General features: G+C 46.0%; 3 protein-coding genes across 6 annotated transcripts in view; 2 read left to right on the forward strand and 1 right to left on the reverse strand.

Annotated features, from left to right (window-relative positions):
* Positions 1-13,317: 13,317 nt before the first annotated feature.
* On the reverse strand, positions 13,318-94,050 carry mthfd1b (methylenetetrahydrofolate dehydrogenase (NADP+ dependent) 1b). 2 transcript variants are annotated; one of them, XM_073039451.1, is made up of 28 exons: positions 93,908-94,050; positions 75,250-75,334; positions 73,266-73,325; positions 72,364-72,417; positions 70,289-70,425; positions 67,018-67,118; positions 64,772-64,908; positions 61,489-61,600; positions 58,382-58,509; positions 55,560-55,657; positions 53,281-53,454; positions 52,563-52,699; positions 51,331-51,377; positions 49,822-49,929; positions 49,099-49,173; positions 45,678-45,780; positions 44,038-44,114; positions 41,888-42,028; positions 40,277-40,345; positions 39,099-39,210; positions 36,700-36,839; positions 35,588-35,629; positions 33,767-33,867; positions 31,187-31,364; positions 29,404-29,511; positions 26,667-26,819; positions 20,651-20,759; positions 13,318-13,538 (listed from the first exon to the last, which is right to left on the reverse strand). In XM_073039451.1, the coding sequence occupies exons 1-27, from the start codon at positions 93,943-93,945 to the stop codon at positions 20,670-20,672; spliced, it is 2,805 nt and encodes a 934-aa protein (XP_072895552.1). In that variant the 5' UTR covers positions 93,946-94,050; the 3' UTR covers positions 13,318-13,538; positions 20,651-20,669. The 2 variants fall into 2 exon arrangements, with proteins under 2 accessions (XP_072895552.1, XP_072895551.1); XM_073039450.1 differs by lacking the exon at positions 93,908-94,050 and adding an exon at positions 75,437-75,872.
* Positions 94,051-104,982: 10,932 nt separating this feature from the next.
* On the forward strand, positions 104,983-206,910 carry LOC140723009 (coiled-coil domain-containing protein 170-like). Its single transcript, XM_073037643.1, has 13 exons — positions 104,983-105,078; positions 107,060-107,136; positions 110,328-110,379; positions 114,727-114,843; positions 118,387-118,643; positions 119,487-119,631; positions 151,127-151,312; positions 156,962-157,279; positions 192,263-192,463; positions 195,692-195,865; positions 200,372-200,581; positions 201,196-201,432; positions 206,617-206,910. Exons 1-13 carry the CDS (start codon positions 105,025-105,027, stop codon positions 206,908-206,910), a joined length of 2,322 nt encoding a protein of 773 aa, XP_072893744.1. The 5' UTR covers positions 104,983-105,024.
* Positions 206,911-265,725: 58,815 nt separating this feature from the next.
* LOC140724816 (estrogen receptor beta-like) overlaps positions 265,726-288,358 on the forward strand; it is a 305,615-nt gene continuing 282,982 nt past the window's right edge. For all 3 annotated transcript variants that reach the window (XM_073039457.1, XM_073039459.1, XM_073039460.1), the window contains exon 1: positions 265,726-265,838. In XM_073039457.1, coding sequence (XP_072895558.1) covers positions 265,813-265,838 — 26 coding nt within the window. In that variant the 5' untranslated portion in view covers positions 265,726-265,812. The remainder of the gene's footprint in view (positions 265,839-288,358) is intronic.

The following is a 288,358-nucleotide window of genomic DNA, read 5'->3' on the forward strand; positions in this document are numbered from 1 at the left end:
CTCACCGCAGCACCGGTTCCTCGTAGAGAACAGCTTGTCTTTACAGAGACGGCAGCTTACTGGATTCTGAGCAAAACCCCTTCACCAGAAACCAAACTTCCACCCACCTCACACAGCACACGGGCAGCCCGTAACCCGTGGCAACCGCCAGTCACAGACAGCAGCCACCGCTTGCTTCAAACTTACTCAAAGAACAATATTAATATTACATTACTGGGCAGCTGTGTAACGCACACATCACCGACCTGTATCTGCAGAGGACGGGCTGAAGGTGTTAGTGATAATGAATTCATTTGGCTCTCTCTGTAAGTTAATAGGTATTAAGTGTTGGGTTATAATTGTCACATGTACCAAGATACAGTGGAAAGTTTGTCTTGTATACTGATCATTCAGACGAAATCATTGAGGTAGAACAAGGCGAAACACTGCAGAATAAAGTGTAAAACCTACAGTACAGGTAAACAATAAGCTGCAAGCTCATACCACTTCCAGATACTTCCAGATAGGATGCTTTCTATGCTGCATTGATAAAAATTGTTAAGGTCGATGGGGACGTGGCAAATTGCTTTAGCCTCCTGAGGAGGTAGAGATGCTGTTGAACTTTCTTGGCTGTGACGTCAACATGGTTGGACCAGGGAGCACTTCCACTGGATTGTGGACATCTTGTCTCATTGAGGCAGGGAAAGAATGGTAGGGTGAAAGAACCATGAGATATGGAAGAGATGTAGAACGTCTAGTCAAGAGGAAGAAAGAAGCATATTTAAAGTTTAGCAGGGCTCTTGAGAACTACAAGGTAGTCAGGAAGGAGTTTAACAAAGGAACTTCAAAGACCTAGAGGGCACATGAGAAGGCCTTGTTGAGTAGGGTTAAGGAAAACCTCAAGGCATTCTACACATACGTGAAAAACAGGAAGATGACTAGAGTGAGAGTAGGACTGTTCAGGACAAAAAAAGGAATTATGCCTGGAGTGGGAGGAAGTAGGTGAGGGCTTTAATCAGTAATTTGTTTCAACATTCACCGGTGAGGGAGAATTTGACAAATGTGAGAATAGCATTGAACAGGTTGATATGCTGAAACATGTCAACATTAAGAAAGAGAATGTTCTAGAACTTTAGAAAGGATGGGCCTGGACAGGTCATATCACAGGTTACTAAGCGAAGCTAGGGACGAGATTGCACTTGACAAGGTTCCTCACGGTAAGCTCATTCAGAAGGTCGGGAGGCATGGGATCCAGGGAAATGGCTGCATGGATACAGAACTGAGATGCCCATAGAAGGCCAAGGGTGGTAGTCAATGGAGCAGATTCCGCCTGGAGGTCAGTGGCCAGTGGTGCTCCACGGGGACCCCTGCTCTTTGTGACTTTTATAAATGTCCAGTACACAGGTGTCAAGGGAAATGAAATAATTGTTTCTCCAGGTCCGATGCAGCACAAAAAAACACACAGTAAGCTAAAGAACACAATAATAAAAACACAATAAATATAAGTACATAAGATAGCTTATATACAGAGACTGGTTATATGTCGAGAAAGTGACGCTGGGCACTGGAGTGTCTGTACATAGGTGACTAACAGGAAATGATAAAGTAGTGGTGGTGGGGTGGAGGTGTTAATCAGCCTTTCTTGTTGGGGAAAGTAACCGTTTTTGAGTCTGGTGGTTCTGGCATGGATACTGTGTAGCCTCCTCCCTGTTGGGTGAGGCCTATCAGTCCAGGAGCAGGGTGGGTGGGATTCTTCATGATATTGCTGGCCTTTCTGTGTGCATGGCCTTGATGGCGGGTAGGCTGGTGCCAGTGATGTGTTGGGCAGTTTTGAGTACCCAGTGTAGAGCCTTCCTGTCCACCGAGTGCAGTTTCTGTGCCATGCACCACTGCAGCATGTTAGGAAGTTCTCTACCGCGCAGCTGTAAAAGGACGTGAGTATTGATGTGCGCAGTCCAGCTCCAGCTCTCTTCACTCTCCTCAGAAAATGCAGGTCTTGAGCTTTCTTGATCATCAGGAATTTCTTGACTGTTCTGGGGCCATGGGAGGCTGTGTGGGACGTGCACCCCCAGGAGTTTGAAACTGCTCGCGGTTTCCACTGCAGTGCCACTGACATAAAGAGAGATGTGAGTGGTGTAAGTTCTCCTTAAGTTGATAACCATCTCCTTTGTCTTATTGACATTGAAGAAGAAGTTATTTGTCTGGCACCAGGCCTCGATCTCTTCCGTCTCCGCTCTATTGGCCACCTCATCGTTGTTGGTGATGAGCCTCATCACTGTCGTGTCACTGGCGAAGTTGACAGTGTGATTACTCGGGTGTTTGGCTGTGAGCAGAGTGTGCAGCCCTGGGGGGCAGCACTCAGCCCTGGGGCTCAGCACTCAGCCCAGGGGGGCAGCACTCAGCCCTGGGGGGCAGCACTCAGCCCTGGGGCTCAGCACTCAGCCCAGGGGGGCAGCACTCAGCCCTGGGGCTCAGCACTCAGCCCAGGGGGGCAGCACTCAGCCCTGGGGCTCAGCACTCAGCCCAGGGGGGCAGCACTCAGCCCTGGGGCTCAGCACTCAGCCCTGGGGGGCAGCACTCAGCCCTGGGCTCAGCACTCAGCCCTGGGGGGCAGCACTCAGCCCTGGGCTCAGCACTCAGCCCTGGGGGGCAGCCGTGTTGAGGATGAGGAGGAGGGAGGAGTGATCGTGCACCCTGACTGTCTGAGGTCTGGTGGCTGCACAGTGGTGCATTTAGACGGAGGAGTGGGAGTTTGTTCACCACTTTCTGTGGGACAATAGGGTTGAATGCTGTACTGGAATCCAGAAACAACATTCCGACATAAGTGTCCTTGTTTTCCAGGCGTGTTCAGGCTATGGCATCTGTTGTACAGTGGTTCTGTCGGTAAGCATATTGGTGAGTGTCCAGTGTAGCAGGAATGGCGTTTTTGATTTGTGTCATTACCAACCATTCAAAGCACTTCATGATGATTGGTGTCAGTGTCACCGGCTAGTGGTTGTTTCATGCTGAAGGGGCAGAGTTGTTTGGAACAGGAATGACGGTGGCTGATTTGAAGCGTGTGGAGACAGCATCCTGGATGAGTGAAGTGTTGAAGATGTCCGTGAAGACATCATCGTTGTGGATCGTGTGGAGGGCTGTTACAATGGGACAGTGATAGGATGCTGAACTGGGCTGGGAAGTGTCAGATGGATTTCAATCTGTGAAATGATTCATTTTGGAAGGTCGAGTACAGGGTTTATGGCAGGATTCTTAGCAGTTAGGAGGAACAGAGGGATCTTGGGGTTTATGTCCGTAAATCCCTCAAAGATCCCATACGAGTTAATAAGGTAGTTAAGAAGGCATATGGTGTTTTGGCCTTCACTAGTTGTAGGATTGAGTTCAGGAGCCATGGGGCAATGTTTCAGCTCTATAAAACCCTGGTTAGACCACACGTGGAGTATTGTTTTCAGTTCTGATTGCCTTGTTATAGAAAGGATGTAGAAGCTTTACAAAGCATGTGGAGATTTACCAGGGTGCTGTCAGGATTAGAGAGCATGTCTAACGAGGAGAAGGTTGAGTGAACTGGGGCTTTTCTCTCTGAATAGAACAGGGCCATTCAAATCACAGCTGCCTGTGGCACTGAACTCTACTGACTCACCACATTCTGGCTAAAGAAATTGCTCCTCGTCTCTGTTCTAAAGGGACATCCTATTCTGAGCCTGCACCCTCTGACATGGGCGCACGTGACAGAGTTCCTACACAAACATTCCAGCCAAGAACTGTCTCCAAGGAATGAGTCCACCCATCTACTCTTAACATTTACTGACATTCACATTGCCTCCATCCAGTCCCTGAAGGGTTAACAGTGACCAGAAGGCTGTTATCACACTGTGGTGTGTGTGCTTGCTGTCCTGTCTTCTATGTTTCAACAGAGATTAACAAAAGGCCTTCAGTGGTTGCACCACACCTGAGCAGGTAGATTTACCTAGTGAAATATCAGAGGGAGTTGAGAGGGTAATTGTACAGAGCACTGACTGCCGAGTCAAAGTGCAGGTCCCAAGTTTCATTCCTGTCATTTTCGAGGTTTTCGCGGTGACAAAGGGTACCAGTTCTACATGCACTCTCATCACCAGTGATGGAACGTAGCCAAGGCCATGTTATCAGGGAACTGCAGGTTAATATTCTCTGGATGGATTCAGTGGAAGGAAGAAGTAACGTATGGAAGCTTCTCACCCTTCGCTTGTTCAACCTATCCTCGTTAAGACATGCTCTCCAATCCAAGGCAGCATCCTGATAAATCTCCTCTACGCTCCCTCTAAAGCTGCCACATCCTTCCTATAGTGAAGCAACTGGAACTGAACACAATACTCCATGTGGTCTAACTATGGTTTTATCGAGCTGTAACATTTCCTTGTGACTCTTGTGCTCAATCTCCCAACTAATAAAGGCCAACACACTATACCCCTTCCTAACTACCCTAATGACTTGTGTGGTAAGTTTGAGGGATATATGGACATGGATAGGAAAAGTTTAGAAGGATAAGGGCCAAACATAGGCAAATATGCCGAGCATAGATGGGCATATTGGTCAGCATGGATGAGTCTATGATTTGATATCCTCTTCTGCACCCTCTCCAACACCTCCAAATCCTTCCAGTAAAGTGACAAGGCTCGCGGCAAGGAATTGCTCTCAAACTTGCCTCATTTCAAAACTTCACTATCTCTCTGTAGATTTGCAATTCACACTTAGGTTAAAACCTGTTAATTATGCACTGTTCAAGTCTCAAGTCTGTCTCTCTCGCTGTCTAACCACACACACTGTATCGGAAGTGTTTGTACAAAGCAGATCACATTATACATTGCTGAACACCCTGTTACAGTTTAGAGTATCTGAACATGTCTTGGAAACATTCTGGAGTCCTTGAGACCCTGAGCATGAATTGCTCCATGGTCTGTGTTGTTGGCCCTAGAGTCATAGAGTACTACAGCACAGAAACAGGCCCTTCAGCCCATCCAGTCCATGCTGGCCTCTTTTCTCCCAGCTACCTGCAGCCAGACCCATACCCCTCACCCATGCACCTATCCAAGCTTCTCTTAAAGGGAGAGGCTTAGAGGTGATGTTAGGGGCAAGTTTCTCTACCCAGTGGGTAGCTGGAAAAGGTACCAGCAGTACGGTGAAAACGGGCAGTTTGGTGGAGGTTAAAAGACCCATGGGTTGAAGGGAATGGGCGATATGGATAACACACAGGAGGAGAACAGTTCGTGTAAAGTGGCATCAGGATTGGTCTGTTCATTGCCGCTGTGATTTATCTTCCACGCCTGGATTTAGCGGGTTCACCACATCTACTGAGACCTCTGCACTCCGTGGGAACTTAACAACATTGGCATCTCCTGCCGCTCCCCATACCTAAGGAACAACGTCCCCTCTGAGGAGTGCACACTCACACATCTTTTGCTACTCGCGCACAAAGGAATTTAAATTGTGCTCAAAAGGTTGTCACCCTCTACGTCGTCGGCATGTTAAGTATATTTCATGATTGTACCCGTTCATATTTCCTTTTCCGGTTCTGATGTGGACAGTATTGACAACATGGAGTTTGTGATGATTTGTCTGCAGATTTTACGACTGGCTTATTTATGCTGTTTTTATTGAAGAAGTTATTCTGTGTGCCATGTTGTTGTCACTGGGCAAAAAGTTGCACAGCACAAGATTTTTGCACATACTTGTTATTACAAATTAGAGGGAACATTGCTAAAGAAGGACATTCTTCTTCATAGTTCCTCTGGTCTACAACATTCCAGGGCGGGCTTACTCAGTAAAGGGCAGGTTTCTGGGGATAGCTGTCGAACAGACCTAGTGCTACATTGAACAGACCCTAGGTCTGTTCAACAACAGCGATTATATTTCATTAGGAGTTGGCTATGTCACCAAAGACACTTGCAAATTTCTACAGATGTACCATGGAGCACATTCTAAGCGGCTGCATCACCGTCTGGTGTGGAGGGGCCACTGCACAGGATCAGAAAAAGCTGCAGAAGGTTGTAAACTCAGTCAGCTCCATCGTGGGCACTAGCCTCCCCAGCTTCTGGGACACTTTCAAAAGGCAATGTCTCGAAAAGGCAGCATCCATCATTAAGGACCCCCATCACCCAGGACATGCCCTCTTCTCTTTGAGAAGGTGCAGGAGTCTGAAGATACACACTCAATGTTTCTGAACAGCTTCTTCTCCCTCTACCTTCAGATTTCTGAATGGACAATGACCCCATGAACACTAATTCAGTATTTTTCTCTTTTTCCTCTACTTATTTAATTATTATTTTTATCTGTACTTGTTGTGATTTATAATTTTTATTGCTATGCATTGCAATGTACTGCTGCAGCAAAACACCGAAATTAATGACATATTCCAGTGATATTAATTCTGAGTACAGCAGAGTACAGGCCCTTCGGCCCACTTTATTACATGTTGTGTTGACCTTTTAATCTACTCTGAAATCAGTCTAACTTTCCCTCCCACAGAGTCCTCCATTTTTCTTTCATCCGTGTGCTTATGTAAGAGTCTCTTAACTGTCCACGACGTATCTGCCGCTATCATAACCCCTGGCAGCTATTTCCATGCACCACCACTCTGTGTAAAACAGTCTACCTCTGATATCCCCCCTACACCTTCCTCCAAGCACCTTGAAATTATGCCCTCTCGTATTGGCAATTTTTGTCCTGGGAAAATGTCTCTAGCTGTCCACTCTATCTAAGTCTCCTATCTTGTGCACCTCTTTCAAGTCACCTCTTATCTTCATCTTCAAAGAGAAAAGTCCTAGCTCACTCAACCTATCCTCATGAGACATGCTCTCTAATCCAGGCAGCATCCTGGTAAATCCCCTCTGCACCCTCTCTGAAGCTGCCACATCCTTCCTATAATGAGGCGACCAAACCTGAACATAATATTCCAAATTGGTCTAACCAGGGTTTTACAGAGCTGCAACGTTACTTCACAGCTCTTGAACTCAATCCCCCGACTAATGAATGCCAACACACCCTGTGCCATGAACAGATCAGGTAGGCAATTTGGTCAGTATGGTCTAGTTGGCCAAAGGGCCTGCTTCTGTGCTCCCACTGACCCCGATGACCCTGTGAATTCAGTCTCTGTGGCCGACCTGATAGCATCCTTCAGGAAGCATCCAGGCCAGATAGGGTACCTAGCCAAGTACCGAAGACCTGTGCTTCTCAACTGGGTGGAGTATTCATATCTTTAACCTCTTGCCTCAACAGTCTGAGGTACCCACCTGCTTCAAGCAGGCTTTAATTATACTGGTGCCCAAGAAGAACATGGTAACCTGCCTCAATGACTATTGTCATTACACTTAGATTCACTATGATGATGTGCTTTTAGAGGCTGTTGATGAAACATATCAACTCCTGACTGAGGAACGACTTGGATGCACACCAATTTGCCCTACCATCACAACAGGTCTACAGCAGATGCCATTTCATTGGCTCTTCACTCAACCCTGGAATATCTGGCCAGTGAAGATGCATACATCAGGATGCTCTTCATTGACTACAGCTTGGCATTCAATACCATCATCCCCTCAAAACTAATCAATAAGCCCCAAGACCTTGGCCTCAATATCTCCTTGTGCATCTGGATCCTTGATTTCCTCACTTGCAGACTGCAGTGAATTCGGATTGGCAGCAACATTTCCTCCACGATCTCCTTCAGCACAGGTATACCGCACAGCTGTGTGCTTAGCTCCCTTCTCTACTTGTTTTACACTTATTTCTGTGAGGCTAAGCACAGCTCCAATGCCATATTCAAGTTTGCTGATGACACGACTGTCACTGGCCAAATCAAAGGCAGCCACAAATCAGCACAGAGGAGGGAGATTGAAAATCTGGCTGAGTGATGCCATAACAATAATCCCTCACTCAATGTTGGCAAAATTAGTGAGTCAATTATTGACCACAGGAGGAGAAAACCAGAGGTCCATGAACTAATCCTCATCAGGGGATCAGAGGTGGAGATGGCCAGCAAATTTAAATATCATTTCAGAGGGTCCAGCGTGTAGGCGTCATTACAAAAAAGGCATGGCAGCACATCTACTGTCTTAGAAGTTTGTGAAGCTTCGGCACGTCATCTAAAGCTTTGACAAACTTCTATAGGCGTGCGGTGAAGAGAGTACAACTAAACTGGTCGCATTGTGGCCTGATGTGGAAACACCAATGCATTTGAACAGAAAAGCCAACAAAAAGTAATGGACACAGCCCAGCCCATCCAAGGTAAAACCTTCCCCACCACTGAGCTCAGCTACAAAGAGCAGTGTCACAGGAAAGCAGCAGGACATGCTCTCTTCTCGCTGTTGCCATCAGGAAGAAGGTACAGGAACCTCAGAAACTACACCACCAGCTTCAGGAACAGTTATTACCCCTCAACCATCAGGCTCTTGAACCAGAGGGGATAACTTCACTTAACTTCACTTGCCCCATTACTGAACTATTTCCACAACCTACTGACTCACTTTCAAGGACTCATGTTTTTGGTATTTACTGCTTATTTATTATTATTATTATTATTATTGTATTTTTGCATTTGCGCAGTTGTCTTTTGCACATTGATTGTCTTGTGTTTGGTATTTCATTCATTTTATTGCGTTTCTTTGTATTTACAGTGAATGCCCACAAGTGTTGTATATGGTGATTATATGTACTTCGATAATAAATTTACTTTGAACGTTGACTCTGTTAACAGGAGACCTGACCTGTGCACAGTATTCTACACTCAGTATCGCCTATGTGAATGGAAGAAGTTACAGTGTCTCTGGTCCTGTACTCATATCCTCTTGCCGTGGAGACCAATATGCTGTTTGCTTTCCTAACTGCTTTACGCATTTGCATGTTAACTTCCAGTGACTCACTGACAAGAACGTCTGAGTCCGCCTGAACACCAACACCTTTCCAGCCCTCAGCATTTAAAAATACCACGTTACTATTTTTCCTACCCAAGTGGAGATTTCATGTTCTTCCTTCCACCCCTTCACTCAGCCTCTCTCGATCCTCACACCCCAACTTGCCACCAGCTTTGTACCCTCACCAAACTTGGACATATGACACTTGATCACCTCAACCCAATTACTGATACAGACTCTAGGGTCCAACAACTACTTTGACATCCTCGCACTATAATGGACTGATTTTTGTTGTAATTGTGTTCTTTTTTGTAGAATTTACATCTTTCTTTGCCTCTAATGCTAAGTCATAAGACCTTAGGAGCAGTGTTAGACCATAAGACCATTGGACATAGGAGCAGAATTAGGCCATTTAACCCATTGAATCTGCTCTGCCATTCCATCATAGCTGATCCCGGATCCCACTCAACCCCATACACCTGCCATCTTGCCATATCCTTTGATGTCTTGTCCAATCAGGAAATGATCAACTTCCGCTTTAAATATACCCACGGACTTGGCCTCCACCGCAGTCTGTGGTAGAGCATTCCACAGATTTACTACTCTCTGGCTAAAAAATATCCTCCTTACCTCTGTTCTAAAAGGTCCCCCCTCAATTTTGAGGCTGTGCACTCTTGTTCTGGATACCCTCACCAGAGGAAACATCCTCTCCACATCCACCCTTATCTAGTCCTTTCAACATTCGGTAGGTTTCAATGAGATCCCCCTACATTCTTCTAAATTCCAGTGACTACAGGTCGAAAGCTGCCAAATTCTCCTCATATGTTAACCTCTTCATTCCTGGACTCTCTCCAATGACAACACATCTGTTCTGAGATATGGGGCCCAAAACTGTTGACAATACTCCAAGTGCAGCCTGACTAGTGTCTTATAAAACCTCAGCATTAGCTCCTTGCTTTTATATTCTTTTCCCCTTGAAATAAATGCCAACTTTGCATTTGCCCTCTTTACCACAGACTCAACCTGTAAATTAACCTTTTGGGAGTCTTGCATGAGTCCTTTTGCAGCTCTGATGTTTGAATTTTCTGCTCATTTAGATAATAGTCTGCATTATTGTCCCTTTTACCAAAATGCATTATCATACATTTCCCAACACTGTATTCCATCTGCCACTTTTTTGTCCATTCTTCCAATTTGTCTAAATCCTGCTGCAATTGCATTGCTTCCTCAGCACGACCTACCCCTCCACCTGTCTTTGTATCATCCGCAAACTTTGCCTCAAAGCAATCAATTCCATTATCCAAATCATTGACAAACAATGTGAAAAGCAGTGTTCCACTACTGACCCCTGAGGAACACCACTAGTCACTGGCAGCCAACCAGAAAAGGCCCCCTTTATTCCCACTCGCTGCCTCCTGCCTGTCAGCTACTCCTCTAACCATGCCAGTATCTTTCCTGTAACAGCATGGAATTTTATCTTGTTAAGCAACCTCCTGTCTGGCACCTTATCAAATGCGTTCTGAAAATCCAATGAAATGACATCCACTGCCTCTCCTTTGTCCACCCTGCTTGTTGCTTCCTCAAAGACCTCTAACAGATTTTGTCAGGCAAGACTTCCCTTTACAGAAACCATGCTGACTTTGACTTATTTTATCATTAGTTTCCAAGTACCTCAAAACTTCATCCTTACTAATAGACTCCAACACTTTCCCAACCACTTAGTTAGGCTAACTGGCCTATAATTTCCTTTCTTTTGCCTCCCTCCCTTCTTAAAGAGTGGAGTGACATTTGTAATCTTCCAGTCCTTCAGTCATAATATGGTCACTAGCTCCTAAGTGTTCCTTTACATTAAACTGACTAATAAAATCTGTATTACTACACAACACCCAATCTAAGATAGCCTTTCCCCGAGTAGGCTCAAGCACAAGCTGCTCTAAAATGCCAACTGGTAGGCTTTCAACAAATTCCCTCTCTTGTGATCTGACACCAACCTGATTTCCCAATCCCCTTGCATATTGAAGTCCCCCATTACAATTGTGTCATTACCCCTATTATATGCCTTTTCTGGCTCCCTTTGCAATCTCAACCCCATTCCTTAGCTACTATTTGGAGGCCTACATATGATTCACAAGGTTTTTTTGCCCTTGCAGTTTCTTATCTCCACCCACAAAGATTAGACATTCTCTGACCCTATGTCACCTTCTTTCTCTTACCAATAGAGCCACACCACCACCTATGCCTTCCTGCCCATCCTTTTAATACAAAATATATTCTTTGATGTTAAACTATGACCTTCTTTCAGCCACAACTCAGTGATGCCCACATCGTTCCGACCAATCTCTAATTGCACCATGAGTTCATCCACCTCATTCCGAATGCTACAGGCATTTAAATACAGCACCTTCAATCCTGCGTTCTTTGCTCTTATGAATTTTGCCTCTGTGGTACACATTAACTCTTTGCTCTGTCTGCATCTGTACCCAATCAATGGCGTGTCCTTCCTTATATCATCTACTTTAAAACCTGCTGGCTCATCCTCAACTCTATCATACTGGTTCCCATTCCCCTGCCATCTTAGTTTAAACCACTCCCAATAGCTCTAGCAAAGGCGATCATCTGCTACCACTGTCTTCTCCTGTGAAGCTAATGTCTAATACAATTTACTGCCTCATCCTGAATCCAAGCAACTGACCCTTCTTGACCAACCTCCAACATGGGACCTTATCAAAATCCTTGCTAAGGTCTATGTAGACAACATCCACTGCTTTTCCTTCATCAATTTTCATTGTAACCTCCTCAAAAACTCTAAAAGATTGGTTAGACACAACCTACCACACACAAAGACATGTTGACCATCTTTAATCAGTCCCTGCCTATCCCAATACTTACATATCAGGTCCTGTGCCTCCTCCCTGATAAAGAGGAAAGAAGTTCCCAGTGCTGAGGATCATTAATGATGGATGCCAATGTCCTGGGGCAATACCTTCAATAGGAGGGAGGTCTGTGCCCATGATGGAGCTGAGTCTGTAACACTCTGCAGCTTTTTGGAGTTTCCAAACAGGATGGTGACGCAAAGAGTGTGAATGTTCTCCACTGCACATCTGTTAAGTTTTTGGTGACATACTGAGCCCCCTGAAAATTCCTCACTACGTATGTAGAACTGCTGGTGTGCCTTCATCGAGATTACAATCAATGTGCTGAGCCCAGGGTAGACCCTCTGAGAATATGATTCCCAGGAACTTGAAGTTGCTCACTTTTTCCATCACTTACCTCTCAATGAGGGCTGATTTTTGTTCTCTTGGCTTGCAAAAATTGTGTATAATTTGTGCTTTCTTGTAAAAGCTGTATATTGGATGCTCTGTTTCTGTGATGCTGCTGCACACATGTATTTCATTACACCTGTGCAGATGACAATAAACTCCAATTTCTACACTAATCACATTTGATTTGTTTGCTGCAAATTCCCCCCCAGAGTCTAGCACTCATCCATGCACTAGGGACAATTTATAACAATCAATTAACCTCACAACTACTTTGTGAGCCATTTGGAAACGCAAGTGGTTACAGGGAGAACATGCAAACTCTACCCCAGACAAGTTTGGGATTGATCCTGAATCTCTGCTCCTGTGAGGCAGTCTCAGCAATTCCACTGTACTGCCCTTTACTTAGAGCTTGTCTGTGGCTCTGTGGCAGAGGGAGCAGTGAAGGGTCACTGGTGCAGACCCAATGCTCTGGCTCTCGAGTCGTGAGGAAGGTTTGCCAGTTATGTCATCACTTGTATATGGAGAGCATCAGGACTGAAAGGATGCTTTACATTTTCATCCTTTCTGCTGATATGTAGTTACTGCTAGAGAATATTACAGCCCACGATGTTGTACCAACTTTTAATCTACTCCAAGATCAATCTAACCCTTCTCTCCTACATAGTCTTATGCACTCGGGTATCAGCCATTTCTACCCTGGAAAAAAGTTTTTGGTTGTCACTTGCTCTATGCCTCTTATCTTATAAACTTCTGTCTCGTAACCTTTCTTTCTTCTTCATCTCAAAAAGCTCACCACATCCTCATAAAATGTGCTCTCTAATCCAGGCAGCATTCTGGTAAATCTCCTCGGCACCTCTCCAAAGCTTATACATGCTTCCTATAATAAGGCAACCAAAGTGCACGTAATACACCCACATGCTGTCTCACCAATGTCTAGTACAGCTGTAACATGGTGTCCCAACTCCTGGATTCAACCTTCTTCCATTTCTAAAGCCAAGTGTGCACTGCAGGTCCTTACCTGCACAGGCTTGGGAGTAGTTTGATAAACATGTGCCTTTTCCTCACCACTGACCCTCCCTCCACATCTTTCGGAAGTCTGTACCTGAACAGGATGGGGTACCCTCAGTCCCTTTGGCTCCAGGGCACAAGCAGAGGGGCAGAATGCGTGAAACAGACACAGACAGCGGCAAAGCTAGGAAATTAATCTTTTATTCTGATAGAAAATTAGAGCATGCGAGTGAACTTTTATTGATTATCAGCTCATGATTCAGAAGTTCTGATATTGTAGTTGACTGTGGTTCTAGAAACAGGATAGAAGACAATCCCTGGCACCATGTGTTGTTTGTAACAGGAGTTTGGTAATGAAATCAACTCCATTCTGGATCTGTTGGAGGACACTCCAATTTTTTGTGCACTGCAAAAAAAAAGGCAGAAAATGTGAGAGTGCAGAAACATCAAGTATCCTATTAGATGAGGTACAGGAAAATCCTGAAGGATTCTGCAAGTATTTTAAGACTAAAAATGTAGCTAGGAAGAGAGTACGTTATGGCCCGAAATGTCGACAGTGCTTCTCTTTATAGATGCTGCCTGGCCTGCTGTGTTCCACCAGCATTTTGTGTGTGACGTCTCCTAAAGGATTGGTATGATGATCTGTGTGTGGAGCCACAGGAAATGGGTGAGGTCTTGGATTAGGATATTAAATTGTTATTTTTCTTGGATTTTCTTTGAGGTTTAACTTTCCTATGTTTGCTTGTATTTTTATATAATCACCTATATACATGTAATTGTTCAGTGAATTTTCCAGTAATTATGGTACAGTTGCTTCTATATTTTTCTGGAAACTTATAAGTTTTCTGTAGCAGGTGTCATGCCATTTGAATCTCGCAATTTTATAGGTTAGTTGCTATTACTGGAATTTTGTCACCCCAGTCTGAGGATGAGATGACCATGACTTTTTCTTTGCCTTTCTTTTGCTCTGTTTCGCTTACTTGTTCAATTTCTGCTCTTGTAATACTTAATAAAACACTTGTAAGCAACAAGTTTTAAGTCTCATCTTGACTTTCTAAGAAACTTTGAATCCTAATGTTTCTTAAGTGAAAACTTTTCATGTATATTTATTTCTTTTTATTGTTTGTTTAGAGGTACAACACAGTAACAGGGACTTCTGGTCCAATGGACCTGTGCCACCCAATTACACCCATGTAACCACATGTCTTTGGAAAGTTGGAGAAACCTGGAGCACACAGAGGAAACTGAACCCGGGTCGCTGGTGCTGTAATTACATTACACTGACTGCTATGCTACCGCTCTGCTCTATTTATTGTGGAGGTGGAGCTGTTAAATTGAGGGAAGAGGACAATGATATCCTGGACCATCTCAACATTACAAACGAGAAGACGGTAGAGGTTTCAGAATGCATTAAGGCAGATGAATCCCTGGGGCATAAATCCATATTTATTTATTTATTTATTTATTTAAGGAAACTGGGTCTCATGCCAATATTTCATATGACTCCAGAATCCCACCCAACCGCCCGCTCCCTTCTGAAGTGGCCTAGTTGATTATCAACCTCTTCTATGTCATAAAGCTCTTCAGCATAGAAACAGGACCTTTGGCCCATCTATTCTGGCCTGAAATGTTATTCTGTCTAGTCACAAACCTGCACCCAAAGCGCTCCCTACCCCTCCCATCCATGTATCCAAACTTTTCTTAACTGCTGCAATCAAACTTGCATCCACCACATCTGCTACCAGCTCAGTCACACTTGCACCACCCTGAGTGAAGAAATTCTCCCTCAGGTTCCCCTTAAATATTTCACCTTTTACCCTTTACCCATGTTCTAGTCTCACCCAACCTCAATGAAAACATCCTGCTTGTATTTACCCTAACTATACTCCTCTTATTTTGGAATACCTATCAATCTCCTCTAATTCTCCTATGCTCCAAGGAATAAAGTCCTAACCCATTCATCCTTTCCCTATAACTCAGGCCCTCAAATCCTGGCAACATCCTTGTAAATTTTCTCGGTACTCTTACGATCTTATTTTCTTTCCTGTAGGTCATAACACATAGTTCTTTCACAACACCTGATACTGTCTTTGTTTAGCAGCACCTACCACTTCTTAGTATGGTCAGAAGGCTTCTATAGTGGTGGAGGGATTCAAGTTTGATTCACACAGTATGGTTCCACTAAGGATCAACAAAGGGAAAACAGAGCAGACAGATGGCATCACATCTACACTCCATCTTGGAACAGGCTGTGATTTAGGCTGAGGAGACTGCAAAGACAGAGAACCAGAATGGAGTGGAAGCCAGGAGGAGGTATGTGGACCTAAAAGCTGTTTATTAACACATCACAAGGCACAACATCTCCACTTGGCTGGGGAGGGAACACAAAGTGGAGATCGGCCAGGAACACAATTTTTCTCCCTTGGCTCAGGAACCAGAAAGCTGGGTTGACTAATACAAACAAAGGGAGTTTGAATCCCTGTGTCTGAATCAGAATTAGACTGACTCAGATAACAAGAAATTTGTTCTTTGGCAGCAGCAGTATGGAGCAAATACAAAATGTAACAAAACTTACAAAAATAAAGAAATAGTGCCTAAGTCCTTACAAGTATTTACAGAAATGAAGGGGGCACAAAAGGAGGTAATGTTCATGGATTATTCAGAAATCTGATGGTGAAGGGGAAGAAGCTGTTTCTGTATCTGCAGCTTGAGAAGCTGAAATCTGATGATACAGTGCATCAGAGTACAAGGCCGAGAGAGTATTGTGAACACTGTCCTTCTAGAAAGTAATTTGACTGTCTTCACTTGACCTTGTTTACAGCTCTGGAGATAGTGAATGTGGAGTTACAGTTAAACTATAACACACAAGATCAGAAAGGCCATTTGGCCCATTGAGTCTTCTCCAATCTTTGAGCATGGCTGTCTCAACCCCATTCTCCTGCCTTCTCCCCGTGACCTTTGACACCCATACTAATCCAGAACCCATCAATCTCTGCTTTAATAATATACCCAATGGCTTGACTTCCACAGTCACCTCAGATCTATTCCCCTCAGGCTAAAGAAATTCCTCATCATCTCTGTTCTAAATGGACTTCTTACTCAGAGGCTGTGCCCTCTGGTCATAATTTCCTCTGCTACTGGCAACATCCTCTGCATGCTCACTCTATCCAAGCCTTTCAATATTCATTAAGTTACAATGAGATTCTCTCCTACATTCTTCTAAACTGCAGCGAGTAGAGACCCAGAGCCAAACACTCCTCATAAGTCCACCCTTTCATTCCTGGGTCATTCTTGTGAACCTTCTCTGAACCCTCTCTAATGCCAACACATCTTTTCATTGACTTGGGGCCCAGAACTGTTCACAATCCTCCCAAATGCGGTTAAAAGCCAGCTGTGTCAAATACAGTACCAGGGTGTGTCAGCTACAGCCAAGCCCCTGGGCTGTGAACAGTGGTAGTTATGTTTGTGACATGGACCAAGGGAAATGGCTTCACTCCTCTCTTTTATCAGTCCAAGGTAACCGGTTAGTCCATCATTGGATAGTGTAACAAAGGGTGGAGAGGACCAGCACGAGGATGGGGCGACGCAACACAATGTTCTTTGCAACATGTTTAATGTGAAGTCTCTCTGAAAGATGGTGTCCTGGGGCAGCATGGAAACAAGAGGTCCATGAACAGACTCTTGGCATTGCCATTGACAGAGGCAAAGGGCTGGAAAGAGACACAGAAACTAATTTAATTTAAGCTTAACATGGAAGCATAGTGATTAGTGCAATGTGTTGGTCCTTGACACAAGTGACACATTTCACTGTCTCAATGTACACGTGACAAATAAAGCTAATCTTTATGTTTAAAAAACTGTATAAAACTTTAGTCACACAACACTTGGAAGTACTGTGTGTCTCTCTGGTTGTCCTATTATAGAAAGGATGCAGAGACTCTGGGGAGGCTGCAGAAGAGGTTTACCAGGATCACAGATGCAGATGTTGGTAATCCAGAGAAACACACAAAATGCTGGAGGAACTCAGCAGGCCAAGGATATTGAAACTGGGTCTAGCACGTTGGTCTTCATAAATCCGAGTACTGAGTACAGGAGATGGGATGCTGTGTTGAAGTTGTATAAGACATTGGAGGGACCTAATCTGGAGTGTTGTGTGCTGTTCTGGTCACCGACTTACAGGAAAGACATCAGTAAGATTGAGAGGGGTATATAAAATTATGAGGGGTATAGCTAGGGTACATGCAAGCAGGCTTTTTTCACTGAGCTTGGCTGAGACTAAAACTGGAGGTCATAGGTTTAGGGTGAATAGACAATAGGTGCAGGAGTAGGCCCTTCGGCCCTTCTAGCCAGCACTGCCATTCAATGTGATCATGGCTGATCATCCACAATCAGTATCCCGTTCCTGCCTTCTCCCCATATCCCTTGACTCCACTATCTTTAAGAGCTCTATCTAACTCTTTCTTGAAAGCATCCAGAGAATTGACTTCTACTGCCTTCTGAGGCAGTGCTTTCCATAGATCCACAACACTCTGGGTGAAAAAGTTTTTCCTCAACTCCATTCTAAATAGCCTACCCCTTATTCTTAAACTGTGGCCTCTGTTTCTGGACTCTCCCAACATCGGGAACATGTTTCTAGCGTGTCCAATCCCTTAATAATCTTATATGTTTCAATCAGATCCCCTCTCACCCTTCTAAATTCCAGTGTATACAAGCCCAGTTGCTCCAATCTTTCAACATATGACAGTCCCGCCATCCTGGGAATCAACCTCGTGAACCTACGCTGCACTCCCTCAATAGCAAGAGTGTCCTTCCTCAAATTTGGAGACCAAAACTGAACACAATACTCCAGGTGTGGTCTCACCAGGGCCCTGTACAACTGCAGAAGGACCTCTTTGCTCCTATACTCAACTCCCCTTGTTATGAAGGCCAACATGCCATTAGCTTTCTTCACTGCCTGCTTACTTTCAGTGACTGATGAACAAGGACACCTAGATCTTGTACTTCCCCCTTTCCTAACTTGACACCATTCAGATAGTAATCTGCCTTGCTGTCCTTGCCACCAAAGTGGATAACCTCACATTTATCCACATTAAACTGCATCTGCCCACTCACCCAACCTGTCCAGGTCACCCTGCATTCTCTTAACATCCTCCTGACATTTCACACTGCCACCCAGCTTTGTGTCATCTACAAATTTGCTAAGGTTACTTTTAGTCCCTTCATCTAAATCATTAATGTATATTGTAAAGAGCTGCAGTCCCAGCACCGAGCCTTGCGGTACCCCAACAGTCACTGTCTGCCATTCTGAAAAGGACCTGTTAATCCCTACTCTTTGTTTCCTCTATGCCAACCAATTTTCTATCCATGTTAGTACCCTACCCCCAATACCATGTGCTCTAATTTTGCCCATTAATCTCCTATGTGGGACCTTATCAAAGGCTTTCTGTAAGTCCAGGTACACTTACATCCACTGGCTCTCCCTTGTCCATTTTCATAGTTACATCCTCAAAAATTCCAGATTAGTCAAGCATGATTTCCCCTTCGTAAATCCATGCTGACTCGGACCGATTCTGTTACTGCTATCCAAATGTGCCGCTATTTCATCTTTAATGATTGACTTCAGCATCTTCCCCACCACTGAAGTCAGGCTAGCCGGTCTATAATTCTGTTTTCTCTCTCCCTCCTTTCTTAAAAACTGGGACAACATTAGCTACCCTCCAATCCTCAGGAACTGATCCTGAATCTATAGAACATTGGAAAATGATTACCAATGCGTCCACAATTTCTAGAGCCAGCTCTTTAAGTACCCTGGGATGCAGACCATCAGGCCCTGGGGATTTATCAGCCTTCAGTCCCATCAGTCTACCCAACACCATTTTCTGCCTAATGTGAATTTCCTTCAGTTCCTCCGTTACCCTAGGTCCTCTGGCCACTATTACATCTGGGAGATTTTCTGTGTCTTCCCTAGTGAAGACAGATCCAAAGTACCTGTTCAACTCGTCTGCCATTTCCTTGTCCCCCATAATAAATTCACCCATTTCTGCCTTCAAGTGCCCAACTTTGGTCTTAACTAATTTTTTCCTCTTCACATACCTAAAGAAACTTTTACTATCCTCCTTTATATCCTTGGCTAGCTTACCTTCATATCTCATCTTTTCTCCCCGTATTGCCTTTTTAGTTATCTTCTGTTGCTCTTTAAAAGTTTCCCAATCCTCTGGCTTCCTGCTCATCTTTGCTATGTTATAATTCTTCTATTTTTTTTTTACTGTCCTTAACTTCCCTTGTCAGCCACGGTACTCTCCTTAGAATCTTTCTTCCTCTTTGGAATGAACCTATCCTGCACCTTCTGTATTATTCCCAGAAATACCTGCCATTGTTGTTCCACTGTCATCCCTGCTAGGGTATCCTTCCAGTCAACTTTGGCTAGTTCCTCCCTCATGGCTCCATAGTCCCCTTTGTTCAACTGTAATACTGACACATCCGATTTTTCCTTCTCCCTCTCAAATTGTAGATTAAAACTTATCATATTATAGTCACTACCTCCTAATGGCTCCTTTACCTCGAGTTCCCTTATCAAATCTAGTTCATTACACAACACTGGATCCAGAATTGCCTTCTCCCTGGTAGGCTCCAGTACAAGCTGCTCTAAGAACCCATCTCGGAGGCACTCCACAAACTCCCTTTCTTGGGGTCCAGTACCAACCTGATTTTCCCAGTCTACCTGCATGTTGAAATCCCCCATTACAACCGTAGCATTACCTTTGCAACATGCTAATTTTAGCTCTTGATTCAACTTGCACTCTATATCCAGGCTACTATTTGGGGGCCTGTAGATAACTCCCATTACGGTCTTTTTGCCCTTACAATTTCTCAGTTCTATCCATACTGACTCTACATTTCCTGATTCTATGTCACCCCTCGCAAGGGACTGAATTTCATTCCTCACCAGCAGAGCCACTCCACCTCCTCTGCCCACCTGTCTGTCCTTTCGATAGGATGTATATCCTTGAGTATTCATTTCCCAGCCCTGGTCCTCTTGCAGCCATGTCTCTGTTATTCCTACATCATACTTGCCAATTTCCAACTGAGCCTCAAGCTCATCCACTTTATTTCTTATACTTCGTGCATTCATATATAATACTTTTAATCCATTACTCCCCTCACCTTTCATATCGATCCCTATTGCACTTGGCCATACTCTCCAATCCCTTCCTGAACTTTCTGCTCAGGCGAAATATTTAAGGGGAACTTCACTCAGAGGGTGGTGACAGTGAGCTGCCAGTGGAAGTGGTGGATGCTGGTTTGATTGCAACATTTAAGAGAAATTTGGATAAGTACATGGATGGGAGGGGTATGGAGGGCTCCTATAAAAAAATTCAGATTTAACTGATCAGGCTCCTTGCTTAATGGTATTGATCCATGGCATAAAAAGGTTGGGAACCCCTGCCCTAGATTTATTTATTTTTATGCATTCTGAAACCTCCATAAAGGGAAGGGTGTCATGGAGATAACCCTTACCTTTCACTGTGGTCTGCAGTTAGAAGAGTCCGTTCACTTCTTCAGTTTCAGGGTCCAAATCAATGTCATAAAAGCAGGGTCGGGTTGGCAGTCCCGGCATGGTGCTCATCTGTAACACACACAGAGGCAGGGTCACTGACTGATCGATACAAAGGAATATACAAGTAGGGACTAAATGATTGTTCCACAGACACACACACCAAAAGCCAGACATCACAAGTGAACACTGCCCTTGTCCTAACCTACTCTCCCACCCCTCCACAGAGGAGCATCAAAACAAAAAGACTGACATGCAACCCATTTCCCTTCAACACGGACCCACATGCAAGCAGCGGAGAGCTGGAACTGCAGAAGGATAGTACTGGGGGAGGGCACAGTGCTGAAACAGATAGAGCCACTACCTCACAGCTTCAGAGATTCAAGTTTGTCTCTGTGTGGAATTTGCACACTTTCCTCACGACCATTTGAGGTTCTCCCAGGTCCCCTGGTTTCCTCCACGTTCCAAAGATGTAAAGGTCAGGAGGTTAAGAGGCCACTGTAAGATACTCTTAGTGAGCAGGTGAGAGGTAGAATGTGGTGGGAGGTGACGGGAATGTGAGGAGAATAAAGTGGGATTCATGTAGGATTAGTACTTGATGGCCAGCATGAGCAGGTGGCTGTCCGACTATAGCCCATAGGGATCTGTTCTGGGAACCCAGCTTCTGTATGGATCCATTTTGGGACACTGAGCTTTGTGATTATTATAAATGACTTTATAAAAGGTTACAGGGAGAAGGCAGGAGAATGGGGTTGAGAGGGGTAATAAATCAGTCAAGATAGAATGGTGGAGCAGACTTGAAGGGCCAAATGGCCCAATTCTGCTCCTATTCTTATGGAGGAGTAAGTGGAAGGGTGGTTTAGTAAGTTTACAGACGACATGAAGGAGGATGGGAGATGTGGATGGTGTAGAAGATTGTCGTAGGTCACAACAGGATATAGAAAGGATGTAGAGCTGGGCTAATACGTGGCAGATGGAGTTCAACCCAGAAAAGTGTGATGTGATTCACACTGGATGGTTGAAATTGAAGGCTGAGTATGGGATTAATGGTAGGAGTCTTAACAATGTGGAGGAACAGAGGGACCTTGAGGTCCATGTCCATTGATAGCTTGAAATTACCGTGCAAGCTGATAGGGTGGTTAAGCACCTGCACAGTGTGTGGGCTTTCATTAGTTCAAGAGCTGCAAGCTAATGCTGCAGCTCTATAAAACCCTGGTTAGATCACACTTGGAATATTGTGTTCAGTTCTAGTCACCTCATTATAGGAAGGATGTAGAAGCTTTAGAGAGGGTGCAGAGGAGATTTACCAGGATGCTGCCTGGATGTCATGAGGATAGGTTGAGTGAGCAAAGGCTTTTCTCATTTGAGCGAAGGACAGTGAGAGGTGACTTGACAGAGGTGTACAAGATGACAAGAGACATTGATTGAGTAGAGAGCCAGAGACTTTTTCCCAGGGTGGAAATGGTTAAAAACAAGACACTGTGTTATCTTGCCTCACTGCTCTGACCATTACTTCATTGGTACTTTCAAATTTTCATTGTGTAACCGGGTAAGTTCATTGACACAGGATACTGAATACAGACGTCACTCAAAGACAGTATGACTCCATTATACAATACTGCTTGTCCGTAAATGATAAAAAATTAAGAGTGAACAGAGTTCTGAACAGCCACGGGTGAAGGATTACAGGATGAATGGGGAGTGTTGAAGAACAGACGGCATTGTGTGTGTCAAGCCTCACTTCACATACAGAAAGCATGACTTTGTTCTTTATGGGTAAGAAGACACCCAGTCTGGATGAACAATCTGTCTGGATAGGGCCACAGCTGTCTCTCTCTGGCACTCCGACAATCGGCAGAGTGCCCGGAGCAATGGGAGCAACTGGCTTTTCACCACTTTTGCTCGATTCAGTGGCCACTTGCTGCATCAAAACAGGACCTGCTACTCTCATAATTTTATTGAATTAACTTTATTTATTACATCCTTCACATACGTGTGGAGTAAAAATCTTTACATTAAGTTTCCATCTAAATGTGCAATATGCAATCATAGTAATTTATAATAAATAGAACAATGTAACATAGAAATACATTCAAATCAGTGTGAGTTAATCAGTCTGATGGCCTGGTGGAAGAAGCTGTCCCGGAGCCTGCTGGTCCTGGCTTTTATGCTGCGGTACCGTTTCCCGGATGGTAGCAGCTGGAACAGTTTGTGGTTGGGGTGACTCAGGTCCCCAATGATCCAATGCGCCCTTTTTTACACACCTGTCCTTGTAAATGCCCTGAATCGTGGGAAGCTCACAACTACAGATGCGCTGGGCTGTCCGCATCACTCTGCAGAGTCCTGCGATTAAGGGAAATACAGTTCCCATACCAGGCAGTGATGCAGCCAGTCAGTCAATTGTGCCCCTGTAGAAAGTTCTTAGGATTTGGGGGCCCATACAGCTTCATGCAGCAACTTGCATCTCGTGCAAAGCAGTGTAGTGGTCAACATATTGTTGTTAGGGTATCAGCGATTGGTGTTCTTTTCTCACCACTACATGTAAGGAGTATTTACATCTCCTCCGTGACAGCGTGGGTTTCCTTTGCATGGTAGCATAGTGGTTATGTAAAACATTGAACAGTACAGGCCCTTCAGCCCTCGATGTTGTGTCGAGGTGATTGGAGAAAAGTACAGGGGAGATGTCAGAGGTAGGTTTTATACAGAGTGTGTTGGGTCTGTGAAATGTGCTGCCAGGGGTGGTGGTAGACCGCAGATACATCAGGGACATCTAAGAGACACTTAGACATGTGGATGATAGAATAGCAATGTTTCCTCTAAGGTGTGCACATGCACACATCTTTTGCTACTAGTGCACAAAGGAATTTAAATTGCAAACAAAAGTTTGACACCCTCTACCTTGTTGGCATGTTAAGTACATTTCAAGTTTTAACATATTAACCAGATTTCATTACTTAATCTACTTTCACTTCTTATAATATATCGCTCTGCAGTTGGTAGCAGGCTTGGCACGTTCTCAGTTGTTACTGTGCAGGATGTGGAAACTGCAGAGCCCAAAGCACAGGGCCATCCTTTTCTGTCAAAAAGCCTTGGGCTAATGCATCTTAGATAAGTGAAATTATTTTCTTTTGATGAATATTTATCAAAATAAAACAGTGTCTTCCACTATATCTATATGGAAGTCGAGAAGGCAGAATGAAACCACCAAATATGTGTTCTGAAAACAAAGCTTTTGATCGTAAACAGCAACATGTGCATTTATCTGTGAGTTTGAAGCTATTCTTGGTAGTTTATTATCCTTAGAATAACTTCAGGTTTACTTCCACTTAAAAATTCAGTGCACACATATTGGCACTGGGTGAAAAAATTACACAGCACTAAGATTTTTGTGCACACTGGTCATTACAAATTAGAGAGAACATTGATGGAGGGTTATGTAGGAAGGAAGGACAAAGTTGATCTTGGAGTATAAAACCTACTCCTGATATTCCCCCCCCCCCCCCATTCTTTCCTTCAATCACTTTTAAATTATGGCCCCTTGTATTCGTTATTTTGCCCTATCAACATCTTATACACCTCTTACCATAACACCATTACAGTGCCAGCAATCGGGGTTCAGTGCCTACCGCTGTCCGTAAAGAGTATGTACATTCTTCTCTTGATGGCGTGGGTTTCCTCTCACGTTCCAAAGGTGTACAGGTTAAGGCTAGTAAATTGTGGGCATGCTATGTTGGCATCAGAAGGATGATGACACTTACTGGCTGCCCAGCACAATCCTTGCTGGTTTGATTTGATGCATTTCACTGTATGTTTTGATAATTCAATGTACAAGTGACAAATAAAATCTTTAGATGATTAAAGCAACACATCAAATGCTGGAATAACTCAGTAGCTCAGGCAGCACTTATGGAGGGGAATGAACAGTTAATGTTTCGGGCTGAGACCTTTCCTGATGACCATTCCAGTAAGACGGTGGTGTGCACGATCACAGCAGCTTTTACAGGGTCAACCAAAGGCGATATTGTCATTTTTAAGACTTTTTTTTACAATTATAAGACCCTGCTGGACATCAAGAACTTAAAGTACTGCAGGTCTAGCCCAACAGTGAGTTACTCATTGGCGGAGAAACTGAAGGAGCTAGATGGTGCAGATCGTGCTGCTACCCGAGTCAGAGAGGTTCTGGTGCACAAAGGAGGTGTGTAGTCTAACAGCGACTGATTGTCTTAGCTATTTTTCTTGTGATCACAAGATTCTGTTGGACATTGTTAATGTGGAATGCTGCAAATTTGATTCACTGATTTATTGACGGACAGCATGGCTTTGGTCGTAGCGAGGACTTGGCCCCAAGCTGCTGTGTTGCTTGTTTGCAGCCACCCTGGAGGGAAGTGTCTGCTGTCTCCAGTTTACTGCTACCTTGTATATGCTACATGTGCTTTGTGTGACTGCTCGTAATGTGCTTTGCACCTTGGTCCTGGAGTAATGCTGTTTCATTTGGCTGTATTCATGGCTATTTACGTACGGTTGAATGACAATTAAACTTGAACTATGAAGGGTCTCATTTTCCCTTTATTTTCCTCTGTGAGTTCCCCCAGCATTTTGTGTGTTTTGCTCAAGATTTCTCTCTCTAGTGTCCCATGTTCCAAGTCATTTATGAGCCTATTGCCTACCCATGCCCTCAGGGGTAACACACCATCAGTGTGTCAGGCCAATTAACAACTTGTTTTTTCTTTTGCAGTGTGTTAATTAAAAGCGACTGCAGCAGAGAATGCTCATCAATGCCTGTGAACTACACACTCCTGGCTGGCCCTACTAACTTAGTTCCATTTTCAGACAAACTGTTTTCAATAAAAATAATCCGCATTTACTCAGACTGGTCTTGAGAAAACCGAGGAAAGTAAATGTGTTGGCTGAAAATGTTGAGTGTTTATTCCCCTCTATAGATGCTGTCTGACCTGCTGAGTTCCTCCAGCATTTTGTGCGCGTTGCTCTGGATTTCCAGCATCTGCAAAATCTCTTGTGTTATGAGGAAAGAAATGATGTGTAGATTAAAACAAAACAGAAAATTTTGAAAATATTCAGCAGGCCAGGCAGTGGGGAGAGAAACAAGAGTTAGCTTGATCAGAATTACTACACAAGGGAGCCTTTAAAAGCAGGTTGGTAGAGAGCACAGTGTTATGACATTACACAATGCCTCTGCAACCAGTTTGTTTTACCCTATTACAGGAATGATATGGAGACTACGGAGAAGGTGCAGAAGGGGTTCTCCAGGATGCTGCCTGGATTAGGGAGTATGAGCTACAAGAAGAGGTTGGACAAACTTGGGTTGCTCTCCCTAGAGCATTAGAGGCTGAGCGGAGAGCTGGTAAAGGTTTATAAGATTAGAGAGGCATAGAGTCAGAGCCTTTCCCCATCCCCAGGTAGAAATGCTTAATATTAGTATGCTTAGCTTCAAGGAGTGTGGGGAAAATTTAAATGAGCTGTGCAGGATAACTGGGTATTTTTAAACACAGTAGTGAGTTTCTGGAACATGATGCCAGAGGCAGTGATGGAAGCAGATATGAAGGTGGTGTTTAAGAGGCATTTAGATAGACACGCAATGAAGGAATAAGTACCAAATGCAGGCAAAAATGCATAAAATGCTGGAGGAACTCAGCAAGTCAGGCAGGTTAGGGCTAGAAAGTTGTGGCAGCACTATGTTAGCACCAGAAACATGACAACACTTGCAGACTGCTTAGCACAATCCTTGGACTGTGTTGGTCATTGACGCTAATGATGCATTACACCATATGTTTTGATGTACATGTGATAAATAAACTTGAATCTTGACAATAGAACTAACCTAACCTAACAAGTTCTCTCTCCTATTAAATTTAAGCTGTCTCAATTAAATCATCCCCTAACTTTTTATATTTGAGGGAACAGAGTCCCGGTCTCGGCAGTCAGCCGCATGAATCAGCTACTGTGCCCTGATGTACTCACAGTGCCCACCAGTGGGTAGAGGAACCCAGCACCAACGCTCGCCCTGATATCCCGGATTGGCAGAACAAACCCAGTTGGTGCTCCCTTCTTTTCTGGCTCATGGGACAACGACAGGTGAGTCTTGGCCATGCAGATAGGAAGGCCGGCAAATCCCTGGTCAAACAAGAAGAGACTTTTAGAGTAAGGCGAGATCTCCTCATTTTATTCAATGTCCAACCTAAATACAGCCACTTTACACAACTACTGGTCAAATCACTTTACATCAACTATTGGTATTTGTCAGGTCTACCAAAATATAGTGAAACAAATTGTATCATCCAGACAAAATTATATTGATCTTACAGTTCATGAAATTTTTGTAATCTTTATGTAAAATTTTTACATAGTAAATGGAAAATAGAATGACATAGAATGTTGGATGATAGAAAAATGGAGGGCTATGTAGGAGGGAAGGGTTAGATGGATATTGCAGTAGGTTTGAAAATTTGAAGGGCCTGTAGCATGCTGTAATATTCTATAGTGTTGCAGTTACTGAGAAAGCGCTCTGCAGGTAGACAAATAAAGTGCAAGAGCCTCTGTGAGGTACATTGGGAGAATGAGTTCATATTTATTATACACAAGGGTCAGTTCAAGAACCTGATAACAGAATTTCAGAACCGGGTTTGCTGTTGCTCACGTGTTGTTTTGATAGAAAGATAAAAGCTGTGTGAGTCTGGTAGAACACATACTCAGGCTTTATCTTAACCACGTTCCTATTAACACTCCCCCAGCCCCCCGGAATCGGGTGGGGGTGGGGGAGGGGAAGAAGAGATATGTCTGTCAGATCAGCAGAAAAAACCATTGACTAGACTCTACCATCACTGCAGGACCTGTACGTGTCCAAGAAAAAGAAGCAGACAGGAAGTATCATTGAACTACCCACTTTGCAAGCCGCCTTTTCCCAAAGCTTCCTTCTGGAAAGTGTTTTAGGGCTATCGAATCAAAAACTTCATGCCATCTTAAAAGTTTTCCCCACAGGCAGTTAACTTGATCAATCATTCTTGTTAGCCCTCCCCTCCCCCCTCTATGAATTACCTCAGTCACTGTAGATACTTTAAACCATTTAAAAAATGTTGTTTACATTGTAAATACATGCTGGTATTATGTATTTTTGCACATTTTATTCCAAACGTACTTTAACCTCCAATTTATTTTATATAGTTCTTTATTCTGCATAACTGTTGAATGTTATTGCTTTTTTTTTTGCAGGTTGCAACCTGACCAACACAACACACCAAATTCCTCACACACGTAAATGTATACAGCAAATAAAGTTGATCCTTAATCCTTGGCCTATTCCTTTATCAAGTAAGCAGCGTCAAAATATTAACAAATTGCTGAAGGAACTCAGTGGGTCAGACAGGATCCGTAGAGGGAAATGGACTGTCAACATTTTGGGTAGAAACCATTCATGCTGCCTGACCCACTGACCCCCAGTGTTTGTTGCACCAGATTCCAGCATCTGAGGTCTCTTGTGCCAGCATCAAATTGGCAGAAGGATAGGAAACAATGACAAGGTCATTACAGGTTCAGTTCAGCAGTTACTCCCTGTACAGTGTCAGTGTTGGAAGGGATGTGATGTTGGTTGAATTTGCTATAGAATGGGGAAGAAAACAACCTTGTTTTCTAAGAGAGAAAACAAGTGTAGTGTAGATTATTGCTCGGGTAGAAAATTCATATTTAAGCAAGACAGAAGATACAGGGGTAAATTACCCGGGGCTCTTCCACAGGCAGTGAAAAGGCACTTGGTGATAGGCTGGGCTAATCTACTATGATTTTACCCCCATGCTTACTGATCACACAAGCATGTTTGGGCTCCTTTCTATAAACACAGGAAGCTGTGATCCTGTTTTACCTCTTCACACATCCTGGACATCCACAGGCAAAGGTCAAAGAGAAAGTGAAAACTGCAGATGATTTCAACATTTAAAAGAAATTTGGACAGGCACATGGTTGGGAGGGGTATGGAGGGCTATGGCTTGGGAGCAGGTCGATGGGACTAGGTAGAATAATAGTGGACTAGATCGCCTGTTTCTGTGCTGTAGGGTTCAGCAGAGGAATGACGGTATGGGCTGACTCAGCAGATGGTGAATGCCCACTGAGAGACACCCATTGTGAGAGTTTCTCCCATTGGGGAGATGTCTGCTTATCTGAGTTAACAAATTTCACGATAATAAACCTTATTCTGATTCCACCCGCAGTAAGTGCCACGGCAGGCAGAGCTGCTGCGTCACATCTCCAGAGATCCAGGTTTAATCCCAGGGTTAGAATCGGAGGGGTGGGGAGGGGAGTGTTAATAGGAACATGGTTAAAATAAAATATTTAGTGTCTGATTGATGTAAATGGATGCTTGATGGTTCGTGGATCAGAGGCCCAATTTCTATGCTGCGCGACTTTATGAAATCTAGGACATACTCTCTTCTTGTTACCATCATGAAGAGGAGGAACAGGAGCCTTGAGACCCACACTAAACAGTTCAGAACAGCTTCTCCCCTCTGCCTCCAAATGTATGAATGGTCCATGAACATTGCACCCTTTTTTTTTTAATTGATGTTTGTACTTTGTAGTAATTTTATGCCTTTGCACTGTACTGCTACCACAAAACCAATGTCACATCATCTAAGTCAGTGGTAGTAAACCTGATTCTGATGACCAAGCCTGCCTGGAGGAAGATGAGACTGCATGACAGGCCCCTTACCTGCTTGGTGTAAACCTCCACCTTGTGCTGTGCTTCAGGACTGAGCTCCACATCTGCAGCACCGTAGATCCTCTGGGCTATAGTACGGATTTTGTCCACAATAGGCAGCTTTACCAGAGAAATAGAAAGTCAGACTCCCACATTAAAGAGCAGTGCTTAGAAAACAGATTGACAAGATAAAACAGGTAATTCACCCTCTGCTGGGGTATGCCATGTACAAAAGTAAGGTTGGTCCCAAAGTTTCAATTTTCTTATAAGTGACTTTTTTTAGTCAATTCTCTTGTTTACAAATGCTATAATTTTTTTTGGAAACATCCTCTCCACATCCACTCATTGGTAGGTTTCAAGGATATCCTTCCCTCATTCTTCTCAACTCTAGTGAGTACAGGTCTACAGACAAAAAATACTTCTCATATATTAACCCTTTCATTCCCAGAATAATTCTTATGAACCTCCTCTGGACCCTCTCCAATGCCAGCACATCTTTGTTTTAGATAAGGGGCCAAGAACTGCTCAAAATACTCTGTGGCCTGACCAATGCCTTGTTCAGCATCAGCTCCTTGATTTTCATTGTAGACCTGTCAAAATGAATGCTAACACTGCATTTTTCTTTCTTACCATCGATTCAACCTGTAAGTTAACCTTTAGGGAATCCTGCATGAAGATTCCCTGAGTCCCTATGCACTTCTGAATTTTCTCCCTGTTTAGAAAATAGTCTACATCTTTATTCCTTCTACCAAAGTGCATGACCATACACTTCCCTATACTATATTCCATCTTTCATTTCTTTGCCCATTCTCCCAACCCGTCCAAGTCCTCTGCAGACTCCCTGCTTCCTCAACACCAAATGCCTCTTCACCTACCTCCATATCATCTGCAAACTTGGCTACAAAGCGATCAATCTGTCATCCAAATTATTGACACATAACGTGAAAATAAGTGGTGCCAACATAGATCCCTGTAGAACACAATTAGTCATCGGCAGCCAACCAGAAAAAGCCCCTTTTATTCCACTCTTTGCCTTCTGTCAGTCAGCCAACCTTCTATCCATGCTAGTATCTTTCCTGCAATACCACAGGCTCCCATCTTATTTAGCAGCTTCATGTGCAACACCTTATCAAAGGCCTTCTGAAAGTCCAAGTATACAACTTCCACTGACTCTCCTTTTTCTATCCTGCCTGTTATTTCCTTAAAGAATTCTAACAGATTTGCTAGGTAAAATTTTCCCTCAAGGAAACCATACTGACTTTGGCCTATTTTATCACAGGCTCCCAAGTACCTCAAAACCTCATCCTTAATAATGGATTCCGACATCTTCCCACCATTAAAGTCAGGCTAACTGGCCTATAATTTCACTTTTTCTGCCTCTCTCTCTTCTTAAAGAGTGGAATGATATTTGCAATTTTACAGTACTCTGAAGCCATCCTAGAATCTCATGATTCTTGAAAGATCAGTACTAATGCCTGAACAATCTCTTTAGCTACCTTTCAGAACCCTCAGGTGTGGTGCATCTGGTCCAGGTGACTTACCTGCTTTCAGACCTTTTGGCTTCCTGAACACCTTCTCCTTAGTAACAACAACTATAATCCTGAATGCCTTCCGACACTTTTAAATTTCTGGCATACTGCTGGTATCTTCCACTGTATAGACTGATGCAAAGCACTTGTCAAGTTCATCTGCCATTACTTTGCCCTCCCATTACCACTCTCCAGCAGTCTGATTTCTTATTGTCTCCTCCACCATTAGATCTACAAATTAAACCAGCATGTAAGTTAATTCTTACTTCTAAATCATAGAGGAATTTGAAGTCACTGTGCAGTTCGGAAGCCCTCTGCACAGCCTTTGCCAACTCAACGGCTCCCAGCCCTCCTTCAGCCCAGTGAGTGCACTTTACTGCATCAAATGCGCCCACTTCCTTGGCCATACTGCAGACTAATTCCAGCTCAGCCTTGGTGTCTGACCTGCAAGAAGGCACAAGAGAAAGCTGGTGACAAAAGTTTTGACCTGAAACGTCGACAATTCCTCCCAACCCCCTGATCACCTCCGCAAACAGACACTGCTTTACCCAATGATTTCCTCCAGCAGGTTGTTTATTGCTCGATTCCAGCATCTGCAGTCTCTTGTCTCTCCATTCACTCCAAGAACACTCATACATGAATATACACAGAGGAATATGAACCATGGGAATACCTCCACCCAAAGACAGCTCCACATCTTTACAGGTACACAGAGCAGTAAAACTGCTGATGCTGGAAGCAGAAGCATAAACAGAAAATGCTGGAAGAGCTCAGCCAGTCAAGTAGCATCTGTAGGAAGAAGAATCCAGTCATCAGTTCAGGTCATAGATATTTCCAGAGACGTTCGTCTCACTTAGCACCTTACCATACATAGTGGTGAAAATTTCTGTAGGTCAGTGCTAAATTTCTGGAAGTCTAATTACAAATAATGACTAGATGGAGTACAGGAAGGAGACAGAGAGATCAGTGACATGGTGTCATGATAATAACCTTTCCTTCAATGTCAGCAAAACAAGAGCTGGTCATTGACTCTCAGAAGGGGTGGGGGTGTGGTGCACATGCTCAAGTCTGTATCAACTCCATTGAGGTTGAGAGCTTCAAGTTCCTAGGTGCGAATATCACTACTAGCCTGCCCTGGCCCAACCTTGTTGAAGTCACCGTCATGAAAGCTCACCAGTGCATCTACTTCCTCAGGAGACTAAAGAAATTTGGTATGTCCCTGTCGACTCTTCACCAGTTTTTAATCAAAGCATTCTGTCTGGATGCATCGCAGCTTGGCATGGCAGTTACTCTGCATGTGACCAAAGAAACTGCAGAAGGTTGTGACAAAGCTCAGCACAACACAGAAAACAACCTCCCCTCCACAAACTCTGTCTACACTTCTCACTGCCTCTGTAAATCAGGTAGCAAAATCAAAGACCCCACCCGCCCCAGACAGTCTCTCTTCTCCTCCCTCCCGTCAGGTAGAGGATGCAAAATTTTGAAAGCACGTACCACCAGTCCCAAGGACAGCTTCTATGACACTTGAACAGGCCTCTTGTATGATAGGATGGACTCTTAGCCTCACAATCTACCTCGTTATGATTCTGTACTTTGTTGTTTGCCTGCACTGCACATTTTTGGTAGCTTTTACACTTTATTCTGTGTTGTTATTGATTTACCTTAGTTTAGCATGTACCACAAGGCTCAAGGGCAGCTGCACTGCACCTTTTCTATAACTGTTACTCTTTACTCTGCATTCTGTATTGTTTTATCCTGTTCAACCTCAATGCACTGTGTAATGATTTTATCTGTATAGCAGTATGCAGGACAAGCTTTTCACATGACAATACCCTCCCACTCCTGCTTTTGCGTCTTCTGCTCTTTGATGCCAAGGGCACATTATTCTTTAATCTGGAGCCCCACAAAGCTGCACACTCTGCCCCCCACCCCTGCGTTTTACTCCCTATATATACACTCACAACTCTGAGGCAAGATTCTGCTCTTAATCCATTGAAAAATTTGCAGGCAACACCACTGTTGTCAGCCATGTCTCAAATAACAATGAGTTGGAATACAGGAAGGAGATAGGGAGCTTAGTGACATACTAATATGACAATAACCTTTCCGCAATGTCAAAATAGAGATGGTCATCGACTTCAGGGAAGTGTGGAGGGGGGTATGGAGTGCAGTGCAAATGTACCTGTCCTCTGAACGGTGCTGAGGTTGACAGAGTTGAGAACTTCAAGTTTCTAGTGAACATCACCATGTGTTGCCATGGCTGAGAAAAGTCACCAACACCTCGATTTCCTCAGTAGAGAAATTTGGCACATCCCTTTCGATTCTCACCAATTTTTAATCGATGCACCATCAAAAAAATTCTATCCAGATGAAGCACAGCTTGGTATGGCAACAGCACTGTCTAATACAGCAAGAAGCTACACATCTCAGGTTTGTGTCAGTCAGTGCTGAATTTCCAAGAGAAATATCAAAGATCTTTCAAGATTGGTTTTATTTGTCACGTATACATCAAAGGCTACAATGAAATGTTGATGTGCTAATGACCAGCACAGTCTTGAGGACGTGATGGGGGCAGCTGGCAAGTGTTGCCATGCTTCCAGTGTCAACGTAACATGCCAGTTTCCTAACCCCAACCCATACATCTTTGGAGTGTGGGAGGAAACCAAAGCACCTGGTGGAAACCACATGGCCGTGGGGAGAACATACAAACTCCTTACAGCCTGTGCCGTGCCAAAGTCTAATGACTCTCGCATCTCCAACCCATCCCTACCTTTGTGCCTCCTATTCTTTGGCCCACATCCTGAGCTGTATTAACAGAGTGACAGCACAGCAGATCACAAACTTACTCAAAGGCATTGACTGCCACTACCACTGCGACCCCAAATGAGTTTGCGTTCTCGATCTGTTTCCGAAGGTTACTGCAGCCCTTCGTCAGCAGGTCCAAGTTCTGCAGTAAGGAGGGAGAATGTTCAGTCACATCATGTCACATTTACTTACTTATTCAACCCCAGAAGGTTATTCAGCCCCTCGAGTCCATGCTAACTCCTAGCAGAGCAATCCCAGTAATTCTATTCCTCCAGTCCTTGTTTAACCCTGCAACTTTTTCCACCCTCATGTGTCCGTAAACTCCCTTTCCCACATTAGGGATAATCCAAGGTGAGAAGATAGAAGTACAGTACAACAGGCCCTTTGGCCCACAATGGCTAAACAAGAAAGTGAATTAAATCTCTTCCCCCGTACATAATCGATATCCATCCAGTCCATGGATATTTATGTGTCTAATAACTTCTTTAAACACCACTGTTGTATCTGCTTCCACCACTACCCCGGTAGCGTGTTTACTGCACTCTCTGCAAATAAAAACTTGCCCCACCCCACATATCTCCTTAAGACTTTTCTCACCTCATCCTGCTGCATGAATGGAATTCACACCCACATACACCCATCAACAGAGTTATGTGGTCAGCAGCATATTCATAGAACACTACAGTGCAGAACAGGCCCTTCAGCCCATTGTTGTACTGACCCTTTAACCTACTCTAAGATCAATCTAACCATTCCCTCACATAGTGTCCTCCATGTTTTTTTCATCCATGTGCCTATCCAAGTGTTTCTTAAATGCCCCTAATGTATTTATCTCTATCACCACCCCTGGCAGGGTGTTCCACACACCCACCAGTCTATGTAAAAAAATACGTCTATAACAACCCCCTATACTTTCCTCCAATCATCTTAAAGTTATGCCTGTCTTGTATCAGGCATTTCCGCCCTGGAAAAATTTCTCTGGCTGTTCACCCTATCTATGCCTCTTATCATTTTCTACACCTCTGTCAAGTTACCTCCCATCATCCCTCTCTCCATAAAGGAAAACACTAGCTCACTTGGCCTTTCCTTATCAGCAGCCCTCAACTTACCTGGCTTGGGATTCCCTGAAACTTAACTGAGTAAGTTTCTGCACAGGCACGTGTAGTTTGAAGAGTTGCAAGCATGCAAAGTGCCAGACATGTCCTCTCTTCATGACTACCAACAGGGAGGTGGTACAGGAGCCTAAAAACCCACATTCAGCAACTCAAGAACAGCTTCTTTCCCTCTGCCATCAGATCGCTCAATGATCCATGAACACTATTCCATTTTTTTTTGTTGCAATTTATAATAATTTTATACCTTTGCACTGTATTGCTGCTGCAAACCAACAACAGTCATGTCATCTAAGTGTGTAATAATAAACCTGATCCTGATGTCTAATAACTGGAGTAAGGAGAGAGACTGCACACAATGGTCATCATTAAGGACCCTCAACATCTGGAAGATGCCCTCTTACCATTTACTACCATTAGTGAGGAGGTATATAAGCATATGTCCCACGACCAACAATTCAGGAACAACTTCTCCCTCTTCACCACCAGATTTCTGAATGGTCCTTGAACCCATGAATCCTACCTCATTATTCCTTTCCTTCTACACCATTTAATTTGGCAATTAATGGTAATGTTATATCTTTGCTCTGTACTGCTGCTGCAAAATAAAATCTAATAAATAAATCTGTTAAACCCTGTCCAATTTAAACCATCCCTGTCTTTACTTGAATACATTGCCATTCACCTTTGCTGTACACTGGCAACATTCTCCCCAGCCCCATCAAAGAATAAATCCCCCTAAGGCTTTACCTCTTCAGTATATTCCTTTGGCAAGGGGACACCTGCTGTCACCTGCAGAAAAAATACAAAGTAGTATTAAAATTCTATTTTCAAATATATTGTGCAGGAAAGACTGGAAATGGTTGAGGTAGATACAATTGCAATTCTTAAAAGACATTTGTTCAGGTTTATGGTTAGGAAAGGTTTAGAGGGATATAGGCCAAACACAGGTAAATGGACTTATCCTGCATGTCCCCTTTAAACTTTAAACCCATGCCCTCTGGTATTTGACATTTTCACCCAGGAGGAGGAAGACTATTGGTCCCATTTATGCCTCTCATAGATGTTGAATGAGCCCGAGTAAGAATTGCAGCCACAGGTTTTGGCTCCAGGTAACAGGAGGTTTCCTTCTAGGACAGGGCTGACACTTCACTGACATCACTTTTGCACAAAACAGTGACACCTTGGAGACTACCAGACTTGCCATGCATGTCTTTGTCACTGTCCTGTCTAAATCAGGGCTCAGGAGTTCAATAAACTGTCTTATGAGGATAGGCTGAGTGAACTAGGGCTTTTCTCTTTGGAGCAAAGGAGGATGAGGGGAGAGTTGATAATGGTATAATATGAAGGAGGATAATTTAAAGGTGATTGGAGGCAAGTATAGGAAGGGAGTATCTCTTTTTTAAAAAAAAAACAGAGTGGTAGGTGTGTGGAACATGATGCCAGGGGTGGTGGTAGAGGCAGGTACTTGAGGGATACTTCAGAGACTCTTAGTATCATGGGTGAAAGAAAAACGGAAGGGATTCCATTTTGATCTTGAGTAGGTTAAGGATTCCAGTGCCAACATAGCATGCCTACAACTTCCTAACCAGTATGTCTTCTAGAACATGAGAGGAAACTGGAGCATGTGGAGGAAACCCACACGGTCACAGGGAAAATATACAGAATCCTTATAGACAGCAATGGGAATTGAACCCCAATTGCTGATACTGTACAGCTTTATGTCAACCACACTGTTGGTGTGGCAAAAACTGCACTGCCCTAAAGGAGTCTGTGTGCAGCATGCAGCCTCTCCCACTCATTTCCTGTGTGCTTTCAGAGTTTTGCCAGAGTGTAGCTCTCCATTAAATCGCTGTACTCACAGTGGGGCCACCGCCATGCATCTTCAGAGCTCGTACTGTGGCAACCAGCACCACCACGTGGGGACGTAGACCTGAGTACCTGCACTTAATGTTGAAGAACTTCTCCATTCCGATGTCCGCTCCAAATCCCGCCTCCGTCACTGGATTTAAACAAACCAGAGCATCAAAAACAAACATCCTGCTGGGTGAGAAATCACATTGAAACAGATACTTCGGGAAGAATAAGTCAGGAGCCAAGTAATGAGTGCACAGTCGTGTAATGCTACCATAGCACTAGCAACCCAGGCTCATTTCTCACTGCTGTCTACAAGGAGTTCGTACGTTTGCCCCCTGACAGGGTGGGTTTCCTCTGGATGCTTTGGTTTCTTCCCACGTTCCAAAGCTGTACAGATTAGTAGGTTAATTGGTCACATAGGTGTAAATTGTCAGTGTGAAATCATTGGGTCAGAAGGGCCCATTACTGTACTGTATCTCTAAATAAAATCTTTGATAACCTGGTTTCCAACAATTCAGAAGTTCTGAATGTGCAGTATTTGCTTCATTAGGTGGTGCCTGAGCTCTCCATTTACCTGCACCCCAATTGTCACGTTTTCTGCCCACCCCCATACAGCATAACAACTCATTCACTTTAAACTTACTCAGTTTACTAAAACGGGTGGTACAAGAGTCAGCAGATTCTGGAACTGGAGCACACACAAGATGCTCAGTGGGTCAGGCAACATCTGTGGTGGGGATGGTGGGAAATGGATCGTTGATGTTTTGTGTCAATATAAGAGACTGCAGATGCTGGAATCTGGATTTCTAGACGAAGGGGATCTTTAGATGCTGCCTGACCCACTGAGGGCTTCCAGCATCTTGTGTGTCACTCCATGTCACTGAAGTGAAATTCACTTGTTTGAAATGTCTTTTAAAGAAATTAATTAGAAGTATATTGGAATAAGAATAACATTCCTTGAACCTAGACAGAACCCACTAGACCAGCACAGTGCTCCAGATTAATTTTATTCTTTCTGAGGACGCTGCCTGAAGGAAGCAACATCTCCACCAAAGATCACCACCCTCTGGGCCATGCCATCTTCTCACAGCTAATAGTGCGCAGGACATACAGAAGCCTTAAGTCCCACATCACCAGTTTCAGGAACAGTTACTTTCCTTCAGCCACTCAGTTCCAGAACCAATTGATACTACAACTAATCACTACCTCAGAATAGCAACACTTTGTGGATTTTATGTTTTATTTTTGTTTTAATTGCGTTCTTTCTTTTAAGAATTGCGTATAATTAATGCTTAATTATATTTTTCTTGTGAATGCTGCTCACCTTATGCCATGCGCCCGTGATGTTGCTGTACTCAAATCATTAATTGGCACAAACAGACTGTACATCCTAGCCCCACCCCCGATGCCGCTTGACCCTCCGAGTTCCTCCAGCAGTTTGTCCTTTGTTCTTGAATCTCACATCTGCAGTCTCCTATGTTGCCATCTGGCACCATCGCTCTGTTAGCTGATGGCCAAGTGACCTGCACATTCTTGCTGGGACTCTTAAAAATTGTATTTTTGTCACACATACATGGATATACATCATTTGCATCATGACCAACACAGTTCTAGGATATGCTGGGCAGCCCACAAGTGTCGCCATTCTTCTGGGGCCAACACAGCATACTCAAAACTTAATAACACTAACCTGTACCTCTTTGGAATGTGGAAGGAAACCCCCCCACAGTTACAGGAAGTACGTACAAGCTCCTTACATGAATTGAACCGGGGCCGCTGGCACTGTAATTGTGTTATGCTAACTGCTACGCTGCAAAGTGGTCAGTGTTGTTATACTGAGACGGTGATTGAAGTTGTGCAGGTTGGTTCTAGAACTGAGTGGTGTGAGGAAAGTTGCTGTTCTTGAAGCAGGTAATACAAAGAGGGATAGGGATCAAATGTGATTCGGAGAGGTGAATGAAATAGAGAGCACAAACTTTCACCCACCTCTGCTTGTTGAAGTGGTTCAAGCCCAGTAGGATCATTGATCCCAATGGCAGGAGAGAGCTGATGAGGGGGGGTTGCCAAGCATGTTATCCTTTCATTCAAGTGAGGAAATCTTAACATTTTTACTATTATCTCCAGTAATTGTCATTTTCAAAATAACTTCTTAGTAGTAGTTTTAATAGTTTTTGTGTTGATAATATTCAAAAAGAACATTCAATGGACTGCTGGAGTCTGGGCATTGTTTGTCACATAGAGGTAAAATCCATGGGTTGTACATGGAGCAGCTCTGTGCCAAGCTGGGCTGCAAGTGAATGTGGAATTCAAGGAGATATCAGCAAACTTGTCTAGTGAAAAGTTCTGCCCAAGTCCGGTATTCAAAAGTATCAAAATGTGAAAGCAAACAGATCCCATAACTCACCTACAAAGCCACTGGGCCCAACCAGCTTCAATGCTATTTTGTCTGCCAGGACCGAGGAGTTTCCATGTGCAATATTGGCGAAAGGTCCTGCGTGGACAAACACCGGAGTCCCCTGTTAACAACACAAAGATCCATCAATCCTCATTCCACAGCCTTCTTTGCATGCCACCCATAAATAACAGTGCGTAGAGGTAATTCTGGATAAGATAACAGGATATAGAATACGATGTTAGTTACAGAGAAAAGGCAGTCAGACAACTGATTTGCAAGGTCATAATGAGGAAGATTGAGAAATCAAGAATCCATCTGATCATGCTAAGGGACTGTTCAGTAATGATATCTTTTTTTTTTACAGCCGGAGAGAAGCTAAAGAGAAAACATTGGCTTTATATCAAAACATACATGTGAAATGCAGTCTGCGTCTGATCAAACCTGCAAGGATTGTGCTGAGCAGCCATGCTTCTGGCACCAACATGACGTGCCAACAACTCACTAACCGTATCTGTACGTTTTTGGTATGCGAGAGGAAACTGACCGCCCAGAGGAAACCTATGCAGTCACGGGGAGAACATACAAACTCCTTACAGACAGTGATAGGAATTGAACCCAATCTTACAGCTGGTGCTTTAAAACATTACACTAATTCCTGTGGTACCACACCACCCTATCTTGAATTGTTCGTGAGCCTGTTCTTCTAGGTTTTTGCATCTTCTGCCCAAGGGGAGGGCAAGAAAGAGAGAATGTCCAGGGTGGTGGGGTCTTTGATGATATCTTTGCTTTGTACTCATCACTGTATTTATTATTACCATACCATTCATACTCTTAGCTTCATCCAAGCAAGGAATTTCATTACACCCTGGTGTATACAACATAAACCCATCTGAATGTGGATAGTGAGCGGAATACGATGGATAGCCAATACAACAGTGTTGAGGAATTAGACAAGTCTTTACCAAGGCTGTCCACATCCTAGACATCAAACAAATGATGTTTCACCTTGATCCAAGGTGAACATTTGCCTTTTTCACCCATCCTTTTCAAATTTTTCATTTAACAACAGCAAGCCTGCGAGCACAGAGGCATACAGATTCCAGAATTTTAATGAGAAGTCTGTCTTCCCTCTGTTGTGAAAATGGAAGCTGATTTAGTAAGAGAAACACATATGAAACATCACAAACCTCCAATGTCTGCATGAGGTTGGGTTTAATGGCGTCCTTCATTAGCACAGCAAGGGCTCCACTGATGCCCTAGAGAGAGAGAAAGACAAATCACACCTCAGTTTTTCCTTTGGTACAAAGTAAACTCGGGATAACTTTCAACAAAACACACAAACTGTTGGAGGATCTCAGATGGGCAGGCAGCATCTATGGATAGATATAAACAGTTGACATTTTGGGCCAAGACCCTTCATCAGGATCCCAGGTATGAAAAGGTTAATGTATGAACAGTGTTTGATGGCTCTGGGGCCTGTACTCCCTGGAGTTTTGAAGAATGAGGGGGAGATTTCACTGAAACCGATTGCATATTGAAAGGACTAGAGTGGATGTAGAGAGCAAATTTCCAATGGTGGGGTGGCACAGCCCCAGAATACAAGGACATCCTTTTAGAACAGAGATGAAAAGGAATTTCTTTAGCCAGAGTATGGTGAACCTGTGGAATTCATTGCCACAGGTGGTCGTGGGAACCAAGTCACTGGGTATATTTAAAAGGTGTATGCCTGAGATTTGAGCTCGGTATGGCTTTAATCCTGCACTAATCGCTATACGTGAGGTACCTAATAAAGTGGCCACCGAGTTTGTTTGTGGTCTTCTGCCTTTGTAGCCCATTCACGTCAAGGTTCAATGTGTTGTGTCTTCAGTGATGGTCTTTTGCACAGCACTGTTGTAATGTGTGGTTTTTGAGTTACTGTCAGCTTGAACCAATCTGGCCATCCTTGTCTGACTTTGCTCACGAACAAGTTGTTTTTGCCCACAGAATTGCCACTTACTGGATGTTTTCTATTTTTCGCACCACTCATTGCAAACTTTAGAGACTGTTGTGCATGAAAATCCCAGGAGATCGGCAGTTTCTGAGATACTTAAACCAACCCATCTGGTACAATCAATCCATGGTCAAATTCACTTAGATCACATTTCATCTCTATTCTGATGTTTGGTCTGAACAACAACTGAACCTCTTGACCATGTCGGCATGCTTTTATGCAATGAGTTGCTGCCACATGATTGGTGATTAGATATTTGAATTAATGAGGAGCTGTACCTAATAAAGATGCCACTGAATGTATACTTTTGATTCACAAATAAAATCAAATCAGTTAGGACATAGAATAGTACAGCACAAGAACAGGCCCTTCAGCCCACAATGTCTGCTCTGAACACTAAACTAAATCTCTTTTGCCTGCACACGATCCAAATCCTTCCATTCCCTGACTATTCCTATTTCTAATAGCCTCTTAAAGACCAGTACCACATCTGCTTCCACTAGCACTGCTGGCAGCCTGTTCTAGCCACACACCACTCTGTACAAAAACTTGACCATACACTTCCTATACATTTTAACTCTCTCACTTTAATGCATGTCCTCTAGTGTTTGACATCTCAAACCTGGGGAAATATTTTGACTATCTTTTTGTTCCATTTATTATGGACAGATCATTTGTTCCCAAGGCAGCATGTGAGAGTTGGTTGTGTAATAAACTGCACATGATTCAATGTCCCTCGTAGCATTTTATTGTATGTCCCATGCTGTGAGCCTTGAGCAGTTCTGGGTGCACTGAATTCTAGGCTTACCAAATCGTCCGTGGTGACCGGCTCTCCTTTCTTACTGGAAGCAACCACCATTCTTCCCAGCCGTTCTCTCATGTCCTTTAATCCATTTGTCAGTGCCAATACAGCCATGATCTCGCTTGCCACTGTAATGTCAAACTGCGCCTAAAAGGTGAAACACACAAGTCAAACATTGTCATCCCCCAATCTTTCAGACTTATCACAAGCTGCCAAATTCAAATCTACTGCCCCTTCCCCATTACATATACATGGAGCAAGAATGATAACAGAGTAGTGTGATTACACATTTTTACTGAGTCAACAGTACACTCCGGGTGACAAACCAGGCCCGTTGAGACAAAAACGTACACATTTGAAACACTGTGAAAAAAGAGACATGCCCATGTGTAGGAGGCCCAGTCAATAGGCTGCATGCACACCCGTCACATTCTTAGCAATCGATCTGATAAGATTCACAATCTCCCCCCCACCATTCTTCAGTTCAGCCAAGTTCCTCAGTCACATTAAAACTCTTTCAACACTGCTATCAAACAACTCATGGGCAAAGGTAGCACAGGTTTGAGAAGCAGACAGCCTCCCTCATAAGAATACAGGAAACAAGGGGGTAGCGAGCAGGGGGTAGGCTATTCAGTCCCTCAAGCCTGCACTGCTCTTCAACATACTCTCTGCCAATATTCTACTGTAATACCATTTTTGTTTGTCAGTCCTGTATCTATAGATACCTCAAGTCTAAAGGTCTGTGATTTGAATACCCTTGGCAATTTGGTAAAACTGTGCTGTATTTCCTTTAAATCTTGAACTACAAGACTGTAAGACATATGAGCAGAATTAGGCCATTCAGCCCATGAGTCTGCTCTGCCATCCTCCACCCCTTCTCTTGTCTTCTCCACGATTGATGTCTGTCAAGAACCTATCAACCTCCACTTTAAACATACCGAAACACTTGGCAATGAATTTCATAGATTCATTACCCAATGGGTAAAGAAATTCTTCCTCATCTCTGTTCTAAAGTGATGTGCTCTCTGCTCCTAGACTCCCCAACTATAGGAAATGTCCTCTTTGCATCCACTCTACCTAGGCCTTTCAATATTTTCAATGAGATCCCCCCTCAATCTTCTAAACTCCAGTATAGCCTTGAGCCATCAAACACTTATCATATATTAACCCTTTCATTCCCAGGATCATTCTCATGAATTTCCTCTGGACTCTCTCCAATGCCATAAGGGGCCCACAAATATTCACAATCCTCCAAGTGCATTGTATACATAACAGGGTAAGTGCAGTGATCTAATGAACTGTTCATGGAATTCCAAGGGGGCATCCAAACAGAGCTTAGTGCTGCTAAAGTGCAACATCTCCTCTCTGCACTCCAGCCCCCTAACTAGCAACATATGATGATAGATACAGATACTTTATTGATCCCAAAGGAAATTACAGTGTCACAATAACATTACAAGTTCACAGATAAACAGTATAAGAAGTAAGAAGAATAAATAAAAATAAAATTTTAAACAATCTAACAGGAAGGGGTCATCACTTCTCTGGCTATAGGTTGCCTCATTAAAGAGCCTATAGGGCCAAGGGTAAGAATGACCTTATATCGTGCTCTTCAGAGCAGCACAATTGTCTTAGACTTCTACTGAAAGTGTTCAGCCAAGGTGGGGTGCAGAGGGTGAGAAACATTATCCAGAATTGCCAGGATTTTCAATAGGGTCCTTTGTTCTACCACAGCCTGTGTCTGGTTTGACTCCTATACCCCATCAAGTCCAAACTTTTAACAAAATAGACTTAACCACCCTTTCCCCACACCCTTTCCCTTCCAATTGCCACACTCCTTTCCTTTGGACCTCTACTGCTTATAGTTTTAGCATTACAGAAGTTTTCTGTTCACTTTGCATATCCAGCACAGATGACCACATCTACCCATGTTGAAATCCATTTGCCAGTTTTACCATTTATGACAGTTATCGGCGAGCTATTATACCGGCAGTTTCTGCCTTTGCAATAATGCACACCTGGATTAGCACCTAGTTATCCTGTCATTAATATGGTGAGCAGTTAAGTCCCCAAGTCCCTGTAGGGAGGTTAAGCCCCTCTTTTGTCTGCTGATAGTGGAGGGTGAGTTGGGGAGAGAGGGGATATTAAAGACTTACTGTTCTGGTGAATCCCTTCTCAGTGGGGGACTGGCCAATCGTAATCTTCCTCAGAAACCTGTCATTGGTGTCTATTACTTTAAAATAGAAAACATGCACTGTGTGAGACACAGACCCGATGATTGCTCCAAAAATGTTTCACTCTCCACCTTCCCTATAGGGTAAATTGTCCAACTTAATATTGAAGAGAAAAAAATTGACTAAAGCTTGGACTGAGCCCAAAGTTCAAGCCAGCAAAGTCGACACGTGGGGATATATAATGGTTTGGTATGACAACTGTAGAGTACAAGACTGCAAGAAACTGCGGAGAATTGTTGACACAGCTCAGCACATCACAGAAACCAGCCTCTCCTCCATGGACTGTCTACACTTCTCACTGCCTCAGTAAGGCAGCCAGCATAATTAAAGACCTCATTCACTTCAGACATTCTCTCTTCACCTCCCCCCCCCCCCCCCCCCCCCCCCCAGAACCAGAAGTGGACTCTTGACCTCAGAATCTACCTCATTATGGACGAATTATAGAAGATTCTTAATGGCAGGATTTCCGAGCATTTGAGGTAGTCACCGTAGCTGGGAGCAGCAGGTCATGCTTCACAAGCCTGACTGAAATCTTTGAGGATGTGACAAAGCACATTGATGAAAGTAGAGCAGTTGATGTGGTATATATGTGGAATAAGACTTTTGATAAGGTTCTCCATGATAGATACATCCAGAAAATGAGCCGTGGGATCCAGGGAAATTTGGCTGTGTGAATTCAGAACTGGCTTGTCCATAGATGGTTGTTGATGTAGCGTATTCTGCCTGGAGATCAGTGATCAGTGGTGTTCTGCAGGGATCAGTTCTGGGACCCCTGCTCTTTATGATTTTTATACATTACTTGGATAAGGAAGTAGAAGGGTAGGTTTGAAATTTTGCAGATGACATAAATGTTGGTAGTATTGTGGATAGTGTAGAAGGCTGTCGTAGGTTACAATGGGACATTGATAGGATGCAGAAATGGGCTGAGAAATGGAAGATGGAGTTCAATCCTGAAAAGTGTGTGAAGTGTTACACTTTGGAAGGTCCAAGTTGAAGCCAGAGCACAGGGTTAATGGCAGGATTCTTAACAGTGGGTGGACCCAAGAGATCTTGGTCCATAGATTGCAGAGGAGATTTACCAGGGTGTTGTCTGGATTAGAGAGCAAGTCTAATAATGACATGCTTATGTCTTTTGGAGTGAAGGAGGGTAAGAGGTATCTTGACAGACGTGTGTAAGATGAAAAGACACTTCGATAGTGCCTTTTCTCTCCCAGAGCAAGAACAGCTAATATAAGAGGGCATAATTTTAAGAGGATTGAAAATAAGTATAGGGGAAATGTCAGAGGTAGGTTTTATTGTTGACACAGAGTGTATGCAGTGGGTGCGTGGAATACACTGCCAGTGATGGAGGTAGAGACAGATACATTAGGAACATTTAACAAACCCACAAGTAGGCACATGGATGAAAATAAAATGGAGGGCTATTTGGGAGAGAAACATTAGACTGATTTTAGAGGGTATAACACTGGAAACAACACTGTGGGCTAAAGGACCTGTACTGTTCCACGTTTCATCATGCATTATGTTCTATACTGCACAGCAGAACAAAACTGGTTTGATACCTCGTTGCCAGGTGATAGAATCTTGTTCAATGTCCAACCTCACAAAGCGATTTATCTCGTCGTCAGTCAGCGCAGCAGGATCAGTTTTGTTAATTCCAAGTTTCTGGGAATATAGAAAAAAGATGCAAATTAGAAATTCATAAGAAAGCAATAGAGCTGGAGATGATAAATGCCACCAAGTGAAGTGCTAAACAAGTAGGTGCAGAGTCGAAAACAGACCCTTCACCCCATCTAGTCCATACCAAACCGTTATCCTGTTTAGTCCCATCAACCCATATCTGCATCATAGCCCCCCCACCCCCAGATCCCTCCCATCCATGTACTTACACAAACTTCTCTTAAATGTTACAATTGAACTCATATCCAACACTATTGCTGGCAGTTCGTTCCACACTCTGACCATCCTGAGTGAAGAAGTTCCCCTTCAGCTTTACTTTAAATATTTCACCCTTCACCCTTAAACTTTGACCTCTAATTCTCATCTCACCCAACGTGACTGGAAAAAGCCTGCTTGGCATTTACCTTATCTGTACCCTTCATCATTTTGTATATCTCTGTTACGTACCCCCTCATTCACCTATGTTCCAGGGTATAAAGTCTTAACCTCTTCAATCATTCCCAATAATTCAGGTCCTCAAGTCCTGGGAACATCCTTGCAAATTCCTCTGTACTCTTTTAATCTTATTGATACCTTTCCTATAGGCAGGTGACCAGAACTGCATACAATATTCCAAATTAAGCCTCACCAACATGTTATACAACGTCAACATAACATCCCAACCTGTACTTAATACTTTAATTTATGAAGGCCAATGTGCCAAAAGCCCTTTTTAATGACCCCATCTACCTGTAAACACCATTTTAAGGAATTATAGATCTGTATTCCTAGATACCTCTGTTTTACCACACTCTAGAACTACACACTGTTGTGCACATTGTGTGTGCACACTGCTGTGCGTGTTGTGTGCTGTTCAGGGCATCAACAGATAGAAGATGGTGAGACTGTTGAAAGGGTGCAAAAGAGGTTCATTAGTATGCTGCCTGAATTAGAGGGTATGAGCTATAAGGAATGGTTGGACAAACATGTGTTGTTCTTCCTGGAGAACCGGAGGCTGAGAGAGACCTGATAGAGGTTTTAAGGTTGTGTGATGCACAGAGTAGGCAGATTTGTACATTATGCTGTAATATAAAGTGAAATGAGGCTGCACTAGTTCAGTTTTAGTTACTTTGTTTTAGGAAAGATGTTGTTAAACTGGAAAGAGTGCAGGAAAGCTGTACAAGAATGACTAGAGAGCCTGAGTTATAGGGAGAGGTTGACCAGCCTAGGTTCTCATTGCTCAGAATTTTATGGAAATGCTTGTCACAGTCCTTTCTTCAGGATAGAGGAGTCTAAAACTAGAGGGCACAGGTTTAAGGTGAAAGGTGACCCGATGGGCTCTTCATGTAGAGGGTGGTGGGTGTATAGAACAATTCAGTACAGGCCCTTCGGCCCATGATGTTGTGTCAACCTTTTACTACTCCAAGATCATTCTAACCCTTCCCACCCACAAATCTTCATTTTTATATCATTCATGTGCCTATTTAAGTGTTTCTTAAATGTCCCTAATATACCTGCCTCTACCACCCAGGGCAATAAGTTCCACACATTCACCACTCTCTGTAAAAAAAAAGCTCCGATGGTTTTAAAAAAAAATTTCTGAGAGGTCTAAACACTGGAGGACATGCTTTTAAGGTTAGAGGGGACAGTTTTAAAAGGCACATGGGGGGGGGGGGGGGGGAAATTTCTTTTCTTTGAAACACAGAGGTAGGGTAGATATTTGGAATGCATTATTAGGACAATAGTGGGAGCAGGCAGTCTGGTGGAGTTTAAAATACTTTGAGACTCACTCTTGAATATGAAGGGAATGGAGGAATGTGGATGATAATATATAGGAAAACTGGCAAGTGCTGACTGTTCTATATTTATGTACTTAAGAAGCAGAGAAAATATGTTGCCAGGACTGGACTTGGGTAGCAATGGTCAGGCTGGAACTGTTTTCCTTGGAGAATAGGAGGCCAAGGCATGACCTTGTGGATGTGTGTGTAATTGTGAGGGGTGCACGTTTACAGTCTTGAGCGGCAGATTTTCCACACAGAGGGTTGTAGGTGTATGGAATGACTTGCTAGAGGAAGTGGGTGGGCAGAATGGGATGGTAAAAAGACTTTTGGACAGGTACGTGGATACTAACTCAGGCAGAAATCTTGGTCAGCATGTACCAGATGGGCCGAATGGTTGTTTCTGCACCGTAGGGACAATGACTGAACAGCCATCCTCATTTTGCTGCCTTAGATAGCTGAGTAGCTAGTGAGCTATTCAACCTCAAGACACAGAGGAATGTATTCATTTCTACACCCCAAAAAGGGGAATGGAGCCCAGAGAAGCTCTGAATGGAGAGGGAGTCAAAGCAGTTTAAAAGTATGGTAATTTTCCCTCAAGCCGAGATGACAATTTGTCCAAATCTCCTGACCCAAAGTTAATCCAGTCTCCCACCAATGATGCAAGGTTCAATTCTTCAACAAATTAATGGCTGCATCACAAAGAGGAACAGCAGTAAGAAGCAATGAAATGCTTGAGATTTGGGAGATCAAGGCATGATTAGATACTTATAAGAATTAATAAGGCAGCAAAAGAAACTATTTATATTGGCTGGAGAGCTCAGGACCGGGTCTAAAGAGGCAGCAGACCTGGAAACGCAGATTTACATATCAACTACAGTGGGGGAAACAGGCCATTCAGTTATCATGTCTGCACCAACTCCATGTAAGAGCAGCTGGGCTGAGCTCCACCCTCCACTGTCCCTCCATATCCTTGCAAATTCTTTCTGCAGATACTTATTCAGCTTTCTTTTGAATATAAACAATTGGATCAGTATCTAGAACATAGAACAATACTACACAGAACAGGCTCTTTGGGCCACGATGTTGTGCTGACCTTTTAACCTACTCCAAGATCAAACTAACCCTTCCCTCTCACATTTTTCTTTCATTCATGTGCCTATCTAAGATTTTATTTTAATTGCTTTAGGTGCATCTGCCTCTGCCATCACCTGTGGCAGAGTGTTCCATGCATGCACTGCTCTCTGTTTAATATCCAACCTTGGACAACCCCCCACCCCCATACTTTCTCCAATCACCTTAAAATTATGCCCCCTTCTATTAGCGATTTCCATCCTAGGAAAAAGATGCTGGTTACCCACTTAATCTGTCTCTTATCATGCGTTGTTATCTTTATCGTCACCTCTCATCTTCTTTTGCTCAAAGAGAAAATCCCCAGTAGAAAAGCCCTACTATTCCCTTGGTAGGCCTTAACTATTTACAGCAGTAAAAAAAGCTGTTCTACTGATTGAAACAGGTTCCTCCTGTTACTGTGTTAGAGCCGTACCTGCAATCTCTTCAGCTGAATGTCACTGAATGCCTTTACACCTTTATTCAAAGGGACCAAACGGTTATACAAAGCCTGCAATGGAAGAGGGAGAGGAGAGATTAGACCATAAGACAAATGAGCAGTCTGCTCTGCCATTTTATTTGCTCTGAACTATTATTTGTCTCGACCACATTCTCCAGACTTCTCTCCGTAACCTCTAATGCTCTTATTAATCACGAACCTATTGAATTCCACATTAAATATCCCTAATGATTTGGTGTCCACAGCTAGCTGTGGCAATGAATTCCACAGATTCATCACACTCTGGCTAAAGAAATTCCTTCTCATCTCTGTTCTAAAGAGATGAGCTTATATTCTGAGGCTGTGCACTCTGGTCTGAGACTCTCCCGCTATTGGAAACATCCTCTCCACATCCACATTTAGGCTGTTCAGTGTTCAATGAGATTCTCTCCCCCTTCCACCCCCATTCTTCTAAACTCCAGTCAGTACAGGCCCACAGCCATCAAAAGCTCCTCAGACGTTAACCCTTTTCATTTTTGCAATCTTTCTTGTAAACCTCCTCTAGACCTTCTCTAATTCGAGCACGTCCTTTCTTAGATATGGGGCCCAAACTGCTCATAATACTCCAAGTGTGGTCTGTCAAATGCCGTATAAACCCTCAGCATTACACCCATGATTGATTGACAAACTCCAATTCCAGAGATTGAAAGGAGACCATACCTTGTCAGACTGAGTAGCCTCGTGGAACATGCGGGCATCGATGGCAGCAGCAACCAGGTTGTTAGCGGCAGTGATGGCATGGATGTCACCAGTCAGATGAAGATTGAACTGCAAGTAAACAGCAAAAGGAGAGAGTGTCACCACTCAAAATCACACAGATGGAATGGTCCCAAAGAAGGGTCTTGGCCCGAAATGTCGACTGTTTATTCCCCTCCATAGATGCTCCCTGCCCTGTTGAGTTCCTCCAGCATTTTATGTATGTTAGGAGGAATAGTTTGCACCCCTCCCACCCCTTCAACCATAGAAATAGGAGTAGAATTAAACTATTCAGTCCACCTAGTCTGCTCTGCCATTCCATCATAGCTGATTTATTACCCCTTTCAAACTCATTTTCCTGCCTTCTCCACTTAACCTTTGATGCTCTGACTAATTAAGAACTTATCAACCTCAGTTTTAAATACACCCAATGATTTGCTGTCCACAGCAATGAATTATGCAGATTCACCACCCTCTGGCTTAAAGGAATTCCTCCTTATCAAATGGACTTCTACTGATCTGAGCTCTGGAGTTGCTGGGATGCAGTGAGGAACACAGGGCTCCTTGTTCAGTGTTCCGAGCTTGCTGCAAAGCTGAAAACCTTAAAGTTGGAGAGGAAGGGTACAATTTTGGGAAGTGTGGGGAATGTAAGGGAGGAGTCCTTTTGAAATGGTCAGCAATACTTTGGGGAGATTTTGACAGCAAGGATGGAGATTACAGAGAGAACTATTTTAATTAGTTCAGCACAACCCCTTGACTTGAAGGGCCTGTTCTTGCATTGTACTGTTCTACATTACCTCAGTCAGCAGCCTAAACCTCTGTTCAATGGAGCAACACTGTTGCAGGATGCACTGTGGTTCCTTGCTTATGTTGACTGGAGGCACAAACAAGGGCAGATGCTGGAAACTGTATAGGCTACCTAATTGCACATAGGCTGCCCTGATAGTCCCTCTCACATCCACAAATTTACTTCCTAGGAAGACAAATGCAAACTTTCGTGGAACATCACTGCCTCAGAGTTGCATAGTATCCTTGGAAATACACCCAAGCACCCTAACAGCATTGATTCAGATGCATTTATTTGTCACACGTACATTGAAACATATAGTGAAAATGGGTTGTTAACAAAGGCACAACCCAAGGAAGTGCTGGGGACAACTTGCAAGTTCCAGCATTCCAGCACCAACACAGCATACTCACCATGCTTAGCAGAATTACACAGAACACAACAACAGCATAACAAACCATTCCTCCCTTCCTTATGACATACAGACAGCCACCAACACAAATAGTCCTCCAACCCAAGCCAGGCCTCTGGGCTTCCAGCGGACTTGTCCACTGGGGTACTAGAGTGCCCACTGCAGTACAGTCTACACCAACACCAATCTTGCAGGTTAAGACAGCTTCCGATGACCATCTTCTTAAGGGCAGTAAATAAATGAATTAAATCTCTAAAGTACCATGACACAGTACCTCTTCCATTGGGATAACCTGGGAATATCCCCCGCCAGCAGCACCACCTGTAACACAAGACCAGAAAGCAGGAAATCATATGTAGCCAAAGATTCATCCATTGCCTGCCTACACACCACATGACAGGAAAATGGGAGAAAGAGATTTGCACACTTGCCAAGGATATTTCATTGCCATTTTTCCCCTTCTAATTCCTTCCATTTCTCTCCTGCACTCTCTATATTTCTGAAGAGACTATTCCAATTGCCTACGCCTCTCATATTTCTAATTAAACCTGCAATGACATTTATCATCCAAAATTCCTTAATCTTTGGCTTTCAGCCTTACCAGAACATCTACTCAGTGGCCACTTTACAACAGTGCATTAATCCCTATACAGGAGGTACCTAATAAAGTGGCCATTGAGTTTGTTTGTGGTCTTCTACAGCATTAGCCCATCCACTTCAAAGTTCGACATGTTGTGCATTCATTCAGTGACGCTCTTCTGCATACCACTGTTGTAACATGCAGTTATTTAAGTCTCTGTCACCTTCCTGTAAGCATGAGTCAGTCTGGCCATTCTCTTCAGACCTCTCATTAACAAGGTGTTTTTGCCCACTGAATGATTTTTGTTTTCACACCATTCTCTGTAAACTCTAGAGACAGTTGTGGGTGAAAATTCCAGGAGATCAGGGGTTTCTGAGCTACTCAAACCACCCCATCTGGCACCAGCAATCATTCCACAGTCAAAGTCACTTAGATCACATTTCTTCCCACTTTTGATGTTTGGTCTGAACAACAACTGAACTTTTCAACTGTGTCTGCCTGCTTTCATGCATTGAGTAGCTTCCACATGATTGGCTGATTAGATACTTGCATTGGCGAGGTGTACAGGCATACCTAATAAAGGGGCTATTGTGTGTAGGGGTGAGCTACAACTCACACTAATTGCACAGAATGGCTGTCCACATACCATCAACAAACTAATATGCACGTCTTTGACTTTTAGCACAGAAACACATCACAAACTTTCCAAACAATAAGTAAAAAAAAAAAAACTCTATAGACAAATGGAAGTGGATGTTTAACTGCCTTTTGTATGACCGATTCAAGATAGGTCCAGGGATATAGAAGCTGTTTCTGGTTAGACAACACAGATGTGATTAAGGAGATCAAAATATGAACCGGCTCACTCACATGTAAAAGCAATTCAACCCAGTGTGGTGCTTGAATAAGATTACGGTTTAGGTTACCTTTAATTCCAAAAGTGGGGCCCTGGGATGGTTGCCGGACACAGGCGAACACATTAACGTCCAAGTGAGCGCCGATGGCCTGGGCCAGGCCAATCGTCGTTGTGCTCTTGCCTTCACCCAGGGGAGTCGGGGTGATGCTGTAATAGAAATCAGCAGTGTTACTTCAGTAGTGTATCAACTTGACAACCCTCTGAAAAAGGCTTCGTTCACAAGTTTTATTTTAGGAAAGATGTGGAAGCTTTAGAGAAGGTGCAGAACAGATTTACAAGGACTCTGCCTTTATAAGTAGTATGTCTTATGAGGATATGTTGAGCGAGCTAGGGATGAAGTTGGGACGAGAGGTGACTTGATAAGGCATACAAGACACGAGGCATTGACAGAGTAGACAGTCAACATCTTTTTCCCAAGGAGGAACTAGCTAATACAAAGAGACACAATTTTAAGGTGATGGGAGGAAAGTACAGAGGGGATGTCAGAGATAGAATTTTTACACAGAGTGGTGGGTGCACAGAATGTGCTGCCAGGGGTGGTGGTAGAGACAGATACATTAGGGACATTTAACAGACATAGATAGGCACATGGATGAAAGAGAATTGGAGGGCTATGCGGGAGGGAAGTGTTAAGATTGATCTTCGAGTAGGTTAGAAGTTGGCACAATCTCATGGACTGAAAGATCTTAATGTTCAATGTTCTTTGTTCTAAGTCTTTAAGGACTTACCCTGTGACAACAACATATTTCCCATCTGGTTGATCCTTTAGGCGTTTCAGAGTGGTCAGAAGTACCTTTGCCTTTGACTTGCCGTACAGTTCCACTTCATCGGATAACAAGCCAACTTCCTTTACCACACGGCTGATGTGCTTTGGTGTACAAGATCGTGAGATGACAATGTCACTGGCGGGAAAGAACAATTTTAAAATGAGCAGAATTCAAACAGATCCAAATCAATAACTACATACTCATATTACCTCTCCAAGAGGAGACACAAAGTCCAGATACCAGAATCGTGAGCAAATCAACAAACTGCTGGAGGAACTCAGCAGGTCAGGCAGCATCCGTGGAGGCAAGGAGTTGAGACCTGAAAAAAAATCTTACAGCTGACATCCATATTGTAGGCTCTCATCTCATCTGAAAAAACCCTTTACCTCCACAGGTGCTGACAGATCTGATTAAATAAAATTTACTTTGTTTTGATATGTACATTGGAACATACAGTGAAACGCATCGCCTACCAACTGTCCAGTGATATGTTGGGGGCAGTCTGCAAGTGTTACCGTACTTCTGACACTAATGTAGCCAGAATGTTATTCCTTATAGACAGCAGTGAGATTGAATCTCAGTCACTGGCACTGTAAAGCATTACACCAGCTGCTATGTCATCTAAGATCTGCTGAATTTCTCCAGCAGTTTGTTTGTGGCACCTCTCCGGAAGGTTTGGATACATGTGACCAGAGATTCTGTGCATAAAAGCGGTCAAGGAGACTGATATCAAAGATCTGATATGTAGACCTGCCTTGAGCCAGTCTGAGAGAGGCCTGCGGCACTCTCCAAAAATGCAAACATATAATCCAGTGCAGCATTATCAGAGAGTTACCTTTGCCTCAAGAAGGCAAATTCCACCATGTAGGAGCCACCACCCAGGACATACTCATTATTATCAAAGAGGAGGTACAGGAGCCTGAAGATATGCGCTCAAAGTCCTAGGAACAGTTTCTTCCCCTCCACCAGAAGATTTCTGAATGGTCCATGAAAACTAACTCACTATTTTGCTCCCTTGCACTAGTTTAATTTGTTTTTATTTATTTCTTATGTAACTTATAGTGTATTTAATGTGTTGCACTCTACTGCTGCCACAAAACAACAAATTTTACGACATACACTCAGAGGCCACTTTATTAGATACACATGCTCATTAATGCAAATATCTAACCAGTCAAACATGTGGCAGCAATTCAGTGCGTAACAGCTTGCAGACATGGTCAAGAGGTTCAGTTGTTGTTGACTAAACATCAGAATGGGGAAGGTGATATAAATGACTTTGACCATGGAATGACTGTTGGTGCCAGATGGGATGGTTTGAGCATCTTATAAACTGATCTCCCGAGATTTTCATGCACAACAGTCACTAGAATTTACAGAGAATGGCATGAAAAAAAATCTACCGAGCGGCAGTTCTGTGGGCAAAAACACCTTGTCAGAGGAGAATGGTCATACTGGTTCAAGCTGACAAGAAGGCAACAGTAACTCAAATAAGCATGCATTACAACAGTGGTTTGCAGATGAGCATCTCTGAGTACGCACTGCAAACCTTGAAAAGGATGGCTACAGCAGAAGACCTCAAAAGTACATTCAGTGGCCTCTTCAATAGGTACACGAGGTACCTAATAAAGTGGCCACTGAGTGTATGTTGCTGATAAGAAGACTTATTCTGATCTGAGACATTAAACTGGAGCTCTCAGACGGATGCGAAAGATCCCATTGGACCAGTCAGAAGCAGGGAAAGAGATCTCCCCAAAGTCCTGCCCAGTATTTGGTGTTGAACTGCTAGTAATAGTCTGGCAGTTACCATGTGTTTGTGGGGTCTTGCTGTGTGGAAATCGTCAGGCTCGTTTCCCAAGTTAGAAGAGTGACTGCACTTTGAAAAGTATCCACATTGTCTGGCTGTGCTGGATGGCGTACAAATGTGACAAATAAAGCTAATATTCAGATCTTTTTAATTTTTACTTTTTTCCCTCTTCCTCTCCAGTCCTGATGAATGGTCTCAGCCCGAAACATCAACTGTGTATTCTCCTCCACAGATGCTGCCTGATTGGCTGGGTTCCTCCAATATTTTGTGTGAGTAGCTTTTCACTGCTTCTTGGGACATGTAAAATAATAAAGTAATTTCAATGCCTCTGAGCAGGAGATCAGCACAGTGTAGCAGGACAAGTGAGACGATGGACTAGATGCTTAGTGTCCACTTCTCTAATGTGAGTGTCGCTCAGGCTGCGGACATGTACCTGGGCACAGGCTCCACACGACGAAGCTTCGTGTACTGAATGGCCCACTTGCCAGGCTTGCATTGCTCCAAGAAACGTTTGGCACTCTCGACAGTGTTCTGTTGGAGAGAATGAAAGACTGAGAGTAATGCTTCTGTACAACACAAAGTGGTTCTGCACTGTGCTCTCAGCTCCTCTGGTCCCTACCCTAACAACAGTGCTGCAGAACAGACAGACCTCATGATATAGGTGCATAGTTATTTGAAAATGGTGACACAGGTACATAGGGTGGTGAAGAAGACATTTGACATGCTTGTTGTCATCGATCGGGATACTGAGTACAGGAATTGGGATGTCATGTTACAGTTGCACAAGGTGACATTTCACAGAACGTTATAGCACAATATAGAATGTTCGGCTCACAATGTTTTAACTTACTCTAAGATCAATCTAACTCTTTCTTCCTACATAGCTCTCCATTTTTCACTGAACCATCTGCCTATCTAAGAGTTTTTTAAATGCCCCTAATGCCCCTGGCATTGCATTCCATGCACTCACCACTGTGTAAAAAATATTACCTCTGCTATCCCCCTATATTTTCCTCCAATCAGCTTAAGATCATGCTGTCTTGTAATAACCATCTGCTCTGGGAAAATGTCTCTGGCTATCCACTCAATCTATGCCTCGTCATCTTGTATACCTCTATCAAATCACCTCACATCCTCCTTTACTCCAAAGAGAAAAGCCATAGCTCTCTCAATCTTCCTTCATAAGTCAGGCACTTTAATCCAGGCAGCATCCTGGTAAATCTCCTCTGCACACCCTCTAAACCTTCCACATATTTCATATGAGATGACCAGAACTGAAGACAATATTCCAAGTGTGTTCTAACCTCATGGCCCTTGAACTCAATCCCCCCACCAATGAAGGCCAACATACCATAAGTCTTCTTACCACACTATGAACTTGTGTGGCACCTGTGACGGATCCTTTTGTATGATGTGTTTACCAGTAATGTCAATGATATAATCCAGGTGTACATTTTCACTCAAATGTTCTGTGACTCTGGAGTCACACTGGAGTCCATTCATTCCTCAAACCAAAATGAGCAGACCAAGTCAGCCCACCAGCCACAGACATACTTCCATCCACCCATATCTCTAATAAAAGTTTTTGAGTGATTTGGCTTTAGATGATTGTTTTCCTATGAATTTTACCTGGGCAGAGCACAGTCGCAGCTAGCTTTGAACTCCAGCAACAAGATGACAAAAATCTAGTAAAAGTGCAGAGAAAGAGAACAACTTCTTTTCTTAAAAAGTGCTACAATCTGTGATCTAGAATGAGCTGCCTAAAAGGACAGAGGAAGGAGACTCAATCTTAACTTTCAGGTGTAGAGGGTGGCACTACAGCACCAGCTGGAAGATCAGGGTTCAATTCCCACCGCTGTCTGTAAGGAGTTTCCACGTTCTCCCCATGACCGCATGGGTTTCCTTTGGAAGCTCTGGTATTGTCCCACAAAACGAAGATGTGTGGGTTAGGGTTACTGAGTTGTCAGCATGCTATATTGGTACTGGAAACATGGTGCCATTGATGCTGTCCAGCACGATCCTTGCTGATTTGACGCAAGTGAAGCATTTTACTCCATGTTTCGATGTACATATAATCACAAGACGATGAGACACAGGCGCAGGATTAGGCCATTTGGCCCATCAAGTCTGCTCCACCATTTCATCATGACTGACCCATTTTTCTCTTAATCCCATTCTCTTGCCTTCTCCCTATAACCCTTCACACCCTGATCAATTAAGAACCTATCAGCCTCTGCCTTAAATGTACCCAGTGACCTGGCCTCTACAATCGGCTGTGGCAACCTGTCACCACCTGTGGCTGAAGAAACTCTGCCTCATATCTGTTCTAAATTGACATCCCTCTACTTCGAGGCTGTGCCATCTGGTCCTAGAGTTCCCCCACCAAAGATAACATCCTCTTCACATCCACTCTATCTAGGCCTTTCAACATTCGATAGGTTTCAATAAGATTCCCCCACCTTCTGAATTCCAGCAAGTACAGGCACAGAGCCTTGAATCATGCTCATTTGATAACCCTTTCATTCTCGTTAACCTCCCCTGAACTCTCTCCAATGTCAGCACATCCTTTCTTAAATAAGGGGCCCCAAAACTGCTTACAGTATTCAAGTGAGGCCCTTATCAGTGCCTCAGCATTACATCCTTGCTTTTATATTCTAGTCCTCTTGAAAATAAATGCTAACATTGCATTTGCTTTTCTTACCAATACAACCTTCACATTAACCTTTAGGGAATCCTGCAATAGGATCTAGAAAATTGTTTATGCTTTCATTCCTTCTACCAAAGTGCCGTGCAGAACACCACTAGTCACCGGCAGCCAGTTCAATAAGGATCCCTTTATTCCCACTCTTGGCTCCCTACCAATCAGCCAATGCTCTATCCAGCTAGTACCCTTCCTGTAATAACCTGAGCATTTACGTTGTTTAGCAACCTTGTCAAAGGCCTTCTGAAAATCTAAGTGATTTAGATCATTTTTTAGAGATCTGTTTTTACTTTGACACAAAGGAGTCTTTTTCTGTTGATCACTGTCAAAAAAGCCAAATTAAATCCTGTGTGATTCAATGTTATAAAACAATAAAACATGAAAAGCTCCGGGGGGTGGGGGGGGGACTTTTTATAGGCACTGTATATGTGAGGGAAGGATTAGATTGATCTTGTAGTAGATTAATATGTCAGTTTTGCATTGTGGGGCAAAAGGCCTGTACTGTACTGTAATGCTCTATGTTCTAAAACCAGAATGACAGTAGAACCACTCACCGCCATGAGCATACAGACAGTCATTGGCCCCACACCACCAGGCACTGGGGTAATGAACGAAGCCACCTTCTTGGCCTCACTGTAGTCCACATCACCAACCACTCGCTTTCCACTTGGCTTTGTACTGTCTGAGAAACAACAGTATAGAAAATGACATATGTGTTAGAGGGACAATATTTCAAGGCATTTATACACTGAACATCAAGAACTCAGGATGCATTAGATCAGGAAATTAAAGCTCAGTTCTGGCCCTTTGGCCCATAATGTTATGTCAACCTTTTAATCTATTCTGAGATCATCCAATTCTTTCCTCCTATGTAACCTTCCATTTTTTGTATCATCTATATGCCTATCTAAAGGTTTATTAAATGCCCCTAATGTATTTGCCTCCAACACTAACCCTGGCAATGCATTCCACACACCCACCATTCTCTGTGCAAAAAACCTACTTCTGACACCCCCCTCATACTTTCCTCCAATCACCATAAACTTATGCCCGTGTATTAGCCATTTTCACCCTCAGAAAAAGTTTCTGACTGTCCTCCCAATTCATGTCTCCTATCATCCTCTACACCTCTATTAAATAAACTCTCATCCAAAGAGAAAAACACTAGCTCAATCAACCTATCCTCATAAGATCTCTTGTCCAAACAGCATCCTGGTAAATTCTCTCTGGACCTTCTCTAAAGCTTCCACATTCTTCCTGCAATGAGACGACCAGAACTGAACACAGTTATAGACCGGAATCTAATCAAAGGGTTTGTGGAGAAGTGGGAAGCAGATTAAATCATACAGGGAATAATTTACTGGCTGGAATTTTACCAAGGTGTTCAGTAATTTTCTGATGTAGATTAACAATGGATTCCCATCAGGTTTCCATAAGGCATCAAGTCCATAGGCATCTCCTGCAATCCAATCCTAAATTCAACTGTTTATTTCTCTCCATAGATGCTGCCTAGCCCACTGAGCTCCTCCAGCATTTGGTGTGTTGCTCAAATTCAACTACAAGTTGGCCATCTTTTGGGCATGAAGTTCAATTAAAACCCTCAGTAAAAGTTACAGTCCTTAAGCAAAAACTTTCCAGACATTTAAAATTGAAGCTGAGTTTCTTGTCATATGCATAAGTGCAAAGAGAAACTTACTTGCAGCATCACAGTCGCATCAGCTAAGCAGCATTTACAAGAACAACATAAATTAAACACAAGTTATGTACAGTTTTTACAAAGAAATATAATCAGAAAAAAATTTGAATGCTAAGTAATCAAAGTGATCAGTGTTGCTAAACTGTAGTGATTAGGTTGCTTCAAGAACCAAATACTGGAAGGGAAGGAGTTGTTCTTGAATCTGGAGGTGTGGGACTTCAGGCTTCTATACCCATCTGATAGGAGCTGCGAAAAGATGGCATGACCTAGATGGTGGGGTTCTTTGAAATATGTACATTAGATATTTAACCCAAACTCTTGAAGCACCCTGCACCTTCCCACATACCTCATATACAGCCAGCTTCACTTATTCATGCAAAACATCTGCTCTGGGCCCTATATCATTGCTGGCTAGAAGACGATGCCTGTTGGTTCATCTGATCATCACACATTCACCCCACAATTTCTCATGCACCCACCACTCAGTGTGTTAAAACTACACCCACCCACCTTTGCCCTCCCAGGTCCCAGGGTCCTGACAAGCCCTGGCATCCTTTAGAGGCAAAATGATGCAGCTGGTAGAGCTGCTGCCTTAAAGCTCCAGGGAGCCAGGTTCCATCCTGGTTTTGGGTGCTGTCTGTGTGGAGTCTGCACATTCTTCCTGTGACCATGTGGGCTGGCATGTTAACTGGTAATGATTTATTTCCCCATAGCGTATGGATGAGGGGTGGAATCTGATGGGAAATAATGGGAATGCGAGGAGTGCAAAATGAATTAGTATACATGTGTGGTTGATAGTGGGCAGGGACTCGGTGGGCTGGAGGACCTATTTCTGTGTTGTATCTCTTCAGCATTAGATAGCGTGGACATGGAGAGGCTGTTTCCAATAGTGAGCAAGTCTAGGATGACAGCCCCCTTTTAAACAGAGTTCCAGTCAAGAAGGCACCAGCCAACAACGCTACCTTGGGTGACATCTCCCAGATAGTCCACAAAACTGTTTCTTTCACTTCTTCTACATATTCTCTTTATTTTAATTGTGTTGGAGCCTGTGATCTACAGTTTGAAGATCGATTGAGTGATCTGGCGCTTTGCAGTCCCTGTGAAGATTTCAGGAAGCGAGTGGCCACAAGCCCTGGAAGCCTCCAGGCAGGGCAAGAACCCATGATCGACTTCATTTCTCACCGATTTGGGTGGTCCTTCACTCTCTGATGTTGTCGGAGAATACTACTGAAGTACTGGATCTACGACTTATGGATTGGGACTGTAGCTTATGTGGACTCATTCAGTTTTGTGTTTTATATTCTCTCTTTTGTCCATTCTTTCTTGTTGCCATTTACATGATTTGTTTTTTTTTTTGAATGGGGGTTGGTTTTGCCCGATTTTTTCTGCATGTGTAAGGGGTGGTTGATGTGTTTCTTTGAATGGTTTCCATGGTTTTCTTTGTTTCATGGCTGTTTGGAGAAGATGAATCTCAGAGTTGTATACTACATACATACTTTAATAAATGTACCTTGAACTTTGAATGAGGAGGAATTCCTTTAGCCAGAGGGTGGCGAATCTGTGGAATTTTTTGCCAAAGATGGCTGTAGAGGCCTAGTTGTTGGGTCTATTTATAAAGGGGAAGTTAATAAATTTTTGATTGGTGAGGGTATCGAAGGTTGCAGGGAGAAGTCAGGAGAATGAGGTTGAGAGGGATAATAAATCAGCCATGATCAAATGGCATTGAAGACTGGATAGGCCAAATGGACTAATCCCACTACAATGTCCTAAGGCTTCTAAAATTTGACCTTGATTCAAGGTGAAAACAGGCAACCAAAGGAATTGGCTTTAAGAAGTTTCTCGACCTGTACGAGAATTAGAGGATCAGACATTAACACACTGGATACAGGGGCAGGTTTGTGGGACTGTTTGTCCATGTCTCTTCCTCCTTCTTGCTTTGATTCTCTACTTACGGTTTCTACTTACCAGGAACATGGTTTATTCCACAGTCGATGACCACAGCTCCAGGTTTGATCCAGTTGCCTTTCACCATTTCTGCTTTGCCAGCTCCAACTACCAGGATGTCTGCTCGGCCAACCTAAAGATAATGGCAACAGAGGGAATTATGTCTGTGCAAGGTAACACAAATGAGTGGTGCTCTTTCTTCTGGGAAAAATATAAGCCTGTTATTAGGCAGTACTTTTCCTTTAATGTGGAAGAACGTACTACAAAGAACTACAATTAAACAATAATGGAGCTCCTTCTCATGTAACTTATGGCAATCCCGCTCATGTGGAAGTACGTTTGGGAGACCAGCTAGATAGTGCTGTGGGGGCTGCAGACATCTGCAAGGTGGGAACAGAACATTTCCACATGCCTTGTCTCCCACCCCGCCCCCCTGAGCTGCAATCATCAATGGCTGCCTCAAGCCTAGCGCAGTAGACACATTATTTCACTGAGTCAGTGAGGCCAGCTGACCTATGCCCCGTCACTCTCCCTTCGCAGCTGTTTCTGTGATCCTCTCCCACACTGTTTTTGCTCATTTTGGACTTACAAATTGTTCTCAGGAATGGAACCCCACCTGAGCCAGGACAATGCCAGTATTGAGCCACAGAAGCTGGCCAAAGAAGTAGATCCTAAGTGAGCAGAGTGGTAGAGAGACAGAAAATTTTGAACTTGAGAACATTTTAATCTGATTGAATTACAAATCTAGAAGCCCAATGTAAGAAAGTCCAGAGAAACCTCTTCACACAAAGAATGACAAATCTGTAACATGCTGTCGTGTGGATTAGTAAAGACCTGATAAAGTGGGATGCAGTGGATGGGAGAAGACTTGGTCAAGCTAACCAGTAGCAACTGCTCTGCAAAGACTGAAAAATATTGCAGTTTTGAACACAGCTCAATTTATCAGGGGAGGGGGTAAGGGGAGGCAAGTTCTCACAGTGAGAGGAGTGAGGTCAGAGACTTGAGCCATAGTTTCATGGAGATAGTTAAACTGATATAAAAGATAAACTGAGTAACAAATTCTGTATCTAAATGAAATACAGAACAAATTAGAACACTACCAACTGTAGAGTACCATAAAACTGCATTAATTCTTAATAGTTATTCACAGAGGAATTCATCCAGTGCACTCCTGAACAAAATCACACAGACACCAAGTGTAGATAATGGACTGCCTTCATACAATGCTATCGATGATTGCATCCCCCAAATCTTCATTTTCATTGTAACATTCAAGGTGGTTGTCGATTACTTCAAATTTTTATTTCCTAACTTGTTAGCATTTTTGTTAAGTGACTGTCCTCACTTTCAAGGACTCTTCATCTTACATTTTCAATATTTATTGCTTATTTATTTATTTTGATTATTTTCTCTTGTGTGTTTGCACAATTTGTTGTCTTTTGCACATTGGTGGTTTGTCCGTCATGTTGGATGTGGTCTTTTTTTGATTCTGTTGTGTTTCTTGTATTTACTGTGTGCACCCGCAAGAAAATGAATCTCAGGGTTGTATATGGTGGCATACTGTATATATACTTTGATAATAAAATTACTTTGAACTTTGCTAAAATAATGAAATCATTTAATTTTCACTCCTGGCATCTCCAAGCCTGAATGCTTGAAACCACAGTGAGCTCAACAGTTTGGAATTGGCTTACTGCTTATTTCTCGCTAATTATCAGTGACAAAAATCACTGCTTTTTGAACACAAACACATGCAACTGATGTCATTTAAAAACCTGTTCACTCTGCTCACTCTAAGCACAGTGGCCACTCCAGTGTGTGCGATGGATACTAGTTAGAACCTGTTCGGCAAGTCTCCTGCCCGGATTAAGCAGCATAGTGCCCCAAATAAACAAGGGGAATCCCAGTAATTTTTTAAATTAGTGTTTGTTCTTTACAAGTTTTCCCAAATAAGTGCTGCCTTAGCTAAATGGAATCCATATTCTAAAGATCCTTAAAGCAGATCTATGGTGATTCAGAGAATCTTGCACACTGCTGCCATCTGGTGACTGGATTAGGAGAAATTCTCATCTCACTCACATTTCAGACACAGGCAATACCAATGTCTCCCCAATGTCAACAGTGAATATTATTCTCTACCATACCCCTCCCTATTTTCCCATTCATCACCCACCAACCCCTTTCCCTAAACTACTCCCCTCCCTCTCCTGGCTCTATCTGACCATGATCTGTCACCTCATCCAGTTCTACCTATTCTACCTATTACCTACCAGACCCTTGCCCCTCTCCTCTTTCTATTGGCTATCTTCCCTTTACCGTCCCATTCCTGATGCAGGAAACCATCCTGAAACTCCCACCATCTCTTGTCCTCCACAGATGCTAATCAATTTATGTCTGTATTTCGCTCTGTTTGTATGTCCATCTTTCACTCTTTCTGGCTCCCGATTTATTTACAAAACTGTGCAAAAGTCTTTGGCAGATATATACAGCTAGGGTGCCTAAGACTTCTGTACAGTACTATAGTAATTTTATGTACTGAACTTTACCGCTGCAAAAAAATTCATAACATAAGTGAGTGGTGATAAACCCAATTCTGATATGGGTCTCTATTGTGGACTGATAATGGGAAGGGGGCAGGGAGAAAGGAAAAGAGTGGGAAGCACCAGAGAAACATACTGTAATGATCAATAAACCAAATAACCTTGCCTGGTGTCTCAGGGCTGGGTATGTCTGCATCTGTGTCACACCCCTGTCCCTAGCACTCTTTCTCTGCCTCCTGTCCCACACCCCTTCCATGGCATCCCACGCTCACCATTCCCAACATCCTTTCCTTCAGCCAGATTTACAAACTCACTCTCCGCTCCACATTGACAAATACAAATATGCAAAAGTCCAAGGCACCATGTGTGTGTGTGCGCACGCACGCCAAAGACTTCTGTATAGTACTATATATATTGTGACATATTGTTGTTTAGCTCCAGGTTCCAACAAATGCAGTCTCCGGAAGATCACGTCACTGATGAAGTGGCTGCAATTGGTTGGGTTTAGGACATATGACTCAGAGCTCGCTTGCTGTCTTTCCATCTGTCTTTCTGCCACCTGCTTTTCTGTCCATCCGTCCACCCACCCGCCTTACTATCTATGGCAACTTGAAGTAATTTGCTATGCCTGCACTGTACTACTGCCACAAACCAACACATTTTCAACAATTTACCCAATCAGTGATAATAAACTTGATTCCAATTCTAGACTGGGTGTATTTTTATCTACTCTTTTTAAAGAATGGTTGTCAGTGTTCTCTTACCTCACCCTGGAGGTCTGCTGTCTTAGAATGGCAGGTGGTCACCGTGGCATTGTTCGACACCAGCAGGTCACGCATGGGAGCGCCAACAATCTTGCTCCTCCCAATAACAACTGCCTGGGAGCCGGGTATCTTCACACCTGTAACAACAGGTTAAGGCAGAGATCACTCAGGGCCAGAACAATGTCAGCTGTGTTAATTGACCTGTGTTTCAGAACCAAAGCATAGGAGGCTTCACAGGGTAGATATTGAGATATTTTCACTGGTTAGTGAGCCACAGACATAACTACAAAATGAGGGTCTGCCTATTTAAAATTGAAATGCTTAGGAATTTCATCTGCCAGTGGGCAGTGAACATTTGGAATATTTATGGTGGAATATGGTAGATAAATATTTGAAAGATTGAATAATTAAGGTGTATGGGGAAATGGCACAGAAGAGGAGTGAGGCCAACACAAATCAGACATGATCATACTGAATGGTGAAGTTGGGTCAAGGGACCAAATGTATTAATCCTGCTCCAATTGGCTTGTGTTCTTATATCATTTTAGCTCCTAGTTTCAAATTGTTTATCATTGCAAACAGCAATACCCCAATTTACCAAAAAGACATGTAATTTTTCTTAAAATTTCTATGACTAATTAATTCACCTGTCCATTCCCCACAGGCTCTTCAACCAAGCAGTGCTGCTGCTGGAAGGCAGCAAAGGAAGACGTCTGTATGAGTAGGTGTGCAGCAGTCATAGATCACTACAGCACAGAAATAGGCTCTTTAGCCCATCTAGTCTGTGTCAACCGTTACTGTGCCTAATTTCATTGACTTGCACCTCAACCATAGCCCTCTGATCCAACCGCTAATCCAAACTTCTCTTAAATGTTGCAAGTGCATCCACCACTTCCGCTGCCACCTCATTCCACAATTGCAACACCCTCTGAGTAAAGACACTCACGTTCCCCTTAAATATTTAATGTCTCACCTTTAACTTATAATCTCTGCAAAGGGCAGCACTACTGAGGCTAACAAGCCCACATGCCACCCCTCCTGGAAAGTGGAAGTGACCAAGGAACACAAAGTTAATTCCAGAATCTGAGATTATCCTTGTGTCTAAAAGCAGATAACTTTAAACTTAAGCTTAGGGCCATGTTTAAAAAGCAAATAATATACTCAAAGTCATTTGCCTTCGATTTAGCCTTTCTGCCATCACCATTTCTCCACCCATATTTCCAACCGATTTCCTGCTGAATTCTTTGATCACCTTCCTCACGATCCACGACTCTGAATTTTTCTATCGTTTGAACTCACGAAGCAGCCCACTTACAGGTGGAGAGTATCCTAAACTGGCTGCATCACTGCCTGGAATGGAACCACCAATGCCCAAGAACAGAAAAGGCAAGCGGTGAATACAGCCCAGTCTATCACAGGCAAAGCCCTTCCCATGACTGGGTACATTTATATGGCAAGCTACCACAAAAAAGCAGCAGCACCCATCAAATAACCCACCATCCAGCCCATGCTCTCTTCTCATTAATGCCATCAGACAGGAAGTACAGAAGCCTGAGATCTCAGACCACCAGGTTTAGGAACAGGTTATCCCTACAATCATCAAGTTCCAGAGCCAGCATGAACTCTACGATCTACAGACTCACGTTCTCAATATTATTTTTTATTTACAGTTTGTTTAGATTGCACATTAGTTAGTTGTCAGTTTATGTGTAGTTTTCGTAGCTTCTATTGTATTTTCTTTATTTTTCATGTTAATGCCTGTGAGAAAATGAATCTCAAGGTAACATAATTACTCTGATAATGAATCTACTTTGAACTGTAAAGAGGATACAGTGATCTCTGTCAAGGCCCCAGCAATCTCCTCTCGATTAGCAAGGGTGTCAAAGGTTACGGGGAGAACACAGGAAAATGGGGCTGAGAGGGATAACAATATTAGCCATGATGGAGAGGTGGAACACTCGATTGGCCAAATGGACTAATTCTGTTCTGATGTCCTATGGTCTCAATAACCTGTGATAGATCCCATCAGGCTTAGTGACTTGTCCACCTAAATGATCAAGCCACTTCTCACTATCATCCATGTCCTCATATCCTTAGAAGTCCAATTATCTCAGTCTACAATAAAGCTCAATGACTGAGGCCTCAACAGAGATCGACTGTAATTACATGTTGGAATAAATGGAAGTAGATGAAAGCTTATTATGTTTTCACATCTCCACGATCTAATAATCAGACTCAGCTCCTACCAGTCTGTTTGATCAGCTCCAGGCAGCCTTTGGGAGTACAGGGGATGAAGCAGTCATTCAAGTCTCCTCGAGCCAGCTTCCCCGCATTGATGCTTGTTAACCTGGGAGTTTGTGAAAATGGGTGTTAAAAATTACAGATACATCAACTCAAGAAAGGCAATCAATAAGGTGGGTGGTCATAGATGTACCCAAGAACCAAGTTTACTAACACTAATACATTCACATTTATTTATCACACTTACCATGAAATATAATGATGAGAGTCGTTTATGTTAACAGCCAACACACCCAAGGATGTGCTGGGGAATGCCCATAACTGAAACGTCATGTAATTTGTTGTTTTGCACTAGCAGTGAATTGCAATACATTAAAAATACTATAAGTTACAATAAAAAATATTTAATAAAAGGGACCTTCATGATGGATGCCATCTTTTTGAGGCATCACCTTTTCGGTCTAAATCTAGAGGGCATAGGCTTAAGGTGAGAAGTGAAAGATTTAAAGGAGATCCAAGGGTTGACTTTTTGCACACAGAGGGTGGTGGATACGTGACAAGAGCTGCCAGATAAAGTGCTGGAGGTACATACAATCACTAACTTTAAAAGTCATTACATGGGAGTGGGCCAAATGCAAGTAAATGAGACAGGCTCAGGTTGGCATGGATGAGAATGCTGTGTAACTCTGACCATATTGATCCCAAAATACCTTACAAATCTGGATAATCTGGAGTGGTGTGTTAAAGGTTTAGAGGATTAGAGGATATGTGCTATGAGGGGAGGCTGGATAAACTTAGATTGTTTTCTCTGGAGCGGCAGAGGCTGAGGGGAGAGTTTAAACAGAAGAAATTCTGTAGATGCTGGAAATCCTGAGCAACACACACAAAATGCTGGAGGAACTCAGCAGGTCAGGCAGCATCTATGGCAAGGAATAAATAGTCAATGTTTCGGGCTGAGACCCTGCTTCAGGACTGGAAAGGAAGGGGAGAATGACAGAATAAAAAACTGGGGCGAGGGGAAGGAGGATAGCTAGAAGGTAGTGAGTGAAGCTAAGTGGGTGGGAAAGGTAAATGGCTGGAGAAGGAGGAATCTGATGGGAGAGGAGAGTGAACCGCAGGAGGAAGGAAAGGAGAGGACCTGGGGGAGATGATAGGCAGATGAGAAGAGGCAAGGGGCCAGAGTGGGGAATAGAAAAAGAGGGGAGGTGGAGGAATTTTTTTTAGCAGAAGGAGAAATCAATATTCGTGCCATCAGATTAGAGGCTATCCAGACAGAATATAAAGTGTGGCTTTTCCACCCTGAGGGTGGCTTCATCATTGGCACAAGAGGAGGCCATGGATAGAGGCTTATAAGATTATGACAGGCATAAATAGATTTGACAGCTAGTATCCATTTCCCAGGGGTGAAATGTGTAACACCAGAGGGCATGGCTTAAGGTGAGACTAAGTTCAAAAGGGGTGTTCTTTAATAAACAAGAGTGGTGGGTACCTGGGATGCACTGCCTGGTTTGGTGGTGGAAGCAAATACAACAGAGGCCTTCAAAAGGCTCTTGGAAAGGCATGTGAATGTTTAGAAAATGGAAGGATAATGGACATGGTTGATCAGAAGTGAAGCCCAAATTGAGGGGTTAGGAGTGGGGTTGGGGGGGGGGGGGGGAGGGCGGCGGCGGTGTGTGTGTGTGTGTGTGTGTGTGTGTGTGTGTGTGTGTGTGTGTGTGTGTGTGTGCGCGCGTGCGCGCACTTAGCAAATAAAATTGTGCTTTAATTTTTCAGCTACTCCAGACTCAAAACATTGTTGACTCTTAAACACAAGAGATTTAGCAAATCAGCACACACAAAAACCAACAGATCATGCAGCATCTATGGAAAGGAATAAAACAGTTGATGTTTTGGGCCAAGACTCTTGATCAGGACTGGAAAGGAAGGGGGAAGAAGCCAGAATAAAAACAAGTAGAAGCTGGGAGGTGATAGGTGAAGTCAAGTGGATGGAAGAGGGAGGAAGTGGGAGGTGATAGGTGAAGCCCAGTGGGTGGGTGGGTGGGTGGAAGAGGGGGAATAAAGTGAGAATCTGGGAGGTGATAAGTGAAAAGGGTAAATGGGTTGAAGAAGAGGTACCTCAAAGGAGAGGAAACTATGGGAGAAAGGGCAGGAAGAGAGGCCTGGGGGGTGGGGGGGGGGGAAGAAGAGAGGGTTTGACCATCAGTGAGAAGAGTTAAGAGGGGAGCCAGAGTGGGAAATGAAAGAAGAAAGGGGAGGGAAAGAAATTACCAGAAGTTATACCATCAGGTTCATACCATCAGATTGTTGGCTACCCAGACAGAAGATCTGTTGCTCCTCCAACCTGAGAGTGGCCTCATTATGGTAGTACAGGAGGTCATGGACCAACACGTCGGAATGGGAGTAGGGATTGGAATTAAAATGATTGGCTACAGGGAGATCCTGGCATGTTGTGGATGGAGCGAAGGTGCTCAACAAAGCGGTCCCCCAATCTATGTCAGGCCTTACCAATGCAGAGGAGGGCACATCAGAAGCACACAGACTTGTTGGTAAAGTGCAGATTATGGAACACACAGAAAATGCTGGTGGAACTCAGCAGGTAAGGTAGCATCTATTGATATTTCAGGTCAAGATCCTTTAAGACTACGCCTATTCCCTTCTGCCTACACAGTGCCCATCCCATACCCCTCCATTCTCTGCACTTTCAGATGCCTATATAAACACCTCTAGCAAATCAAATACACAAAAGAGTTTCAACGTTGGAAACCTTGAGCAACACACACAAAATGCTGAAGGAACTCCTGATGAAGTGATTTGGCCCGAAATGCTGACTGTTTATTCCTCTCCATAGATGCTGCTTGACCTGCTGAGTTCCTCCAGCATTTTGTTGACTCTTAACTGATCTTCTTACGAAGAATTCATATGCAAGGTTGCCAATCTGAAATGTTAACTATGTCTTTGCTCCAAAGGTGCTTTCTGGCCAGCTTAATCACAAAGAGAAAGTCTGCAGATTGAAACACAAAATGCTGGAGGAACTCAGCAGGTCAGGCACCATCTATGGGAGGAGGAAATGGCTGACGTTTTGAGCCAAGACCCTTCATCAGGGTTGGAAAGGAAGGTGGAAGAAACCAGAGTAAGAAGGTGAGGAGATAGGGAGGAGTACAAGCAGGTAGGTGATAGGTGAAGTGCTCATACTTGACTGCTAGTTACTGGCCCCTTCTGGGGAACACAGGGAGTAGAGTGGATCTGACACCATGTGCATAAACACCTGACCCATACCCATCAACATCCTTTTCGGGGGCAACAGCATTCGTTACTTTCTCAACATCGATTGGATTAATGGAGTCCAGTGGGAGCTGTACAATGAGTCCGTGCACACTAGGGTCTTCGTTAATGTGAGTGATGTTACTCAACACCTGCAACAATCGAGAATAGGCCAGTCAGCAAGATAACACAGCAAGGGATCCCAAGCGAGGGATGGCATGATAGTGAACAATTAGCATAACACTATTACATTACCAGTGACCTGGATTCAATCCCCACCACTGTCTGTAAGGAGTCTGTATGCTCTCCCTGTGACCACATGAGTTTCTTCCAGGTACTCCAGTCTCCTCCCACATCCCAAAGATTAAATGGTCATATGGGTGTAGTTGGGTAGCGTGGGCTCATTAGGCTGGACTGGCCTGTTATTATGCTGTATCTCTATATAAAAGACATCGCACTCCAGGGAATCCACAGACACATTAACCAGGGACCTTTGACTGAATGGACAAACACTCAGATCGAGTTCACTGACCACAGAATGGCACTCTTGAACCTGCTACCTCAATGTCAATTCAACAATGCTCCCTAACAAATGGGCTTAACTCACCTTGTGTAAGTTGGGCCTGCTTCCCTGCCCTATAACTTCATGACTCAAGCAATATCACAAAGATAATCAAGAGAAAACACAGGGCTGAAAACACGCCTGGCTGCCCATTAGCAGAAACAAAATACTTCACTGATTATCCTCAAAGAAAGTGAATATTTATGGAGGAGGTCAAACGTTGACTGCTCCTTTCAACGGATGCTGCCCGACCTGCTGAGTTCATCCAGCTTTTTTGTACGTCTTGATTTGACCACAGCATCTGCAGTGTACTTTGTGTTGAATATTCATGTGACCCTGGAGTGGCTTTTGTATTGAACAACAATGAATGCAACATCACTTTTTGTACTAGGTAGTCATTACTACTTACAGAACAGTACAGGCCCCTCCAACCATGATGTTGTGCTGATCTTTTTAACTATTCAAAGATCAATCTAACACTTCCCTCCATCAGAGCCCTCAATTTTTCTATCATCCACATGCCTATCTCAGAGTTACTTAAAATCTCCTTAATGTATCTGCCTTTACCACTACCCCTACAGGGCATTCTATGTGTAAAGAACTTAACTCTGACATTCTTCCTATGCCTCCCCCACCAATCACCAATTATTTGGTTCCTATTTTATTTACTACTCTATTATTTTAATATGTTCCTTATAGTAACTTCTTTTTGCACCACTTTTACTTACTACTTACTTATTTATGATTGTAACTTACAATTTTTTTATGCTGTTACAAAACAAAACAACTCACAACATATTTCTGATCCTGATTCAACCTTGCAGTTTGGAACAAGGGCACTGCTCAATTTGTACAAAAATAGCTCATCTCCACCAGGGTGCAATGTAGTGCTCTCATTTAAACCAAGTGACCCAAGCTCCTGCTACTAGCTGTAACCTAGAAGGTGAGGGCAAAACAGAGATTCCCGGATTAAATTTCCCACTCACAGAACAGAGACTGGAGTACCTGTACTGCAAGGGAAAGCAGTGGCCCTTGTTTGTGGATTGCAAAACACAACAGGGAAAGATGGAGTAGGTTAGGGCTTTATTCCCTGGAGTGCAGGAGAATAGGAGGAGATTTGATCATGGTATACAAAATAATGAGAGATATAGATAGGGTAAATGTAAGCAGGCTTTTTCCACTGGGGTTGGGCGAGACTAGAACAAGAGGAGGAACTTCCTGACTCGGAGGGTGGTGTGAGTGTGGAATGAACTTCCAGCAGAAGTGGTGGAGGTGGGTTCAATTGGAACATCTAAGAGAAGTTTGGAAAGTACATGGATGTGAGGGATATGGAGGGCTATGGTCCAGGCATGGGTCGATGGGACAAGGCAGAACATGTTGAACTATTGGACTAGATGGGCTGGATGGCTTATTTCTGTGCTGCAGTGCTTTATGCTTTCCTGAATGGAGAGGAGAAAAATTTCTCGGCGGTGGGGGCATAGATAAACAAATGGAAGAGTAGAACAGAAAATGCAGAAGCTGTACTTGCCTCATCTTCAGTGGCAGTTTTTGGCAACTTCATGTGGTTGGCATTCATTCCAATCTGCAGGGAGAGATATATATCATCAACAAAGAAACACAACCTCTTCAGTCAGGAAAGCTCACCAACACCTCTACTTTCTGAGGAGTCTGAAGAGAGCTGGTCTATGCACAGCTTTACTCAGAATTTCTACAGGTGTGCAGTGGACAGCATCCTGAAGTGCTGCATCACTCTGTGGTACAAAAACTGCACTGTGGCAGACAGGGGAGCTCTATAATGGGTAGTTAAAACTGCTCTGCACTTACCCGCCATCGAGGAAATATATATAGAAAGGTGCCAGAAAAAGGCAAGCAATATCATGAAGGATCCCACACACCCTGCTCATGGACTGTGAATTCCCATCAGGGAAGATGCTACACAGTATCTATGCTAGCACCACTAGACTCAAAAACAGTTACTTCCCCCAAGCTGACAGGCTGATCATATTCCAGTAATTAACCCACCCCACCATCACCACTTGGCATCACTTTATTACAATCAGTCTATGTACACTCAGTGGCCACTTTAGGTACACCTGCAGATAAATGCAATTATCACATGGCAGCGACTCAATGCATAAAAGCATGCAGACATAGTCAAGAGGTTCATTTGTTGGTGAGTCCAAACATCAGAATGGGGATAAAATGTGATCTAAGTGACTTTGACCATGGAATGATTGCTAGTGTTAGGCAGGATGGTTTGAGTATCTCAGAATGTGCAGATCTTCTGGGATCTTTAGTCTGATAACCAACACCAGAGTCACATTAGGAGGTAGGAGAGCAGGAAAAAACATCAGTTTTGACAGCTGCATTCGAAAGTCAGTGCAGTTAACCTGGTTAATCAAAAGTGAAAATGTTTAAAATATTTCATACCTCAGCAGCTGCCTTCAGTTTCATACTGATGTACAGGTTCGAATCATCCCTGTCTCCAACCTAAAAGGGAATGAAAGAAGGAGAATGAGAGGCGAAAAGGAGCATGAGCAAACTGAAGAATAGGAAGCAAATGAGGGAGAGAGAGAGAGATAGGGAGGAGCAGAAAGGGGATGAGTGCACAGCAATGGATGATGGGATCAGAATGCATAGGAAGGGAAGGTGACAGATGAGTCTCGTGACTGAGGTGCTGGATTGATGTGGGTGACAGAGACTGGCAGTTAATATAGGCAGAAATAGAAGCATAAGGTGACTGAGAAAAAGAATGAGAATGCAATTGTGCAACAGAGATAATAAATTAAAATCTGCAAAACACTCCTTATTAAAAAGAAACTGATATGACTATGGCCCAGTAATACTGATCATATTCTAAATCTACTGTTTGAGGAATTTAAATTTATGTAATTAAATATGGAATAAAAGGCGGTCTCAGTAATAGTGATCATGAAACCACTGAACTGTGTTAAATCCCACCCGACTGACTATTGCTCTGTAGGACAGGAATCTTTATCCAGTGTAGGTAATGCTGGGAGTACTCAGCAGGTCAGGCTACACCTGTGGTAGTGTTTCCGATCAGAGGCCCTTTGTCAGACTTTAAAAGTTAACTACATTTCTCTTCCCATGGATGCAGCCCGACCTGCTGTGTATTCTGCACATTTTTCCCTTTTATTTTAGATTTCCAGGTTCTTCTTTTTAAAAAATATTTGCACAGCAATGTGATATGGCTCAGCAGGTTTGACGATGAGGGGATGTAATGTTGGCCCGGATGCAACACGAGAACAATAAACAAAGGAGTACGGAAGCAAGGTTAACGAAGTGGTGAGATGGATGGGCCAAAGTTGCTTAGGCCAGCACTTAGTCACGCTCTACACATTTGGAATTTCCAATCAAATTACCAGCAGTGGTCCATATAGGTTGTGCCCAGAGCTGGAAAAATTTATTATTCTTGCATGTCAAGTGCCCTGTTCAGGTGCTCAGCAAATGTAGGACCATGAAAGACTCAGAGGCAGCCCCACTGTGCCAAGCAAGTGCGCCATGCAACGGCTCAATATAATCGCCACCTCAATGCACTAGTCAAGCACCTTGGCCAGGAAATTAAATGATAATTGGCTATGCAAAATTAAGACTCAGTGCTTCAGGCCAACTTCCCATAGAAATCTGCCTTTATGAGAGGAAAAAATGGGAGCAGGCCCCTCAAGCCAGCCCCACCATTCAATATGATTATGGCTGATCTATGTTGGCCTCAATCCTTCTTCTGTGCCAGTTCCACATAAACTACATTATAGTGTAGCTGTTAGTACATGGCTTTACAGTGTCAGTGGTCACCGACTGGAGTTTGCATTCCATTCATTTCTATAATTAACTTGACTGTTCTCCCCGTGACTGTGTGGGTATCCTCCCACAGTCCAAAGACATCCTTTTAACGTCCATTCTATTTAGGTCTTTCAACATTCAACAGGTTTCAATGAATTTTCCAAAGCACCGCAGCCCTTTATATTGCAACCATGTTTATATCTCCATCAGCTGAACTAGTTACACGAATGAGCTAGCCCTTTCAAGGGACCCCAGAACACCCTCAGACTCACTGGTATGGATGTGAGAGGTCAGCTTCAACTTTACAGTTCACACCCATTCATTCCATGCACCACCCCAGCTCAATGTCTTGCTGCTTTACCCATCACACAGCTGCTCCTCTTGTCAGCATTAACCTGTTTTGACTCCTTCCCCCAACAATCATGGTAGTGGGAGGGGGAGAAATGATGTAGTTGCTGCCTTGAATTTCACAGAACATCTCAGAGTCACCTACCATACTTTCTTATATACAAAACTAACTTGACACACGTATGCAATGATGCTAAGATATAGGAGCAGAATTAGGCCATTTGGCTCATTGGGTGCTGAAAGTGATTCAAAGCTATGTACTCACCTGCAGAATAGCCAAGCCAGGCCGAAACCCTGGGACTTGCTCCTTCATCAGTTTCACTTCATTCTTCAGTCGTTCCCTGACTTGTCTGGAGGGTGGGGGGGAGGAAAAAGAAGAGAACACTCACATTCAATCATTGGTCAGGACTCAAACCAGAACAGAAACCATCTGTAAACTGTGCAGTTCTCACGTGGAAGTTTTCACTCCGGACACCACACTCGCTACTGCCCTCACTGCCAACAAACTTTTCCATGGATTAAAGAGTATTGCAGCCAGTCTGGAGCCCCTGCCAAGGGGCAGGAGGGGGCCACGGGAGAAAAAAGGGTAGGTTAGCTTGTGCATTACTGAAGGGAAAGGCAGAGACTGATACTCAGTATGAAACAGCTGGAAGTGCCAGGAATCAGTGTGTACTGGCTTGTGATGCCTGTTGGAACAGTGAGTGTTACATATTTGCACGGACACAGCCTGTGAACACAGTTACAACTTTCAGATGTGTTCTCTACCCTCTGCCCGCAACACCCAATGACCCCCACATAAATCCTTCAGACCACAATCATATATCCATTAGATGAGGAATATTCAGTAGCCTATACTTTTGTGAATAACTTTGTTTTAAAATGAAGATTTTGCACAGTCAAGGCCATCCGATCAGGATTAGGTCCAAATTCCTCTCCTACTTTTCAGTTATAGTTGAACTTTAACAGACTGGTAATAAACACCACCAGTCTGAGACACATTACACTGGAAAAAGTATGTATGGGGGGGGGGGGGGGGGGAAGAGAAAGACAAATGTAAAGAGAACTGCCTTGCTAAAGCAGCCAACATAAAAAATACCCAAATACCCCCCCACCCCAACATCCTCTCTCCTCTCCCCTCCCACTGGGCAGAAGCCTGGAAGACCCTATTAAAAGGCTTTTGCCCCATTGTTGTTAGTCTCACCGCCCCCCAATATAAGATGGATCCTTAACCTCACCACCCAGCTCTTTATGGCTTTCATTGCCTACCTGCACTGTACTTTCAAAGTCAAAGTAAAATTTATTATCAAAGTATGTATACTTTGCAGGCATTTACAGGAAAATAAAGAAATGCAAAGAATTTGTGAAAACTATGTATAAATAAAGACTGACAAACAACCAATGTGCAAAAGACGCCAAATTGCATAAGTCCTACCAAAGGGTTTCAGCCTGAAACTTAGACTATAGTTTTTTCCATAGATGCTGCCTGACCTGCTGAGTTCCTCCAGGATTTTGTGTGTATGACTTGGATTTCCAGCATCTGAAGATTTTTTTCTTGTTTGTGGACAAATTGTGCAAGCATATAGTTCAGTCAAGTTTTGTTTGAGTAACACTAATAGGTTTCTAGTATATAACTGGAAGAGTACAGAACTGCATGGAGGTGCTGTCTTGTGAATGAGACGCTAAGCCACGTAACCCTGACACTTGGGTTTAGTAAAGTATCTTGTCTTGAGTTACCGAGCAGAAAAGGTTACCATTGGCTGACACTTTCCCCCTGAGAGCATACGAAACAATATGGATCATTGCTTTGGAATACAGGACATTGGCTCCTGAGGGTTGTTGGATTTCAATTTCACTAAATTTTCCAATATTCTTGTTAAACGGATACTAATTTTGTTTGAAATCCTCTTCAAGCTTTTTTGTCTTGTTTGTGGGAGTATGCTCTTTGTAAGTTAGCTCCTGTATCCTTGTATAGAAACAAAGGGTGACTTCTCTGGCTGTGAAGATATTCTGAACCATCTCAATGTTGTGGAGACAATGTCTTAGTTTAAGGTCTCTAACAGAATCAGGCTTCTTATCATTGCTTCATATGATGTGAAATTTAAATAAATGAGTATTTTTGTAGATGACACAAAGGTTGGTGGAGTTGTGGATAGTGTAGCAAGTTGTTGTAGGTTACAACAGGACATTGATAGTATGCAGATCTGGGCTGAGAACCATTGGGATGGTTCTTTGTTTCTTTCTATTATAACCATTTAACAATTACAGCATGGAAACAGACCATCTCAGCCCTTCTAGTCCGTGCCGAACACTTATTCACACCTAGTCCCACCGACCTGCACTCAGCCCATAACCCTCCATTCCTTTCCTGTCCATATACCAATCCAATTTTTTTTTAAAAATGGCGATATTGAACCTGCCTCTACCACTTCTACTGGAAGTTCGTTCCACACAGCTACCACTCTCATGTAGAAGTGGTTCATAGAAACATAGAAAATAGGTGCATGAGTAGGCCATTCGGCCCTTCAAGCCTGCACCGTCATTCAGTATGATCATGACTGATCATCCAACTCAGAACCCTGTACCTGCTTTCTCTCTGTATCCCCAATCCCTTTAGCCACAAGGGCCATATCTAACTCCCTCTTAAATATAGCCAATGAACTGGCCTCAACTGTTTCCTGTGGCAGAGAATTCTACAGATTCACCACTCTCTGTGTGAAGAAGTTTTTCCTCATCTCGGTCCTAAAAGGCTTCCCCTTTATCCTTAAACTGTGACCCCTCGTTCTGGACTCCCCCAACATCAGAAACAATCTTCCTGCATCTAGCCTGGAGCAATCTAGCATTGGAGCGACTGGGCTTGTATACACTGGAATTTAGAAGGATGAGAGGGGATCTGATTGAAACATATAAGATTATTAAGGGATTGGACACACTGGAGGCAGGAGGCATGTTCCCGCTGATGGGTGAGTCCAGAACTAGAGGCCACAGTTTAAGAATAAGGGGTAGGCCATTTAGAACAGAGATGCGGAAAAACTTTTTCACCCAGAGAGTGGTGGATATGTGGAATGCTCTGCCCCAGAAGGCAGCAGAGGCCAAGTCTCTGGATGCATTCAAGAGAGAGTTTACAATATATATTAATGATTTAGACGAGGGAATTAAATGCTGCATCTCCAAGTTTGCGGGTGACACGAAGCTGGGTGGCGGTGTTAGCTGTGAGGAGGATGCTAAGAGGATGCAGGGTGACTAGGTGTTAGGTCAGGTGCTAACCGATAGAGCTCTTATAGATAGTGAGGTCAAGGGATATGGGGAGAGGGCAGGAATGGGGTACTGATTGTGTATGATCAGCCATGATCAGTGAATGGCGGTGCTGGCTAGAAGGGCCGAATGGCCTACTCCTGCACCTACTGTCTATTGTCTGTTATAGCCTGTCCAATCCCTTTAGAATTTTATACGTTTCAATAAGATCCCCCCTCAATATTCTAAATTCTAGCGAATATAAGCCTAGTCGATCCAGTCTTTCTTCATATGAAAGTCCTGACATCCCAGGAATCAATCTGGTGAACCTTCTTTGTACTCCCTCTATGGCAAAAATGTCTTTCCTCAGATTAGGGGACCAAAACTGCACACAATACTCCAGCTGTGGTCTCACCAAGGCCTTGTACAACTGCAGTAGAAACTCCCTGCTCCTGTACTCAAATCCTCTTGCTATGAATGCCAACATACCATTTGCCTTTTTCACTGCCTGCTGTACTTGCATGCCCACTTTCAATGACTGGTGTACAATGTCACCTAGGTCTCGTTGCACCTCCCCTTTTCCTAATTGGCCACCATTCAGATAATAATCTGTTTTCCTGTTCTTGCAACCAAAGTGGATAACCTTATATTTATCCACATTAAATTGCATCTGCCATGAATTTGCCCACTCACCTAACCTACCCAAGTCACCCTGCATCCTCTTAGCATCCTCCTCACAGCTAACACCGCCACCCAGCTTCGTGTCACCCGCAAACTTGGAGATGCAGCATTTAATTCCCTTGTCTAAATCATTAATATATATTGTAAACAACTGGGGTCCCAGCACTGAGCCTTGTGGTACCCCACTAGTCACCGCCTGCCAATCTGAAAAGGTCCCGTTTATTCCCAATCTTTGCTTTCTGTTTGCTAACCAATTCTCTATCCACATCAATACCATACCCCCAATACTGTGTGCTTTAAGTTTGCACACTAATCTCCTGTGTGGGACCTTGTCAAAAGCCTTTTGAAAATCTAAATATACCACATCCACTGGTTCTCCCCATCCACTCTACTAGTTACTTCCTCAAAAAATTCTATAAGATTCGTTAGACATGATTTTCCTTTCACAAATCCATGCTGACTTTGTCCGATGATTTCACCTCTTTCCAAATGTGCTGTTATCACATCTTTGATAACCGACTCTAGCATTTTCCCCACCACCGATGTCTGGCTAACCGGTCTATAATTCCCAGGTTTCTCTCTCCCTCCTTTTTTAAAAAGTGGGGTTACATTAGCCACCCTCCAATCCTCAGGAACTAATCCAGAATCTAAGGAGTTTTGAAAAATTATCACTAATGCATCCACTATTTCTTGGGCTACTTCCTTAAGCACTCTGGGATGCAGACCATTTGGCCCTGGGGATTTATCTGCCTTTAATCCCTTCAATTTACCTAACACCACTTCCCTATTAACATGTATTTCCCTCAGTTCCTCCATCTCACTAGACCCTCAGTCCCCTACTACTTCCGGAAGATTATTTATGTCCTCCTTAGTGAAGACAGAACCAAAGTAGTTATTCAATTGGTCTGCCATGTCCTTGTTCCCCATGATCAATTCACCTGTTTCTGACTGTAAGGGACCTACATTTGTCTTAACCAATCTTTTTCTTTTCTACAAAAGTTTTTACAGTTTTTATGTTCCCTGCCAGCTTTCTCTCAATCTTTTTTCCCTTTCCTAATTAAGCCCTTTGTCCTCCTCTGCTGGACTCTGAATTTCTCCTAGTCCTCAGGTGTGCCGCTTTTTCTGGCTAATTTGTATGTTTCTTCTTTGGACTTGATACTATCCCTAATTTCCCTTGTCAGCCATGGGTGCACTACCTTCCCTGGTTTATTCTTTTACCAAACTGGGATGAACACTTGTTGTAGTTCATCCATGCGATCTTTAAATGCTTGCCATTGCATATCCACCGTCAACCCTTTAAGTATCATTTGCCAGTCTATCTTAGCTAATTCACGTCTCATACCTTCAAAGTTACCCTTCTTTAAGTTCAGAACCTTTGTTTCTGAATTAACTATGTCACTCTCCATCTTAATGAAGAATTCCACCATATTATGGTCACTCTTACCCAAGGGACCTCGCACGACAAGATTTCTAACTAACCCTTCCTCATTGCTCGATACCCAATCTAGAATGGCCTACTCTCTAGTTGGTTCCTTGACATGTTGGTTCAGAAAACCATCCCGCATACATTCCAAGAAATTCTCTTTCTCAGCACCCTAACCAATTTGGTTCACCCAATCTATATGTAGATTGAAGTCACCCATTATAACTACTGTTCCTTTATTGCACACATTTCTAATTTCCTGTTTAATGCCATCCCCAACCTCACTACTACTGTTAGGTGGCCTGTACACAACTCCCACCAGTGTTTTCTGCCCCTTAATGTTATGCAGCTCTACCCATATCGATTTCACATCCTCCAGGCCAATGTCCTTCCTTTCTATTGCGTTAATCTCCTCTCTAACCAGCAACCCTAGATCCCCCTCGTGTTACCCCTAAACTCTCAACTCATGTCCTCTTGTTTGAATCTCCCCTACTCTCAATGGAAAAAGTCTATCCACGTCAACTATCCCCCTCATAATTTTAAATACCTCTATCAAGTCCCCCCTCAACCTTCTACACTCCAAAGAATAAAGACCTAACTTGTTCAACCTTTCTCTGTAACTTAGGTGCTGAAGCCCAGGTAACATTCTAGTAAATCTCCTCTGCACTCTCTCTATTTTGTTGACATTTTTCCTATAATTCGGTAACCAGAACTGTATACAATACTCCAAATTTTGCCTCACCAATGCCTTGTACAATTTTAACATTACATCCCAACTCCTATACTCAATGCTCTGATTTATAAAGGCCAGAATACCAAAAGCTTTCTTCATCACCCTATCCCCATGAGATTCCACCTTCAGGGAACTATTACAAACACTTTACAAGGCCAACATTCCATACACCATTGTGATTGTATTTAGCTCATAGTAGGTTTAACATCTTCTTGGTGCCCTGAAAAGTATCTAAATCAGAGGCTGTACTATCTGAACAATGTCAGCAAGATCAAGGAACTGATAGTAGACTTCACAAAGAGGAATTTGGAAGAACATGCATCAATCCTCATCAGGGGTGACACAGATTCTGCAGAAATCTGCTGGAAATCTTGAGCAACACACACACAAGCTGGAAGAACTCAGCAAGTTAGGCAACATCTCTAGCTTTTTGTGTGTTGTAGTGGAAATAGTGAAAGGATCTATCCTGGTCCCAATATTGATGCAACGACAAAAAAGCAATGCCAGTGGTTCTACCTCATTAGGAGTTTGAGATATACATAAAAAAGAAAATGGTAGAAATAATAAATAAGTATATGTACAATTTGTTGTCTTTTGCATATTGGTCATCCCTCTACTTCGTCATATGGAGTTTATCATTGATTCTATTGTGTTTCTTTGTATCCACTGTGAATGCCCAAAAGCAACATCCATCATCAGGGACCTCTATCACCCAGGTTTTGCTTGCTTCGCACAGATGCCATCAGGAAGAAGGTACAAGAGCCTCAGACTAACACCACCAGTTTAAGGAACAGTTATTACTCCTCAACCATCAGGCTCTTGAACCAAAGGGGATAACCACTCAGTTTCACTTGCCTCATCATTGAAATGTTCCCATAACCTATGGGCTCATTTTCAAGGAACATCTCAAGTTCTCGAAATTCATTGCTTATTTATTTAATTCTTTTTCATGTGCAGTTTGCCTTTTGCACAGTGGTTGAATGCCTAAGTTGGTGTGGTCTTTCATTGATTTGGTTATGGTTATTATTCTTTTATAGACTTATTCAGTATGCTCACAAGGAAATGAATCTCAGTTGTATATGGTGACATGTATGTACTTTGATAATAAATTTACTTTGAAGTTTTGACCTTTGAACTCTAGCTAATTTTATAGATGAATGGTAGAGAGTACCCTAACTGGTTGTATCGCAGCCTGTATGGATCCTCCAATGGATAGGATCACAAGAGGCTTCAGAGTATTGTAGATTAGCTAGCTCCATAATGGGTAAAGCCCTCCCCATCACTGAGGACATCTTCAAGAGGCAGTGCTCCAAGAAGGCAGCATCCATCACTAAGGAGCCTCACCAGCCCTCTTCTCATTACTACCATCGAGGTTGGACAGGAACCTGAAGACACACATTCAACATTTTAGGAACAACTTCTTCCCCTCCGCCGTCAGATTTTTAACAGTCCATGATCCCATTATTCCTTTAATTTAGACTATTAATTTAATTAGAAATTTATAGCAATTTTACTTCTTTGCACTGTACTGCTGCTGAAAAACAACAAATTTCATTACATAGGCCAGTGATAATAAACCTGATTCTGAGCTCCCCACCACATGGCCACAGAATTAGCTGTGGTCCCTGAACAGTAACCATGTAAGAATCAGGATTAGCGATAATTAGGAAACTGAAAATGCTTTCCAATAAAATGAAAAACAGACCTGATGGTGCTCGTGACCTGAAAATAAATCAACCATATGATTTCCTGATGAAATTTTAGACTAACATATGACTGTTTCTGTCTATTTACATTTTGGAAGATAAGCGACTGGCTGCCTTCTGCAGAGAATCCACACACAGAAGACACATTGTTGTACTCTAGTTGGAGACTGATTCATGCCTCCTCCTGGGCACATGCATATAGGGCCTTAGTGTAAGGTTTCATTTATCAGAATCAGGTTTCGTATCACTGTGATGTGAAATTTGTTGCTTTGTCACAGCAGTACAATGTAATGCAAAGACCAGAAATTACTATAAATTACACAATAGAAATTATGAAATTACAAGAGGAATGGTAGCATTCATGTGTTCACAGACTATTCAGAAATTTGATGGCGGAGGAGAAGGAGCTTGAATCATTGAATGTGGGGGTTTGGGCTCCGGGTCTTCCTCCCTGATGACATTACTAAGAGACATGTACCAGATGGCAAGGGTCCTTAGTGATTCACAGCATATTCTTGAGGCACTATCACTTTAAGAGCTCCTTGATGGTGGGAAGGATTGTGCCTGTAACAGAGCTGGCTGAGTCTACAACACTCTGCAGTCTCTTGCAATCCTGTGCATTGCAGCCGCCATACCAGAGATACATCGCTGGAAATTTGGAAGCATCTTTGGTGATATACCACATCTTGTCACAGTTTGAATGAATTAGAGCTGCTGTGTGCCTTGTTTGTGACTGCATCAAACTGTTGGGCGCAGGATAGATCCTCCATGATACTGACACCAAGGAACTTGAACTATGTCCATGATATTGGCGTAGAAGCAGAATTAGGCCATTCAGCCCATCCTGTCTACCCTATCATTCCACCATGGCTCTATTATCCCTTTCAACCCCATTCTTTTGCCTTCTCCTTAAAACCTTTGACACCCTTATTAACAAAGACCCTATCAACCTCCGTTTTAAATATACCCAATGCCTTGGCTCCCACAGCCATCTGTAACAATCAATTCCACAGATTCACCACCTCCTGGCTAAAGAAATTCTCTTATTATCTCTTTTCTAAGGGACTTTTTTCTATTCTGAGGCTGTGCTCTCTGGTCCTAGACTCTCCCATTATAAGAAACCGCCTCTCCACATCCACTCTATCTAGGCTCTTCAATATTCAATAGGTTTCAATGAGATCATTCCTCACTGTTCTAAACTCCAATGAGTACCGGCCCAGAGCCATCAAACACTCCTCATACATTTAACCTTTCATTCACAGAACCATTCTCGTGACCCTCCTCTGGATCCTCTCCAAAGCCAGCACATTCTTTCTTAGATAAGGGGCTGAAAATTGCTCACAATACTCCCAGTCCAGTCTGGCCACAAAGCCATTAATTCCATCATCCAAATCATTGACATATAACGTAAAAACAATAGGTCCCAACATTGACCTCTGCAGTACATCACTAGCCATTGGCAGTCAACTGGAAAAGACCCCAGTTATTCCCACTCTGTCTCCTGCCAAGAGTCAATCTTCTACGCATGCTAATATCTTTCCTGTAATATCATAGGCTCTTATCTTGTTTATAGCCTCAAGTGCTGCACCTTGTCAAACCCATTTGAAAATTCAACGATGCATCTAATGACTCTCCTTTGTCTATCCTCTCTGTTACTTCCTCAAAGAATTCCAATACATCTGTTAGGCAAAATTTCCTCTTAAGGAAACTACGCTGACTTTGGCCTATTTTATCATGTGCCTCCACGTACCCTGAAACCTCATCCTACATAATGAACTCCAACATCTTCCCAACTACTGAAGTAAGGCTAACAGGCCAATAATGTCCTGTCTTTTGCCTCCACAGCTGGTCATTGACTTCAGGAAGGAGTGTGGTGCACATGCTCCTGTTTATAACAATTGTCCTGAGGTCAACAGGGTTGCCAGCTTCAAGTTCACAAAAACCAAATAGATGCCATGGACAAGAAAGCTCTCTGTCTCCAGTTCCTCAGGAGGCTAATTCTGTCTACACTTTTGCTGCCTTTGTAAGGCAGCCAACATAATTAAAGATCCTACATACCCCAAACATTTCCTCTTCTTCCATTCCTTCCTCAAAAAAAATTAAGCAGAAGATACACAGGACATAACATCAGACTCAAGGACAGCTTCTTTCCCATTTTTGTAAGACTTCCAATGGTCTCCCGGTACAGCAAAATACACCAATGACATCACAATCTACCTTGAACCTTATTGTCTACCTGCACTGCACTTCCTTTGTAACTGCTACACTTTATTCTACATTGTCAGTTTTCCCTTAGACAATGCACTGATGTAATGAAACCATCTGTATGAATGGTGTGCAAGATGATACAAATGTCAATAATAAACCATTTTACCTCCACCTGACTCCTCCCCTCTGAAGGATGCACTTTCCCTGTAACTGTAACACTATCCTGCACTCATTTTAAAAATTGTTTTGACCCTGAACTAACTTAACTCACTGTCGTAATGGAATGAAAAGCAATGGAAGAATTCACTGAGGGGTTAGCATTGGAAAGGGTGAACAACTTCAAGTTCCTGGGCATCAAAACCACTTAAAAACCTTCTTGCTTGTTATATTGATTTAGGTTGGGTTGCATTTAAAATATGAGTACAAGACACAACCTCCACATTCTTTGAGTATCTTTTGAAAGTTTGCACTTCAGCACTCTCCACTCCCAACACACACAGCCATAGCAGAGTGATGCTGGAATGACTCTGAGGTCACATTGATTTGATTACAAATCAGTTGATATAAAACATATACAACTGTTGAACATTGAGCTCAATAAAATCCTGACCGTATGGATCCCTTGCAGGCTGGGAACCCAGGCAATATAAACTAGCCTCAAACTAGTCCTGGCATTTAAACTTGCACCTCCCTTCACCTGGAATAAACCCAACTGCTTTGATTCACAACTTCAGCAATCTTCACTTAACAGTCCCCTGTAAAACATGGCACACATTAACAGCCATAGAACATTACAGCACAGAAACAGGCCTTTTGGCCCTTCTTAGCTGTGCCGAACCATTTTTCTGCCTAGTCCCACTGACCTGCACCGAGACCATATCCCTCCACACCCCTCTCATCCAAGTTTTCTTAAATGTTAAAAGTAAGCCTGCATTCAGCACGTCAACTGGCAGCTCATTCCACACTCCCACTATTCTGTGTGTGAAGCTTCCCCTAATGTTCCCTTTAAACTTTTTCCCCTTCACCCTTAACCCATGTCCTCTGGTTTTTTTTCTCCCCTAACCTCAGTGGAAAAAGCCTGCTTGCATTCACTCTATCTATATCCATCATAATTTTATACACCTCTATCAAGTCTCCCCTCATTCTTCTACACTCCAGGGAGTAAAGTCCTAACCTATTCAACTTTTCTCTGTAACTCAGTTTCTCAAGTCCCAGCAACATCCTTGTAAACTTTCTCTGCACTCTTTCAACCTTATTAATATCCTTCCTGTAATTAGGTGACCAAAACTGCACACAATACTCCAAATTCGGCCTCACCAATGTCTTATACAACCTCACCATAATATTCCAATTCTTATACTCAATACTTTGATTTATAAAGGCCAATGTACCAAAAGCTCTCTTTACTACCCTATCTACCTGTGATGCCACTTTTAGGGAATTATGTATCTGTATTTCCAAATCCCTCTGTTCTACTGCACTCCTCAGTGCCCTACCATTTATCTTGTATGTTCTACCTTGGTTTGTCCTTCCAAAGTACAATATCTCACACTTGCCTGCATTAAATTCCATCTGCCATTTTTCAGCCCATTTTTCCAGCTGGTCCAAATCCCTCTGCAAGTTTTGAAAACCTTCCTCACTGTCCACTGCACCTCCAATCTTTGTATCATCAGCAAATATGCTGATCCAATTTACCACACTATCATCCAGATCATTGATATAGATGACAAATAATAATGGACCCAGCACTGATCTCTGTGGCACACTAGTCACAGGCCTCCACTCAGAGAAGCAATCCTCCACTACCACTCTCTGGCTTCTCCCATTGAGCCAATGTCTAATCCAATTTACTACTTCACCATGTATACCTAGTGACTGAATCTTCCTAACTAACCTCCCAAGCAGGACCTTGTCAAAGGCCTTACTGACGTCCATGAAGACAACATCCACTGCCTTCCCTTCATCCACTTTCCTGGTAACCTCCTCGAAAAACTTTAACAGATTAGTTAAACATGACCTACCACGTACAAAGCCATGATGACTCTCCCTAATAAGTCCATCTATCCAAATACTTGTAGATGCTATCTCCTAGTACTCCTTATAATTTATCTACTACTAACATCAAACTTATCAGCCTCTAACTTCCTGGTTACTTTTAGAGCCTTTTTTAAGCAACGGAACAACATGAGCTATGCTCCAATCCTCTGGCACCCCACCCGTAGATACCGACATTTTAAATATATCTGCCAGGGCCCCTGCAATTTCAACACTAGTCTCCTTCAAGGTCCGAGGGAATACTCTGTCAGGTCCTGGGGATTTATCTACTCTGATTTGCCTCAAGACAGCAAGCACCTCCTCCTCTTTAATCTGTATCTATGACTTCACTACTTGTTTGCCTTATTTCCATAGACTCCTTGCCAGTTTCCTTAGTAAATACAGATGCAAAAAACCCATTTAAGACCTCCCCCATTTCTTTTGGTTCCATACATAGCCGACCACTCTGATCTTCAAGAGGACCAATTTTATCCCTTACTATCCTTTTGCTCTTAATATACCTATAGAAGCTCTTAGGATTATTCTTCACCTTGACTGCCAAAGCAACCTCATGTCTTCTTTTGGCCCTCCTGATTTCTTTCTTAAGTATTTTCTTGTACTTTTTATACTCCTCAAACACCTTATTTGCTCCTTGTTGCTTATACATGTCATACATCTCTCTCTTCTTCTTTATCAGATTTCCAATATCCCTCAAAAACCAAGGTTCCTTATTCTTATTCACTTTGCCTTTAATCCTGACAGGAACATACAAACTCTGCACTCTCAAAATTTCTCCTTTGAAGACCTCCCGCTTACCAATCACATCCTTGCCAGAGAACAACCTGTCCCAATGCACACTTTTTAGATCCTTTCTCATTTCTTCAAATTTGGCCTTTTTCCAGCTTAGTATCTCAACCCGAGGACCAGATCTATCTATATCCATGACCAAGTTGAAACTAATAGTGTTATGATCACGAGACCCAAAGTGTTCCCCTACACGCACTTCCGTCACTTGTCCTAACTCATTTCCTAATAGGACATCTAATATTGCATCTTCTCTAGTTGGTACCTCTATATATTAATTTAGAAAACTTTCCTGAACACATTTTACAAACTTTAACCTGTCTAGACCTTTAACACTATGGGAGTCCCAATCAATATGTGGAAAATTAAAATCCCCTACTATCACAACTTTATGTTTCCTGCAGCTGTCTGCTATCTCTCTGCAGATTTGCTCCTCCAATTCTTGCTGACTAATGGGTTGCCTGTAATACAACCCCATTAATGTGGTTATACCTTTCCTGTTTCTCAGCAATACCCATATGACCTCAGTAGACAAGCCCTCTAATCTGGCCAGCCTGAGCACTGCTGTAATACTTTCCCTGACTAGCAATGCCACCCACCAACTCTTCATCCCTCTGCCTCTATCACGTCTGAAACATCGGAACCCTGGAACATTAAGCTGCCAGTCATGCCCTCCCGTAACCAAGTTTCACTAAAGGCTATAATGTCATAATTCCAAGTGTCAATCCACACCCTCAGCTCATCTGCCTTCCCCACAATACTCCTCGCATTGAAATAGACACTCCTCAGAAGATTATTACCACCACACGCAACTCTCCTATTTCTGACTTTGCATGAACTTGTAACATCATTTATTTTCACCCCTGCTCCACTATCTGCTCTGGCACTCTGGTTCCCATCTCCCTGCAAATCTAGTTTAAACCCTCCCCAATAGCACTAGCAAACCTCCCTGCAAGGGTATTTGTCCCACTGTAGTTCAGGTGTAACCCATCTCTCTTGTACAGGTCCTACCTGCCCCAGAAGTGGTCCCAATGATCCAAAAATCTGAAACCCTGCCCTCTACACCAGTTCCTCAGCCACGTGTTCATCCTCCAGAGCATCCTACACTTATCCTCACTGGCATGTGGCACAGGTAGCAATCCTGAGATTACTACCCTCGAGGTCCTGCTTTTTAACTTCCTACCTAGCTCTCTATACTCATTCTTCAGGACCTCCTCACTCTTTCTTCCTATGTCATTGGTACCGAGGTGTACCATGATATCTGGCTGCTCACCCTCCCACTTCAGAATGCTGTGCTGAGAAATAAAAGCCATGTAAAATAAAAATGCAGATACTCCTCAGCACGTCAGGCTGTATCTGCGGGAAAAGAAGCGGAATTAAAACTTCAGGTCAAAGATCCCTTTGTCAGGGAATAACCAAGGAAAGTCAGTGTGACTTTGTGAGGGGGAATCCCTATCTGGCTGAGTCTGATCTGATAATAAAAAAGACTGATAAACGGGTAATAGATGTTGTTTATTTGGACTTGACACAGTCCTGAATGGTAGACTGGTCCAATGTACATGGGGCTCAAAGCAAGCTGGCTAAATGTATCCAAAGCTGCCTTGAAGATCGAGGGGGTAGTGGTGGAAGGATTGTTCCGATTGAAAGTCTGTGTCTGTACACTGGAATGATCAGTGCCTGGATCTTTGCTGTTTATGATATATACTAACAATATGGATATTAAATAGGAATTATCATTAGGAAGTATAGTGTATTAATCATAGAACAGTATAGGCCCTGTGGCTCACTATTTAACCTATTATAATGCTTCCCTCCCATATAGCCCTCCATTTTTTTTTACATCCATATACCTAAGAGTCTCTTAAATGTCCCTAAACATCTGCCCCGGCAACATGTTCAATACATTCACCACTCTGTTAAAAATCTTATGACATCAGCCCCAAAACTTTTCCCGAACTTAAAGATATGCCCCTTTGTATTAGCCATTTTTGCCCCTGGAAAAAGTCTCTGCTTTTCACTCTTCACTTGAAGGTGATTTTGTTTATCACCTTGTACACCTCGTATCAAGTTGCTTCTCACCCTCCTTTGCTCCAAAGAGAAAAGCCCTAGCTCGCTCAAATTATCTTCACAAGACATACTTTCTAATGCAGGCGGCATCCTGATAAATCTCCTCTGCACGCTCTCTAAAGCTTCCTTGTTCTAAAGGAACACGTGTGGTCGAACGAGGGTTAGAGCTGCAACATTACCTCACAGCTCAATCTGCTGACTAACGAAGGCCAGCATAATTTCTTAACCACCCAATCAACTTGGACCCCAAGATCTTCCTGCTCCTCCATAATGCTAAGAATCCTGCCCTTAACCTTGCATTCGCCCTTCAAGTTCAAAGTGAAATACTTTGCACTTTTCTCTATTGAAAATTATGTGGCCAACATAAAGATTGGTGTTTGGATAGCAAGGAAGGCTGTCCACAACAACAGGATATAGACCAAATGTAAAATTGGGCAGAAAAGTGGCAAATAGAAGTTAATGCCAACAAGTGCAAAGTTGTGCATTTTGGCAAGTCAAATAGGGGTAAGATATATACAATAATTGATAGCACATCAGAAAAACTGATGAACAGAGAGACTTAAGGTTCAAGTCTATAGTTTTCTGAAAGAGGCTACAAAGGCATTGTGCATTATAGCATATTGTGTACAGTTCTGGTCACCTACATATAGGAAAGATCACCAAGATTAAAAAATACAGATTAAATTTTCAAGGATGTTACCAGGATTTGAGGACCTGAGTAGGTTAGGACTTTATTCCCTAGAGATTAGGAGAACGAGAAAAGATTTGACAGAAGTATATAAAATTATTAGTGGTGTTGGTAGGGTAAACGCAAGCAGGCTTTTTTCTACTGAGGTTGGGTGAGACTAGAAATAGAGTTAAGGGTGAAGGGTGAAATGCTTAAGTGAAACACGGGGGAACCTCAATTAGATGATGGCGAGAGTGTGGATTGAGCTGTCAACAAAAATGGAGAATTCAACTGTAACATTAAAGAGAAGTTTCAAAAGTACATGGATGGGAAGGACATGGAGGGCTATGGTTTGGGTGCATGTTGATGGGCAGAACAAGGTAGGTATGGACTAGATGGGCCAAAGGGGCTGTTTCTGTGCTGTAGTGCTTTATGACTCTTAAGATACACAAGGTATTGAAGAGGGCATATAGCATGGGTCACGACAGAGAATACAAGAGTTCGCATATTATGTTGAAACTTGTCAACACTGGTCAGGCTACATAGAATATTGATTGCAGTTCTGATCACCACACTATAGAAAATAATGATTGTGCTGGAGAGAGTGCAGAGGAAATTTATTTGGATGCTGACTGGATTACAGGACTTTTGTCATGGAGGGAGACTGGATAGGCTAGGCTTGCTTTCTCTCCCATCCAAGAGACTGAGAGGTGGCATGGTAGAAGTATATAAAATTATGGGAGGCACAGATGGGTAGATACATTTACCCATGATATAAGCATCAAAAACAAGAAGGGAGAGGAAAGATTTTAAAGGGAATCTGAGGGTACTCTGAGAATATTTACTTACTCAGAGTAAACACATCATGTCTTAATTCTGCTTCTATGTCTTACAGTATAATTGTCTTACAGATTGGCCTGTTTAGTGGTGTACTATTATGTTGTTGGTAGCAACTAACTCAGGAACGCTGAGAGTTAAGTCACAGTTCTTTTCCCCAAGCTTGATATCTTTTTTTTAAAATAGGGAAACCTATAAAAACCAGAATGATGGCGATCATGCAGGAAAGTGGTGAGGCCTCACCAGTGAGCAGTATTGTGAGCAGTTTGGGGCTCCTTATCTTAGAAGGGATGTACTAACACTGGAAAGGGTTCAAAGGAGGTTCACAAAAATTATACTGGCATTGAATAGCATGTCACATGAAGACACTTTGATGGCTCTGGATCTCTAATCACTGGAAATCAAATGAATGAGGGTGACCTAATTGAAACTTATCGAAAGGTGAAAGGCCTTGATAGAGTGGATGAGGTGAAGATGTTTCCTGTGGAGGAAGAATCCAAGACCATAGGACATAGCTGCAGCACAGAAGGGCGTCCTTTTAGAACAGAGATGAGGAGGAATTTCTTTAGCATGAGAATGGTGAATCTGTGGAATTTGGTGCCAAGGCAGCTGTGGAGGCCAAGTATTTATGTATATTTAAGACAGAGGCTAATAGATTCTTGACTGATCAGGGCATGAAGGGATACGGGGACAAGGCAGGAGATTAGTGCTGACAGGAAAATTGGATCAGCCATGATGAAATGGCAGAGCAGACTCAATAAGCCAAATGTCCTAATTCTGTTCCTATATCTTATGGTCTATACACAATCTCCTTTTCCTTCTAGATTGAAGGTGTGAAGGGAAAGATTTAAAAGGGACAACTTTTTCCACACATAGAACATTCTGCCAAAAGAAGAGGTGAAACTGATTACAACTGCAATGTTTAAAAGGCATTTGGACAGATAAATAGATAGGAAAGGTTTAGTGAGATTATGGGCCAATCACATGGCAAATGGGACAGCTCAGAAGAGTACTGGATCAGAATGGATGAATTGGGCCGAAGGCCTACCTCCGTGCTGTATTGTCCCTTTTTCTTATGCTCTAAGGTAACTATCTCCTTCCTACAAGTCAAGCCCATTCCAGGTCAGCTAGTCCAGTCCTGTTGATTTATCAACAAGAGCTACAGTCTGGTTCTGAGTCAGATGTTCTCTTCTGGAGTGGTCCAACTGTCTGAACCTTATGGAAGGCACAACTCTGCCCTACAATCCCCCTTCTCTTTACTGCCATTCACATGTAACCTGCTATACATTCTCCAATAAATTCTTTCACTGAAAGCCGACTGCTCAGTCCATCTCCAGCCTACACATCCCTAACCACACCACTTTTTATTCCCATCACAGGACCCCATCTTTAACTTGAGATCCCCTTTCCCTAGCTCTGCAATTTCCTCATGGAAGAAAGGCAGGCTACTTGGCCTTTGAACTTAGTCCACCATTCATGAAGATAACATTCTGATTGTAATCTCAGCTCTGCAATACAGTATACTTACAACACTTCACACATCATTTCCTTGTTTATCAAGAATCTATTCACTTTTGCCTTGATAATGTTTCAATTTTGAAAACTCATGGCCACCAAGCCAAGAATTTCCTGATCCTAAATGGAAAAGTTCTTATTTTTTTATATACAGTGAAAGCCATTCCTAGATTCCCTCACAAGAATATTTACTATGAATTTGAATTAAACAACCTCTTCACATCCAAATCACATGAGATTCTGCAGTTGCTGTAAATCTAGAGCAACTCACAAGTGTTGAAGGAATTCAGCAGGTCAAGCAGTGTCTATGGAGGGGAATAAACATGCATTAAGGGTCTCAGCCTGAAACACTGACATTTTATTGTGTCAGAGCTGAGCTCCTCAAGCATTTTGTGCGTGTTGGTTTTCACTTCCAATCTGTCAGTATTCTTTATCTCTGTTCTAAATTCTAGCTTGGCCTCTCCAATCTTTCCTTAGATGGCAACCAGGTATTTAACCTAGTAAACTTTTCTGATCACCAGTCCTTAATTAAGAATTCATTAACTCCACCTAACATCCTTCAGCATTCCAATCCCCGGCAATGAACAGTAACATTTCTGGTCTGTCTGCGTTGGAGGAGCCAGTTCTCCGAAGAGTCTGCCTGCAGAAGCCACTCCATTCTCAGCACCAGGTCCCATGGGTGACAGGGGGTCGAGGCGGGCGGGCGCGCGGGGGGTGGGGGGGGGGAAGAGCGCGCGCGCGCGCGCTGGGAGCTTTATTAAGGTCACGCGCAGAGGCGGTTGATTGGCGACTGGGAGGAGGGGCTGGCGGCAGCGGCAGCGACAGGACGCACCCCGTCAGCACACAGATCACGGACCTGGCGCCATCAATCAGCACTGCCGACTCGGCCACCTCCACGTGTGGCGAAGTGCGCGGGCGCAGCTTACACTCTCCGCCGTTGAAAACTGCAGGTCGAACTACAGGGAGGGGGGAATGAGTCCGCGCAAGACCCCGCGGCCCCTCGCCACGCACACTTACGCCGCCAATTCTTTGCCGCTCAGCACCGATGCCTCCATTGCCGCTCGAGCAAGCCGCCACTGAGCGATAACCCTAGTTAGAGCGGAGAAGGGGACGGCTGCCTGCTCCGAGGATCACCAATCACAATCCACCTACCCGTCCCCGTTCCGACCAATCAAATGTCAGCTTGTAGAGGCACCCTCCTCGACCTGCCCCGTCCATAAACCAACCAACCAATGAATGTCCAGATCCATTCGGCCCAATTCTTCCATTCCGATCCAATAGTCTATTGAGCTGGACCTATTTGCCATGCGATTGGCCCATCATTTTACGAATCATGGACCTATCAATCTCCGCTTTAGCTATGTTCAATAGTTTGGCCACTATAGACACAGCCATTAAACTCCTCTCACGTGTAAACCATTTCATTCCGAATTGAATTGACTTTATTACTTACATCCTTCATATACACGAGGAGTAAAAATCTTTATGTTACGTCTCTGTCAAAATGTACAAAATGCAATTTATAATAACACGACACGACAGTCAATATAACATAGAAATATAATTGTATCAGCATGAATTAATCAGTCTGTTGGCTTGGTGGAAGAAGTTGTCCCATTGGTCCTGGCTTTTATGCTGCTGTACTGTTTCCAGCAGGACCCAGCAGGAGACTGGTGGGGAAGGTGGAAGAGCTACGACCTTTGCAATCAGATGATCTACTAAGAAGAGAGGTGGTGATCTCTTTAAACTCACCTGGCAGAAGGCAAAGGCAAACCACTGCTATAACTTGCCAAGTACCTGATTTCCCAATCTGTCAGTCTCAATAAAGGATCAAAACAACGACAAGTGTCGGGACAGAGTGGCATGGAGGGAAACCATCCGCCAAATGGAATTTCCAGACGACGACGAAGTTTGTGGTTGGGGTGACTTGGGGTGCCAATGATCCTTCGGGTCCTTTTTACACATCTGTCTTTGTAAATGTCTTGAACCATGGGAAGTTGACAACTACAGATGTGCTGGGCTGTCTGCACCACTCTCTGTAGAGTCCTACGACTAAAGGAGGTACAGTTTCCATACCAGGCAGTGATGCAGCCAGTTAGGATGCTCTCAATTTTGCCCCTGTAGAAAGTTCTTAGGATCTGGGGGCTCATACCAGACTTCTTAAACGGTCTGAGGTGAAAGAGGTGCTGTTGTGCCTTTTCCACCATATAGCCGGTATGTACAGACCACGTGAGATCCTCGGTGATGTTTATGTCAAGGAATTTAAAGCTGTTCACCCTCTCAACCCCAGATCCATCGCTGTCAATAGGGGTTAGCCTGTCTCCATTCCTCCTGTAGTCCACAACCAGCTCCTTTGTTTTTGCAACATTGAGGGAGAGGTTGTTTTCTTGACACCACTGTGTCAAGGTGATGACTTCTTCTTTGTAGGCTGCCTCCTTATTATTTGAAATTAGGCCAATCAGTATAGTATCATCAGCAAATATAATTAGCAGATTGGAGCTGTGGGTGGCAACACAGTCATGGGTAGGCAGAGGGTAAAGGAGGGGGCTTAGTACACAGCCCTGAGGGGCATCTGTGTTGAGGATCAGAGGGACAGAGGTGAGGGAGCCCACTCTTACAACCTGCTGGCGATCTGACAGGAAGTCCAGGATCCAGCTACACAAGGCAGGATGGATCATTCTTGTACACTTCCTCTGGATCCTCTCCAATACCAGCACATATGGAACCTAAACTTTTCACAATGCTCCAAATGTGGTCTTACCAACGTCTTATCAGCATCACCTTTTAGTTTTTATATGCTAGTCCTCTCGAAATGAATGGAAAGGAACTGAACACATACTCAAGCAAGCTCAACTACTGAGGCTGGAATGACCTTTACTCTGAAATGTAGGTTGTAGGCAGCACCAATCTCCCCAGGAACTTTGTTGGAGGTATGAGAATACAATAAATAACTAAAACAAACTGACAAAATTGGGCAAATGTGAATTACTGTGTGGAGTCTCGCCTGCCCTCGTTATTGATGCTTTTTGTGGTGTGTATGTAACTGGGAGAGCAGATGGTGCCTTCATTTATTGTCTCACCTAGAGATCTATAGTAAGTGTACCTGAGGAAGATATCTCAGATATAACACCTATCTGAGTAAGAAAGACAAAGGTGTGCACCAAGGTTTGTTTCTGTATCTCATGAGAACTTAGATTTATTTGAAAAGCAGTAGAATCTCAGACTGTGGAAGTCTAAAGTTCAGGATCCCATGGTCAGTTATTCCTGGGGTCCATATCGAAGGTCAAGGTCCAATGGTCAAAGACCTGGGTTGACATGTCTGGAAGTTAGAGGCCTAATGTCTGTGAGGCAGCCTGTCTGGAGTTGAAGGCTTGACTGTGTGAGTGGGTGGTTGGAAGGGAGGAAAGGGGCATGTTTTTGCTGCTGTTGTTATTGTTGCTTGTGTTGTTCTGCTGGACCTTGTGGGCATGGTATGTTGGGCTGGAATGTCTGGCGACTCTCGCTGGTTGCTCCAGCACATCCTAAGGTTGAGTTGGTTGTTAATGTAAATGACACATTTTACTGTATCCTTATCTATGTCTGGTTTAGAAAATTTATTTCAAAGTACATATGTGTCACTATATACAACCCTGGGATTCATTTTCTTGTAGGCATATTCAATAAGTTAATTATAGAATAATAACCATAATAGAATCAATGAAAGACTGCACCATCTTAGGCATTCAACCAGTGCAAAAGACAACAAACTGTGCAAATAAATAATAATAAGCAATAAATATCGAGAACATAAGATGACGAGTCCTTGCAAATGAGTTGAGAGGTTGTGGGAGTATTTTAGTGTTGGGGCAGGTGAGGCTGAGTGAAGAGTTCAAGATGGTCATAACTTTTACTGAATTGGTGGTGTGGGTCCTGTGACTCCTGTACCTTCTTCCTGATGGCAGTCGCGAGAAGGGAACATGGCCTGGGTGGTGAGGATCTCTGATAATGGATGCTGCTTTCCTGTGATAGCGCTCCGTGTCAGTGTGGTCTCACCAATTTAAAAGAGGCTGCACTGGCCACCACCTTTGATTCTGCCAGCAACAGTGGTCTCATCAGCAAACTTGAATATGGCATTGGAGCTGCACTGAGCCACACAGTCGTAAGTATAAAGTGAGTAGAGCAGAGGGCTAGGTACACAGCCTTGTGGTGCACCTGTGCTGATGGGAGGAGGAGATGTTGTTGCTAATCCATAAAAAAAGACACTGATGGTAGCTGGCAAAGTTTTGTGGACAGCTTGCAGAAAAATTGCTGGATAAACATCTCCTGAACTGTTTAATAAGTTTCAATTCAGTCTCACTTTTTGGCGCTCTTTGTACAGACTAAGCTGACCACGCAAAGATTCTCGCACGTGCAAGTTGCCCATGCAAAATTTGATCCAGTTTGTGTTCCAGTAATGTTTTGCTGTATGTGTACATCTCCAGTCACCTTCACCTGGCGCCTTCTTTCAGGGAGAAGCACGTGTTGGCAAACTCAGGGAACCCTCACAATAGGAGCCAGATTAGGCCACTTGGTTTCTCCAGCTTGCCTCACAATTCGATATAATTATGGATGATCAGCCTCTGGCCTCAAATGTTCCTCAGTGCCAGTTCCCCAGGAACCTCCTCTCTACTGTATCAAAATGTGATCTACATTTAGAGTCCATCACAGGAGAATATCTACAAAGAGAAACTATGCTTGAGAAACCAAGTGGCCTAATCCTGCTCCTGTTTTTTACGTGGTACCTCATTGCATTCAGTTCATAGGAAGAAGGCTGAGGCTTTGGAGAAGATACTCCCCAGGATGCTGTCTGAATTAGAGGGCATGCACTATGAGGAGAAGTTGGATAAACTTTGGTTGTTTTCTTTGGAATGTTGGAGACTGAGGGGAGACCTGATAGAAGTGTATAAAATTATGAGAGCCACAGATAGGGTAGATGGCCAGTATCTTTTATTCATTGTCAAAATGTTTAATACTTGAGGGTATGCATTTAAGGTGCGAGGGGAAAGTTCAAAGGAGATGTGGGACAGGTATTTTTTACACAGAGATTGGTGGGTGCCTGGCATGTGCTGCCAGGGGTGGTGGTGGAGGCAGATACGAAAGAGGTGTTTAAGAGGCTGTTAGACAGACACATGAATATGGAGGGAATGTAGGAATATGGACCATATGGACCATGTACAGACAAAATCTTAATTAGTTCGGCATAACACGATTGGACAAAGGGCATGTCTTGTGCTGTGTTTTATGTTCTAATTACACCCAATGATCCAGCCACTATAACCCTTGGGGAGTTGTGGGCAGAGAATCGTGGAGTACAGTGGGCTCTTATCTTGTTCACCAGTTTTTTATGTGGCACCTTATCAAATGCTTTTGGGAAAGCTAAATATATTACACCTACAGGATTCTCTCTATCTGCTTTGCTTGTCTTGTCCTTAACAAACTTCAAACTGTCAACTTGTGGGTAACTGAAGAAATAATTTATTTGTGCTTTGAGGTACATGCTGGGGATTGTAGAACATTGCAGTACAGGAACAGGCACACCCTGTGTGCCAGCATGATGCCAAGTTAAGTTAAACCCATTTGGACATGATCCACATCCTTCCACTACCTGCCTGCTCATCTAAACACCATTACTGTGTCTGCTTCTACCACCTTGGCAGCTTGTTCAGATTCAGGTTTAAATTTACTTATCACATGTACTTCGAAACATACTGTGAAACACATTGTTTGTGTGAACAACCAACAAGCCCAAGGATGTGCTTTTAAATCTCGACCACTTCCTCTGGCAGCTCTTTCCATACACAGTATGCACCACCCTCTGTGTGAAGAAGTTGCCCTTCCAGTTCCCATGAAATTATTGCCCTCTCACCTTAGACATGTGCCATCTAGTTCTTGAACTCCCCAGCTCAGAGAAATAGACTGTGTGCATTCAGAGTCAGATTAATTTATTTATCACATGTACATGGAAATATACAGTGACGTGTTGTTTGCGTGAGCAACTAACATGCCCAAGAATGTGCTGGGGGGCAGCCCACAAGTGTTGCCATGCATTCCCGTGCTGACACAGCATGCCCCCTATGCTCAACACAGAGCACAGCAACACAAAAGCCCCCACTCTCATTGCTTCAGAACTAGCCAGGTTCCTTCCTAAAACCCTTATGATTCCTCTCGTGACTTGCCTACCCTTCCTGCTCCGCTAACCTCTCTCCTTTTATCGATGCCAACAACCTAGTGAATGAATAACTAAAGCACATTGCCCAATGTTTATTCTATTAACCACTGTGGACACATGAGACTGCAAATTCTGGATTCTGGAGCAAAAGGCGAACTGCTGGAGGAAGTTAGTTGGAGGAACTCAATGGTTCAGGCAGCAACTGAGGAGCGAAATGGACAGCTGGTGTTTCAGGTTGAGACCCCTCATTGGGGGCTCTAAGATAGAGGACAAGGAAGGGAAAGGGTTGGCTAAGGAACTGCCAAGATGGATCCAGGCGAGGAGAGGTGATTGGCAGATTGTGGTAGATTGGTAGGATAGAAATAGAAAGCATTCCAGGCAACTGTTCTGCAAGAAACTATAAAGGGTTGTGAACAGAGCTCAGCACATCACAGGAGCCAGCCTCTCCTCTGTGGACTCTGTCTACACTTCTCGCTGCCTCAGTAAAGCAGTCAGCATAATGAAAGACCCCACCCACCCCAGAAATTCTCTCTTCTCCCCTCTCCCATCAGGCAGAAGGTACAAAAGGCTGAAAGCATGTACCACCAGACTCAAGGACAGCTTCTACACAATTGTTATAAGACTATTGAATGGTTCCCTAGTACGATAAGATAGACTCGACCTCATAGTCTATCTCATTATGACCTTGCACTTTATTGTTTACCTACACTGCACTTTCTCTGTAACTGTAACACTTCATTCTGTACTCTGTTATTGTTTTACCTTGTTCTACCTCAATGCACTGTAATGTATTGATCTGTATAAACAATATGCAAGACAAACTTTTCATCATTACCTCAGTACATGCAACAATAATAAACCAATTCCAATTGATGATGGGAGGTGAGAGGTGGAGACAAGGGGCTACAGATGGTGGAATCTGATAAGAGAGGAAGGTAAAACAGGGGAGGTGAGGAGGGCAGATGGAAATAGTGGGGGCGGAGACCCAGTGGGAGGAGGGTGTGGGTGATAGGCAGATGGAGTGGATGGAGGGAGGAAAAGGAACAAGGTAATGGGGGCTGGAGGGTGGCGGGGTGAATATAGGAGGAACTGGGTAGATTGACAGGACAAAGAAAAGGGACAGATGGGGAGCAGGCTATGTGAAATTAGAGAATTCAAATGTTCATGCCATCGGGTTGTTCACTACCCAGTAAGAGTATGAAGTGCTGTTCCATTACTTTGTGCTAGTCCTCCCCCAGCATTTGAGGAGACTCCACTACCCTGGAAATCAACAGTGATCATTGAACACGAGGAAATCTGCAGATGCTGGAAATTCAAACAACAACACACACAAAATGCTGGTGGAACACAGCAGGCCAGGCAGCATCTATAGGGAGAAGCGCTGTCGACGTTTCGGGCCGAGATCCTGACTAAGGGGAGAAATGAAAGTGTAGAACATAGAACAATACAACACAGTACACTCCTTTCATCCCCAGAATGTTGTGCCGACCTTTTAACCGACTCTAGGATCATTCTAACCCTCCCCTCCACAGAGCCCTCCATTTTCCTTTCATCCATGTGCCTATCTAAGAGTCTCTTAAATGCCCCTAATGTATCTGCCTCCACCTCCACCCCTGGCAGTATGTTCCATGCACCCACCACTCACTGTGTAAAAAAATTTACCTACCTTTGATATCCTGATGAAGGGTCTCAGCCTGAAACGTCAACAGCGCTTCTCCCTATAGATGCTGCCTGGCCTGCTGTGTTCCACCAGCATTTTGTGTGTGTTGTTGAGTGATCATTGAACTTATCTCAGCCCCTCACACACAAAACACTGCAGGAACTCAGCTGGTCAGCAGCATCTATGGATAGTAATGAAGAGTCCACATTTCGGGCCGAGACCCTTCAGTGTGTTGTTTACTTCCCCCATGGATACTGCCTGACCTGCTGAGTTCCTGCGGTGTTTTGTGTGTGAGAGGCTGAGATAAGTTCAACGACCACTGTTATGTGTGTTGCTAAAGATTTACAACTAAAAATGCAAGAAAATACAAAGGTAAGAAATCCCATGTACAAAAATCATTAATGACACTTTTTATGAGGTAAATTGTGGAATACTAGCACTGCAAACAGTGAACAGGCGAGCGGAGGTGAAGCTGACTTGAGGGATGAGCTGTTCTGGTGCATTGCAAAGTCAGGGTGCAACGTGTTCGTGCCTGTTTTGGAGACAGAGATGGAGTTGGAGCGAGTAGTTCAAGGAGGAGCTGAGGTGGAGAAATTTTGGTGCCCATCCACCTAAACTGGGTGTGAGGATGGATTGCTCTAAGCGCTGAGCTGATTTGGAGAGGCCAAGAATGGCTTTGGACTGAGCGGCGAAGTCTAGGCCCTGTGTCAGGGCTCTGTGGGACACGACCCGGTATTTGGACCATTTAAACACTGGTCCAGATAGACACGAAATTTAGGGTGCTGGGACCGAGGCGAGGGTCGAACCAATTTTGCTCACTCTGTCGCGATGTATAGTCCTCTCTCCGCGGGGCTGAGGCTGCGAATTTGCTCCCATTGCTGCATGCTTTGTGTCTGCGAGTTTCATGGCAGCTTGCTCCACTATATGATGAACTTGAGACCAAGGCTTTGGCCATGCAGCGGCTTCTCCGGGGCTTTGGGTCTATGGATTCAATCTGATTCGGAATGCTATCGCTTGCTTCTATTGTTCGCATGATCTGTGATATTTTTCTCTTTCTCTGCACATTGGGTGTTGGCCTTTCTTTAAAACTGGGTTCTTTTGGGTTTCTTGCTTTGTGGCTGTCTGTAAGCAGATGAATCTCAAGGTTGTATAATTTATACATACTTTGATAATAAATGTACTTTGAATCTTTAAAGATTACCAGCGGCTGCAGAATCTTTTGTGTTTACGATTAGTTTTCTAAATGGCACAGACATGACTGGCCAAATGGTATTCTGTAAATCTGTTTGAACGTCTTTAGTGGGGGAGGGGTATGTCAAGCAAGAGGAAGGATTGGGGTGTCCCGTGGATGGTTTGAGGTTGGGAACAGGGCATTCTAGGTACATTAAGTGACTGTTCTTCTCACATGGCCCTCAGGACCTTAAGTCAATGACAAGAAAAGGAAATGCACTAAGGGGAGAAATGCAAGTGTAGAACATAGAACAATACAGCACAGTACACTCCTTTCATCCCCAAAATGTTGTGCCGACCTTTTAACCGACTCTAGGATCATTCTAACCCTCCCCTCCACAGAGCCCTCCATTTTCCTTTCATCCATGTGCCTATCTAAGAGTCTCTTAAATGCCCCTAATGTATCTGCCTCCACCTCCACCCCTGGCAGTATGTTCCATGCACCCACCACTCACTGTGTAAAAAAAAACCTACCTTTGACATCCTCCCTATTCTTTCCTCCAAGCTCCTGAAATTTATGCCCTCTTGTATTTGCCATTTCTGCCCTAGGAAAAAATCTCTGAGTGTCCACTCTATCCATGCCTCTTGTACATCTCTAACAAGTCCACTCTCATCCTCCTTCAGTCCGAAGAGAAAAGCCCTAGTTCACTCAACTTATTCTCATAAGCCACATTCTCCAATCCTGGCAGCATCCTGGCAAATCTCTGCATCCTCTCCAACGCATCCACATCCTTCCTATAATGAGGCAACCAGAACTGAATGCAATACTCCAATTCATAAACTCAAGAGATTCTGCAGATGCTGAAAATCCAGAGCAACACACACACACTAAATGTTGGAGGAAGTCAGCTGGTCAGGCAGCATCTGTGGAATTGAATAAAGAGTCGGCGTTTCAGGCCAGGACATTTCATCGGGGCTTGACTGGGATCGGTGTGGTCTAGCCAGGGTTTTATAGTGTTGCAATGTTACCTCGTGGCTCTTGAACTAATGAAGACTAACACATTAAACACCTTTTAACCACAACTTGCGCAGCCACTTTGTGGATCTCTCTGTTCCTCCACACTGCTAAGAATCCTGTCATTAACCCTGTATTCTGCCCTCAAGTTCGATCTTCTGGAGTGAATCACTTTGCACTTTTCTGGATTGAAAAGTCCTATCAATGTCCTGTTGTATTCTATGATAAAACTTCCACACCAACAAGTCCACCAACCTTTGCGTCATTTGCAAACTTACTAAATTACCTTATCCAGGTCATTCCACTTCCTTATCCAAGTCATTTATCAAAATCCCAACAAGCAGGGGTCTATGGACCCCCGTGGAATACCACTGCATTGTTATATGGAAGCAGGAGTAAAGAAAGAATCACGTTTTGGCAAAATACAGCAGAGGGGGACCAGATGTTGGGAAAGTACTCAGCAGGATGACAACCTGGAAACCTGCCCCCACAAATGACTTCTCCAGCTAATGGTCAAAGTCCTGTGATTGGTGGGTTTTGGGGTCGATACCCAGAGGTCAGCGGTACAGAGGTTGAAGTCCAGGAATTAGCAGATCCGGAGGTCAAAGCCTGAAATTTGAAGACTGAAGTCAACAAGTCCAGAGGTCAAGGCCTGAAGGTTGAAGTCCTTAGCTCAGCATGTCCAGAGGTTGAAGGCCCGATACTTGTGAGTCTGTGAATCCTGGTCAGTGACTGGAGGTTGAACGCCTGAGAGTCTGGAGCCAAGGGCTGGAGGCCTGGAGATGACCTGTCCGATGGTTGGACACCTGTCTGTGTGTATGGCTGGGTGACAGGGTGGGAAAAGGGCTTGCTGCCTGACCTTCTGAGTTCTTCCAGCTTTCTGTGTGTGTTGCTCTGGATTTCCAGTATTTGCAGAATCTCTTGTGGGGTTTTTTTTGCTGCAGTTGTTTTGTTGTGTTGTTATTGCTGTGTTGTTCTGCCAAGTATTGTGGGCACGTTATGTTGGGGTCAGATGTGTGGTGACATTTACGTGCTGCTCCACACTCAGGATGGAGGAGCAAAACCTTATATTCCGTCTGGGTAGCCTCCAACCTGATGGCATGAACATCAATTTCTCCTTCGGATAATTTTTTTCCCTCCCCCCTCATCTTTTTCTATTCCCCACTCTGGCATCTTACCTTTTCTTACCTGCCTACTATCCCCCTCCCTCCCACCTGGGTCCCCTCCTCCTTCCCTTTCTCCAATGGTCCTCTCTGCTGTCTTTCCGGTTTCCTTCCTCTCCAGTCCTCTACCTTTCCTAATCACCTGGTTTCACCTTTCAACTTTTGGCTATCCTCCTTCCCCTCTCCCCATCCTTTTATTTTGGCATCTTCCCCCTTCCTTTCCAGTCCTGAGGAAGGGTCATTTATTCACTTCCTGACCTGCTGAGTTCCTCCAACATTTTGTGTGGCTTTGGACTTCCAGCATCTGCAGAATTGTTTGTGTTTATGATTAGGTTGTGTTGGTTGTTGCATTTCAGTGTACGTTTTGCAATGAATCTGAATCTGAAAGAAGTCTCTATTTTAAACTCACTAAAGCTGTATTCTCCAACTTAATGAGTTTAAAATAGAGGCTGAGTCACGTTTGCAGAACAGGATACAATTGTTCTCCGCTTCTGCAATTGTGTCTCCCAGTGCAACACAAGGTACTGGTAATTGCACATTGGTGTGTAATTAGCAGCTAGAATTTCAGGGTGAGGAGTAAGCCAGGAGGAAATGAGCTTTGTCTTGGTAAAATTGCCATCTCTCTGGTAACAGGTGCTTAGTACAGTTTCTGTAGAGATGGTGACAACACACAAATACTCACTGCAACACCTTCAACCAGCCTCTGACTGGCGTCTTGCACAGCCAGTGGGGAGCAGGCTTTCCCCAGTCAAGAGGTGGCTGCACCTATGGGTGATCTTGGGTGTGGGCTGGGCAGGACAACGTGCTTGGGATGGTAGTATGTTGTTTTGTGATATTGGAGCCCAGTTACCAAGGTGTGAGGGAGCAGATGGAGAAAGACGCCTTGTAAAGTTGTACTTCGATCTCTGTGTCCAACTTCATAAAGGGTGAAATCTCAAGATGTTTCACAACTACAAGGCAACCGACCACCTGGAGAATACAAAGCAAGTAGATGTAAGTGTTGGCAGTGAGTTTGTCACAAAAGCAACATTTTGTCTCTTCTCCAATCCTTCTTTCCATCTATACTTTCGGTCGGATTTGGATCTGTCTATGTAATCGCTTGCGGATTTGGGTTCGGATTCAGATTCAGTCTCCTGTGAACCCAGAGCAAAGGGTTTAGGCAGTTGTGTGGAGGGATTGAGGGAAATGTTTACAGAAAGTGGTGTATACAGCCAGGTCCATCACAGGCAAAACTCCTTGAAGATGGCCTGGGTGCTGGGGAGGCTAGTGCCCATTGTGGTCATGCTGTGCCAGTGCTGGAAGCATGGCACAAACTCGGACTGTGTTGGTTGTTGACACAAATGATGCATTTTACTGTAAGTTTTGATATACATATGATACTTAAATATATTCCCTCTTGAGGTATGACAAGGTAAAACATTAATAGAATTCAGAATAAACTCTTGCAGTTACAGAGCAAGTACAGACAATAAGGTGCAAGGTCATAGTAAGAGGTCAAAGGTCCATCTTATTGTACCAGGGGACTGTTCTCTAGTCTTATGACAGTGGGGTAGAATCTGTCCTTGAACCTGATGGTATGTACTTCAGACATTTGTATCTTCTGCCTGACGTAAGGAGGGAGAAGAGAGAATGTCTGGGCTGGGTGGGACTTTGATTATGCTGGCTGCTTTATCAAGGCAGCACAAACTGTAGACAGAGTCTGTGGAGGGAAGGTTAGTTTCTGCGATGAGCTGTATAACAGACATAGCACATGAGGTGAAGCACATTAGGTTCCAGCATGCAGTGTAAAACATGGTGTGGTGCATGGGGTTCCGAGTAGTGTAATGCAGGGGGATAGCAGTAGTGTGGCGTGATGCACTCTGGCATGCAGCGTTATGCACATGTGTGGATCCTTCAATGTAATGAAGTTGCAATGTAAACAGCATCTAGCACAGGACTCCCCAACCTTTTTCATGCCATGAACCAATACCATTAAGCAAGAGGTCTGTGGACCCCAGTTTGGGAACTGCTGCTCTAACTCCAGTGTGAAGAGTTAGAGTTAGACAGCACAGAAACAGGCCCTTTGGCCTGACTCATTCTTGCTGACCAAGTTGCCTAATTAAGTCAGTCCCATTTTCCTATGTTTGGCCTATCTCTTTTTAACCCTTTCCCATCCATGTACATGTCCACATTTCTTTTAAATGTCACAATTGTACCTGTTTGTACTACTTCCTCTGGCAGCTCATTCCACATACCCACCACCTTCTGTGTGTAAAATTTGCTCCAAGGTTCCTTTTAAACTTTTCCTTATCATATTAAACCCATGCCCACTAGTTTTAGATTGCCCTACACTGGGGAAAAGACTGATCATTCGTCTTATCTACGCCCTTCATGATTTTGTAATGCATGCTCTGCTGCCTGCAGTGTCAAACACACACAGTCTGATGAACACAAAACTCCAGCATGCAGTGTGATGCTCGTGTGTATGCACTGAAAAGCTTACCTTGCATACTGCTCTTGCAGATCAGATCACTACACAGGGCATGAAGGTAGAATAAGGTAAAACAATAATAATGCAGAATGAAGTGTAAAAACTACTGAAAAAGTGCAGAGAAGGTAAACGATAAAGTGCAAGATCATTACGAGTTTGATTATACTGTATAGGTAAAATGAGTGTTGTGGTGCATACTGGAGATGTGGATCAGTGCATCTCGGAAAGTCAAACCAATGGAGGATGTACACTATGAATGGTAGGGTACTAGAGAGTGTAATAAAACAGAGGCACTTGGTGTACAAGCGAATAGTTCATTAGAAGTGGTGTGACGGGTAGACAGGGTGGTGAAAGAGGCATTTTTCGTGATAGGCTTCAGCAGTCAAACACTGAGTGCAGGAGAATGGGACGTTGTTGTTCAGTTGTATGTCGACGGTGCATCGTTGGGATCTTGGGATCAGTTGACTAGTGTTACTAACTGTTTTCTTTCTCTTCTGTTGTCAGTTGGAGGAACAGCTGAAGGAGCACCGCAGGGAGCTGGAGAATAAGAATGAGGTTATCAGAATCCTGACACGACTGAGGTGAGGCCATGGCTCCAAATATGTACCCCAGTGAATTTTCCTTCCCACCAGCCTCCCTCTGCTCGAAGCCATACCACGCAAAGTCCTGGGCCTATGGTTTAACTCTAAACTGATTCCACAATCTACTGACTCACTTTCATGACTCTACAACTCATGTTCTCAGTGTTATTATTTTTACAATTTGTCTTCTTTTGCAGCTTGGTTGTGTGTCAGTCTTTGTTTATGTGTAGCTTTTCATAAGTTTGATTATATTTCTTTATTTTTCCTGCAAATGTCTACAAGTCAATGAATCTCAGGGGTGTATATGGTGATATGCACATACTTTGATAATAAATGTACTTTGACTTTTATCAACTGCATTGGTGCCCTTTGCTTTCTGTGTACTCCGATAATGGTTTTGGTAACTTTGCTCCTGACTTCATGGCTGTCTTGTTAAGGCACCTCCCTTATCCAAATGTTCTCAGTATTATTTTTATCGTTTGCACGGTTTGTTTTCTTTTGCAGATTGGTTGTTTGTCAGTCATTGCCTGTTTCTGTATAGTTTTTCGAAGTTCTGTTGTATTTCCTTATCTTCCTGTAAGTACCTACAAGAAAATGAACTTCAAAGTAGTAAATGATGACAGATTTGTACCTTGACACTGAACTAAAAGAGTTTGCATTTCTACAGCAACCTTCATGACCTCAGGACATCCTGAAGATGAAGGCGAGTTAACCCGTGATTTTGCCTCAAAACACAGATGTGTCAAAATCCAGAGGCCATAGGTTCATAGAAACATAGAAAATAGCTGCAGGAGTAGGCCATTCGGCCTTTTGAGCCTGCACCGCCATTCAGTATGATCACGGCTGATCATTCAACTCAGAACCCTGTACCTGCCTTCTCTCCATACCCCCTGATCCCTTTAGCCACAAGGGCCATATCTAACTTCCTCTTAAATATAGCCAATGAACCGGCCTCAACTGTTTCCTGTGGCAGAGAATTCCACAGATTCACCACTCTCTGTGTGAAGAAGTTTTTCCTCATCTCGGTCCTAAAAGGCTTCCCCTTTATCCTTAAACTGTGACCCCTCGTTCTGGACTTCCCCAACATCGGAAACAATCTTCCTGCATCTAGCCTGTCCAATCCCTTTAGAATTTTATACGTTTCAATAAGATCCCCCCTCAATCTTCTAAATTCATGCTTAATGGGAAGAAATTTAGAGAAGTTCTGAGGAAGAACTGTTTCACACAGAGGAGGTTTGCGATCTGGAACAGACTGCAGATGCAGCCAAGTGGAGACAGAGACTCTCACAGCAGTACAGATCCATAATTCCTTGAAAGTGGCATCACAGGTAGATAGGGTCGAAAAAGAGCTTTTGGCATACTTTTTTCATAAATTAGAGTATTTGAGAGAGGATGTTATGTTGAATTTATATAAGATTTTGTTCAGGCCAAATTTGGAGTATTGAGTGCAGTTCTGGTCACCTACCTATAGGAAAGATATCAATAAGATTGAAAGAAAATTTAAAAGGATGTTGCCAGGACTTGAGGATCTGAGTTACAGGGAAAGGTTGAATAGGTTAGGACTTTATTCCCAGGAGCGTAGGAGAATGAGTGGAGATTTTTTAGAGGTACACAAAATTATGAGGAGTAAATTTATGCAGATTTTTTCCTTGAGGTTGTGTGTGACTACAGCTAGGGGTCTTTGATTAAGGGTGAAAGGTTAAATACTTAAGGGAACCTGAGGGGGAATTTCTTCACTCAAAGGTTGGTGTGAGCGTGAACAAGCTACCAGCAGAAATGATGGATGTGGGTTCGATTACAAAATTTAAGAGAAGTTTGGAAAAGTACATTGATAGGAGGGCTCTGGTCCAAATGCAGGTCGACGGGACTAGGTTGAGTAACAGTTTGGCATGGACTAGATGGGCTGAAGGGCCTGTTTCTGTGATGTGGTGCTCAATAACTCTATGACACTAACTATTTGGCTGAGTTCTTGAATCTCCAAGTCAGAGATGGGTATGGACCATGAGCTGGGAAATGAGGTTAGTGTAGTGAAATGGGAAACCTGACCATCAGCGTGACCTGTGGGCCAAAGGGCCCGTTTCTGTAATCTCTCACTCTATTAAGGAAATAGTTTGTAGTCACTGATGAATTGTTGGTAATGCAGCAAACAATTAGTGTACAATTCTTCAGCCAAAGGGTGGTGGTGAAACTGTGGAATTCATTGCCACTGACGGCTGTGGAGGTGAAGCCATTGGGTATATTTAAAGCAGAGGTTGATAAGTGCTTGACTAGTAAGCCTGTCAAAGGTTAAGTGAGAAGGCAAGAGAAGAGGGTTGAGAGTGATAATAATCAGCCATGAATGGAACGGTGGAGCAGACTCGATGGACTGAATGGCCTAATTCTGCTCCTATGTCTCATGGTCACAGCAAGCTCCAATAAACTATACAATGGAATAATCAGTTTTAGTGGTGTTGATGGAGGAGTAATGGAGACACTGGTGTCAGCTGCCCTGTGATGGCCAGAGGGAATGCTTACCTGAGAGAATCGATGTATGCTCATGACCATGGAGCACTCCATCAGTGCTATACTGCTATTCCAGCCTGTTTAAAAATTAAGGATTAGCATTATTTGTCACATGCACTTCAAAATATCAAAATATACAGGAAATGTGCCGTTTGCATCAATGACCAGCACTGTCTGAGGATTGTGCTGGAGGAAGCCTGCTAGTGTTGTCATTCTTCCGGCACCAGTATAGCAAGCCCACAATTCATTAAACCTAACTCAAACGTCTTTGGACTGTGGGAGGAAACCAGAGCACCTGGAGGAAATCACTGTGGTCATGGTGAGAATGTACAAAGTCCTTACAGCAGCAGGAATTGAACCCTGACCTTAAAGCTGGTTCTGTACAGCATTACTCGAACTGCTACGCCACCATGCTGCCCTGTATCCTGTGGCCAGGTCACTGCATTTGATTTAATAGCCTTCAGGCCTTGGCTTTAGGCCTCTAGCCACTGCCCGGAGCTGGCCTGGAAGTTTGTCCCAGTGGCTGGTCTGTGTGTGCATGGACTCTTAATCCCTAGCAAAGCAGCAGCATGGGAGAAGGTTGTGAAATGTTTCAGTTGAGTGATAAACCTACCTTCCTGAGGTTCAGTTGGTGGGTCTGAATGCCCTTCAGTGTCCCCTATTAATGGCTTGTCTGTTTCTTTCCACAGAGGAGCCGACGATTTACCAGCAGGTGTCATAAGCAACCTGCGCCTGCCAGAGGTGGGTATTCCACAGCCATGTCGGTGCAGTATGGCAGGAACAGAAGTAAACATTTCCAGTATCTGGCAGCGCCAGCATTTATTGCCCATTCCTTGCTGTCCATTCAAGAGGTGTGGGAGATCTGCCTCATAGAACATTCAATAGTGCCACACAGTACTGGCCCCCGGCCCACAATGTTGTGTTGACCTTTATGATCAACCTAACACTCCCCTCCCACATGGCCCTCCACTTTTCTATCATCCGTGTGCCTATTGCGGTCTCTTAAATATCCCCAATGTTTCTGCCTCCATTGCCAACTCTGGCAGCACATTCCATGCACCCACAACTCTCTGTGTAGAAAAAACCTACCTCTGACATCCTTTCTTCCAATCACCTTAAAGTTATGTCCCCCTCGTGTTAGCCATTTTTGCTCTGAAAAAATATCTCTGGCTGTTCATTCTATCTATGCCTCTTATCATGTTACCGCTCACCCCCCTTCACTCCAAAGAGAAAAGCCTTAGCTCGCTCAACCTTTCCTCATAAGACATGCTCTCTGATCCAGGCAGCATCCTGATAACTCTGCACCCTCAAACTTCCACATCCTTCCTATAATGAGGCGACCATTGATGACAGATTTACCAGGGTGTTTTATACCATATGAAAGTGACCACACAGATTCACAGGGTGGTGAAGAAGACATCTGGCATGCTTGCCTTTATCGGTCAAGAGATGAGAATCCATAGTACAAATGCGCAGGACATTTGGGGTACTGTGTTCAGTTCTGGTCGCCCAGCTATAGGAACCAAGTTGTTAAACTGGAGAGCGTGCAGAAAGGACTCTCAAGCGTGTTGCAGGGTCTGGAGGGCTTGGGTGATAAGGTGGCTGAACCTAAAACTAGGGGTGAAAAGAGACTTTGAGTGTGGAACGAGCTGCCAGCAGAAATGGTGGATGCAGGTTTGATTGCAACATTTAAGAGAAGTTTGGATAAGAGGTCTATAGTCCAGGAACAGGTCAATAAGGCGAGGCTCAATAACAGTTTGCATTGGACTACAGGGCCAAAAAGTTTGTTTCTGTGTTGTAGTACTAGGTTGGGAATGATTTCTCTGAAGCGAAGGAGACTGACAGGTGACCTTATGCTGATTTATAAACTTATAAGGGGCATAGATAACTTGGATGGTCACAGACTTTTTTCAAAGGTAGGGAAACAGAATTGGACATCTGAAATAGAAATGTTTCCGTGTTACTTTACAGTTTCACCACCAGGCGTCAGTGTTTCACTGTATATGGTCATATACAGCCAGCAAACTTGGTAACACTAGGTGTAATTGTGTTATAATACAGGGGAACGGAGGAATGGAATTAGGCCATTTGGCCCATCTGCTCTGCCATTCCTTCATAGTGATTTATCACCCCTCTCAACACCATTCTCTTGCCTTCTCCCCATTTCCTTTGATGCACAAGCTAATCAAGAACCTGCAGTTTAAATATACCCAAGCAACGCACACAAAATGCTGGAGGAACTCAGCAGGCCAGGCAGGGACTATGGGAAAAAGTACAGTTGACATTTCGGCCCTGCCTGTTGAGTTCTTCCACCTCAACCATCGGGCTTTTGAACCAAATAAATAACCACTCAACAACAAAATATATATTATTATTTCGTTTATTTTGTATTTGCACAACTTGATGTCTTTTGCACACTGGTTGAATGCCCAGTTGGTGCAGTCTCTCTTTGATTCTATTATGATTACAGTATTATTCTATTCTGGATTTATTGAGTATGCCCACTGGAAAATGAATTTCAGGGTTGTATACGGTGACATGGATGTACTTTGATATTAAATTTACTTTGAACGTTGGACTTTGAGATCCTCCCCCTCACTTTTTGAATATCCAGCAAGTACAGGCCCAGAGCCATTCATTCGTGGGATTATTCTCTGGATCCTCTCCAATGCCAGGTTCTACAACACCACTTGTCCATTCCAATTTAACTCAAAGACATGTGAGATGATGTAGTTGAGGAGCTGGGACAGAGCAAAGGAATGTACAATAAATGGGAGGATACTGTGAGGGGGACTGGAGAGGGCACCAGGGTAGTGTAGCGGTTAGCACAACACTATTAGAGTGCCAGCTGTAGGATCAGGGTTCAATTCCCACTGCTGCCTGTAAGAAATTTGTATGTTCTCCCCGTGACCACATGGGTTTCCTCCAGGTGCTCCAGTTTCCTCCCACATTCCAAAGATGTACGATTTAAGGTTAATAAGTTGTGGGCATGCTATGTTGGTGCTGGATGCATGGTGACACTTGTGGGCTGCCCCCAGCACATCTTTGGACTGTGTTGGTCATTGACACAAACGACACATTTCACAATATGTTTCGATGTCTATGTGACGAATAAAGCTAATCTTTGGAGTATGTGTCCATAGATTGTAAAAGGCATTCAGGAATAAGACCCATCCATCTTCCTGCTGATCTTCCATTTTTCAACTGTCTGTCATCCCTATTTTGAATGATCTTATTAGTTGAGCCCACCATGGCCCCTGGGGCAGGTGATTCCAAAGATACATCGGTCTCATAGGACTTAGAACAGTACAGTCCAGCACAAAACAGGAGCCGGCTCCTCAGCACAGCATGTCTGTGCCAAAAGTTATGCCAAGTTAGACTAATTCTCTTCTTCCTGCACATGATCAATCTCCCTCCATTCTCTGCATATCCAGTTGCTTAAAAACCCCTCGGCCACCAATGATTGTATCTGCCTCCACCACTCAACTTGGCAGTTTGGTCCAGGCACCCACCACTCTGTGCGTCGACAAAAACCTGCCCTGCACGTCTCCTTTGAACTTACTCCTCTTGCCTTAAGTTTGTGTCCTCTAGTACTTGACATTTTTACCTTACAGTTGAGCTCTAACAATATTGTGTATTACATAGAACATAGAAATCTACAGCACACTGCAGGCCCTTTGGCCCACAATGTTGCGCTGACCGTGTAACCTACTGTAGAAACAGCCTAGTTTTCCAATGTTGTCACTTCTCATTCAGAATCAGAATCAAATTTATTAACACTGACATGAAATTTGTTGTTTGCAACAGTGCTAACATATAAAATTACTATAAATCACAAAACAAATAAAAATGAATTGTTCGTGTGTTCATGCAACATTCAGACAATAAGACTTAGGGGCAGAATTAGGCAATTCAGTTCATTGAGTCTGCTCTGCTATTCAATTATGGTTGATCTATTTCCCCTCACACTCTGATGGTGGAGCGGAAGAAGCTGTTCCTGAATCATTGAGTGTGGTTCTTCAAGCTTCTGTGCCTCCTCTCCAATGGTAGTAATAAGAAGAGGGCTTGTTCCGGATGGTGAGGGTCCTTAGTGATGGATGCCTCCTTCATGAGGCACTGATTAAAACAAAGCCTGTTTTAGTGATCAAAGTGGTCTGTTCATGGTGTTGCTAAACTGTAGTGATTAGGGTTGTGCATGTTGGTACAAGAATCAAGTGGTTAAAGGGAAGCTTCTGTTACTGAACCTGGTGGTGTGGGATTTTAGGCTTCTGTACCTTCTGCCTGAAGATGGCACATCCTGGTTTGTGGGGATCTTAGATGGTGGATGTTGCCTTCTTGAGGCAGTGCCTCCTGCAGAAACTGCCATTGGTGGGGAGGAATGTACTTGTTATGTAGCTTCTTACATTCCTGCATGTTTGAATTGCCTATGATGTGGTCAGTACTTCTGTAGAGGTTTGTTTGGGTGCTTGGTGACAAGCTGAATCTTCTTAACCTCTTAAGAAAGTAAAGCCGCTGTCGTGCTTTCCTTGTGTGTGCCGGGCCCAGGACAGGTCATCTGATATGTTATCGCCCAGGACTTTAAAGCTGCTGTTTTTTTCCCTCCCCCTCCCATCTTCTATTCCCCACCCTGGCCTTCTACTTATTCTCAACTGCGTATCACTTTCCCTGGGTACCCTCCTCCTTCCCTCTCCCCAATGGTTCACTTTCCTCTCCTAACATATTCCTTCTTCTCCAGCCCTTTACTTTTCTCCCCACCCACCTGTCATCTTCTAGCTATCCTTCTTCCCCCAACCCCCCATTCCCCATCTTTTTTGTTCTGGTATCTTCCCCTTTCCTTTTTAGTCCTGAAGAAGGGTCTCGGCCGGAAACATTAGCTCTTTACTCATTTCCATGGACGCTGCCTGACCTGCTGAGTTCCTCCAGCGTTTTGTGTGTGTTGCGAGGCATCTCATTGTCTGCTTCCATGTACGTATGATAAATAAATCGGAGGTGTCGTGCCACCACTCAACCAGGAGTTGTACCTTGCTCCAGTAATCAAGGATGTCATTACCTCTGAACAGCCACTGACCACAGCTCCATCCTCTCCAGGTCACCTTGGATTCTCCACTGAAGGGTGCTTCTTTCTCCCAGGACCTGCTGCGCTCGAAACCAGTGGATATGACTCACCTGGATTACATGCGCCAGAATGAAGGTTCGGAGGCTGAGGTAACACTCACTTACGTTTGAGATGAGCCTGATTTAATTTGGAATGAGTAGGCAATTTTCCATGAGATTGAAAACCATTTATGTTGGGAACTGAACCTCATTCAGTACTCCTGCTCCACCGTCACCCTCCTCACTCCATTACCTTGCAATCCAGCTGGCCATTCTTTCCATCACATCGATGCTGTTCCAAAAAAAGGTTAATTAAGGTTAGAGTATAAGGAGGAGGCCACTCTGCCCCTTTACTGTCCCTTATTCAATATGGGATGGTTTATCCCATCTTGGCCTCAATACAGAATGGTTGTGTAGTGGTTAGCCCAATGCTTTACAACACCAGCTCCAAATAGATAGATACTTTATTGATCCCAAAGGAAATTACATTATCACAGTAGCATTACAAATGCACAGATATAGATATTAGAAGAGCAGTTGAAAGAATCAAAAAAAAGTTACCATGAACAGTCTAACAGGAGGGGGCCATCACTTCCCCGGCTATAGGTTGATTCATTATAGAGCCTGATGGCCAACAGGAAGAATGACCTTATATAGCGCTCTTTGGAGCAGTGCAGTTCTCTTAGTCTATTACTAAAAGTGCTCCTCTGTTCAGCCAAGGTGTCATGCAGAGGGTAAGAAACATTATCCAGAATTGCTACGACTTTCCATAGGGTCTTTTGTTCTACCACAGCCTCCAGTGTGCCGAGTTTGACTCCTATAACAGAGCCAGCCTTTCTAATCAGTTTATTGAGCCTGTTGGCATCACCTGTGTTGATGCCATTGCCCCAACACCACTGCATAGAAGATTGTCCTGGTGACAACAGACTGGTAGAACATAAGAAGCAGAGGCCTGCATACTCCAAAGGACTTCTACCTCCTCAGGAAACAGAGGCAACTCTGGCCCTTCTTGTACACAGCCTCTGTGTTGGTCTCTACTCAAGTTTGTCATCCAGGTGCTTCCCCAGGTACTTGTAGGTCCTCACTGCATCCACGTCCTCACCATCAATAGTTACAGGGAGCAGTGCAGGCTTAGTCTTCCTAAAGTCCATCACCATCTCATTTGTTTGACTGATGTTGAGCTGCAGATGATTCAGTTTGCACTATTTGACAAAGTCCTCCACCAGGACCCTGTATTCATCCTCCCGACCTCCCTTTATACACCCAACTATTGCTGATTCATCAGAATTTCTGCAGATGACGTGACTCAATGTTGTATCTAAAGTCCGAGGTACACAAGAAGGGAGCAAATACAGTTCCCTGAGGGGTCCCTGCGCTGCTAATAGCCATGTCTGACACACAGCTCTGAAGCTGCACAAACTGTGTCTACCAGTCAGGTCGTCCATTATCCAGGATACAATGGAGGTGCCAACCTGCACTGAATGGAGTTTCTCCCCCAGCAATGAGGGCTGTATGGTATTGAAGGCATTTGAGAAATGAAAAACCATGATCCTCACAGAGCTGCCCTGCTTATCCAGATGGGAGTCTTCTCTGTTCAGCAGGTAGATGACAGCGTCATCAACTCCAACATGCTCCTGGCAGGCAAACTGCAGGGGATGGAGGGCTGATCTGACAGAGGCTGGAGGTGAGCCAGGACCAGTCTCTCTAGGGCCTTCATGATGTGTGAGGTCAGGGCCACTGGACAGCAGTCATTCAAGACTTTTGGTTGAATTTTGAAACAAGACCAAGTAGAAATCAGACTTATATTTAACTATGGATCATTGGAATAATGAAATATATAGCTGCATTCCACTTGAAAAAATTACTTATAATCTAAGAAATGAATATGATATATTTTTGAAAATTTGGCACCCATATCTACAAAAGATAGGATTAAATACACAGGTCCTTTGAAGATAAAATTACAAAGTATTGGGGAAAATAAAAATAAAAAATAAAAATTATTTTGAACTCCATGGAGCATGTGGGGAACCTCCGATATTCAGGCAATCTTTCTTTCTTTCTTCCCTTTCTTTTTTTTTCTTTTTTTTTAGATAGGGGTTAAGGGGAGGGGGGAGGGTCAATACTAATTTTTTTTACTATTCTATATTCCATTCATTCTATGTAATCCTCTTAAAAATGTAATAAAAAAAATAAAAATAAGACTTTTGGTTGGCCCTTCTTGGGTACTGGGACCACATGTGATGATTTCCACACAATTGGGACCCTTTCCAGGGTGAGACTCAGATTGAAAATGTGCTGGAGAACTCCACAGAGCTGTTCAGCACACTCCTTCAGGACCTCAATCCTTTTGGGGTTCCATTCCTGACGCTCCATGTAAGGAGTTTGTACTTTCTCCCAGCGAGCACATGGGTTTTCTCCAAGTATTCTGGTTTCCTCTCACATTCCAAAGACATGTGGGTTAATAGGTTGCTTGGTCACATGGATATAATTGTGTGACAGGGGCTCACTGGTCTGGGAGGTCCTGTTACTGTGCTGTATCTTGAAATAAAAATAAATAAATAAATAAATACAAACGACTAGGGTGAAAATGTGGAAGGGTGTAGATAGTAAGTTTACAGTCATTACAGATATTAAATGTTCATGGGTTCTTAAAATCTGATGGTGGAGGGGAAGAAACTGTTTTTGAAATGTTACCTGTGGGTCTTTGGTCTCCTGTACCTCCTCCCTGATGGTAGCAATGAGAAAAGGACATGTCCCGAGTGGTGAGGATCCTTAATGATAGGAACCACCTTCTTGCAGAATTGCCTTTTGAAAATGTCCTTGATGATGGGGAGACAAGTGCCCATGTCAGCTGATAGCTGATGGAGCTTGTTGTTTAGTACTGAAGGGTTGATGGTATTGAACACTGAGCTATAATCAATAAATAGTAGCGTGCTGTAGGTATCTCTGTTGTCTGGGTGGTCCAAGGCCAAGTGGAGAGCCAGTGAGATTACATCTGCACCAGACCTTTTGTGACAATAGGCAAATTGTAGCAGGTCCAGGTCTTTGCTCAGGCAGGAGTTAGCCATGATGCATGTTGCTTGGCAAGTTAGTGAGTTGTCAGTGGGTTTCAGAGTTGGACTTCTATGTGCGCAGGAGGAACAAGTTCAGCATGAGCTCCTGGGTTCACAAGTTGGTGAATCCGGTGTTGGAGGCCTTGTGTTCAGTGATTGGTGTGTCCTGGGATTCATGGCAAGGACTGAGGCCTAAGGATGAACTAGAAGTCCACCAACTGAGGCCTGTTGTCCGAAGCTGTGTCTGCAAATCTCTGTGAGTCTGCTGGGGAGGTTAAAGCCTGGTGCCGCAGGCTCTGAGTTCAAGTCTGCTGGAGGCTTGGGGCCTGTCCTGGGGTTAAAGAATTGGCTATGGCCTGGGTGGGAGGGAGGAACAGAGCTCGTTTTACTTTTGTTGCTTTTTGTGTCCTGTATAGTTCTTCTGAGGCAGAATGTGTGGTGACAGTTGTGGGCTGCTCCCAGTACACCCTTGGGTGTGTTTATTGTGGACACAAATGCTTTTCACTGTATGTTTTGATGTGCACGTGACAAATAAACTTGAATTTTGAATCTTGAATCTTGCCTGCTGAGGTGTGACTTAAGTTTGCTGCTGTTCCAGGCCAGGAAACTCCGGGATCGGCTGAAAGCCAATGAGGCTGCGATGTGGAAGCTCCGAGATGAACTGGAGAGGTACAAGGAGAATGATGCCCAGCAGACCGCACTCCTGCAGTCTCTCAGGGATCACATGAGGCGAACGCAGGGATCCTCGGAGTCAGTGGCCAGCTCTAAAGCCCAGGTCAACTCCAGCATCCGGAGTCTGCAGGGCGAGAACCAGGAGCTGAGGGACAGGGTGTCAGAGCTCGAAGAGCGACTCAGGTAGGTCTTCCTCAGCACTCCATTTCCCGCTCCGGTTACTGACACACACTGAGGGTGAACACTTCTCCACCCTGGGGTGCTAGCCCTCAGGTCCCGGCCACACTGGAGTGCTCATCCTCATCGGGAGATGTCCCTGCCATTCGGTGCCTCACTGATTGATGAGACCCTCCCCACCCCTGCGAGGGAGGGTCCCACCTCTCCCCTCACTGAGAAACAGGTCCCTCCCCTCCCTCACTGGGGTATTGATCCACACTGGCTGAATAAGTCCACCATGACCCAAGGATGTTGATCCTCTCTGGGGGACAGCAACCTCCCCTCCCAGAGGTGCTAACCCTCACAGGGGGTGGGTCCCTACCGTCTAGTGCCTTATTGAGGGATGAGACCCTCCTCACCCCTCCGTCACTGGGAGACGGCCCCCTCTTACACCAGGAAGCTGACCCACTCTGGGGAATGGATTACTCCCCACCCTAGGGTGCTGACGCTCACTTGGGTAAGGCTCCCTCCCCTCTCAAGGGTGCTGACTCTCGGCGGGGGGAGGTGGTGGTGAGGTGTGGGAACAATTCCCACTTCCCAGCTCAGGTGCCCACATAGGGATGGGTCTCTCCCCACCCCAAGGTGCTGATTCATATTGGGACAGGTGCCTTCCCAGCACAGGGTGTGCTGACTTTCTCTGGGATGTGAAAGTGATGATGGGAAGGAATGGAGACTGGGGAGAGGGGGGTGGGGCAAAGGAAGGGGGTGGATGGGGCAGGGCTCGGTGAGGAGGAGGATTTGGAGAAGGTGGGTCAGTCTGGGATGAGGTCTGGACGTCTCCCTGATGCAATCACCGACTCCTCTGGGCAGGTTGCACCTGCGGGAGAGGGAGCAGAGTGAGCAGAGGGCAGTCAGTGCAGAGAGGAGACTTGCTGGCTGCATTGAGAAGCTTGCCCAGGGGCTGAACGAGGATACCAACAGGCAACGCGACCCACTTGACTACCTGACCAACAGGGTGAGTACGGAGACTGAGGCTCAGATGGGAGGCAAGGGACACCATTTAATCCTCTAGCCTATTACGAGGTTCCAGAGGAAGGATGGATCTCAGCCTGGACTATGTGAGCCAAATCAACATTGCTTACACAGGCAACATGGAGCATAAGGACATACAGTGGATTCCGGTTAATTGAGCCATTAGTTAATCAGGGAAGCCTCTTATTGGGGACAACTCTTAAAGAACAAGAAATCATTGAGAAAATAGCCAGTATTCCCTTCGTTATTTACAACTCTATGCCGTTTAATTGGGGACTGTTGCTGAACAGTTTCTAACTAGCGACAGTTACGTGCACTTCTGTGGCCCTTAGACACTACACTGTACTCAGAGTGAACAGTTTTTAAATAGAGTCAGTTGCGTGTCTTTGTGTACAAAAGGCAGTGATTTTTGCCACTGATATTTGGTGATAAATAAACAGTAAGACAATTCAGAACTGTTTTGTTCACTGCGTTTTCAAGCACTCAGGCTTGGAGATGCCCAAAATGAAATGATTTCAGTACTTTAACAAGTTAGGAACTACAAAGAAATTGAAGGTATCGACAATCATCTTGAATGTTACAATGGAAACAAAGATTTGTAGGATGCATTCGTTAGTAGCATTGTATGAAGGCAGTCCATTATCTGCACTAGGTGTCTGAGCTGATTTTGTTCATTTACAGTCATTCAACAGAACGTGGCAGTGGACACTGGATGACTTCCTCTGTGGATAACTATGAGGAAATAATACACAGTTTTGTAGTATTGGTAGCATTCCAATTTGCTCTGTATTTTATTTAAATACATAATTTGGCACAGTTAAGTGGTAGTTTGCCTTTTTAAATATTTTTAACTATTTCCATAAAAATACAGCTAATTGGGGCAGCTGTTTAATTAGTCCAAAATGTACAGGTCCTGATGTGTCCCAATTAACTGGAATCCACTGGATTAGAAACAGGAACTCTCCACAGAGCCGTGTGTCTGCTCTGCCTTTCAGATCAATTCAACCATTCAGGTTTATTTATTTATCTATCCACATGTACATTGAAGCATCCAGTGAAATATCCTTTGTGTTAACAACCAACATGACCTAAGGATGTGCCGAGGTTAGTCCGCAAGTGTCGCCATACCCGCTAGAGCTAACAAAGCATAGCCAGGATGTTCAGAACAACACAGGCAGCAAGAGCACCAACACCAGTAAAACAAGCCCCCTCTCCCACCCACCCACTCACTCACAAACACAGTTCTGTCAGAATCAGGATCGGCTATCACTACTATCACTGACACGTGTTGTGGCCATAGTAACAGTCCAATATTTTAGAAGTATTATAAGTTACAATAAGAAATAAATAAGTAGAGCAAAATAGGGAGGAAGTATTCATGGATCATGCAGAAATCTGATGGCAGACAGGAAGAAGCTGTTCCTAAAACATTGAGTGTCGGTCTTCAGCCTCCTGGACATTCTCCCTGATGGTAATAATGGGAAGAAGGCACACACTCAATAATTCAGGAACAACAGCTTCTCCTCTGCCATCCGATTCCTAAATGGATATTGAACCCATGAACACTACCTCACTTTTAAAATATATATTATTTCTTCCTTTTGCACGATTTTTAATCTATTCAATATACATATACTGTAATTTTTCTAATGCCCTTCCCTCAGACAACATCGGTGGCATGGAGAGGGGAGACCTGCAGCTTGGGCTTCCAGTCTTCCACACCAAAGAACCATGCCCAGGCTAGCACCCTGGAACCTTTCCAAGGTACAAATCCATGGTCTATCGAGACTAACGGAGGCCTACACACTGTAATTTTTACTAATTTATTATTATTTTTTTCTATGTCATTGAACTGCTGCTGCTAAGTTAGCAAATTTCACGACACATGCCGGTGATAATAAACCTGATTCTGTCCTGGGACAAAGTGTTCCTTCATGATGGATGTCGCCTTCTTGAGGAAACAGCCTCTCATCAGCTTCCATCAATCCCTCTGATGCACCATCAATAACTCACTCTGAGACATAAGAAGCGAGGTATCGGCTTTTATTGACTGGAAGAATGAACAACCCTACATCCTGGAGAACGAGGCCGGGCATCAGGCCTCAATCGCCTTTATACAGGGGTCTGTGGGAGGAGCCACAGAAGCAGTCAGCAGGGGTCTGTGGGAGGAGCCACAGGAGCAGTCCAGACAGGTATATGTAGTTCACCACACCCTCTAAGAGTCCTTTGTATTTCAGGAAGCTCATCTCATAGATCTCTAACCTGCAGTGAGTCTGGGCACCTCCTCAATTTCTCCTGATAGGATGGGTCAGGAATTAGTGTCACAAATCCACATAATGCTGACTCCAAGGTTATTATATCCTTCTTCTGGGAGACAGACCAAAACTCCATTTATTAGTCCAGCTAGGATCTTGTTGGATGCTGTAGCAATTTTTCTTTGCTTGGTACATATTTCTCAGCAATAAAGACCAACAAATTTTACTGTTTAAATAGCTGTTTAGTTTCTATGTCTTGTGCACCAGCACTCCCAGATTCCTCTGATCAACTACAGTCATCAATTCCTCACTGTTAATGTCACTCGTATTCCTGTCAGATACAGTATGTTTTATTTACAGAGAGCGGTGGGAGTGTAGCACATACTGCCCAGGGTGGTGTTAGAGGCAGATACATTAGGGACAAGTAAGAGACTCTTAAGCACAAGAATGATAGAGAAATGGAAGGCTCCGTGGGAGGCAAGTGTTAGACTGAGAGTAGGTTAATAGGCCGGTACACTATTGTGGGCCAAAGGACCTGTACTATGCTGTAATGTTTTATGTTTTATGTTCTATTTTCCCTCTGGGACTTCATCATAGACACAGAGCTATACAGAATGGAAACAGGCCCTTCGGCCCCACTCATTGATGCTGACTAAGTTATTTGTGTGAGCTAGTCCCATTTGCCTGCATTTGGCCCATACTACCCTATACCTTTCCTATCTGTGTAACTGTCTAAATGCCTTTTGAATGTCATATTGCCCTTTACAGCTACTTCTGGCATTTCAGTCCATTTGTGTGAAATAGTTGCCCCTCAGTTCCCCTTGAAATCTGACCCCTCTCACTTCAATCCTAAGTTTTGGACTCCTCATGCTGGGGAAAAGACTGTGGCTATTCACCTGATTTATGCCCCTCATGATTTTATATACCGCGAGAAGGCCAGCTCAGCTTGTTTCGCTCCGGGGAAAACTGTCCCAGCTTCTCAGCCTCCCCTCATAACCAAGCCCTCCAACCCCGGTAACATCCTCACAAGTCTTTATTTTGCACTCTCTCCAGTTTAATATCATTCTTCCTGTAGCCGGGAGAGCAGAACTGCACACGGCACTCCAGGTGTGACCTTGGACGTTTTGTACAACTGTAACGTGACATTCTATCTTCCTGCACATACACTGCTCCCTTCCCATCGCTAACTCTCCCGCCATCTCCATTTCCCCTAGCAAACCTGGTGACAGTATGGCAGATCTTTCGCCCAGATCATTAACATAAGTTGTTAACAGCTGAGAACCCAGTATCGATCCCCGTGACAACCCATTTGTGAGTCTGCCAGTCTGAAAATAACCCGATTAACTTGCAAAGGTTGATTGGTGGAGGCTGTTTGCAAGTAAAGGGATGTCTGGCAAGTGGGAGGCTTTTCGAAAGGGAGATAAGAAGAGTTCAGGGCCAGCGTGTTCCTGTCAGAGTGAAGGCAAGGCCGACAGGATTAGGGACTCTTGGGTGACAAGGGATATTAAGGCTCTGGTTAGGAAAAATAATAGATTAAAGATTAGCTTTATTTGTCACATGTACATTGAAAGATACAGTGAAATGTATTGTTTGCATCAACGCTCAGCACAGTACAAGGATGTGCCGGGGCAGCCTGAAAGAGCCACTGCAGTTCAAACACCACATAGCATGCCCACAACTCACTAACCCGTAAATCTTGGAGATATGGGAGGAAGCCAGAGCTCCAAGAGGGTGCTCGCAAGGTCATGGGGAGAACGTGCAGACTCCGTACAGACAGCGGCAGGAAATGAGCTGCAATCATTTCAACCAGGGCTGTATTGGCGTCATGCTAACCGCTACACTACCATCCCGTCCTCATTACTTGGGAAATTTTGATGTTCCAAAATGCTTGATCTCCCACTTGTCTGTAGTTAATTCCATCTCCACCCATTTTCCCAGCTGATCCGTGCTCTGCAGCATCTTGAGACAACTTTCTTTGCTATCTACTACTCCACTAGCAAATTTGCTAATCTTGCCAGATACATTCATAGAAAATAGAATGCAATTTATTTATATACCTGACAAGCATCAATGGTTCCAGCACTAATCTCCATGTATGCCACTTATTTCTGACTTCCAGTCAGAACCTTTGACCAATATTCTCTGCCTCCTATCATCAAGTTGTGTATGGATTTAGAACTCTGATGCCAATTTTCAAAGTTCAGAGGTCAAAGTACATTTATTATCAAAGTATGTATACTATATATAACCTTGAGATTCATCTCCTTACCAGGCAGCCACAAAACTAAGAGCCCACTAAAAAGAAAACCATCAAACACCCAATGTGCAAATATAAAAGCAAATCGTATAAACAATAAAAGTGAGCAAAAAGCATTCAGATTTGAAGTTCATGAAAGTGAATCCATGGCCGTGAAGCCTGTGACAGCCAATCCAGGAGCCCGTTAGTTACAGGCCACAGCCTCAGTTCAGTGTAGAGACGAGCGAGGCTTGCAGAGCAGAGAGCCGAACATCAGCCTCTGGCCCCGACACCCTGACCTTTTCAATTTGGCCAAACAGCATGTTGTTTCTTGCTCTCTGACCTGGGCCCTGCTGCTTTGGTGTGCTCTTGGTCTCTGGACCCGTTACCTCAATTCAGATTGTACCCGACCCGGAGCTGAAATCGGTCAGACATCGCCTTGTTCCTCCTCTCAAGCCCAGGCCCTGCCGCCTCGACTGTGTCGCCTCGGTTTTGCCGCTTCAAGCGCATTCCAGCAATGGCCATACGTCTGTCTCGTTCTCCACTCTTTGTCCCAGGCCACGCCGCATCAACTCAGCCTGTACACGCCACGCCTCAACCATCCTACACCTTCAGGACTTTGCTTCACACTGCAAAAATGCCAGGACATACAAGTGGTTCAAAAGCTCAGCTCCGAAAAGGAAGTACCAGGCTATTGATTGCTGTGATAGTTTCCAGAACAAAAGCGTGATCAATAAAGTAGTTAGTAGTTTTGTTTGCTGCCAGCAAGTCATCTGTGTACTTTGCCAGTGCCATCCTAAACCTTTCTGTCCTTTAATCAATTCTTTATCCCCTGTGAGAGCTTGTACTATGTAACAGCCTGTAATCTACAAGAGCCACATTCACCAGTTACACCTAATCTTGCTCTGCTAATCATATCCTCAGGAAACTGTTAGTTTTAAAAAATAAATTTATTTAGAGATACAGCACGGTAACAGGCCCTTCCAGCCCAACGAGCCCACACCACCCAGCCTCACCCATGTGATCAATTAACCTACTAACCCTGATGTCTTTGGAACGTGGGAGGAAACCAGAGCACAGGGAAGAAACCCAAACAGTCACGGGAAGAACATCCAAATTTCTTCAGTCAGCGGCGGGAATTGAACCCCAATCACTGACTCTGTAATAGCAGTGCGCTAACCGGTACACTACTCTGCTGCCCTCCCCCACCACTTTTATCAATTCCAAACTTCTCTTTGTAAAATATATTGACTTTGCATAATCCTATTACCACATCCTCAATAATGGATTCCAGCTTTTGGCCAAAAACAGATGTCTGGATAACTGCTCTATATCCTCTCCATTTCTTCTTCCCCTTCTAAATCACAGTTTTTAATTTACTACCTTCAAATCTATAGGGACCTTTCCAGATCTAGGAAAAACACAGACATTTTCTCTGCATCCACCCCTCTAGAAAGTGCAGACTACAAATCCATAACATTTTTGACCTGTTAATTATTCCAGTACTTTCCCTTCAGTGATACAAATAACTTTTACTGCCCATTTCTGCTCAACTTATCGTGCTTTCTGCAATGAAAATATATTAAATATCTGTCGCTGCATGACATTCCTCATATATTTTCTCTTCACCATCTTTGAACGGATTTGAAAACTATTCCAATAAATTCCTTTTGTCCCATTTGGTCTCTTGCTCCTTCCATCCTGATTTTGTGCCCTGTTTCTCACAGCACCCACCTCATTCCTTATCATCAAAACCGCCTTCCAGCTGAATGTTTTGTGCAGTTTTATCTAACAGCAATCTCAGTTTGCCTCTGAAGATTAGCTCTATCTGTCACATGTACATTGAAACACTGAAGCATCAGTGACCAGCACAGTCTGAAGATGTGCTGGGGGTGGCAGATTGCAAGTGTGACCGCGCTTCCAGCACGCCCACAACTCACTAATCCTAACCCGTAAATCTTTTGGAATGTGGGAAGAAACCGGAGCACCAGGAGGAAGCTCATATGGTCATGGAGAGAATGTACAAACTCCTTGTGGCGTGAATTAACCTGGGTCACTGGTGCTGTAAAGTGTTATTTTTTATATATATTGAAATACAGGCATTGAGGCATTGATTATGTGGATAGCAGAGGCTTTTTCCCAGGGCTGAAATGGCTAGCATGAGGAGGCATAGTTTTAAGGTGCTTGGAAATAGGTACCGAGGGGATGTCAGGGGTAAGTTTTTCACACAGAGAGTGGTGAGTGCATGGAATGGACTGCTGGCGGCGGTGGAAGCAGATACAACAGGGTCTTTTAAGAGACTTTTGGATAGATACATGGAACTTAGAAAAATAAAGGTCTGTGTGGTAGGGTAATTCTAGGCAGTTTCTAGAGTAGGTTACATGGTCGGCACAGCATTGTGGGCTGAAGGGCCTGTAATGTGCTGTAGATTTCTATGTTCTATGTTACAGCATGGAGCAGGCATTCTGGCCCTTTGAGCCATGCCGCCCAGCAACCCTAGCCTAATTATGGGACAATTTACAGTAACTAATTAAGCTACCAACCGGTACGTCTTTGGACTGTGGGAGGAAACCGGAGCACCCGGAGGAAACCCATGCGGTCACAAGAAGGTACAAACTCCTGACAGGAAGTGGTGGGAATCGAACCCTTGTTGCTGGTACCGTTATGCTAACCACTATACTACCATGTTCAGGTGCTGCATCATTGGTGTTGGAGGTAACACGCTGGCATGGGTAAAAGACTGGCTAGCTGACAGGAGGCACAGAGTAGCTATAAATCAGTAATTTTTGGATTGACTAGGGAGACTGGTGCTGGGGCCATAACTTTCACTGGAAGATGATAACAAAGCAGTTCACACAAAGTACTGGAGGAACTCAGCAGGCCAGGCAGCATCTATGGAAGAGAGTACAGTCGAAGTTTCAGGCTGAGATCCTTCAGCAGGACTGGAGAATAAAAAATGAGAAGTCTGAGCAAGAAGGTGGGGGAGGGGAGAAAGAAGCACAAGGTGATAGGTGAAAGGGGGAGGGGTGGAGTAAAGAGCTGGGAAGTTGATTGGTGAAAGAGATAAAGGGCTGGAGAAGGGGGAATCTGATAGGAGAGGACAAAGGCTAAGGAAGAAAAGGAAGGGAGAGGAGAACCTGAGGGAAATGATGGGCAGATAAGGAGATAGGCAAGAGAGGGAAAAGGGAATAGGAAAGTGTGAAGGGTGGGGGGCATTACTGGAAATTTGAGAAATCAATATTCATGCCAACAGGTTGGAGGCTACCCAGACGGAATACAAGGTGTTGCTCTTCAACCAGAGTATGGCCTCATCGCAGCAGTAGAGGAGGCTGTGGACTGACGTTGGAATGGGAAGTAGAATTGAAATGAGTGGTCGCTGGGAGATCCCACTTCTTCTGGGGAACAGAGTGTAGGTGCTCAGCGAAGCGGTCTCCCAATCTACATCGGGTCTCACTGATATACAGGAGGTCAGATTGGGAGTACCGGATACAGTAGTGACCCCAACAGACTCACAGGTGAAGTGCTGCCTCACCTGGAAGGTCTGTTTGGGGCTCTGAATGGTAGTGAGGGAGGAGGTGTAGGGATAGGTGTGGCACTTGTTCCACTTGCAAGTGTCAGTGCCAGGAGGGAGATCAGTGGCAAGGGAGTTACGTAGTGAGCAATCCCTGCGGAAAGCAGAAAAGTTGGGGGGGGGGGGAAGAAAGTGAGGGTTGAGGGCAGTGTTAATGATAAGGGAAGAGAAGCCCCTTTCTTTGAAGAAGGTGGACATCTCCTTAGTTCTGGAATGAAAAGCCTCATCCTGAGAACAGATGCGTCAGAGACAGAGGAATTGAGAGAAAGCGATAGCATTTTTACAAGTAACAGGGTGGGAAGAGATATGGTCCAGGTACCTGTGAGAATCAGTAGGTTTATAAAAGGTATCAGTAGATAAGCTGTCTCCAGAGATAGAGAGAAAGGGGAGGGAGGGTTCGGAAATTGATCAGGTAAATTTGAGGGTAGGGTTGAAGTTGGAGGTAAAGTTGACGAGCTTGGCATGGGTTCAGGAAGCAGCAGCAATGCAGTCATCGATGTAGTGTAGGAAAAGTTGGGGAGTGATACCAGTGTAGGCTTGGAACATAGACTGCTCCACGTAGCTGACAAAAAGGCAGGCACAGCTGGGACCCATGCGTGTGCCCATGGTTAGTGCAACATTTTACAGTGCCAGCAACCTGGGTGCAATCTCTGCTGTTGTCTGTAAAGAGTTTGTAATATTCTCCCCATAGCCTCGTGGGTTTCCTCCAGGTGCTCCAGTTTCCAGCCACATCTCAAAGATGTACAGGTTAGTAAGTTAATTGGTCACCTATGTGTATTTGGACAGTGTGGACCCATCAGGCTGGAGAGGCCTATTACCATGTTGTATTTCAAAATAAATAAATATGATGCAGAAGATACAGTCACTAAATTTGTCAATCATAGGTGAGCATTAATGAAAACCCTACATATTGCAGAATTGTGTTCAGTTCTGAATACCTCAATATAGGAAGTTTTCAAGAGGTTGCAGAGATATACCAGGATATATATAGGCATATAGAAATAGCTGATATGAGAGGCCATCATTTTAAGGTGATTAGAAGGAAGAAGAGGAGTGATATCAGAAGCAATTTTTTCTACATGGAATGGACTGCCAGGGGTGGTGGTAGAGGTAGTTACGTATATTAGGGACATGTAAGAGACTTTTAGATAGGTCTTTAAGAGACTGTTACATTGATCTTAGAGTAGGTTAAAAGACTGGCACAACATCGTGGGCCACACATCGAGAGCAAGAGAGGGAGAGGGTAGGACCACTCAAGGATGGGGGGGGGAGTTTTTCCTTGGATATGGAGATTGTGGATGAGGTCCTTAATGAGTACTTTCCGACAGTGGAAGTTGCACATCAGGGCTGAATGGTTTGATATGTTACAGTATTTTGAGGTAAAGGAGGAGATAATGTTGGATCTCCTAAAGGACATTAATGTGGTTAAGACTTCAGGGTCTGATGGAATATACCTGTTAGGGCGATTTTTTGGTTTAGCACCTCTAACAAATAACTTCAACCACCACTCTTCAAATCTGAATATAGTTTGTAGTTTTAATTTAAAATGTGGCTCTGAACAATAGGTTCCTAAAGGCCTTGAATCACAGACCAGATGATGCTGACTAAAACCCATTTAGATGTCTGTGGCATGGGTGTGAATCAGGAGGTGTGAAGTTTGTGTGTAGTTTCAAAGAAAGCATTGTAGATGCATTGTAAATGTGGAATTGTCCTTTGGTGTTTAGCACATAAAAGATCAGGTAACAATAGGTAACCCCCCCCCCGCCCCCCAAAGGTTCTCCATACGATGCCTGCTGTATCTTGTTTTGTTGAATAAAGAGGCTGTTTCATATCTACAAGTACTTTTCTCTGGAGACTTCAATCATGCAACAATGTATGGTAGTCAGATGTGCGATACCTTTTCGTGACCCATTGTGTGGTCAGTGATCTTAGCCATCTAAGTGGGTGAGTATTTTTTTTTGTGATTTTTTAAAAATTGAAGTTCATCAAACAAACATTTCCATAAGATGTATTTCAGACATTGTACATATATATCATATAATCATATATATCACAAATCTCCACAAAGTATTTATCTGAGGTATACACTTATAGAAAAGAGTGGAAAGAAAAAACAAGCAAAAGGAAAGAACTATGTACAAGTAGGGAGTGATCTTTTTTTTACAACAGATTCATTGATTTATGAGAATAAAATCAGGCCTATGAAGCATTATGTAGTTAAACCATTTTCCCAGTATAAATCAAATTGTTCCAGCTTATGATTTACAGATGCTGTTATCTTCTCCATTTTGTAAATGTCCATTGTAATTTCCATCCATGTATTTAAAGTTGGGCTCTCCTGTGATAACCATTTCCTAGTAAGAGTCTTTTTACCAGCCACCAACAGTATATTCATTAAATATTTATCTCTTTTCAACCATTCTTGAGGTATATATCCAAAATATATGGTCTTACTCTCCAAGGGTATTTCACATTTAAAGATGTCTTGTAGGGCATTGTGTATCCCCCTCCAATAGTTTTTGATTACAGGGCAGTCCCAAAAAATATGATAATGATTTGGATTTTTATTTCACAATTTCTCCAGCAAACAGGGAAGATACTATCATAATGGGATTTCTGAGAGGGTGTAATAAAATATCTTATCAAGTTTTTCCATCCAAACTCCCACCATTTCTGTGAACTGGTACACTTCCATTGATATCTCCATATTGTTGTCCATTCTTCCTCAGATATAATTATCCCTCCTTCCTTCTCCCATTTTGTTTTAATGTATGAAGTCAAATGTGTTTTAAGATTTGACAACCCCTTATACATGCTTGAAATGATTCTACTACCATTAGCTGAATTATATGCTTTTCTAAAGAGCTCTATGAAGCATGTATTTGCCTGGGTTACATTTTTAAGCGTCTTATTAACATATTGTCGCATCTGTAAATACCGATAAAAATCTTGTTTTTCTAATAAGTATTCCTCTTTAAGCAATTCAAAACTGAACAGTGTTCCTTCTTTCATTACGTTGCAAAGAACTGTTATTCTTTTAGCTGTCTAGTCCTTAAATCTAGCATCCAATATATTTGGTGTAAAATCCAAGTCATATGCACACCATTTAAGAATTGCAATATCTCCCTCTAGATTATATTCTTTTATAGTAGTTTTCCATATTTTAAGAGACAATTTCACCCATGGGTTATCAATAGTATGTATGTACCTTTGCAGGTTGTTATCAGCCAAAATTGCTGGTATGGGGATGGGAAGTACCCGCTCCTCCATGTTTTTCCATTGAGCGTCATATGATGGGTTGCACCAACATATCACAGCTCTCAACTGTGCTACAAAATAATAATCTCTAAGAGAAGGTAGGCCCCATCCCCCCTTTTCCTTTGCTAATTGCAAAGTTTTGAGACGAACTCTAGGCCTTTTACCCTGCCAAATATACCTTGATAGCATCTTGTTCCATTCATTGAATTGATTTTGATTAATCTCTATTGGTAGGGTCTGAAAGAGATAGAACAGTCTGGGCAGTATATTCATTTTAATAGACTCAATCCTTGAACTGAGACTGAAAAAAGGAATCAGGTTCCATCTTGCCACATCTTCCTTAATTTTTTTATATAAAGGCTGATAATTACATTCTGATAATTTTGCCAAATCTTTTGTCATAATGATGCCCAAATATTTGAAAGACTCTGTGTGCCATGCCCAGGAGTATCGACTTTCAATTTCTCTTGGTGGGCTATAGTAATATGAAAGTAATTGGGTTTTATCTATGTTGATCTTGTATCCTGACAATTGACCATATTGTTCAAAGGATTGCATCAATTTAGGTAAAGAGTATGTTGGTTGCCCTAGATAGATCAAAATGTCATCCGCATAACAAGCCAATTTATGCACAGTCCCTTTAATAGTAATTCCCCTGATATCTTCATTTTGTCTGTGTATTGAGCTAATGGTTCCAGATATAACATGAAGAGTAGTGGTGACCATGCACAACGCTGTCTCGTGCCCTTTTCTAGGGTAAGACTATTTGATAAATATCCATTGATTTTAATCCTAGCAGTAGGATTGTCATATAGTGTCTGTATAGTTTTAATAATTGTGTCTTGGAAACCAAATCTATGTAAAACTCTGTAAAGAAAATTCCAATTAACCGAATCAAATGCTTTTTCAGCGTCCACGCTTATCACTATTGCTTCGATTTTATTTTTTTGTATATGATCCATAATGTGAAGTGTCCTTTGTATGTTGTCTTGTGTCTGGCATTGTCATATAAAACCTGTCTGATCATTATGTATAGTATGGGTAGAAACTCCTCTAATCGTTTGGCCATGATGGAGGTAAATAACCTATAATCTACATTAAGAATGGATATTGGTCTAAATGACCTGCATTCCATTTTATCCTTGTCTTCTTTCGGTATAGCTGAGATCATCGCTTCCTTCCAACTGGGTGGCATTTGTGCCTTTTTTAGAGCCCAGTTCAGTGTGGGGAGTAAAACAGGAATTAACTCATTTTTAAATTCTTTGTACCACTCTGCCATATACCCATCTGATCCTGGTGACTTGCTTAATTTAAGCCTACTAATTGCAGCTTTTAATTCAACTTCAGTTATGTCAGCAGTCATCGTTCTATTTTGCTCTTCGCTTAAAGTGAGTAAGTCTAGAGAATTTAAGGTGTCAATTTGGGTTATGCTTCCCCCTGGAACTTTTGGAATATAGAGTTTTGTAAAACACTTTAAAAGCTTCTTGAATTTCACTTAGCTTATTTTTTATCATTTTCGTTCTTGAGTCCCTAATTCTATGAATTGTATTTTCTGCTATCTTTTTTTTCAGTTTCCACGCCAGTATTTTCATAGATTTCGATCCACTTTCATAATGTCTCTGTTTCAGAAACATTAAGTTTTTCCTGATTTCTTGTGTAGCCAAATTATTTATTTCATTCCTAATTCTTTTTATTTCCCCTAATGTATCCTGTGCCAAATTCAATTTGTGTTTTTTCTCTAGTTCCTTCAGCCTATTTTGTAATTCCTCTAATGGTTTATTCCTTATTTTTTTTGTATATGAAGATATCGCTATAATTTTCCCTCTTAAGACCACCTTCAGAATATCACATAAAATGGGAGGTGACACCTCTCCATTATTATTAAATTCTAAGTAGAGGCCAATTTCTTTTTAAATTTGTTCCTTAAAGTACGGATCATTGAGTAGACTTGAATTTAGTTTCCAAATACTATTCTTTGGTTGTAGGTCAAAATCAACAGATAAATATATAGGTGCATGGTCACTTACATCTATTGTCCCAATTCCACAGGTGTTTATTTTGTCTTTGTCTTTTCTAAATGTTATGAAATAGTCTATTCTTGTATATACAGAATGGGGAGCAGAAAAATGAGTGTAATCTCTTCTGTCAGGGAAAATGTCCCTCCATATATCAATTAAACCAACATCCTCAATAAGTGTATTCACTTTCTTATGTAATGATTTTGTTTCATAGGTTTTTCTATTGGAAGAGTCTGTTTGGTTGTAATTGTATATTTAAGTCTCCCCCACATATCAGGAGACCTTCTGTTTCCGTTACCATAATATCAGTAATTTTCTGAAAGAAACCAATATCACTTCCTGGGGGTGCGTATATATTCAATAGAGTAACTGAATTGCTGTCTATATTCCCCCTTATCAGAATATATCTGCCCTCTTTATCTCCCATTTCGAATACTTTTTCAAAATTTAGCTTACTTGAGATAAGAATAGCAACTCCTCTCCTATGTCCTGATTTATATGAGGAGAAAAACAGATTAGTGAAGCCCATTCTCTTCAGTTTTTTATGCTCATTATCACTTAAATGAGTTTCCTGTAAATATACTACATGGGCTTGTTCTTTTTTTATTTTGGATAAAATTCTCTTACATTTGATTGGATTTAATAGCCCATTGACATTAAAAGAAATGAATTTTACCTTGTCCTTAGCCATCTATATTTGTCTGTCAATGTATCATTGAAATTAGAATAAAGCTTAATCGATCTACTCCCTGAACAAATAAAAACCAAGAAACGCAAATAATAACAAAAATGGCAACGAATGCTGAGGTCTCTAGTAGATGACCCTGCGTTGAGCTAGAGGAAATGTCTAGCTGTGGGGGATAACCCCTCCTATTTGTGAGTTGAGGGTCCCCATTGCAGTATTCATAAAAGTCAGTGAACAAATCCATTACACAGAAAAGATTTCCCTGTGTACTCCTCCTATATATATATATATATATATATATATATATATATATATATATATACACACACACAAATATATATATACATATATACAAATGTTTGTACATACATATATACATATATACAAATGTTTGTACATACATATATACACACATACACACACATATATATATACACATACACATATATGCACACATATATATATTTTCATTTTGGTGGGGAAAAAGGAGTAAGTGAGCAAATAAGGAATAACAACTAAGTAATATAAAATCCACATTATAATAAGTATTTCTCGAGATAGGTATATCACTGTGTACTTTTGCTTCCGTTTAGCTTCTCAACATTTTTAAAGTTAGCCAAACCTTATGGCTCTTCTGAAGGGGGTGAGGACTGTCTTTGGGGAAACTCCCGGTCTCTTCCTGATATATTTCTCTCGGCCTCCTCCAATCTCCTGCCTTCTCGATTCTCGCACTATTTCCCAAGCCGAGTGGGATAGTTCCTCAGTCAGGCTTTCCCTCGTTTTGGTCATGCTGACGGGCAACCCTCTGGCCTTCATGTCTGTAGTCGCCTCTTCCACTGTCTGGTACAACCACGTCCCGTTGTCATAAAACACTCGAAGTTTAGCAGGGTACAGAGTTTGAAATCTAATCTTATTTTGCTTTAGTACTCGCTTTACTTCAGAGTATTCTTTGCGTTTCTGGAGAACTGCAGGGTAATCTTGGTTGAAATATATTAATATATCCTCTAAAAACACTCTCTTCTTACCCCAGGCCCTTCATAGAATCTCCGCCTTGGTGCTGTACCGAAGGAATTTAATTATTATTGAGCGTGGCTTTCTATCCTGGGTAGGTTTGGGACTAACGCGCGGTGGGCTCTTTCGACTTCCAGCTTCATAGCCGGAGAAGATCCAGCCGCAGTAACTTTCCGACAAACTCCATCATAGACGAGCCCTCCGCTCCTTCAGGAACGTTGTAGATTCTGATATTTTTCTGCCGTGATCTTCCCTCCAGGTCAAGCAGTTTACCTTCTTGGTGATGTATTATTTTTATTGTCTTACTCAGTATCTGTTCCACGTTTTGAACACGATCTTCCACCTTCTCAATTCGAGTCTCTGCCACAGCTATTTTTTGATTAACACTGGCGAACTCTGACTTAATATCACGGAGCTGCTGCTCTATTTCTTTCCGGAACTCCCTTATCTCTTTCAGGATTTTGAACATATTCGCCACTTCATCTGAATGAGACCCAGCAGCCGCCTCGCTAGCACGCGGTCGGGTAGGAGAGCCGCTTGCTGCACTCCTCTTGGACGCAGGCTCCGCAGTGTCGCTTTTTTTATTTCCATTTCTTTTCCCCATTCTTGCCCCTCTTTTCAGTTCAAATATTTTTTGAAAAATATTATATTTGATGGGTTAACAGGGCTTAATATGCATTTTTCCAGAGGAGCTAGTGACTTAAGCTGCCATTCTCGATGATGACGTCACTGGAAAAACCCAAAAGCTTGGCCATTCCCGGTACAAATTTATTTTTGTCCAGGAGGGCCAAGAGGAGGGACTGTCAGAGTGATTTTGGGTTCAGTCATCAAACTTAAATCTGAATATACATTGTAGATTTAATTTAAAATGCAGCTCTGAACAATAGGTTCCTAAAAGCCTTGAATCACAGAGTGGATAATGCTGAAAAAATTCATTTAGATGCCTGTGGTGTGGGTATGAATTGGGAGGTGTAAAGTTTGTGTGCAGTGCCAAAGATAGCATTGTGGATGCATTGTAAATATGGAATTGTCTTGATGTTTAGCACATAAAATATCAGGTAGCATGGGGCCAGTCAGAACTCTTCCCTTCCCTAAAGGGTCTCCATATGATGCCTGCTGTATCTTGCTTTGTTGAGTAAAGAGGCTGTTTCATATCAACCAGTACTTTTCTACAGAGACGTCATTCCCACAACAATACCCTGTGTTATTGAGAGAGGCAAGAGAAGAGATTGCTGGGGCCTTGAACAATACTTTGGCATCCTCTCTAGCCACAGGCAGGATCTCAGATGACTGGCAAATAGCTAATGTTCCATTATTCAAGAAGCGAACCAGGGATAATCCTGGAAACCATGGAGAGGTGAGTCTCACATCAATGGTAGGGAAGTTACTGGAGAGAATTCTTAGAGATAGGATTTATGAGCATTTGGAAAACCATGGCTGATTAGGGAGAGCCAGCATGACTTTGTATGGGGCAAGTTGTGTCTTACTAACTTGACTCTTTTTTTGACTAGGTGATGAGAGTGACTGATGAAGGTAGAGTTGTGCATGCTGTCTACATGGATTTTTGTAAGGCATTTGACCCTCATGTGAGGCTCATCCAGAAGATTAAGTTGTATGGGATCCATGGTGAATTGGCCGTTTAGATTCAGAACTGGTCTACTCATTGAAAACAGAGGGCTGTGGTTGAAAGGATCTATTCTAGCTGGAGGCCTGTGATTAGTGGTGTCCTGCAGGCATCTGTACTTGGACGTCTGCTGTTTTTGATAAACTGTATCTAAATTACCCTGATGAAAATGTAGATGAGTGGGTTAGTAAGTTTGCAGATGATATGAATATTGGTGGAGTTGTGGATAGCATAGGTGACTGATAGAGAATACAGTAGGGTGTATGTTAGTTGCAGATATGGGCAGAGAAATACAGATGGAGTTTAACATGGTCAAATGTAAAGTGTAGGAAAAATGCAAAGATCCGTAGCCGTAATCTATATCTTTATATCTCAAACAGCAGAGGTCCCAATACGGATTCCTGCAGAACACCCCAAGGCACATCCATCCATCCAGGATGTCCCGTTGATCACTACCCTCTGTCTTCTGTGGACATGCCAATTCTGAATCCAAATAAACAATTCATCATCAATCCCACACATCTTAGTCTTCTGGATGAGCCTCCTATAAGGAGCCTTGTCAAATGCCTTACCAAAATCTACTTAAACAACATCTACGGCTCTACCTTCTTCACTCTACCTTTATCACCTCCTCAAAGAATCAATCAGAAGTTAGTAAGCTGCAATTTGCCCTACATTGAGCCAAACTGACTGTCCCTAATTAGGCCATGGTTTCCCAAATATTTGTAAATCCCATCCCTAAGAATGCTCTCCAGCAACCTGCTGGAGTTTAAAAGTTTTAAAATACAGTTAGACAAGTACATGGATTGGAAAGATTTAGAAGGTTATGGGCCAAATGCTGGTTTATGGGACTAGCATGGATGGGGCATCTTGGTCTGCATGGACCAGTTGGGCTGATTGGCCTGTTTCCATGTTGAAGGGTTCTAGGACTCTATGAAGAAGGAAGGGACTAAAAGAAAAGGAACACAATGAAGTAAAAACTGAAACTGACAACAAAAGACATAGTTTCAATATTGTTAATGTCATTTCCCGTTCACAAGTGTAAAGGGGAATAAAATATTTGTTACTCTGGATCCTATGCCGTGCAAAACAAACACGCAGGCACACGTGCGCGCACGCACGCACGCACACACACACACACACACACACACACACACACACACACACACACACACACACACACACACACACACACACACACACACACACACACACACAGATAAAGAACACAATAATAAACAAACTTAATAACTATAAATACATAAGATAGCTTATATAGGTAGATTGATTGTATGTCTATTAAGTGATGCTGGCACAGGGGTGTCTGTATATAAGATTATTCTGACAGTAAATGATAAAACAGTAGTGGTTGGGGGTGTGGTGGGATAGGTTAGTAGGAGGAGGTGTTATTCAGCCTTACTGCTTGGGGAAAGTCACTGCTTTGAGTCTGGTGGTCCTGGCATGAATGCTTTGCAGCCTCCTCCCTAATGGGAGTGGGACAAACAGTCCATGAGCAGGGTGCAACAGACACAAAATGCAGGAGGAACTCAGCAGGCTAGGAATATAGTCGATGGAAAAGAGTGAACAGTTGACATTTTGGGCCATCAGAACTGAAGAAAAAAAGACGAGAAGTCAGAGTAAGAAGGTGGGGGCAGGGGAGGGGGTGGGATCATTCGTGATGTTGCTGGTCTTCATCTGGCATCTTTCTGTGTGCATGTCCTTGATGGCGGGTAGGCTGGTGCCAGTGATGCATTGGGCAGTTTTGAGTACCCACTGTAGTGCCTCCCTGTCTGCTGCAGTGCTGTTTCCATGCCATGCACTGCTGCAGCATGTTAGGATGCTCTCTACTGCACGGCTGTGAGTATGGATGTACATAGTCCGGCTCTCTTCAGCCTCCTCAGAAAGTAGAGGCATTGGGGAGTTTTCTTGATTGTTCAGAACGTGTTGGTGAGAGGTTGTGCGACTTGAAGAGAGAATGGATAAACCAACGAGGACCATCAAAATCATCACAACAAATTTTGACAATTATCAGGGATGCTAAGAAGCTAAATGAAAACACAAGAGACTGTAGGCACCCAGTCCAAATGAAAGGTCTAGACCGGAAACATTGACTATCTGTTTCTCTCCACAGGTACTGCCTGACCTGCTGAGTTCCTCCAGCTTCTTGATTGCTGCTGAGAAGCGATCAGTTGTCTGCTTGCTGTCTCATTTACAGAGTGTGGATAGATTTATAGAGCACCACAGCACAGAAACAGGCCCTTCCATCCATCTAGTCCAAGCCAAACTGTTATTCTACCTAGTCCCATTGCCCACACCTCTGTACGATAGCCCTCTGTACCCCTTCTATTCAGGTACAGTACTTATCCAAACTTCTCTTAAATGTTGCAATTGAACCCGCATCCACCACTTACTCTGGCAGCTCACTCTCACTATCCTCTGAGCGAAGAAGTTCCTCCCCAGGTTCCCCTTAAGTATTTCACCTTTCACCTTTAACCCATGACCTTGAGTTGTAGTCTCATCCAACCCTGAAAAAGCCTGCTTGCATGTACTCTGTGCCTACCCCTCATAATTACTAGGATGTTGCTAGTAATGCCAACAAGTATTGTCCATCACTAGTGCCTCTGAAGTACAGAGGTACTTGGTGGGTTGAAAGATACATATACTGTAGGTCAAACAGGGTAATGAAAAAAGACTTCTTTCCCTGAAGGAACAGAGAAACAGATGTATTTTTATGATTATGTGGTCATTTCATGGCTACTGAGACTAATTTTAATTCCAGATTTTTTGAATTACTTGAATTTAAATTTCCCAGCTGTTTTGGTGGGATTTGAACTTGTTTCTGGTTTATTGGTGCACAACTCCAACTATTGGTGGAAAATACTACTGTATATCATCTGCGATATCACCCTGCGGTGATGTAAGTGGAAATAAGGTGGTAACAGTCATATGGAACAATGGCTCTGTGTCAGCAGTTCCATTGATTCACAGAATAATCAGACAAACTACCTAAGCAGGACATATTATTTCGTGGAGAGAGGGACTTTCTCTCTGTGTTTGATCTGCACTCCGGAGTAGAGCCTTGAGTTCGGGGTCAATATCCAAGGTTGGTTGTTGAAGCTCTGATGGTTGAGCCTGGAGGATGGAGGCCCAGAAGCCTGAGCTGGAGTTGGAGGACAGTCTGTGTGAGTGAGGAGGTTGGTTGGAGGGGGGAAAGGGACTTGTTCTGCTGTTGTTGTTTTGTTGCTTGTTGTGTTCTGTGTTCTGCTGAGCATTGTGGTTGTCTACCATTGCTATGTTGGTACCAGAATGTGTGGTGACACTGGCACACCCTTGGGCTCGGGTGCATTGGTTGTCTAGACCCGAACAATGCTTTGATGTACACATGACAAATAAACTTGAACCTTGATAACCTGTGGGCTGCCCCCAGCACCTCCCTCGGTGCTTTGGTTGCTAGTGCAAACAGCACATTTCACTGCATCTCACACAGAAATCAGCCTCAGTGGGTAGGAGTAGAGAGCCCACGCTTTGGGCTGAAACCCTTCATCAGGACTGGAAAGGAAGGGGAAAGAAGCAAGTCGAGGGAGTATGTTTCGATGTACATGTGATAAATAAATCTGAATATGATCACACCCAGGGTTGTACATTCCCATTGAACTGTATCCCATTAATATTGCACTCAGCTCACTTACTTTGATAGCGGTGAAATTGTTAGCCTTGTTCACAAGGCATTGGGTTTCACAAGGTGTGATTCCATTCTGGAATATTAGCATCGAGGTCAGGAATTGTGATTTCCATCCAACCCACTTGGCAGATGTGGAGTGTCAACTGCATGCCAGAAGTGTTAGTGCATGTTTATCCACTGCTAAGTAGAATGAGAGGCTGAAACAATGCTGGAATGATTGTCTTGTCAGGTCAAGAGTGTGATAGAATGCTCTCCGTACTCGAGTGCAGTGCCAACTCTCAAGAAGTTTGATGATATCCAGGACAGAGCAGCCAGTTTGATTGACAGCACGGAAGCTGGCACTTCAGTCCATCTCATCCATGCCAACCAAGCTGTCTACCAGAACTAGTCCAAAAAGCTGATTAGAAAGGCTGGCTTTGTTATCAGAGTCAAACTGGATATACTGCAGGCTGTGGTAGAACAAGGGGCCCTCTGGAAAATCCTGGCAAGTCCGGACAATGTTTCTTACCCTCTGCATGCCACCTGGGCTAAATTGAGTAGCACTTTCAGTAATAGACTAAGACAACTGTGCTGCTCTGAAGAGCACCTTATGAGGTCATTCTTACCCTCAGCCATTAGGCTCTATAATGAGTCAACCTATAGCCAGGGAAGTGATGATCCCCTCCTGTTAGACTGTTATTAAACTCCATTTAGCAGAGCTCTGTTTAAGCTCTGTTTAGCTCTGTTTTCCACACCCTGTTATCGTGGACACCCTGTGCAATTCTGTGCAATAATACCATCACTTACTATCCGGATGGTGTGAATGTGCACCCATTACTGTATAATATTATGTTAATTCTTACACTACCATCTTATCAGTGTGAACTTGTAAATCTTGTAAATCTTTAAATTGTAAATTCTGTACATCTTATTTTTAAGGTAAGTTACTTTTTTATTCTTTCTTCTCTTCTAATATTTGTATAGCTGTGCACTTCCAATGCTACTGTGACACTGTAATTTCCTTTGGGATCAATAAAGTATCTTTCAATCTATCTATCGAGTCCCATTTTCCTGCCTTTTTCCCATATCCCTTTTAGCATTTTCCAGCCACTTACCTGTCCAAATGTCTTTTAAATGTTGTAATTGTACCCGCCTCTACCAATTCCTCTGGCATCTCATTCCATATATTGTACACACCAACCTCTGTGTAGAAAAAAGGTTGCCCCTCAGATCCATTTTGTATCTTTCCCACTCACCTTAAACCTGTTCCCCCCCTTGTTTTGGACTCCCCTACCCTGTGACTGTCCACTTTATCAATGCCACTCACAATTTTATAAAGATCTGTAGAGTCACCCCTCAGCTCTACCCATCAAAAAGTCTCAGCCTATCCAACCTCAGTAAGACCATAAAACCTTAAGACATCTTTTGTTGCATGTTGTGACAACACAGCATAACAAATTCCTTATACATGTAAAAGTTAATGGTGAATTAAGTTGATCCCAGATCCTCATTCTTCATTCTGTTATTATTTTCCCTTGTACTAGCACAATGACTGATGTGATGAAGTGATCTGTATGAATGGCATGCTAAACATGTTTTTCACTGTATCTTGGTATATGTGACAATAATAAACCAATTTACCAATAGTCAACCCAGCAACAATCCCTTGGGAACAGGAATCGTCACAGGCCTCCGCTACCACCCTTCATTTTATGTTGATTTGTACAAGACATTGGTGAGTCTACAGTTGGAGTATTGTGTTCAGTTTTGGCCACCCTGCTACAGGAAAGATACCATGAAGCTTGAAAGAGGGGGCATAATTTTAATTATTGGAGGAATGTAGGGGGATGTCAGAGGTAGGTTTTTATTACAAAGAGGGTGGTAGGTGTGTAGAACACACTATAAGGTGTGGTGGTAGTGTTAGATACATGAGAGTAAATAGGACCAGCACTTGGATGAAAGAAAAATGGAGGGCTATGTAGAAGGGAAGGGTAGATTGATCTTAGAGTAGGTTAAAGGACAAACGCAACATTGTGGGATGAAGAGCCTGTACTGTGCTGCACTCTTCAATGTTCTATTTCTAAACAAAGATGTTGCTGGGACTCTAGTGACTGAATTATGCAGAGAGTCTGAGGAGGTCAGGACTTTACTTTTTGAAGCAGAGGAGACTGAGGAATGATTTCATGAAGGTGTATAAAATCATAAGGGCCACTGATAGGGTGAGTGCACTCTGTCCTAGAGAATGGGAATCCACAGTGAGAGGGCATGGGTCATAGAGAAGTACAGCACAGAAACAAGCCCTTTGGCCCATCTAGTCCATGCTGTAAACCATTTACGATGCCTACTGCCATTGGCCTGAACTGGGACCATAGCCTCCCACACCTCTACCATCCATGTACCTATCCAAACTTCTGTTAAATGTTGAAATCGAGTTTGAATGCACCACTTGTGCTGGCAGCTCATTGCACACACAGGGGAAAGATTTAATAGAAACCTGAGTAGCAACTTTTTCACATAGACTTAGTAAATGGAGTGAAGCAGGTGCAATAACAACATTTCAAAGGCACTTGGACATGAACTTGGGTAGGAAAGGTTTAGGGGAATATGGGCCAAACACAGGTAAATGGGTCTACCTCGGACAAGCACCATGTTCGGCATAAACTATTTGAGCAGAAGACCAGTTTCCCTTGACTTGCAATGATGAGAAGTGAGCTGGTAGAGTTGTACAAGATGATAAGAGGCATAGATAGAGTGGACAGCCAGAGACTATTTCCCAGGATGCAAATGGCTAAGATGAGGGGGCATAAAATTTTAAGGTGACTGGAGGAAAGTATAGGTAGGTCCTTTTAACACAGAGAGTGGTGGCGCATGGAATGCTCTGCCAGAGGTGGTGGTACAGGTAGATACATTGGGGGCATTTAAGAAATTCTTAGATAGCCAGATAGATATTGGAAAATAGAGGGCTATGTGGGAGGGAAGGGTTAGATTGATCTTAGAGTAAGTTAAAGTGTTGGCACAACATTGATTAGTTTCTAAGGTTACAAAACCTCCCAGACCCATCATATCTTCAAGGACAAAAGGCACATGGGACCAACATCAGCTGCAGATTGCTCACCAAGTCACACACACCCTGAATCCTATATCTCCAATCCTCCTTTGTCACTGGGTCTGAATCTTTTTCCAACTGCACCTTAACTAGAAGGACAACAGTGGTTCGAGAATATGACTCACCCTCATCTTCTATGAACTGAACTCCTGTATTTGGTTTTGGTCACCTCATTATAGGAAGGGTGTGGAAGCTTTAGAGAGGGTGCAGAAGAGATTTACCAGGATGTTGCCTGGATTAGAGAGCATGTCTTATGAGGATAGAACTTTGAACAATGCAGAACAGTACAGGCCCTTTGGCCCACAATGTTGTGCTGACCTTTTAACCTACTCTAAGATCGATGTAATCCTTCCCTTTTACATAGCTTCCATTTTCCTATCATCCATGTGCCTATTTAAGAATTTCTTAAATGCCCCTGATGTATCTGCCTCTACCACTACCTCAGACAACTTGTTTTACATTCCCACCACTCTCTGTGTAAAAACAATTACCTCTGACAACCTATGTTCCCTCTAAGCTGTGCGCGTGTGTGCGCACACACACGTTTTTCAACCAGTGCACAAAGGAAATTAATGTGCACACAAAAGGTTAGTTACCTAAAATAACATAGTAATTAATAATTATACTTTTTGAAAATAATCTTTTAGCTAAGTATTTCTGTTAACTAGTTAGTCGGATTTTCAAATACCACAATGCACGTCACCTTTCCTGTTCCGTTTTGTACAGCTGCATCATGGCGGCAGCCATCTTTGGCGGACAGTGTTCATATCGTAAACTTCACATTTGGCAATGAACAAGTTAATGCCTTATGTCTAAAATATCATGATTTTCTAGCTGAAAATACTGTAATAGTTAGACAGTTTGATGATTTCAAATACTCTGTGCCAAGAAAAAATTAAATCCAAACTGATTTCAAACTTTGCTCAAATGGTGGCATTTGTACTTCAAAATGAACGGTTTTGCGACCTTGCACAGTTGATGGACATTGGGGGAACCTTCCTTGTGTCTAGTGCGGACTGTGAGCGAGATTTTAGCCTAATGAATCAACTCAAAAACAAGCTGAGAGACCGTTTAGGTGAATGCCATTTGGACATGTTAATGGAATCAAAAGCTATCAATTAGATGGAAGTTCTATTAGTCTAGATAGAGTTTACAACGAATGGGTAAATGCCAAAGACAGGAGAAAAAATAACTGAGTGACTTAAATATGTATGTTATTTTGTTGTTATTCTGTGCAATTTTATGTCAAATTTTTTGTAAACCTACATAAACCTACATGTATGCATTCAGTGCGCACATACTTCTGTCACAGGAAAAAAATTTGCACAACATAAGATTTTTGTACACACTGACTACTAAAAATTAGAGGGAACATTGCTGACAACCCCCCATGCTTTCCTCCAATCACCTTAAAATTATTCACCCTCATATTCTATGAACAGTCCATTCTATCTTCAATGAACCAAACTTCTTTCAGTTCTGATTGCCACATTATAGGAAGGATGTGGAAGCTATAGAAAGGGTGCAAAGGAGATTTACCAGGATACTACTTGGATTAGAGAGCATGTCTTATGAGGAAAGTTTGAGTGAGTAACAGCTTTTCTCTTTGGAGTGAAGGAAAATGGGAAGTCACCCGATAGAGGTGTACAAGATGATAGGAGGCACAGATTGAGTGGATGGCCAGAGACCTTTTCCCAGGAGGAAATGGCTAAGACAAGAGGGCATAATTTTAAAGTGATTGGAGGAAAGAATAGGGGGATGTCAGAGGTAAGTTTTTTCTACAGAGTGGTGAATGCATGGAACGTGTTGCCAAAAATGATGGTACGTTACGTTAAGGGCACTTAAAAGACAAGTAGATTGGCACATAGATGGTAGAATAATTGAGGGTTAGATTGGTCTTAGAGTAAATTAAAGAGTTGGCACATTGTGTGTGTTGGAGGGCCTGTACTGTTTTATATTCAATGTTCCATGTTCTCTGTTCCACCTCCAAGATTCTCCCAATTCTCTAACACACTGGGGGCAATTTATAGCAACCAATTAACGACTAACCTGTGCTGTGCTGTTCAATGTTTCATGTTCTCAGGGACAGTTGGGGATAGACCATAAATGCTGGGCTCTCTTGTCAAGTGACCCCAACATCTGGACTACAATTGTATTAACTGCTTTCCCAGACTTCCTACCATGGAGGTGCCACAGAGTAAACACCCAATGCACTCCACCACAAGCAGAGGATTTCAATTCCCTGAGTGAAAGCTGATCATAATCCTCGGCCAAAAAGTGTTTTTTAGTGGCGGGAACTTAACGGTTGGAGGAAGATCTGAGTAAACAGCTGTATCCATTGGGCTGCTGTGCCTGCCAGCATCCAGCTGGGTTGTGCATCATAAAATTAAACGTTTTAAGTGATTCAGTGATGATTTCAGTAAGCGTGGAGTAAGTGAAGAGCCTATATTGAATGTGTTGTCATTTGATACTCCATGTCCTGGCTCAGCTGAAATGGAATAACAGCAAGTATTAATTTTTCAGAGTGCTCCTACTGATAATCCAATTTAAATAGTTTTCTTTATCTCTCAGCAACCCGGACTCGGAGGTCAGAGCTTCACCTTCAGATTCAGATCAATTTATCTTTGAAACATGCAGTGAAATGTGTCATTTAACTATCAACACAACCTAGTGATGTGCTGGGGGCAGCCCGCGAGTGTCGCCACACATACCGGTGCCACCATAGCGTGCCCACCATGCTCGGCAGAACAACATCGTACACAATGAAACAGAACACAACAAGTAACAAAACAGCCATGTACTTACCCTGCACTGCCAGGGGTGGTGGTAGAGGCTGATGCAATCTGTTCACACCAAATTATATTACTAACCCATAAACATCTTAGTAACTGTTGGTACATTGCTAACTGCCCTGGAACCTGAGTATTTGATGGCTCTGGGCTTGTACTCACTGGAGTTTAGAAGAATGGTGGTGGGGGGGGGGGGGGGGGGGAGAGGAGAGTCCTCACTGAATCCTACCAAACATTGAAAGGCCTAGAAAGAGAGGAGAGGATGTTTCCAATTGTGGAAGAGTCTAGGACCAGAGGGTATAGCCCCAGAATACAAGGACATCTCTTTACAACAGAGATGAGGAGGAATTTCCTTATCCAGAGGGTGGTGAATCTGTGGAATTGATTACCACAGTTGGCTATGGAGGCCAAGTCATTGGGTCTATTCATAAAGTGGAAGTTGATAGGTTCTTGATTGGTAAGGGCATCAAAGGTTACAGGGAGAAGGCAGGAGAATGGGATTGAGGGGGATAATAAGTCAGTCATGGAGAAGACTCATGGTCTGCTCCACCAGACTTATGGTCTTGTGGAGTGTTATGTAATGTATCCTCACACAAACAAGCTACCCCAGGAATTAATCAAATGCTCCTTTGCAAGTATATCCTCCCTTAGGTAGGTGACCAAACCTGTGTGATCTCAGGAGTTCCAAATAAATACTCTTCTGCTGCCCTCCTAGTCATACAGTTACATAGCACAGAAACAGCTGTTATGACCCAGCTCATCCTTACCAGCCAAGGAGCCTTGCATTAAAAACTAATGTACCATTTGCCTTCCTGATGCTTGTACATCGAAACAATTAGGGATTCCTTTACAAAACCTCATGCACCCCATCATTCATTTAAGTTATAGGTTAAATCAGTTAGGATTTTATTCCCTGGGGCATAGGAGAAAGGGGAGATATTTGATAGAGATATACACATTTATGAGAGGTATAGATAGGCTATGATTTAAGTACAGGTGGATGGAACCAAGCAGAATAATAGTTTGGCACAGACTAGAAGGGCCAAAGGGCTTTTTTTGTGCTGTAATGCTCTATGACTCTTAAGATTTTAAAGTTTTTTTGCTGGAAAATGAGGAAGAACTTCAACTGCTCTGGGATATAATACCTGAGTGGATTGTGCAATTGTTTGCAGTTCTGGTTACCTCATTACTGAAAGGAATTGGAGGCTTTGGTTTATCAGGATGCTGCCTGGATTAGAGAGTATTAACTATAGGTAGAGGCTGGATAAAGTTGCATTGTTTTCTCTGGAGTGTCAGAGGGAACACCTGATAGAAGTTTAGAAAATTATGAGAGGCATAGATGGAGTAGATAGAGTCTCTTTCCTAGAGTAGAAATGTCAAATACTTGAGGGCATGCATTTAAGATAAGAGGGGGAGAAGTTTAAAGGAGATGTGTGGGGCAAGTATTTTACGCAGAGTTGTGGGTGCCTGCACTGCGCTGCCAGGGGTGGTGGAGGCAGATACAATAGAGGCACTTAAGAGGCTGTTAGACACATGAAAATGCTGGGAATGAAGGAACATGGATCATGTATTTAGTTTATTTCAGCAGGGTGTTTGGTGCAGGTATCAGATTCTGTTTGATCGTGGACCGAAGGGCCTGATCCAAGTGTTGTATTGTCCTGCGTTCTGATCTCTATAAGCAGATCCTAACAGAACTTGTAGTGGGAAATGGGATAATTTGTTGAGCAGTGGTAATTTACAACGAAACGGAACGTGCTTGTAGTTGGAGAGCTCTTCCAATAAGATAGCACGGAAACATGGGGTCAACTGGCGTCTGTCCACACTGTGAGATTGCACAACTTTATTTCCAATTTTAATTCAAGATTCCGTGCCAAACCATCCAAGGAATTCTGTGTATTCCCTGTGGATGCACACCGGATCTCTGTACTGGAAGTAGCTAGAGCATAGATCAGTACAGTACAGTAAAGACCCTTCAGCCCATGATGTTGTGTCAACCCTTTGACCTATTCCAAGATCAATCTAACCCTCCCTTTATCATCCACATGCCTGTCTAAAAGTGTCTTAAATGGCCTCGTTACATCTGCCTCTACCACCACTTCCTGGCAGCGCACTCCATACACCCATCTATCTCTGAGTACAAACCTTCATTCTGACATCCCCCCTATACTTTCCTCCAATCACCTTAAAATTATGCCCTCTTGTATTAGCCATTTCCACCCTGGGGAAAATTCTCTGGCTGACCACACGATCTATGCCTCTTCTGACCATTTCTATCACGTCCCTTTTATCTTCCTTCTCTCCAAGGAAAAGCCCTAGCTCACTCAGTCATCGCATAAGTATGCCTTCTAATCCAGGCAACATGCTGGTAAATCTCCTCTGCACCTTCTCCAAGTCTGTCACATCCTTAATGGAAGTGTTGATGGGAATGTGGAGAAATTAAAATCTGAGTAATGCAGGACTCGTGTAAATCAGGGGTTTCCCAATCTTTTTTTCACGCCATGAACCAACGCCATAAAGCAATGGGTCTGTGGGCCCCAGGCTGGGAACCCCTGGTGTAAATGAGTGTTGATGGTTTAGGTTCAGATTCAGATTTATTATTTATTACCCGTGCATCCCTTTTTCCCTCTCCCACTAATCTCCTTGCCTGCCTATTGCCTCCCTCTAGTGCTTCTTCCCCATCTCCCCCCTCTTTTCTTTCTTCCATGGCCTTTTGTCCTCTCCTATTAGATTCCCTCTTCTCCAGCCCTGTATCTCTTTCACCAATCAACCTCCCAGCTCTTTACGTCATCCCTCCCCCTTCAGGTTTCACCTTTCACCTTGTGTTTCTCTCTCACCTCCCCCCACCTTTTAAATCTACTCCTTAACTTTTTTTTTCTCCAGTCCTGCTGAAAGGTGTTGGTCCGAAACATCGACTGTACTCTTTTCCATAGATGCTGCCTGGTCTGCTGAGTTCCTCCAGCATTTTGTGTGTGTTGCTTGGATTTCCAGCATCTGCAGATTTCCTCCTGTTAGTGAAATGTGTTGTTTGCTTTAACAACCAAGGATGTGCTGGGAGCAGTCCACAAGTGTCACCACACATTCCAGTGCCAACGTAGCATGCCCACAATGCTCAGCAGAACAACACAAGCAGCAACAACTCCAACAGCAGCAATACAAACCCCTTTCTCTCTCTACCACTCACTACCCACAACACACAGACAGGCCTCCAACCCCAGGACGGCCACCTCCAGGCCTGCTGATCTTCAGTTCTTTGTCCTGGACTCTCCAACTTGCAGACATTGGGCTTCCAACCTCCAAGCACGTGTTTCTACGCTGTATCGCTCTCTGTAGAGTTTTATAGTCTTAGTGTACTACAGCACAGAAACAGGCCCTCCAACCCATCTCGTCGGAACTGTTATTCTGCTTAGTCCCATCGACCCATGCCTGACCATATCCCTCACGTCCACGTTCCTATCCAAACTCGCCTTAACCGCCACAATCGAATCTGCATCCACCACTTCTGCTGGCAGCTTGTTCCACAATCACACCTTCTAAGTGAAGAGGTTCCCCTTAAATATTTCACCTTTTACCCTAAACCTATGACCTCCAGTCTAGTCTCACCCAGCATCCGTGGAAAAAGCCTCCTACATCTCAATAATTATTTCATTTCAACTTTTAAACAGCTTGCAAACTGCAACGATGTCTAGAAATGTTGGAATGGTTACAGCTGCTCACTTGCTGGCTAGTTTAGGTTCTAATAAATTGGGCACAGTTAAGCTGACTTGTTGTGTAAAGGCACTGTGCATGACTGTCAGGTGTCCACTGTAGCCATGCCATGGAATGAGCTGTGTTTTTTAAAATTATTTGTTACACGTACTAAGGGATATTTGGGCTCTGGCTAGGATAAAAAGATTTACAGATTAGCTTTATGTGACACTCGTACATTGAAACAATGAGACATGCAGTGAGATGCATCATTTGCGTCAGTGACCAACACAGTTTGAGGATATGCCAAGGGCAGCCCAAGAGTGTCGCCAACATAACATGCCCACAGCTTACTAACCCGAACTCGAGGTTAGCTTTATTTGCAGCATGTCTATCAAACATACTGTGAAAGGCATCATTTGCATCAAATCAATCTGCAAGGATTGTGCTGGAGGCAGCCCACAAGTGTAGCCATGCTTCCAGCGCCTCCTTAGCATGCTCTTAACTTACTAACCCTGAATGTACATCCTGGGAATGTGGGAGGAAACTGGAGCACCTGGAGGGAACTCATGTGGTCATGGTGTGTTGCAACAAATGAGGCGAACCCAACGCAGGACACAGGCATGGAGATTGCGTTAGGATGTGGACACGGGCATGGGCATTGAACGGCAGACAGGAGGGAGAGCAGAAAGGCAGGAGACAGGCAGAATTTATCTTGTCACAGAGAGACTAGGTTTCACAGGTAAACCTCGGAACTGGTGTAGAACTTAGAAAACTGATCTTGACACGGAGAGACTGAGTTTCACATATAGGTACTGAAGCAAAACTTAGGACACACAATCCTAAGCTGCTGGGAAGTGTTAATTACTACACTGGCAAAACCAACGATCTGGCAACTAGTGGGTGCAAAGCGGGGTTCTTATATGGCAGATCTTGATGAAAACCAGGTATGTCGTCATCAAAGGAAATTAGGAGAAAATGGGGAATTAACGGTCAGAACCATGGCACAATCAAAGGGAATTAGGAGAAAATGGGGAATTAATGGTTGGGACTGTGACATGGGGAGAATGTACAAACTCCTTACAGACTAATGGCATTCAGTAATTGAAGGAGCTGTAAGGTGATTTCACTAATTGCTCCTCTACCCAAACTACCTCCCTGCCTTTACTCCATGGTCTAATTTCCTCTCCTATTAGATTCCTTCTGAAACCCTCTGCCTCTTCCACCTATCCTCTCCAGCTTTTTACATCTTTCACTTCCGTCCATCCTCTCCTGACCCACCCACCTTCTCCCTCACCTGGCCTCACCTGTCACCCATTAGCTTGTATTCCTTCCCTTTCCCCCACCTTCTTATTCTGGCTTCTGCCCTCTTTCTTTCCAATCCTGATGAAGGGTCTCAGCCTGAAACGTTGACTGTTCTTCTCCTCTGTAGATGTTGCCTGATCTGCTGAGTTCCTCCAGTGTTTTGTGTGTGTTGTTCCAGACTTCCTGCATCTGTAGAATCTTTGATGTCCCCCCCTCCTCCACATTCTGAGTTCTTCTCCCCTGCTAAGTGGCTATCTGATATGCTTTGGGCCCAGGCCTGCGAGATGTTCCAGGAACGCCTCCTGTGGGAAACGAAGATCGCGACACTGGAAGAAGCTTTGGCCACTCGGGAAATGGAGTTCAAGGCTAGCCAGCAGACCCTGATGAAGCTGGCCTCTGAGGCGGGGAAAGCCCAGGACGTGGCAGCATCCTTCAACCAGGACATGAAAGCTGTCAGGAAGGTAAGAGAACAGGGCTTTTGGGAAATCCTACGTAGGAATACAGGCCATTATAGGTTTGTGCTGGTTGATTCTCTGCATAAACCCTTTATCCCAACGTCTCTTTCTCTGTGCTTTCCATCTCCCACACCATTTCATCCAGCTCCTCCCAAGTAGAGTTACTGTTGTCAGAGGCATACATGTCCAGGGTATAAATGCTATGAAAATTAAATTGCTAAATTGGTTTATTTTTGTCACCTGCACAGTGGAAAAACTTGTTTGCATACTGTTCATACAGATCAATTCATTACAACTGTGTATTGATGTAGTACAAGGGAAAACAATAACAACGTGCAGAGTAAAATGTTGCAGTCACACAGAAAGCGCAGTGCAGGCAGAAAATAAGGTGCAAGGTCATAACGAGGTAGATTGTGAGATCAAGGGTCCATTTTGTCATTCCAGGGAGCTGGTCAAATCTTAAAACAGCAGGGTAGAAACTCCTTGAGCCTGATGATACATGCTTTCAGGCTTTTGTATCTTCTGCCCAATGGCAAGGGAGAGAAGAGAGGATGTCCTGGGTGGCTGGGGTCTTTGATTATGCTGGCTGCTTTACTGAGGCAGTGAGAAGTATAGATGTAGACCATGGTTTCTGTGATGTGCTGAGCTTTGTCCGCAACTCTCTGTAGTTTCCTGTGTTCACACAGGAAATTGTTGATCAGGAGCATGATGTATCTGGCTTTCTATGGTACATCAGTAAAAATTGGTGAGGGTCAAAGGGTGCATGGTAAATTTCTTCAGCTTCTTGAGGAAGTAGAGATGTTGGTGAGTTTTCTTGGTCGTGGCAACTAGATGGTTGGACAAGGACAGATAGTTGGAGATGTTCACTCCTAGAAGCTTGAAACTCTCAGATGCAGCAGCAAAATACGTTGCAGGACAAGGGCAAACATAAATTATCATAAACATCCATGTGCACAAAACAAACTGTGACAAAATCACTGCTGTAAGTGAGGGAGGGGGAGGGCAGAGAGAGAGAGAGAGAGAAAGAGAGATGGGGAGAGAGAGAGGGAGTGGGAAAGAGAGTGAGGGAGAGATGGAGAGGGAGAGGAGGAGGGAGAAAAAAGAAAACAAAGAAAAAAAGAAAGTCCAAGGCAGTGTGAGGTATTTTCAGGTGGGTTCAAGGAACTGATGGCGGTGGGGAAGAAGCTGTTGTTGAACATTGAGATGTGGGTCTTCAGGTTCCTGTAATTCCTACTTGATGGCAGTAACGAGAAGAGGGCGTAGCTCGGGTGATGGGGTCCCTGATGGTGGATGGATGGACGTTGCCTCTTCTAGGTGTTCTGCAATGGTGGGGAGAGCTGTACCTGTGATGGAACTGGTTGAGTCCCGCCACTCTCTGTAGCCTCCTGTGTTGCTGCATATTGGAGTTTCTATTCCTATGGGATTGAGTTCTCTGGGGAGGGGAGTTTCTCTTCATTCGCCAGTTGGACACTCCAGTGACTGCCTGACCTCGGTAGCTTCCAGTTCTCTAGACGTGGAAGTTTCTCAGCAACCAAGCATCCAACCCAATTTTGTGTTATTACACCATAAGATCACAAGACATAAGCCTCATCACTGGCTTATACAACCACTCCATGTCTTCTCAACTTGTAAACTCAGTGCCCTGACTGACAAAGACCAGTTTGCCAAAAGCTGCCTTCACCACCTTGCCAATTTGTGACTCTACTTTCAGTGAATCTTGCACTTATAGTCCCAGGTCCCTGCAATTTCGATCTTCTGCCTCCTCTTATCCTCAATGGTACTGGGAGAGTTACCCCAGCTTCTCATGTCTCCTCTCACCCCCTTCACTCCTGGTCTTATTTTGGTGACCTTTCCTCCTTGACCTTTACCAGGCTTCCATAATGAGGTGCAGTGTGACACAGGGGAAGCAGAGAGAAAGTCAGCTAAAGTTTATTGCCATGTGCAAAAGTCCACGCAATGAAAAACTTACTTGCAGCAGCATCACAGACTCAAAGCATCAGATAAGCAAGATTCAAAAAATCAACATAAATTAAGTGCTACTCTTACAAGTAAGGCATTTGATAAGGTTCCCCATGCAAGGCTCATTCAGAAAGTAAGGAGGCAAGGGATCCAAGGTGACATTGCTTTGTTGATCCAGAATTGGCTTGCCCACAGAAGGCAAAGAGTGGTTCTAGACGGGTCATATTCTGCATGGAGGTCAGTGACCAGTGGTCTGTTCTGGGACTCCTCCTCTTTGTGGTTTTTATAAGTGACCTGGATGAGAAAGTAGAAGGGTGGTTTAGTAAGTTTGCTGATGACACAAAAGTTGGGGGTGTTGTGGATAGTCTGGAGGGCTGTCAGAGGTTACAGTGGGACATTGATAGGATGCAAAACTGGACTGAGAACTAGCAGATGGAGTTTAGCCCAGATAAGTGTGAAGTGGTTAATTTTAGTAGATCAAATGTGAAGACAGAATATATTAATGATAAAACTCTTGGCAGTGTGGAGGATCAGCGAGATCTTGGGGTCTGTGCCGATATGACACTCAAAGCTGCTGCACAGGTTGACAGTGTTGTTAAGAAGGTGTATGGTGTGTTGGCATTCATCAGCCGTGGGATTGAGTTCAAGAGCCATGAGGAAATGTTACAGCTATATAAGACCTTGGTCAGACCCCACTTGGAGTACTGTGTTCATTTCTAGTCACCTCATTACAGGAAGGATGTGAATGCTATAGAGAGAGTGCAGAGGAGACTTACAAGGATGTTGCCTGGATTGGAGAACATATCTTAATAGAATAGGTTGAGTGAATTTGGCCTTTTCTTCTTGGAGTGACGAGGATGAGAGGTAACCTGATAGAGGTGTATAAGATGATGAGAGGCATTGATCGTGTGGATAGCCGGAGGCTTTCTCCCAGGAGCTGAAATGGCTAACATGAGGGGGTATCGTTTTAAGGTGCTTGAAAGTTGCTACAAGGGGGATGTCAGAGGTAAGTTTTTCACACAGAGAGTGGTGGGTGTGTGATATACACTACCAGTGAAGGTGGTAGAGGCGGATACAATAGTGTCTTTTAAGGTCCATGGAGCTTAGAAAAATAGAGGGCTATGCCATAGGGAAATTCGAGGCAGTTTCTAGAGTAAGTTTCATGGTCAGAATAACATTGTGGGCTGAAGGGCCTGTAATGTGCTCTAGATTTTTATGTTCCTATGTATGAAAGGACATAATTAGAACTAAAAATAAAGCCCATTTAGAACAAGGTGATCTAAGTGGTCACGTTGTTGGTAAACTGGTGATTAGGATTGTGAACAGCACTATTGTTGTTGGACAAGTCACAGGTGATGATGAGCTATTGTACAGGTGTGAGGTAGGACACAGCTGGTTGAGTGGTGCCGCAGCAACTTCTCACTCAGTGTCAGTAAATCTAAAGATCTTTTTGTTGACTTCAGGAAGGGGAAAGTTGCGCTATTCCACATTGGTGGATCAATGGGATTGGTGGTGGAGAGAGTCAGATTATATTAGCTTTATTTGTCACAAGTACATCAAAAAATACATAAATATACAGTGAAATGTGTTGGCATCAATGACTAACATGGTCTGAGGGTTGTGCTTGGGGCAGCCCACAAGTGTCACCATGCTTGCCCACAACTTATATAGCTTTTCGAGGAAGTTACAAGGAAAGTTGATGAGGACGCGGCAGTGGATGTTGTCTACATGGACCTTAGCAAGGTCCTGCGTGGGATGTTGGTCGAGAAGGTTCGGTTGCTTGGCAATCAGGATGAGGTTGTAAATTGGATTAGACATTGGCTTTGTGGGGGAAGCCAGAGAGTGGTAGTAGGTGGTTGCCTCTCCGACTGGAGGCCTGTGACTAATGGTGCGTCACAGGGTTCAGTGCTCGGTCTTTTGTTGTTTGTCATCTATATCAATGATCTGGATGATAACGTGGTAAATTGGATCAGCAAATTTGCAGATGACGCTAGGATTGGAGGTGTAGTAGACTGGGAGGAAGACTATCAGAACTTGCAGCAGGTTCTGGACTAGCTGGAAAAATGACAGATGGAATTTATTGAGGTGTTGCACTTTGGGAGGACCAACCAGGGTAGGACTTACATGGAGAGCTGTAGGGTACTAAGGACTGAGGTAGACAGAGGGAAAGTGGATAGGGTCATAAAGAGAGCATTTTGCCTTTGTAAATTAAAGTACCATGTGTGTTGCTAATGAGTACAGGAGTTGGAATGTTATGTTGAAGTCATATAAGATGTTGGTGAGGCCTAATTTGGAGTTTTGTTTACAGTTCTGGTCATGTACCTACAGGAAAGATATCAATAAGATTGAAAGAGTGCAAAGAAAAGTTACAAGTATGTTGCCAGGACTTGAGGACCTGAGTTATAGGGAAAGGTTGAATAGGTTAGGACTTTATTCCCTGGAGCATAGGAGAAAGAAGAGAGATTTGATAGTGGTATACAAAATTATGAGGGATGTAAATGCAAGCAAGCTTTGTCACTGAGGATGGGTGAGACTAAAGCTAGAGGTCATAGGTTAAGGGTAAAAGGTGAAATTTTTAAGAGAAACAAGAAGGGGAACTCCTTCACTCAGAGGATGGTGCGAGTGTGAAGTGAGTTGCCAGAGGAAGTAGTGGATGCAGGTTTGATTTCAACATTTAAGAGAAATTTAGCTAATTATATGGATAGGTGTATGGAATGCTATGGTCTTTGTGCAGATCAATGGGACTAGGCAGAATAACAGTTCAGCACAGATTAGATGGGCCAAAGGGCCCCTTTCTGTTCTGTAGTGCTCCATGATTCTGTGTACCAAGGTACAGTGAAAGGATTTATTGAAAGGTTGAGTGAGCTAGGGCTTTTTCCTTCAGAGGAAAGGAGGATGAGAGGTGGCTTGACAGAGGTGTACAAGATGATTAGAGGCATGGATAGAGTGGCCAGCCAGAGACTTTTTCCCAGGGCAGAAATAGCTAATTCGAGGGGACATAATTTTAAAGTGATTCGAGGAAGGTATAGGCACGATGCCAGTAGTAGGTTTTTTGACACAGAGAGTGGTGGGTATGTGGAACGCACTGCTAGGAGTGGTGGCTGAGGTATATATTATGAAGGTTTAAGAGACTTTTGCAGAGGCACATAGGTGATGGAACATGGGGTGCAATGTGGAGGGGAAGTGTTAGATTGATCTTGGAGTAGGTTAAAGGGTCGGCACAACATTGAGGGCCCAGGGACCTGTACTGTGCTGGAATGACCTATGTTCTAAATTGCATTCTGATCCTACAGTTGAGCTGTGGGCAACACAGTAGCATAGAAGTTACTCAAAGGTATTATATCAGCATTGACCGGGGTTCAATTCCCACCACAGTATGCGAGGAGATTTGCAGTCTCCCTGTGACCACATGTGTTTCCTCCAGGGGCTCCGGTTTCCTCCCACATTCCAGTGATGTACAGGGTTAGCAGGTTAATTGTGGCATTGCTGAGATTTGGTAGCAAGGCCACCTTGAGCGAGAAGGGCCTGTTACCATGCTGAATCTCTAAATAAATAAATAATTAGACATGCATTGAGGAAGTAAAAGCTAAAACAATAACATAATGAAGGATAAAGTGTAGTGCAGGCGGGTTGGGCTGAAGGGCCTGTCCTGTTTGTGTGCTGTCCTCTCACACTTGTCTGCTGAAATCCCCGCAGGAGAGAGATGAAGCCTTGCTTCTGAAGGCCGCGGCCGAGCAGGAGAGTGAGCTGCTGCGCGAGAGGCTGGCGGACAGCCAGTTCGCCTTAGGCACCGCTTGCCAAGCCCAAGCGCGCCACGAGAGGTGGGCGACTGACCTGGACGATGAGCTGCGTGCCAGTGCCCAGCAGAGTAAAGCTACCCGAGCCCTGCATCAGGGCCTCCTCGAGCAGCTGGCAGTCCTGCTCAGCAACGGCCTGGGCACCGTCCCTGCTACTGAAGAGGCCGTCAAAGGCAAAGTGAGGGAGCTGAGTGGGAGAGACCGCACTTGGACAGCAGTGAGTATCCGGGGCAATGAACCCCTTGCTGAGTATCAGAAGGTTTAGAGGGAAAACAGGAGGGCAAAAATAGTGGATCGGATGGATTGGGCAGGAAGGTTAAAAGATCATCCAAAGAGGTTCTTCAGTTATGTTATAAACACGAGGGTTCCTACAGATGCTCAAAGTCCAAAGCACAACATGCAAAATGCTGGAGGCACTCAGCAGATCAGGCAGCAACTATGGGGGGGGAATAAAGAGTTTTTTGGGCCAACACCCTTCATCAGGACCGGAAGGAAGGGGGTAGAAGCCAGAATAAGAAGGTTGGGGGTTGGGGGAGAGAAGGAGAACAAGCTGGCTGGTGATACCTGAGACCAGGTGAATAGAAAGGTGAGTGGGTGGGGGAAGGGGGATGAAGTGAGAAGCTGGGAGGAGATGGATGGAAGAGATAAAGAGCTGAAGAAGAAGGAATGTGATGAGAGAGGAGAGTGGGCCATAGGAGGAAGAGAAGGTCCGGGGGGGAGGGTTGATGTGAAATTGAGGAGAAGAAAAGGGGTAAGAGGGGAGCAGGGATGGGGAATGGAAAAAGGGAGAAGGGCAAGGGGAAAGAAATTACTGGAAGTTGGAGAAATCGATGTTCATGCCTTCAGGTTGGAGGCTACGCAGGGGGAACATGAGGTATTGCTGCTCCAACTTGATAGTGGCCTCGTGGTGGCAGTAGAGGAGGCCAGGCACAGACATGTTGGAATAAGATGGGAAGTCAACTTGTAATGGGCAGTGGCTACTGGGAAATCCTGTCTGTTGCAGAAGGAGTGAAAGTGCTTGACAAAGTGGTCCCCCAATCTATGTCAGGTCTCTCTGGTGTAGAGGAGGCTGCACCAGTAGCACCGATACGGTAGGCATCCCTGACAGACTCACTGATGAAATGTTGCCTCACCTGGAAGAACTGTTTTGGGCCCTGAATGTTTGTAAGGGAGGAGGTAAAGGGGCAGGTGTAGTACTTCTGCCTCTTGCAGGGGGTAAGTGCCACAAAGGAGATCAGCAGGGAGGGATGCGTGGACAAGAATTTCAGGATAAATTCCTCTGATAGTAAATGGAACTATTGAATTATTGAACAAGGGATTCACAGGGATATTAACCACACAAGGATGACTAGAGAGAGAGTAGATCCTCTTAAAGACCATCAGGGCTGCTTACATTTGGAACTGCCAAAGGCAAATATAATGTTAACATGGATTTCAAGGGAACTAGAATATAAAGGTAAGCATATAATGCTGAAGGTTTATAAGACATTGTTTAGTCTGCATTTAGTGCATTAGAAGCAGTTTTGGGCCACATATCCATGAAAGGATGTGCTGGTATTGGAATCAGAATCAGAATCAGGTTTATTATCACCGGCATGTGACATGAAATTTGTTAACTTAGCAGCAGCTGTTCAATGCAATACATAATCTAGCAGAGAAAAAAAATAAACAAATAAATCAATTACATATATTAAATAGATTTTTAAAATGTGCAAAAACAGAAATATTGTATATTTTTTAAAAATGAGGTAGTGTCCAAAGATTCAATGTCCATTTAGGAATCGGATGGCAGAGGGGAAGAAGCTGTTCCTGAATCATTGAGTGTGTGCCATCAGGCTTCTGTATCTCCTACAGTGAGAAAAAGGCATGCCCTGGGTGCTGGATGTCCTAAATAATGGATGCTGCCTTTCTGAGCCACCACTCTCTGAAGATGTCCTGGGTACTTTGTAGGCTAGTGCCCATGATGGAGCTGAATAGACTTACAACCTTCTGCAGCTTCTTTTGGTCCTGTGCAGTAGCCCCTCCATACCAGACAGTGATGCAGCCTGTCAGAATGCTCTCCACAAGTACATATATAGAAGTTTTTAAGTGTATTTGTTGTGTTGCAAGAATCACCCCTTGTAATAATGATCAGTGGGGCACAGAGAATCTGTATTTACTGACAAGTAACTTTTATTATTTCAACTAAAAGCACGTGGGTTCATACTCTTATCTACCTGTGTGCTCCCTACTAGAACCCCTGACACTCCATGAACAGTCAATGAAGAGAATAGGTATTACCCGGGAAGGGAGTCTACGTTGACCAGTCATTCCTTGTGGTCCCGATCTCCACGAGTCCGTGGGGTCCTCCTTATTGGCAATGGTTGGTCACTGGCTGCTGGAGAGTTATCACTCCTGCTTATTTGGAGCTCCTGAGTCTTGTACTGTCCCTCATCAATTGAATCATTGGATCTCCATCTCATTGGCTCAAGGTGACCTGACCTACCTGGGTCACCTTCATACTGGTCATTGTACAGGGCTACTAACAACACTGTTCCATGGTTCTGCCCACCCCAGCCTTGTGTATTTGTGCCTTTACACTCTGACTGGTCCAAACCAGTGAAATGAGGCAATCCAGATAGAGTCTACAGAGAGCTTCTTTGGTAGATCAGGCATTTTACTCCTCCAAAAACAGTCTCCGAGAATTGCTCTGATTAGATTGTCCCCAAGTCAAGAATCAGTTCAGAGTCTACACCCTTTACATAAGGGAGAACAAAGACAACTGACTTGTCTGGGGTGCTTCTCCAGTCCTTGATTAGACTATAGTTTCTTCTGGCCAATAGTTGACTTGCCAAATCTCTTCAAACTCCTAATAAAGTATAGCCACTGTCTTGCCTTCTTTATAACTGCATTGATATGTTGGGACCAGGTTAGATCTTCAGAGATCTTGCACCCTGGAACTTGAACCTGCTCACTCTCTCCACTTCTGATCCCTCTTTGAGGATTGGTATGTGTTCCTTCGTCTTACCCTTCCAGAAGTCCACAATCAGCTCTTTCATCTTACTGACATTGAGTGCCAGGTTGTTGCAGCGGCACCATTTCACTAATTGTCATATCTCACTCCTGTACGCCCTCTCGTCACCACCTGAGATTCTACCAACAATGGTTGTATCATCAGCAAATTTATAGATGGTATTTGAGCTATGCCTAGCCACACAGTCATGTGTATATAGAGAGTAGAGCAGTGGGCTAAGCACACACCCCTGAGGTGTGCCAGTGTCGATCGTCAGCGAGGAGGATGTGTTATCACCGATCTGCATATTGTGACCTTTTGCTTAGGAAGTCAAGGATCGAATTGCAGAGGGAGGTACAGAGGCCCAGGTTCTGCAACTTCTCAATCAGGATTGTGGGAAGGATGGTGTTAAATGCTGAGTTAAAGTCGATGAACAGCATCCTGACATAGGTGTTTGTGTTGTCCAGGTGGTCTAAAGCCGTGTGGAGAGCCATTGAGATTGTGCCTGCCGTTGACCTATTGTGGCGATAGGCAAATTGTAATGGGTCCAGGTCCTTACTGAGGAGGGGTTCAGTCTAGTCATAACCAACCTCTCAAAGCATTTCATCACTGTTGATGTGAGTGCTACCGGGTGAAATTTATAAGAATGATCCATGTCATAAAAGGGTTAATGCATGAGGAATATTTCTTGACTCTGGGCCTGTTCTCACCGGAATTCAGAAGAATAAGAGAATCTCATTGAAACTTATTGAATATTGAAAGGTCCAGATAGATTGGACACGGAAAGGATGTTTCCTGTAGTGGGGGAATCTAGACCAGAGGGCACAGCTTCAGAAAAGAAAGATGTTCTTTTAGAACAGAGATGAGAAGGAATTTCTTTAGCCAGAGGGCAGTGAATCTGTGGAATTCATTGCCACAGATGGCTATGGGTCTGTTTAAGGCAGAAGTCGATAGTCTTGATTAGTAAGGGTGTCAAAGGTTACAGGGGGATGGTAGGAGAATGAGGTTGAGAGGGAAATTAAATCAGCCATGAAAATACGATGGGCCAAATGCTCTGATGTTTTATGCCCTAAAAAGTGGGTATGAGCTAGATTTAGCAGGAACGGTTAAATATAATCCAAGAGGTTCTTCAGTTGTATTATTGTAACAGTACAAGGGTGACTCGGAAGAGACTAGGTGCTTCCAAAGATCATCAGGGTCGCAGATGTGTGGAGCTGCTGAAGCTGAAGATTTTTAAGGTCTATTTCTCCTCAGAGTTTACTGAGAAGAAATGTGGGTAATAAGTAGGGAGAGATTTTACAACATTTGCATATTACAAGGAAGGAGGTACTTGCAGACCTGAAGCGCATTAAGGTGGGCAAACCCCCATGTCCTGACCAGGTGCCCCACTGGACCTAACAGGAAGCCAGGGAAGAAATTGTAGAGGCCCTTATAGTGATATTTGCTTCATCATTAGCCAGTTGAAGTTCCAGAAGACTGGATGATTCATAGTTCAAAGCAAATTTATTGTCAAAGTGCAATAATATCATCACATACGATCCTAAGATTTGTTTTCTAGTGGGCAAACTCAGAAAATCCAGAAACCATAAAAGGATCAGTAAAAGAATGCATCCAACTGAACGGACAAATGACCAGTGTGCAAAAGACAACAAATTGTACAAATACAAAAACACGAAATAATCATAATAAATAAGCAATAAATATCAAGAACCTGAGATGAAGAGTTCTTGAAAGTGAGTCCATAAGTTATGTGAACAGTTCAATGATGGGGCAAGTGAAGTTATCCCCTCTGGTTCAAAAGCCTGATGGCTGAAGGGTACTAACTGTTCCTGAACCCGGTGGTGTGGGTCCTGAGACTCCTGTACCTTTTTCCTGATGGTAGCTATGAGAAGAGAGCATGGCCAGGGTGGTAGAGGTCTTTGATGATAAATGCTGCTTTCTGTGTAGATGTGTTCAATGTTGGGGAGGGCTTTACCTGTGATGGACAGGGCCATATCCACTATTTTTTGTAGAATTTTCCACTCAAGGGCATTGGTATTTCTTAAAAAAATTTTTTTTTTTATTAGTTTTTCAAAACATTTTACAAATTAAAAACCCCAAATCCCAATGAGGAGCATTAATACAGTGCAAAATTAAGCATACAATAACAATATGCTACAAAGGAAGAGAATTTAACAAAAAAGCACCTAAATTAAAGACAAGTAAGCTTAGTGTCCTCCCCAAGCCCCACAACACAAGAAAAAAAACAACAACAACTCCAGACCGACCACAACACAATATAAAGAGTATAGGTCAGGACAGTCAAACTCCCAGACTGTGAATACACTTAGCAACAGAGGATAATAATGCCTACTACCAGAAAGAAAAAGGGAGCTGAAAGCAAGGGACCAAAAAGAAGAAAAAAAAAGAAAAAAAAACCCTAGTCAAGAGGAAGGTTATGAAAGTACTCGATAAAAGGTCCCCAGACCTTATGGAACTTTAGATCCGAATTAAGAACTGAATAATGAATTTTTTCGAGGTCCAAGCAGGCCATAATGTCATTAAGCCATTGCGCATGAGTGGGCAGGGCAACATCTCTCCATCTAAGGAGGATCAAGCGTCTAGCCAGGACAGAGGCAAAGGATAGTATTCGGCATTTGGTCGGACCCAGACATAAATCTGTCTCGCCCCAAAAACCGAACAGAGCAATTAAGGGGTTAGGTTCTAGGTGCTGATTCAGAATACCCGATAATGTAGTGAAGACATCTTTCCAGAATTTCTCCAAGCTAGGACAGAGCCAGTACATATGGATGAGAGAGGCCACGCCCCTCTTGCATTTATCACAGAGTGGACTAATGCCAGGGTAGAATCGAGATAGTTTAGATTTAGACATATGGGCTCTATGAACAATCTTAAACTGTAAAAGGCAATGGCGAGCACAAAGAGAGGTTGAGTTAACCGATTTGAGAACTGAGTCCCAGCTCTCCTCGGATAAGGAGATATTTAAATCCTGCTCCCAGGCCATTTTAATTTTATCCACAGGGGCCCGTCGTAAGGCTGCTAGTTTATCTCGGATAATTGATATTAAACCTTTACCTAGTGGATTAATGGAAAGAAATAGGTCCATAGCATTTTTCGCAGGCATTTCAGGAAAGTTAGGAATTAAAGGAGCAATAAAGTGTCGGATTTGGAGATATCTGAAAAAGTGAGCGTTAGGCAGGTTGAACTTAACAGAGAGCTGCTGAAAAGAAGCGAAGCGATTATCAATGAAGAGATCTTCAAAATGTCCAATGCCCTTCCTATCCCAAACATGGAATGCTGAATCGTACGTAGTAGGTAAAAAAAGGTGATTATGTGCGACAGGGCTAGAAACGGAAAACCCCTGGAAACCATAGCATTTCCTAAACTAAGCCCATATACGCAAAGTGTGTCTAACAAGAGGATTAGCTATTGATCTGGGCAGACTACTAGGGAGTGCAGAGCCAAGAAGTGCAGATATAGATAATTCTTTAGTGGAGCTCAACTCCATTGCCACCCAGTTAGGGCACTCGGGTTGGCCGTGGAAGAAAGATCAGAAGGTAGCACAACGTATATTAGCTGCCCAATAATATAAGCGAAAGTTAGGTAAAGCCATGCCACCCTCTTTTTTAGATTTTTGGAGGTGGATTTTATTAATTCTAGAGCGCTTATTCTGCCACAGATATGACAAAATAATAGAGTCTAAGGAATCAAAAAAAGATTTAGGAATAAAAATTGGGATAGATTGAAATAAGTATAAAAATTTGGGGAGAACATACATTTTAACAACATTAATACGACCTACCAAAGACATAGATAGAGGTGACCATTGTACCAGACTCTGTTTTATAGCATATGAAAGATTGACAAAGTTTTCACGAAAGAGATCTTTAAACTTCCTTGTGACTGTAATTCCAAGATAAGTAAATTGATTATGGACTACTTTAAAAGGGAGATCACGAAATATTAGTTCTTGTGCTTCTTTATTAATTGGGAAAAGTTCACTCTTATGTAAATTAAGTTTATAGCCAGAGATCTGGCTAAACTGGTCAAGAAGTGAAAACATTAGAGGTAAGGATGTAGACGGATTTGAGAGAAAGAGTAATAAGTCATCAGCATAGAGAGAAACTTTATGCTCAACACCCCCTCTCCAAATCCCGGTCAATTCAGGACAATTTCGAAATGCTATCGCCAGAGGTTCTATAGCCAAATCAAAGAGAAAGGGACTTAAGGGGCATCCCTGACGGGTGCCACGTTTGAGATTAAATACTTGGGATTTCTGAAAATTAGTTAAAACAGAAGCAGTAGGACACAGGTACAGCAATTGGATCCAAGAGATGAAACTTTGGCCGAGGTCAAATTTTTCTAAGACTGCAAAAAGGTAGTTCCACTCTATACGATCAAATGCTTTCTCCGCATCGAGGGAAATAACACATTCAGGAGTCCCAGTTGGAGCTGAGTATAAAATATTAAATAGACGCCGAATGTTAAAAAAAGGGAGACGGTTTTTAATAAAGCCTGTTTGGTCATCAGAGATAATGGAGGGAATAATGGGCATTGGTATTTCTACACCAAGCTGTGATGCAACCAGCTCAAAATATTCTCTGCCACAAATCTATAGAAGTTTGTCAGTTTTAGATGTCACGCTGAATCTTTGCAAACTGCTAAGAAAGTAGAGGCGCTGCTGTGCTTTCTTCATAATTGCAATTAGGTGCTGGGCCCAGGACAGGTCCTCTGAAATGATAACACTGAGAAATTTAAAGATGCTGACCCTCTCCACCTCTGCTCCCCCAATGAGGACTGGCTCATGGACCTCCAGTGTCCTCTTCCTGAAGTCATAGTCAGCTCCTTGATCCTGCTGCCACTGAGTGAGCAGTTGTGCCACCACTCAGCCAGATTTTCAGTTTCCCTTTTTTATGCTGATTTATTACTGCCTTTGATTTGGCTAACCACAGTGGTGTTGTCAGAAAACTTAAATATGGCATTGGAGGTGTGCTTAGTCTCAGTTATAAGTGAGTAGAGCAGGGGGCTAAGCTCACAGTCTTGTGATGCACCTGCGCTGATGGGGATTGTGAGATGTTTTTGCCAATCTGAACTGACCGGGGTCTGTAAGTGAGGAATTCAAGGATCCTATTGCACAAGGCATTCAAGATCTTGAAGCTTATTGATTAGTTTTTGTGGGACGATAGTATTGAATGCCAAGCTGTAGTCTATAAAGAACATCCTGATGTATCCGTCTTTGCTGTCCAAATGTTCCAGTGTTGAGTGAAGAGCCAATGAAATGGCATTTGCTGTGGATCTGTTGTGATGGTGGGAAAATTGGAGTAGATCAAAGTCGCTTGTCAGGCAGGGGTTGATATGTATCTTCACAACCTCTTAAAGTACTTCATCACAGTGGATGTAAGTGCTACAGGGTGATAGTCATTGAGGCAGGTTACCACATTCTTCTTAATTGAAGCCTTCTTGAATCAGGTGGGTATGTCAGATGGTGGCTAATGTTTCTTTGTTCAATAGTAGCGAGGACAGAGCAGGGAACTACAGGCTGGTGAGCCTGAGCTCAGTTGTAAGGAAGTTACCAGAGGTAATTCTGAGGGACAAGATCTACCATCACTTGCATAGTCAAGGATTGATCAGGAACAGTCAGCATGGTTTTGTGTGTGTGTGGCCTATGTCTGATATAATTTTTCAAAGAGGTAACTAAGGGAATAAATGAAGTTAGGACAGTAGATGCTGTCTATATGAACTTTAGTAAGGACTTTGACAAGGTCCTGCCTGGCAGACTGATCTGAACGATTCGGTTGTATGAGTGAAGCAGGTTCAGAGGTTGGCTGAGACTCGAACTAGAGCTTCTCATTCAAATTCTAGGTTAAGGGTGAAGGGTGAAATAGTTAAGGGAACCTGAGGAGGATCTTCTTCCTATAGACGGTGGTGCAAGTGTGGATTGAGCTGCCAGTGGAAGTGGTGAATGTGGGCTTGATTGCAACGTTTTTAGAGAAATCAGGTTAAAGTTCATGGATGGGAGGGATATGGAGGGCTATAGCCCAGGTACAGAATGACTGTTCGTCGTGGATTAGATAGGTCTATTTCTGTGCTCTAGTCCTCTAACTCTATGACTGTAACTCTACCCAACCTCTCTCTCCAGAACTTCCTTGAGTCCTGGCACTATCATCATAAATCTTCTCTGTATTCCTGAGCAACACACAAAATGCAGGAGAAACTCAGCAGGTCAGTCCCAATGAAGGGTCTTGACCCAAAACATCGACTGTCCATTTCCGTCCATAGATGCTGCCTCACCTGCTGAGTTCCTCCAGCATTTCATGTGGAGGGAGGGAGGGAAGGAAGGCTGGATTTAGAAGACTTTATTTGTCACATGTAATTTGAAACATACAGTAAAATGCATTGTTTGTGTCAAGAAATCAGCAAGACTTATACTGGGCAGCCAGCTTCCAGTGCCAACATAATATGCCCACAATTTACTAACCCTAATCTATACATTTTTGAAATTTAGGAAGAAATCAGAATATCTGGATGACTGTATATGTTCACAGAGAGAACGCGCAGACTCCTCATGGACAGTGGCAGGAACTGAGCCCTGCTTGCTGATCATTGGCTGGTGCTGTAAAGCAATAAGCTAACCACTACGATCTCCTGTGTTTTTTCCCGTTTACATTCTTTCCAGTTTAATAAAGCCTTTCTGATAACAGGACATCCAAAAGTGTACACAATATTCCAAGTGCTGTCTCATCAATCTCAAGTTCTGTTACTTTCTTTCCCTAGAAGTGTGCCTCCAACTCCTCTTTGACATTTTCTATAGATTCTGTATCACTTCCCATTTCAAAGCAATTCTCTGTATGAAAAATGCTTCCTTATCTCCGTTTAGTTGTTCCACTGAATATCTTTAATCATGTCCGCTGTCGGACACGCCTCCTGCTGGGGAAATTGTTTCTCTGTGTTTGCTTACACACAAGCTGTTGTAATTAAGAACAATTACCACATCTGCTTCTTCGCTCTGAGCAACACCAGCTTCTAGCATGGAACACCTGCTGGATACTAGCATGGACAGAAGATAGACTGACTGGCAGGAGGCAAAGAGCGGAAATAATGGAGGCTTTTTCTGGTTGGCTGCCAGTGATTAGTGGTGTCCTGTGATGTTGGGGCTGCTTTATTCAAGTTATATGTAATGGTCTGTATGATAGAATTGATGGCTTTGTAACCAAGTTTGCAGTTAATACAAAGGTAGGTGGAGGGGCAAGTAGTGTTGAGGAAGCAGGGCATCTGCAGAAGAGTTTGGACAGATTAGGAGAATGGGCAAAGAAGTGGCAGATAGAATACAGTCAGGAAGTGTATCGTCATGCAGTTTGGTTAAAGTGTAGACCATTTTCTAAATAGGGAACAAATTCAGAAATTCAGGGTGCCAAGGGACTTGGGAGTCCTTGTGCAGGATTCCCTAAAGGTGAACTTGTACATTGAGTCAGTAGTAAGGAAGGCAAATACAATGTTAGTATTCATTTCAAGAAGATTCAACTATAAAAGGCAGGATGTAATGCTGAGGTTTTATAAGGCATTGGTCAGACCACATTTGGTATGGTATTAGGTCCCTTATCTAAAAAAGAATAAGAGGGCCCAAACGAGGTTCATGAGAATGATCCTAGAAATGCATGAGGAGCTCCATATGGCTCTGGACCTGTGCTCACTGGTGTCTAGAAGAATTAGTGGGGGGTCTCATTGAAACCTTTCGACTATTGAAAGGCCTAGATCGTGGATGCTCAGAGAGTGTTTCCTATAGTGGGGGTGTCCAGTAGCATGAGGCACAACCTCAGAATAGAAGGACGCCTCTTTAGAACAGAGATGAGGAGGAATTTCATTCATCAGAGGGAGGTGAATCTATGGAATTCATAGCTACAGACGGCTGTGGAGGACAAGTAATCAGAAGTTGATAGGTTCTTGATTGGTGAAGGTGCCAAAGGTTATGGGAGAAGGCAGGAGAATGAGGTTGAGAAGGACAATAAATCAGCCATGATGGAATGGCTGAGCAGACTTGATGGGCTGAATGGCCTAAATCTGCTCCTATGTCTTATGGTCTTATGGTCATCTTCCATCTTCCCAACTGTGCAGTCATCACTTCTGGCATCTGAACATTAGAAACTGATGGAAGACACTCTCCCCCGTCACCTACTCTATCTCCTCCCACTGAATACCCTTCCAAAGTTCATAGGCACTCTTCTGAAAACCACCCTCTCCATGCCAACCTTGCCCTCCCACAGCCTACGGACACTTTCTTCCATCTCAACTACCTCCCCACCCTTAAAATCCCCTCCCTTAGCCCTCGGACATTGCTAACTCCCCCCTTCCCACTGAATCCTCTCCCACAGGCCATGGACACTCTACCCCATCACTGATTCTCTCCCACAACTTGGAGAGATTATTACCCCACCATCCACTCTCTCCTACCCATTGAATCTCCTCCCACAATCCAAGGACATTCTCTCCCATCACCAATTCTACCCAGCAACTGAGTTCTCCTCCTCAACCTACGGACACTCTCCCCTAATCCAACATATACTCTCCCAGAGCCCACTGACCCTCCTTACTCATCACCAACTCTTCTACCCCCACCAAATCCCCTCCCACTCTGCACCCTACTACCAACTCTTCCCTCACCCACTGAAACCCCTCCCACAGCCCACAGACGCTCCCACCTGTCACCAAATCCCCCCCCACTGAATCCCCTCCCTCAGCCCACAGACACTCGCGCCATCTCCAATTCTCTTCTGACCTTCTGAATCCCCTCCCATTGACCACTGTCACTCCCCCCCATCACTGACTCTCCCTCCCACCCACAGTTCATGAACACACACCGCTTTCCTAACTCTCCCCCTGCCCACCGAATACCCTCCCAGAGCCCAGAGACATTCTCTCCCATTGCCAACTCTACCCCATCCCACTGAAACTCCTCCTACAGCCCATGGACTCTCTTCCCAGCACTGAATACCCTCTCACAGCCCTCAAACACTCTTCCTGTCACCAGCTCTCCCCATCCATTGAACCTCCCCCACAGACACTCTTCCCCCATTGTCAACTCTCTCCCAACCCAATGCATACCCTTCCATAGTCCATAGACAGTCACCCCTTATCACAAACTCTCCAGCCCCAGAGAATCGCATCCCACAGCGCCCAGCGACTCTCCTTCATCACCTGTTCTCCCCTCTCACAGCCCCAAGGACACCCTCTGCCTGCCTCTTTGTGGGTTATGTGGAACTGTCTATGCTCCAAATCTATACTGGCACCACTCACCAACTTTTCCTCCGCTACATCGATGACTACATTGGTGCTGCTTCCTGCACCCATGCTGAGCTCGTCAATTTCATCAACTTTGCTTCTAACTTTCACCCAGCCCTTAAATTCATTTGGTCCATCTCGGACACTTCTCTCCCCTTTCTTGATCTCTCGGTCTCCATCTCTGGAGACAGACTATCCACTGACATCTTCTACAAACCCACTGACTCCCATAACTATCTTGACTATACCTCTTCCCACCCTACCCAGTGCAAAAATGCCATTCCCTATTCCCAGTTCCTCCGTCTCTGCCGCATCCACTCCCAAGATGAGGTTTTCCGTTCCAGGACTTCTCAAATGTCCTCTTTCTTTCAGGATTGTGGTTTCCCTTCTGGTGTCATCAAAGATGCCCTCACCCGCATCTCCTCCACCACCCGCACTTCAGCCCTTAACCCATCCTCCTGTCACCACAACAGGGACAGGGTTCCCCTTGTCCTCACCTACCACCCCACCAGCCTCCGGATCCAACACATTATCCTCCTCAACTTCCGCCACCTTCAACAGGACCCCACCACCCAGCACACCTTTCCCTCCCTGCCCCTCTCAGCTTTTCACAGGGATCGTTCCCTCCGCGACTAGATAGATAGATACTTTATTCATCCCCATGGGGAAATTCAACTTTTTTCCAATGTCCCATACACTTGTTGTAGCAAAACTAATTACATACAATACTTAACTCAGTAAAAAATATGATATGCATCTAAATCACTATCTCAAAAAGCATTAATAATAGCTTTTAAAAAGTTCTTAAGTCCTGGCGGTAGAATTGTAAAGCCTAATGGCATTGAGGAGTATTGACCTCTTCATCCTGTCTGAGGAGCATTGCATCGATAGTAACCTGTCGCTGAAACTGCTTCTCTGTCTCTGGATGGTGCTATGTAGAGGATGTTCAGAGTTATCCATAATTGACCGTAGCCTACTCAGCGCCCTTCGCTCAGCTACCGATGTTAAACTCTCCAGTACTTTGCCCACGACAGAGCCCGCCTTCCTTACCAGCTTATTAAGACGTGAGGCGTCCCTCTTCTTAATGCTTCCTGGTCCTCACATCCCTCCCCACAGAACTCCCACCCGGCACTTATCCCTGCAAGCGCAAATGATACACCTGTCCCCACACCTCCCCCCTTACCACCATTCCGGGCCCCAGACAGTCCTTCCAGGTGAGGCAACACTTCACCTGCGAGTCTGCTGGAGTCGTCTATTGCATCCTGTGCTCCCGGTGCAGCCTCCTCTACATCGGCGAGACCCGACGCAGATTGGGGGACCGCTTCGTTGAGCACCTCCGCTCCGTCCGTCACAATAGACAGGACCTCCTGGTTGCCACCCACTTCAACTCTGCCTCTCATTCCCATCTAGACATGTCCATACATGGCCTCCTCTACTGCCATGATGAGGCCAAACTCAGGTTGGAGGAGCAACATCTCATCTACCGTCTGGGTAGCCTCCAGCCTGGTGGTATGAACATTGAATTCTCCAATTTCTGGTAATTCCCTCCCCCTCCCCCTTCCCCTTCCCCTATCCTAGGTCCCTCTCTGCCTCTCTCCCCTTTCAACTTTCTGCTCCTTTACCTCTACAGTTCTTTCATGCTTATCCCCTCCCCCCTTTATCCTTCCTCTGATTGGTTCTCCACCTGGCGCCTTTAGCCCTTCCCCCTCCCCTATTTCTATTACTGGGCTTCGGCCCTCTCTTCCCCCCCATTCCTGATGAAGGGTCTCGGCCTGAAACGTTGGCTACTCTTTTCTCACGGATGCTGCCTGACCTGCTGAGTTCTTCCAGTGTTGTGTACGCACCCTCTACAATCACTGACTCTCCTCGCCCACTGAATCCCCTCCCATAAGACCATAAAACATAGGAGACATACCATCAAGTCTGCTCTGCCATTCCATCATGGCTGATTTATTATTCCTCTCAATCCCATTCTCCTGCCTTCTCCACATAACTTTTGACATCCTGACTAATCAAGAACCTATCAACCTCCCACAGCCCCTCAGACACTCTCCCCCATCACTGACTCTCCTCACCCACATCTTCACAGACTTTCTGTCCCATTAGTGACTTTCTCCCCACCCACAAAATGCCCTCTGACAGCTCTACGGACATTCCCTCCCATCACTGACCCTCTGAGGTTTTCTATTCCCTTGCTGGCAGAGCAGATCAAAAGTGGAGAGCTATTGTCACATAGGAACTCTCCTATGACAGCCACATTTGGATCTCCAACTCATCCACAAAACCCCGTTTCATTTCATTCCACCACTGATTATGTCGTGCAGGTTATGCACAAGTTAGGATTATTTAAGTTTATGTTAACTATGTTTGTCGTGCTGGTAATGTACTCTGATGCTGCTACCGCAATTAGTCAACCTTCATGGCATTTATACCCTGGATCTGTTTGCCTGTGACAATAATCTTGAACTTCTAGATTGGAAATAGGAAATGTCCTGAATACTTCCTGCAAATCAGGAGCAGTCTGGGATTCCAATAGACCAGCTTTTGCAGATGGAGTACTCAGGGGATGCAGTTTGGAAAGTCAGACCAGCATTGGACTTGTATTATGAGTGTTAGTCACAATGTATTGTTCTGGACAGGGGGACCTAGGAGCACAGGGGCATAGTTCATGGAAAGTGGCATCACAGGTAGACAAGGAGGAGAGAAAGGCATTTAGCAAGCTGGCCTTCATCAGTCAGGGCACTGAGTTAGGAGTGGACATGATGTTGTAGTTGTACAAGTCGTTGTTGAGTCAGCACTTGGAATATTATGGACAGTTTTGGCCACCCTGTTATAGGAAAGATGTGGTTAAACTGTAAAGAGTGCAGAGAAGATCTACGAGAACATTGCCAGGCCTGAGTTACAGGGAGAGGTCAGCCTGCCTGGGTCTTTATTCCTTGGAATATAGAGGAATGGGGGGGGGGGGGTTGATCTTACAGAAATGGTTAAAATTGTAAGAGGTATTGATAAGGTAGATGGTAACAATCTTTTTTCCAGGGTGGGGGAGACCAAAATAAGGGGGCATAGATTTAGAATGAGAGGGGATTTAAAAGTGAGCCGAAGGGCAACATTTTCACACAGAGGGTATCTGGAATGATCTGCCCATGGAAGTAGTTGAGGCAGGTACAACAGTATCATTTAAGAAGTATTTGGGTAGGTACATGGAGGGGTTTGGGCTGTATGTAGAAAATAGGGACTGGCTGGTTGGGCACTGTGGTCAGCATGGACTGGTTGAAGGGCCTGTATGTATCTGTGCTGTTCTGTTCCAGGACTATTTTGTGCTCTTCCTTGCTGATATCAATGTCTGAATGTATTATCATACCTTTCCAAGAAGGGGGATGATATTTCTCTGAAATGTCAATGCAGTTCGAGTTACTTCTGTCAGTCCTTTGCTTTTGCAGTTATCCTGTGTTCATTGTTTGTTACATTGATTGGTAGCTGTAATGTTGTCCATGTTGTTGAACTGTGTGCTCTGTCTGTGATGTCTCATCAGTGCGATAGAGTTTTCTATCGCTGATAGCTGGCTGAGCTTGCTTCAATCAGTCTGTGGCAATATCAATTCTTATGTCAATACTCTGGTTGTTAATCAACACCTTTCTTGAAAAGTCTGTCAGTTCACACAGTTTTGCAGTAATTCTGTACAGCTCCAGTTCCTCATTGTCTGGGGCAACTACTGGGAAATCAATTCTGTTGTTTTGAATTGACACTGAAACCACTTCCATTGCTCATCTTAACCTAGGATCTGTTGGCATTTACCATTCTTTTGCTAAGACCATAAGACATAGAAGCAGAATTAGGCCATTCAGCCCATTGTGTCTGCTCCCCCATTCTCCTGTCTTCTCCCTGTAACCTTTGTTGCCCTGACTAATCAAGAATCTATCAACCTCTGCTTTAAATATACTCAATGACTTGGCTTCCACAGCTGACTGTGGCAACAAATTCAACACATTGGTCCAAGAAATTCCTCCTCATCTCTATTCTTAAAGGGACATCCTTCTATTCTGAGGCTGTGCCCTCCTTTCCCAGACACTCATGCTATTAGAAACAGCCTCTCTGTCAGCTGACGTAGAGAAGGCTTGAGCCAAAAGTAGAGTAGCAGGGATAATTTAGCAGTGAATGATTGCTTTAATAATAAAGTTATCACAAAATAAGAGAGAACAGATATTTAACAAGATAGGGCAACAATGAAACTGAAGGTGAGGAGCAACTGATTGAGGCTGGCTGGTTTGATGAGTGAACAAAGGTCTGTGGATGGGGGGGGGGGGTTAAATAGGCTGCAAATGACAAGTGGCAGGTGACTCCTGTTAGCTGGGCGGAGACTGCCTTTGTAGGCCTGACACTCTCCACATCCACTTTGTCTAGACCTTTCAATATCCAGGAGGTTTCAACGAGATCCCCCGTCATCCTTCGAGTACAGGCCCAGAGACATCAAATGCTTCTCGCATATTAACCCTTTCATTCCCTGGTCGTTCTGGACCCTCTCCAATGCCGGCCCATCCTTTCTTTGACAAGGGGTCCAAAACTGCTCACAATACTCCAAGTGCAGTCTGACCAAAGCCTCAGCATTTGCATCTCTTGATTTCATATTCTAGTCCCCGAGAAATGAATGCTGACATTGCACTTGCCTTACTCACCACTGACGCAAGTTAATGTTATGGGAATGCTGGACTCTATCTCCCAAGTCCCTTTTCACCTCTGATTGCTGAATTCTTGCCCCATTTAGAAGACAGTCTATATTTTTGTTTCTCCTACAAAGTGCCTGGAATGTGCTGCTGGAAGATGATGTCACATGGTATCCGGGTGAACTGGTATGGGTTTGGAAGAAGGAGTTAGAGGGTGGTTATTCAGACCGGCGGTGTGTCGCTAGGCCCACTGTTGCTTATCTACTTGGATGACTATGTTGTTATCCAAGTTTGCGTATGACACCAGAATTGGTGCCGTAGTGGACAGTGACAAAGTTCGTCTAAGTTACTGCAGGATTGAGATGAACTGGGGAAATGGGCCAAGGAATGGTAAATTGCTTTCTTATTGTCACATGTAGGGTGATATACATTGTTTTGCATGCCGCCCATATAAATGGGCATTGGGGTGTTCAAAAGAAAAATGGCGAATTAAGTGTTACAGTTACAGAGAAAGTGCAGAGCAGGCAGACTTCAGGCCATCATAAGGTAGATTGTGGGGACAAGAGTCCCGAGGTGTTGCATTTGGGAAGATAAATCAGAGCAAGAATTACTCAGTAAATAGCATGGCCTCGAAGTATGTTGGTAAATTAGTGTATTAATTGCCACATATAGTGAAAAACGTTGTTTCATCCACCATCCACACAGATCATTTCATCACAGTGCATTGAGGTAGTACAGTGGAAAACAGTAACAGAATGCAGAATAAAGTGTAACAGCTACAGAGAAGGTGCAGTCCAGGCAAACGATAAAGAGCAAAGCAGTAACAAGATACATTGTGAGGTCACGAGACCATCTTATTGTACCAATGGTTCCGTTTATTATCAGAGAATGTATACAGTACACAACCTGAAACACTCGTCTTCGCAGACATCCATGAAAAACAGAACCCCAAAAGGATGAACGTCAGAAAAACGCTAGAATCCTGAAGCCCCCTCTACCCTCCCTCGGGCAAGCAGCAGCAAGCATCACCCTCCCTCCTCCCCCTCCACCCGTTTCAGCAAAAAGTGACAGTGTCCACCACCCACCCAGCAACGGCAAAGCACCCAAAGAGAGACCATGGTCTGCAGCCAACAAGAACTATTGCCTACCTGATGCACCATCAATAACTCTGAGACGTGGGTTAAGGTAGGCTTTTATTGGCTGGAAGAAAGCACAAGCAGCAAGTGACCATCACACAACATCCTGGAGACTGAGGAAGGGTCTCTCTCTCTCCATCTTGTTTTACGGTGGTTGGCACCCAGCTTAATGGTGCATTACCGCTTCCTTCTGCTCCAGAGTATGCGATAGACTCACATTCTAAATCCCTTCACCCAATCGCACACATACACATACCCTAACCTACACTTTATCCTCCCCATCCTAGTACCCTATTTCTGTTTATCCATCATATCCTATAAAAAACCCCTGTACCCCTTAAGAAAGCTAAAAATATCCTGACCTGTGTTCTCTCACCCATGCCCAGCAACCCTTTTAATGTGAATTCCTGCACCCCCAGTTCCCTTAGATTAATTCTCATCATCTCTCTCTGTATCCCATACTTCCTGCAACTCAGAATTACATGTTCTACTGACTCCTCTTCCTGACATTCCTCACACAGTCCTGTCTTGTGTTTCCCTATCAATTTCAATGTTTGGTTTAGTGCACAGTGCCCCAGCCTTAACCTAGTCCACACAATTTCCTCTCTTCTGTATCTACTTCCTACCCTAGTACCTGCAACACTTTTTTGTATTTGATATAAATGCCTCCCTTTCCCCTCCCTGTCCCATCTTTCTTGCCACATTTGGTTAATTTTTTCCCATATTACACACTTAACCTCTGCTTTACTGATACTAATGTGCATTTCTGTATTTTCTTTCTTTATTGCCCTCTTTGCCAACTCATCCACCCTTTCATTGCCCTTCACCCCTACATGAGCTGGAACCCATAGAAATTTAACCTGACCTCCCTGATTTGCAACTCTTGTGACTGACTGAAGGACTTCATGAAGTACATCTTGCCGGCTGTTTGAGTGAGAAGACCTTAAACTTGCTAGTACTGAAGATGAATCTGAGCACATCAACGCTTTGACTAGTTTAGTTTTCTCCACCCAACGCAACACAACCAACACTGCCATCATCTCCACTGTATACACTGCTAACTTATCAGATGTTCTTCTGCTGATTGCAATTGCTTTTGCTGGTATAGCCACCCCAAACCCTGTCACTCCTGTCTCAGGTTCCTTAGCACCATCTGTATAGACCTGAGTATAATCACTATACTTTTCCATCACATAACAGTTAAATGCACTTACCAAATCAGTTTTATACTTTCCTTTCCTTTTTACCTCTAACAAATGCCAGTCTACGTCAGGCCATACCAGCTTCCATGGAGCTACAACCTGATAAACTACTGAAGGACTTATCCTTAGATCAAACACTCCACATGATCTAGCAATATCATTCCCTACCCGACTAAAGTTTTCCCTTTGAAACCTCCCATTTTCCCAGGACTCCTGCAACACTCCTTTAGCAGGGTGAGAATCATTGTGTCCCTGCAAATTAACCCAGTAGTTTGCCATCAATTGCATCCTTCTTAATTCCAAAGGCATTATTCCCATTTCTACCTGCAGGGCTGATACTGGTGATGTTTTAAAAGCCCCATTGCACACTCTCAAAACCTGAGCCTGAATCACATCCAGTTTCCTTATAAGAGACCTAGCTGCTGATCCATATGCTGCACTTCCATAATCCAACACAGATCTTACTAAAGCCACATACATTCTCTTTAATGCTGAACAACTTGCTCCCCATTCCCTACCAGTCAAACATCTCATCACGTTTATTACTTTTTTACATTTCTCCTCAACTTTCCTGATATGGTCTGCCCATGTTAATCGTGAATCAAATATAACTCCTAGAAATTTAAATGATCCAACCCTTTCTAATTCAATCCCATACATCCTTAACTTCTTCCCTACTTCAATTCTTTTCCTAGTGAAAAATACAGTTTGAGTTTTTTCCACTGAAAATCTACATCCCCAATCATAACCCCACTCTACCACTTCATCAATTGCTCCTTGTAGTTTCCTGATTATATGCTCCGTGTTCCTGCCTCTTTTCCACAAGGCCCCATCATCCACAAACAGTGACCTACCTATATCCACTGGTACCTTTGTGAAGACATCATTGATCATAATGATGAAAAGTAACGGGCTAATCACACTACCCTGAGGTGTGCCATTTCCCACTATGTACTGTTTTGATAATTCTGATCCAATCCGAACTTGAATTTTTCTACCAAACAAAAAATCTTTAATCCAATTAAAAACTTTCCCCCCAGCCCCCATCTTGTGCAGTTTAATTAATAATCCTTCCTTCCACATCATATCATAGGCTTTTTCAATGTCAAAAAACACTGCAGCTACTGATTCTTTATTTGCCTGGGCCTTTCTTATTTCAGTCTCTAACCTTATCACTGAGTCCATGGAATTCCTTCCCTTCCTAAAACCACTCTGATAATTTGCCAGCATTCCTCTCTTCTCAAGATCATATGATAACCTTTCAGTTATCATCCTTTCCATAACCTTACAAATATTTGATGTTAGTGCTATTGGCCTGTAGCTAGTGGGTTTTGACAGATCCTTGCCAGATTTCCTTATTGGAATTACTACTGCTTCTTTCCATGCACTTGGTAATCTTCCCTCCTCCCACACTCTGTTATAAAAATGCAGTAACTTCAAGAGCGCTCCTTCTCCTAGATTTTTTAGCATAACATAGCATATTAGATCTTTCCCTGGGGAGGTTGGTCTCGATCTCTTTATTGCTCTCACCATTTCTGCCAAAGTAAATGGATATTCAATTATATCATCTGTTTCTTTCCTCCTGTTTAACACACCTGGGTATTGACTCATTGTTCTTTCCCTTCTCCTTCTCCCTTCTTCAGACAAATTTTCTGAACTATGTATCTTTACAAATGACTTGGCCATGATCTCAGCCTTATCCCTGCTGGAGACTGCTGTTTCCTCCTCAGATATCATTACTGGATATTCCCAATCCCTTCTATCTCCCCCCATCCTCTTAATCATTCCCCATACCTCTTCCACAGGCGTTGTTCTTCCTATTTTGTTGCAAAAACTCCTCCAACTTGCCCTTTTAGCTTGACGTATAGTTCTTCTCACCACTGCCTGTGCCTTCTTATATTGAATCAAATGCTGCATATTATGGGTTCTTTTAACTAGCCTGAATGCCCTATTCCTGTTTTTTACAGCCTGACAACATTCCTCTGTCCACCATGGCACTATTTTTCTATTCATCCTATTTTTACTCCTGGGTATAGATCCTTCTGCTGCCATAATAATTGCTGAAGTCACCTGACTGTTTAATTCACCTATATCTCCAGAAATGTCAATCTTTGTCAATGCTTCTTCACTTAACCTCTGGAACTTACCCCAATCTGCTTTTCCAAACACCCACTTTGGGATTCCCCCACCTGGTCTTATTTCAACACTTTCACCCACTGAACATAAAACTGGGTAGTGATCACTGCCTACTGTTGAAGCAGTCCAGACTCCCCAGTTACTAATGCCAACCAAGACATTAGACACTAACGTAATATCTAATACTGACTCAGTTCCTGTTGTTATGTTTATCCTTGTTCCTCTACCATCATTCATACATACCAAATCCCTTTCTTCCATCAAATCTTCAATTACCATTCCATTTGAATCTGTAATCGGATCCCCCCATATTGTGCTGTGAGCATTGAAATCTGCACACCACACTACTTTATGTCTATTTTGTCCTTGTATCCTTAGTAGGCTGTCCAAATCCAGCCTCTTACATGGATTGTAGTAGTTAATTATAACCACTCCCTCCCCTCTCTCCCATATTTCCACCACTATGTATTCCTGATCGTCTCCTTTTTCCAGTACTCTATACGGTATACCTTGCTTGATTAACATAGCACAATCTCCTCCTCCCCCTAGATTTCTATCTTTCCTTATCATTGTATACCCATGTACCACAAAGTCTAAAGCTGGTTTCAACCAAGTTTCCTGAATACACACTACATCCGGTTTTATAACCATTTCCTTAATAAAGTCCTTAAATTCCTGGCCATTGGTCAGTAAACTCCTTGCATTCCATTGCAAAATAATCACCATAATGAGTACTAACCAACCTATGACACTTCCTGGCTTGACTGATTAGTGAGGTTCTCCCTCACTTCTTCCCATGTCAGTCCTACTAACCCTAAATGGTTTACTGCTGCTTTGACCACCAGCTGAATTTTGTCACTTTTTGACTTTATCTCAGCTGTACTATTAATGACTCCTGCAATGAATGTTACTAGAGCTTTTTTTCCCCACATAAATCCTGTCATTTACTCTTCACTGCATCTCTTGCATCCCTATTGCTCTCTGGTCATTAGGAACATTATTCTGTTCTCTTGACATTCTTACAGCTTCTGCATAAGTGATCTTTCTTTTCACTCTTATTTCTTGAATTTTATTCTCCCGTCTCACAACCTCACACCCCCTATATGCCACATTATGAGCTCCTCCACAATTACAGCATTTTGGTTGCACTCCTGTTCCGCACTTTCCATATTCATGATCACCCCCACATCTAGCACATCTCCTCTGCCTTTTACAGTTTTTAGCTATGTGTCCAAACCTTTGACAATTATAGCACCTCAATGGCTTTGGCACATATACCCTTACTGGGTAACTCATGAAACCCAGGAACACTTTCCTTGGAACTCTTTCTTCTTCAAATTCAATCAATATAGTTTCACTTTCCTTTTTCATTCCCTCCTTTGTTGTTTTCAGTCTTAGAACATTAATTACTTTCCCCCCTTTGATATTCCTCTTCAACTCCTCCATGTTGATACTCATTGGTACACCCGTAATCACTCCTTTACAACCACCATTTCGTGCTCCCACCCTCCCTGTATATTCCACCTTGCATTTTCCTATCTCTTTTAGCTTGAGTGCTTTCTCAAGTTGTTCCTCATTCGCACATCTTACCAATAGATTGCCATCATTAAGGACTTTTGCAATTACTATTTCCCCTATCTTATTTGCCAGAGTTGTTGTTAGCACAAACGGGTTAATTTTCTTCATGTGTCCTTGCGCCTTCTCATTAAACCTAATTATGACAACCCCTCCTCTCTGAACTTGTTCATCTTCCTCACTTTCAGAACTCTCTCCATTGTCATTTCTTATTCTTTTATTCCCTTTGTCTCGGTCTTCATTCATCCATCCCCTCACTATCTCCTTATTCCCTTTATTTCTCCCTTCACAATAATCCATTTCTCCCCAGCTGCCTACCTCTGATCCCAAATCCCTATCCCGCTCCTTCTCCACTCTCTTTCCCTCAGCCCCTCCTCTCGCCTTGTCTGCCATTACCAGACCCAGGCAACCCCCTCCCAGCAATTCCCGCTCCTTCCCCACTCCCTTTCCCTCAACAAGTTCTAAACCACATTCACACATGCACCACCAAAGCCCTGAGGAAGGGTCTGTGGCTCCAATCGCCTTTATACCGGGGTCTGTGGGAGGAGCCACAGGAGCAGTCAGCGGGGGGGCGTGTCCAGACAGGTATATGTAGTTCACCACACTACCTGACAGATGGACATGCCACAGGCTCTCCCTCTCCTTCTCTCACTAACATGGGACAGAGATATCACCCACTTTCACAGCGAAAGGGCAGTCACTGTTCTGGTGTCATATTCTGCCGTGTCTTAATCCAAGACTCCTGACTCGAGAGTCGGCAGCGAACTCTCCCCCCATCAAGAGAAAGAGAGAGAGAATGCGACCGCTCAACTACAGAGACCCCTGCCTACACATCCCCCGCAGCAAAATCCTGACGTTCCTTCTCCTGCAACGTCTCAGTGGGCAACACTGGCCTGGAATCAGTCGACCACAGAGACACCACCTTCCATGCGGGGCTTGGAGGATGTCGGAAAATGGTTGGCTAGCGAGCTCCAGGAATGGGAACTCACCTGCCATTAACAAAAATGCAGTTTAAATGCCACTTGCAGAGCAGGACCTTGATAGACCCCAACCACCTCGAAAAGGGAAAAAAGAGGCATGTAAGAGAGGAATTTAAGCTGTTTCCGCAGATGAGCTGGAAGAGGCAGCCACTTGGCACTATCTTAACTCTACTAGGGAACCACTCAATGTTTTATAACAGTTGTTGAGCACCAGAACAGAACTGAATAAGGAGACATAGTGAAACAAGTACCCAGTTCCCTGAAAGTGGAAACACAGGCATTCACAGGCTGTTGAGTACAGGAATGCAACTGTACAGGTTGCTGGCGAGACTGTACTTGGAGTGCTGTGAGCAATTCTGGTTGTCCAGCTACAGGAAGGATGATGTTAAGATGGACAAGGTGCAGGAAAGATTTGCGAGTATGTTACTGGGACTGGAGGGTGTGAGTTTTAAGGAGAGGCTGGGATTTTCTTCCCTGGAGCAAAGGCGGTTGAGGGGTGACCGGACAGATATACATAAAATCATGTGAATATAAGGTAAACAATCACAGTCTATTCCCTGGGGTAAGGGAGTCTAAAACTAGAGGGCACAGTTCTGAGTGAGAGGGGAAGGATTTAAAGTGGACTTGAGGGAAATTTTTCACATAACAACTCATAAACACGAGAGACACTGCAGATGCTGGAAATTCAGAGCAACAAACATAAAATGCTGGAGGAACTCAGGCAGCACCTATTGAGGGGAATAAACAATTAACATTTTGGGTCAAGACCTTCATCAAGGCTGGAGAGGAAGGGGAGAAACCAGAATAAGAGTAAAGGGGTGGAGTAAGAACAGGTGAGGGGCAAAGTGGGTGAACGGAGAAGGGGGGAATAAAATAAGAAGCTTTGAGGTGCTAGGTGGAAGAGGCAAATGGCAGAAGAAGGAGAATCTGATAGGAGAGGACAGTGGACCATGGAATAAAGGGAAGGAGGAAGGGAACCAGAGGCGGGTGAAGAAAAGAGAAGGGGTAAGAACAGGGAAAAGGGGGAAGGAGGAGAAATTATGGAACTTATAGATATTGATTCATGCCATCAGTTTGGAAGCTACCTGTATGGAATAAGAGGTATTGCTCCTCCAGCCCGAGTTTGGTCTCACCATGGCAGGAGAGGAGGCCATGGACCAATATATCAGAATGGGAATGGAAAGGAGGGTAGTGAGGGTGTGGAATGTGCTGCTAGAGGAAATAGAGAAGGTGTGAACAATTACAATGTTTTAAAGACATTTAGATAGATAAAGCCAATTGGAACTAGCTTGGATAGACATCTTGGTTGGCACTGGCAAGTTGGGCTGAAAGGCTTCTTTCTGTTCTGTTTAACACTGTAACTTTGGCATTAATGCGATGAATGCATTGCCATGGCAAGTGTGTTGAATTAAAACAAATAGTGAAAGTTTATTTGGATATACAAATGGGAAGAAGGCAGCTGAGGTAAGTGCAAAACCTCTAGGGAACGAGACTGGTGAATTAATAACAGCAAACAAAGAATCCAGAAATGTTGAATAAATATTCAGCCCCCACTATGGAAGACATTTCTAATATTTCTAAGATCTCAGACAAGCTAATTTCAAGTTCAAGTTTATTATCATCTAACCAAATGAGACAATGTTCGTCTGGACCTCAGTGCACCCACATAATATATATCACACACAGCACATCAAAAACAGAATATTTGTCATGGTTTCGATAATTTATTCCCTATCTTGCTCCTAATTTTTTTTGATAATGCCATGGTCCCGATCATTAATTTCCCAATTGCTTCCTATTCTCATTGATGATGGCACACCTGGTTTCCATCAAGAACTCAGTATAAGAACCCCGCTGGCACAACCACTAGTCACCAGTTCATTGGTCTTTTTTCCTGTGAGTAAACTACATTTCCTGATCACTTAGAACCGTTTATTCTAAGTTTAGCTCCAGTTTCAAGGTTTACCTATGAGACTCTGTTTCTCTGAGTCAAGGCTCCGTGTCAAGATCCATCCTGCTTGCTGTTGGGCGTTTATGCCCATGTAAGCATCCAAACTCAATCTCCGTGCCTGTGTCCTGCACTTGGGTTCACTTCAGTCGCTCATTGCAACAGAACAAACTGGCCACTATGGAACCAGTGGACATTAAGACCCTGCAACAAGTCCTCGCCAGCCAGAGCTCCCTTCTGGGTCTGCACGATCAACTCCTCTGGGATGTCTCCGTTCCCTGTCCGCTAACATAACAAAGATCAGTAACCAGGTGGACCGTGTATCCACTAATCTTACCCCATCCTCTCCTGGAAATCAGCCAAACCAGTCCAGACAGTCTGTAGTGACAACCCCCTACATGTCAGCAACACCTCCACCAAGAGAGCCACACATACCTGAACCAGAACACTACGCTGGGGATTTGGGGAAGTGCCGGACCTTCCTTCTGCAATGCTCCTTGGTGTTCAATCCGCAGTCACCCACTTCCTCCACGGACAAGTCAAAGGTAGTTTAAATCATGGGGTTGTTGCAGAGAAGTGCCTTAGCGTGGGCTACAGCTGTCTGGGATAATCAGCCAGATATCTGTTCATCATTCCCTACCTTTATCACAGAGATGAGAAACCTGACCACCCTGTCCGTAGTAAAGATGCCGCTAAGCGTCTACTCACCCTCTGTCAGGGCTCCCATAGTGTTGCCGAATATTCCATGGAGTTCCGGATGTTAGCAGCTGACTCAGGGTGGAGTGATGAGGCGCTCCAAGAGATTTTGCGGAATGACCTCAGCAACATGGTGAAGGATGAGTTGGTGGCAAGGGGTGACACCGACAGCCTGGATACATTGATCTCCCTAGCCATCAGGCTGGACAACCGTCTTTAAGAACGCCATAGGGAAAGATCCGGTTGTTCACCACCATTGGCCACTCCACAGCATTTGTTTCTGCCACCCACAAGAACAAGTCCCTCTACTCCTCCTGCTCCAAGAGTAGCTTCCAGTCCGGCCATTTCCATGCAGCTGGAACTGCCTCCCTCCCGCTGAGTGACTCCAGAGATTGAGAGTGAGTGAGTGTCTATATTGCAGCCAGTCTGGCCACTTCTGAACTACCTGTCCCCTTCAGCCAAAGAAGGAAGGCTCACCAGTAGAAAGAGGAACCCTGGTGAGCAGACAACTTTCCCTTCCATTCCCAGAACCCGGATGCAGATCCCGGCAACTTTATGTTACAACAAACAATCCCTGCCTCTGTCAGCTTTAGTGGACTCCAGTGCTGAGGGCAATCTTCTAGGTGAAGACATAGCTGCCCGGGCTGAAATTCCTCGGGAGCCATTGAGTGTCCCTCTGGAGGCCTGGGCACTGGACGGCAGACTTCTGGCCCAGGTCACACACTGCACGCTACCCCTGTCTGTAATTCTCTCCAGGAACCATTGGGAGCAGGTATAATTTAACTTAATTTCATCCCCTCAAGCTCCTAGACAGTTCTTGGGTATCCCTGGTTGGTCTGCCATGACCCTCACATCGACTGGTCCACTGGGAAGATAGCCAGCTGGAGCCCGTTCTGTCACTCCACTTGTCTTTAATCGGCCCTTTCCCCTGTGAAAGTCACTGCAACCTCGTCTGCCGCTGAGACCCCCTGACCTATCGAAGGTTCCAGCAGAGTACCACAACCTGGGAGAAGTATTCAGCAAACAAATGGTCCTTTCCCTGCTGCCACACTGCCCTTATGATTGCACAATCGACTTTCGCTCAGGGGCCCCTCTACCCACCAGTCGGCTGTATAACTTGTCCTGGCCAGCAAGGGAGGCAATAGAGGCATACTTAAACGAATCTCTTGTGGCGGGCATTATCCGGCCCTCATCCTCCCCTGTTGACACAGGTTTCTTCTTTGTGGGGAAGAAGGATGGCTCACTGGGTCCCTGCATTGGTTACCGAGGCCTAAATAGCTTAACCATAAAGAACAAATATCCACTGCTCCTTCTCAACTCTGCTTTTGAACCACTTCATGGAGCCATCATCTTCTCCAAGTTGGACCTACGAAGTGCCTATCTCTGGTCAGGATAAGGGAAGGAGATGAGTGGAAAACAGCATTCAACACCCCTCTTGGTCACTTCAAATACCTGGTCATGACATGCGGCCTCACCAATGCCCCTGTCATTTTCCAAGCCCTGATAAATGATGTCCTTAGAGATTTCATTAACCGCTTCATGTTTGTTTATTTGGATGACATTTTAATCTTCCCCAGCAATCTCCAGGAACACACCCACCATGTCCGTCAGGTTCTGCAGAGGTTTTGGGAGAATTAACTATTTGTAAAAGCTGAGAAGTGTGAATTTCACGTTCCTTCACTCAGTTTCTTAGGATACATCATCGAGAGCGGGCAAGTGAGAGCAGATCCTGAAAAGATCTGGGTGGTGGTGGAGTGGCCAACACCTACGACACTCGAGCAGCTCCAGCGATTTCTGGGGCTTGCAAACTTTTATTGTCATTTCATCAGGGATTACAGCCGGGTGGCAGCGGCTCTTACTCGACTCACCTCTCCTAAGACCCCTCTTCACTGGGACCCCGAAGTGGACCCAGCCTTCTCGGAGCTGTAGAGACGTTTCACCTCTGCTCCCATCCTGGTCCAACCAGACGCCTCTTGTCAATTCATTGTGGAGGTCGATGCCTCCGACGCTGGGGTGGGAGCAGTCCTCTCCCAACGTTCAGGCCCTGACCAAAAACTTCATCCCTGTGCCTTCTTTTCTCGCCGGCTGTCCCCCGCCGAATGAAATTATGACTTAGGGAACCGGGAGTTACTGGCAGTCAAATTTGCTTTGGAGGAGTGGAGGCACTGGCTGGAGGGAGTGAAACATCTGTTTATTGGCTGGACCGATCACAAGAACCTTGCATATATCCAAACCGCCAAACGCCTGAATTCTCGCCAGGCGCATTGGGCATTATTTTTTGTGTCGGTTCAGATTTACACTCACCAATGTCCGGGGTCCAAGAATGGGAAGCCCAATGCCCTCTCCCATCAATACATTTCCAAGGAGGGCCTTCCCAACCCCGAAACCATCCTTCCGCTATCCTGTGTAGTGGCTGCCCTGACCTGGGAGATCAAGGCCATAGTCAAAGAGGCTCAACGGACTCAGCCAGACCCAGGCAACGGACCCTCCAATCGCCTCTTTGTGCCCAACTCCGTTCGATCTCAGGTTCTCCAGTGGGGGCACACATCTCATTTTGCCTGCCATCCCGGGATCAATCGGACTCTTCCCCTCCTGAAGAGACATTGCTGGTGGCCCTCCATGGACTCTGACATCTGTTCCTTTGTCTCTGCCTGTTCTGTTTGTGCGTGTGGAAAAGCCTCCCACTGACCACCTGCTGGATTGCTTCGTCACCTACCTGTTCCTAACCACCCTTGGTCTCACATTGTGCTGGACTTCATTACGGGACATCCCCCTTCACATGGGAACACTACTGTACTTCCTGTGGTGGACCGCTTCTCCAAAGCTGTGCACTTCGTAGCCCTATTTCTGACCAGGGCCCCCAATTCATCTCTCAAGTTTGGAGATCTTTTTGTCAAGCCCTTGGAGCCTCAGTAAATCTGTCGTCCTGCTTTCATCCGCAGATGAACAGGAAAACAGAGTGAGCTAACCAGGATTTGGAAGCAGCACTGTGCTGTGTAACTGCCAACAACCCGTCCGCCTGGAGCACCCATCTTGCTTGGGTAGAGTACGCCTACAACTCCTTGGTCAGCACTATCACTGGAATGTCTCCCTTTGAATGCTCCCTCGGTTACCAAGCCCCTCTGTTCTCCGCTCATGAAGATGACATTGCTGTGCCTTCTGTTCAGGCCCATCTCCGCCGGTGCTGCAAGATCTGGAAAGACACACGTGTGGCCTTGCTCCGCTCAGCCGACCGCAACTGGAGGATTGCCGATCACCATCGGATTCCTGCATCTGATTATCAGCCTGGGCAGAAGGTTTGGCTCTCTTCTAATGACATCCCCCTCAAGAACGAGCCCAGGAAACTCGCTCCTCCCTTCCTGGGACCATTCGAGATTGAGAGTATTATCAACCCCTTGGTGGTCCAACTCAAACTACCCAAATCTATGCACATCCATCCTACATTCCATGTTTCCCAATTGAAGCAGGTATCTGTCAGCCCTTTATGCCCTCCTGCCAAACCCCCTCCACCCGCCGGAGTCATTGATGACCATCCAGCATACATCGTCCGGCCAAGGCAGGGGTCTCCAGTACCTGGTTGATTGGGAGGGATACAGCCCGGACGAATGCTCCTTCATCCTGGACCCTTCCCTCATCCATGATTTCCATTGGGACCATTCGGACAAGCCTGGTGGATCACCTGGAGGCTCCCACTGTGGGGGGGGGGGGGGGTTACTGTTATGGTCCCGATAGTTTATTCCCTATCTTGCTCCTAATTTTCTTTGATTATGCCATTAATTAATTAATTAAGATTGTTAATTTCCCTATTGTTTCCTATTCTCCTTGATGGCACATCTGGTTTCCATCAAGAACTCAGTATAAGAACCCTGACATCACAACCACTAGTCGCCAGTTTGTTGGTCTTTTTTCCTGTGAGTAAACTACGTTTCCTGATCACTTAGAACCGTTTGTTCTAAGTTCAACTCCAGTTTCAAGGTTTACCTATGAGACTCTGTTTCTCTGAGTCAAAGTTCCATGTCAAGGTTCCATATCAGGGCTCCATGTCAAGATCCATCCTGTTTGCTGTTTGGCGTTTACGCCCGTGTAAACATCCAAACTCAATCTCCATGCCTGTGTCCTGCACTTGGGTTCACTTCAGTCACTCCTTGTAACAATATTTCCATCAATAAGTTAATAAAATATATTTCAAAAAATGTATATAGTGTGCAGCACAGGTAAACAATAAACAGTCCAATGTCCCTGCAGGCTTCAAGGCAGCCACTCTCATTCCAGTGCCCAAGTAAATGATGGTAAATGGCTTAAACAATTATCCCTGTTAGCTGGGCTGCACAATCTCTTAGCACCTGACCAGCCCCATGGTTTTGTATGGGTTTACCCTAGATAGGATGCTCTTCACCTTGGCTGTGGCCAGACAGGGTGCCTGTTCCTTAGGGGGAGAGGAGGCTTTCCTCGATGTCACGTCACTCATTGCATCAAAACATGCATAGAAGGCACTCATCCTATTGGGAAGGGGGGGTGTTGCTGTCGTTGATGTACAGGGCGGACATGTAGTCTGTTCTGGTTTACACATCTTACTACATGCACTGCGTGTCCTTGGAGTCACAAGGGTGTCTGTGGATTTCGGTGTGTATCACACTTTGCCTCCCTGATGCACCGGAGATCGCAGCTCTTGCTGGCCTTAGAGTCATCCTGTCTCCAGATCACAAGGAGGTGTCCTGATCCCTAAGCAGTGCACAAACCTTTGTGAAGGTTGAGCGAAGACATTATAGAAATGTTTAAAATTATTAGTGAGATGATAAGGTGGATGATAACAGTCTTTTCCCGAGGGTAAGGGAGACCAGAACTAGGGTGAGGGGAGCCTGAGTGATAACTTTTTCATGCAGAAGGTTTATCTAGGTTTCCAAGAGACATTTGACAAGATGCCACAGAGAAGATCGACACATCATTTTAAAGCCCAGGGTAGAGTCATACAGTACATCACAGATCCAGGCCCTGCAGCCCACCTAGTCTGTGCTGAATATGTTCTAGTCAGTGGAAAATGCCTGCTTGCATTTGCCCTATCCATACCCCTCATAATTTTGAATATCTCTATCAAATCTCCCCCCATTCTCCTGCATTCTAGGGAATAAAATTCTAACCTATTCAAACTTTGCCTATAAACCAGATCCTCAAGTCTGGGCAACATCCTTGTAGGTGACCAGAACTGCACACAATATTCCAAACTCAGCCTCTCCAACATCTTATACAGCTTCAACGTAACACGGGTTAGTAAACTGCGGGCATGCTACGTTGGCGCCCAAAGCATAGCAAAACTTGTGGGCTTCTGCCAACACATCCTCGGACTCTGCTGGTCATTAACACAAATGCCACATTTCACTGCATGTTTTGATTTACACGTAACAAGTAAAGCTAATGTTCCGATCTTTAGGTCGTGGCACTTTGGTCTTTATTGCAAATGAGTTAGAGTTTAGAAACTGGGAGGTTTGCTTCCAATAGTATTTGGTGTTGGTGTGGTCACACCAGTTTTGGGACCCTTATCTATAATTATTGGAGTTCTGGTTAGATGGTGGCACGCTCGGACACAGCAACCTATCTGAGTCCAAACAAATGTGCAATCGTTCGTCCTTTATGTCTTTTTTGTGAGTGCAAGGCACTGTTAGATATTAAGAGCATCAAATATGGCAGGTCCACCTCACTAAATTACAGTTGAAATTGGACTAAATGGAGGCAGTACAAAGGAAATCCATTAGTCACGTTCCTGGGATGAGAGGGTTTTTCCCAGGGAAGAAATGGCTAATACAAAAGGCATAATTTGAAGGTGATGGAAGGAAAATATAGTCCAGCATTTGCCTGGTTCTGTGCTGTAGTGCTCTGTTATTCTATGACTGTCTGGTGGTGGGGGGTGGATGTCAGAGGTGGTTTTAAATGGAGAATGGTGAGTGTGTGATGATGGTAGAGGCAAGTGCATTAGGGATATTTAAGAGTCTCATAGATAGGCATATTGTTGTTTCTTTCCGGGCCTTGTGGTGCTTCGGGTGACAACCTTGCCATTTCTCTAGCATTTATCTGTTTTTTCTATGAGGGCGAATTGCTAGCTGGATGCTCAACCCAGCATGGATGGAAATCATGCAAGGAGCCGGCCGGATTTGAACCCAAGACTACTTGCCTTGAAGTCCAGTGTTAATACCACTATACCGTGGGCTGGCTAAATAAATATGGATGATAGAAAAATGAAGGGCTATGTTGTAGGGAAGGGTTAGATTGATTTTGGAGTCAGTTAAAAGGGTTGGCATAAGACAGTGGGCCGATAGGTCTGTACAGTGCTGTACCATTCTATGTTCTGTACTCATGCCCCACGCCTGTACACATGCTGGTGGTCTCAGTAAAATGCAATAAAAAAAAAGAAACTGTTATACAGCTTCAAAATGATCTAATGCATGACAAGTGTGAGTCACCAAGGTACTTCAACAAATCCAGGCTAAGCCCACCATCCTCAGCACCAATGCAGAATGGCTTCATGAATCGCTCAATACGAGGCAGGACACTTAAGCCATTTTTACGTTGGAGCAGACCTAACAACAACTGACTCTGGTGATGTTATACCAGAGTATTAGTTGACACACCACATAGCTCTGCTGCCCAGTCAGAATTCGAGTAGGGACACACACACAAAGGTACAGAGAGAACAGAGTGTCTCTATTGCAGTGAATTATAGGCTGGAATTCAATCAAATCAGCCAGTACTGAAGAGAGGAGAGTTTATACCGAGAATAAGAGACAGCTAAGAATCAGATTTTTTCAATTCGTTTCTGGATCTGGCTGTCACTAGCTTGGGCAACATCTATTACCCATCCCTGGAACATAGAACAAAGAGTACAGCGCAGGATAGGCCTTTTGGGCCACAGTGTTGTACTGACTTTTTAACCTACTCTAAGACCAATCTAGCTCCTTCCTCCCACGTAAACCTCCACTCTTCTGTCATCCATGTGCCTGTCTAAGGGTCTCTTAAATGTCTCCAATGTATCTGCCTCTACCTCCTCCCCGGCAGTATGTTCCAAGCACCCACCACTCTCTGTGTTTAAAAAAACCTACCTCTGAAATTCATAGTATTCTTCCTTACAAACAAGTTATGCCCCTGGTATTAGCTATAGCTATTGCTGACCTGGGAAAAAATCTCTAGCTGTTCACTTTATCTATCCCTCTTATCACCTTGTACACCTCTATCAAGACATCTCTCATTCTCCTTTGTTCCATTGATAAAAGCCCTAGCTTGCTCAACCTTTCCTTTTAAGACATGATCTCTAATCCAGGCAGCAACCTGATAAATCTCTTCTGCACCCTCTCTAAACATTCCACATCCTTCCTATAAAGAGGTGACCAGAATCGAACACCATATTCCAAGGGCGGTCTAATCAGTATTTTACGGAGCTGCAACATTAGCTTGTGGCTCTTGAGCTCAATCCCTGGACTAATGAAGTCCAATGTACAATATCATATGCCTTTTTAACCACCCTATCAACTCGTGCGGCAACTTTGAGGAATCTCTGGGCACGGACCCCAAGATCCCTCTGTTCCCCCACACTGCTAAGAATCCTGCCATTAACCCTGTGAACTGCCTTCAAATCCCAAAGTGTATCACTTCACACTATTCCCGGTTCAATTCCATCTGCCACTTCTCAGTCCAGCTCTGCATCTTGTAAATGTTGAACTTATGACAACCTTCTACACTATCCAAAGCATTACCAGCCTTTACGTCATCTGCAAACTTACTTACCCAGCCTTCTATTTGTCCTTGAGAAGGCATCTGTGAGCTCTCTTCTTGCAGTCTATCTACAAAGGTGCCCCGGCAATCCCATGGTGAGGGAGGTTCAGATTAATTCCCAGATGGTGAAGAATGAAATAGTTTTAGGCTGGGATCTAATCCATCGGTTTGGGGGGTAGTTTATATATAGAATAACAGATCCCCAGGAGTGGGTTACAGGCTGGAATCCAGTGCATGGTTTTAGAGATTTTATATATAGAATAACAGATCCCTGGTAGTGGGTTACATGCTGGGATTTAATCCAAGGGTTTGAAGGGTTTATGTATAGAATAACGTATCCCTGGGAGTGGGATACAGGCTGAGATCTAATTCATGGGTTTGAGTATTTATATATAGAATAAAAGATCCTCTGGAGTGGGCTACAGGTTGCAATCCCCTCTGCAATCCAATTTCCAGATGGACTTTGATCCCATGAACACTACCTCATTACTATTTTATTTGTTTTTTGCACTGCTTATTTTAACTTAACTATTTAATAGACATATATAGACTTAATGTAACTCAGGTTTTTCATTCTCTATATTTATTTATCATGTATTTCATTGTACTGCTGCCATCAAGTTAATAAACTTCACGACATATGCCAGTAATATTAAATCTGATTCTGGTCTGATCCAAGTGTTTGGGGTTTTTTGTATTGAATAATAGATCCCCAGGAGTGGGTTACTGTCTGGGATCTGATCCAGGGGTTCAGGTGTCAAGGCATTATTCCTGTGTTGTGTAGGGGGGGGGGGCTGGTGGAGATGTGTGCCTTTAACAGGCTGTTGTCTTTGGTAGAAAGTAACCAGCCTGGAGGAGGAGGTCACGAAGCTGAACAAGCAGGTGGTGAGTCAGAGCAAGCTGTACCACGAGGCAATGCGCCGAGCTCGGAGAGCAGAGGAGCAGCTGAGCGATCGCGACGAAGTCCTCAGCCACCTGGAAGGGCAGCTTGCCTCCAAGAATCTGCTCAAGGATGGACATCAGTTTGAGAGACAGAGGGTGAGTGAGGCACACTTTCAGCAACACTCCTCCCACAGTGTGACCCTCCCTCAGTACCACTCCTCTCACAATGTGACCCTCTCATAGTGTGACTCTCCCTCAGTACCGCCCCTCCCACAGTGTGACCCTCCCTCAGTACTGCCGCTCCCACAGTGTGATCCTCCCTCAGTACCACCCCTCCCACAGTGTGACCCTCCCTCAGTACTGCCCCTCCCACAGTGTGACCCTCTCTCAGTACCACCCCTCCCACAGTGTGACCCTCCCTCAGTACTGCCGCTCCCACAGTGTGACCCTCCCTCAGTACCACCCCTTTCACTATGCAGCGCACATGTATCTCCACAAAGGACTCATCTCTGGATGTGACTTGAATTTGTGATCTTTTGAGTCTGCTTCAGGAAGCCAGCACAAACTAAAAGCCACCTTTCAGAATGAGTTCTGTGCAGCCCCAGGGATCCCTTGGGAAGAGATCTTGCTGGTGTATAGGGAACGGATTTAGAGAGCCCTCCTTGGGAGGCATGGAAGTAGATCTCAGAGGGTAGAACTTCCTGCCTCATTCTTTTTCTGATTCTGAGGAGCATTGAGAGTTGAGTGATGAGGACCTCTGTTGAAAGACCAGCACAAGCACAGTGGACTGAATGGCCTTGCCCTGGATCACTCTGAATATAGTTGCCATTCGAGAAAGTTGATTTTGCTGGCAGTGTTTTCGATACTTGCAGTGCACTCAGTGACTTCGATGAGAGTGTTACCTCTCATCACCTCTGCCTTTTCGGTTGTTTATCTTTCCCTGAGATGAATTCAAGGAATATCAATTTGAACTGCTGTTCTTTAAAAAAATTAGCTCACCTACTTGCTCATTTGCCATTTAATTTGCTTCGATGTAAACAAATCAGAGAGGATGCTGTTATATAACACACTGCTTCACAAAAGATCACTCAGCAGAAGAACATAAGAATTGAAAAAATATTCTCACTCAAGCAATCATTTAAAGTTTTGAATCATCTTCTACTTCAGTGGAATCTTCTAGCACCATCCAATTTTCCTCAATTCCTTATAATGCGACCATAAAACATAGAAGCAGAATTACGCTGTTTGGCCTGTCTGGTCCTTTCCCCCACTTGATTGTGGCTGATTTATTATCCCTCTCAACCTCTCTCTCCTGCCTTCTTCCTGTAACCTTTGATGCCCATACTAATCTAGAATCTATCAACCTCTGCTTTAAATATCCCAATGACCTGGTCTTCACAGCTGTCTGCAGCAATGAATTCCATAGATTCACTACCCTCTGGCTGAGGAAATTCCTCCGTATCTCTGCTCTACAGGGATGCCCTTGTATTCTGAGGTGTAGCCCTCTGGTTCTGGACTCCTGCAGTATTGGAACCATCCTCTCCATGTCCACACTATCTAGACCTTTCAACATTCAATAGGTTTCAAAGAGATACCCCCCTCATTTTTGTAAAATCCAGTGAGTACAGGACCAGAGCCATTCAGTGGTCCTCATACATTAACCATTTCTTTCCCGGGATTACTTTCATAAACCTCCTCTGGGTCCTCTCCAATGTCCGCTCATCCTTTGCTCAAAGTGCTCACAAAACTCCAAATGTGGTCTGACCTCATCATTCTAGTCCTCTTAAAATGAAAGCTCTGACAATCTATATCCCTCCATTTCCAGCACATTCATGTGCCTGTCTAACAGCCTCTTAAATGCCTCTACCACCACCCCTAGCAGCACATTCCAAGCGCCCACCATTCTTTATGTAAAAAATCTGCCACACACATCTCCTTTGGAATTCCCCCCTCTTAGCTTAAATGCATGCCCTCTATTGGTCATTTTGACTCTGCAAAATAGGAACCAGCTGTCTATTCTATCAGAGCTTCTCATAACCTTATCAACCTCTATCAGGTCTCCTTTCAGTCTCTGCCTCTTCAGTGAAAGCAATTCAATTCTATCCAACCTCTACCTTATAGCTCAAAACCTCTGATGCAGGCAGTGCAAGCTCTCCCTGCTTTTTTGTCAGCTACATCGAACAGTCCATGTTCACTGGAAATGCTCCCCTACTCTTTCTGTGCTCAGCATGGGTGTGCTTCCTGCAATCTCCTGCTGGGCGCATCAATTTCATCAACTTTGCCTACAACTTCCACCCTGCCCTTAAATTTATTTGGCCCATCTTGGACACCTCTCTTCTCTTTTTCGATCTCTCTCTCTCTCTCTCTCTCCATCTCTAGAGGCACATTTAATAGGTTTCAATGAGATCCCCCCTTCATATCACTATCTCTGTTACCTTTTACAAACCTACGGACTCTCACAGCAATCTTGACTGTCCCACTTCCCACCCAGTCACTTGTGCCTGTCCCGTACCTGTTCTCAGGATAAATCGTTCTATTCGAGAGCAGCATGTTGTGTGTTCTGCTCTGCATTCCCAGCATCTGCTGTGTTTATGATGCTGGTGAACCCCTCCAAAACCACCACGTCCATCCTACATGGCAACCAGCTTCCATGGCAGTACATTCCAGGCACCCACCACTCTGTATGTAGAAAACTTGACCCTCATATCTTTAAACTTTCCCCCTCTCACCTTAAATCTATGTCCTCAAGTATTTCACATTTCCACCTCAGGAAAAGGAGCCTGACTATCAACTCTATCGATGCCTGTAATAATTTTACAACCAGGTCTCCCCTCACTCTCTGCCACTACAGTGAAAATAACCCAAGTTTGTCCAACCTCTTCCTTAAGCTAAAACTCTAATCCACAAAATGCTGAAGGAACTCAGCAGGCCAGGTGACATTTATGAAAAAAAGTACTGTACTTTTTTCAAGGATGCTTCCTGGCCTGCTGAATTCCTCCAGCATTTTGTGTGTGTTGTTTGGATTTCCAGCATCTGCAGATTCTCACTTGTTTGTGACTCTCTAATCCAGGCAGCATCCTGGTGAACCTCTTCTACACCATCTCCAAAACCTCAGTCTCCTTCCAGTAATGGGGCAATCATACAGTGTTCTAGATGTGGTCTAACCAAAGTTTTATACAGCTGCATATATGCTTAATGGTGCTGCAGAGAGACTCCTGGGGTGAAGACTGAGTGATAGGAAGGAGGCTGGTGAAGTGCAGGAACACTACCATGATTTCAGGCAGTTGGGAAGCCCGAGTTTTGCCTCTCCCCGTTGATCCTGCACTTTATTTTTGTTCTCTGTTGCCTTTGAGAAATCTGTCATGTTATTTTGCTCTCTCTCAGCACACCAGATTCCTGCGTGGGCTAGCCCAGGCGATGAACATGGAGCAAGACGTGCAGATAGATGACCTGGAGGACCAGGCTGAGAAGCTGCTGGCCAGGGCTCGGGTGCTGGCGGAGATCGAGCGGGAGAGGACAGATGACAGCAATGAGTTCCTACAGAACCTGCAGCAAAAGGTCACTGTCCAACCTGGCAGCTGTCTGCTGTTTACTGCTACTGTTGGCACAGAGAGAACGGCTTCACTATGATGTTAACTCCCAAGGTCACACATCTGTGCACACCTTAACCCCTTAACCCCCTAACCCTAGTCCAAAGTGAGCAAGTGAAGCCTATTCAGTCTGTTTCTAGTGTGTTGTTAAATCAGACCAATCTGGAATCATCTTTATCCAAGAATATGGCTTTATTTACAAAATGGTTCATCAACTAACAATCTATTTCCATGTTTTTAGAAGGATAGTTTAGAGGAAGCTTCACTGAGTGTCTGACCTCCAGGAATGGGATGGAATGGTGTAAAGGAAGTTTCACTCTGTGTGTCAACCCAGGAACATGTGATGGGACAGTGTGGAGGGAGTTTCACTGAATGTCTGACCCCAGGAATATGTGATGGGCCACTGTGGAGGGATCTTCATTCTGTATCTGACCCTGGGAGTGTGTGTTGGGACAGTGTGGAGGTGGCTTTACTCTGTGTCTGATCCCAGGAGTGTGTGTTTGGAGAATCTGGAGGGAGCTTCATTGTGTGTCCCAGGTGTGTGTGACAGGACGGTGTGGAGAGAGCTTCACTCTGTGTCTAACCCATGTCTTTCTCATTTTCAGAGTGTTTGATAGGATAATGCAGAGTGGTTTCTAATTTGCGTGTTGCCCCTGCCCCAGGAGTGTGGAGGGGACAGTGTAGAAGGAGGTTTACTCTGCATCTAAGCTGGGTTGACCCTGCTCTGAGAGCAAGTGACAGGGGAGTTTAGATGGTGATTTGCTCTAAGTCAAAGCTGCACTGTTTGCTTGCTGGAAACAGTTTGTAGCTGCCTATGTCCTGGTATCAGGCACACATCATGTTGTGTATCGATGTGCAGATTGTATCTCCTTTTCATCCTCTTGTAGACCACAGCGTGAGGCAGTATGCAGTGAAGGTGTGAAAAAGCCATAATTAGGGAAAGCAGATAGACTGAAGCTAGGGCTTTTCTCTTTAAAACAAAGGATGAAAGGTGACCTGATAGAGGTGTACGTGATGATAAGAGGCATTGATAGAGTGAATAGTCAGCAACTTTTTCCCAGGGTGGAAATGTCTTCTGCGAGGGGGGATAGTTTTAAGATAATTGGTGGAAAGTATAGGGTGGATAAACAGAGTGTATGGAACACCCTGCACATGGTGGTGGTGGAGATGTTTAAAAGACTCTCAGACAGGCACACAGATGATAGATAAATGAAGGTCTGTGTGGGAGGGAAGTGTTAGATTGATCTTTGAGTAGGTCAAAGGTTCAGTGCAACATCGTAGGCCAAAGGGACGGGATGTGCTCTACTGTTCGACTGTACGTTCAGAGAAAGATCCCAAACCATCAAACACGTGGGAGTCATTTAAAAGCCCAAAGTCAGAGGCACAATGTCCATGGAGGAACAAAGGCAGGGATAGCAAGGTTTGGTAATTTGGTAATTGTTAATGAATGTTAAAGTTAAATTTTACAAATTTAGCCATGAAGGAAAAAAAGTTATAGGTAAGTTCCCCGAGTTATAGGGAAAGGTTGAATAGGTTAGGACTTTATCTCCTGGAGTGTAGGAGATTGCAAGGAGATTTGATAGAGGTATACAAAATTATGAGGGGTATAGATAGGGTAAACGCAAGCAGGCTTTTTCCACTGAAGTTGGGCAAGATTAGAACCTGAGGTCATGGGTTAAGAGAGAAATGTGAAATATTTAAGAGGAACATGAGGGGAAACTTAAGACCATAAGATACTGGAGCAGAATTAGGCCATTTAGCCCATCAAGTCTGCTTCGCCATTTCATCATGGCTGATCCATTTTCCTCTCAGCCCCAATCTCCTATAAGACCATAAGAACCTCCTGTAAGACCATACATTTTCAGAGGGTGGTGCAAGTGTGGAACAAGCTGCCAGTGGAAGTAGTAGATGTGGGTTCAATTAGAACACTTAAGAAAGTTTGGATAAGCAGGTGAATGGGGGTGATACAGAGGGATATGGTCCAGGTGTAGATCGATGAGACTAGGCAGAAGAACAGTTCAGCACAGGCTGGATGGACTGAAGAGCCTTTTCTGTCCTGTGGGGCTCTATGATTATGACTCATCAATTTTAGAAAAATTAATGTGCCTTTAGTAAATGCATTTAAGATGTGTTTAAGATCCAGGGAATGGAGGGATGGGATCACATGCAGGCAGATAAAATTTGTTTAAATTGTCTCCACAATCACGGGCTGAAGGGCCTGTTTTCTACGTTCAATGCATGGAGCCAGGATCAGTCAGCTTCCCTTGAAGAAGATTTAGGCTGAGCTGCTGGAGGTAATTAAGCCCACTTTGTACAGCTTGCAGGCTTTGAACAGGTGATCTATTCACTTTGAGAGGCTGAAGCCTCTAATAAAATGTAATCTTCGCCTTTACAAGCACTTTGTTCGACTAGAACATGGAGTACTTTAAAAATAATTGTCCACGATTCTTCGCTCCAATCCAAGTCTTCATATTTTCTTCAACCTCTGTGGGGCCAGAGAGGAGTGCTGCTGACGTGAACCCATCCCCTCTCACCCACCTGCCTTGATGTTTACCAGAGAGAAGGAAAGGGCTCTGCTCTGTTAATCCATTCTCTGAGGGTTATAGCAGGTACAACAGCTGCAGGTGTGACATTTAGTATGCTGTATTGACCCCAGAAGAAAAATATCACTGCATTTTTGAGTAATTGATGGGCTGAGGAAGGGCAACACAGTAAAAGGTCCCCAGGTTCGGCTTTTTGTATCCGCTCTGGTTAGGTGTATTGTTACATAAGGCTCACTGATTAGGCTAAAGCCATCAGGTTGAGGTAAATAATATGCATTAATGTTGTTATGGCTCAGATTTCACATGCTCCCCCTCCTTTGGAAAGGTGCCAAAGGTTTAAACTTTCAGAAAAACACATCAGATCGCTGCATCTCCCAGTTTAAAGTTCAACCTTTCATTTAAAAGACTCATTCACATCGCTTGAGAAATTTGGATCCAACTATGAGTCACAGAACCATGCAGCACAGAAAAAGACCCACACAGACCCTCCCCAGTCCTCATGGAGGGTCTCGGCCCAAAACTTCTCTCCATAGATGCTGCCTGACCTGCTGAGCTCCTCCAGCATTTTGGGTGCATTGCTATGGAAGCACATCTGTTGGCCCCATTCGCCCATGTTGAACTCACCCACCCAAGCTAGCCCCATTTGCCGGCATTTGATATCTTTCTAGTTTAACTTGCCTTCATGATCATGAGCTAAAAGCCCTACTCCATGTCCAACGGTACCTGTCCAAATGTCATAGAGTACTAGTCTTTTGAAACATGAACGTACCTATCTCTACCTCTTCCTCTGGCAGCTTGTTCCCTATACCTACAACCCTCTATCTGCCTTCATGTCCCTTTTAAATCTTTCCCCTCTCTAGAAAATCGAACAGCACAGTACAGGCCTCTTGACCCACAATGTTGTTGTGCAGACCTTTTCGCTAACTCCAAGATCACTCTAATACTTTCCTTAGCTTTTGAGGGCAGATTTATTCAAAACATTGCACTGGGGGTGGGTGCTCCTACGTAGCCCTCCATTATTTTTTCCATCTAAGTACCTAGTGGTGTGAATCTTGAGCCACTTGTACCTTCTACCTGATGGTAGCAGCGAGAAGAGAGCATGGCCTGGGTGGTGAGGATCTTTGAAGCTGCTTTTCATGTAGATGCGCTCGATGGTTGGGACGGGTTTACTCGTGATGTACTTGGCTGAATCCACTACCGTTCGTAGGATTTTCCATTCAAAGGCAGAATGGGTGAGAGAGAGAGAGAGATGTTGGGAATGATAAAAAAGATAACAATTCACTTTATTTGTCACACAAACATTGAAACATGCAGCAAGGTGTGTGTTTGCGTCAACAGTGCGAGGATGTGCTGGGGGCAGCCCACAAGTGTTACCGCGCTTCAAGCGTTGAAGCAGCACGCCCACAACTTTCTAATCCTAACCTGTACGTCTTTGGAAAGTTGAAGGAAACCGGAGCACCCTGAGGAAACCCACGTGTCCATGGGGAGAACGTACAAACTACTTTCAGACAGTGGCGGGAATTGAACCCTGGCTGCTGATGCTGTTAAGCGTAACACCAAGTGCTGTGCTACCAAGCCCCCACCCTCGGTGTAATGCTTGGACCAGATCTGCTCTGACAAGCTAAGTAAATCCCACCGGGGACTTTCTGGGTAACAGACGTAATTTGTGCAGTGGTTTCCCTGTGGACATTGAAGGCTGTAGACACTGGAGTCTGGAGCAACACACAACAGGCTCTGGAGGAACTCAGTGGGTCTGGCAGCACCTGTGGAGGGGAATAGACTGTCGGTGTTTCTGGCTGAGATCCTTCGGGTGTACCCAGCCCACAGGAAGGATCTGGACCCAAAACGTAGACGGTACATTTCCCTCCACAGATGCAGTGGTTTCTCTGTGTACGGTTCCCCCTGGCTCACCCCCCACCCCTCATTGACAGGTGACATCTCAGAGGGAGAGGCTGGCCAGCAGTAAGCGGCACATCCAGCTCCTGACCGACAGACTCAGCCAGCTGGAGCCGAGGGAGGGGCAGGGCGGTGGGCTGGCCGAGCTGCGGAAGGACGTGGAAAGGCTGCAAGGACAGTTGGATGTGGCAAAGAGGAAGAACCGAAGTCTGAGAGAGAAGAACGAGGAAATCACAGCTCTGAAGGTAAGGGGCAGGGGTTCTGGTGTGGGGGCATCTGGTGTGTGGAGGGTATCCAGTGTGGGAGATCTTTTGTAGGAGGGATCTGATATGGGTGGGATCTCATGTGGGGAGATGGTGGGGTAGGGGGGTCTAGTACAGGAGGGATCTGATATGGGGGATGGTGTTGGAGATCTGATGTGGGAATCCAGCATTGAGGGACCCAGTGTAGATTAATTAAGTGTGACGGGATCCTGTTTAAGGAGTTGCAGAAGGGATCTACAGATCCATTTGGGAGATGGAAAACACAGATACCCATGGATACACACGTTTACACACACAGTAGATACACACAAATATGTGTATCCTCAGTTACACACGTTTTCATAGATACACACTGATACATGGGCTCAACAATACACTGAGGAACACCGTGCTTTCTCACATCCTGCATGTTAAGATATAGATATATACATGCCACACAATGTAGCTCAATGTGCATACATGTACATGTGTGTGTAGGGGCACCTGGTGTTGGCAGTTCTCCCCAATGGGGCAGAGGTTGTGATGGGAATGGGCGTTAACCCCAGCGACAACTGGACCTTCAGATGGAAGATTTCCAATGGTGATTCTCTCCCCAGGCAAAGAGCAGGGAGCAGGACCGGACCAACCAGAGGCTTAGGGAATCGCTGGAGAAACTGGAGTCGGTCAAGGATAAAGCGGCCCGCAAGGTGGTGACGCTGACTTCTGAGCTGGACCAGGTTGAGCAAGGAGCTTTGGAGAGGAACAGCCAGGCCCAGAGCTTGACCCAAGCCCTCAGCAATGAACTTCACTCTGCCCGAAAAGCCCTGGAGGTGGTGGCACGTAGGGAGAGGCAGGTGGGAGTTGCTATAAAACCGTAAGATAATATTTCTGAGGTATAAGGATCCCCCATTCATCTAAACTCCAGCGAGTACAGGCCCAGAGCCATAAAACACTCCTCACACATTAACCCTTTCATTCCTAGGATCTCATAAACCTCTTCTGTTTCCTCTCCAATGCCAGCACGTTCTTTTTTAGATAAAGGGCCAAAACTGCTTACAATATTCCAAGTGCACTGACCGATGCCTTATAAAGGCCTCGGTGGTGGAGCTGGTGGAAGATGATGACACATCACAATGGTAGTGAAGGCGGAGGAAAACTGCAGCTGAGAAGGGTCCGCAGTCATTTTGCATTCCATGCCACTGGGCCCTGACCCCAGTCTGTCAAGCACCGCATGCCCTTGTAAGCTCACGCATCAGACTCCCCATGTACAGTGACATGCATAGGTATTCTCCATTAAGGGTGTCCACCTTAACATCCTGGAGGTGAATCCCAGATCAGCCTTTTCACCCACTAATCGACAACCCCTTCGGTTAGGAGGACATCATACCCAATTCAAGTGATTGCTCTCCTACCACTAAAGATTCAGCTTTACATCCTCGTTTTCATATTCTAGTCCTCTTGAAATGAATGCTAACATTGCATTTGTTTTACTCAACCTGCAGCTAACCTTTAGGGAAATCCTACATGCCTAAGCCCCTTTGCACTTCTTTCTTTCTTTTTCAATCTTTTTATTATTATTATTAATATCAACAAAATAAAATTGATACATAGATAATGGGATTACAAACATACATATTTCAACTGAACATGAAAGAATACATAAGCAATAGTTACAGTATAAATGAGTATTCCCAAATCATGGACGATACAAGTAACAAATAAACAAGGCAAACCTAGGTATATCATAATATATATTTAAAAAAACAGAAAAAAGAAAAAGAAAAAAAATTTATGCAAAAAAACTAATCTAATAATCTAATAACTAATAAAGAAAAAACGAAAAAAGAAAAAAGAGAAAAAGAAAAAATGGAAAAAAAGGGCTGTTTATAATATCTCACAAAAATACAAAATCATCAGTGTCGTCAGCTCCGATCCTCTCAACATATATAAAATTGAAACTGGAAAAACAAATAGGCTTGGAACAGGGTCATATTACATCATATGAAAATATTGAATAAATGGTCTCCATATCTTTTCAAATTTAATAGAAGTATCAAATACAACACTTCTAATTTTTTCTAAATTTAGACATAACATAGTTTGAGAAAACCAATGAAATACGGTAGGAGGATTAATTTCTTTCCAATTCAACAAAATAGATCTTCTAGCCATTAATGTAAGAAATGCAATCATTCAACAAGCAGAAGAAGATAAATGGATTGACCCCATCATTGGTAAACCAAAGATTGCAGTAATAGGATGAGGTTGTAAATCAATGTTCAATACCGTAGAAATAATATCAAAAGTGTCTTTCCAATATTTTTTCAAAAGCGGACACGACCAGAACATATGAGTTAAAGACGCTATCTCAGAATGACATCTGTCACAAATAGGATTTATATAGGAATAAAAATGAGCCAATTTTTATTGGCAAGGAAGGAAGGTGGATTGGCATTGCCTAATTTTAGATTTTATTATTGGGCAGTTAATATCCGATATTTGATATGTTGGTTAAAGGATTGGGATTTATCTTTTAGCCCTCATTGGGTGAACCTGGAAATTAAATCTGTACAAGGATTTGCATTGGGTTCTATTTTAGGGTCTTCTCTTCCCTTTGCTCTTTCTAAATTGCCGAAACAAATTGACAATCCGATAGTTAAACATACTTTACGTATATGGTTTCAATTCCAGAAATTTTTTGGGTTGACTCAGTTTGTTTTAAATATTCCTATTGTATCCAATTGCTTTTTTTTATCCTTCTATTATAGACCAAGCTTATTCAGCTTGGAAGACTAAAGGATTACTACGATTTTCTGATTTATTTTTGGATAATTGTTTTATGTCTTTTGAACAATTATCTAATAAATATAATTTGCCTAGATTTCATTTTTTTAGATATTTACAGATTAGGAATTTCTTAAATACTGTACTTCCTACTTTTCCAAATTTTGTGTCTTCAGGTATTTTGGAGAATTTGTTTGAACTAAATCCTTCTCAGAAAGGGCTAATATCAAAACTACAATATAATTATGAAGATATGTTCAGAGCCCTTCTATAAGATTAAAAATGATTGGGAAAGAGAACTTAACCTTACTATCCCTATTGAGAATTGGGATAAAATTCTTCAATTAGTTAATACATCATCTATATGTGCTAAACATTCATTAATACAGTTTAAGGTTGTGCATAGGGCTCATATGTCCAAGGATAAATTGGCTCATTTTTATCCCTTTGCACTTCTGATTACAGTCCATTTATAAAATAGTCTATGCCTTTATTCCAACTACCAAAGTTCATGACTATACACTTGGCAACACTGTACCTCATCTGCCAGTCCTTTGCCCGTGAGACATTGGAGCAACACACACAAAATAACGGAGAAACTCATTAGGCCAGGCAGTTTCTATGGAAAAGAGTAAACAGTTGACATTTCAGGCCGAGATTCTTCATCAGGACCAGATGAAGGGTCTCAGCCCCAAACTTTGACTGTTTACTCTTTTCTGTACATAAGAACATAAGAGATAGGAGCAGGAGTAGGCCAATCGGCCCCTCAAGCCTGCTCCGCCATTCAACAAGATCATGGCTGATCCAATCTTAACTCTAGTTTTCACCGAATCCCACAAGGCAACAGTGCCAACCAACAGGGCACCATGCCGCCCATTTTATTTTATTATTCATCCCGCCCAAACCGATGTGATCACCCGGGGGGAAAAAACCGAGTTGCCAATTGAGGAGAAAAAATCTGGAAAATTCCTCTCCGACCCATCCAGGCTATCGAAAACTGGTCCAGGAGATCACATGGCTGATCTAAACCTAGCCTCATGTCCACTTACCTGCTCGCTCACCGTATCCCCTAATGCCATTTTTATCCAGGAAAATGTCTATCTCCGTTTTGAATTTATTGAGTGTAGTAGCTTCCGCAGCTCTCTGGGGCAGTAAATTCCACAGCCCCACTACCCTCTGAGTGAAGAAATTTCTCCGCATCTCAGTCCTGGAACGGCATCCCCTTATTTTAAGATTATTCCCCCTAGTCCTAGTTTCACCCATCATTGGGAACATTCTCCCCGCATCCACCCGATCAAGCCCCTCCACAATCTTATATGTTTCAATAAGATCGCCTCTCATTCTTCGGAACTCCAATGAGTAGAGTCCCAATCTACTCAACCTCTCATCATACATCAACCCACCCATCCCCGGAATTAACCTAGTGAACCTTCTCTGCACTGCCTCGAGAGCCAGTATGTCCTTTCTTAAATATGGACACCAGAACTGCACGCAGTACTCCAGGTGTGGTCTCACCAATACCCGGTACAACTGCAGTAAGACCTCCCTGTTCTTATACTCCATCCCCCTAGCAATAAAAGCCAGCATTCCATTGGCCTTCTTGACCACCTGCTGCACTTCCTGCAGCATTTTGTGTGTGTTGCTTTGGATCTGCAGACTTTCTCCTGTTTGTGAGGCCTAGGACCAGAGTTGGGCCACTTGGCCCTTGAATCTGCTCCACCATTCCAGCACAGTTGATTTATTTTTCCTCTCAATCCCATTCGCTTGCCTTACACCCTTACTAATCAATAACCTATCAATCCTTTTAAATGTACCAAATGACTTGGTCTACACAGCTGTCTGTGACAATGGTTCATCACCCTCTGGCTAAAGAAATTCCTCCTCATCTCTGTTCTAAAGTGGCATCTTTCTATTCTGAGGTTGTGTCCTCTGGTCCTAGACATCCTCACTATAGGAAATACTCTCTACAAGCCCATTTTATCCAGACTTTTCAATATTCGGTAGGAGTCAATGAAAATCCCCCCCTTATTCTTCTGAACTCTAGTGAGTACAGGCCCAGAGAAATTAAATGCTCCTCATACTCTATGTTACCCTTTCATTCCCAGGATCATTTTTGTGACTCTCATCTGGACCCTCCCCAGTGCCAGGACACCCTCTCTTAGATAGGTGGCCCAAAACTGCTCACGATACTGACCGATGCCTCATAAAGGCTCAGCCTCAGACAGCAGGGAAGCAAGCCCTTCGGTCCAGCCAGTCTATGCTGACCGTGAATCCATCAAAGGTTTACCAGATGCTGCCGAGATTAGAGGCTATGAGCAGAGGTTGGACAAACTTGGGATGTTTTCTCTGCAATGGTGGAGGCTCAGGGGAGCCCTGATAGAGGTATGCCAAATCATGAGGGGTATAGACAGGGTAAATGCAAGCAGGCTTTTTCCACTGAGATTACCTGAGGCAGGGGGAGCTTCTTCACTCAGAGAGTGTTGCGATTGGAACAAGCTGCTGGTGAATGCAGGTTAATTTGCAACATTTTAGAGAAGTTTGGATAAGTACATGGATGGGAGGGGTATGGAGGGCTGTGGTCCAGGTCTGGGCCGATGGGCAAGGCAGAATAACAGTTCAAAACAGACTAGATGGGCTGAAGGACCTGTTTCTGTGCTGTGGTGCTCTCTGATTCTATGATCTTATGAGAAGCGTAGATAGGGGTAAACAGCTGGTATTGTGATGTCTAATTCCAGTGGACAGGCATTTAAAGTGAAAGAATAAGTTCGAAGGAGAAGTGCAGGCAATGTTTTTACACAGAGACTGGTGGGTGCCCGGAGCACACTACCACGGATGGTTGTGGAGGGTGAGATGATGGAAGCATCCAAGAGGCACTTAGGCACATGGATGTACAGGAAATGGAGGGATATGGACACTGTGTAGGCAGACGGATTAGTTCAGTCAGACATTTAATTATTAGTTTAATTAGTCTGGCACAACATGGTGCTCCTGTTCTCTACAGTTCTATGATTCCATGAAAACTGAGATGAAGGTGGTGGGTAAATGCCCACTGAGAAAACATCGAGTGGGCAAATGTCCATGGGAAAACATTCAGTGTGTAAGAGTCCACTGGGCAAATGTCCAGAGAGCAAACATCCAGTGGAAAAATGCCCAGTGGACAAAAATCCAATGAGAAGATATCCAGTGGGTAAATGTCTAGTAAGAACACATCTAGTGGGCAAATGTCTGGTGAGCGACTGTCTGTTTTTCTGCAGCTGGTGGATTTCCGGGAGTCTGTGGCGAGAGCGCTGGGATTCGACACAAACACCATGGCCATCCCTGACGACAAGATCTATCTCCAGCTGAAGAGCCTCACCCAGCCTCACAGCAGAGAGCGGCGGGTGGTCTCCCACCAGCGTGGGCCTACTGATGGGCTCGGGGGACGCCTGGCACTGGGGCCCTCACACAGCCCCCCTCCCAGCTGGGGCCAAAACACCATCCCATCCGGCTCTCCGCACCGGGGCCATGTCTGGGGCAGCCCAGCACTACCCCTTCACCAGGCCCCCTGAACGAGAGCACGATGTGGACCACAGTTAATGGCCACTGCGCAGAAGCTTACCACTCGGCCCTTCTGCTCTGTGCTCGCTCTCTCCAAGAGCACTGTGGCCTGACCAATACAGAGCACTACAGCACAGTACAGGACCTCTGGCTTGCTATGCTGTGCTGACCTTTTAACCTACTCAGAGATCAATCTAACCTTTCCTTCCCACACAGCCCTCTATTCTTCTATTAGCCATGTGAGAGTTTCTTAAATATTCCAAATCTAATTGCATCTACCACCATCACTGGCTGGGCGGTCCACACAGCCACCACTCTCTGTGTAAAGCAAACTACCTCTGACCTATACACTACTAAAATCTCCTTAAAATGCTGTCCCCTTGTATTAGCAATTTCTGCCCTGGGGAAAAGTCTCTGGCTACGCCTCTCATCACCTTGTACATTTCTATCAAGTAACCTCTCATCCTTCACTCCCAAGAGAAAAGCCTTAGCTCGCTCAACCTTTCCTCATCAGACATGCTCTCTGATCCATCAACATCTTGGTAAATCTCCTCTGAACCCCCTTGAAAGCTTCCAAATCTTCCCTATAATGAGGACACCAGAAGTGAACACAATACTCCAAATGTCATCTAGCCAGGGTTTCATAACCGGCAACATTACCTTGGGGCTCTTCAACTCATTCTCCTGACTAACAAAGATAAGTTTTCATCTGCTTACAGAGCTGAGGTATTTGGTGGAGGGGGGTGGATGATCCCTCCCACCACCAACCATGTAGCACTCCCATGGGAGTGGCACTGGAGGATGGGAGCTCATGTGACAAATGCCCTGGAGTCCCCAGGCCAGGTCCACCTTCTAGAGTTTGGAGCTGGGTAAGGAAAGCCTGATGGGTGATGGCTGTGTAGTGACTCTGAGTACTGCAGTCATCCGTCGTTCCACAGAAACTGTTTAAGCTTATTTGTGACCACCGATCCTTTAAACTCAAAGATTTTCTTCCAATAAAATGCTCTGTTCTGGTGTGCTTTACGGAAACCTCTGGGCCTTCCTGAAGCAGAATCAGGTTCAGTATCACTGAGGTAGCTTGTGAAGTTTGTTGTTTTGCAGCTGCAGTACAGTGCCAGACATAAACAAATACTATGAGCGAGACTAAGAAATATTTTAACAAAGTGCCAAAACAGAGCAGGGCAGAAATGGATAATGCAAGGGGCATAATTTTAAGGTGATTGGAGGAAAGTATAGGGGAAATGTCAGACACGAGGAAATCTGCAGATGCTGGAAATTCAAGCAACACACACAAAATGCTGGTGGAACGCAGCAGGTCAGGCAGCATCTATAGGGAGAAGCACTGTCGACGTTTCGGGCCGAGACCCTTCGTCAGGACTAACTGAAAGGAAAGATAGTAAGAGATTTGAAAGTAGGAGGGGGAGGGGGAAATGCAAAATGATAGGAGAAGACTGGAGGGGTGGGGTGAAGCTAAGAGCTGGAAAGGTGATTGGTGAAAGGGATACAGAGCTGGAGAAGGGAAAGGATCATGGGACGGGAGGCCTAGGGAGAAAGAAAGGTGGAGGGGAGCACCAGAGGGAGATGGAGAACAGGCAGAGTGATGGGCGGAAAGAAAGAGAAAAAAGGAGGGGGGTAAAGCTAAATATATCAGAGATGGGGTAAGAAGGGGAGGAGGGACATTAACAGAAGTTAGAGAAGTCAATGTTCATGCCATGAGGTTGGAGGCTACCCAGCCGGTATATAAGGTGTTGTTCCTCCAACCTGAGTGTGGCTTCATCTTGACAGTAGAGGAGGCCATGGATAGACATATCAGAATGGGAATGTCTACTTTCAAATCTCTTACTATCTTTCCTTTCAGTTAGTCCTGACGAAGGGTCTCGGCCCGAAACGTCGACAGTGCTTCTCCCTATAGATGCTGCCTGACCTGCTGTGTTCCACCAGCATTTTGTGTGTGTTGGGGAAATGTCAGAGGCAGGTTTTTATACATTGAGTGCTCTGGGTGCTTGGAATGCCCTGTCAGGGCTGGTGGTACAGGCAGATACATCAGAGACATTTAAGAGACTCTTAGATTGGCACATGGATGATAGAAAAATGGAGGGCTATGTGGGAGGGACAGGTTAGGTTGATCTTGGAGTAGATTAAAGAGTCATAACAACAGTGAGGGCCAAAGAGCCTGTAGTGTGCTGTATTGTTCTATGTTCTTAAGATAACCAGATAGTGTTTATGAGTTCATGGACCATTCAGAAATCTGACGGCAGAGAGGAAGAAGCTGTTCCTAAAATGTTGAGTGTGTGTCTTCAGGCTCCTGTACCTTCTACCTGATGGTAGTAAAGAGAAGAGAGCATGTCCTGAGTGATGAGTATCCTTATTGATGGATATCACTAATTTGAGGCACCATATCTTGAAGATGTCCATGATACAGAGAAGGGTTTTGCCCACAATGGGGCTGGTGGATAAAATAATCGTGATGGAAATTAACTAAAAATTTAATAAATGTCAGGATCAGTAACGATGATAATGAAACTATTGTAAGAAACTATCCACTTCATTGGTGTTCCTTGACATTCTATGCCAGTACCATCACTGTGATACCCATCATCAATATCCTGAGGGTTTTCTCTGAGCCTCGTACACAGTGTGGCATCGGAAGAAGGTCAGAGGGTAGGAATCCTACAGTGAGTAACTCACCCCCCCTTACTCCCTACTAGCCTCAACTGGGGAGTGTGATGCAACGCCCACCACTTGCCTGCAAGAGAGCAGCTTCAACAACACTCCAGAAGTCTGACACTATACAGGACACCACCATCTATCCACCACCAGTCACTCACTCCACGGGAGCAACACTTTGTACCAACTGCGCAAGAGATTCTGTAGATGCTGGAAGTCCAGAGCCACAGACACAAAATCGCAGGAGAAACTCAGCAGATCAGGAAACAAATATGGAGGGGAATAAAAATGCGGGTCAAGATCCTTCATTGAGACTGGAAGGGGGCAGAAGCCAGAAAAAGAAGGTGGGGGGGGAGGAGGGGCACAAACTGGCAGGAGTTAGATGAGACCTGGTGAGGAGAAAGGTGGAAAAGGCAAAGGGCTGAAGAAGAAGGGATCTGATTGGAGAAGGTGGTGGAACATTAGAGAAAGGGAGTAGGAGAGAAATCAGGAGGTGATGGGCAGGTGAGGAGAAGAGAAGGGGCAATTGGGAAAGGAAAAAGAGAGAAGGGGAGAAATTAATGAAAGCTGGGGAAATTGCTGAGATGTTCCTCCTCCAACCTGAGTTTGGGTTTATCGTAGCGGTAGAGAGGGTCATAGACTGACATGTCAGAATTGGCCACTGGAAAATGCTGCCTCTTGCGGCAGACAGAGTGAAGGTGCTTGACAAGACTTACACCACCTACAGATCACATTGCACCAACTCACCAAGCTTCATTTCCAAACCCACCACCTCTACCAGCCAGAGGACAAGAGTAGACAATGAACATGAGGAGAATGGAGGCGCACGGCCAAGTGGTTAAGGCTTTGGGCTGGCGATCTGAAGGTCGTTAGTTCGAGCCTCAGCCAAGGCAGTGTGTGTGTCCTTGAGCAAGGCACTTAACCACACAGTGCTCCTGTACGTTTATAGCCCAGTGGCGGTGGTTGGTGCAGTATGGACAAGACAAGATATGGATGACGACAGTTAGTATAACTTGGCATCAATATTGGCACTTAATTTTAAATGGCATATAAGAAACTCTTAGATAAGCACATGATTGATAGAAAAATGGAGAGCTATGGAAGGCTTAGATTGATCTTAGAGTAGTTTAAAAGGTCAACACAACATCGTGGGCTGAAGGGCCTGTAATGTGCTGTAATGTTTATGTTCTACGTAATATCGTGGGACAAAAGGCAAGACCAGGGCTGTACTGTTCTGTGTTTTCTGCGTGAAAATGGTAACCCTTTTTGACGTTAATCTTTCAGCAAATGCTGTGCCTTTAATAATGTGCCATCAAAAACACTTGGCAATTTAAAAAATGACTTAAAAGTAAAGGTGAAAATCTGAAAACACAGGTCAGACCTGCATAAACAACACATTTTAACAAACATGTGGTTAGATTGTAATTAGACAGTAGAACAACAATTTCCTTTCCAGCTGTGGGTGAATATCTGATACCAGTGGTGACGTTGACTGGTCTGATGGAGAGATAGCGGATCTGATGGGGTGGGTCAGCTTTTGTTGGGCAGGCTTGTCATCAGGGAATGGTGGTTACCCACGGGGCTCTGTCGTGGGCAAAGTACTGGAGAGTTTAACATCGGTAGCTGAGCGAAGGGCGCTGAGTAGGCTACGGTCAATTATGGATAACTCTGAACATCCTCTACATAGCACCATCCAGAGACAGAGAAGCAGTTTCAGCGACAGGTTACTATCGATGCAATGCTCCTCAGACAGGATGAAGAGGTCAATACTCCCCAATGCCATTAGGCTTAACAATTCTACCGCCAGGACTTAAGAACTTTTTAAAAGCTATTATTAGTGCTTTATGAGATAGTGATTTAGATGCATATCATATTTTTTACTGAGTTAAGTATTGTATGTAATTAGTTTTGCTACAACAAGTGTATGGGACATTGGAAAAAAAGTTGAATTTCCCCATGGGGATGAATAAAGTATCTATCTATCTATTAAACCGCAAATTGGCAGCCAAATGGCAGGTGGGCACCAGTAATGAAGATATAACTGTGCATCATCCTATTCAGCACCGGGTATGTGTCTGTGTCACCTGAACACTGTCACTTTATTGGGCACCTCCAAAACCAAACACACACACACACACACACACACACACACACACACACACACACACACACACACACACACACACACACACACACACACACACACACACACACACACACACACACACACGTACACACGCATATAGGCACACAAAACTGCACAGACAGACAGACATAAACAGAAGCATTCACATGCACACACATACATACATAATTGCACAGGTACACAAGCATGCACCACAAACATATGCATACACATATAGATGCACACATGTGCATATTTACACATACTAACACACATGAAAACACACAAGCACATGTGCGCACACACTGCAAACAATTATGGACCTTGTTCAGAAACAAAGCGTTGGAAAAACTTAACAAGTCAGGCAGTGTCTATGAAGAGAGAAGAACAGTTAATGTTTCAGTCAAATCCTTTTCGGTATTGATTTTGGGACAACCAATGAGCCCAGTTTTCCACATTAAATTCTACCTGCCCTCTCCTCTTTCACTTATCCTGTGCATATCTCCAAAGCCTTCCTGAATCCCCCTCACATCTCACATTGCCACCCAGCTTTGCATCAACAAGTTTGAATGTATCACACGTGATCCTCTTATGTTAACCGTGGTAAACCCCTGGGGTCCAGCATCAGTCCCTGCAGCACCCCCTTGTCACACCTCCCAGCCCAAAGGTAACCCTTTCACTTCCTTTCACACACACACACACTCATGATCACAAATTCTCTCACACTTAAGGACATTTACAAGCACAGATGCTCAACCAGAAACTCAGACATATATCTACACACAGAGAGAAACACACAACCGTGCATACACACATAAGCACACCTGCATACAAACACACACACACACACACACACACACAGACAGACAGGTACACATGCACACATACATACATATAGAAACACACACAGACACATCTAACATTCATTCTATGTGATTTTTGATTTGTGGATGTCTGAAGAGTAAGAATTTCAGGTTGTACACTGTATACATTCTCTGACATTAAATGAACCTTTGAACACACACAAATACACATACAGACACACACACACATACATGATCTCACTATCACTCATATACAAATAAGCACAGGAACACAACCAGACACACCTACACTCACACATACAAGCCTGCTGTATGTATACACACACAATCACATGTACACAGCAGCACATGTACAGTCAACTAAACATGTAAGTGGATATGTGAAAGAACACGTGTCACAGTGCATGTGAGAACATGGAATGCCATGTGAAAATACAAATTTACCACATTCTGCCATTGCTGGTACTTTCCTTGTAGGTTCAATTGATTCAATTTAATGTCAGAGAGATGTATACAATGTACATCCTGAAATGATTTTTTCTTCACAGCCATCCACGAAAACAGAGGAGTGCCCCCAAAGAATGAATGACGGTTAAATGTTAGAACCCCAAAGCCTCCCAGCTCCCCTCCCTCCCACATGTATGCAGCAACAAAGCAACAAACCCCCTCCCCACCAGCAAAAAAACATTGGCACCCACCACCAAGCACTCAAGTGTGCAAACACTCATCATGCTAATAGTAGTCTTAAAATCCAAGGCACTGGTTCTCTGTGTTTGCTGTGGTTTTATAGAGAATCAAATGAAGAATAGAGACACACTAGTTCCAAGTTTGTTCTGGCTCAGAATTGAGCCAAACATTCTGTGTGATGTGGCGCTTCCCGAGTGACTGGGACTGGATTCGCGGTGACGGGTCCTAGGTGACAACGTGTGTGTGAGCACACACAGGCGTGCATACAATCAGGTGCACACTGAAGTACAAACACAGGTACACACAAACACGCAAATAAGCACGCATACATCAAAATCAGGTTTATTATCACTAACATAATTTGTGAAATTTGTTGTTTTGTGGCATCAGTACAGTTTAATACATAAAAAATTATTATAGGCTACAAATAGAAATATTAAAAAATAAATAAGTAGTGGAGAAAGAGAACGAACTGGTGAGGTAGAGTCCATGGGTTCATGGATCGTCCCTGAAACTTTGAGTGCGAGTCTTCAGGCTCCTGCATCTTCTCCCGATGGTCGTAATGAGAAGAGGGCATGTCCTGGTTGGTGAGGATCCTTCGTGGTGGACGCTGCCTTCTTGAGGCATCGCCTTTTGAAGATGTTCTTAATGGTGGGGAGGCTAGTGCCCTTGACAGAGCTGTTTGAATCTATAACCCTCGGCAGCTTTTTCTGATCCTGTGCAGTGGCCCCTCCATATCAGACGGTGATGCAACCAGTTAGAATGCTCTCCATGGTTCAACCACCCATTTACACTAATCCTATTGGATTATTTGAATCCCCACATGGCTCCCCCTAAGATTCTAAACTTCATCCACATCCTGTGACTCCGCATGTTTTTGAGATGAGGGAGCAAACCAGAGCACCCAGGGAAACGCATGCGCTCACAGGGAGAGTATGCAAACTCCACACAGACAGCATTTGAGGGTGGAACCTGGGACTCTGATGCTGAAATTCAGCAGCCACTGTTGTCGGAGAGATGGGAATTCCCACTTTTCCAAGTCCAGCTCCTCCCACATGAAGGTGATGCCAATGTCAACAAGACATAGTCAAACAAGCAGCCAAAGATTTGAAACCAAACAGTTAAAATAGAATATGCATGGGAACAAAAGGCCGGGGGACAAGGACTACTTCTCGGGCCTTTTCAATGAGCAGGGCCAGGGATAGACCATAAGACATATGAGCAGAATTAAACTATTTGGCCCATCAAGTTTGCTCTGCCATTCCATCTTCAAAGTTCAAAGCATACAACCTTGAGATTCATTTTCTTGCAGACACCCACAGAAAAATGATGAAGTACCATAGAATCCATGAAAAAAAACACACAACAAAGGCAGATTCCCCGAAAGCGAGTCTTCAGGCTGTGGTGTCAGTTCATAGCTGAAGCAAGTGAAGCCGTCCACACTGATCCAGGAGCCTGTTGGTTGCTGGGCAACAACTGTTCCTGAACTTGTGGCATGGGACCCACGATCCTTGTACCTCCTGTCCAATGGTAGAAGGAGAAGAGAGGCAAAAGGGTCAAATGCAGACCAACGGGACAGGTTCAGGTGGGCGATTGACTGGCATGGAGTATTGGGGATGAACACTGGCTTGTTTTCTGATGTCAGGCCTCAACGCTTTAACCTGGCGTGAAGTGCACCCTGGTATTCCCTCTTCCAGTGATGGACAACCTTTGTCTGGTTCAAGGTGACGTACCTGCATTGCCGAGAGTCTGGTTTGCCGAATCCTTCAGGGTATCATAAAATCACTGCTTTGTTTAGACGGTGCAAAAGTTTGTTTCTTATAGGGAAATTATAGGCTGCAGATTGCAGTTCAGAGGTTTTGTGAGCTGACTGCAAAGCATCGCCATATATCGCCAGCCCTATCTTGGAATTGCTCTTTTATTTTCCCCCTCAAAACTATTCTCCTGCCTAGTCCCCATGTCCTTTGATGTACTTACTAATCAAGAACTATCAACCTCCACTTTAAATATACCTAATGACTTGGTTTCCACTGCCATCTGTGACAATGAGTTCCACAGATCTGCCACCCTCTGGCTAAAGAAATTCCTCCTCATCTCTGTTCTAAATGGAAGTCCTTTTATTCTGAGGCTGTGCCCGCTGGTCCTAGCCTCCCCCATTATAGGAAACATCCTCTCCTCATCCACTCTATCTAGGACTTCCAATATTCGATAGGCTTCAATGAGATCTCTCCCCTCATTCTTCTGAACTCCAGCAAGTACAGGCCTAGACCCATCAAAGACTTGTCATGTGTTAATCCTTTCAGTCCTGAGATCATTCTCGTGAACCTTGTCTGGACCCTCTCCAAAGCCAGCACATCCTTTTTTTAGACATGGGACCTGAAACTGCTCACAGTACTCCAGGTATTCTCAGACCAATAGCTTATAAAGCCTTAGCATTAATTCCTTGCTTTTATACACTAATCCTCTCAAAATGAATGTGAACATTTCATTTGCCTTCCACAGTCCGAAGAAGCACTGGTCCTCTTGAAATGAAATAATGGGCTGAATGGCCCCTGACTGTGTTGACTGCTTCCGTTTTTGAACACACACCACTGTCTCCCGTAATTGGGCGATACAACTCTCAAAAGAACTGATAAAGTATCCTAATGCGAGATGACAATGTGTCCAAGGAGACCTATTATTATTTGGCTAGTCTGTCATCCAAAAATAAATTTAATTTGCAGGTTTTTTTCTGTAATGGCAGCAGCCGCGTGTGCTGGTTGTTGAGAGTCATTGGATTTTTTTGATTGAAGCAATTTCACTAGCTGCCTTTCAGATGAGGCTGCTTGATGTTATTGACCCCCATCTGTACTGGAGCCTCACAAAACCCCTTCACCTTCAGCATTCCTTACAACCACGTTGCTGCTATGCTCAGGAAAACAGGGTGGACCCCCCCCCAACAGTCGGGTAGACATCTGCTGCTCCACATCGGCAGGACTTAGTCCCACCTCTCGAGACTGCAGACCTCCCACCTCCACTGCAGGACTGTAGGCTGTAGGTTGGGAGGGGGGAATGGATGGGGAAGTGAGCAGACCCGCTGTGAACCATGGGTGATATTGGGGTTTTCATAAAATACAGGGAGGCATCTCCTACACTATTTTAGAGCACTACAGCACAGAAACAAGCCCTTTGGGTCATCTACACACAAGAGGTCCTGCAGATGCTGGAATTCGAGAGCAACACACATAATGTGCTGGAGGAGCTCAGCAGGTCAGGCAGCATCTGTGGATGGGAATAAGCAGTCAACGTCTCAGGCCAAGACCCCTCTTCTGGAAGGGAAAGGCGTCACTGATGAAGGGTCTTGGCCCAAGACGTTGACTGTTTATTCCCTTCCATAGATGCTGCCTGACCTGCTGAGCTCCTATAGCATGTTGTGTGATTTTCGATTTTCTTTGGTCCTTCTAGTCCGTACAGAACTATTATTTTGCCTAGTCGCATCGACCCCCACCTGGACCATGGCCTTCATACCCTCCCATGATGTACTTATCCAAATTTCCCGTAAATGTTGCAACCAACGACACATCTACCACTTCTGCTGGCATCTCTTTCCACATTCGCACCACCCTCTGAGTGAAGAAGTTTCCTGCCCAGATTCCCCTTAAATATTTCACTTTTACTCTTAACCCATGACCTGTAGTTCTAGTCTCACCCAACCTCAGTGGAAAAAGCTTGCTTGCAATAACCCTATCTATACCTCTCCTAATTTTGCATACCTCCATCAAGTGTCCTCTCATTCTCCCATACTCCAGGGAATAACCGATTCAACCTTCTCCTATAACTCAGTGAGACACTCCTTCAGTACTGCACCTCCCTCACTATCTCCCCTCCCTCAGTGTGACCTTCCTTCAATGCCTCCTTCCCCTTCAATTTTTTTCCATCCTCTAGTGAGGCTGAATTTCCCTAACCTTCCTCCCCATGAGGAACGTAGCCGTCCTCACTGGCAAGCGGAGCGTCTCCCCCATCAATCCACTGTGCTGAGGCACTCCGTGTCTCAGCTCAAGTCTGCCTTCAACCAAGAGGCCCCCTCAGGGTTGGAAGATGCCGCGCCAACCAGCAGATTGGTGAGTCTGGATCCAAATTCTACGACAGATTTGTGGCAACCTCGCGATTCCGCTTCCAAATTATTAGTGCATCAGTCCACATTCCCCTGATCTAATCTCTATCCCCAAATTAGGTTGGAGTCTAAAATTCACTTCAAAGTCTCACACTAATCTGCCTTTAATTATAAAGATGAATTTTGTCTCTTGCCCGATGCTTATCTGCCTGGGCTGTCATTAAGTTGAGTGGACATCGAGATGATATACTTTGTTTTGTATCTGGATAATTCAAAGTTTATAGAAAAGTAGATGCACTGTTCATTAAAAATTATGTGAGGGGGTGGAAGGGGGGGGCTGAGGTTTCAGCAGAGGGTCTCGATATTGTTGTTGGCCCTTTGAAACTTCTCTTCCATCCTTGGCAAAGTTAGCTGACATAATTTCCACTGGATATAGCTCATCAAGTGAAGGCAGTGGGGGAAGGCTTTCTTATCTTTAAGACCAAATCTCTCTTTCAAACTTTGATGGAAAGTGGGGTGGGAGTTGAGGACGGGGGGACCTTAATATGACAACCAAGAAGTCAGGAGCAAAGTTACCAAAACCATTGTCAGAGTACGGAGAAAGTTGAGGGGCACTGATCGGGTTGATCAAAGCCAAAGTTAAAGCAAATTTATTATCAAAGTACTCTTAAGTCATGATATACTACCTGGAGCTACACTTTCTTGCAGACATTTACAGGGAAAAAAAGAAATACAACAGAATTAATGAAAATTTTTAAGTACACAAATAAAGACTGACAAACAAATACTGAGAACATATGTTGCAGAGTCCTTGAAACTGAGTTTGTAGGTTGTGGAATCAGTTCAGATTGGAAGTGAGTGAGGTGATCCTCACTGGTTCAGAAGCCTGGTGTCGTGAGACCTAAGGCTCCTGTACCCCTATCCAATGGTAGTAGTGAGAAGAGAGCCTGGCCTGGGTGGTGGGAGTTCTTGATGGGGATGCTGCTTTCTTGTGGCAGCGTTCCATGTAAATATGCTCAATCGTCGAGAGGACTTTGCCCGTGATGAACTGGGCTGTATCCACCACTACCTGTAGACTTTTCCATTCCTGGGACCTGGTGTTTCCATACCAGGCCAAGATGCAACCTGTCAGGATACTCTCCACTCTGCGTTTATAGAAGTTTGTCAAAGTTATAGGTGACATGCTGAATCTATGCAAACTTCTAAGGAAGTGGATGAGCTGCGGTGCCTTCTTTGTGAAGGCCCATAGTGAGTTCCAGGACATCATAGCACCAAAGGAAAACAATAGCTGGTAGGAAATATTTCCCTGTGGCAGAGGGGTCTCAAACCAAAGGGCAAGGGTTTAAGGTGAGGAGGGAGAGGGGTAGATGGAATCTGAGGAGGAACTTTCTCATTCAATACCCAGAACACACAGTTCTTGAGGGGGTGTGGAGGCAGAGAAACTTTCAGAAGTATCTTTGTGAGCACTTGAATCACCAATGCCGAGGAATGCTGGTGATTGGAAGGATGGCTAACAGGGGGTGAGACATGCCAAAGGGCCTGTTTTTGGACAGGCAATGACTCTGAATAAACAAAGTCTGCTACACCACCTCACCTAATAAGGTGGAGTTCAGTGGTGTTAAATCTGAGCACCATGGAGAGGTGGAGTGGGTTCATTGGATAGAATAGGATGGTGGGGTTGAAAGGCCTACTCTTGTTGTCAATTGGTATCATAGGGGGTGGGGTAGGGAGTGTTACCATCAACAGGAGGCAGGGCAAGAGTCAGGGAGGGTGAAGTTGGTCATTGACACTGATCTTAGGCCTGGTGGTCCCATGATGAATTGGATCGGGAGAGGCCATTAAGCTCTTGAAGGCCACTGTGCTCACCCACAGTGTATGTCCTGCCTCAGATCCTGGGCTTGATCTGGCTCTGTTCCAGATACCATCTTCTGGGCCCAGCACGTAAGTGCAATTGCAAAGATAGCATGGCAACACTTCTACCTCCTTAGGAGTTTGCAAAGTTTCGGCATGACATCTAAAATTTTGACAAACTTAGTGGAGAATATATTGACGGGCTGCATCACAGCCTGGCACAGAAACACCAATGCCCTTGAACAGAAAACCCTACAAAAGTAGTGGATATGGTCCAGTCCATCATGGGTAAAACGCTCCCCACCATTGAGCTCATCTACATAGAGTGTTGTTGCAGGAAAGCAGCATCCATCATCCAGCACCACCCAGGTCAAGCTCTCTTCTCATTGCTGCTATCAGGAAAAAGGCACAGGAGCCTCAGGACTCACCATCAGTTTCAGGAACAGTTATTACCCATCAACCACCAGACTCCTGAACCACAGGGAATAACTTCACTCAAACTCACTTGTCCCATCACTGAGCTGCTCCTATAAACCTATGGACTCAATTTCAAGGACTCTTCATCATATGTTTCTTATATTTATTGTTTGTTTATATTTTTTACTTTTTTGTATTTGCACAATTTGTTGTCTTTTGCACACTGGTTGTCTGCTCTGTTGGTGCAGTCTTTCATTGATTCCATGATGGTTATTGGATTTATTGAATAGGTCCACAAGAAAATGTATCTTAGGGTTGTAAATGGTGACATATAAGTACTTTGATAATAAGTTTAGTTAGAACTTTAAACAGTGTTTCCAAAGGGAACTGGATGGAGGGGGACAGCTGGTGGAAGAGTCTGTAAGGCTGGGCTGAAGTGAGGCAGTGGTGATTCCAGTCTCTGGCACAGAATCCATTCCCTACTGTGGTGTCCATCCCTTCCTGTTCTCACTTCTCCCTGTCAACACCCTGTTCCCACTCTCCTCCCTGCCACTGCTTCCTGTCCCCTCCCTTCTTTCTGTCTACCGCATCCTCTCTCCACACTACCCCTCACCCTGTCTCCCCCCTCCCTGTCATCTCAGCGCTTCCCACCTTCTCCCTGTCCTCATCCACTCTCTGCCCTTCCCTGTCACCACCCTCTCATTCTTCCCACATTCTCCCTGTCCTCATCCACTCTCTGCCCCTCCCTGTCACCCTCTCATTCTTCCCACCTTCTCCCTGTCCTCATCCACTCTCTGCCCCTCCCTGTCACCACCCTCTCATTCTTCCCACCTTCTCCCTGTCCTCATCCACTCTCTGCCCCTCCCTGTCACCCTCTCATTCTTCTCACCTTCTCCCTGTCCTCATCCACTCTCTGCCCCTCCCTGTCACCCTCTCATTCTTCCCACCTTCTCCCTGTCCTCATCCACTCTCTGCCCCTCCCTATCACCCTCTCATTCTTCCCACCTTCTCCCTGTCCTCATCCACTCTCTGCCCCTCCCTGTCACCCTCGCATTCTTCCCACCTTCTCCCTGTCCTCATCCACTCTCTGCCCCTCCCTGTCACCCTCTCATTCTTCTCACCTTCTCCCTGTCCTCATCCACTCTCTGCCCCTCCCTATCACCACCCTCTCATTCTTCCCAACTTCTCCCTGTCCTCATCCACTCTCTGCCCCTGCCTGTCACCCTCTCATTCTTCCCACCTTCTCCCTGTCCTCATCCACTCTCTGCCCCTCCCAGTCACCCTCTCATTCTTCCCACATTCTCCCTGTCCTCATCCACTCTCTGCCCCTCCCTGTCACCCTCTCATTCTTCCCACCCTGTCCTCATCCACTCTCTGCCCCTCCCTGTCACCCTCTCATTCTTCTCACCTTCTCCCTGTCCTCATCCACTCTCTGCCCCTCCCTGTCACCCTCTCATTCTTCTCACCTTCTCCCTGTCCTCATCCACTCTCTGCCCCTCCCTATCACCACCCTCTCATTCTTCCCACCTTCTCCCTGTCCTCATCCACTCTCTGCCCCTCCCTGTCACCCTCTCATTCTTCCCACCTTCTCCCTGTCCTCATCCACTCTCTGCCCCTCCCTGACACCCTCTCATTCTTCTCACCTTCTCCCTGTCCTCATCCACTCTCTGCCCCTCCCTGTCACCCTCTCATTCTTCCCACCTTCTCCCTGTCCTCATCCACTCTCTGCCCCTCCCTGTCACCCTCTCATTCCTCCCACCTTCTCCCTGTCCTCATCCACTCTCTGCCCCTCCCTGTCACCCTCTCATTCTTCTCACCTTCTCCCTGTCCTCATCCACTCTCTGCCCCTCCCTGTCACCCTCTCATTCTTCTCACCTTCTCCCTGTCCTCATCCACTCTCTGCCCCTCCCTGTCACCCTCTCATTCTTCCCACCTTCTCCCTGTCCTCATCCACTCTCTGCCCCTCCCTGTCACCCTCTCATTCCTCCCACCTTCTCCCTATCCTCATCCACTCTCTGCCCCTCCCTGTCACCCTCTCATTCTTCCCACCTTCTCCCTGTCCTCATCCACTCTCTGCCCCTCCCTGTCACCCTCTCATTCTTCCCACCTTCTCCCTGTCCTCATCCACTCTCTGCCCCTCCCTGTCACCCTCTCATTCTTCCCACCTTCTCCCTGTCCTCATCAACTCTCTGCCCCTCCCTGTCACCCTCTCATTCTTCCCACCTTCTCCCTGTCCTCATCCACTCTCTGCCCCTCCCTGTCACCCTCTCATTCTTCCCACCTTCTCCCTGTCCTCATCCACTCTCTGACCCTCCCTGTCACACTCTCATTCATCCCACCTTCTCCCTGTCCTCATCCACTCTCTGCCCCTCCCTGTCACCCTCTCATTCTTCCCACCTTCTCCCTGTCCTCATCCACTCTCTGCCCCACCCGGTCACCACCCTCTCATTCTTCCCACCTTCTCCCTGTCCTCATCCACTCTCTGCCCCTCCCTGTCACCCTCTCATACTTCCCACCTTCTCCCTGTCCTCATCCACTCTCTGCCCCTCCCTGTCACCACCCTCTCATTCTTCCCACCTTCTCCCTGTCCTCATCCACTCTCTGCCCCTCCCTGTCACCCTCTCATTCTTCCCACCTTCTCCCTGTCCTCATCCACTCTCTGCCCCTCCCTGTCACCACCCTCTCATTCTTCCCACCTTCTCCCTGTCCTCATCCACTCTCTGCCCCTCCCTATCACCACCCTCTCATTCTTCCCACCTTCTCCGTCCTCATCCACTCTCTGCCCCTCCCTGTCACCCTCTCATACTTCCCACCTTCTCCCTGTCCTCATCCACACTCTGCCCCTCCCTGTCACCACCCTCTCATTCTTCCCACCTTCTCCCTGTCCTCATCCACTCTCTGCCCCTCCCTGTCACCCTCTCATTCTTCCCACCTTCTCTCTGTCCTCATCCACTCTCTGCCCCTCCCTGTCACCACCCTCTCATTCTTCCCACCTTCTCCCTGTCCTCATCAACTCTCTGCCCCTCCCTATCACCACCCTCTCATTCTTCCCACCTTCTCCGTCCTCATCCACTCTCTGCCCCTCCCTGTCACCCTCTCATTCTTCCCACCTTCTCCCTGTCCTCATCCACTCTCTGCCCCTCCCTGTCACCCTCTCATTCTTCCCACCTTCTCCCTGTCCTCATCCACTCTCTGCCCTTCCCTGTCACCACCCTCTCATTCTTCCCACCTTCTCCCTGTCCTCATCCACTCTCTGCCCCTCCCTGTCACCACCCTCTCATTCTTCCCACCTTCTCCCTGTCCTCATCCACTCTCTGCCCCTCCCTATCACCACCCTCTCATTCTTCCCACCTTCTCCCTGTCCTCATCCACTCTCTGCCCCTCCCTGTCACCCTCTCATTCTTCTCACCTTCTCCCTGTCCTCATCCACTCTCTGCCCCTCCCTGTCACCACCCTCTCATTCTTTCCACCTTCTCCCTGTCCTCATTAACTCTCTGCCCCTCCCTGTCACCCTCTCATTCTTCCCACCTTCTCCCTGTCCTCATCCACTCTCTGCCCCTCCCTGTCACCCTCTCATTCTTCCCACCTTCTCCCTGTCCTCATCCACTCTCTGCCCCTCCCTATCACCACCCTCTCATTCTTCCCACCTTCTCCCTGTCCTCATCCACTCTCTGCCCCTCCCTGTCACCCTCTCATTCTTCCCACCTTCTCCCTGTCCTCATCCACTCTCTGCCCCTCCCTGTCACCCTCTCATTCTTCCCACCTTCTCCCTGACCTCATCCACTCTCTGCCCCTCCCTGTCACCCTCTCATTCTTCTCACCTTCTCCCTGTCCTCATCCACTCTCTGCCCCTCCCTGTCACCCTCTCATTCTTCCCACCTTCTCCCTGTCCTCATCCACTCTCTGCCCCTCCCTGTCACCCTCTCATTCTTCCCACCTTCTCCCTGTCCTCATCCACTCTCTGCCCCACCCTGTCACCACCCTCTCATTCTTCCCACCTTCTCCCTGTCCTCATCCACTCTCTGCCCCTCCCTGTCACCCTCTCATTCTTCCCACCTTCTCCCTGTCCTCATCCACTCTCTGCCCCACCCTGTCACCACCCTCTCATTCTTCCCACCTTCTCCCTGTCCTCATCCACTCTCTGCCCCTCCCTGTCACCCTCTCATTCTTCCCACCTTCTCCCTGTCCTCATCCACTCTCTGCCCCTCCCTGTCACCACCCTCTCATTCTTCCCACCTTCTCCCTGTCCTCATCCACTCTCTGCCCCTCCCTGTCACCCTCTCATTCTTCCCACCTTCTCCCTGTCCTCATCCACTCTCTGCCCCTCCCTGTCATCACCCTCTCATTCTTCCCACCTTCTCCCTGTCCTCATCCACTCTCTGCCCCTCCCTATCACCACCCTCTCATTCTTCCCACCTTCTCCGTCCTCATCCACTCTCTGCCCCTCCCTGTCACCCTCTCATTCTTCTCACCTTCTCCCTGTCCTCATCCACTCCCTGCCCCTCCCTGTCACCCTCTCATTCTTCCCACCTTCTCCCTGTCCTCATCCACTCTCTGCCCCTCCCTGTCACCCTCTCATTCTTCCCACCTTCTCCCTGTCCTCATCCACTCTCTGCCCCTCCCTGTCACCCTCTCATTCTTCCCACCTTCTCCCTGTCCTCATCCACACTCTGCCCCTCCCTGTCACCCTCTCATTCTTCCCACCTTCTCCCTGTCCTCATCCACTCTCTGCCCCTCCCTGTCACCCTCTCATTCTTCCCACCTTCTCCCTGTCCTCATCCACTCTCTGCCCGTCCCTGTCACCACCCTCTCATTCTTCCCACCTTCTCCCTGTCCTCATCCACTCTCTGCCCCTCCCTGTCACCCTCTCATTCTTCCCATCTTCTCCCTGTCCTCATCCACTCTCTGCCCCTCCCTGTCACCCTCTCATTCTTCCCACCTTCTCCCTGTCCTCATCCACTCTCTGCCCCTCCCTGTCACCCTCTCATTCTTCCCACCTTCTCCCTGTCCTCATCCACACTCTGCCCCTCCCTGTCACCCTCTCATTCTTCCCACCTTCTCCCTGTCCTCATCCACTCTCTGCCCCTCCCTGTCACCCTCTCATTCTTCCCACCTTCTCCCTGTCCTCATCCACTCTCTGCCCCTCCCTGTCACCCTCTCATTCTTCTCACCTTCTCCCTGTCCTCATCCACTCTCTGCCCCTCCCTGTCACCACCCTCTCATTCTTCCCACCTTCTCCCTGTCCTCATCCACTCTCTGCCCCTCCCTGTCACCACCCTCTCATTCTTCCCACCTTCTCCCTGTCCTCATCCACTCTCTGCCCCTCTCTGTCACCCTCTCATTCTTCCCACCTTCTCCCTGTCCTCATCCACTCTCTGCCCCTCCCTGTCACCCTCTCATTCTTCCCACCTTCTCCCTGTCCTCATCCACTCTCTGCCCCTCCCTGTCACCCTCTCATTCTTCCCACCTTCTCCCTGTCCTCATCCACTCTCTGCCCGTCCCTGTCACCACCCTCTCATTCTTCCCACCTTCTCCCTGTCCTCATCCACTCTCTGCCCCTCCCTGCCATCCTCTCATTCTTCCCACCTTCTCCCTGTCCTCATCCACTCTCTGCCCCTCCCTGTCACCACCCTCTCATTCTTCCCACCTTCTCCCTATCCTCATCCACTCTCTGCCCCTCCCTGCCACCTTCTCATTCTTCCCACCTTCTCCCTGTCCTCATCCACTCTCTGCCCCTCCCTGTCACCACCCTCTCATTCTTCCCACCTTCTCCCTATCCTCATCCACTCTCTGCCCCTCCCTGCCACCTTCTCATTCTTCCCACCTTCTCCCTGTCCTCATCCACTCTCTGCCCCTCCCTGTCACCACCCTCTCATTCTTCCCACCTTCTCCCTGTCCTCATCCACTCTCTGCCCCTCCCTGTCACCCTCTCATTCTTCCCACCTTCTCTCTGTCCTCATCCACTCTCTGCCCCTCCCTGTCACCCTCTCATTCTTCCCACCTTCTCCCTGTCCTCATCCACTCTCTGCCCCTCCCTGCCACCCTCTGATTCTTCCCACCTTCTCCCTGTCCTCATCCACTCTCTGCCCCTCCCTGTCACCACCCTCTCATTCTTCCCACCTTCTCCCTGTCCTCATCCACTCTCTGCCCCTCCCTATCACCACCCTCTCATTCTTCCCACCTTCTCCCTGTCCTCATCCACTCTCTGCCCCTCCCTGTCACCCTCTCATTCTTCCCACCTTCTCCCTGTCCTCATCCACTCTCTGCCCCTCCCTGTCACCCTCTCATTCTTCCCACCTTCTCCCTGTCCTCATCCACTCTCTGCCCCTCCCTGTCACCACCCTCTCATTCTTCCCACCTTCTCCCTGTCCTCATCCACTCTCTGCCCCTCCCTGTCACCCTCTCATTCTTCCCACCTTCTCCCTGTCCTCATCCACTCTCTGCCCCTCCCTGTCACCACCCTCTCATTCTTCCCACCTTCTCCCTGTCCTCATCCACTCTCTGCCCCTCCCTATCACCACCCTCTCATTCTTCCCACCTTCTCCGTCCTCATCCACTCTCTGCCCCTCCCTGTCACCCTCTCATACTTCCCACCTTCTCCCTGTCCTCATCCACTCTCTGCCCCTCCCTGTCACCACCCTCTCATTCTTCCCACCTTCTCCCTGTCCTCATCCACTCTCTGCCCCTCCCTGTCACCCTCTCATTCTTCCCACCTTCTCTCTGTCCTCATCCACTCTCTGCCCCTCCCTGTCACCACCCTCTCATTCTTCCCACCTTCTCCCTGTCCTCATCAACTCTCTGCCCCTCCCTATCACCACCCTCTCATTCTTCCCACCTTCTCCGTCCTCATCCACTCTCTGCCCCTCCCTGTCACCCTCTCATTCTTCCCACCTTCTCCCTGTCCTCATCCACTCTCTGCCCCTCCCTGTCACCCTCTCATTCTTCCCACCTTCTCCCTGTCCTCATCCACTCTCTGCCCTTCCCTGTCACCACCCTCTCATTCTTCCCACCTTCTCCCTGTCCTCATCCACTCTCTGCCCCTCCCTGTCACCACCCTCTCATTCTTCCCACCTTCTCCCTGTCCTCATCCACTCTCTGCCCCTCCCTATCACCACCCTCTCATTCTTCCCACCTTCTCCCTGTCCTCATCCACTCTCTGCCCCTCCCTGTCACCCTCTCATTCTTCTCACCTTCTCCCTGTCCTCATCCACTCTCTGCCCCTCCCTGTCACCACCCTCTCATTCTTTCCACCTTCTCCCTGTCCTCATTAACTCTCTGCCCCTCCCTGTCACCCTCTCATTCTTCCCACCTTCTCCCTGTCCTCATCCACTCTCTGCCCCTCCCTGTCACCCTCTCATTCTTCCCACCTTCTCCCTGTCCTCATCCACTCTCTGCCCCTCCCTATCACCACCCTCTCATTCTTCCCACCTTCTCCCTGTCCTCATCCACTCTCTGCCCCTCCCTGTCACCCTCTCATTCTTCCCACCTTCTCCCTGTCCTCATCCACTCTCTGCCCCTCCCTGTCACCCTCTCATTCTTCCCACCTTCTCCCTGACCTCATCCACTCTCTGCCCCTCCCTGTCACCCTCTCATTCTTCTCACCTTCTCCCTGTCCTCATCCACTCTCTGCCCCTCCCTGTCACCCTCTCATTCTTCCCACCTTCTCCCTGTCCTCATCCACTCTCTGCCCCTCCCTGTCACCCTCTCATTCTTCCCACCTTCTCCCTGTCCTCATCCACTCTCTGCCCCACCCTGTCACCACCCTCTCATTCTTCCCACCTTCTCCCTGTCCTCATCCACTCTCTGCCCCTCCCTGTCACCCTCTCATTCTTCCCACCTTCTCCCTGTCCTCATCCACTCTCTGCCCCACCCTGTCACCACCCTCTCATTCTTCCCACCTTCTCCCTGTCCTCATCCACTCTCTGCCCCTCCCTGTCACCCTCTCATTCTTCCCACCTTCTCCCTGTCCTCATCCACTCTCTGCCCCTCCCTGTCACCACCCTCTCAATCTTCCCACCTTCTCCCTGTCCTCATCCACTCTCTGCCCCTCCCTGTCACCCTCTCATTCTTCCCACCTTCTCCCTGTCCTCATCCACTCTCTGCCCCTCCCTGTCATCACCCTCTCATTCTTCCCACCTTCTCCCTGTCCTCATCCACTCTCTGCCCCTCCCTATCACCACCCTCTCATTCTTCCCACCTTCTCCGTCCTCATCCACTCTCTGCCCCTCCCTGTCACCCTCTCATTCTTCTCACCTTCTCCCTGTCCTCATCCACTCTCTGCCCCTCCCTGTCACCCTCTCATTCTTCCCACCTTCTCCCTGTCCTCATCCACTCTCTGCCCCTCCCTGTCACCCTCTCATTCTTCCCACCTTCTCCCTGTCCTCATCCACTCTCTGCCCCTCCCTGTCACCCTCTCATTCTTCCCACCTTCTCCCTGTCCTCATCCACACTCTGCCCCTCCCTGTCACCCTCTCATTCTTCCCACCTTCTCCCTGTCCTCATCCACTCTCTGCCCCTCCCTGTCACCCTCTCATTCTTCCCACATTCTCCCTGTCCTCATCCACTCTCTGCCCGTCCCTGTCACCACCCTCTCATTCTTCCCACCTTCTCCCTGTCCTCATCCACTCTCTGCCCCTCCCTGTCACCCTCTCATTCTTCCCATCTTCTCCCTGTCCTCATCCACTCTCTGCCCCTCCCTGTCACCCTCTCATTCTTCCCACCTTCTCCCTGTCCTCATCCACTCTCTGCCCCTCCCTGTCACCCTCTCATTCTTCCCACCTTCTCCCTGTCCTCATCCACACTCTGCCCCTCCCTGTCACCCTCTCATTCTTCCCACCTTCTCCCTGTCCTCATCCACTCTCTGCCCCTCCCTGTCACCACCCTCTCATTCTTCCCACCTTCTCCCTGTCCTCATCCACTCTCTGCCCCTCCCTGTCACCCTCTCATTCTTCCCACCTTCTCTCTGTCCTCATCCACTCTCTGCCCCTCCCTGTCACCCTCTCATTCTTCCCACCTTCTCCCTGTCCTCATCCACTCTCTGCCCCTCCCTGCCACCCTCTGATTCTTCCCACCTTCTCCCTGTCCTCATCCACTCTCTGCCCCTCCCTGTCACCACCCTCTCATTCTTCCCACCTTCTCCCTGTCCTCATCCACTCTCTGCCCCTCCCTATCACCACCCTCTCATTCTTCCCACCTTCTCCCTGTCCTCATCCACTCTCTGCCCCTCCCTGTCACCCTCTCATTCTTCCCACCTTCTCCCTGTCCTCATCCACTCTCTGCCCCTCCCTGTCACCACCCTCTCATTCTTCCCACCTTCTCCCTGTCCTCATCCACTCTCTGCCCCTCCCTGTCACCCTCTCATTCTTCCCACCTTCTCCCTGTCCTCATCCACTCTCTGCCCCTCCCTGTCACCCTCTGATTCTTCCCACCTTCTCCCTGTCCTCATCCACTCTCTGCCCCTCCCTGTCACCACCCTCTCATTCTTCCCACCTTCTCCCTGTCCTCATCCACTCTCTGCCCCTCCCTGTCACCCTCTCATTCTTCCCACCTTCTCCCTGTCCTCATCCACTCTCTGCCCCTCCCTGTCACCCTCTCATTCTTCCCACCTTCTCCCTGTCCTCATCCACTCTCTGCCCTTCCCTGTCACTACCCTCTCATTCTTCCCACCTTCTCCCTGTCCTCATCCACTCTCTGCCCCTCCCTGTCAGCCTCTCATTCTTCCCACCTTCTCCCTGTCCTCATCCATTCTCTGCCCCTCCCTGTCACCCTCTCATTCTTCCCACCTTCTCCCTATCCTCATCCACTCTCTGCCCCTCCCTGTCACCCTCTCATTCTTCTCACCTTCTCCATCCTCATCCACTCTCTGCCCCTCCCTGTCACCCTCTCATTCTTCCCACCTTCTCCCTGTCATCCACTCTCTGCCCCTCCCTGTCACCCTCTCATTCTTCTCACCTTCTCCCTGTCCTCATCCACTCTCTGCCCCTCCCTGTCACCCTCTCATTCTTCCCACCTTCTCCCTGTCCTCATCCACTCTCTGCCCCTCCCTGTCACCCTCTCATTCTTCTCACCTTCTCCCTGTCCTCATCCACTCTCTGACCCTCCCTATCACCACCCTCTCATTCTTCCCACCTTCTCCCTGTCCTCATCCACTCTCTGACCCTCCCTATCACCACCCTCTCATTCTTCCCACCTTCTCCCTGTCCTCATCCACTCTCTGCCCCTCCCTGTCACCCTCTCATTCTTCCCACCTTCTCCCTGTCCTCATCCACTCTCTGCCCCTCCCTGTCACCCTCTCATTCTTCCCACCTTCTCCCTGTCCTCATCCACTCTCTGCCCCTCCCTGTCACCCTCTCATTCTTCCCACCTTCTCCCTGTCCTCATCCACTCTCTGCCCCTCCCTGTCACCCTCTCATTCTTCTCACCTTCTCCCTGTCCTCATCCACTCTCTGCCCCTCCCTGTCACCCTCTCATTCTTCCCACCTTCTCCCTGTCCTCATCCACTCTCTGCCCCTCCCTGTCACCACCCTCTCATTCTTCCCACCTTCTCCCTGTCCTCATCCACTCTCTGCCCCTCCCTGTCACCCTCTCATTCTTCCCACCTTCTCCCTGTCCTCATCCACTCTCTGCCCCTCCGTCACCCTCTCATTCTTCCCACCTTCTCCCTGTCCTCATCCACACTCTGCCCCTCCCTGTCACCCTCTCATTCTTCTCACCTTCTCCCTGTCCTCATCCACTCTCTGCCCCTCCCTGTCACCCTCTCATTCTTCCCACCTTCTCCCTGTCCTCATCCACTCTCTGCCCCTCCCTGTCACCCTCTCATTCTTCCCACCTTCTCCCTGTCCTCATCCACTCTCTGCCCCTCCCTGTCACCCTCTCATTCTTCCCACCTTCTCCCTGTCCTCACCTACTCTCTGCCCCTCCCTGTCACCCTCTCATTCTTCCCACCTTCTCCCTGTCCTCATCCACTCTCTGCCCCTCCCTGTCACCCTCTCATTCTTCTCACCTTCTCCCTGTCCTCATCCACTCTCTGCCCCTCCCTGTCACCCTCTCATTCTTCCCACCTTCTCCCTGTCTTCATCCACTCTCTGCCCCTCCCTGTCACCACCCTCTCATTCTTCCCACCTTCTCCCTGTCCTCATCCACTCTCTGCCCCTCCCTGTCACCCTCTCATTCTTCCCACCTTCTCCCTGTCCTCATCCACTCTCTGCCCCCCCGTCACCCTCTCATTCTTCCCACCTTCTCCCTGTCCTCATCCACACTCTGCCCCTCCCTGTCACCACCCTCTCATTCTTCCCACCTTCTCCCTGTCCTCATCCACTCTCTGCCCCTCCCTATCACCCTCTCATTCTTCCCACCTTCTCCCTGTCCTCATCCACTCTCTGCCCCTCCCTGTCACCCTCTCATTCTTCCCACCTTCTCCCTGTCCTCATCCACTCTCTGCCCCTCCCTGTCACCCTCTCATTCTTCCCACCTTCTCCCTGTCCTCATCCACTCTCTGCCCCTCCCTGTCACCCTCTCATTCTTCTCACCTTCTCCCTGTCCTCATCCACTCTCTGCCCCTCCCTGTCACCCTCTCATTCTTCCCACCTTCTCCCTGTCCTCATCCACTCTCTGCCCCTCCCTGTCACCCTCTCATTCTTCCCACCTTCTCCCTGTCCTCATCCACTCTCTGCCCCTCCCTGTCACCCTCTCATTCCTCCCACCTTCTCCCTGTCCTCATCCACTCTCTGCCCCTCCCTGTCACCCTCTCATTCTTCCCACCTTCTCCCTGTCCTCATCCACTCTCTGCCCCTCCCTGTCACCCTCTCATTCTTCCCACCTTCTCCCTGTCCTCATCCACTCTCTGCCCCTCCCTGTCACCACCCTCTCATTCTTCCCACCTTCTCCCTGTCCTCATCCACTCTCTGCCCCTCCCTGTCACCACCCTCTCATTCTTCCCACCTTCTCCCTGTCCTCATCCACTCTCTGCCCCTCTCTGTCACCCTCTCATTCTTCCCACCTTCTCCCTGTCCTCATCCACTCTCTGCCCCTCCCTGTCACCCTCTCATTCTTCCCACCTTCTCCCTGTCCTCATCCACTCTCTGCCCCTCCCTGTCACCCTCTCATTCTTCCCACCTTCTCCCTGTCCTCATCCACTCTCTGCCCGTCCCTGTCACCACCCTCTCATTCTTCCCACCTTCTCCCTGTCCTCATCCACTCTCTGCCCCTCCCTGCCACCCTCTCATTCTTCCCACCTTCTCCCTGTCCTCATCCACTCTCTGCCCCTCCCTGTCACCACCCTCTCATTCTTCCCACCTTCTCCCTGTCCTCATCCACTCTCTGCCCCTCCCTGTCACCCTCTCATTCTTCCCACCTTCTCCCTGTCCTCATCCACTCTCTGCCCCTCCCTGCCACCCTCTGATTCTTCCCACATTCTCCCTGTCCTCATCCACTCTCTGCCCCTCCCTGTCACCACCCTCTCATTCTTCCCACCTTCTCCCTATCCTCATCCACTCTCTGCCCCTCCCTGTCACCCTCTCATTCTTCCCACCTTCTCCCTGTCCTCATCCACTCTCTGCCCTTCCCTGTCACCACCCTCTCATTCTTCCCACCTTCTCCCTGTCCTCATCCACTCTCTGCCCCTCCCTGTCAGCCTCTCATTCTTCCCACCTTCTCCCTGTCCTCATCCATTCTCTGCCCCTCCCTGTCACCCTCTCATTCTTCCCACCTTCTCCCTATCCTCATCCACTCTCTGCCCCTCCCTGTCACCCTCTCATTCTTCTCAACTTCTCCCTGTCCTCATCCACTCTCTGCCCCTCCCTGTCACCCTCTCATTCTTTCCACCTTCTCCCTGTCCTCATCCACTCTCTGCCCTTCCCTGTCACCACCCTCTCATTCTTCCCACCTTCTCCCTGTCCTCATCCACTCTCTGCCCCTCCCTGTCAGCCTCTCATTCTTCCCACCTTCTCCCTGTCCTCATCCACTCTCTGACCCTCCCTGTCACCCTCTCATTCTTCCCACCTTCTCCCTATCCTCATCCACTCTCTGCCCCTCCCTGTCACCCTCTCATTGTTCCCACCTTCTCCCTGTCCTCATCCACTCTCTGCCCCTCCCTGTCACCACCCTCTCATTCTTCCCACCTTCTCCCTGTCCTCATCCACTCTCTGCCCCTCCCTGTCACCCTCTCATTCTTCCCACCTTCTCCCTGTCCTCATCCACTCTCTGACCCTCCCTGTCACCCTCTCATTCTTCCCACCTTCTCCCTATCCTCATCCACTCTCTGCCCCTCCCTGTCACCCTCTCATTCTTCCCACCTTCTCCCTGTCCTCATCCACTCTCTGCCCTTCCCTGTCACCCTCTCATTCTTCTCACCTTCTCCCTGTCCTCATCCACTCTCTGCCCCTCCCTGTCACCCTCTCATTCTTCCCACCTTCTCCCTGTCCTCATCCACTCTCTGCCCCTCCCTGACACCCTCTCATTCTTCCCACCTTCTCCCTGTCCTCATCCACTCTCTGCCCCTCCCTGTCACACTCTCATTCTTCCCACCTTCTCCCTGTCCTCATCCACTCTCTGCCCCTCCCTGTCACCCTCTCATTCTTCCCACCTTCTCCCTGTCCTCATCCACTCTCTGCCCCTCCCTGTCACCACCCTCTCATTCTTCCCACCTTCTCCCTGTCCTCATCCACTCTCTGCCCCTCCCTGTCACCCTCTCATTCTTCCCACCTTCTCACTGTCCTCATCCACTCTCTGCCCTTCCCTGTCACCCCCTCATTCTTCCCACCTTCTCCCTGTCCTCATCCACTCTCTGCCCCTCCCTATCACCACCCTCTCATTCTTCCCACCTTCTCCCTGTCCTCATCCACTCTCTGCCCCTCCCTGTCACCCTCTCATTCTTCTCACCTTCTCCCTGTCCTCATCCACTCTCTGCCCCTCCCTGTCACCCTCTCATTCTTCCCACCTTCTCCCTGTCCTCATCCACTCTCTGCCCGTCCCTGTCACCACCCTCTCATTCTTCCCACCTTCTCCCTGTCCTCATCCACTCTCTGCCCCTCCCTGTCACCCTCTCATTCTTCCCACCTTCTCCCTGTCCTCATCCACTCTCTGCCCCTCCCTGTCACCCTCTCATTCTTCTCACCTTCTCCCTGTCCTCATCCACTCTCTGCCCCTCCCTGTCACCCTCTCATTCTTCCCACCTTCTCCCTGTCCTCATCCACTCTCTGCCCCTCCCTGTCACCACCCTCTCATTCTTCCCACCTTCTCCCTGTCCTCATCCACTCTCTGCCCCTCCCTGTCACCCTCTCATTCTTCCCACCTTCTCCCTGTCCTCATCCACTCTCTGCCCCTCCGTCACCCTCTCATTCTTCCCACCTTCTCCCTGTCCTCATCCACACTCTGCCCCTCCCTGTCACCACCCTCTCATTCTTCCCACCTTCTCCCTGTCCTCATCCACTCTCTGCCCCTCCCTATCACCCTCTCATTCTTCCCACCTTCTCCCTGTCCTCATCCACTCTCTGCCCCTCCCTGTCACCCTCTCATTCTTCCCACCTTCTCCCTGTCCTCATCCACTCTCTGCCCCTCCCTGTCACCCTCTCATTCTTCCCACCTTCTCCCTGTCCTCATCCACTCTCTGCCCCTCCCTGTCACCCTCTCATTCTTCCCACCTTCTCCCTGTCCTCATCCACTCTCTGCCCCTCCCTGTCACCCTCTCATTCTTACAACTTCTCCCTGTCCTCATCCACTCTCTGCCCCTCCCTGTCACCCTCTCATTCTTCCCACCTTCTCACTATCCTCATCCACTCTCTGCCCCTCCCTGTCACCCTCTCATTCTTCCCACCTTCTCCCTGTCCTCATCCACTCTCTGCCCCTCCCTGTCACCCTCTCATTCTTCCCACCTTCTCCCTGTCCTCATCCACTCTCTGCCCCTCCCTGTCACCCTCTCATTCTTCCCACCTTCTCCCTGTCCTCATCCACTCTCTGCCCCTCCGTCACCCTCTCATTCTTCCCACCTTCTCCCTGTCCTCATCCACTCTCTGCCCCTCCGTCACCCTCTCATTCTTCCCACCTTCTCCCTGTCCTCATCCACTCTCTGCCCCTCCCTGTCACCCTCTCATTCTTCCCACCTTCTCCCTGTCCTCATCCACTCTCTGCCCCTCCCTGTCACCACCCTCTCATTCTTCCCACCTTCTCCCTGTCCTCATACACTCTCTGCCCCTCCCTGTCACCCTCTCATTCTTCCCACCTTCTCACTGTCCTCATCCACTCTCTGCCCTTCCCTGTCACCCTCTCATTCTTCCCACCTTCTCCCTGTCCTCATTCACTCTCTGCCCCTCCCTGCCACCCTCATTCTTCCCACCTTCTCCCTGTCCTCATCCACTCTCTGCCCCTCCCTATCACCACCCTCTCATTCTTCCCACCTTCTCCCTGTCCTCATCCACTCTCTGCCCCTCCCTGTCACCCTCTCATTCTTCTCACCTTCTCCCTGTCCTCATCCACTCTCTGCCCCTCCCTGTCACCCTCTCATTCTTCCCACCTTCTCCCTGTCCTCATCCACTCTCTGCCCGTCCCTGTCACCACCCTCTCATTCTTCCCACCTTCTCCCTGTCCTCATCCACTCTCTGCCCCTCCCTGTCACCCTCTCATTCTTCCCACCTTCTCCCTGTCCTCATCCACTCTCTGCCCCTCCCTGTCACCCTCTCATTCTTCTCACCTTCTCCCTGTCCTCATCCACTCTCTGCCCCTCCCTGTCACCCTCTCATTCTTCCCACCTTCTCCCTGTCCTCATCCACTCTCTGCCCCTCCCTGTCACCACCCTCTCATTCTTCCCACCTTCTCCCTGTCCTCATCCACTCTCTGCCCCTCCCTGTCACCCTCTCATTCTTCCCACCTTCTCCCTGTCCTCATCCACTCTCTGCCCCTCCGTCACCCTCTCATTCTTCCCTCCTTCTCCCTGTCCTCATCCACACTCTGCCCCTCCCTGTCACCACCCTCTCATTCTTCCCACCTTCTCCCTGTCCTCATCCACTCTCTGCCCCTCCCTGTCACCACCCTCTCATTCTTCCCACGTTCTCCCTGTCCTCATCCACTCTCTGCCGCTCCCTGTCACCCTCTCATTCTTCCCACCTTCTCCCTGTCCTCATCCACTCTCTGCCCCTCCCTGTCACCCTCTCATTCTTACAACTTCTCCCTGTCCTCATCCACTCTCTGCCCCTCCCTGTCAACCTCTCATTCTTCCCACCTTCTCACTATCCTCATCCACTCTCTGCCCCTCCCTGTCACCCTCTCATTCTTCCCACCTTCTCCCTGTCCTCATCCACTCTCTGCCCCTCCCTGTCACCCTCTCATTCTTCCCACCTTCTCCCTGTCCTCATCCACTCTCTGCCCCTCCCTGTCACCCTCTCATTCTTCCCACCTTCTCCCTGTCCTCATCCACTCTCTGCCCCTCCGTCACCCTCTCATTCTTCCCACCTTCTCCCTGTCCTCATCCACTCTCTGCCCCTCCGTCACCCTCTCATTCTTCCCACCTTCTCCCTGTCCTCATCCACTCTCTGCCCCTCCCTGTCACCACCCTCTCATTCTTCCCACCTTCTCCCTGTCCTCATCCACTCTCTGCCCCTCCCTGTCACCCTCTCATTCTTACAACTTCTCCCTGTCCTCATCCACTCTCTGCCCCTCCCTGTCACCCTCTCATTCTTCCCACCTTCTCACTATCCTCATCCACTCTCTGCCCCTCCCTGTCACCCTCTCATTCTTCCCACCTTCTCCCTGTCCTCATCCACTCTCTGCCCCTCCCTGTCACCCTCTCATTCTTCCCACCTTCTCCCTGTCCTCATCCACTCTCTGCCCCTCCCTGTCACCACCCTCTCATTCTTCCCACCTTCTCCCTGTCCTCATCCACTCTCTGCCCCTCCCTGTCACCACCCTCTCATTCTTCCCACCTTCTCCCTGTCCTCATCCACTCTCTGCCCCTCCCTGTCACCCTCTCATTCTTCCCACCTTCTCCCTGTCCTCATCCACTCTCTGCCCCTCCCTGTCACCCTCTCATTCTTCCCACCTTCTCCCTGTCCTCATCCACTCTCTGCCCCTCCCTGTCACCCTCTCATTCTTCCCACCTTCTCCCTGTCCTCATCCACTCTCTGCCCCTCCCTATCACCCTCTCATTCTTCCCACCTTCTCCCTGTCCTCATCCACTCTCTGCCCCTCCCTGTCACCCTCTCATTCTTCCCACCTTCTCCCTGTCCTCATCCACTCTCTGCCCCTCCCTGTCACCCTCTCATTCTTCCCACCTTCTCCCTGTCCTCATCCACTCTCTGCCCCTCCCTGTCACCCTCTCATTCTTCCCACCTTCTCCCTGTCCTCATCCACTCTCTGCCCCTCCCTATGACCCTCTCATTCTTCCCACCTTCTCCCTGTCCTCATCCACTCTCTGCCCCTCCCTGTCACCCTCTCATTCTTCCCACCTTCTCCCTGTCCTCATCCATTCTCTGCCCCTCCCTGTCACCCTCTCATTCTTCCCACCTTCTCCCTGTCCTCATCCACTCTCTGCCCCTCTCTGTCACCCTCTCATTCTTCTCACCTTCTCCCTGTCCTCATCCACTCTCTGCCCCTCACTGTCACCCTCTCATTCTTCCCACCTTCTCCCTGTCCTCATCCACTCTCTGCCCCTCCCTGTCACCCTCTCATTCTTCCCACCTTCTCTCTGTCCTCATCCACTCTCTGCCCCTCCCTGTCACCCTCTCATTCTTCCCACCTTCTCCCTGTCCTCATCCACTCTCTGCCCCTCCCTATCACCCTCTCATTCTTCCCACCTTCTCCCTGTCCTCATCCACTCTCTGCCCCTCCCTGTCACCCTCTCATTCTTCCCACCTTCTCCCTGTCCTCATCCACTCTCTGCCCCTCCCTGTCACCACCCTCTCATTCTTCCCACCTTCTCCCTGTCCTCATCCACTCTCTGCCCCTCCCTGTCACCCTCTCATTCTTCCCACCTTCTCCCTGTCCTCATCCACTCTCTGCCCCTCCCTGTCACCCTCTCATTCTTCCCACCTTCTCCCTGTCCTCATCCACTCTCTGCCCTTCCCTGTCACTACCCTCTCATTCTTCCCACCTTCTCCCTGTCCTCATCCACTCTCTGCCCCTCCCTGTCAGCCTCTCATTCTTCCCACCTTCTCCCTGTCCTCATCCATTCTCTGCCCCTCCCTGTCACCCTCTCATTCTTCCCACCTTCTCCCTATCCTCATCCACTCTCTGCCCCTCCCTGTCACCCTCTCATTCTTCTCACCTTCTCCATCCTCATCCACTCTCTGCCCCTCCCTGTCACCCTCTCATTCTTCCCACCTTCTCCCTGTCATCCACTCTCTGCCCCTCCCTGTCACCCTCTCATTCTTCTCACCTTCTCCCTGTCCTCATCCACTCTCTGCCCCTCCCTGTCACCCTCTCATTCTTCCCACCTTCTCCCTGTCCTCATCCACTCTCTGCCCCTCCCTGTCACCCTCTCATTCTTCTCACCTTCTCCCTGTCCTCATCCACTCTCTGACCCTCCCTATCACCACCCTCTCATTCTTCCCACCTTCTCCCTGTCCTCATCCACTCTCTGACCCTCCCTATCACCACCCTCTCATTCTTCCCACCTTCTCCCTGTCCTCATCCACTCTCTGCCCCTCCCTGTCACCCTCTCATTCTTCCCACCTTCTCCCTGTCCTCATCCACTCTCTGCCCCTCCCTGTCACCCTCTCATTCTTCCCACCTTCTCCCTGTCCTCATCCACTCTCTGCCCCTCCCTGTCACCCTCTCATTCTTCCCACCTTCTCCCTGTCCTCATCCACTCTCTGCCCCTCCCTGTCACCCTCTCATTCTTCTCACCTTCTCCCTGTCCTCATCCACTCTCTGCCCCTCCCTGTCACCCTCTCATTCTTCCCACCTTCTCCCTGTCCTCATCCACTCTCTGCCCCTCCCTGTCACCACCCTCTCATTCTTCCCACCTTCTCCCTGTCCTCATCCACTCTCTGCCCCTCCCTGTCACCCTCTCATTCTTCCCACCTTCTCCCTGTCCTCATCCACTCTCTGCCCCTCCGTCACCCTCTCATTCTTCCCACCTTCTCCCTGTCCTCATCCACACTCTGCCCCTCCCTGTCACCCTCTCATTCTTCTCACCTTCTCCCTGTCCTCATCCACTCTCTGCCCCTCCCTGTCACCCTCTCATTCTTCCCACCTTCTCCCTGTCCTCATCCACTCTCTGCCCCTCCCTGTCACCCTCTCATTCTTCCCACCTTCTCCCTGTCCTCATCCACTCTCTGCCCCTCCCTGTCACCCTCTCATTCTTCCCACCTTCTCCCTGTCCTCACCTACTCTCTGCCCCTCCCTGTCACCCTCTCATTCTTCCCACCTTCTCCCTGTCCTCATCCACTCTCTGCCCCTCCCTGTCACCCTCTCATTCTTCTCACCTTCTCCCTGTCCTCATCCACTCTCTGCCCCTCCCTGTCACCCTCTCATTCTTCCCACCTTCTCCCTGTCTTCATCCACTCTCTGCCCCTCCCTGTCACCACCCTCTCATTCTTCCCACCTTCTCCCTGTCCTCATCCACTCTCTGCCCCTCCCTGTCACCCTCTCATTCTTCCCACCTTCTCCCTGTCCTCATCCACTCTCTGCCCCCCCGTCACCCTCTCATTCTTCCCACCTTCTCCCTGTCCTCATCCACACTCTGCCCCTCCCTGTCACCACCCTCTCATTCTTCCCACCTTCTCCCTGTCCTCATCCACTCTCTGCCCCTCTCTGTCACCCTCTCATTCTTCTCACCTTCTCCCTGTCCTCATCCACTCTCTGCCCCTCCCTGTCACCCTCTCATTCTTCCCACCTTCTCCCTGTCCTCATCCACTCTCTGCCCCTCCCTGTCACCACCCTCTCATTCTTCCCACCTTCTCCCTGTCCTCATCCACTCTCTGCCCCTCCCTGTCACCCTCTCATTCTTCCCACCTTCTCCCTGTCCTCATCCACTCTCTGCCCCTCCCTGTCACCCTCTCATTCTTCCCACCTTCTCCCTGTCCTCATCCACTCTCTGCCCCTCCCTGTCACCCTCTCATTCTTCCCACCTTCTCCCTGTCCTCATCCACTCTCTGCCCCTCCCTGTCACCCTCTCATTCTTCTCACCTTCTCCCTGTCCTCATCCACTCTCTGCCCCTCCCTGTCACCCTCTCATTCTTCCCACCTTCTCCCTGTCCTCATCCACTCTCTGCCCCTCCCTGTCACCCTCTCATTCTTCCCACCTTCTCCCTGTCCTCATCCACTCTCTGCCCCTCCCTGTCACCCTCTCATTCCTCCCACCTTCTCCCTGTCCTCATCCACTCTCTGCCCCTCCCTGTCACCCTCTCATTCTTCCCACCTTCTCCCTGTCCTCATCCACTCTCTGCCCCTCCCTGTCACCCTCTCATTCTTCCCACCTTCTCCCTGTCCTCATCCACTCTCTGCCCCTCCCTGTCACCACCCTCTCATTCTTCCCACCTTCTCCCTGTCCTCATCCACTCTCTGCCCCTCCCTGTCACCACCCTCTCATTCTTCCCACCTTCTCCCTGTCCTCATCCACTCTCTGCCCCTCTCTGTCACCCTCTCATTCTTCCCACCTTCTCCCTGTCCTCATCCACTCTCTGCCCCTCCCTGTCACCCTCTCATTCTTCCCACCTTCTCCCTGTCCTCATCCACTCTCTGCCCCTCCCTGTCACCCTCTCATTCTTCCCACCTTCTCCCTGTCCTCATCCACTCTCTGCCCGTCCCTGTCACCACCCTCTCATTCTTCCCACCTTCTCCCTGTCCTCATCCACTCTCTGCCCCTCCCTGCCACCCTCTCATTCTTCCCACCTTCTCCCTGTCCTCATCCACTCTCTGCCCCTCCCTGTCACCACCCTCTCATTCTTCCCACCTTCTCCCTGTCCTCATCCACTCTCTGCCCCTCCCTGTCACCCTCTCATTCTTCCCACCTTCTCCCTGTCCTCATCCACTCTCTGCCCCTCCCTGCCACCCTCTGATTCTTCCCACATTCTCCCTGTCCTCATCCACTCTCTGCCCCTCCCTGTCACCACCCTCTCATTCTTCCCACCTTCTCCCTATCCTCATCCACTCTCTGCCCCTCCCTGTCACCCTCTCATTCTTCCCACCTTCTCCCTGTCCTCATCCACTCTCTGCCCTTCCCTGTCACCACCCTCTCATTCTTCCCACCTTCTCCCTGTCCTCATCCACTCTCTGCCCCTCCCTGTCAGCCTCTCATTCTTCCCACCTTCTCCCTGTCCTCATCCATTCTCTGCCCCTCCCTGTCACCCTCTCATTCTTCCCACCTTCTCCCTATCCTCATCCACTCTCTGCCCCTCCCTGTCACCCTCTCATTCTTCTCAACTTCTCCCTGTCCTCATCCACTCTCTGCCCCTCCCTGTCACCCTCTCATTCTTTCCACCTTCTCCCTGTCCTCATCCACTCTCTGCCCTTCCCTGTCACCACCCTCTCATTCTTCCCACCTTCTCCCTGTCCTCATCCACTCTCTGCCCCTCCCTGTCAGCCTCTCATTCTTCCCACCTTCTCCCTGTCCTCATCCACTCTCTGACCCTCCCTGTCACCCTCTCATTCTTCCCACCTTCTCCCTATCCTCATCCACTCTCTGCCCCTCCCTGTCACCCTCTCATTGTTCCCACCTTCTCCCTGTCCTCATCCACTCTCTGCCCCTCCCTGTCACCACCCTCTCATTCTTCCCACCTTCTCCCTGTCCTCATCCACTCTCTGCCCCTCCCTGTCACCCTCTCATTCTTCCCACCTTCTCCCTGTCCTCATCCACTCTCTGACCCTCCCTGTCACCCTCTCATTCTTCCCACCTTCTCCCTATCCTCATCCACTCTCTGCCCCTCCCTGTCACCCTCTCATTCTTCCCACCTTCTCCCTGTCCTCATCCACTCTCTGCCCTTCCCTGTCACCCTCTCATTCTTCTCACCTTCTCCCTGTCCTCATCCACTCTCTGCCCCTCCCTGTCACCCTCTCATTCTTCCCACCTTCTCCCTGTCCTCATCCACTCTCTGCCCCTCCCTGACACCCTCTCATTCTTCCCACCTTCTCCCTGTCCTCATCCACTCTCTGCCCCTCCCTGTCACACTCTCATTCTTCCCACCTTCTCCCTGTCCTCATCCACTCTCTGCCCCTCCCTGTCACCCTCTCATTCTTCCCACCTTCTCCCTGTCCTCATCCACTCTCTGCCCCTCCCTGTCACCACCCTCTCATTCTTCCCACCTTCTCCCTGTCCTCATCCACTCTCTGCCCCTCCCTGTCACCCTCTCATTCTTCCCACCTTCTCACTGTCCTCATCCACTCTCTGCCCTTCCCTGTCACCCCCTCATTCTTCCCACCTTCTCCCTGTCCTCATCCACTCTCTGCCCCTCCCTATCACCACCCTCTCATTCTTCCCACCTTCTCCCTGTCCTCATCCACTCTCTGCCCCTCCCTGTCACCCTCTCATTCTTCTCACCTTCTCCCTGTCCTCATCCACTCTCTGCCCCTCCCTGTCACCCTCTCATTCTTCCCACCTTCTCCCTGTCCTCATCCACTCTCTGCCCGTCCCTGTCACCACCCTCTCATTCTTCCCACCTTCTCCCTGTCCTCATCCACTCTCTGCCCCTCCCTGTCACCCTCTCATTCTTCCCACCTTCTCCCTGTCCTCATCCACTCTCTGCCCCTCCCTGTCACCCTCTCATTCTTCTCACCTTCTCCCTGTCCTCATCCACTCTCTGCCCCTCCCTGTCACCCTCTCATTCTTCCCACCTTCTCCCTGTCCTCATCCACTCTCTGCCCCTCCCTGTCACCACCCTCTCATTCTTCCCACCTTCTCCCTGTCCTCATCCACTCTCTGCCCCTCCCTGTCACCCTCTCATTCTTCCCACCTTCTCCCTGTCCTCATCCACTCTCTGCCCCTCCGTCACCCTCTCATTCTTCCCACCTTCTCCCTGTCCTCATCCACACTCTGCCCCTCCCTGTCACCACCCTCTCATTCTTCCCACCTTCTCCCTGTCCTCATCCACTCTCTGCCCCTCCCTATCACCCTCTCATTCTTCCCACCTTCTCCCTGTCCTCATCCACTCTCTGCCCCTCCCTGTCACCCTCTCATTCTTCCCACCTTCTCCCTGTCCTCATCCACTCTCTGCCCCTCCCTGTCACCCTCTCATTCTTCCCACCTTCTCCCTGTCCTCATCCACTCTCTGCCCCTCCCTGTCACCCTCTCATTCTTCCCACCTTCTCCCTGTCCTCATCCACTCTCTGCCCCTCCCTGTCACCCTCTCATTCTTACAACTTCTCCCTGTCCTCATCCACTCTCTGCCCCTCCCTGTCACCCTCTCATTCTTCCCACCTTCTCACTATCCTCATCCACTCTCTGCCCCTCCCTGTCACCCTCTCATTCTTCCCACCTTCTCCCTGTCCTCATCCACTCTCTGCCCCTCCCTGTCACCCTCTCATTCTTCCCACCTTCTCCCTGTCCTCATCCACTCTCTGCCCCTCCCTGTCACCCTCTCATTCTTCCCACCTTCTCCCTGTCCTCATCCACTCTCTGCCCCTCCGTCACCCTCTCATTCTTCCCACCTTCTCCCTGTCCTCATCCACTCTCTGCCCCTCCGTCACCCTCTCATTCTTCCCACCTTCTCCCTGTCCTCATCCACTCTCTGCCCCTCCCTGTCACCCTCTCATTCTTCCCACCTTCTCCCTGTCCTCATCCACTCTCTGCCCCTCCCTGTCACCACCCTCTCATTCTTCCCACCTTCTCCCTGTCCTCATACACTCTCTGCCCCTCCCTGTCACCCTCTCATTCTTCCCACCTTCTCACTGTCCTCATCCACTCTCTGCCCTTCCCTGTCACCCTCTCATTCTTCCCACCTTCTCCCTGTCCTCATTCACTCTCTGCCCCTCCCTGCCACCCTCATTCTTCCCACCTTCTCCCTGTCCTCATCCACTCTCTGCCCCTCCCTATCACCACCCTCTCATTCTTCCCACCTTCTCCCTGTCCTCATCCACTCTCTGCCCCTCCCTGTCACCCTCTCATTCTTCTCACCTTCTCCCTGTCCTCATCCACTCTCTGCCCCTCCCTGTCACCCTCTCATTCTTCCCACCTTCTCCCTGTCCTCATCCACTCTCTGCCCGTCCCTGTCACCACCCTCTCATTCTTCCCACCTTCTCCCTGTCCTCATCCACTCTCTGCCCCTCCCTGTCACCCTCTCATTCTTCCCACCTTCTCCCTGTCCTCATCCACTCTCTGCCCCTCCCTGTCACCCTCTCATTCTTCTCACCTTCTCCCTGTCCTCATCCACTCTCTGCCCCTCCCTGTCACCCTCTCATTCTTCCCACCTTCTCCCTGTCCTCATCCACTCTCTGCCCCTCCCTGTCACCACCCTCTCATTCTTCCCACCTTCTCCCTGTCCTCATCCACTCTCTGCCCCTCCCTGTCACCCTCTCATTCTTCCCACCTTCTCCCTGTCCTCATCCACTCTCTGCCCCTCCGTCACCCTCTCATTCTTCCCTCCTTCTCCCTGTCCTCATCCACACTCTGCCCCTCCCTGTCAGCACCCTCTCATTCTTCCCACCTTCTCCCTGTCCTCATCCACTCTCTGCCCCTCCCTGTCACCACCCTCTCATTCTTCCCACCTTCTCCCTGTCCTCATCCACTCTCTGCCCCTCCCTGTCACCCTCTCATTCTTCCCACCTTCTCCCTGTCCTCATCCACTCTCTGCCCCTCCCTGTCACCCTCTCATTCTTACAACTTCTCCCTGTCCTCATCCACTCTCTGCCCCTCCCTGTCAACCTCTCATTCTTCCCACCTTCTCACTATCCTCATCCACTCTCTGCCCCTCCCTGTCACCCTCTCATTCTTCCCACCTTCTCCCTGTCCTCATCCACTCTCTGCCCCTCCCTGTCACCCTCTCATTCTTCCCACCTTCTCCCTGTCCTCATCCACTCTCTGCCCCTCCCTGTCACCCTCTCATTCTTCCCACCTTCTCCCTGTCCTCATCCACTCTCTGCCCCTCCGTCACCCTCTCATTCTTCCCACCTTCTCCCTGTCCTCATCCACTCTCTGCCCCTCCGTCACCCTCTCATTCTTCCCACCTTCTCCCTGTCCTCATCCACTCTCTGCCCCTCCCTGTCACCACCCTCTCATTCTTCCCACCTTCTCCCTGTCCTCATCCACTCTCTGCCCCTCCCTGTCACCCTCTCATTCTTACAACTTCTCCCTGTCCTCATCCACTCTCTGCCCCTCCCTGTCACCCTCTCATTCTTCCCACCTTCTCACTATCCTCATCCACTCTCTGCCCCTCCCTGTCACCCTCTCATTCTTCCCACCTTCTCCCTGTCCTCATCCACTCTCTGCCCCTCCCTGTCACCCTCTCATTCTTCCCACCTTCTCCCTGTCCTCATCCACTCTCTGCCCCTCCCTATCACCCTCTCATTCTTCCCACCTTCTCCCTGTCCTCATCCACTCTCTGCCCCTCCCTGTCACCCTCTCATTCTTCCCACCTTCTCCCTGTCCTCATCCACTCTCTGCCCCTCCCTGTCACCCTCTCATTCTTCCCACCTTCTCCCTGTCCTCATCCACTCTCTGCCCCTCCCTGTCACCCTCTCATTCTTCCCACCTTCTCCCTGTCCTCATCCACTCTCTGCCCCTCCCTATGACCCTCTCATTCTTCCCACCTTCTCCCTGTCCTCATCCACTCTCTGCCCCTCCCTGTCACCCTCTCATTCTTCCCACCTTCTCCCTGTCCTCATCCATTCTCTGCCCCTCCCTGTCACCCTCTCATTCTTCCCACCTTCTCCCTGTCCTCATCCACTCTCTGCCCCTCTCTGTCACCCTCTCATTCTTCTCACCTTCTCCCTGTCCTCATCCACTCTCTGCCCCTCACTGTCACCCTCTCATTCTTCCCACCTTCTCCCTGTCCTCATCCACTCTCTGCCCCTCCCTGTCACCCTCTCATTCTTCCCACCTTCTCTCTGTCCTCATCCACTCTCTGCCCCTCCCTGTCACCCTCTCATTCTTCCCACCTTCTCCCTGTCCTCATCCACTCTCTGCCCCTCCCTATCACCCTCTCATTCTTCCCACCTTCTCCCTGTCCTCATCCACTCTCTGCCCCTCCCTGTCACCCTCTCATTCTTCCCACCTTCTCCCTGTCCTCATCCACTCTCTGCCCCTCCCTGTCACCCTCTCATTCTTCCCACCTTCTCCCTGTCCTCATCCACTCTCTGCCACTCCCTGTCACCACCCTCTCATTCTTCCCACCTTCTCCCTGTCCTCATCCACTCTCTGCCCCTCCCTATCACCCTCTCATTCTTCCCACCTTCTCCCTGTCCTCATCCACTCTCTGCCCCTCCCTGTCACCCTCTCATTCTTCCCACCTTCTCCCTGTCCTCATCCACTCTCTGCCCATCCCTGTCACCCTCTCATTCTTCCCACCTTCTCCCTGTCCTCATCCACTCTCTGCCCCTCCCTGTCACCCTCTCATTCCTCCCACCTTCTCCCTGTCCTCATCCACTCTCTGCCCCTCCCTGTCACCCTCTCATTCTTCCCACCTTCTCCCTGTCCTCATCCACTCTCTGCCCCTCCCTGTCACCACCCTCTCATTCTTCCCACCTTCTCCCTGTCGTCATCCACTCTCTGCCCCTCCCTGTCACCCTCTCATTCTTCCCACCTTCTCCCTGTCCTCATCCACTCTCTGCCCCTCCCTGTCACCCTCTCATTCTTCCCACCTTCTCCCTGTCCTCATCCACTCTCTGCCCCTCCCTGTCACCACCCTCTCATTCTTCCCACCTTCTCCCTGTCCTCATCCACTCTCTGCCCCTCCCTGTCACCCTCTCATTCTTCTCACCTTCTCCCTGTCCTCATCCACTCTCTGCCCCTCCCTGTCACCACCCTCTCATTCTTCCCACCTTCTCCCTGTCCTCATCCACTCTCTGCCCCTCCCTGTCACCCTCTCATTCTTCCCACCTTCTCCCTGTCCTCATCCACTCTCTGCCCCTCCCTATCACCCTCTCATTCTTCCCACCTTCTCCCTGTCCTCATCAACTCTCTGCCCGTCCCTGTCACCACCCTCTCATTCTTCCCACCTTCTCCCTGTCCTCATCCACTCTCTGCCCCTCCCTGTCACCCTCTCATTCTTCCCACCTTCTCCCTGTCATCCACTCTCTGCCCCTCCCTGTCACCCTCTCATTCTTCTCACCTTCTCCCTGTCCTCATCCACTCTCTGCCCCTCCCTGTCACCCTCTCATTCTTCCCACCTTCTCCCTGTCCTCATCCACTCTCTGCCCCTCCCTGTCACCCTCTCATTCTTCTCACCTTCTCCCTGTCCTCATCCACTCTCTGACCCTCCCTATCACCACCCTCTCATTCTTCCCACCTTCTCCCTGTCCTCATCCACTCTCTGACCCTCCCTATCACCACCCTCTCATTCTTCCCACCTTCTCCCTGTCCTCATCCACTCTCTGCCCCTCCCTGTCACCCTCTCATTCTTCCCACCTTCTCCCTGTCCTCATCCACTCTCTGCCCCTCCCTGTCACCCTCTCATTCTTCCCACCTTCTCCCTGTCCTCATCCACTCTCTGCCCCTCCCTGTCACCCTCTCATTCTTCCCACCTTCTCCCTGTCCTCATCCACTCTCTGCCCCTCCCTGTCACCCTCTCATTCTTCTCACCTTCTCCCTGTCCTCATCCACTCTCTGCCCCTCCCTGTCACCCTCTCATTCTTCCCACCTTCTCCCTGTCCTCATCCACTCTCTGCCCCTCCCTGTCACCCTCTCATTCTTCCCACCTTCTCCCTGTCCTCATCCACTCTCTGCCCCTCCCTGTCACCCTCTCATTCTTCCCACCTTCTCCCTGTCCTCATCCACTCTCTGCCCGTCCCTGTCACCCTCTCATTCTTCTCACCTTCTCCCTGTCCATGTCCACTACTCCCTGTTCTCACCCTGTCTCTCCTCCCGCCACCTTACCTGTCCTTTGTCTCTCCCTGTACCTACCACACTTCAAATCCCCACCCCACCCTGTCCCCTCCTCTTCCTCCCCTCCCCCAGTCATTTTGTCCCATAGTGATGTGGTGCCAGTATGATAACCAGATGTGAATGGGTTGGCCAGAGGTTCAGCCAGTTCTGGATCTCAGCTCCTCCTTCCCACAGCTGGGATGTGGTCCTATTCGGGATCTCAGCTCCTCGTTCCCACAGCTGGGATATGGTCCTATTCGGGATCTCAGCTCCTCGTTCCCACAGCTGGGATGTGGTCCCATTCTGGATCTCAGCTCTTCATTCCCACAGCTGGGATATGGTCCTATTCGGGATCTCAGCTCCTCGTTCCCACAGCTGGGATGTGGTCCCATTCTGGATCCCAGCTCTTCATTCCCACAGCTGGGATATGGTCCTATTCGGGATCTCAGCTCCTCGTTCCCACAGCTGGGCTGTGGTCCCATTCGGGATCTCAGTTCCTTGTTCCCACAGCTGGGATGTGGTCCCATTCTGGATCTCAGCTCTTCATTCCCACAGCTGGGATATGGTCCTATTCGGGATCTCAGTTCCTTGTTCCCACAGCTAGGATGTGGTCCCATTCGGGATCTCAGCTCCTCGTTCCCACAGCTGGGACATGGTCCCAGTCTGGAACTTTGTTGCATCCTGTGCTCTTAGCCTTTGCCCCAGTTAAACGTTCAGGGAATCTAATGGGCTGGAGACAGTGGGGGTCTTCAGAGGAACTGAGATGGACCACCCCCTTGGCAGTTCTGTCTGGATGTGCCCGTCTCTGAGGGTGGAGGTGGGGTTTACACCCTCGCCTTCCCGTTGCCACACCTCAGGATGTGATGGAGATCAGATCTTTACTAATCTCGATGTGAGAGGTCTGCAGACATGTTATGTGACTTGTTGCTTGTGGGATATCTGTGTGCTGTTTGTAGTCCATCCCAGATGGGAGCTTCACTAGGGCTGCACCTGATCCCTTCTTGTGGACCCTGGTGTTGCCAGTATGGTTCTCTGAGAACCAGGTCTGCCCCTTGACTGAGGGAGTGAGGAAAGAAATAATATCTCTTCATCTCTGTCTCGAAGGAGCATCCTTCTAATCTGAAGCTGTGCCCTTTGGTCCTAGGCACTCCCACTATTGGAAACATCCTGTCCACACACACGCAATCTAGAACTGAACTTTTGGTAAGTTTCAATGAGATCCCACCTCACTCTTCCAAATTCCAATGAGTACAGGCCTAAAGCTATCAAATGCTTCACATACATTAACCCTTTCATTCCTGAGATTACTTTTCATAAACCTTCCTTGCATCTTCTCCAATGCCAGCACATCCTTTCTCAGATAAGGGTCCCAAAACTGCTCACAATATTCCAAGTGTTGTCTGACCAATGCCTTATAAATTCTCAGCATTGTGTCCTATCTTTTATATTCTACTCCTCCTGAAACGAATGCCAACATTGCATTTGCCTTCCTCACCACCAACTCTACCTGCAAATGAACCTTTAGGGAATACTGTACTAGGACTCCCAAATCCCTTTGTACCTCTGTTTCTGAATTCACTCCCTGTTTTGAAAATACACTTTTTTCCTTCCTACCAAAGTGCATGACCCCACATTTCCCATGCTGCATTTCATCTCCTCCTCTCCCAACCTGTCCAAGTCCTTCTCCAGACTCCTGCCTCTATACACTACCTGTCCCTCCAAATATCTTGATACCATCTGCAAACCTGGCCATCCATTCCTTCACCCACATCTCATTAACAAGCATTCTTAATCCAATCCTTAGAAAATTTTGGCATTTGAATTAGGTAGTCTGATAACTCTACTACCTCCTAATTCTTCATTCCTCGTGGCCTGGTACAGCAACTGCTCTGTCCATTTCCACAAGGAACTATAGAAGGTTTTGGACACAGCTCAGCACATCATGGAAACCAGCCTCTTCTCCGTAGACTCTGTCTACACTTCTCACTGCCTCAGTAAAGCCGACAGCATCATCAAAGACCCCACCCACCCCAGACATTCTCTCTTCTCCCCTCTCCAACCGGCCAGGAGATACGAAAGCTTGAAAGCCTGTATCACCAGGCTCAAGGACAGCTTCTACTTGCTGTTATCAGACTCTTAAGTGGATATCTCTCATCTAAATGATAAATTCTTGAATTCTTGATCTCCCATTGTGGCCCTTGCACCTTATTGTCAATGTGCACTGCACTTTCTCTGTAACCTGCAATCTGCAATCTGTTCCCCTTTTGTGTGACTTTAATGTACCTATGTATGGAATGATTTGACCCGATGGCAGGCAAACAAAAGCTTTTCATTGTATCTCAATCCATGTGACAATAACACCAATCCTCTGGCCAGTTAACCAAGCTGATTGCTACTGGTAAGGCCAGGTTTCTCCTGAACTGGTTAACTCTGTTCTGGTCAGATTACTCTGGTTAGACTGATTCCTGCTGATTCGACCATGAAGACAAGTACAATGAGATAGTGTAAGGGAGAAATGAATTTTCAACGTGATTTCAGGCTGTTGTATCTTCAACTTGAGGAATGATGGGGTGGGCGGGAGAAGAGAGGATGTCCCAGTTGGGTGGGGTTTTTGATTATGTTGGTTAATTTACTGATGCAGTGAGAGGTGTAGACAGAGTCCATGGAGGGGAGGACGGTTCCTGTGATGTTCGCGACTCTGCAGTTTCTTGCGGTCACATGGAGAGCAGCTGCTGTAACAATCTGTGATGTATCCAAATAGGTGCATTGATACTAATTTGTGATGGTGACCCCTGTAGCAGAGAGAGACTTTGGATGTTTGCCTGTGGGAGCCAGAGGCTGGGGGAGGGGTGGGTGGGGAGGACTTCTAATGGAGGTGTACAAAATTATGAGGGGCATGGATAGTTGGATACATTACCCCAATGGCAGATGGGTTGAATGTCAGAGGTCATAGGTTGAGGGTAAGGGGAAAGAGGTCTAGTAGGGATATGTGTGGCTATTTTTAGGCCCAGAGGAGGCTGGAATCTGGAATCAACTGCCTGAGGAGGTGGTAGAGATAGAGACTTTCCGAATTAAGTACAAGATCTCCCCAGGTTACCACTGACTGGCTAATGGAAATTTTACTTTACATATTTCCTTCCAGATACTTTAAAGCATTTGTCAAGCAAGTACAGTAATTATAATAATAAAGTGTTTCATTGTATTCATTAACAAGTGGATACTGAATGTATTCCATTAGTTTAATGACAGGCATCGTTAGGGTGATTACTGAGTGATGGAAGAACTACAGCAAGTACATCCAGAGCAATGTGGTGTGGGGAGCAATAGAAACTGGACATTTCCAACAGAATGCTCTCAGGATCAATCCCTTATGGGAACCTCCAGAAAAGTCACTAAGTAACTCAGCACAGAAACAGGCCCTTTGGCCCAACTCACTACATGTGCTTGTTCCATACGACTGTATTTGGCCTGTATCCCTCTAAACATTTCCTATCACTTTGGATCTTCACCACTTGAGACATGCTCTCTTCTCACTACTGCCATTGGGGAGAGGGTACTGGACTCTGACGACCCATACTCAATGTTTTAGGAACAGCTTCTCCTCTGCCATCAGCTTTCTGAACAGCCCATGAATCCATGATCACTGCACCATTATTCATTGTTTGAACTATTTTTAAAATTTTTGTAACTTATAGTAATTTTATGTCTTTGCCCTGTACTGCTGCCTCAAAACTAAAAATGTCACGACATATGCCAGAGGTAATAAACGTGATTCAAACCTGTTCAATTGTCTTTTAAACATCATAATTGTGCTCGACTTTACTCCAGGCAGCTTGTTCCATTTACCCAGCAACCTCTGTACCCCTCAGCTCCCCTTTAAAACTTCTCCCTCTCATCATAAGTCTGTGCCCTCCAAGTTTTAGACACCCTGCCCTGGGGAAATGACTTCAACCTTTCACCTTATCCAAGTCCGGCATGATTTTATAAACCTGTACTACATCACCCCTCAGCCTCCTGTGCTCCAGGGAAAATATCAAGATGTAGCCTTGAATTGCCAACACATTGAAGGAGACCAGCCTTCTGAGCCACTGCTCTCCTCCAGTAGCTCATCTTTTGCCCCAAAGTCCAGCACCAGTTGCCTCCTTTGTCTCCCTGGATCCAGGATGTTATGTAGAACATAGGACCTAAATCTAAGGCACAGTACAGGAGTTACAGCTTACAATGTGGCATGATCTCAACGCACTCTAAGATCAATCTCACTCTTTCCTCCTACACAGCCTTCCATTTTTTCTTCCATCCACGTGTAAGAGTTTCTTAAGTGCACCTAATGTATTTGGCTCTACCACCACCCTCGCTACTCATTCCACTAATAATCTGTTTAAAAAATTTATCTCTGACTTCCCCCCCCCCCCAATACTTTCCTCTAAACACCTTAAAAGTTATACCCTCTCATATTAGTAATTTCTGCTCTGGGAGAAAGTCTCTTACTATTCACTTGAACTATGCCTCTTGTCTTGTTTATCTCTATCAAGTCATTTCTCATCCTCTATTGCTCCACAGAGAAAAGCCCTAGTTTGCTTAACCAATCCTCATAAGACATGCTCTCTAATCAGGAAGCAGCCTGGCAAATCTCCTCTGCACTCTCTCTAAAGCTTCTACATCCTTCCTATAACGAGGTGACCAGAACCAAACACATCATTCCAAGTGTGATCTAACCAGAGTTTTATGGAGCAGTAACATTACCTGAACTCAATCCCCTGACTAATGAAGGCCAACATACAATACACCTTCTTAATCAACTTACATGGCAACATTGAGGGATCTGCAGACATGGACCCCAAGATCCCTCTCTTCCTCCACACTGGTAAGAATCCTGCCTTCAAATCTGACCCTCTAAGGAAGGTTCCTGACCAAGAAACAAGTTGGACCATGGTGGACGTTACCTGTCCCCAGGCACTCACCCTGCACATTTCACTCTCCAGAGGATAAGTCTGTGTACCAGCTGGTAGTCTGCAGCCGCCCCTCAGCAACCTCCCACGACTCATCAGATCACCCAACTTTATTTTTATTTTTAAATATTATTTTCTTCAGAGATACAGCACTGTAACAGTGCCCAGTTACACCATGTAACCAATTAACCTACCAACCCATACATCTTTGGAATGTGGGAGAAAACTGGGGCACCCGGAGGAAACCCATGCAGTCAAGGTTGGATGTATGAACTCCTTACAGACTGAACCCTGAAGCTGGTGCTGTAATTGTGTATTGCTAACTGCTACCGTACCATGACATCCCCTTTGCAAGAAGTTGTTGGGCCTTAGTTGTACATTCTCCCATTACTACATGAGTTTTCCCCGGTGCTCTGGTTTACTCCCACATTCCAAAGACATACAGGCTAGGGTTAGTAAATTATGGGCAGGTTATTTTGGTGCCAGAAGCATGGCAACACCTGTGGAGGGTGTTGGTCATTGATCCAAAATTATTCCGTTCACTGCATGTTTCAGTGTTTTGACATGCAAGTGGAAAATAAAGCTGATCCTTCATCTGCTATCCTTGCTGGGTAGGGGTGGGTGGTACGGGACGGGCTGCCAGAGAAGTCTATGTGAGTAACCAATGGTGTGCTTTGTAGATGGTGCAAACTGCAGCCGCTGTGAGCTGATGGTGGAGCGAGGGGGTTGTTTCGGGTGGTGGGTGGGGCACTGATCGAGCAGGCTGCTTTCTCGGGCATGGTGTAGAGTGTCTTGTTGGAGCCACACTCACCGAGGCAAGTGGGGAGTGTTCTGTCCCACTCCTGACTTGGGCCTACTGGATCGGGTGTCAGGGGATGAGTCATTTACCACAGGATGTCTAATACCAGAGAACATACATTTAAATTGAGATGGATGTTCAAAGGAGATGTGTGTGAGTATCTTGAATATGCTGCCGGAATGGTGGCACAGGCACTTAAGAGGCTCTTAGATAGGCCAATGGATGTGTAGGGATTGGAGGGATATGGACGATGTGTACAAGGAAGGTATTAGATTATTTGGACATTTGATAAGACCATAAGATGTGGGAGCAGAATCAGGCCATTCAGCCCATCAAGCCTGCTCCGCCATTCTATCATTATTATCCGTTAATGTCATTCTCCTGACTTCTCCCTGTAACATCTGACATCTTTACTAATCAAAAGCCTATCAGCCTCCACTTTAAATATACTGTACCTAATAACTTGGCCTCCACAGCCGTCTGTGGCAATGAATTCAGATTCACCACCCTCTGGCTAAAGAAATTATTTCTGATCTCTGTTCTAAATGGATGTCCCTCTATTCTGAGGGTATGCCCTCTGGTTGTAGACTCTACCACCATAGGAATCATCCTTTCTACATTCACTCTATCTAGACTTTTCAACGTTCGATAAGTTGCAGTGAGATTCCGCTCCCCCCCCCAAAATTCTTCTATACTCCAGCGAGTTTAGGCTCAGAGCCATCAAATACTCCTCCCACCTTTGTATGCAGGCATCCTTCCCCTTCCTTCCTTGTCCTGATGAAGGGTCTCGGCCTGAAACGTCAAATGTTTACTCTTTTCCATAGATGCTGTCTGACCTGCTGTTCCTCCAGCATTTTGTGTGTTGCTCCTCATACATTAACCCTTTCATTTCTGGGATCATTCTCGTGAACCTTGTCTGGACCCTCTTCAATGCCAGCACATTCTCTTTTTTTTTAGGCATGGGACCCAGAACTGCTCACAACACTCAAGTGTGGTCTGACCAATGCCTTAAAAAGTATTACATCCTTGCTTTTATATTCTAGTCCTCTCGAAATGAATGGCAACACTGCATTTGCCTCCCCCAGTCCAATAATGCACTGTTTGGGAGGTTAATTGGTCGTTGCAAATTGTCCCATGATGAGGCTAGGATTAAACTGGGGGATTGCAGGGTGTCACAGCTCAAATGGCCTATTATAGTCACAGAAAAGTCTAGAACAGAAGCAGACCCTTCAGCCCATCTAGTGGTTCAACCATTTAAACCGCCTACTCTTGTCGACCAGCACTGGACATAGCCCTCCATACCCCTACCATCCATTCACCTATCTAAACTTCAAATAAACGTTGAAATCAAGCTCGCATGCACCACTTTCACTGGCAACTCATTCCACACTCTCATGCCCCTCTGAGTGAAGAAGTTTCCCTTCATGTTCCCCTTAAACTTCTCACCTTTCTCCCTTAATCCATGACCTCTAGTTGTAGTCCTACTGAACCTCAGTAGAAAAAGCCTGCATGCATTTACTCTATCTATACCCCTCATAATTTTGTATACCTCTATCAAATCTCCCCTCAATCTTCTACGTTCCAAGGAATAAAGTCCTAACCTAATCAATCTTTCTATATAACTCAGGTCCTCCAGACCCAGCATCATCCTATTCCATGCATATCTCAGCAAATAAATAAATAAACAAACAAACAAACAAATAAATAATAAAGTGGTGACCTGCCTTAATGACTATTGCCCAATAGCACTTACATTGGCAGTCATGAAGTATTTTGACAGGTTGCTGATGAAATGTATCAACTCCTGCCTGAGAAACAACTCGGATCCCCTCCAATTTGCCTACCGGCACAACTGGTCCACAGCAGATACCATCTCGCTGGCTCTTCGCTCAACCCTGGAATGTCTGGAGAAGGTCAAATCAAAGGTGGTGATGAATCAGCACATAGGAGGGAGATTGAAAATCTGGTTGAGTGGTGCTACAATAATAATCTCTTACTCAATGTCAGCAAAACCAAGGAGCTAATTTTCAGGAGGAGGAAACCAGAGCCAGGCATCCTGGGAGGATCAGAGAGGGTCAGCAACTTTAAATTGCTCAATGTTACCATTTCAGAGGACCTGTCCTGGGCCCAGCATATAAATGCAATTATGAAGAAAGCACGACAGTGCCTCTATTTCTGTAGGAGTTTGCAAAGATTCAACATAACATCTAAAACTTTGACAAACTTCTTTAGAAGTGTGGCGGAGAGTATATTGGCTGGTTGCATCACAGCCTGGTATGGGAACACCAATGCTCTTGAACAGAAAACCCTACAGAAAGTAGTGGATATGGCCCAGTCCATAATGGATAAAGCCCTCCCCACTATAGAGCACATCTACACGAAGCACTGTTGCAGGAAAGCAGTGTCCATCATCAGGGGCCCCTACCAGCCAGGTCATGCTCTCTTCTCATAGCTGCTATCAGGAAGAAGGTAGCGGAGCCTCTGGACTCACATCACCAGGCTCAGGAACAGTTATTACCCTTCAACCAGCAGCCTCTTGAACCAAAAAGCATAACTTCACTCAACTTCACTTGCCCCATCATTGAAACATTTTCACAACCTATGGACTCACTTTCAAGGACTCTTCATCTCATGTTCTTGATATTTATTGCTTATTTATTTGTTATTATTATCTATTTCTTTTTTGTATTTGTAGTTTGTTGTCTTTTGCACATTGGTGCAATGCCCAAGTTTCATTCAATCTGTTATGGTTATTATTCTATTATGGATTTATTGGAAATGAACCCAGGGGTTGTATATGGGTACCCTGATAATAGATTTATTTTGAACTTTGAACTTTAATCCTATTCTTGGTCTTGCTCCCTTTCCTTATCCTTGGTCCTCTCACAATCCCTATTGTGGTCTTGCTCACGGTCCTAATCTTGGTCCTGCTCTTTTTCATTTCACTTTCATGCCCCTCTCTTCCCTGCTCACATTCTCTCTCTATTTCTTCTCTGCTTTTCAACTTCTTGTCTTTTTTTCTTACCTTCATTTCTCTTCTAGTTTCTTGTGAGTATCTCTGAATTTGCTAATTTCTCAAGAAATTAGGTCTCATTTATCCTTTCCATTTCCATAGTAATTATGTCATCCTCCTCTTTCTTTTCTTTTTTCTTCTTTCTAGGATGTGCCTCTTGATCTTGGGAACGTGCATTTAGTTCACTGGAGTATTCTTTTATTGATCCTTCTATTGCTCCCTTTACAATCCAATCTCTCCTCTTGGTTTCCTTATCGACAACATCATTTGACGAGTCTGTTTTTGATTCTCCATTGACTCCTTTCTTTTTGACCTTCTGTTAATCCAGCTGGGCTTTGGGCTTTGCATCTACTTTTGGAAGCAGCTTTTTGTCTCTCACTTGAAGCTCATGCAATAACCTTAATCTACAGAGGGTAGATTCTGGGTCTTTAAATTCACAAAAACTGAATTCTTGCAACTTTCCTGACACTCCCTAAACTCTCTTCCAGCCTAAAACCAAGCCACATTTAGCAAATAACTGCCTGATTAACATGTCAGTTTTTGGTGTTTTTGGAGTCGCGAAACATATCATTAGTTTTCTCAGATATGTTACCTACAAAAAACTGCTGTGGTTGGACCTCTGCTTTCGTCACTTCCACGATTCCCCTGAGCAGAATGGTCCTTCCTTGGTCCAATATGCTTTCCAACCAGAGGAAAAGAGGTTGGCACCAACACCAGTTTGACCTCAGTTGGGCAACAGTTCATGGTGTACCAACTGGAGATAGTTGTGACATCATCCAGTACCTTTCTTAATTTGCTTTCAGTTAGCATTTTACTGGGGCTGTGGCATGCAAATGGTGGATGGATCTCCAGTCAAGCTGTAGTTGTCTCAGACACTGATGTCCCCACAATGCTGGTCCTCCTGTTTTTTTGACATACAAGCCCAATATGGCTTGTTGGTTGCAGTATTTCATAAAATACAAATGTCATTCCCACAGGAGTTATCTTTTCACTGCCCTGTTCTCTCCCCACAGCCCTGTATCAGTCTGACACTAATCCCACAGCCCTGTTCTCTCCCCACAGCCCTGTATCAGTCTGACACTAATCCCACTGCCCTGTATCAGTCTGACACTAATCCCACTGCCCTGTTCTCTCCCCACAGCCCTGTATCAGTCTGACACTAATCCCACTGCCCTGCTGTCTCCCCACAGCCCTGTATCAGTCTGACACTAATCCCACTGCCCTATACTCTCCCCACAGCCCTGTGTCAGTCTGACACTAATCCCACAGCCCTGTATCAGTCTGACACTAATCCCACTGCCCAGCTGTCTCCACACAGCCCTGTGTCAGTCTGACACTAATCCCACTGCCCTGTTCTCTCCCCACAGCCCTGTATCAGTCTGACACTAATCCCACTGCCCTGTTCTCTCCCCACAGCCCTGTATCAGTCTGACATTAATCCCACTGCCCTGTTCTCTCCCCACAGCCCTGTGTCAGTCTGACACTAATCCCACTGCCCTGTTCTCTCCCCACAGCCCTGTATCAGTCTGACACTAATCCCACTGCCCTGTTCTCTCCCCACAGCCCTGTATCAGTCTGACATTAATCCCACTGCCCTGTTCTCTCCCCACAGCCCTGTATCAGTCTGACACTAATCCCACTGCCCTGTTCTCTCCCCACAGCCCTGTATCAGTCTGACACTAATCCCACTGCCCTGTTCTCTCCCCACAGCCTTGTATCAGTCTGACACTAATCCCACTGCCCTGTTCTCTCCCCACAGCCCTGTATCAGTCTGACACTAATCCCACTGCCCTGTTCTCTCCCCACAGCCCTGTATCAGTCTGACAATAATCCCACTGCCCTGTTCTCTCCCCACAGCCCTGTATCAGTCTGACACTAATCCCACTGCCCTGTTCTCTCCCCACAGCCCTGTATCAGTCTGACACTAATCCCACTGCCCTGTTCTCTCCCCACAGCCCTGTATCAGTCTGACACTAATCCCACTGCCCTGTTCTCTCCCCACAGCCCTGTATCAGTCTGACACTAATCCCACTGCCCTGTTCTCTCCCCACAGCCCTGTATCAGTCTGACACTAATCCCACTGCCCTGTTCTCTCCCCACAGCCCTGTATCAGTCTGACACTAATCCCACAGCCCTGTTCTCTCCCCACAGCCCTGTATCAGTCTGACACTAATCCCACTGCCCTGTTCTCTCCCCACAGCCCTGTATCAGTCTGACACTAATCCCACTGCCCTGCTGTCTCCCCACAGCCCTGTATCAGTCTGACACTAATCCCACTGCCCTGTTCTCTCCCTACAGCCCTGTATCAGTCTGACACTAATCCCACAGCCCTGTATCAGTCTGACACTAATCCCACTGCCCTGTTCTCTCCCCACAGCCCTGTATCAGTCTGACACTAATCCCACTGCCCTGCTGTCTCCCCACAGCCCTGTATCAGTCTGACACTAATCCCACTGCCCTGTTCTCTCCCTACAGCCCTGTATCAGTCTGACACTAATCCCACTGCCCTGCTGTCTCCCCACAGCCCTGTATCAGTCTGACACTAATCCCACTGCCCTGCTGTCTCCACACAGCCCTGTATCAGTCTGACACTAATCCCACTGCCCTGTTCTCTCCCCACAGCCCTGTATCAATCTGACACTAATCCCACTGCCCTGTTCTCTCCCCACAGCCCTGTATCAGTCTGACACTAATCCCACTGCCCTGCTGTCTCCCCACAGCCCTGTATCAGTCTGACACTAATCCCACTGCCCTGTATCAGTCTGACACTAATCCCACTGCCCTGTTTTCTCCCCACAGCCCTGTATCAGTCTGACACTAATCCCACAGCCCTGTTCTCTCCCCACAGCCCTGTATCAGTCTGACACTAATCCCACTGCCCTGCTGTCTCAACACAGCCCTGTATCAGTCTGACACTAATCCCACTGCCCTGTTCTCTCCCTACAGCCCTGTATCAGTCTGACACTAATCCCACAGCCCTGTATCAGTCTGACACTAATCCCACTGCCCTGTTCTCTCCCCACAGCCCTGTATCAGTCTGACACTAATCCCACTGCCCTGCTGTCTCCCCACAGCCCTGTATCAGTCTGACACTAATCCCACTGCCCTGTTCTCTCCCTACAGCCCTGTATCAGTCTGACACTAATCCCACTGCCCTGTTCTCTCCCTACAGCCCTGTATCAGTCTGACACTAATCCCACTGCCCTGCTGTCTCCCCACAGCCCTGTATCAGTCTGACACTAATCCCACTGCCCTGCTGTCTCCACACAGCCCTGTATCAGTCTGACACTAATCCCACTGCCCTGTTCTCTCCCCACAGCCCTGTATCAGTCTGACACTAATCCCACTGCCCTGTTCTCTCCCCACAGCCCTGTATCAGTCTGACACTAATCCCACTGCCCTGTTCTCTCCCCACAGCCCTGTATCAGTCTGACACTAATCCCACTGCCCTGTATCAGTCTGACACTAATCCCACTGTCCTGTTCTCTCCCCACAGCCCTGTATCAGTCTGACACTAATCCCACTGCCCTGCTGTCTCCCCACAGCCCTGTATCAGTCTGACACTAATCCCACTGCCCTGTTCTCTCCCCACAGCCCTGTATCAGTCTGACACTAATCCCACTGCCCTGTTCTCTCCCCACAGCCCTGTATCAGTCTGACACTAATCCCACTGCCCTGTTCTCTCCCCACAGCCCTGTATCAGTCTGACACTAATCCCACTGCCCTGCTGTCTCCCCACAGCCCTGTATCAGTCTGACACTAATCCCACTGCCCTGTTCTCTCCCACAGCCCTGTATCAGTCTGACACTAATCCCACTGCCCTGTATCAGTCTGACTCCGAGTTATATTGGAAGTCTGATGTGTACAGGGTGAACAGGACCGGAGAGAGTACGGTTCCCTGCGGCGCTCCTGTGCTGCTGACCACCGTGTCAGACCTACAGTCTCCCAACCGCACATACTGAGGTCTATCTGTCAAGTAGTCCACTATCCAATCCACCCTGTGAGAGTCTACTCCCATCTCCGTTAGTTTGTGCCTTAAGATCTTGGGCTGGATGGTGTTAAAGGCACTAGAGAAGTCAAGGAATGTAATCCTCACAGCACAACTGGCCCCATCTAGGTGAGAGAGTGATTTTTGCAGCAAATACATGATAGCATCCTCCACTCCCACCTTCTCCTTATACGCAAACTGAAGAGGATCCTGGGCGTGCCTGGTTTGTGGCCTCAGATTCTGTATTATCAGCCGCTCCATGGTCTTCATCACGTGCGACGTCAAGGCAACAGGTCTGAAGTCATTCAACTCCTTTGGTTGTGGTTTCTTCGGTACCGGGAAAATACAGGATGTTTTCCACTGTCTGGGTTCTCTTCTCTGCTCCAGGCTCATGTTGAAGATGCGCTGTAGTGGTTCTCCCAGCTCAGTCGCACAGGCCCTCAGTAATCGTGGGGAAACTCCATCCGGTCCAGCCGCCTTGCTGGTACAGATCTTCCTCAGTTGACCTTCCACCTGTGCAGCCGTAATCCTGGGCATGGGCAAGGTCTCCTGTGAGTGGCTATTTTCCTGTGAGGGAAGTAAGCCTGGTGTGGATTTCTGCGGTGAGGATGAGATTGAGCTGTCGAACCTGTTGAAGAAGTTGTTCAGCTGGTTCGCTTTCTCCACATCTCCACTTATGTTCGCCCCCCGCTTTGCACCGCATCCGGTGATGATCTTCATCCCATCCCACACCTCCTTCATGCTTTTTTTCTGCAGCTTTTGTTCTAGCTTCCTCCTATACTGCTCCTTTGCCCCCCTTATCTGTACTCTGAGTTCCTTCTGAACTCTTTTAAGCTCCAACCGATCACCATCTTTAAAGGCCCTCTTCTTCTGGTTTAGGAGGCCTTTGATCCCACTGCCCTGTTCTCTCCCCACAGCCCTGTATCAGTCTGACACTAATCCCACTACCCTGTTCTCTCCCCACAGCCCTGTATCAGTCTGACACTAATCCCACTGCCCTGTTCTCTCCCTACAGCCCTGTATCAGTCTGACACTAATCCCACTGCCCTGTATCAGTCTGACACTAATCCCACTGCCCTGCTGTCTCCACACAGCCCTGTATCAGTCTGACACTAATCCCACTGCCCTGTATCAGTCTGACACTAATCCCACTGCCCTGCTGTCTCCACACAGCCCTGTATCAGTCTGACACTAATCCCACTGCCCTGTATCAGTCTGACACTAATCCCACTGCCCTGCTGTCTCCACACAGCCCTGTATCAGTCTGACACTAATCCCACTGCCCTGTTCTCTCCCCACAGCCCTGTATCAGTCTGACACTAATCCCACTGCCCTGTTCTCTCCCCACAGCCCTGTATCAGTCTGACACTAATCCCACAGCCCTGTATCAGTCTGACACTAATCCCACTGCCCTGTTCTCTCCCCACAGCCCTGTATCAGTCTGACACTAATCCCACTGCCCTGTTCTCTCCCCACAGCCCTGTATCAGTCTGACACTAATCCCACAGCCCTGTATCAGTCTGACACTAATCCCACTGCCCTGTTCTCTCCCTACAGCCCTGTATCAGTCTGACACTAATCCCACAGCCCTGTATCAGTCTGACACTAATCCCACTGCCCTGTATCAGTCTGACACTAATCCCACTGCCCTGCTGTCTCCACACAGCCCTGTATCAGTCTGACACTAATCCCACTGCCCTGTTCTCTCCCTACAGCCCTGTATCAGTCTGACACTAATCCCACTGCCCTGTATCAGTCTGACACTAATCCCACTGCCCTGCTGTCTCCACACAGCCCTGTATCAGTCTGACACTAATCGCACTGCCCTGTTCTCTCCCACAGCCCTGTATCAGTCTGACACTAATCCCACAGCCCTGTATCAGTCTGACACTAATCCCACTGCCCTGTTCTCTCCCTACAGCCCTGTATCAGTCTGACACTAATCCCACTGCCCTGTTCTCTCCCACAGCCCTGTATCAGTCTGACACTAATCCCACTGTCCTGTTCTCTCCCCACAGCCCTGTATCAGTCTGACACTAATCCCACTGCCCTGTATCAGTCTGACACTAATCCCACTGCCCTGTTCTCTCCCTACAGCCCTGTATCAGTCTGACACTAATCCCACTGCCCTGTATCAGTCTGACACTAATCCCACTGCCCTGTTCTCTCCCTACAGCCCTGTATCAGTCTGACACTAATCCCACTGCCCTGTTCTCTCCCCACAGCCCTGTATCAGTCTGACACTAATCCCACTGCCCTGTTCTCTCCCCACAGCCCTGTATCAGTCTGACACTAATCCCACTGCCCTGTTCTCTCCCCACAGCCCTGTATCAGTCTGACACTAATCCCACTGCCCTGTTCTCTCCCCACAGCCCTGTATCAGTCTGACACTAATCCCACTGCCCTGTTCTCTCCCCACAGCCCTGTATCAGTCTGACACTAATCCCACTGCCCTGTTCTCTCCCCACAGCCCTGTATCAGTCTGACACTAATCCCACTGCCCTGTTCTCTCCCCACAGCCCTGTATCAGTCTGACACTAATCCCACTGCCCTGTTCTCTCCCCACAGCCCTGTATCAGTCTGACACTAATCCCACTGCCCTGTTCTCTCCCTACAGCCCTGTATCAGTCTGACACTAATCCCACTGCCCTGTATCAATCTGACACTAATCCCACTGCCTTGTTCTCTCCCTACAGCCCTGTATCAGTCTGACACTAATCCCACTGCCCTGTATCAGTCTGACACTAATCCCACTGCCCTGTTCTCTCCCTACAGCCCTGTATCAGTCTGACACTAATCCCACTGCCCTGTTCTCTCCCCACAGCCCTGTATCAGTCTGACATTAATCCCACTGCCCTGTTCTCTCCCTACAGCCCTGTATCAGTCTGACACTAATCCCACTGCCCTGTTCTCTCCCCACAGCCCTGTATCAGTCTGACACTAATCCCACTGCCCTGTTCTCTCCCTACAGCCCTGTATCAGTCTGACACTAATCCCACTGCCCTGTTCTCTCCCCACAGCCCTGTATCAGTCTGACACTAATCCCACTGCCCTGTATCAGTCTGACACTAATCCCACTGCCCTGTATCAGTCTGACACTAATCCCACTGCCCTGTTCTCTCCCTACAGCCCTGTATCAGTCTGACACTAATCCCACAGCCCTGTATCAATCTGACACTAATCCCACTGCCCTGTTCTCTCCCTACAGCCCTGTATCAGTCTGACACTAATCCCACAGCCCTGTATCAGTCTGACACTAATCCCACTGCCCTGTTCTTTCCCTACAGCCCTGTATCAGTCTGACACTAATCCCACAGCCCTGTATCAGTCTGACACTAATCCCACTGCCCTGTATCAGTCTGACACTAATCCCACTGCCCTGTTCTCTCCCTACAGCCCTGTATCAGTCTGACACTAATCCCACTGCCCTGTTCTCTCCCCACAGCCCTGTATCAGTCTGACACTAATCCCACTGCCCTGTATCAGTCTGACACTAATCCCACTGCCCTGTATCAGTCTGACACTAATCCCACTGCCCTGTTCTCTCCCTACAGCCCTGTATCAGTCTGACACTAATCCCACAGCCCTGTATCAATCTGACACTAATCCCACTGCCCTGTTCTCTCCCTACAGCCCTGTATCAGTCTGACACTAATCCCACAGCCCTGTATCAGTCTGACACTAATCCCACTGCCCTGTTCTTTCCCTACAGCCCTGTATCAGTCTGACACTAATCCCACAGCCCTGTATCAGTCTGACACTAATCCCACTGCCCTGTATCAGTCTGACACTAATCCCACTGCCCTGCTGTCTCCACACAGCCCTGTATCAGTCTGACACTAATCCCACTGCCCTGCTGTCTCCACACAGCCCTGTATCAGTCTGACACTAATCCCACTGCCCTGTTCTCTCCCTACAGCCCTGTATCAGTCTGACACTAATCCCACTGCCCTGTATCAGTCTGACACTAATCCCACTGCCCTGCTGTCTCCACACAGCCCTGTATCAGTCTGACACTAATCCCACTGCCCTGTTCTCTCCCCACAGCCCTGTATCAGTCTGACACTAATCCCACTGCCCTGTTCTCTCCCTACAGCCCTGTATCAGTCTGACACTAATCCCACTGCCCTGTATCAGTCTGACACTAATCCCACTGCCCTGCTGTCTCCACACAGCCCTGTATCAGTCTGACACTAATCCCACTGCCCTGTTCTCTCCCCACAGCCCTGTATCAGTCTGACACTAATCCCACTGCCCTGTTCTCTCCCCACAGCCCTGTATCAGTCTGACACTAATCCCACTGCCCTGCTGTCTCCACACAGCCCTGTATCTGTCTGACACTAATCCCACTGCCCTGTTCTCTCCCCACAGCCCTGTATCAGTCTGACACTAATCCCACTGCCCTGTTCTCTCCCCACAGCCCTGTATCAGTCTGACACTAATCCCACTGCCCTGTTCTCTCCCCACAGCCCTGTATCAGTCTGACACTAATCCCACTGCCCTGCTGTCTCCACACAGCCCTGTATCAGTTCCCAAACTAACCTGACAGGAAGGAATTGAAATGCTTACTCAGAAGAGACAGTGATGGTGGGATGGTGTTCAGTGAGGGTCTCGGCCCAAAACGTTGACTGCTCATTTCAACGGATGCTGCCCGACCTGCTAAGTTCATCCAGCTTTTGTTCAGTCGGTGGAGGTGTAGTTCCCCGTGTCAGGTGGATGGGGGTAAATACAGGCGAGTTGAGGGGTGGTGGCAAGGAAATGGTTAGGGTGGATTTGTTAAAGGGGTAGGGGGCTGTGGGAAAAGGCTTTGGTAGGTGTGGAGGGAGTTATGGGGTGAGGTCTCGTGTAAGTGGAGAGTAGAAGGAGTGAGTGGTGATGTGTGTGTGTGTGTGTGTGTGTGTGTGTGTGTGTGTGTGTCAGGCTGTAGGGGAGGAAGATGAGTGAGGGGTGGGTGGAGAACAGAATGTGGGAGAGTGTGGGGCGAGAGTGGGAAGGGGTGGTGGGGTAATGGAGTCGTGAGGGAGGTGTGCAGGGGTAGAGAGGAAACTGTGAGGAAGGGAAGAACTGAGAAATGAGAAGGAGTGTGGCTGATCAGGCAGTGAGGGAGGAAGGAGTATGAATGGGGGGACTGAGGAATGGAGGAGATGAGAGTGTTGTGAGGGAGGGGTGAGTGAGAGTGGGAAAGTTGATGTAAGAGTGAGGGATAGAAGGTGGCAGGGATGGAGGAAGGGAAGGAGTGAGTGAGGAAGAGAGATAGAGTGGATATAAGGGAGGGAGAGTGAGAGTGGAAGAGGGGAGGAAGGAGGTTTGAGGGAACAATAAGAATGTGAGTGGATGAAGGACGTGAAGGAAGGAGTGAATGAGGGGGAGAGAGAGGGATGTGAAGGAGTGAGTGTGGAAGGGAGGGGTAGTGAGTGAGTGAGTGGGTGAGAGGAGGGCCGGAGAGGGCGGAGACGGGCCGGCCCCCACCGGTGAGTGACGGTGGCTCTCGGCGCTGGCGGAACGGAGACAGAGCGGGGCTGACATTCGCTCGGGCTTTGCTGGCTATCGGCTGGTCATGGACCGGGAGCAGTCGGGTAGACGGTGAGTGCGTCTCCGGGGGTCCGCGCCCCACTCTCCGCTTCTCTCCCTACCCCTCTCTCTGGACACGCACTTCGGCTTCGCCGCTGGACTAAGCTGGGCGTTTATTGCACTTTTGACGCTGAGGAAAAAGTATTTTTGTTTTACAGTTTTGGGGTTGAGTGGGGGCTCGTGTTGTCTCTGAGTGAGTGCGCGGGGGGAGGGTGGTGTTGGAGGTGTCTGTGGACATTCGGGGTGTTGTGTGTCTGTGTGTGTACAGGGGAGATGAGGTGGGGTGTGTGCGCGCTGGGGGGCTGTTAATCAGACATTCCTCGTGGGGTGGGGAGAGGTGGTCTCCCGTCCACCGCCATAATACTCCCTTGGGATGGAGAAAGCAGACATGCCCCATTTCTCTTCCTCCACACACACTCTTTATTCCCCTCCGCCTCACTCTTCCCTCTCCTCCCTTATCTACGCTCCCACCTCCCCCACACTACCCCTGTGCTCCTCCCGTCTCTCTCTGCCCCTTCCCTCCCCACCCTTCCCTTTCTGCCCCCAGTCTCTCTCCCACCCTTCCCTTTCTGCCCCAGTCTCCCCCACCTGCCCTTTCTGCCCTCCCCACCCTCCCTTTCTGCCCCCAGTCTCTCCCCACCCTCACTTTCTGCCCTGTCTCTTCCCCCACCCTCCCTTTCTGCCCCCAGTCTCTCCCCACCCTTCCCTTTCTGCCCCAGTCTCTCCCCACCCTTCCCTTTCTGCCCCCAGTCTCTCCCCCCACACTTCTTTCTGTCCCCAGTCTCTCCCCACCCTCCATTTCTGCCCCCAGTCTCTCCCCACCCTCCCTTTCTGCCCCCAGTCTCTCCCCACCCTCCATTTCTGCCCGTCTCTCCCCCACCCTCCCTTTCTGCCCCAGATTCTCCCCACCCTTCCCTTTCTGCCCCGAGTCTCTCCCCCACCCTTCCCTTTCTGCCCCAGTCTCCCCCACCCTTTCTGCCCCATCTTTTCTCCCACCCTCCCTTTCTGCTCCCACTCTCCCCACCCTCCATTTCTGCCCCACCCCTTTCTGCCCCAGTTTCCCCCCACCCTTCTCTTTCTGCCCCGTCTCTCCCCCCACCCTTCCCTTTCTGCCCCGTCTCTCCCCCCACCCTTCCCTTTCTGCCCCAGTCTCTCCCCCACCCTTCTCTTTCTGCCCCAGTCTCTCCCCCACCCTTCTCTTTCTGCCCTCAGTCTCTCCCCACCCCCTTTCTGCCTCCCTTTTCTCTCCCCACCCTTCCCTTTCTCTCCTCCACCCTCCCCTTTCTCCTTCCAGTCTTCACCCTCCACCCTTTTGACCCTCCTCCTGTCTCTGCTTCCACCCAAGGGGCAGTGTCACGCTGTGCCAATCTGAACAACACTCTTCCTGTGTGAGGCTGGGTTGTTCCCCCACACTAGGCATCACCTCTCTCAGTTACCTTTATTTGTTGGCTAACACTGAGTTTTGGAAGAGGGGGACAAGGGTGTGTTTGAGTTGGTTCTCCACAGATTATCCTTGCCCTCATTCTCTGAATTTGCCCTCCAACCTTCTTGCAAGTCCCTTCCCTCCCCACGGGTTTGGACAAGCATTAGTCTCCAGGAGAGGCCACTACTCTGTCACCGACCACCCCCAATCCCAATCTAGGCAGTTCCTGTTGTGAACCCAGTCTGGCTTCAGGACGTGCCTTTGCCCACTGGTGTCGTGGATCAACACAGCTGAAGCAAGCAGTCAACCGGCCGCCCAGTTGGCTACCTCTGTATGGCAGACTTTGGGGCAGAGGTGTGAGTCGTGTTCTGTTGCGCATAATGTGCTTTGACCCGACTGAATTTTCATTAAATCTTTGTAGCTGATGGCTGATCAGGGTGCTGTGTGCATTGGTGGTGTGTGTGTGTGTGAGGCAGCTCTCGGTGTGCTTGCACTGATCCTCGTGTTACTCTGGGTGGTGATATTTCTCAGTGTTTGAGATCTGTGTTTTCCAGTCTGGGGAGCAAGTCACATCCCAGCTGTGTCTGCTGTTGAGTACCATAAGCCCGCTCCAGGAATTGTTGGGCTTCTTCTCTGGCTCCCACCCTCTGACAACACCCCCCACCTCCCCACCACACCCAGACCTCTCTCGCCCTTGTCCTCGGATCCGCCACCTTTCTGCCCGTTCCCGCTCCACAACCCCGCAATTCTGTGCCTCCTGAGCCTCGGCACAGTCTTGTCCCTCCCGGAGTTTGTGGCTCCTTCTGGCCTGCCGACCCTCCCAGATGTTTGTGCTTCCTCCAAGTCTGGCCTCTTGCTCACTCATCCAACAGCTCTCCTCCCCACCGGAGTTGGGGGATGGGGGGAGACTAGGGTGTCCTAGTCCGAAACGAGAACTATGGCATAGATTTAAGTTGGCTGGAGGGGGAAGATTGAACAGGAACGTGATTGGCAAGCAACACGTTGCACATGAAAGTAGAGTAATAAATTTATTCCCAATATACATTTTCGTGTACAGTATTAGTAATCTGCAGTGGCGTGTTGGTCAGAGTGCGACATACAACAAAAAGCAACATTGGATAATTATAAGGAATTACATATATAAAATTAGAGATTAGTGGAGGGATTATATGTGAGATGAGCTGCCAGAGAGTGATTGAGGCAGGTACTTTCATTTAAAAGACAGTTGGACAAGTACATGGTTTGGAAACGTTTAAAGAGAAAGATTAGTTTTATTTGTCACAAACATTGAACCACACTATGAAATGTACCATTTGGTCAATGACAAACAAACAATGTCAAGGATGTGTTGGGGGAAGCAAGTCATAGGCATAGAAAACCTACAGCACAATACAGGCCTTTCGGCCCACAAAGCTGTGCCGAACATGTCCTCACCTTAGAAATTACCCAGGGTTACCCATAGCCCTCTAAATGTTGCCATGCTTCTGTTGCCAGTGTAGCTTGCCCGCAACATAAAGAAAGTTGTGGTCCACACGCTGGCAAATGGGACTAGCTTGGATGGGACATCTTGGTCAGCATGGAGCAGATGGGTCGAAGGATCCGTTTCGCACTGTGTGACTCTAAGACTCTGTTGTTCCACTCCATGATTGCAGCTCTAAACCACTCCAAGCACGTGCGGAGATGTGGATCAAGAGCAGACCCCCTTGATTCCTGTTTTCCCCTATCGGCAAGATGATGGCTGATCCTGGACGGAGAAAGCCCCGGGTGGTCACGTCATAGCTGGGATTTGAGTACCCTCCTCTCCGTACAAGAGCTAGGAATTGCGAATAGTACAGTACAAAGGCAGAAATGCTGGAAGGACTTGGTCAGTCAGGCAGCATCTGAAAAAGGGGAAAGTGGGTAATGTTAGAGTCATAGAGAGCTACAGCAGGGAGCAGGCCCTTTGGCCCATCTAGTCCATGTTATTCTGCCTAGTTTCATTGATCCACAATCTAGACCATAGCACTCTATTTGTGTATTTATCTAAACTTCTCTTAAAAGTTGCAATTGAATCCACATCCACCTCTTCCACTGGCACCACATCTTTGCAACACTCTCTTAAATATTTCTTCTTTCACCCTTCACCTATGACCTCACCCAACCCCAATGGGAAAACAGACATGAGAAAATCCGCGGATGCTGGAAATCAAAGCTACGCACACAAAATGCTGGAGGAACTCAGCAGGCCAGGCAGCATCTCTGGAAAGGAGTAAGCAGTTGACGTTTTGGGCCCCGATGAGGAAAAGCCAACCTGCATTTACTCTGTCGATACCCCTCATAATTTTGTATGCCTCTATCAAATCTCCCCTACTCTCCTATGCTCCAGGGAGTAAACTCCTAACCTATTCAACCTGAGACGTTTATAAGGTATTGGTCAGACTGCACAGAGTATTGCGAGCAGTTTTGGGCTCCATATTTAAGGAAGGATGTGCCGACATTGGAGAGAGTCCAGAGGAGGTTTATGAGAAGGATTCTGGGAATGAAAGGGTCAAGGGATAAGGAGCATTCGATGGCTTTGGGCCATCTGGCATTTAGAAGAATGAAGGGGGAGCTCATTGAAACCTATATTGAATATTGAAAGGCCTAGATAGAGTGGACATGGAGAAGTGGGAGAGTCAGGATCAGAGGGCACAGCCTCAGAATACAAGGACAAACCTTTAGAACAGAGATGTGGAGGAATTTCTTTAGCCAGAGGATAGTGAATCTGTGGAATTCATTGTCACAGATAGCTGTGGAAGCCAAATCATTTGGCCTACTTATAAAGTGGAAGTTGACAGGGTTTTGATTGGTAAAGATTATACAGAGAAGGCAAGAGAATGGGGCTGATGATAGCCATGATCGAATGGTGGAGTAGACTCGATGGGCTGAATGGCCGAATTTTGCAACCATATCTTACGATCGCAACCTTTCCCTATAATTCAGGTCCTCAAATCCTGGTAGGGTCCTTGTAAAGTTTTTCTGTACTCTTCCCAGCTTACTGATATCTCTCCAAGTTCTTTCATCGCTGGCTTGGCTGGAACCACAGGTGCTGCCTAACTGCTGAGTTCTTCCTGCAATTCTGTTTATTTTTCTCCCTTTCAGATTGTAGCATGTGGAGTTTTGTGTTTGTTTGTTTTTGTGTTGAGATTGATGTTCTTTTCCCCATGGCACAGATCTCTAAGGCTGGGGGCATCAGTTTAGGACGTGCAGCAAGAGGTTTACTGGAGATCTGAGGAAAGGTTTTTATCTTCCCAGCAGGTGATTGAACTCTGGAACGCATTGCCTGTTAAATGCTCGATGCACCTCCTCTCACAACTGCTCAGTGGTATCTAGACAAGCATTTATAAAACTATACTGTACTACAATAGTCTATCGGCCGATGGGCTGGTAATGGGATTAATGTAGATGAGTATTTTCAAAGTCAAAGATCATTGCCAGGTGCACTAATCCACGTATGCAGAGGTGCCCCATACTTCCCTCTAATTACCTTAAAATTATTCAAAGTGCAAAGTAAAATTTATTATCAGAGTACAGATCACCACATACCATCCTGAGGTTCTGTTTTTTGCAGACATACTTAGCAAATCTGTAGAACAGTAACTGTAAAGAGGATCAATGGACAACAGACTGTGCAAATGCAGATATAAATAAATAGCAATAAGAGCATGAAATAACAAGATAAGAAGTCATTAAATGAGTGTAGCTATCCCCTTTTGCTCAAAAGCCTGTTGGTTGAGGGGTAATAACTGATTAGTTTTGAGGAGATGACAGTGTTAAATGCCAAGCTTAATCGATGAAGAGCATCCTGATGTATGCGTCTTTGCTGTCTAGATGTTTCAGGATTCTGTGAAGAGTCCTCTCCTATTAGTTATCTCCACCCTGGGAAAAAGTCTCTGTCTGTCCACTCTCTCTGTGCCTCTTATCATCTTGTACACTTCAATTAAGTCATCTCTCATTGTCCTTTGCTCCAAAGAGAAAAGCCCTAGCTCGCTGAACCTATCCTCCTAAGACATGCTGTCTGATCCTGGCTGTCCACTCAATCTATAAACGCAAACACGAGAAAATCTGCAGATGCTGAAAATTCAAGCAACACATACAAAATGCTGGTGGAACAGTCCTAACGAAGGGTCTCAACCCAAAACGTTGACTGTACTTCTTCCTGTAGATGCTGCCTGGCCTGCTACATTCCACCAGCATTTTATGTGTGCCACTCAATCTATGTCTCTTATCACCTTGTACATCTTTGATGGAAGTTACCTTCTTGAGGCAATGTCTCCTGTAATATGACCGGTGATGAGGGATGTGCCCATGATGTATTGGGCAGAATCCATTGCTCTCTGCTGCTTCTTTCGTTCTTGCTTCCCAGACCACGATGCAACCTGATTGAAGCCCTTTGAGAACCCGAGAAGGGTGGGGGAGATGTGGACACTCAGATGTGAGGGATTGCAATGGGCAGCAGGCTGAGGGTGAGAGTTCAAAGGGGTTGGGGCAACCATTAATGAGTGATGTAGCATAGAAGCCTGGCCCTTCATCCCACTGTGAGGCTACTGACCACAAAGGGTGCATTTGTTCTAATCCCACACTCCTCATCTGTCTTGTTCTCCCAGGGAGATGTGCAGGCTTGGGTTATATGTTTTTGATTGATAAGGGCATCAAAGATTACACAGAGAAGGCAAGAAAATAGGAAAATGATGGGGCTGAGAGCCGTGATCGAATGGTGAAGCAGACTCGATGGGCTGACTGGCCTAATTTTTCTCCTATATCTTATGATCTCAACCTTTCCCTACAACTCAGCTCCTCAAATCCTGGCAGCACCCTTGTGAAGTTTTTCTGTACTCTTCCCAGCGACAGAGGCTGAGGGGAGGTCTGATGGAGGTGAAAGATTATGAGAGACATAGATAGAGTAAATGGGCAAAGTTTTTTTCCTAGACAGGATATGTCTAATACTAGAAGGCATGTATTTAAAGTGAGAGGAAGGCTTGGTAACGTAGCGGTCAACATGATGCTTTGCCGCACCTGCGATACGAGTTCAATTCCTGCCGCTGCCTGTGAGGAGTTTATACGTTCTCATGACTGTGTGGATTTCCTCTGGGTGCCCCTTTTTCCTCCTGCATTCCAAAGACATACAGGTTAGAGTTAGTGAGTTGTGGGCTTGCTATGCTGTTGCCGGAGGCGTGGTGACACTCGCTGTCCCCAGCACATGCTCAGATTGTATTGATCACTGACGCAAAATTTCACTCTACGTTCCAATGCACTTGACAAATAAAAACTAATCTTCAATCTCTATCTTGTCTTTAAAGGAGGTATGCAGGGCAATTCAATTTTTACCCAGAGTGGTGGGTGCCTGGGATGTGCTTCCTGTTGTGGTGGCGGAGGTGCATCTGAGAGAGGTTCTAAGTGACTCTTAGATGGGCACAAAAATGGCAGGGAATGGAAGTTTATGGACGTTGTATAGGTAGATGGGGTTTGTGTAGTTGGGTATTTGATTACTAATGTAATTCAGTTGGCACAACATTGTGAGGCTGAAGAGTCTCTCGTGTATTGTATGTTCTGAGCTCTGTGTTCCAGATCTCCAAACATAGAACATAGAAATCTACAGCACCTTCCAGGCCCTTCGGCCCACAATGTTGTGCTGACCATAAAACAGACTCTAGAAACTGCCTAGAATTTCCCTACCGCATAGCCCTTTATTTTTCTAAGCTCCATGTACCTATCTAAGAGTCTTTTAAAAGACCCTATAGTATCTGCCTCTACCAGTGCATTCCACACATCCACCACACTGTGTGAAAAACTTGCCTCTGACATCCCCCTTGTACCTACCTCCAAGCAGTTTAAAACGATGCCCCCTCGTGTTAGCCACTTCAGCCCTGGGGAAAATCCTCTGGCTATCCAGAAGATCAGGGCCTCAAACAAATGAACTTGGAGAGGAAGTGACTGAGGAAAGGGTTAGAGGGATATGGGCCAAATGCAAGACTGGGTCAGTATAGACCAATTGGGCCAAAGGGCCTGCTTCTTACTACAAGTGTAGGAATTCTGTGTTGGTCTGAGTATCAGTGTGTGGGGCAATAAGTGAGGGCATTACAGTGCCCCAACTCCCGAAGCTTGAGTAACTTGCAGTCAGTCATTACTGGCCTGCAGGCAAAGCCCCTCTGTAACTGGGGGGCTCACTGGGTTGCCCCTGGGGGGGAGGCAGAAGTTGGGATGGAGGGCCCGGGGGTGCGGGGAGGCACTGCGGTGGGTCCTGACCTCCTCAAAGCCATCTGCAGCAATTCACTCTCTCCTCATATCTGTGCGAAGGAAATTGGCATGCGAACCCTTTCAGGAAAGATGCGCTTCCAGCCTGGCTGGAGGGGTGTCTCATCGTGTGAGGTTTGAGAGATTTTTCAGTTTGGGGGAAGAGCTTGTTCTGGTTGAAGTGATGCAGGGGAGGCCCAAGGCAGAATCCCTGGAGACTTTCGTTGTTGGCTTTCAGACAATTCAGCCAGAGTTCAAGGCAGCTGATCTGGCTTCACCCGGTTGGGACTCGCTCTCCCCTCCCCACCTGAGTCCACTGACACCAGCTCTGCTGCTGTGGACTCTCCCTGGGTAGCTGCCTGCCTCTCGTTCTCTTTGCAGTATAGGCAGGAAGGCAGAGGAACAGGCCCTTCAACCCGCTGTGTCTGTACCAAAATGGATAATACTAGGGGGCTTAACTTTAAGGTGATTGGAGAAAAGTATAAGGGTGAATGTGGTGAACTACATATACCTGTCTGGACACGCCCCCCCCCCCCCCCCCCCCCCGATGACTGCTCCTGTGGCTCCTCCCACTGACCGCGGTATAAAGGCGATTGGGGCCTGAGCCCTGCCTCTCAGTCTCCAGGATGTAGCATGGTGGTCAATTGCTGCTTGTTCTTTCTTCCAGTCAATAAAAGTCGATATCTCGCCTCACCTCTCAGAGAGTTATTGATGGTGCATCAATTTTATTGACTGGAAGTTTTAAAACATGGAAAGTATTTTACGTCCGGAAAAATTAGACTTGAACCCTCAAAACTCAGAAGCAGCTCTTGCCTTTGAGCTCTGGCTTGCATGCTTCTAATCATACTTGGAGGAGGTTCGTGCGACTGAGCCCGCTATTATGCACAGAATTCTCCTCTCGAGGGTCACCCCGAAAGTCTACTCATTTATCAGGGACCTGCTGACCTACCAAGAGGCACTGGACGCCCTCAAAAGACAGTACCTGCGGCCGGTGAACACCGTCTATGCAAGACATCGCTTAGCGACGCAGCGGCAGCGACCCAACGAGATGAGCACTGCATTTCTCCGAGCCCTACAGACACTCATGCGAACTTGTGACTGCAAAGCTCTGATGGCGGAACAACATGTGGAGCTGCTAGTACGAGACGCCTTCGTTACAGGGATCAGGTCAGTGTACGTGCGCCAGCGGCTGCTGGAAAACGCCGATCTTACCTTAACGCTCGGCGATTGAGACGGCCGACACGCTGGAGGCTGCTCTGCACAACGCTGAGGCTGTCCAGCCGCGCGATCCCCTGCCGGTCCCGTGGACACCTCAGACCCCGTCGCTGCCACCCGCGAGCAAATTCACCACCGCCGCTGCCAGTCGCGATTCCACGAACTCCCCGAACCCGACCACAGCTGCTGCCAGTCGCAAGTCCGCGCAGTGTTACTTCTGTGGACTCGAAAAGCACCCCCAAAAACGCTGCCCGGCCTGAGAAGCTACCTGCTCCCGCTGCGGGAAGAAGGGCCATTTCGCCAAGGTCTGTAAGTCTGAACCACGAGCGGGGTCGGGTAGCGCTGCGTGTGAGGCATGGGGGCCGCCATCTTGGTCGCCACCATCTTGCCTGCCCGGATGGGGGCGGCCATCTTTGTCGGCGCCAACTCGCCCCGCCCCCGACCCACTGGTGCTTACCGGGCACCAAGACAGCAGTTCAACTCTGGCCTCTGTAACCCTCGACCAAAGCGCCCCACACCAGCTTGCAAGGTCAATGATGGACATCCTGGTGGAGGGGCACAGGACTAGCTGCCTGTTTGACATGGGCAGCACTGAGAGTTTTATTGACCCGGACACGGTGCAACACTGCGGACTCGTGACACGGCCGGTAAGCCAGAGAGTCACCACGGCTTCTGGGTCGCATTCCACAGACATCCGGGTGGGTTGTGTAGCGACATTGGTGGTGCAGGGCACAGAATATCGGAACTTTGTGCTACTGGCCATGCCTCAACTGTGCACGCCTGTGCTATTGGGGTTGGACTTCCAGAGCCATCTCGAAAGTGTGACTACGGCATATGACGGGCCCCACCCACCACTCACTGTCAGGAATCCTCAGTTTTGTGGGACTTGGTCATATACCCCGCTACTGACCACACACACACACACACACACCGGCCCACACATCCCACCCAGCACCATGCCGACAGCTGCGCTACTGACACCACTTGCAGCCTCTCCACCCTCAAGATCCCTCCCCCACCGCTGTTCGCCAACCTGACCCCCGACTGTAAACCTGTAGCAACTAAAAGCAGGAGGTACAGCGTGGGGGACAGGGCCTTCATTCAGTCAGAGGTACAGCGGCTGCTCAGGGAGGGGATCACTGAGCCAAGCACAAGCCCTTGGAGGGCCCAGGTGGTTATTGTTCGGACCGGGCAGAAAAATAGGATGGTCGTGGACTATAGTCAAACCATCAATAGGTTCACGCAGCTTGACGCGTACCCCCTACCCCGCATCGCGGATATGGTCAACCAGATAGCTCAGTACAAGGTGTACTCAACAATAGATCTGAAATCCGCTTATCACCAGCTCCCCATCTGCCCAGAGGACCGCCCCTACACCGCCTTCAAGGTGGGCGGCAGGCTCTATCACTTCCTGCACGTCCCCTTCGGTGTCACGAATGGTGTCTCTGTCTTCCAGAGGGAAATGGACCGGATGGTGGACCAGTGCCAACTGAAGGCCACATTTCCCTATCTGGATAATATCACCATCTGTGGTCACGACTGGTCGGATCACAACGCCAACCTCCAACGATTTTTCCAAGTGGCCAAAGCCCTGAACCTTACTTATAACAGGGACAAGTGTGTGTTCGGAACCACCCGAATCGCTATCCTTGGGTATGTCGTGGAGAACGGGGTCATTGGCCCTGATCCCGACTGTATGCGCCCCCTGTTAGAACTCCCTCTTCCCACCACCTTCAAAGCCCTCAGACGGTGCCTGGGCTTCTTTTCCTATTACGCCCGATGGGTCCCCCATTACGCAGACAAGGCCCGCCCCCTGGTCAAGTCTACCACTTTTCCCCTCTCTGCCGAGGCCTGCGTGGCCTTCAGCTGCATTAAAGGGGACATTGCCAAAGCAACGATGCATGCGGTGGACGAGACCATTCCCTTCCAAGTAGAGAGTGACGCCTCCGATTTCGCGCTGGCTGCTACCCTCAATCAGGCAGGCAGGCCAGTAGCATTCTTCTCTCGTACCCTTCAAGGCCCTGAAATTTGGCACTCCGCGGTGGAGAAAGAAGCCCAGGCCATAGTGGAAGCTATTAGGCACTGGAGGCACTATCTCGCTGGCAAAAGGTTCACCTTGCTGACCGACCAGCGCTCAGTTGCGTTCATGTTCAGCAACCAACAGCGGGGCAAAATCAAAAATGATAAAATTTTGCGGTGGAAAATAGAACTCTCCACCTACAATTATGATATCCTGTACCGGCCTGGAAGGCTCAATGAGCCCCCTGATGCCCTATCCCGGGGAGCGTGTGCCAGAGCACAGCTCGACCAGCTATACGCCCTCCATGCACATCTTTGCCACCCGGGGGTCACCCGATTTTACCATTTCGTGAAAGCCCGGAACCTGCCGTAATCCTTTGAGGACATCAGGACGATGACCAGGGACTGCCAAGTCTGCGCTGAGTGCAAACCGCACTTCTACCATCCTGAAAAGGCGCAACTTATCAAGGCCACCCGCCCCTTTGAGTGACTGAGTGTTGACTTTAAGGGCCCCCTTCCCTCCACTGACCGCAATGTCTACTTTCTCAACATTATCGACGAGTACTCGTGGTTCCCCTTTGCCATCTCCTGCCCCGACACCACTGCCATGTCTGTCATAAAAGCCCTGCGCCAGCTCTTCACTCTGTTCGGATATCCCTGCTATATCCACAGTGATAGAGGGTCCTCCTTTATGAGTGACGAGCTGTGCCAGTATCTGCTGGCTAGGGGCATTGCTACTAGTCGGACCACGAGCTATAATCCCCGGGGAAATGGACAGGTGGAGAGGGAGAATGCCACAGTGTGGAAGGCCACACTTTTAGCCCTTAAGTCGAAAGGGTTGCCGGTCTCTCGCTGGCAGGAGGTCCTCCCCGAGGCACTCCACTCCATCCGCTCCCTGTTATGTACGTCCACCAATGCCACCCCTCACGAGCGCCTATTCTCTTTTCCCAAGAAGTCTGCCACTGGGACCACCCTACCAGCTTGGCTGACATCCCCACGGCCAGTGCTGCTCTGGAAACATGTGAGGAGCAATAAATACTCCCCGCTGGTCGAGAGGGTTCACCTTCTACATGTGAACCCCCAGTATGCCTACGTGGTCTTACCTGATGGGCGGGAGGACACGGTCTCCGTCCGCGACCTGGCGCCCGCAGGAGCAGCAGACCACTACCCCGAACACTCCACGGTAACTATGAACCCTGTACCCGAGGTGACACCGCGCACACCGTGCCCCACACAGACTCCTCACGACACTCCTATACCGGGCATCTCGCACGCGCATAAACCAGGCGCCTCGCAAACGCATGAGGGATCACTGACGCCTAGTGGGCTGACACCTTCAGTTAGGCCGGAACCAGCACAACCACCGTCTCCGGTGCAATCACCACCACCGGCACCTGTGCAAGCACAGCCGGTGCTACGTAGATCGCAGCGACAGATTCGACCACCTGATAGACTTAACCTGTAAATATACTTGTAAGAAACTTCGCCCCATGGGGACTCTCTTTTAAAACAAAGGGGGGGGGGGTGAATGTGGTGAACTACATATACCTGTCTGGACACGCCCCCCCGCTGACTGCTCCTGTGGCTCCTCCCACAGACCCGGTATAAAGGCGATTGGGGCCTGAGCCCTGCCTCTCAGACTCCAGGATGTAGCATGGTGGTCAATTGCTGCTTGTTCTTTCTTCCAGCCAATAAAAGCCGATATCTCGCCTCACGTCTCAGAGAGTTATTGATGGTGCATCAGTGATGTCACAGGCAGGCTTTTTACACAGAGGGTAGCGGGTGCATGAACTGCCCTACAAGGAGTGGTGGTAGAGGCAGATGCATTAGGGAGATTTAAGAAACTTTTAGGCATGTGGATGAAAGAAAAATGGAGAGCTACTTGGGAGGGAAGGGTTAGATTAGTCTTGGCATAGGTTAAAAGGTTGGCAGAATATCGTGGACAGAAAGGCCTGTACAATGTTGTTCCATGTAGGCCCTTTCACCCATGTGTTCTGTAATGAATAAACTAATTCAATTAACGAATCCCTTTTGCCCACAATGTCCTTATCCCTCCATTCCTTGCACATCCAGGTGCCCAGCTGAGAGCCTCTTAAATGCCTTTATTGTACCTGCCTCTGCCACCTCTCCAGGTAGAACTCCAGCCACCATCCACTCCCTGTGTTTTAAAAAAAAAACCTGTCCCGCAGATCTCCTTTGCACTTACCCCTCTCACCATAAATGCACGCCAGTCTGGTATTGGTAAGAGTGTACAGAATCAGATTCTGGTGTAAAATCACCGGCATATGTCGTGAAATTTTTTAACTGTGGCAGCAGTACAGTGCAGTACATGATAATATAGAAAAATACTGTTAATTACAATAAGTGTGTGTGTGTGTATATAAAATAGTTAAATAAATATTGCAAAAAAAGTAGTGAGGTAGTGTTCACGGATTCAATGTACATTCAGAAATTGGATGGCAGAAGGGAAGAAGCTGTTCCTGAATCGCTGAGTGTGTACCTTCAGGCTTCTGTACCTCCTACCTGATGGTCCCAATGAGAAGATGGTGGTGGGGGTCCTTAATGATAGATGCTGCCTTTTTGAAGGCACCGCTCCTTGAAAATATCTTGGAAGCTGCGGAGGCTAGTACCCATGATGGAGCTGAGTAATTTTACAACTCTCTGCAGCTTACTTCAATCCTGTACATCTGCCCCAGCCTCCCTCCATACCAGACGGTGATGCAGCCAGTCAGAATGCTCTCCATGGTACGTCTATAGAAATTTTCAAATGTTTTAGGTGACACACGAAATCTTCTCAAACTCCTAATGAAATATAGCAGCTGTCTTGCCCTCTTTATAGCTGCATCAATATGTTGGGACCAGGTTAGATCCTCAGAGATATTTATAGCCAGGAACTTGAAATTGCTCACTCTCTCCACTTCTGATCCCTCAATGAGGATTGATTTGTGTTCCCTCGTCATACCCTTTCTGAAGTTCACAATCAGCCCTTTCATCTTACTGATGTTAAGTGCAAGGTTGTTGCTGCGATACCACTCCACTAGCTGGTATATCTCACTCCTGTACGTCCCCTCGCCACCAACTGAAATTCTGCCAACAATAGTTGTATCATCGGCAAATTCATAGGTGGCGTTTGAACTGTGCCTAACCACAGAGTTGTGGGCGTTGAGTGAGTGTAGCCATGGGCTGAGCACACAGCCCCAAGCTGTGCCAGTGTTGATTATCCGCGAGGAGGAGATCTTATTTATGATCCCGATGGGGGGGGGGGGGGGATTTAAAGACACTGTCCACTCTATTTATGCCTCTCATAATCATATAAACTGCTTTCAGGTCTCTCCTCAGCCTCTGGTGCTGCGGAAGATGATTCCTCACCCCACTCCAACGTCCCAAACTCCTAACAGTTGTAGATCAGAGAACAGGAGGGAGACACCAAGCCCTGCTGACCGCAGTGTGACATACAGCAGGTGTTCTGTTGGTTTGGTTAACATTGTGCAGGGCAGCAGGATATCTACTCCAGAATAACGCTTTGGCATTCTTTAGTATCCATCTCAGGCGGATACCAGATGGCATTCATGTCCCTTCCTGAAGGTGGTACATCCTGAAGCACAGTGCTACCTGTAATTCACAGCCGCTGTCTGTTCTGTGGTTTCGTTGAAGAGCAAAGGTGTGTCCATGCAAGTAGAGACATGCAACAGAGAAACAGGTCCATACCTCCCCAGATACCCATGAAAGCCTATCCCATGTCCTTCTAAGCTGGGGCTTTTCTTTTTGAAGAGAAAGAAGATGTACGAGATGGTAAAAGACATAGATAGAGTAGACAGCCAGAGACTTTTTCCCAGGGCGGAAATAGCTAAAAAGAAAGGTCATAATTTTCAGATGATCGGGGGTTGTCAGAGGTAGTTTTTTCTTTACCCAGAGTGCTGGGTATGTGGAACACCCTGACAGGAGTGGTGGTAGAGGCTGGTACATCAGTAATATTTAAAAGGTGCTTAGATAAGCACGTGGATGAAATAAAAATGGACAACTACGTAGGTAGGAAGGGCTAGATTAACCTTGCAGCAGGTTAAAGGGTCAGCACAACATCATGGGCTGAAGTTTTCTATATTCTACGTAACTGGTGCTACTTACCTGTCATCTCACAGTCCTTCCTCAGTCTACCAATCACCTGGGAGTTCTCTCCTGCCTGTTAATGCAAATGACCTATTTCACTATGTTTTGATGTATCACTGTAAAATGACAAATAAAGTTAATCTTTATCTATGATTTAAGGTAAATAATAACATTATAAAAGCCAAAGAGACAGCATATAAAAAAATTAGTGGGAAATTAGGGGATTGGGAAGCTTGGAAAGACTAACAGAAAGCAACTAAGAAAGTTATTAAGAAGGTAAAGATGAAATACAAAAGTGAGCTAGCCAATAATATTAAAGAGGATACCAAAAGTTTCTTCAGAAGCATAAAGTGTAAAAGAGAGGTGAGAGAGGATATTGGACCACTGGAAAATGATGCTGGAAAGGTTGTAATGGGGGCAACGAAATGGCGGATGAACTGAAGAAGTATTTTGTGTCAGTCTTCACTGTGGAAGACACTAGCAGTGTGGTGGAAGATCCAGGTGTCAGGGTCACGAGTGTGTAAAGTTACCATCACTGGAGAGAAGGTTCTTGGGAAACTGAAAGGTCTGAAGGTAGATCAGTCACCTGGACCAGATGGTGTACACCCCAGAGTTCTGAAAGAGGTGGCTGAAGAGATCGTGGAGAAATTAGTAATGATCTTTCAGGATTCACTAGATTCTGGAATGGTTTAGGAAGACCATAAAATTGCAAATTTTCACTCTTCATGAAGGGAGAGAGGCAAAAGAAAGGAAATTATAGGCCTGTTAGTCTGACCTCAGTGGTTGGGTAGATGTTGGAGTTGGTCATTAAGGATATGATTTCCGGGTACTTGGAGGCACATGATAACACAGGCCATAGCATGGTTTCATAGAACATAGATATTCACAGCACATTACAGGCTCCAGCCCACGTTGTTGTGCCAACCATGTAACCTACTCTAGAAACTGCCTAGAATTTCCCTAACGCATAGCCCTCTGTTTTTCTATAGTCCATGTACCTATCTAAGAGGCTCTTAAAAGACCCTATTGTCCACCAGCAGTGCATTCCAAGCACCCACCACTCTGTGTGGAAAAACTTACCCCTGACATCTCTGTACCTACTCCCCAGCACCTTAAACCTGCGTCCTCTTGTGGCAACCATTTTAGCCCTGGGAAAAAGCCTCTGACTATCCACACGATCAATATCTCTCATCATCTTCTACACCTCTATCAGGTCACCTCTCATCCTCCATTACTGCAAGGAGAAAAGGCCAAGTTCATTCAACCTATTCTCATAAGACACGGTCTCTACTCCAGGCAACATCCTTGTAAATCTCCTCTGCACTCTCTCTATAGTATCCACATCCTTCCTGTAGTGAGGTGACCAGAACTGAACACGGCACTACAAGTGGGGTCTGACCAAGGTCATGTATAGCTGTATCATTACCTCACAGCTCTTGAACTCTATCCCATGGTTGATGAATGCCAACACACTATACACCTTCTTAACAACACTGTCAACCTGTGCATCAGCTTTGAGTGTCCTATCGACACGGACCCCAAGGTCTCTCAGATCCTCCACACTGCCGAGAGTCTTACCATTTATATTATATTCCTCACAGGAAAATCTTGCATGAGAAGTCTGTTGGAATTCTTTGAGGAAATAACAAGCAGGATAGTTAAGGGAGAGTGATTCAATGTTGTGTACTTGGATGTTCTGATGGTGTCACACATGAGGTTGTTTTACAAACTACATGCCCATGGTATTGCAGGAAAGATTCTAGCATGGATAAAACAGTGGCTGATTGGTGGGAGGCAAAGAGTGGGAATAAAGGGTGCCTTTTCTGGATAGCTGCTGGTGACTAGTGGTGTTCCACAGGGGTCTGTGTTGGGACCAATTCTTTTTACGTTATATGTCAATGATTTGGATGTTGGAATTGATGGCTTTGTTGCAAAGTTTGCAGACGATACAAAGATAGGTGGAGGGGCAGGTGGGTTTGAGGATATAGGGAGGCTATAGAAGGACTTGGACAGAAGAGGAGAATGGACAAAGAAGTGGTAGATGGAATACAGTGTCGGGAAGTATTTGGTCATGTGCTCTGATAGAAGAAATGAAAGGGTTGACTACTTTACAACTGGAGAGCAAATACAAAAATCTGAGGCACAAAGGGATTTGGGAGTCCAAAAAGTTAATTTGCAGTTTGAGTCTGTGGTGAGGAAGGCAGATGCAATGTCAGCATTCATTTCAGGAGGACTAGAAAATAAAAGCAAGGAGGTAATGTTGAGTCTTTATAAAGCACTGGTGAGGACTCACTTGGAGTATTGTGAACAATTTTGGGCCCCTTATCTTAGAAATGATGTGCTGAAATTGGAGAAGGTTCAAAGGACGTTCACAAAAATGATTCCAGGATTGAATGGCTTGTCATATGAAGAGCGGTTGGATGGCTCTGGGTCTGTATTCACTAGAATTCAGAAGGATAAAGGGTGACCTCATTGAAACCTGCCAAATGGTGAAAGGCCTTGGTAGAGCAGAAGTAGAGAGGATGTTTCCAGGATGTTTCCTATGGTGGGAGTTTCTAAGAGCTGAGGACACAGCCTCAAAGTAGAGGGGCATCCTTTTAGAATGGAGATGAGGAGCAATTTCCTTAGCCAGAGAGTGGTGAATCTGTGGAATTCGTTGCCCCTGGCAGCTGTGGAGGCCAAGTCATTATGTGTCTTTAAAGCAGAGGTTAATAGATTTTTGATCAGTCAGGGCGTGAAGGGATATGGGGGGGAGGTGGAGAGGAAGACAGGAGATTGGGGCTGAGAGGAAAAATGGATCAGCTATGATGAAATGGCAGAGCATACTCGATGGGCCAAATGGCCTAATTCTGCTCCTATGTCTTGTGGTCTAAAGAGAAAAGTGACAACAGAATGGAGTGTTCTAGAATGCAGTGCAGGCGGGCAATAAGGTGCAAAGGTCAAAATGAGTTAGATTGTGAGGTGAAGAGTCCATATTTATTGTTCAAGAGTCTGTTAACAGTGGGATAGAAGTTGTCCTTGAATCTAGTGCTATATGTTTTCAGGCTTTTGTATCTTCTGGTGGGAGAGGAGGGAAGAGAAAATGTCTGAGGTGGGTGGGATCTTTGATTGTGCTGGCTGCTTTACTGAGGCACTGAGAAGCATAGACAGAGTCCGTGGAAGGGAGAAGTGTTTCCGTGATGTGTCCACAACTCACTGCAGTTTCTCGTGGCCACGGGCAGAACAGTTGTCATTCCAAGCTGTTCTGCATCGAGATCAGATGTGTTTTGTGAAGCCTCTGTTTAAAAACAAATTGGAGAAGGTCTAGGTCTGGCACACAGACTGTGGGCTGAATGGCCTGCTCCTTTATCAGGAGAGCTGACCATGCATTTTGAACTTGCCTGCATTAAAGCACTGAGTGAACGTGGGAGCAGCTTTGGCTGTTTGGCATGTTCTGAGGATGAGCTGTAACGTGTTGTATAAATCCAGGGTCTGCCACAGCTGCCTAGTACAAACCATTCTCCCAGTGAGCTGGTCCACTACCCTGCAGTGAAAACAACATGCACAGACCATTCAATAAATTCCACATTTGACCGCACACATTTGCCCTGACCTCCCTCCTTCCCAGCGCTCCTTTATCATCAACACAGGAGACTCTGCCGATGCCGCAAATCCCAGAGCAGTACATACAAAATGGTGAAGGAACTCAGCTGGTCAGACAACATCTATGGAGTGGAATAAACAGTCCTCATTTTGGGTCGAGACCTTTAGTCAGAACTGGAAAAGGAGAGTAGTGGTGGGAGGGCTGAAGAAGGAGACCTCTGCCCCTCCCCTTTCACTCATTTTCTATTCCCTGTTCCAGTTCCCTGTTCAACCCTTCTTTTCACCTGCCCATCGCCTCCCTCTGGTACGCCTCCTCCTTCCCTTTCTCCCATGGTCCTCTGTCCCTCCAATCAGATTCCTCCTCCTTCAGCCCTTTACCCCTTCCACTTATCACCTCCTAGCTTCTTATCATTGCCCCTTCCCCACCCACCGGCCTTCCCCCTCGCCTGGTCTCACCTATCATCTGCAACACACAGAAAATGCTGGAGGAGCTCAGCAGACCAGGCAGCATCTATGGAAAAGAGTGCAGTCGACGTCTTGGGCTGAGACTGTTCAGCAGGACTGGAGGAAAAAGGATGAGTGGAAGTGGGGAGGGAGGGAGAAGCACAAGATGAAATGGGTGGCCACTGGGAGATCCTGCTACCCTACCAGGGATAGGGTTCCTCTTGTCCTCACCTACCACACCACCAGCCTCTGTGTGCAGCACATAATTCTCCACAACTTCTGCTATCTCCAACTGGATCCCACCAGCAAGCACATCTTTCCCTCCCCCCACTTTCTGCTTTCTTATGCAACTCCCTTGTCCATTCGTCCCTCCCCCTCCACACTGATCTCCCTCCTGGCACATCCTTGCTAGTGGAACAAGTGCTACACCTGCCCCTACACCTCCTCCCTCACTACCATTCAGGGCCCTGAACAGTCCTTCCAGGGGAGGCAACACTTCACCTGTGAGTCTGTTGGGGTCATATACTGTGTCCGGTGCTCCTGGTGTGGCCTCCTGTATATCGGTGAGACCCAATATAGATTGGGAGACCGCTTCGCCGAGCACCTACCTGCACTCGATCCTCCAGAAGAAGTGGGATCTCCCAGTGGCCACCCACTTTAACTTCACTTCCCATTCCCAATATGATTTTTTGTCATTCTGATATGTCAGTCCATGGCCTCCTCTACTGTCGCCATGAAGTCACACTCAGGCTGCAGGAACAACACCTTGTATTCCTTCTGGGTAGCATCCAACCTGATGGTATGAACATCGATTTCTCAAACTCCCTTCGCCATTCCCGATCCCCCTTTCCCTCTCTCACCTTATCTCCATGCCTGCCCATTGCCTCCCGCTGGTGTTTCTCCCCCCTTTTCTTTCTTCATGGCCTTCTGTCCTCTCCTATCAGCCCTGTATCTCATTCACCAATCAACTTCCCAGCACTTTTCCTCACCCCTCCTCCTCCCGTTTTTACCCATCACCTTGTGTTTCTCCCTCCCCCTCCCCTCCTTTAAAATCTACTCCTCATCTTCTTTTCTCCAGTCCTGATGAAGGGTCTCTGCTTGAAACATTGATTGTTTACTCTTTTCCATAGATGCTGCCTGGCCTGCTGAGTTCCTCCAGCATTTTGTGTGTGTTGCTTGGATTTCCAGCGTCTGCAGATTTTCTCTTCTTTGTGATTGATTCACCTATCACCTGCCAGATTTTACTCACCTCCCCCACTCACCTCCGTCTTCTTATTATGGCTTCTTCCCCCTTCCTCTCCAGTCCTGATGATGAGTCTTGGCTGGAAATGCTGACTGACTTGCCGAGTTGCTCCAGCATTTTGTGTGTGTTACTCTCTTTTACCATCATCTACTGAATAACCAGGTCAAAGATCCTGCAGATGTCGGAAAACTGAAATGAAGACATAAGAGTCCTAAATCCTCAGCAGGTCAGTCATTGTCTATGGAGAGGGAGTGTTTCAGGTAGATCGCCAAGGTGAGGCATAGCATGCTGATTAGGTTAGGGATTGGATTGGGAGGTCATGGTGTGGTTGTCCAGGACACTGGTGAGGTCACACAGAGAATTGTGTTCAGTGTTGGTCGCCCTGCTGTAGGAAAGATATGATAAAGATTAGCTTTATTGTCACATGTTCAGCGAAACTCAGAGTGAACTGCATCACTTCAGCAAGGATTGTGCTGGGGGCAGCCTGCAAGTGTCATCATACTTCCAGCACCAACATAGCACACCCGCCACTCACTAACTCTGACTTGTATGTCTTTGGAATGTGGGAGGAAACAGGAGCTTTGGGAGGAAACCCACACAGTGATGGGAGAATTTGCAAACTTCTTACAGACAGCAGCGGAACTGAATTCTGATCTCACAGCTGGTGCTGTGATAGTGTTACACTGACCACTACACTACTCTGTCACATTTATTAAACTGAAAAGAGGGCGGAGAGAGAGTCACACCGATGATGCCAGCACTTGAGGGACTGAGTTATAAGGAGAGGTTGGATATGACAGGCCCTTATTCCCTAGATTGTAGCAGACTGAGGAGTATTCTTATAAAGCTTGAGCTTTTCCTTTAGCAGTGAAGGAGGATGGAAGTGACTTGATGGATGTGTATAAGATGATGAGAGGCATAGATCGAGTGGATAGCCAGAGACTTCTCCCCAGGGTGGAAATAGCTATTACAAGGGGCATAATCGTGAGGTAATTGGAGGAAAGTATAGAGGGGGATGTCAGATGCAGGTTTTTTTTACACAGAGTGCAGAGTGTGTGGAACACATTGCTGGGATGGTGGTAGAGGCAGATACGTTAGAGATATTTAAGAGACTCTTAGATAGGCACATGGATGAAATAAAAATGGAGGATTGTGAGAGGAAAGGGTTAGATTGATATTAGAGTAGGTTGAAAGATCAACATTGAGGGCCGAAGGGCTGGTACTGTTCTATGTTCTGATTATATTCATTTTTTAATTATTGCACTGTACTGCAGCCACAAAGCTGCAAATTTCATGACATATGTTAATAAACCTGCTGATTACAGCACACAGGGAGCCTTGTGTTTGTTGGTCTTGTTTGACTGCTTCTTCCTCAGCCTGTAAGCTTTTTCGATTGGAGTGTTGATCCAGTTCCTCTGGGGAAGGTGTGATTTAACAGTGTTTCAGTAACCCTTGGGCTGTGAGCTCAGACCACCACTTCTCTGTAAACAACTTTTCCTCGTGTAGCTGGAAATATTACTGGGAGAGATTTAAACTGTTGGGCAAATAGTTGAAGTAGGAATGTAGTGAGAAATGTTGTTGATCTTGCCTTTGGATTTCCATCTCCTTTCTACCATAAAGTCAAGTTTATTGTCATCTGCACAAGTCCATGTCTGTACGAGTCTAATGAAAAACTTACTTGAAGCAGCATCACTGGCCCAGAGCATCAGATAATCAGCCTTCATAAGAAACACATTATTTAAACACAAATTATACAAGAAAGAATGCAATTAGTACAAAATAGTGGAGAGTGGACATAGTGTTGCTAAACTGTAGTGTTTGGGATTGTGCCAGTCAGTTCAAGAACCAGATGGTTAAAGAGAAGTAGCTGTTCTTGAACCTGGTGGTGTGGGACTTCAGGCTTCTGTACCTTCTGGCCAATACTATCTGTGAGAAAATGCATTTCCTGAAGAAAGTAGGTTTTCAAAAATTATTGGGTGATCTTGATCGTTGGGAAAGTGTAGAGGGCATTAGAAGTACTTTTTTTTATACAGGGTTGTGTGTGCATGGAACACCCTGCCAGGGATAGTGGTAGAAGCGAATGCATTAGGGGCATTTTAAGAACTCTTAGATAAGCATATGAATGGTAGAAAAATGGAGAACTATGTGGGAGGGAAGGGTTAGATGGATCATTGAACAGGCTAAAAGGTCAGCACAATATAGTGGGTCAACTATGTAGTTAGAAGGAACAGATTTATGGTGAGCGGG

This window comes from Hemitrygon akajei, chromosome 3, assembly GCF_048418815.1.
Source record: "Hemitrygon akajei chromosome 3, sHemAka1.3, whole genome shotgun sequence".
NCBI lineage: Eukaryota > Metazoa > Chordata > Chondrichthyes > Myliobatiformes > Dasyatidae > Hemitrygon > Hemitrygon akajei.

Coding starts and splice junctions, on each gene's coding strand:
- mthfd1b (XM_073039450.1), bottom strand. CDS start 75,588: ATGCACAAGCTAACCTACCCTTTTTTCTCCCGTGGCCCCCTCCTGCCC. Junction 64,909..67,017: donor GGAGCTGATCAAACAGACTG/GTAGGAGCTGAG, acceptor CTGTTGTTACAG/GTGTGAAGATACCCGGCTCC. Junction 42,029..44,037: donor AGAAGGGATTCACCAGAACA/GTAAGTCTTTAA, acceptor TTCACCTTTTAG/GCGCAGTTTGACATTACAGT.
- LOC140723009 (XM_073037643.1), top strand. CDS start 105,025: ATGTTTCACAACTACAAGGCAACCGACCACCTGGAGAATACAAAGCAA. Junction 105,079..107,059: donor AGAATACAAAGCAAGTAGAT/GTAAGTGTTGGC, acceptor TTCTGTTGTCAG/TTGGAGGAACAGCTGAAGGA. Junction 119,632..151,126: donor TTGACTACCTGACCAACAGG/GTGAGTACGGAG, acceptor CTTTGGGCCCAG/GCCTGCGAGATGTTCCAGGA.